Below are 288,358 nucleotides of genomic sequence, written 5' to 3' on the forward strand. Positions count from 1 at the left end.
TGCGTTTGTCGCCATGGAAGTAAAGTGAAGAAAAGACTGTGAGGACAACTTCAAGGCAGAGTCGTTAACAGACTGGATCCATCGAGCACCCATGGCTGGTGCCACAGTAAACTGCTGGTCTCCGCGACAGGAAGAACATCGTCTGGGACCCCAAGCAGCGGAGGCGTAAGAGACTCTACAGAAGTTTTGGTCACTGTCTTACATATGTATGGGTTTTCTTTCTCCCACAGGTTGAACTTTGACTTTGGGTTTTTGTCATTAAAAATTGGGAGGGATGTAGTGTCCGTGCATGGACACGTTCTAGTGTTCCAGACCCCTGTAATACACTGCACACCCACGCACCACCGACGTCACTGTGTCAGGTGACGCGGTCAATAAAAGGGCCGAGCGCACGTGCTCGTGGCCATTCCCACTACCCCTAACTAAGTGTCTGTGTCAGTCATTCCACACAGCATGCGGGCCTAGTACCCAACATTATAGAGTTCATCAGAGAGGTATAGCTTCGTCCAGACACAAGGAAGCACTGAGTTTAAGTCAAAGCAATATACTTTCAAGCTTCGATTGCTGCATAGATTATGCATAAAAAGGAACCAGGAAATTTGTCCAATCACTACGCAACACGTCACGCAAGCTACACATGCAGCACAGTGTCCAACAGAGGGACATAACTGTGAGAGCTCGTGCTTGTAAAATGCATGATTTTGCTGCTCTTTCTAAATAGAACTCTCCTTGAGTACTCACTACTCACTGCCGAAGCGGAGTCAAGGCTCTGGTTCCAAGGCTTGCTTGTTGTATTGTTTTTAGGCCTCCTGCCTACATTCTGGCTCATTTGTTAAACAGCAAAGTAAAAAATACTTAAACATTCCAGGGCGGGTTTATTATGGGATTGACTTATTTAAATTCGGTAATAGAGTGCCTCAGCTGTATGACGCTAAAGCCACCATTCTGTCTCCATGCTTTGTCACTATATAAAATTACCACCAGATGGCAGCAGATCACCACACAATTTGCGGTGGTCCACACACTGCACGATTCTGTTTCATTCAATCTACACATTCTCTTTTGGCATGATTTACAGATTCGGCGTGCTAAATACGCAATAAATAATACAAGAAGAATTATCATATCGTTTTACACATGGAAACCAGGTTACGATTTCTATAACCTCCTACTACGGAGACGGTGTTACCCTGCAATTTTGATGTCGCCATTCAAGTTGGTTTTTCAGGAAAGACTGTCTTGACTGCCTTGTAAACACTACACACTACTAGGTTGAGTGCGCCCAGACTGATGACCGACCCATGGTCCTTTCATGACCTTGGGTACCACAACAAGCCTGTGCTCTCTTCATCTCACCTGTGGTGCTGGAACAGTGTGGGTGAGGTTTGGTTGCACCACTGAAGTCACAGGGATTGGGAAAAATCCACATGTCGCACTAAGGACAGGTGTAGCAAATGAACCACGCCCATTCAGCAGGTGTGTGGTGAAGGTGTGGATTGTAGCCAGAGATACAGGGCCTCATTTATGAGGCCCCTTGCACTGGGGTAATGTCACTTTTTGTGACGTTCCCTGGCGCAGTAGCCTGCTCCATATTTACGAGGCAGCACTAAGCCACTTTTTTTGGGCTTGTTGTGGCCTGATAAATATCGGTCCCTCTAACGCAGTGTTCTGCGTTAAAGGGGCGCGCAATGGGTGTTGCTGGAGGCGCTCCCAGCAACATCCATGGCTTCTTGACACTGCCCCAGATTTACCAGAAATCGTAAATCTGAGACAACGCCAAAAACGTACACCTCCCCAAGGGAGGCGTAAGGGAGGCACAACGAGGAGAAATATCTTTATTCCTCCTCGTTTTTCCTTTATCTATGTGTGCTGCTGCAGCCCACCGAGAAATAGGAAAAATCCTCTTGTGATTATTTTTGTACAGGAAGGTTTCCCTTCCTGTACAAAAATAATCATCCCCGCAATGCAGGCACCCTTGCACCATGATGCAAAGGTGCCTGCGTTGATGCACGGCAGCCCATTGTGCGCTGGTGCAGGGGAAAGGGACAGGAATGAGCTGTATTTGATAGATACGGCACATACCTGCCCCTTTCTTTTGCCGTAGGGCAGCACAGCAGCAAATGTACTACTAAAGCATGGTATGGTGCCCCCTGTCACTTACAAACAGCACATTTGCCATTGAAATGGCCACAAAATTCACACTGACATACAGGTTTACTGATAAAACTATGTAGTGCACAAACAATAATGTGTGGAATTCGGATTTCTGCGAATATTTATCATTCGCACGTTTGGGGCCAGATATACATCGGGTTGGCTTTGCGATTACCAAATAGAATTCTTTTGCAATTCGCTAAATAGTAATTGCAAACACCCCTTTCCTAATGTGTCTTTGACACATGTTGCGATTCCCTGTGGGTCATTAACAGACCTACCTCATTAATATTCATGAGGTAGGTGCGACCCATTGGAATTGCTAAAATCACAGGGATGGTGGTCTGCTGGGGTCAGCAGACCAATGTTGTGTTTCCGGGGCTTTGGAATGTTCCATCCATGCCTCCCAAGCGAGGGGTTTTAAAGGAATACCCTGTTACATGTGATCATGGTGGAAATTGCCATGACGTAACCGGGTAAGAGAATAAATGGCTGGGGGGGTCAGAGCCTTGGGGCATAAAACTATACATACTATGTGGGCTTCGTCATTAATTTTTAATCCAACACTTTCCTGTGTTAAACCAACCATCAGGATTTAACAACAACCATGTCTGTGATTGCTTTTCAATAAAGCAATTTTTTTAAATGCAGCCCGTTTTCCATACAGGGAAAGAAAAATGAAAAGCTTTCTTTTAATTTTTCAAGAGTAGGCAGTGGCCGTGGGACCACTGCCTGCTCTTAAATATTTTTTCCCAACATTCACAAAGGAGAAGGGGTTCTTTGGGGATCCCTACTCATAAGCAAATGGGTTACCGCTAACTCAGAGTTGGTGGTAAAAGGCAAATGTTTTGCAACCGGATTTCGGTCACAAAATATTCTCATATAGCAATGTGATTCGGTATTAGGAAGGGACGCCGTAAACATGCCCTTTTCCAATACCAAATTGCAAATAGGGCTTGGTACCTGGAAAAATATTTTTTTTTGTTCGCAAACAGTTTGCGACCGAAAAATAGCTTCATGCATATAGCCCTAAATGAAGTGTCTTGATTTTTTTAGATCCAATAATATTTGTTACCAGCACACTTAAGTATTTTAAAAAAATGTTAATTTATGCTTTCCAAACTGCTGGTGTACTTTGAAGTATTTGCAGAGTTTATTTACAGGTGTTTAAAATTTTGCTGTGTTAGAAAAAACTGACAGCCTACAGCTTTTCCTTTCTCTCGTAGTATCCCAGCAAGATTGTCACATAGGTCACTTTGCAAAATCCTTTCACTTTACAGACAGAGAAAGAGAAGTAAATACCAATCTCTAGGTTAAAAGGATTTGCAATGGTTTATTAGTATACACTGCATGACACTTGACCCTGGTCTTTGAATGCACAGCAAATGTACTCTTTCACCTTCTGAACTCCATCATAGTTATCTTGGGGGTGCTGAAGCACCCCCAGCACCCCTACCTCCAGCACCTATGTCTATTACCAGCTTTAACGAAACTTTCAATTATTTTCTCTTCTAGCTATGTTCAATGACAACTAAATTCAATACACCATATAGTGTCTAAAGGCCTTATTTAGATCTCGGCAGATGGAATACTCTGCCACAAACATGATGGATATCCCGTCCGCCTTATTACGATGTCCATAGGATATAATGGACCTCCAGGCGTCCATAGCACATAACTGTTTCCTTTCGGGACTGTCTTCTGCTCCCCCACTATGATAACCTCCTCCGCTTTCCAGCTAACATAGTAACCCCCACCTCTCTGCAGTTTGGCTGTTCTTCAGACGATATCTCGTGAAACAGAGACATTTTGATTGACTGTTTGTCCTCTTCTTGCGGCTGAGACCATGGCTCCTTTTGTGCCTACCACTGCCCATGGTTCACGTTCCTAGGGCATCCTGAATTTGCTCCATGAGTGTCAAGCACTTGGTCTCTCTCCCGTTTGTAAATCTGGGTCTTTGCCCCGTCTTTCGCTTTTCATGGTATTTTCCTTCTTGCTCGGTTGTGGGCAAGCACTGGGGTTTTAACCCTGGGGCATTTGGTGCTGTGTCTCTTGGGGCTTGGCTTGTGAAGGCCATAGAGTTCCACGGCTCTCTTCAGTGTTCCTGAAAAAGGGCAAGGACTGTCCCAAGCCCTACTGGTCCACCCTCTGCCATCTACTCTGTTTTTGCGTTGGTGTCGCTGTACTGCCTCGTGGTGTCCTTCAGGATCATGGCTTTGATTTCCTCAAATTCTATGTCATGCTGCACATGGCACTCCCATCATATCGTTCTCTTGGTGAGAAGGCAGAGAGGTTGAGACATTGTCATCAAGTTTGGAGTAAACCAGCCACAATAATTTACCATGCACAATAGAGTTTCACTTCTGTTGCAGTTCTGGGTGCTGACACTCTTAGAATGTCTTCGACATTTTAGGGATCTATACAAAGTCCTTGAGTGGAAACTGTTGAACCAAAGAATTTGTTGTTGCTTTGTAGAAGTTCAAATGTTTCCTTTTGCAGAGTATGTCCTGCTTCTCTCATTCTTTGGCGGGTGGCTCAGAGCCTCTGATTGTGTCCCATTAGGGTCGATGGAAAGGTGAATATGTCATAACTTAAGTTTAATTACCCCAGCAAGTTCAGCCAGGGTTTCCATTATTGCGTTTTGAAAGCCTTCAGCAGCCGACACAATCCCAAAGCTCAGTCTTGTGTTGCATCTCAGACCCAAATGTGTAGAGAATGTAGTTATGTATCTGCTACTTTCATCAAGCACTAGCTGATTGGATTGGTATTCAAATCTAATTTAGAAAACAATCTAGCTCCATTTGAGTGCACAAATATGTATCTAACACTGGGATAATGTCTTTCGCTTTTTATTGCCGTGCTCTCCAGTATTATGTTTACAAATATTCATATTACTTTTGGCTTGTGGGGTTTTGTCAGTCCATTATGGGTGAAACCCATAGGATGGGACCTGTGACATTTTCTAAGACTCCTATTCTTTTAGCCTCAACAGCTCAGTTTCTACCTTTTTGAGTAAGTTAAATGGACTTCTTCTGTGTACGCGAGCTGCAGATTTTATGAATCAATGTGTAGTTTCATAGATTCAGACAGGAGGCACCTCAATTCTCAAACAAGTTTTTAAATTTGTTCACAATGCTGTCTATCTCTTGTATTTTTACACACCAGACAAATGAAATAAGGCTCAGATTTCTTGTTGTGGCATAACTGACAAGGGTCCCTGTGTCTTTCTCTGTGAAAGAATTGTGGCCTGTAGCCTAATCATGTAAGCTGAATCTACCTCTCAAAGTCCCAAGCAACCAGCAAGGGTTCCAGCATATGTAAATATGCACATTTTGGTCTTTTGCAACAAGGGATTGGGCATAAGCTTCACAAACTTGATAAGATCTGTTTTCCAGACAAGATGTGAGCCAATCCAGGGCTCTGTCCTGAATTCCTACTTCCCTGAGCCTATCTTTCAGGAGGGGAACAACCTTTATAACGCAACTTTTACAACGCACTACCTTTACAACGCATTTTTTACAACGCATAATCCATTACAACGCATGACATTACAACGCATACCATTACAACGCATTTTTAAAAACTACCTTTACAACGCATTCCATTACAACGCATACTACCATTACAACGCATACCATTACAACGCATAATATTACACTACACTATCCAACACTTACCCTACTGTTGCACCCCCTGGAGTTAGAATAGTAATTTTTACCCCTATACTATCCAACACTTACCCTACTGATGCACCCCCTGGAGTTAGAATAGTAATTTTTACCCCTATACTATCCAACACTTACCCTACTGATGCACCCCCTGGAGTTAGAATAGTAATTTTTACCCCTATACTATCCAACACTTACCCTACTGATGCACCCCCTGGAGTTAGAATAGTAATTTTTACCCCTATACTATCCAACACTTACCCTACTGATGCACCCCCTGGAGTTAGAATAGTAATTTTTACCCCTATACTATCCAACACTTACCCTACTGATGCACCCCCTGGAGTTAGAATAGTAATTTTTACCCCTATACTATCCAACACTTACCCTACTGATGCACCCCCTGGAGTTAGAATAGTAATTTTTACCCCTATACTATCCAACACTTACCCTACTGTTGCACCCCCTGGAGTTAGAATAGTAATTTTTACCCCTATACTATCCAACACTTACCCTACTGATGCACCCCCTGGAGTTAGAATAGTAATTTTTACCCCTATACTATCCAACACTTACCCTACTGTTGCACCCCCTGGAGTTAGAATAGTAATTTTTACCCCTATACTATCCAACACTTACCCTACTGTTGCACCCCCTGGAGTTAGAATAGTAATTTTTACCCCTACACTATCCAACACTTACCCTACTGTTGCACCCCCTGGAGTTAGAATAGTAATTTTTACCCCTATACTATCCAACACTTACCCTACTGATGCACCCCCTGGAGTTAGAATAGTAATTTTTACCCCTATACTATCCAACACTTACCCTACTGATGCACCCCCTGGAGTTAGAATAGTAATTTTTACCCCTATACTATCCAACACTTACCCTACTGTTGCACCCCCTGGAGTTAGAATAGTAATTTTTACCCCTACACTATGTTATGTTGTTATGTTATGTTACTCCGCACTTTTTGAGCGCACGGCTACCCCGAAAGGGTGTCCCGGCGCTTTGGCAAGGTGACCCAGAGAAACACGAAACCAAAGGGAAAGACCTACTACCGTCACACTAGGTTACTTAGTAAAAAGCAGAGTTTTCAACTCCTTTCTGAAAGCCAGAAGATTATTCGCCTTCCGAAGGGAAAGTGGAAGCTCGTTCCACAGGCAGGCTGTCACGTACTGGAAGGAGCGACCTCCCATCCGGACACGTTTGACCACAGGCACCTCCGTTTTAGCCAGGTCCGCCGACCTCAGCAGCCTCCGCGGCACATAGAAGACGATACGCTTCCTCAGATAGTGAGGGCCAATCGCATGAAGGGCTTTGAAAGCCAGAGTGAGGAGCTTGAATCTAATTCTCCCCAAAATTGGGAGCCAGTGCAGCCTAGCCAGAAGCGCAGAGGCACTAGCTCTCCTAGGCAACCCATAAATAGCTCTGGCCGCCGAGTTCTGGACAATCTGCAGTTTAGATAACAAATACTTAGGTAGGCCTGCAAAAAGAGCATTTGCATAATCCAGGCGGGAGCCCACAAGCGCCTGGACTACCTTCCTACGATACTGCAGTGAAAGTAGAGGAAGAAATTTCCTAAGCATCTTAAGGATGCTGAAACATTTCCCTGCTAATCCCAGGATGTGTGGACGAAAAGATAGAACATCGTCAAACACCACTCCGAGATTTTTTACCTGGGATGATGGCTTCTCTGGGGGGGACATGTCCTGGGGCCACCATGACTTCCAGCCCGGATCAGGGGCACAGCCGAAAAAGAGCAGCTCAGATTTGTCTGAGTTGCATTTCAGGCTGTGCCGCTGAAACCACGCAAAGACTGCACTCAGGCAGTCCTTGATTCTGCCGCCGCCAAAGGCCTCTCCCTTCCTGCAAGTGAACAAGAGCTGGGTATCATCAGCATATGAGATGACCCGGGCCCCGAACGCCTCCGCTACCTCCGCAAGAGGGGCCATGTATATGTTAAAGATGGTGGGGCTCAGGATAGAGCCCTGAGGCACCCCCACCTCCAGCGGAAGCATTTCGGCCGAGAACGGTGGGGCCCAGATCACCTGTCGGCGGTCGGCAAGAAAGGATTGAAACCAGTCCAACACCGTCCCTCGCAGACCAATCTCCCTAAGTCTTGAGAGAAGGCCTGCGTGTGGGACGGTGTCGAATGCCGCCGATAGGTCCAACATAACCAACATAGCCTTTCCCCCATGATCGAGCGCCTCCCTGATGGCGTCGGTGACCTCAACCAGAGCCGTCTCCGTGCTATAATTCGCACGAAAGCCGGACTGGGAGTCATGCAGCAGTTTGTTATTCTCAATAAAGGTGGTCAGAGTATGCTGAACATGTTTCTCCAACACCTTCGCCAGAGCAGGGAGGAGGGAGATTGGTCTGTAGTTAGCGCATTGCAGGGGGTCGAGCTGAGGCTTCTTAATCAGCGGCAGAATAAGTGCGTGTTTCCATTGGCGTGGAACCACCCCTGAGCTTAATGAGAGATTAAGCAGGGGGTTCAACAGACCGTTCACCGCCGGAGCCACCATGCCCAAGCATTTCGCCGGACAGACATCCAACGGCGAACCAGATTGCAGCCTAGATAGCAGCTCAAGCGATGTCTCACAGGACAACTGGGGAAAAGCAGACAATAAGGGCCCAGTTTCGGCCTGCAAGGGCGCTAAATAAGTCAACTTGTCCCCTGACACCACGTCCACTGATTGAGAATCCGCCGTTGGAAAAGTGGCCTGAATCTTTGTGATCTTAGTCACAAAAAAGTCAGCGAGCTGTTTGATCCATTCCTCCGAATGAGAATGGACCGGGGTCCCTACTGCCGGGTTGACAAACTCCTTCACAACCCTAAAGAGTTCCCTGCTCATATTATCCGCTTTATCCAACACTTACCCTACTGTTGCACCCCCTGGAGTTAGAATAGTAATTTTTACCCCTATACTATCCAACACTTACCCTACTGATGCACCCCCTGGAGTTAGAATAGTAATTTTTACCCCTATACTATCTAATACTTACCTTAAATGTAATTTAATATTATGCGTTGTAATGGTATGCGTTGTAAAGGTAGTATGCGTTGTAATGGTAATGCGTTGTAAAGGTATTTTTTTAAAATGCGTTGTAGTGTCCTGCGTTGTAATGTCATGCGTTGTAATGGATTATGCGTTGTAAAAAATGCGTTGTAAGTGCATGCGTTGTAAAAGTGTGCGTTGTAACGTCATACATCCCTTTCAGGATGGTATGGCCAACGTTATCGAACGCCGCGCTAAGGTCGAGAAGTAGGATAGCAGCGGATCCTCCATTATCTAGTAGAATTTTAAGCTCCTCTGTATCCACCAGAAGTGCTGCTTCGGTGCTATGATGAGTACGGAAGGCCATCTGGGTCGGATGGAGAATGTCATTGGCCTCCACGACATCTATTGCTTTGGATAGAATATACAGAGGTGCAGGGTCTAGTGGGGATCCTGATTGAGTTGCCCTTATCAAATTCGAATATTTTCTTCGTTCAGTCTAGGGAAATGTGATAAAATTGGAGTTGTGGATAATTCCCTGACGTCAATTTTCTCCCCAGAAACTAATTCTGCCTTACCCTGAAATTGATCATAAATATCTATCACTTGTTTGTGAAAGAAGGATGCTATTTCATCACATCTTTCTTTTGTGGCTCGTAGGAGAAGGTTACTTTCCTGAGTGGTGGTTAGTGCTTTATTCTACACTATATTTTTTTTATGCGTGTCTCGATTATTCACATTTGCCTGTAAAGCGCTCTGATACCCGCAAGGGTCTTGTTCGCGCTATACAAAACCTTTAAAATAAACCACCTTAAATAATTTCTTGGGGAGTTTGAGGCCTGCAAATTGTTTTCCTCATACAATTTAGCCTGAGCTTTCTTTATTTAGTTGATTAAGGCTTTATATTTTGTTTTAAGAGACGGCTCATACTCCTTCCCAGTTTCTTGTGTTCTTTTATTAACGAGATAAGATGCTCGTTGTACCAGGGGGCTTTCTTAGTATGTGTTTTAGTTTAAAAAAAAAAATGTTTTTTTACAGAGTTTTATATACTGTGAACTTGACCCGAATCGGGTATCAGAGCGCTTTACATAGCACCAGTTGCATTACATGAGAATACATTTTTTTTTTTGTTAGGCACGGGGAGATTAAGTGATTTGCCCAGAATCACAGGATGTTCAGCGTCATTGCCGAGACTCGAACCCAGTTCCCCAGATTCGAGGTCGACCACCCAAGCCGTTAGGCCATCTCCTCTCCTTGGTGCCTATTTTTGGGATGCATACGTCAAGTGACAGTACAATCCAATTCTCCCATTGCTGGTAAGCCTCCTCTAGACTGCCTGTTAAATTAGGAGTTATATCATCCAGAGCTTTTGTACAGTCATGTCCAGTTTGCGATTGATGATGATTCGAAGATTCCCCGCGCGGATGCTAGACATGGGTCTGAGTTCAGCAGTCCACCAGTTAGAATCCCATGGCGAGGTGTTCTTGCCAATGATCACTACTTACGTCTTGTCAGTATTGAGCTTGACACAGTTGGCTTTCACCCAGTTATTGACTTCGATCACGCAGGTGGTGAACTTGTTTCTTGTTTTGGGGGTCTTGTTTGAAAGGGAAAGTATGAGTTGCGAAGGGGAGGATGTTGATGTTGTGATGTTGACTAGCGGGGAGCGGAGTGATGAACCTTGAAGCACTCCGCAGATGAGTTTGTCTGCTTCTGAGGAGTAAGATGACAGGATGACAGCTTGTGTTCTACAGTTTAAGAAGGAGCCGATCTGACTCTGTTACAAATATGCAGATGGCGCACAAATCAATCTAAAAATGTATAATCTTACAGACCTTTACAACTCAAAACTTTTTACACAATTGTAAATGTTTCTATATAGCGCTTACTACCCATGACAGGATGTTAAAGTGCTTTTTTGGTGATGAAAACAGTTCATTACTTCTTCTCATACCTTGGATGCAAAGAAAAGCCACTAGCTGTCCCCATGCTTGTAATCTCCAATCTTGACTATGCCAATAGTCTATACTTTGGAGTACCCTCCTTCATCATACGCTAAATACAGCCAATCCAAAACACTGCAGCAAGGCTCCTTCTCCACCTTCACCCAAGTAAAGGCATAACTCCAGTCCTGCAAGCACTCAGCGGGCTACCTATAGTCAGAAGACAATGTTCAAGGCACTTTGCATTATCCACAAACCCTCCTAAGGAAAAGGATCACTATACCTACAAGTTAAATTCGAAGCAATGCAAGTAAAACAGGACAATGTGCTCTGGGCTTGCACCACGGATCCCCACCTTATCATAAGAAATCCAGAGGAGGCACTGGTTTCTCACTACAAGCCGCCATGCTCTGGCCATCGCTCCAGCCAAGATTCGAAGCATTCAGGAGCATATACACTTGGGAGGACAGTTGAAAACATGGTAATTTCCAAGATAACTACACCGCTCCATGGTGCTGGGATAGGACCCTGAATGATAATCGCGCCTTCAAGTACAATCTGCAGTTTACAACACACAGACATGGAACAGCCAAACCAGCAACCTACTTTTCTGTAGCATGGTATGTTATAGACTGCTGAGCTATGGCTATTATATTTTAATGTCAATATACAGCAAAACTCAGCAGACGATTTTTATTCTTATGTGCTATATAATTACTCCATTATGCTTATTAATCCTCTTACACTTTTATAAACATATCTTCTGAGTCTTGCTGATCACCCTGTACTGTACCAGGCAATAAACCAGCTACTACCAACCAATCAGGCATGGAATAATAGCTGAACAGATCTGCTACATACTTCTGGCCAATCAGTGGACTCTAATCTAGTCCTCTACTGCAGGTCCCAACTAGCTACAGACTATGGCCTCTTCTTTACACCTCACAGTGACAATCAGATATGGGATGACAGTAACAGCAGATTTCCCCACCATTTCTCTTTCCAGCCATGCCTCCCCGGGGCCATAAGCTTTTAAACAAAATATCTCAGATTGGACAACCTTGTGCAATTACCTGCTAAGTGGACTAGGATAATAAGAAACACCATCACGGACCAGCAGAGATGCTCAAATCTGCTAGCGTATGGCAAACCATAAACTGCATGTGTAGCTCTCGTACATCTTTATGCACCACAGAGGTAAGTGCTGTGCCCTATAACGCAATAACCACACCTCTGTGGCCATCATAACACAAAATGGAAACACTACAGACAGAGGATCAGAAACAAAGACAACACCCTTCCGACCACACACCCTTCACAGAGTAGCTCATATAGGAGGGTACTTCAGTGCCCCACATAGAGGTAGTAAATGCTATATAAATGCTGAAATACAAAACCTTAATTCTCTTCAGAGATTTACAGCTCAGAACAGGGGAAAATTTTATCACCCATTATGGCTGCAGATCTCAAATGATGTTGTTAACACCACACCTGGGTAAAAACATAATCCTGCAGTATAAATAATTTTCAATGTTTTAATACCGTATAATTTTTACCAACTCTGAGTGATGGCCTTTGGGTCTAATATAAGGTGTTATCAAAGTGCAACTCAATGGTACTCATTTTTACTCGGCAAAGAGATTCTGCCCTGCTGGGAAACGGAATTCTAACCATGACTTGGGGGTTACACATAAAACTGTCAGGCCTCCAGACACATGGGAAATGATGCAGCCCCCGGTGTGTGTGGAGGATTCATGCACTGGAAGGTGGCGTCTTTGGAGGCCTACAAAGCAAACACATGGAGATGATGGACGGAGCGCTGAAACTTTAGCGCTCCGTCCATCATCTCCTTGTGTTTGCTTTGTTCGCCCTAAGTTGGCAGGGTATGCCCAGACGTGGGTCCCTTGCTCACTTTGCCACTGGAATCAAGCTGGTCTGGCTGATGAGGGCTGTTAGCCCAAAATCCAGTCCCAGGATGCTTGTTTCCAGTCCAGGGAGGACGTGGCCTGGCAGGCCCAGATCTCTGTACTGGGGTGAATGTATGACATTGTACTGCATTCTATACATCAATTGTTCTTTTTGGAGGCCTGGCATATGTTCCCTCGCTCTCTAGCACTGGCATCTCATACACAATTCAGATCCCTGAATTATAAGAATAAAAAAGGGCCTGCACAGCCAAATGCACACAGCATTACTCTTAGTTTGTGGAAAAAGTAATGAGAAGACACAGGAAGTCATGAATCTGAACCCAACTGCTGTAGTCAAGAAAACCTTGCTAAAGTATTTATACAGAATGCAGTATCCCCTGCTGCTTCCATATTTTTTGTTCCCAAACAAAAATAAAGAATTAAGACCTCTAAATTACATCACAATAAAAAGACTGTTGTTCATTACCCCTTGTTTCTGTCTTATTGAATTAGTTAATTTCAGATCAAGTCTTCACAACATTTGACCTCACTGGAGCCTGAAATCTTTGAGATACAGGGATGCGTGAGATACAGCATTTAATATAACGTTTGGGCATTATAAATATCTCCTGATGCTTTTTTGGTTTAAGTAATGTCCCTGCATGTTACTGAAGCTTTCAGGAGACTGTGTCAAAACTGCCTGTATCCCAAATTGGAAAAATGTATTTTTGAAGTTTCAACTATTACCTTCTAAGGTTTACCATCTCTGTAGAAGGCATAATGATGGAGGGACACAAAGGTAAAGGTGTCATTTATACCCAAAACTGTAAAGAAGACCAACATTTCCTCTGTTTTGACAATTCCTAAAGGCAGTTGAGTTGCCAGCATCTAAGTGATACAGAGTAGCACTCTCCCATTTATTAAAAAGAGTTACTGGAGATAAATGAAACCCTTGTTTCTTGTTTGGAGAGATCTGAACACAAAGTTCTTGTGTGGACAGATCATACAAACCTTGGATTTTTCATAATATATGGGATACTAATAAACAACATGCATGGAGGCTGTTTTTTCTTCTTCTTTTAACTTTGAAGTAACTTAAAGACCTGGCAATAGGGACGGAAATGCAGATACATTTGATCACCTTGAAGAGCCACCAAACTCTGACATTAAAGCTCCTTACATCCTGGATATTCAGAAATATTCTTTGAAATCTATTGATGAAGTATAAGTCTCCCTAAAGGCACAAGACCCACAGAAATTGCTAGCCATAGAGTCAGGATATCAACCTAGTCAACGTGATAAGAAGGAACATGTACTTTCATGATTTACCTATATACAAGCCAAGGGCACTTGTACTAAAATAATGTTTTTTCTCATGCAATTGCGCATGCCATCGCATCCTTGGTCACAAACCTCCCTGGATTTTATTGTTGAGTTACCCCTTTCTGATAGTTGTAAGTCTTGCTAGTAGTGGTCAATTATTTTACAACAATGGCCCAATTCATACAGTTACATTATCTACCTACTGCCTCAATACTAGCCAAAGATTTTTTGAAACAAGTAGTGAGGTTACATTACTTTCTTGATGTTATAGTTAAAGACAGAGATTCTCAGTTTATTTCTCAATTTTGGTTGTCTTTATTTAATCCTTTAGAATTAAAAGGAAATAAGTCAAGTAGTAATCATCCTCAGTCTGATGGTCACACTGAAAGTCAACAAACAAATTATGTGGTGTTTTCTCACACAATATCAGAAAAATTGGATCAAGTGGATTCTGGAGGCTGACTCTGCCATTAATAATTCTCTTCACAGTGCACTTCACTATTTACTCCTTTTCTGTTTTTATTTCTTTCATCCTTGCATGCTTCCTAGTTCGTCAGTCTTCTTCAATTCCTTTATTGTCATCTCTCGTCTCCATCATCCAAGGCTTGCTTCACAATTTTGTAGTACATCTGAATGCATCCAAATCATCCTAAACAAAGTATGCAGATGTACATAAACAATCCGCACCCAACGATAAAGCAGGAAATTCTGGGCCTGATTTAGAGTTTTGCAGTCTGGGTTACTCCGTCTCAAATGTGACGGATATCTTGTCCATTATATCCTTATGGCACTTGTAATACGGTGGGCGGGATATCTGTCATGTTTTTGAGAGAGTAACCCATCTGCTACACTCTAAACCAGGCCCTCTGTCTGGATCTTTACTCATTTCTTATGTTTGCTTGATTTCACCCTAAATTCACCTCAACTTTTGATGGGTCTTTTCCTATTACTAGGTTATTGAATCCAGTTCATTTGCAACTGTTATTACCTTCACATTGGCATATTCATTCTGTTTTTTATGTGTCCATCTTGAAAGATTTCATATGTCCCTCCTTTGATTGTTGGAAGTTATGATGAGTAAAAAGTTGATGCCACTCTAGAGTACACAATCTGAATTGGACAACATCACTATGTGTGGCACAGAAGGGCCATGGACTAGCTGAGTGATTATGGGAACCAGCATCTTTTGTGCATGCTCCATGTTTGGTAAGGTTGTTGCATTCTCATTTTCCTTTAAAATACAGGGATTACTCTCAGGAGGGTGTACTGTCAGGATTTAAGATACCTACTAGCTGCGGAGAGCCATGGGGCTGTCTTGACGTGTACAGAGAATCTGTGCACTGGGCATCTTTGGAAACTGTGGGAAAGTTGGCAGTGGCAGATGGTTCCCACGAGCTGCGGGCCTGGCATCTCAGATGGAATTCTGCTGCATATATAATTTAAAAAAAGGAGGGACTGCATAGGAAAATGTGTGCAGCAGCCATTTTGGCTTGAGGAAACAGTAATGAGAGAAATAGGAAGTCATAATGTTACTTTGAAATGACTTTCTGTGGCTGAATATTTTTCTGGGAGAATTTAGGCTTGAACTGTATTTAAGACCACTGATCTTTCACAACCTTGTCAAGCAACATTTAAAGCTGGTGGGTGTTTTCCGCTGTTGCAAGTTCAAACCCAGCTTTCGACTTATAAGGACTTTTTTGTTTTCTTGCTTCCTTGATTCTCGTAGGAGGCCTCTTCCTCTCTCTTTCCTCTTTTTCTTGATTAGTTAACTCTCTTGTTCTGGGTTTTGCCATTAGTTGTGGCTTTTGGTCAGAGTCGTCTAGTTTCAGAAAGGTGAATGACATGTTGTATTGAGAATTACTTTGCCTCACCACATGCAGGGGAGCAGAGCTGAATACAGGTTCACGGAAGGGGTGGAACCTTTGACGAAAGTGTGACTACAAGGCCTCCCGACCATGCCCCCATGGGAACATATTTCCCATTTCAATTGGGTAATTCCCTAAGCAGCATCAAGTAAACACTTTTTTTTTAAATTTCCACATGTAAATCGCATGCTAAATGTAACCAGCACACGTTAGTCACGTCTTTGTGGGAGTGACTTCTTCGCTACCCACCTTGAGGAAAACCAAGGACCGTTTTCAGGCCAATAGAACAGGGCTGAACAGGGCTGAAACATGTTGGGGCCTTAGGGTCATAGGACCATTGCATCCTCATATTCATATACATATTTTTTAACCTTCCCTCCCACTTTTCTAATAAAGGATACATTAAGAGTGGTGGGGGAATTTCATCATTATGCCCCCGTACACTCTATCTTCATAAGTGCTCCCTGGAATATGGTCGAGCCACCCTGACTTTTAGGAATTAGGGTGAACCAAATGTATGACATTTCTACGTGTGCAATTACCACGTGGTAGGTTACAACGCGGTCGTTACAACGACCGCGTTGTTATCACGCGTGGCTTTACATCGCAAGTCGTTTCTACGACTTGCATTAGATAGCGCACTGGACTTAGGAATAGTATAAATGACTATTCTACTCCAGTTAGCGCAACAGCAGGGAATGTGTTGGAATTAAAATCCAACACATTCCCTGCTGTTGCACACCACCTAGCGCAAGTCGTAGAAACGACTTGCGATGTAAAGCCACACGTGGTAACAACGCGGTCGTGGTAATGACTGCGTTGTTACCTACCTGCGTGGTAACAACAGCGTTGTAAACGCTGTTTCCCGGGTGAACCCAATGATGAAGCATGCCACTACTAGAGTGGGTGAGGGTTATATAAAGAAAAGGGCCTTTTTCCCTTCTCGCCCACAATAGCGGGTGTGCTGTTTATAGGCGTACCAAGAGTCCCCGACCTCTAGTTTCCAAGGAGCCAGGTCGGCTCTGGATAGGATTCATGTTTGTTTTTGTGTATTGAGAATTACCACTTTCAAATTACATTTTTTATTTAGCCTCTCTAGATCATGAAGCCACAAGCGACACCCAGAGTTTCTACCCTCCTTTTCCTTGTCTTGTTGCTCCTTTTACCTTTATCTTTGCACAGTGCCATTAGTGCTGAGCATTGAGGTGGGTGGAAGAGGTTGGCTGAGCAGTGCAATTTCCACAGCAAAAGAACCGGTCTCCAATCCTGACATCAACCTAGTGAGCTACCTTCTTTGTAGTTAGGACACAAACCATCAGTTTTAAATTGCCTATATTTTATGTGACAACTGTCCTTCCATTTCTGGTCGACCATCTCATATGTTGCAAATTTTCTTTACAATAGTTTGATTTTAAACTTTCTCCTTGCTACATATACTATGTCTCTAGTATATGTCATTATGGGATGGGAGGGTCATCAAGTCAATGGCATTTGGTTACATTGTCCCATTACAGGTTTTCATGATGTTTTTAAATAGTTCTACTATCTCACTCCCACAACTCCGCCTCCTTTACTCATTGCTTCTCCTTTTTACCGCCCTCCCACTCCTTCTGCTCATGTATTCAATTTTTTCACAGCCTCCAGTCGCCGTGCCCACTGCGTTGCACAAGCTCCCTCGCTGTCTCTTTACTCCTCATTTCTACCTCTCCCTATGGCTCTAAAACTGTGCCCCAGTCACTTGTAATCCATCTTTGCTCCTCATTCACCTCCCTTCTTCCCCCTTACTAGCCACTTACTAGTGCTCCCACTGTGGACTTCGACTGTCTAGTACTCCATGTGCCAGCCGCTACCCCACTATATAGGGTCAATCACTGCTCATCCCGGCTCCAAATGGACTAGAGGTGTGTGTAAGAAGCTGTGTTTACAACCCGCACTTCACCTCTAGTTTTGAGCTCGCTCTCTTTGTTATCTGCCATTTTAATGCAGGTGGACTTTGATGGTCCAGGGCTCCAAGTGCTGGCGCACGTTGTTGTGTTTTATTAAACTGCACTTTGCACTTTGCACTCCGCACTTTATTGAAATGACCAACTAGAGATAGGTGTAAATCCACACTCCACCTCGCGTTTTGGGTTCACTCTCCTTTTAATCCACCTTTTGGGGAAGGAGGGCGTTGACAGTCCACTGCTCCATGTGACTCGGTTAGAGCCTCTATGCTGTCAATAATATCTGGGTCACCATTAGACCCCGTTTTAGCTTCTCGCGTCGACCTGGTGGCTGATGCTTCTGCACCTACTATTACAACTTTGTGCAACTTATCAATTCATTCAGCAGTTTCTCTGCAATAATGGAAGGAAGTACAAATTCTTCCACTCTTGAAAAAAAATCAGGAGATCCATATCAATTGTCCAATTAAAGGTCAATTTCTCATTTGCCTTTTCCTTCAAAGGTTCTGAAGAGAGACATTGATGGACAATGTCCTCCACCACCCTGACTGACGGTGGGCTGCCCTCTAATTTATAGATCAGACCCATAGACACTACACTGCATCACTCCTAAAGAAACCCTCAGTAAACCTTCCAGTCAACCACCCCTATCAAACCAGAGCATATCACATTCAATGTATTAGCTATTAACCTTTTAGAAATTTGTAAAATAATAGCCAGATAATATGAATCTGGTATTTGTCATTTAAAAGCACTCATTTTAATATTCACATTCTGTAAAAACACATGGCTTTCCTAAATGGGAAACTTTTCAATTGTTCGGTTGTAGACCTGGTAAGGGTGTATTCTTTGGTTAGTGAACAGCGTCTATTTGCTGAAACACAGAGTAGTTAATATTTTTGAACCTCAAAACAAATGACAAGAAAGAGGGATTTTTTAATAAATGTTTAAAAATGTCTCCATATTCCAGCTGCAAATGTGGATCGACCTTGCGAATTATCCATTGGATGCCTTGTAATTGAGCGTTCCTTGAATGGTGAGAAATGCCTATTAGCTGAAATACAAAAAGCACTTAAAGTTTTTAGACCTGGCTTTTACTTTACTTGTCTTTATTCAGCAAACACTTTGTTGTTTGGAGGATAGTATCTACATGTACAATTCGTTTTCACCCACACTGTAAGCGGGCAATTTCTTAAAAGTCATAGTAAATTGTCTTTGCAGAAAAATAGAACCTCTATTAAAAAAAAGCCTAAAAAGCCCTTCACTAAATTTCAATTCAGTTCGAATAGATGTGAAAGAGAAGAACATCAAAATGAGCTATGGACACGCCCTCAGTGACCCCCTTGAAGGTGACCTGCTCCTTCCATTCTTCTATCACAATCTGTTTGCTTTGAGCTGGACCAGAACTCCTAGCTCTTTTTCTGCCTCCCTGCAGACTCCCCGTGACAGCCCGGCTAGCGGGGGATGATCACATCCTATGCACTCTGCACAGAACTTAGTGGCTTTGGCTGCAGAACTGTGCACCAGAGGAAGGCACTTGGTATCCAATTTTAGGAGAATGCGTGGACGATTGACTAAACTTCCCTAATGGTTGCACCTCTAGTACAAGGAGGTTGATATATGAAGGCTGCCAGCCCTCACCATCTCACTAAATCAGAACTGTGCACTCATCAAATGAATACCTTATTTTTATTTCTCAAATATTATGAGAGGTACTTGCCTTTTGTGGGGTGTCCTACTTATGTGGGTTGCACCAACTACATGAGAATACTTGGACTAGAGGGTTGTCTTGCTGGGGGCAGCCGGATGAGGGTTGCTAAGACTTCTCCTGATAAGGCTGCTGTTGGCTTCTGAGAGCACCCATTCTACAAACACTTAAATGTATAAATAATTAAAAAGACCAAAATTGCAAACTGGCTTCAGAACCTCTAAAGCCGCCTACTAAGGAAATGAGAGTCAAGAGTTTCAAACTGAAGGACTCCTAGAGAACTGCCATGAAGGGGATATTTTATGTAATTTGGGTGATTTCCAACAGAAGACAGTCCTAGAATAGTTGTTAGACTTGGAGCTTTTCTGAAGGTCATTCTGATGCTAAATGATGGATAAGAAGGTGGGAATTATGCCTGCATTGGAATCTGTTGGACCAGAATCGGTGTCTTACCTTGAGTGTTAGAGACACTATTCCCGAAGATGCTAATGGCAGCTCGCGATAGCGGGTGAGCCCTGAGATTAGAAGCATCAGACTTTAAGGGACGGCCTCATCAAAGTGAGCCTCTGACAGGGTTTTGTATTTTCAGATTTGCTATCTTTGCAAAACATGATCTAGATGGAGTCCTTGACTGCAGGAGCACATTTCACACCTTTGCTTTGATGCAGCTACAGCCTTTAAAGCTGATCTGTCGCTTATGACAACTCTTATTCATGCAAACAGAGGTAAGGGATATATATGATGTACCCTTGATGATGTGTTTTCTAAGAGTACGCCATAATAATAATAATCATTCCTTTTTATACATCATAGTACTGCTGCTCAACTCAATGAACTCAATGGTAAACATTCTATCGATTATGAATAGACAAAAGGCTGAATTATCCTGGCCAGGATTCAAACAAGTGACTTGTTTGGTGTACAAAACTTTCTGCACCTGTGTGTCAGCTTGCAGACATTAAAATAGGAGGTAGGACACTTCAATAGTGAATTTGCAAGTTCGTGGATCTTTGACTCAATCACAGGTTCTCCAGCGGTGTTTTCTACTTGGGAGATATGGCCAGACATTTCTGTTGCTCCTCGTCTAGATTTAAGAGTTTTTTGCACATTGTCCTTGATAGCATAGGGTAGACATGTTTATAACACATGCGCCAACAGACCTATCTGCTAGGGTTGCTGCTGATATTGGCCCTCTGTGGCTGTATAGAAATCCTCTAGCACAGACTGTGCATACTCGAAGGTTGGTCGGTCTTCAGGCTTGTTCTTCCAGCATATCATCATAATGTCGTAGAGTTCCTGAGGGCAGTTTTCTGGGCGGGACATTCGGTAGCCACGTTCCAGGGCACGGATCACCTCAGGATTAGACATGCCTGTAGGTACAAAAGCAGAAAGCATGGAGTCGATGAACTGTGGAGAGAGGAAGAGTGATAGGCAAAGAGATGGGAGGTAAACTGAGATCATTGCGAATCTTAGGTTTTTGATTAAATTGCCGTATACCACTTAGGGTATGTTACAACATATTCCTGAGGGAATGCATACCTCACAGGAACTACAAACATGCTTGTATTTCTTTGCCAAAGTAATTTTGCCTTTATTGAAAGAATGCATTTGTACAGGTGTAGAGCAATCTGACAAATGGATACAGCTAACAAGTGTGAAGATACATCACACAGAGATAAATAGAAACAAATTTGAGGTACATATTTGTGTAAGAAACTCCCAGGGCAGTGCTGCAGTTGACCACATTCTGTCTCACCAAATGCCACCAACTAGTCCAGGAGGAAGACATAAGATCCCGGAAACATCCCATAAGCTGTGAAGTCCTCCAGGCCTCTATTCTCTCCCCATCACATTCAACCTCAACATGGAACTCTGTGACAGCTCAATCACAGACAGTGGTATCAAGATCCATCGGTGTGTTGAGGACACATAACTCTGCTTGAAAATATCCACTGCTCACAACATTTAGCAACTCTCAAACCTGCCCCAATCTCATCCTGGACTGGGTGAGCAACCTGTGTGGGGCAGGATTCCTCCTGATCACAAACAGCATCAAACAACGACAGATTCAACCCTGGCTATCCAACATGAAGTTGGAATGCTTCATCCCTCAGCGGATAGCCATTTCAAAGTCACCTGGATTCACTCAAGACACAGACCACTCTCTCGAAGAGTACACTGGCAAGAAAACAAACTCTCCAGTCAAAAAAGCTTCCTATCTGAAACCGACCTTTTAGTCTTAGGCCTTTTTTAACTAACTGGCTTCTCTGACACCACACTGGGCCACTTGAATAGCATTGTGTTATATTATAATATTATTTCTAAAGACAGTGGTCCCTAGACAGTATAGTAGTACAGTAAGAATTAATATAGACTCAATCAGTGCTATATCTGCTGTCCAGCCGGACAGGTATTTAATATATAATAAATGTATAACATAGAGTAAGGGAAAAATCCAAGTGGGACACAACCTGCGTCCTATTAACATAAACAAACAAACAACATAAAGTAAGGGGTTCAGGCAAGGAGAACGTGTCTGTATACAAATTGGATACAAATGGAACAGACAGAATATCATAGAGACACCATTACATATTGTCACATAGCAATTGTAATGTATGAGGTGTACATATTGTCGATGGCGTTTCGATCCCTTAGATTATTAGTGGGATCATCTTCAGGACATTAGAATAGCATGCCTGTATACAAAAAGCTGTAATTGCGTAAACCGTGGAAAAATAGGAAGAAAGCAGAAAAAACACGAAATTAAAGATATGAAAAAGGGTTTATGATGGTCCATACAGTCGTGCTCAAGGGTTGTCTCAATGGGATAACAACCGCAACGTGCGTAAAATGTTAAGCTCAAAGTGCGGAAGAAATGGCCGTGTTAATATGAAGGTGACAAAAAAAGTAAACAACAAGAACAGAATGGGGCCAAGAACTGTCGAAAGGAGAAGTGGGGGAGTCCAAATAACAGAAGATGGACGTGAGACAGAAACGAAGGAGGCGAGAAGATAGTGCATTAAAAATTGCTAAAACGCTAACCAGTTGGCGAGGGACGTTTAAAAAAATGAATAGAGATTGTAAATTTGCTTTCAGTATTGTAAGTTCCCTTTTTACAGTTTTTTCCATGTTTTTATCTGTATTTCTCCTTTCTTTACCTCTCACAGGTGTTTTATATACATAATCTACCTCTTAACTCTCCACTCTCTAAGATGGCCGCCATGCTGGGCCTCTCTTCCCGGCCGTCGACACTTCTCTCCTCAAATCATGTGACCTTAACAGACTCTAAAGAGCAATACCGTCCAGTACGTAGTCACGCATGACTACAGACAGACTCTGAGATCCCCTCGAGCTGCTAATCACTGATTCCGCATCTGGGAAACAAGGCGCCGAGATCCCCTCGGTAAGAATTCCCTCACCGTCATCCCCCCCTGCATAGAGAGCTCACGTATGTCCAATTCCTTGGCACTGAATTATTACTTTTCCCAACAGCGCTGCCAATACTGGAGATCGCGAACGTGGCTCCCCTCTAACCGGCAATTTTAAATTTTACGGTAAGCTCACGCTCACACTTATGGGTTGCGTATTAGAACGTCTCCCATCCCACATCTACTTAACTGATTGCCACGCTTGTCTATTTTAGATTCTTCACAACTGACGCGGTCTCCGTATTCATTGCGCCGCACCCGGCAATTTGATATTTTTGATATTTTTTGTAAGCGTATGCTCTCTTATCCGTCATACTGTCTGAGTACTTCACTTAATTCCCCTTTGTCGAGTACCTTGTGTAGCACGCCAATATTAGTGCGGTCGCCACAATTGCTTTGACTATTAGGTATGAATAGCATAACGGCACTCTGCCGTATCCTACCCCACTCGTGTGGTACCATTATACTAACGCGATCGCCACATTTCCTAAGACTCCCATGGCATTTTTGACTTTCTGATAAGGGCGCTACCCTTGATGCAGATAGCCGTTGGCACTCCCTGTAAAGCGCGTTCCTCACTCCTGTAGCGCCTTGCTATATCCCACCCGACCGAGTGCCCTGCTTTTTCCACATCTAGTACCATAGTACTAACGCGTCCACAATTTCGATGACTCTCTAAACAATTGACCCTTTTGGAAAGTGTGGTTCTCATGTTGCACAGAGCCGACGATACTCCCCCCAAAGCGCATATCTCACCCCCACAGCTATGCACAGCCCTTTACCCTAACTGTGGGTTTGTTCCGATTTCAGCCACTTCACTGGCTTATTTACACAGCCCTATTCCCTGCCGTTCCATTGAAGACCGCGATCCTTCTGCAACCAGCACTGGCATCACGTCTCCCGCCAACTGGTTAGCGTTTTAGCAATTTTTAACGCACTATCTTCTTGTCTCCTTCGTTTCTGTCTCACGTCCATCTTCCGTTAATTGGACTCCCCCACTTCTCCTTTCGCCAGTTCCTGGCCCCATTCTGTTCTTTTTTTTTTTTTTTTTTGTCCTCATCTATGTCATGACTGCAAAGACCTAGCTGAACAAACAAGGCAACACGGGCTTGTGAGATAGGAGGCAAGCAGACTCAGTGATAAAGCTGGTAAGGGATGGCGGCTGACCAAGGAGGGCCCAACCCTTGTGCAATTGCCAAACATATACAGCCCGGAGCCAAGATGTTAAGCCGGCAACTGCCAATACTGCCAGAACTGACCATTTGGGCAGGTATAAGCTACGTAAAGTAGCAAAACGTGTCATAGCAAGATAATCATCGGACTGGGGGGAAGAAAAAAAAAAAAAAAAAAAAAAAAAAACCCCGCTACTTACACAATCCAATCTAGCAACAGCCAGAAAGCTCTTTTCCTAGGATTTCCAGACCTGGCCAAATCAAGTTTCGAGATTTGGAAAATTGATGAACACCAGTCAGATAAAGTAGGGGGATCAGCTTCTTTCCAACGCTTGCAAATTTCCCTACGTGCTGCCAACATACAGTAAAAGATAAGATTATTGACTGGACTCTGAACCGAGTCCAGAATACCAAAGACTACTAGCTTGAGATCTATAATAACTGAAAAACCCAGAGAAGATGTAAGATTCTTGCCAATAGCGGCCCAATAGGATGACAATTGGGGGCCTTCAAAAAACATGTGGGGGTCAGAAGCGGATATAAGACCACATCGGGGACAAGACACCTGAGCGGCTCCAGAAAACTTAGACAGCCTCTGTGGGGAGTAGTATGCCCTATGTATAGTAAATAAGTGATTTCTTCGAAGCCAAGCTGGCTTAACTACGTCCCACATAACTGTGCAGGATTTTATCCAAAGATCATGCAGATTGCAGCTAGATATCACAGAGCCCCAGAGTTGTTCAGGTAGATTAAATTCCCCGTCAAGTTCCTCAAGTATTGAGTTATACCACAGGGAGATCTCCTTTAAGACAGGTGGTTTGTCCATTAGAAGAGATACCAGTTGACTACTGCCCCCAACAGGAAAATTCTTACAGCGAGGATTTTGACTATGAAGAGCCTGTGCCCAGCTTGATATTTGAAGAAATTTAAATCTAGAAAAATTGGGGCCTATTTTATTACTCAAGAATTCCCAAGGAAGCAACACCCCATCAGTAAACAGGTGCCCCCAAACTGATATGCCTGCCTCTTTCAAAGGGGCTGATAGTACATCCTTCGACCAGGCCGGGGGCACCGGTAAATCCCAAATGGGTGCTCTGTCTGAATAGTATCCCAATTTAATCGATGATCTGATGTTAAACCAAGTTTTGGCAAAACTCTGTAACACCTTGAGTTTAACCTTCTTAAAGTACTTGGGATCACCAAACTTAAATAAAAAACCAGACTGCCCAATTCCTTCCACCTCCAACATAGTGGAAAACATTGTCCCTATCCCCTGATCACATGGCATTTTTAAGAGCATGCGGGCATGGGATAACTGGAAAGCCCATGCGTAAATCTGTAGATCAGGTCCTGCTCGTCCCCCCTTCTCACGACGCCGCCTGATTTTTTTCCATGCAATCCTAACATTCTTTTTTTTCCAAATGAAAGAACTAATCTTGGCCTGTAACTTGGACAAAGAAAGTTTATCGAAATATAGTGGAATAGTATTAAATAAAAACGTGAATTTTGGCAATATGGACATTTTGACCAGATTTGCACGTCCCAGAACTGACAGGGAGAGGTGTCCCCAAGCATCCATTAGTTTCCGACATTCTTTAGCAACCACAGATAGATTAGTAGACGCAATTAAATTGATGTCTTTAACGATTCTTAGCCCCAAATATCTCAAGCTTGTGCTAAATGGTACGGTGACTCCAGTCATATCAGTATTCCAAGCCATAATTTCGGTTTTTGAGGCATTCGCCTCGTACTCCGAAACATTCCCAAATTCAAGGGCTAGCTTAATGGCAGTGGGAAAGGCAGTACTGATATCTGATGTTAAGATCATAACGTCGTCCGCATACAGGGCCACCTTCTTCTCCCATGTTTTGAACTTAAAGGGCTTGATGGTATCATTATCCCGTAATAACTGAGCGAAGGGCTCAATATACAGATCGAAAAGCAAGGGAGAAAGAGGGCAGCCCTGCCGCGTTCCTCTTGTGATGTTAAAGGACTCGGATAGGCCCCCATTAATCAAAACAGATGCCGATGGACACTGATATAAGAGTCGTATGGCTCTGCAAAAACCTTCCCCCACGTTGAACTTAGCCAAGGCACCCGACAGGTACATCCAGTTGACTCTGTCGAATGCCTTGGTAGCGTCCAACGTGAGGATAGCAAATGGTAAAGAGTTAGCAGTAGCCATATCTATAGCTCCCACCAGATCATAGGTTAATTCAAAGAGCTGGCGACCCTTTACAAAACCCTTCTGGTTAGGATGAAGAATGTCAGGGGCAACCTTACCCAGTCTCATAGCCAAGAGAGCGGCAAAGATTTTATAATCGGCATTGAGAATGGAAATTGGACGATATGATCCGCACTCTGAGGGGGGCTTGCCAGACTTAAGTATTAAAGTGATAGAGGCGTTATTCCAGGAGCTGGGAGGAAGTGCCCCTTCCTGTAGTATTTGGTTGAACAGCAAAACTAGAAAAGGAGAAATCTCTTCCACCAGCTGCTTATATATTTCAACTGATAGGCCATCTGGCCCTGCCGCCTTGCCACTCTTACTTCCGCAGATTACGGCTACCACCTCTTCCTTCGTAACTGGCATATCTAAAAAAGCTCTTTGATCTGACGAGAGCGAGGGCAAGGATATATTATTTAGCCACTCTCTAATATACTCTGGGGATATAACCTTATCCTCTTGATAGATCTCCTGAAAGAAATCTTTAAATGCCGTTCTAATTTCTGGATCTGACGTTAAGGACCCAGAACCAGAGTTGATAGAATAAATTGTATTGCGAACCTGGTCAGTTCTGGACTTCCAAGCGAGCAATTTGCCAGCCCCTTCACCAAATTCAAATTGGGCCAGTTTACTAGCTTCCCATCTGCGAAGCAGGCGTTGCCTTAAAACTGAAGCCAATTGTGTTTTAAGCACCAGCAATTTCTCTTTACTGGCCGAGATAAGGCTAGAATTGTTATTACTACTACTGAGATCGAATTCTGCCTGCGCTAATAAAAGATTGGCTTCGATAGAAGCTACTTCCTGGGTATACTGCTTTCTACGAAATATGACCTTGTTTTTAATCGCACCACGCAGGAAGCGTTTGAACGCATCCCATACAGTGTCCGTGGATGCTGTAGCGATGTTAAGTTGCATAAATTCATGTGTCTCCAATTTTAGATAAGCAACATCATCCAATGATGAAAGAAAAATGCGATCGAAAGACCATGATCTGTTAGGGAGCTGCACAATGCCTGCAAGATCTAACTTTACTGCAGAATGGTCCGACAGATGGGAAGGGAGATAACTAACATTCTTTATGGAGCCTTGCAAGTTGCGGCTCGTCAAAAAGAAATCGATCCTAGACTGGTGGTGATATTTAAGGTTCCGAAAAGAAAAACCAGTTTGCTGACCTGCCCTTACCCGCCAAATATCAATGTACCCATATTGCTGCATAAGATTAAGTAGTAGCGCTTTAGATTTAGAGAGGACTTGCTGTCGACTCGATGGCGTTTTATCCAGAGTGTAATCAAGCACGATGTTAAAATCCCCTGCGATGATAATAGGTTCAGGGAAGTGCAAAAGCTGTGAAAATAGAGATTCCAATACTGAAGGATCATCTCTATTGGGCCCATAATATCCTACCAGTGTTATTCGAAGACCCCCTATCTCTACCATAGCAATTGCCCATCTACCAGCTGGATCTACCAGCTGACTAACCAATCTGGTGGTAATAGTTTTCTTAAAGAAAATGGATACACCTCTCACATTAAGCGACTGGGAGGTGCAAACGGGTATGTCTATCCACCTGTTATTTTTAACCAAAGCAAGTATCTCGCTCTCCACCAAATGGGTCTCCTGTAGAATAATGACATGCGCATCAGAATCGCGCAGATATTGTAAGATTCTATTTGCCCTAGGCTTGGTGCGCAGGCCATTAACATTCCAGGAGAGGATCCTAAGGTCACTCATAGCCATGAAATCTAAAAAGAAAAAGCTTACAATTCTTAGCCAAGTTATCCAACACTATGAAAAAAGAACATGTCTGCAACCAATACAAAGATGAGGATCTGTTTCGTTTTTGTGCCCTCCCCCGCCCATTCCCACCCACACCCAAACCCTGACCCAAGCACCCTCCCCCCACCCATGAGGAACCCTGATTCTACCTAACCGGATCAAGCCCGGTTTGTGGTACTCCCAGGCCTCTACCGAGCCCACACAGGGCGTCGCTAACTAAATGCTATACTATAGTTATAGAGCAGTAGTCCTCACAAATTCCTTTATAAAGAAGAGAAACCCCCTATATTTATTTTCCTCTTCTTCCCCTTTTCTTCCCGTTTTCTTCCCTTTCCATTTCCCCCTTTGCCTTCCCTTTTTCTTATATTGCCCCTTTTCTTCTCTTTACTCATTTGCTTCCCTTTCCTCCTTTCATTTTTTTTAAATTTTTTTTTAAAGCCCTTCCTTTTTTTCCCCCCCACTTATAGATTATTTTCCACCAAGTCTATCTAAGTTAGACTGAACTTGCCGATAAGCACGTGAACCCTTGCTAACAGAACAAAAGAAAGTAGATGAAATCTGTTTTATGGACAAGAAAAAAAAATAAAGGAAAATAGAGGAAAGAGGTAAAGGGAAATTGCATTAATGCTTCCAAAGAGATCAAAGACAGAGATAATAAGATAATAGGATAATGAGAACAAGGTCTCAAGAAGGGCACAAAAAGGACAGGACCGTCCTTAAACCCCCTCCAACGACCTCAGAAGATCGTCTGCAGCCTGTACTGTTCGAATATTGTGCATTTTGTTATTGATCATAATTTTAAGGGCAGCAGGAAACCCCATCTGAACAGATGCACCAAGCTTTCTAAAAGCCTCCATTCTACTACCTAACTCCCACTGTCTCTCGAGGGTGACCCTTGACAGGTCGGATCGAATTTGAAAAGTGAAACCCACCCCTGCCAGGGATTTTTGCTTAAGTGCAAGGTTGAGGACATGTTCTTTCAGTGAGTAGGTATGAAAGTTCAGTAGAATCTTCCTTGGTTTTATCCGTTGTCGGTTCCGCCTAAATGGCTCTCTGTGTACTCGCTGTATCTCAGATGATAATTCCTCCTCCGATTGGTCCAATTTAAGGGAGTGTTTCAGGGTAACAATGTAGCGCTTAATATCAGATCCTTCGCTACCCTCAGGCACATGCAAAATTCGAATGTTACTCCGTCTAGCGTTATTTTCAAGGGTCTCCATTCTATCGGCAATAGCAGTATCAACTCTCTTAAGACTCTCAATTTCCTCCTTAGCTTTGTCAAGCTGTGCCGACATGCTAGCCACTGTCTCTTCTAGAACTCCTGTTCTCATGCAGAGTCCATCGATCTTTGTATCAAGAGATTCGCAGTAGTTTCTTTTCTCCCGCTGGTTAGATGCGGACTCTTCAAAGCCCCTCTTGATGTCCGCTGAGAGAGTAGTGAACATATGCTGAAGGGGGGAATCTGGAAAGTCTGGAGGAGAAAGGCCTGCAATCAAACCACTCTTAAGGTTGATAGTGCTAACTGAGTTAGGATTCAAGTGTAACATTTCAATGGCAGGCGAGAGCTCCTGTTGGACAGCGGGATCAAGAACCTGCCCTTCGTCCTTTCCAGTAGGCATACCTACACCCCAATCCAAGTCAGAAACGCCTGGAACCTCGTTGCTAGAGACTGAAGGATCATGTTGTAGTACCCTACTAATTTCACCACCAGAAGATGCCCGAAACTGGATAACTTTAAGTTTAAGGCCAGAAGCAACCGGTGGAGACGATGGAAGATCCAGCTCTAGCGGGGGTAAATCAGCAGGGGGGGTTGGGCCTACATTGGTTTGCTTGCGGAGCTCCCCAGGATCAATAGACGCCTTAGAGAGATCATTCACAGCCGGGGCTAGAGCCAATGCTAAAGATAAGTCAGCCGCAGGAGTGCAAGCCCTTACAGATTGAACCAGGGGTGCACCAGACACCAGAGCTACCGATTGAGGAGACAGCTCAGAGGAACCAGAAAAACCCCCTGCAATTGAAGTGGCCGACATATCAGCCGACATATCAGCCGGTATTAACAAGGAGGCGGAGACAAGGGGAGTCTGAGACAAAAGTTGAGGTTGAGGTTGAGCCAAATCCAATAGTTGAGGAGCAACCTTGAAATATGAACGTAGTGAAGGTGTAATTCTTGAGGAGGAATCTAAAAGCGGTTTGGCTGATTTATTCACCTTAGCTGCTTTTCCTGACCTCTTCGTGTGCTTGGCTTTAACTTCAACGTGCAAATATGAAGAAGTTTTGGGGCGGAGCTAGCCGGCGACTATGGCGGACGAGTAAACGCGGAGCTCCCGCTCTAAGCCCCTAAATATCCGAACACAGGATCCTGAACAGCGGCATTGAACCGTGAGCTGACGTGGGGGTCCCCTCCGGAACCGGGCTGGGTCACCCCGGGGGCCCGGCGGCGGCGATCGAGACCTGGTGTGCTGATACTGGCGAGTGTGGAGCGAGAGGGCGGTCTGGGCCGCGATCCCCGGGCTGTCCTGTGGTCCTCCCCGCCGTGCGTCAGTCGACGTGCGGCTGACTAGCGGGGGTCGGACCCGACCGTCCTGGTCCAACTGCCGAGGCCCCGGGAAACAGCGGAGAGGCGGAGTCCGGCGCTCCGGACACTTGAGCGGAGGGTCGCTGACCTGCATGGGGCACGGAGGGGCAGTTGTGGTGTTACCCCCCTCCCCCCTTCTCCCCTGGCGGACTTGCTGAGTGGGCCCTCTGGCGGGAGCGGCTGCCCACGCCGTGTTGGACCTCAGGCACCCCTGGAGTGCGGGCCCGGAGGCCCCCCCGAGGCATCTTTGATTTGGACGGCGTACTGGTGAGGTGGCGCCCTCCCTTGATACCCTCTGTTTGGCGGAAGCCCGACGCCTGTGCCGTGGATGGTCCGGTGAGAGACGGCGGCGGCCTGGAGTGCTGAACTGCGTAACTGGCGCTGTGACTTGGCCGAGAGTGCTGGAGGGGCCGCTGGGGCTGTCGCGCGGAGGGGGGCGGCCGGCTGCCGCGGTTCTTTGAGGTGCGGCCGTCGTTGCTGGCGTGCTCCGGCTGCGGCCCCGGGGGTACCCCCCCTGTCCTGGATAGGGACGACATATGTGGAGGAGCGTGGAATAACGGACACGGGCGGGGAGCGCCCCACTTACATTCGGCCCTAAAGCGGCGACCGGACACTGGAAGCGGCGCGTGCTGCCCTTCGACTCCGCGACCGGGCCGGCGGCTGTGCCCGGGGAGGAGACGGAGAGCGGGGCTGTGACACGGGGTGGTCGGCGCCCCGGACATCGAGAGGTGGTGGAGGTGGCCTGCAACGCGGCCCCCCTAGGATCGGGACTTTGCCCCGGAGAGGCGGCCACGAGCCGGCTGCTGACCCCCGGCGCAGCCATGGGTAAAAGCGATAAGTCACAGCCCAAACTGTCTTTCGACCCCCGCAAGCCGAAGGGGCCTGTCGAAGCTCCGCCGTTGCGGCCTCCGGAAGGGGCAGCTGCGGAGAGCTCCATGTGCGCCGACATCAAAGCAACGCTGGCGGCAATGGAAAAGGGGCTGCAGGGCAGTCTGGCCGCGATCGACACTAAGCTTGATGCGCTCACATACCGCATGGACCGCATGTCGGAACGAGTGGATAAGAATGCTGAGCGGCTGGACGCGTCCGAGCAGAGGATAACACAGGTAGAGGAGACGCAGTCAGCATGGGACGCGGACCGCAGGCAATTCAGTAAGCTTCTGCAGGTCATTCAGGACAAGTCCGAAGATTTGGAGGCCCGTTCGAGGAGATCGAATGTCCGCATCACTGGTGTGGCGGAATCGACGCACACCGGTCGAATGGAACTCTTCGTGGAAAAACTGCTTCGGGCACTGCTTGGAGAGGACGTGTTCTCCCCAATGTTTGTTGTCGAGAGAGCCCATCGTTCGCTGGGCCCTCGCCCCAAGCCTGGGGCGCCTGCAAGACCTATAATAGCAAAACTACTGAATTATAGAGACAGAGACACGGCCCTGCGCGTGGCAAGGGAAAAGGGGAAGCTGCAATATGAAGGGATGGAAATCTCCATATATCCCGACTTCACGGCGAAGGTTCAGGAGGAGCGCAGGCAGTTTGCACCCTACAAAAAACAACTCCGCGACTTGGGCCTGGACTATGCAATGTTATACCCGGCGCGGCTCAGAATCAACAGGCAGGGGCAATCGCACTTCTTCACGGACCCGAGGGAGCTGCAGCGATCCCTGAAAGAGTGGTCGAGGGAGCAGCGGCGTGGGCCGCAGGACGACGCGGCTGCCCGAGCGGAGGTCTCCGACTTGGGGGAGCAGGACTAGATCACTGGCAGCGGCCGCTTGACACGCTCTGTCTCCTGGCGGGGGGGACGTTGCCCTGTCGTGGAGGCTACCGCTTCCCTGGCGGTACTGCAGCGGCTGGAACATTATTGTCGTGCAGGAGACGACGACCGCCATGGAGGACTCTGAGGCTGCGACTGGGTGAGAACAATCTGTTGTGTTGGGGGATGCCCGGGTGTCGAAGCCCTAGAGTTGGTGGGGAGGCGGGGGCTGGTCCTCTTTCACGGTTTGGTCAAGGGCGGGATAGCCCTGCGGCTCTAATAACTGCGAGACTCTGGTTTGTGTGGCGCCTGGAGCTCACCGCACGGGCTGATTAGAGAGATAAATGGGCTATGGCCTGGATGTCTTACTGGGGGCGTTTGGAGGGTGCCGTGCAAGTACAGATAAGCGGGGGGGCTCGCCACTGATGGGAATGTAGGGGTACCCCCTGTACCTAATGGAGGGGAGGCGATATTAGCTCGAGCTGCACTGAGACTGGGGGTTTAGCGGCGGGGGCACGGCCATATGGTGGACTCATGAGAGTTTAGAGTAGCTGCTCATCGGAGGCCTCTGCCCCAGTGCTGATAGCTCTCATGGCCCCTCCGGGGGCTGGTTCCGGGATGGTTTTGTATGTTTGTTGTGGGGTAGGGAGGGGGGGGGGGACGGGGGATCTGTCTGGCCAGGTTGGGGGCGGTCAGCTGTGGGTGGTGGGTTGGGAAGTTAGGGGGACGTTTCGCCATAGGTATCTGTGATCCGCACTGTCTTTTGAGTGGCAAGCTATTTGACTTACAGGTGTATGGCTGTTTCAGACTGTCTGGACCTGAGTGGTGGGCGGGGACTCCCATCTGGCCTATGTGCAGAGGCGGTTGTTGTATGTCCTGCCGGGATGACTGGAACGGGTGAACGGATGGGTGACACTGGAGGGAAGGCTCTTAGAGCGCTGACGTGGAATGTCCGGGGGCTGAACGATTATCGCAAACTCAGGAAAGTCTTAAATTATCTCCACCGGCATCACATTGATCTGGCGCTGCTTCAGGAGACTCACCTCACTCTTACAAGTAAACTGTTAGCGGCGAAGGGACTAGTGGGCGCCAGCGCGGCGGCAGGCTTTACGTCACACTCCAGAGGGGTGGTTACTTGGGTAAACCCACGATCGAAACTGCGGCTGATGTCGCTGACCTCCGACCCGGACGGGCGCTACTTAATAGCGAGGTGCGTGGGTAAGGGCCACGACTTGATAGTGGTCAATGTGTACGGCCCTAATTATGACTCCCCTGAGTTCTTTGATGCACTGGCGGCACAATGTAGGCTGCACGTGCCCACTGGCATGGTATGGGGTGGTGACTTTAACTTCACATTCAACCCGGAGTTAGACCGCTCCTCGGGGCCAGCCCGCCGCCCGCCGCCCTACATATGCAGGCGGAGTTGATCAGGCTCGACATGCTAGACGTCTGGCGGCATTGCCACCCGGGTAAAGGGGGCTACACGCATTACTCGGCATTCCACGACGTGCATACCAGAATAGACTATTGGTTGGTGTCCCGGTCACTGCTTGCGTGCGTTAAGGGCTGCGAGGTTTTGCCGCGCACCTTGTCGGACCACTCCCCTCTCCTGCTAACCCTGACAACCCCGCACCGGCGAGTACCGCCGTTCACGTGGCGGCTACCGCCGTATTCACTGTTGGACGATGTGTTCCGGGGGGAACTGGCGGACGAAATAGACTCGTTCTTCGAGATAAACGCAGGCTCGGTCCAGAGTTTCCAAACGGTGTGGGACTCGTTCAAGGCTTATATTCGTGGTGTAGCAATGACTAAGCATTCGGGAGTGCTTAAATCCATCCGGCGGCGGCTTGGAGTCCTGGAGACGCAGATAGCTCAACTGGAGGAGACTCAGGGGGCTTCGGCGGACCCTGAGGTGGACACGAGGCTGCAGCACCTGGTCACTGAATTCAACAGTGAAGCGGACCGAGAGGTGCAACATATGGGGAAGTACGCCACAGCCCGCACCTACGGGGAGGGTGAGCGCCCGGGATCCTTACTAGCGGGGATACTGCGTAACTCTAGGCGGCCCCTGGTCATTGACGAGCTCGTCACTGCTTCGGGCGATGTGATTACCGATGAGACGGGGATCATAGAAGAATTCAGGGCCTATTATGCTGGACTGTATAAATCTCAGTCCTCTCACATGGAAGAGGAGATAGACGACTATCTCAGTTATCTTAAAATGCCGTTTTTGTCCAACTCGCGGCGGGAATTCTTGGCGCTGCCCATACAAAAAGACGAGATCTTGGAGGCTTTGGGAAGTATGCGGGCGGGCACTGCCCCGGGAGCGGACGGGCTGACGGTGGCCTTTTATAAGGCCTTCCAGGACCAGCTCCTCCCGCACCTTATGGCCCTTTTCGACGACATATGTCTTGAAGGCAGTATGACTGACACGATGCGAGAGGCCCTGCTTGTTACAATCTTAAAACCTGGGAAGCCTCCCAACCAGTGCGGCTCCTATAGGCCACTCTCGCTGATCAATGTCGATGCCAAGATATATGCCAAAGTGCTGGCCACGCGTTTGGCGCTTCTGGTGCCGGAGCTCGTGGCGCCAGAGCAGGCAGGCTTTGTTCCATCCAGGAATCTCACGTACAATATCCGCACGGTCCTTGGAGTCATGCAACATGTGCGCCCAGAGAATAAGGCCATAGCGCTCTTCCTGGATATGGAGAAAGCGTTTGACTCAGTGGAATGGCCGTTTATGGTGCGGGTGTTGAGGAAGCTTGGGCTGGGAGAGCCTTTTTTGCTGATGATTGGGGCTTTGTACTTCAGACCCACTGCCCGGCTGCGCCTCGGAGATCGTGTCACGGAGCCGTTTGCAATCACTAGAGGGACCAGACAGGGTTGTCCTCTCTCCCCACTTCTCTACGCGCTGGTGGCGGAACCTCTAGCGTGCGCAATAAGAGAATACCACAGATTCGAGGGAATCAACTTTCCCTCTTATAAGATTGGTATTTCCACCTACGCGGACGACACGCTGCTGTACATCAGAGATCCGGAGGAGAATCTTGCTTCTATCTTGCGGGAGGTGGTCCGGTTTGGGGCGCTGTCGGGCCTCAGGGTCAACTTGAACAAATCGCTGGCATTTCCGTTGACCCCGGCTACACTGCCGTTCCCTATGGAATACCCTTTGCAGTGGACAACGGACTCAATCCGCTACCTGGGAATCCGGCTACACAGGGACCCGGAGGTCTTGCTGAGGGAAAACTATGGGGTGGCTTATTCCAAACTCGTGGACGAGGTAGAAGAGTGGAATAGGCTACCTCTGTCGCTGATGGGCAGGATAGCCATCATGAAAATGATCATCCTACCGCGATTTCTGTTCCTCTTCACCAACATCCCTATAGTGCTACCCAGGTCTTTCTTTGCACAGCTGACTCAGACCCTGATCCGACTGGCCTGGGGTGGTAGACAACCTAGAGTCCAGTGGAAAGTGCTGACGTTGCCATACGAGATGGGGGGACTTGGAGCTCCGGATCTGGAGAGCTACTACAGAGTGGCGCAGGCGTCCCATTTGCATGCGTGGATACACGCCGAACCAGACGTCCCGCATGTGCTGCTGGAGCGCTTGTTTGCGGATCCGGTTCCACTTCCGGCGACGATCTTTCTGCCCGCGGATCGGAGGGTGGGGCTGCTGGACTCGCTCGGAACTACCAACCATGCGTGGCACGCGATTATGAGACGGCAAGACCGTGACCTCTTATACTCCCCGCTGATGCGGGTGGAGTGGGCGGTTTGGCTCCCTCCTCTGCGGGAAGCGGGGGTGACACGAGCGTTGGGCGCTTTGGGAATAGTTAGGATGGCGGACCTGTTCCAAGACGGAGTGGCCAAGACGCTGGAGAGCGTCGTGTCGACGCAGCCGGGGAGTACGTTGCTCCAGCGCTTTCAATTCCACAGGGTTCGAGGCGCGCTGCTGTCTCTTTTGGGGTCGTCTGGGGCGGAGCCTCCCGAGATCCCAGAGCTTTCCTATGTCATTAAAACTACGGCGCCATCCAAAATGGTCTCGATACTCAAAAAGCTTGGGGATCAACACAGGGAGAACCAGTGCTCTGCAGCGCGGCGAGCCTGGCAGACGGATCTTGAAATGGACATTTCAGATGAGATGTGGAGGTACTGCTGCTCCAGTACTAAAAAGGTCTCTTTGAATGGTCGACACCGATTGATACACTTTAAGTTCTTGCAGCGGGTCTACTACACCCCTGAAAGACTACATAGGTACGGGTTGCGCCCTACGGCGGAGTGCGAGCGTTGCCATACCCTCGTGGCTGACTTTCTACACATGGCCTGGCTCTGCCCAGGTGTGGCCCGGTTTTGGACGGCGGTGTTCCGTGAGTTAAGCCAGATCTTGGAAAAAGAGATCCCCCCTGATCCGGCCCTGGCGTTGTTGGGCTACTCCAGGCCTCTTCCGCGGGCGCTGAGGCGACTGACGGACGTGGCGTTGCTGATCGCGAGACGCGTTGTGGCGGCCTGCTGGATGAGAGGGCCTCTTCCCACTAAGAAACGGTGGGTCAGGGATATGCTATACTGTAGCACGCAGGCGGAAACGTATAGCGAACTGTTACCCCCTAGGAGTCGCCCCAAGAACTTCTGGGCGCTCTATAGAACTTACATGTCAGCTGGAGACTCTGAGGAGGTTGGTCAGGGGGAGACACAACATGAAGCCCCTGGGGTGTGCAGTGGGGCGGCGGAGGGTGTGACACCGGATTAGGACCCAATAGTGGTGAGATGGGCTAAGTGGTTAGTGAAACGTTTGGGAGTGTGGCCGGTTTGAAGAGGGAGGATCGGGGTGTCCCCTGTATACGGCGTGTGCTTCTTAGCAGTGTGCTTGCGAGGCGGAAACTGGAACCGCAGGGTAGGTCTGATCTGGAGGCTTGGGGTGTGGTGTCTGGTCGGAGTTCGGCGCCTTGGTTTGAGACAGCGTGCACAAGCAGACACAAAACAGGAGGAGGCAGAGGCATGGTGGCGAACGGGGTGGGGGGTTGGGTGTTGATATGGTTTACGAAATTATAGGGGATTGAGCGGACTGTTGGCGGGTTGGACAAGTGGGACGATTACACCACATTGCAGGTTGGGGGTGAATACGTATTGCACGAGTTGGAAGTGATTCAATCCGGACTGTTTTATGTAGAACCACAATGCCGCCGGTCCTCCGGGATGTCGGCTAAATGGCTGTGTGAGAGATGCAGGACCGTAACGGACGTGCTCACTGGAGCAACCCATTGTATAAGGAGCCTACGGCAGTCTGCTATGTCTATTTACTATATCTCAATAAAGGTTGTTTTTTTTCAAAAAAAAAAAAAAAAAAAAATATGAAGAAGTTTTGGAGGGGATCTGGAATTCAGGAGGTTTTGTTTTATGGGAAGGTGCGGTAAATTCACTACCCCCTTTTATTCCACCCTGGAGATCGCTAGTGCAATCCAGCTTTGTAACTGAGTTATAACCAGCCTCAACAGCCGGCCCAACAGAGGGCCTCCTGGGCAGCTTACTTAAGCATGTGCATCTTCTTTCTGCCTTATTTTTAAATTTCTCTCCCAAAGATTTAGTTATAAATAACCCCTTATTAGTAGGAGACAAAGATGTTTCTATCTTTTGGGAGTAAACCGCACGTGCATTGGCTCTAGCAGTGGCTCTCGTAGTGACCGTCGTGGAGTTACTAATCCCCGCCACCCCGGCTCTAAAGCAGAGATTACCTGGCACCTGTAAAGGGGGCCTCTCTGAACTCCCAGCTGCGTGGAACACCTCCTCACAAATAAATAACTCCCTGTCAGGGATCTTACCCGAAACCTGTTTGACCGAGTTAAAGCAAGCAGCTGTACACTCAATATCACTTCCCTCTTGCTGTTTAAAAATAGCACTGCAACGGTGAACGCAGGTTCCAGGTTGAAAGTCACGGCGAGAACTCCACTTTCTCCTCCCACGACAGAGTTCCAGAGCAGCCCGGAACCAGGGCCACAAACTATGCTGATCACTAACTGACGGTGGAGCTACTGAGGCCGAGTCCTCGAGAAATGTTTGCACCACGCCTAACCTCGGAGTCATGGAGGTAGAGAGAGGACCGCCCTGCACAGCTGCTCGGCAAACTCAGCTCCCAAAAAAGCACCGAAGTAAGTAATTTGTTTAAAAAGACCAAAGCTGGCCCATTAATCTCAGATAGGGGGATCCCCGATTATTCAGAATGCTAAAAAACGGTCAGAAAGTCCGAGAATAGCGGCGAGGACACTGCATTTACACCGACGCCCTGCTGGATTTTTGGAGCAGAGTACCGCGGCAGCTAGCCTGCTGCCGCCATGTTCCTCCCGGCCCCATTCTGTTCTTGTTGTTTCTTTTTTTGTCACCTTCATATTAACACGGCCCTTTCTTACGCACTTTGAGCTTAACATTTTACGCACGTCACGGTTGTTATCCCATTGAGACAACCCTTGAGCACGACTGTATGGACCGTCAGAAACCCTTTTTCATATCTTTAATTTCGTGTTTTTTCTTCTTCCTTCCTATTTTTCCACGGTTTACGCAATTACAGCTTTTTGTATACAGGCATGCTATTCTAATGTCCTGAAGATGATCCCACTAATAATCTAAGGGATCAAAACGCCGTCAACAATATGTACACCTTATACATTACAACTACTATGTGACAATATGTAATGGTGTCTCTATGATATTCTGTCTGTTCCATTTGTATCCAATTTGTATACAGACATGTTCTCCTTGACTGAACCCCTTACTTTATGTTGTTTTTTTTTTATGTTAATAGGACACAGGTTGTGTCCCACTTGGATTTTTCCCTTACTCTATGTTATACATTTATTATATATTAAATACCTGTCCGGCTGGACAGCAGATATAGCACTGATTGAGTCTTTATTAATTCTTACTGTACTACTGTACTGTCTAGGGACCACTGTCTTTAGAAATAGTTAGCTCACCCAAGGTCCCTGACCAATTGCCTATTGGGTTCCCTTGTGTTTTTCAATAATCGTATAATATTATTGCATTAGGCAGATGCTCAGGCCCCTACCCCCTGACTTACCTTCGACCAGCATTCTGAAGGTCGATGCTCTCATGGACCCGGCTCCAGCACCGTGAGGTTCCTGCCTCCTCTCCTGCTCTCTCTTATATCTGTGTCGCTTCTTGTTCCTTCTGTCTCTCACCCTTTTTCGTGCAATTCATTGCCATTCATTTGTCTATTGTCTTTATTTTACCTTTCTTTCTCACCCTTCTGTTGCCTTTTTTCCTTTTTGTTCTTTCTTGCTCTTTCTCACCCGTCTGTTGCATTTTTGTTCTTTCTCAACCTTCTGTTGTCTTATTGGGTTTTTGCTCTTTCTCGCCCATCTGTTCCCTTTTTGCTCTTTCTTACCCTCCTGTTGCATTTGTGTGCCTTTTGTCAACCTTTTGTGCCTTTTTGTTCTTTTTCACCCTTCTGTTTACTTTTCTGCATCCCCATGCTCCGCTTCCCACCTCCCACGCCCCCCCCCCCCTCCTTACGTGTTTTTTCCGGCACCACTGCTCCTTCCTCTCCCCCCACTAGCCCCGTCCACCACCACTGCTCACCTCCCCCTTCCAGGGCCTACTTAATGGCAGCCACAGTGCAGACCAGCTATTAAGCAGGTGATTAGGCTCCTGCCCCCTAACTTACCATAGACTAGTCCTCCGACCGGTCAAGGTCCTCACGGTTCCAGCACCTTGATGCTCCTGCCTCCTCTCCCGCTCTCTCATGCCTGTGCTGCCTCTTGCTCTTTCTGTCTCTCACCCTTTTTTGTGCCTTTCAATGCCATTCATTGGCTTTTTGTCTTTTGCCTTTTGTTCTCACCCTTCTGTTGCGTTTTTGCTCTATCTCACCCGTTTATTGCTTTTTTAAGTCTTCCTTGATCTTTCTCCCAATTTTGTTGCCTTTTTGCTCTATCTCACCCTTCTGTTGCCTTTTTGTCACGCTTTATATGCCATCTTGCTCTTTTTCACCCTTCTGTTGTATTTTCTACCCCATGTGCTCTGCTTCCTGCCTCCCGCATCCCTTCTCTCCTCCCACCGCTCCTTACCTGACCTGTTCTTTCCTGTACCACCTCTACTTCCTGTGTTCTCGACTAGCCCCACCAATTGAACTTCTCCCCTCTCCTAGAGTCTACTTAATGGTGGCAGGAGCATGGACGTGCACAGTGTCTGCGCCTAGACCACCGCCCCTACGCTACTCTCTAGAGCTCCTCCGGTCTCTAAACACAGCGTACCAATCCGTGCACTGCTGCCACGTCACACCACACATGTCACTTGCACCAACTGCTGCTTCACCTGCAATACTTCACCTGCCACGCCTCCACACACACAACCTACAAACAGCACACTTCTCGCAGCCACCTACAAACACACACCCAAAATATCATGCATGCTCCTCAACACTTGCTCATTCAGCAAACACACCACAGAAATCTGGGATATCCTCCCCAAAGCAAGCATCAGCAACATACACCCTGAGAGGAACCCTCATCTACCGACCAATGAGACCTCTGGCTACCTTTGGTGACAACATCGCTGACTTCATCGCCCCACTCACCATCAACTCCAACAATTACATCCTACTAGGAGACTTCAACTTCCATTTTGTAGACAAGAGCGACACCATTGCCACAGGATTCCTCAAGAGCCTAGGGAACCTGGGACTGATACGGCACGTCACTGGACCCACATATTCCACCAGACACTCCCTAAACCCTGTTTTCACTACCTTCAACAGCATTGAAATCACTGCAACCATGCTGCTCACCTGGACTGACCACGCCATCATCCATATCCAAATGAACATCCCCTGCCTAACAAGACCTGCCTTCACAAGCCTGGGCAAAAGCAGCTGGAGCAGCATCCAGGATTCCGACAGGGTATACTCCCTGTGCATGAATGAACCAATTTCTACCGACTAACTTAACAGCAACATCAAGGATCTGGACGAGTGGATCACAAAATGCACCGACTCCCTGGTACCTCATTAACATACACAGAGAAGAACAAGGAAGCAGGCCAGTTGGTACATTGAGGAACTCCATAAAATAAAACAACACTGCAAGGAATTGGAAAGAAGATGGAGATGAACCTCCTAGAAAATGACAAAAAAAATACAAGACAACCCTGAGATGCTAACACCAACAAATCAAAGAAACCCTAGCAGAGTGTATAGACAATAGCTCCAACAGTGGCAAAGAAATAGTTGTCATAATCAAAGCCTTAACTTCACAAGCCGCCATCACAGCATCACACTTTTGTAAGAACTATGTGACAACCGCTTGGAATTCTTCAGCAGCAAAACCAAAGCCATCTGCAACAATTTTGACCCTCTTTACCCTCAACCCCAGCCTTCCCACAAACACCCACGGAAAAACCCGGACTGCCTCGGAAACACTCACCAAGAAAGGACAGCCAACACCATGAGGATCATCCACTCCAGGGCACCAATGGATCCCTGCCCCCACCCCATCTACAATATGGGCACCACCCCTATCAGACAAGTCCTCACCTGCATCTTGGACAGCTAAACAACTCTGAGGCATTACTGGGTGTCTAAAAACATGCAATGGTCCACGCATTGGTAAAGAAACCCTCAGCAGACCCCACAGAACTAGAAAACTACTGCCCGATCTCAATTCTACCCTACCCGGCATGGGTCATGGAAAAAGCCATAAACAAGCAACTCTCTCACTACCTCAATGCACACCAGCCTTTAGACACCACACAATTAGGTTTACAGCCCAACCACAGCACAGAGACTGCCCTCATCGCAGTAACTGATGAGGATCAGTCTGATCCTCGACCATGAAGACACAGCACCCCTTATACAGCTTGACATCTCTGCATCTTTCAACACTGTCTCCAACTCCACCCTGATCAGACAACTACATGAAACAGGCATACACGGACCCGCCCTCCACTGGATCTGTTCCTTTCTCACAGGAAAAACACAAAGAGTCTCCCTGCCACCCTACACGTCAGAAGCCAAGAACCTCATTGCGTAGTGCCCCAAGGATCATCTCTCAGTCCAACCCTATTCGAGAAATACAGAACTCCGCTAGCAGACCTCAACAGATCATATAACATAAATATACTCTCCTATGCAGACAACACTCAACTGATGCTCTTCCTGTCAGACAAGACCCCCACTCCTAAAAAGAACTTTGGCACATGCATGACTGCGGTAACCACATGGATGAAATCCAAGTGTCTTAAACTAAACACTAACAAAACTGAAGTGGTGATCTTCGGAAAGATAGCCTCCACTTGGGACTCCATCTGATGGCCAACTGGCCTTGGCCCCTCACCTATCCCTACTACCCACGCAAGAAGTCATGGAATCATCCTGAATAACAAGCTCAACATGACAGCCCAAGTAAACACAGTGACCTCCACTTGCTTCCACATCTTTAGGATGCTGCAAATGATCTTCAAATGGCTCCCAGAGAACACCATGAAAATGATCATCCTGATCACTAGCAGACTCTACTACGGACACTCACTCTATGTAGGAATCACTAAGAAGCTCCTGACAGGCTCCTGACCATTCAAAATGCTGCAGCAAAACTCATCCTCAGCCTACCTTGTTGCAATCAAATGACCCCGCATCTCGGAGAACTGCATTGACTCCCAATCCACAAACGCACCCAGTTCAAACGAATCTCACACACACATACAAGACACTACACAAAACTGGCCCTGCACACCTGAATACCTTAACATACACTTCTACACACATCCCAGGCACCACCGCTGAGCCAAACACCCACTGGCACGCAAACCATGCATCCGCAAAGCCACAACTGGAGACAGTACTTTCTCCTTTATCTCCCAAAAGCTTGGAATGACCTCCCTCCCCACATCAGACACTCCTCATCATTTCTTGAGCTCTGCAAGAAGCTGAAGAGCTGGCTCTTTGAGTAACCTCATCAAGGAGACAGCTGCCTGTCCCAACTGCTATGGATCTGGATATCAACAATGGAATGAGTGCGCTATACAAATACATAAAGCATACATACCACATTGTACACTATACAACACTTCTCATTACAGACATGAAGAAATTTGAGACCATCTGAACACTGATAGAATCTGCCACAAAGAGCACATTATCTTTAAGACAAACTGCATCACCAGAAAAGGCCCCTCAACATGCCTGGCTGAGAAAATAACCACCTTTGGTAGTCGACACTACACAAAGAAACACAATATTACACAATATTGCCACACTATGCATGTTTCTATGTGTGCTAGTGAGCCCCAAGTGGCTAATGGTGAGTACAAGTTGATGGGGCTCTCTGCAGAATGTGGTGAGCGGCCCCCTGAGACTCCCGTATCCCATAGACATTCATAGATATTGCCTGATTGTGGGGGACTTCTGTTGGGTGGGGTCCCCCTTGCACAGCAGGGGCCTGGTTGTGGCCTTGTGGTGGTGCTATGTTTTGTCTGTGATGCATCCTTTTCTCACCTGGATAAGGGGTGCGTCCGTAGGTCACAATCTCCATCAGGAGGATCCCAAACGACCAAACGTCAGATTTTATGGTGAAAGAGCCGAAGTTGATAGCTTCTGGTGCTGTCCACTTAATTGGAAACTTGGCACCTGTGGGAAGATCAGAAATTGATATCATAATCTGAGCGACCACTTATCAAGAAGACCACAAACTGAACATTATCTAGGTACCTATACACTGCTGTTACTACCACTCATCTGTCACTATGTTTATGTTATTAACTTTAGAAGGTCTGATGGTCATAACACCAAGTATAAAACTTAGTTACACATTACCTTTGGGATAGAGATACCATCCTCTGGGAAAATTATGGTAGAGGCCTAAACAGAATTATTATACAAATCGACTAACGGATAGACTGTGAATATCAATACCAGGCAGAATCGAACTTTTGAAAATGACGATACTGTTCAAACTACTATATCTACTTCATTTTCTAGATTGGTGGTTTTGGTATTTTGGCAATAGTGTATTTACCACAATACAGCATTTGAGCATTGCAAGTGGATGATGCTTTTAAACTGTACTGATACCCACCTAATGGGTGCCTCTTCATCTATTAGGGAACCTATCCACCTAGGAGCCTGTATAGGGCTCACCTCTCTGATTTGCATACCTTCAAAAAGAAACCATTCAGCATATCCCACTGATAAAACTCAGATCAAGCTCTCCACAAGTACTTGCTTTATTTTTTATTTGTATTATTATTATGCATAGAAGGATAGCAGGTATCTGAATAAATAATGTCCAATCATGGAGCTTACAATGATGATTTTGAAAGAGGCCCTGAACAGCCTCTTCCAAAAGTGCAGGGAAGATATAAGGAGGGGTTCAGAGTTATTTGACCAGGACAGTTTTAAAGTGACTAAGAAAAGTCGTCAGAAGGCTGCTTTCTAGACACAGCTCCATGGGAAACTGATCCCACCAGAAGGGTTGAATGCATTTAAAGTCTTTGGTTCTCAATGGTCTCCAATTCAAGGTCGGGGACCGTTATCTGCCTTGGTTCTCACAACTTCAATGGGCTAACTTTTGATTTTAACCATCGAATGGGGGGCAGTATCCGATATGACGTCTATGCCATGCACACAATGTTGAAGGGATACTTTTGGAGCTAGGCAACCAGTGTAAAGCTATCCGGGAGGCGGACACATGGACCTCATAAATGGTTTGGCAGTTTGGCTGAAGTGCAGCTGGTATGGCGGGGCACCACCTTTGCCAACTTAACCGTGGCCCAGCAAGTGAACTGAGAATTGTTCACCTGGCCGGTGGCATTTTTCTCCCAATCTGCTCCCATGCCCATAATGGGTGCTACTGAGAAGGGAACACAATATGTCAGGAGGCCCACAAGCCTATGGTGGGGTAGAGGATCTTCCCTCGAATATGTTTATCCTATAGACTGGCCCTTCTCAAATCAAGAATACATTCTCAAAAAAATACACAACAAGACCCATAATGATTACTGTATTATTCATCTTTCATAGGTGATTGAGATGAGTCTTGGGTAAACCTAAAGCAGAGTAGCTGTAGCCCAACTTGGAATTGTTGCCACAAAAATAAATCTCTGTCTAGTCTTGGCCAGGATAATTGGGGTTTCTTCACTCAGTGGATATGACAAAATGTCATTTTCATTATTACATCGTATATTTCTCATCGATTGATTTTTCTCTGCCCAGTACCGTAGCTGGCTGGACCTTCTTTTAAGTGAAACTGTTTTTCTAGAAGGCACTGGGAGGAGGAGGATGAGAAATCAGTCTGCCTGCATCATTTTACTTTCGGACTGAAGCAGAACAATCTCCAATATAGTAAAGCTCAGTTGGAGACCTGAATATGTAAATTGGCTTCTAGCGATATAAGACTGACATAATGCTACACAAGAAATGATGAGACCGAATAAATATTCCCATATATGAACTGGGAGACCTTCTGGACCACAAGGTCATGAAGGAGTCTCAACAGGCTTCTAACTGAACTGAACAATATTTCTTTGTCTAGAAGAACTGGAACCTGTGCAAAGCTCCCAACAGCTTTCTGGTAACCGAGTTTGGTGGACAAGATAATCTGTCAACACGTACTGGATTTCCTGTTCGCTGTATTACAAGCGCCATTGACTAAAATGCACTTGTTATAAGGGGGACAAACACGTTTGTCATGGAGTATCTTGTCCGCCAAACTCTAAATAAGGCCCTTAATGTACATATGGAATGTAATGGGAATGACTTGCATAGTTAATGAAAATATGCCAATGGTTGTCCTCCTCAACCAACGTTGGACATCCTTGCTATAGAATGTGTTTTAAAAGGTACTTTCATACAAGGCCTTCCTGGGAGCAGCCACTATGGTAGCAAAGAGAGACATTTCTGCTGCATGGAAGAACCCCCATCCACCTACGATCTCCCAATGGGGAAGGGGATTGGACTGGTGCGCTGCACAAGAACAGCCAGTATATGAAGCCGGGTGTTGTCCGGAAAAGCATAAGAAGGTTTGGGGCAAATGGTTGGGCCTGTTGGGCTAAGGATGTGGAGGAAAGGCCTAAGTGTGGAGGATCGTCTGTGACGTATTGTAATGTATAAGAAACTGTTGAAAATGACCTATGCGGCAAAGATGTTACAAATTCATGTGATGACTGAGTGTACATTTTGTTAAAAACCCAATAAAATTGAGTATAAAGAAGGTACTTTCATACATCTATCCATTCATGAATCCACCCGTCACCAAAAGGAGCATTTTAAATCTGACTGAAGAATAATGATTTTAGAGAAACAATGTAGAACGTTCATATTATGGCGATAAAGCATTCTCCCTCACAGTGTGTGCAGAACATGCTTAAGAATGTGTACATTTATGATATGAGATCTTCTATGTATACTAAGTAACCTAGGGACTTATGATCATAAAACGTACACAGACAAAGACAACAATAATGCTAAGTATAAATTCAGGTGAAAACACTCTCCATTTACACAGAGTAGGTTTGCCTGTGGGTCTTTATCCATCAATAGACGTATTTGTTCATCAGCATGTGTTTGTTAGTGTATGTTTGTCTGTTACTGATTGTGTTTTCTGTAATTGTTTCTTTCTCCATCAGAGAGTGTATATTTGTTCATCACATCATGTTTTCCTGTCACAGAGTGTATATTGTTCTGCATATGTGTCTTTATCCATCACATAGTGTATGTTTATCCACCAGAGTATGTGTGTCTGCCGCACAGCGTATTTTTATCTGGATGCTTTTATCCATCAATTAGTGTATGTTTGTCAACCACAGTATGTTCGTCCTGCACATAGTGTATGTCTCTGTGGTTGTCTACATATATATCATAGAATGTATAGTTGACCCCACTAGAGTGTTTGTCTGTCACAAAGTGTATGCTTGTCTGTGTTTCTTTATCCATCACTGGATGCATATTTGACCACCAGAGTATGTTTGTCTGTCTGACTGAATATTTGCCCACCGGGGTGTGTTTTCGTTCATAGAGTTTTTATTTATTTGTTACTTAGTGTATTGTCCATGGCCATTTCTTTGTCTTTCAGAGGGTATGTATGCCTCTCACTGGAATTATGTCTGTTTCTCAGTGCTGACAATGTTTGAGTGTTTGACTTTTCTGTTACTTATCACTGCTTTCAGGAGTGTTTGGGGAATTGGAGCAACTTGAGTGACCAGGACTACAACAGACAGAATTCATTAGGTTGTTAGCGAAACCCCATGAGAGGAGTACTGCATATTAGGTGACATGGAGCCATCTTGTAACTTTAGTCTTTGTCTGTCACTGACTCTATGTCTGTCTGTTCAATGAGTGAACATTTGTTTGTGAGAGGATGCATGTTTGTACAATCACTGTCGAAAATTGACTTTTTCTATATGGTCACCTTGGATTTTTTGCTGTTTGCTGGACCCCATATTTTTGCTGGCTTTAGAACTCGGTGCACTTTAACCCTACTAATCAGCAGTAAAGTGCCTGTACTTCCCCTTTAGACATGGTTGGGGTGGCATACTCTTAATCGGTATATTTAACTTGCTTATAAGTCCCTAGTATACGGTTCAAAATGTAGCCAGGGCCTGGAAGTTAAATGCCACTAGTGGACTGCAGCACCTATTGTGCCATCCACTACAGTAGAAGTGAAAACAAGGCTTTAGACCAACCACTGTAGCTTGCATGAAGCAGTGTAAAACGCAATTTGACTGGTCAAAATAAACCACTTTGACAGGCCAAACCCTCCCTTTTAAATAATTATAAGTCCCTCCTATGTAGGCCTTGTAGCCCACAAGGCAGAACTCTTTCCCTAAAACGAGGTAAATGTCTAATTGTAATTCAATTTACAAGGACTTTAGCACCCCTGTAAGCCCTTAGTAAATGGTACCCCTGGTACCCAGGGCATGGGTACTAAAGAGGGTCCCTATGGCTGCAGCATGTATTATGCCACCCAAAGGGACCCACACAAGAATTGCATGCAGACTGCCATTGCAGGATGCGTGAAATGGTGCAAACCATTTATTTTTTAAAACACGATGTGGCACACTCCCTGTTTGCCATGCCAAGGTACACTGCATATACTATATGTAAGTCACTCCTACAGCAGCCCTTAGAGCCCTAAGGCAGGGTGCAGTATATTATATGTGAGGGCACATCTACAGGAACAGATAGGCCCCTGTGATGTCTAGTTCCATTGCTAGATATTGCAAATGCCCAGGCAGCCATCATAAGGACATGCAATGGCCACTGGTCAGTACAAGTTACCCAGCTACATGATGACTGCACTGAAACTAATGGTGTTTGGTTTCAAGCACCTTGTGTTAATAAATCTTTACTGATGCCAGTACTAGATTTATTAGGACATGAATCCAGAGGTGCACCTTAGAGGTGCCCCCTTAAATTTGACCAGTCCTTTAGTGTGCTGGCTGAATGGTATTACCCAGCCTGACACCACAGACAAGTGTCTGACCCCCTGAATGTGAGAGCCCCTGCTCTCAGAGGGCAGAAACAATGCCTGCTATGGAGGAAGGTGTTCAAATCTCCCCCAACAGGACGGCTAGTGAATTAGCATGTCAAGGTCAGAGGATTCAAAGACTCTGCTGTCCTTGATACGCAACAACGACTCCCCCACCCCGATGCCACCCTCTGCCCTGGGGGCCCATTTGGCACCAGAGCAGGCAGGACATTAGTTAGTTCGAAGGCATGTCACACTTACAGGTTCAGCACACCCCTAAGGTGGGCCACCTGAAGTGGACAGCCAAGAAAGGGTTTCACCATTTTGAGTGTGGTGAAACTAAGAACTCTGGGTCAGGATTATGCCCACTCTCCACAGAAAGGGAGAGGTGTGGCGCAGCGGTCAGAGCAGCTGGTTCCGTAGCTTGGGGCTCACAGTTTGATCCCCGGTGCCAGCGGCAGCCAGCTCAGCTCAGCACCAAGGAACTCTGGGCAATAGCTCACTTAATCTCCCCGAAGGCCCCCAGCGCCTTGATACCCCTAGGGGTGATATTTATGCACTTTACAAATGTAGAATTTATATAGGGGGTGTATATACCCCAGGGGTAAGTAGCCTATTAGCTACTACCCTACACGTTCCTAAACACCCATAAATTCAGTATTTAGGGGTCCCCCTGAACCCAAGAAATTCAGATTAGTCTACTGAGAACCGAAGGAAGGATAAAGAAGAGCCGAAGTCGGGAGAAAAGAAGTCCTGCATCGAGATTGGCGACAAACCCTGCCTGGCTGCTTGCACCACAATAATCACAAAGACCGACTCGTCCAGAAGCTGAGCAGCCTCCCCTAACACTTGGAGGACTGTTCCCACCTTCAACTACCAAAACAGCATTTCCTTTAGGTTGGAGGAGCCATCTCTCTGCATCTGCAGGCACCAACAGCATCGGCCCAGAACTTTGTCTTGCTGGCCATCGGCCCCACTGAGAGAGCATCTCACCAGGAAAAGGTTGTGTGAGTTCAGGAGGTCACCCCATTGCTCTCACAAATTCTCAAAATGCTGACCCCTCTCGGAGCCTCTCAGGACCAATAGTCTTTGCAGCTACCAAGGCTTGTTGCGTGTCCAGTCCGGACACCACTGATGCTGACACTGACCTGGTGTCGAGGCACTTCACGATCAATGAGGCCTTCATCGATAGTGGCCCTGCTGCCCTGTTTTCTTCTCTCCTTCACCATGTCACCAAAGCCAAGTGAGAGCCTCTAACTACAGTGATCTGCTGGACCAAACACCACTACACCCGAGCCCCTCATCTCGGGTTCACGCAAACCAGCTTTGTTCCTGTGTTCCAGAGACCTTCAAGAGCCGAGCCCCCTTTGGGGTCTGCCAGACCGGTCACCAAGTCTCCCCGTGCAGCCCTTCTTTTGCAGTTACTTCTTCCATAGACTTGAACACGTAGCGCTCAGGCTGCCAATGTGACCAGCACCTCTGCATCCAGACACACCAGGGCAGGTAAAATCTAAATGCTGGTGGTTTCTTGGACATTGTCCCCTAAGCACCTATGTCCCAGAAGACACCCTCCAAAAACATTTACAAATATATCTATGCAGTGTATGTTCCTCCCATAGAATAACATTACCGCGTTCGAGGGTCATACCTCAAAACTGTTATTCGACTGTATTTTCTATTCCTACAAAAATCTAGAACTCCGAAAGTACTTACCTGATTCCGATGATCTTGATGTCTAAAATTATATAAAACTCTTTTAATTTTCAAAATTGGTCTCGAATTTCTTTTTTTAGTGTTTGTCTCATTTATTGACTCTGTGTGTACAACAAATGCTTAACACTACCCTCTGATAGGCCTAAACTACTTGACCACACTACCACAAAATAGAGCACTTGGGATTATTAATGTAAGCCCTGTAAACCAATAAGGGTTGTCTGTACTTTTTGCTTGGTGTTCCATTACATCTACCACATAAAAAGCCAGCTTCCTACATCCACCGCAAGTGTGAAGGCCCTTTGAGAATCAGGTCTGGAGTGTGCTTGTCAGTTCATCACTGAGTGTATGTTTCTTGTTTTCATTCAGTGTATGTTTGTTCATATAGAATATGTCCGGTGGGTTTGGTTGTGCATCTCTGAGTGTGTGTATATTTTTTCATTGAATGTATGTTTCTAAGTCCATAACTGAATGTATGCGTGTTCTTTTCATCACTGAGTGTATGTTTGCCAATTCACCATTGAGTGTATGCTACTCTGTCCATTTGTCTGTTCGTCACTAAGCGTAGGCTTGTCTGTTCATCATTTAATGTATGCTTGTTTGTTCATCACTGAGTGCATTTGTTTTTTACTCACTGAGTGTATGTTTGACAGGACATCATTGAGTGTATGCTTGTCTGTTCATAATTCAGTACATGTTCGTCTATTCATCATTCAGTGCATTTTTGTTCATTACTGAGTGCGTATTATTCTGATCAGCGCTAAGTTTAAGTTTGTCTGTCCGTCACAGAGTGTATGTTTGTCACTAAGTGTATGCTTGCCTGTTTATCTCTGAGTGTATGCTTGCCTATTTTTCATTCATGGTATGCTTGTTTCTTCATCACTGAGTGCATTATTTGACTGTTTATAATTAAGTGTATGCTTGTTCATCATTGAGTTTAAGTTTCTCTGTTCATCATTGAATGTATATGTGTTTGTTCATCACTGAGTGCATTTGTTTTTTAATCACTGAGTGTATGTTTGACAGGACATCATTGAGTGTATGCTTGTCTGTTCATAATTCAGTACATGTTCATCTATTCATCATTCAGTGCATGTTTGTTCATTACTGAGTGCGTATTATTCTGATCAGCGCTAAGTGTTAGTTTGTCTGTCCGTCACAGAGTGTATGTTTGTCACTGAGTGTATGCTTGTCTGTTTATCTCTGAGTGTATGCTTGCCTTTTTATCATTCAGGGTATGCTTGTTTGTTCATAACTGAGTGCATTATTTGACTGTTTATAATTAAATGTATGCTTGTTCATCATTGAGTTTATGTTTCTCTGTTCATCCTTGAATGTATATGTGTTTGTCCATCACTGAGTGTTTATTTGTCTGTCAATCGCTCACTATCTCTTTGTCCGTTCATTGCTGTGTGTATACTTGCCTGTTCATCTTTCAGTGTATGTTTATCTTTTCATCATTTAGTATATGTTTGTCTGTCATCATTCAGTGTATGTTTGTTCATCAGTGAGCATATGTTTGTCCCACCCATCACTGATTGTATGTCAGTCTGTACATCATTACTTGTAGGTTTGTCTGTTAATCACTGAGTGTATGTTTGTATGTTCATCATTCAATGCATGTTTGTCTTTTCTCTGATCATCATTAAGCATGTGTTTGTCTATTCATCATTCAGTGTCTGTTCATCACTGAGTGTATGTTTGTTAGTTCATAATTGGGTGTATGCTTGTCAGGCACATGGTGGTTTTTCTCACCTTCTCTGGCAGTGTACTCATTGTCCTCGATGATCCTGGCCAAGCCGAAGTCTGCGATTTTGCACACAAGTGTTCCTGAAACAAGGATGTTGGCGGCTCTCAGATCTCTGTGGATGTAGTTTTTATGCTCGATGAAAGCCATCCCTTCTGCAATCTGTGAAGAATGCAAAGAGTTTACCTACTGCAATTTCATTACAAACCCAAGCACATATATTGTGACACAGAACTTGCTGGGGTTGTTGAACCCATCAATACTTTGGTGGTGCCATCATTCTTATGAATGCAACAGCAACATCAGGCTCTTTACATTACAGATACAGGGATCCATTTGGAATTTAGGATTCAAGGGAGGTTACTGTCACTGTATTAATAAGGCCTAAAATTGAATTGGAGTCTAGGGTCATTGAATATATTTACCCTTCAGACATTTACCATGCTGAGGAATATTAATTGGTCAAAAGTCTTAGATGGCACAGACAACCAACTCTCTGGGGTCAAGGAACTACTAAGGAACACACTGTGTAGGATTTAAAGAAACCTTGTGGGTGGACGAGATCGCTCAGGCACATAGGGACTTAAGGTTGAATCTCGTGCTTGAGTGAATTAGAACTAGGATCTCCTTGGTGCTCACGTATTCACGTCTTGCTCTTAGGCATACAAGTCTGCTCGCTCGCGGTGCTCTAGGTGAGGGGAATCACCCTCCAAAACTCAATCCTAGGGTTGTTATCCAGTTAACTCACAATCCTATGCACACGCATCAATTTACATTACATTCATGTAATAGTAATTTTACAAACAAAGTGAAGAGTGGATTAGGTTTTTCTTTCTTTGTCTTTTAAATCTTTACGCCCAGCCAACATGTATTTCGTCGTAAGGGGGTTACCCCACGACTTCTTCAGGGCTGTCTAGCTTGTCGAGATCTTGATTCTTATCTCCTCTCTGCCGGTTCTACTTACGAGCCGAAGTATTAGTGAATTCGCCTGTGTATCAGCCTGTTGCTTCCAATGTAGCTATATTCCTTAAAGTGAGTACGCTCTTTCATTTTACTTTTCCTGCAACCGCATGGAGATCAGCACAGAAACGGAACTAAGACATTTGAATATGAAAGAATTTGAATGTAGGAAAAGTGCGAGACTGTTCAGTACTCCAGGCTAGATTTGCTTGCTGGAGCCCTCCACATGTTCTCGATAAAAGCATTTCCCCCCAAGTTGTAGTAATTTGGTACCGCCACCAGGTGGTGTCCTATGGCTATGGTCTTACCTTGCTTTAAGGAAGTTCAGGCTCTGCTTGAATGCACGGACTATTAGTTGTACAAAAAAAAGGAATTAGGTTCTTTCACATAGTCTCAATGCTACAGACTGGTTTACCGGAATAGGTTTTCTTCTTCCACCTTGACAAAATGTTCAACTTTGCCATAATCACACCCTGACACCTTCTCAGACACACACCTTTGTCTCCTTACTAACAACAAACTGGTTAACGTTCTGCTATGTGTATCAAACTATACATATTCCTTATCCTTGTTTTCAAGGCAATACACATCACTATACATCATTACCGCTCTCAAAATCTACCCTAGTATGCCCTCTCCTCACCACCGCACTTTATCTTATACTGATGACACACAAATCATCATGTCATCACTGATATCCTGATTTGTGGCTGATTAATGTAAACAATGCATGACCAGCATTAGTATCTGGATGATCAAGAACTTCCTAAAGTTAAATGTGGACAAAACAGAGGTACTTGTGTTTGGGGCCCAGCACTCTAGCTGGCCTGAACTATGGTGGCCGGAGGCTTGCGGCCCGCTACTAACGGCAGTGGTGTCGGCAAACAATCTTGGGGTCCTGTTTGACAACTCTCTCAACTCTGAGTCACAGCTTAGCCGTATTACTAGAACTTGCTTTTATATCATCAAGGCTCTGAAGAAAATCTTTCCTTTTATTTCTCTTGAACTGCACAAATCAGTAGTCATTCCCCTGATCACATCTTGCTTAGACTATTGTAATGCACTCTACTTGAACATCAATAATTCTTCTCTGAATAAACCTTCAGTTGTTTAGAATGCAGCTGCAGGTCTCATTTTGAACATTCCTAAACATTTCTTGGTCAGGGAAGGTAATCGCCTCTCCACTGGTTACCAGTTAGAAAGAAGATAATCTTCAAAGTGCTTTGCATGGTCTTTCTGGATTTACACACACAACACATGAAAGCATGTTTTTTATACAACCACAGGCACCACTATAACGTTAAACACGAAGAGGCACCTCGTTGTATCACAGTTTTCCCGCAGTTGTGTCCCCATTTGTTCACAAACATGACGCATGAAAGCATGTTTTTCACACACGCGAATTTGACACCTATAGGCACAAATATAATGGCAGATGAAATAACGCTATTTACATCGGTGGCACATCCTCTGTGATTAATTAGCACTCATTTAACTTTGTAGATATTCCCCAGATGAAGGCCATAATGGCCGTAATGCTCTGGGATGATGTTCAAAACGTTTACCTACGAAAGATGCATTATGGGAAATGAAGTCTTCTGTTGAAATGATGATATTGTGAATAAAACAATATACACAAGATTGGAACCTTGAAAAAACTTTGTGGAAAAACGTGTGCTTCTTGATAATATAAGAAAGCTGCATTGAAGAGCTCTTTCGCCTGTGCCTTGGGGGACATATCCCATGGATTTGGGAATGCTATCCTAGTGACTTTCTGGATTTACACCACAAAGGACCAAGGCATATTTGTTCACTATTTCAGTGGTACACGCCCCATAGACTACTCAGATCACCATTCTGCGGGATGGTGATTGTTTGTAGGTTTCGCAAAGCTATATGGGGAGGACATTCCTTCTCTGTCGCGGCAGCGGAAATCTGGAACCCCTCGCTAGCTCTTCTCTTGAAAGTGGTATCTTTTTCTTTTTTTCTTTTTTAAAAACATCTTAAAACTCAGCTCTTTTCTTTGTAATTTCTTCCCTTGAGAGCTTCCCTCATTCATTGGTGTATCTCCCCTTTTGGCTCCGCGCTTTGACACCTTCGGGTTTAGAGCGCTTTATAAATTTGTTTTTCATTTCATTTTGTCATACATCAACTCCTAGCTGTACCCACAAAATCCAGTAGCTGGATCTGGGAACCCCTCCCACCATCATGTTTAAATATGCACTCAAAGCCCACCTCCCATGGTTAGAGGACCAGCATGGCTGATACCACCTCCCTGCCCTCTAATGCCTGGCTCTACCTCACTAATAGCAATGCACATATGTAATCTATGTAGTATATTTTATGTTTTTTAATACTCTGTTTTCTATCTCACTTCCCATCATCCAAATTTCATCTCTACCTCTGTGTACATACACGCGCACTAATGTTTTTAGGTAGCACATTCAAGCTGTGTACAGTGTTTCTGCTTGTAATGACTAAAAATATACTAATAAATATAATACCTGCTTTGACATATTGTTGACAGATTGGCTCCTCATTCTGATGTTGCTGGCATCTCCCCAGCTGGAGGTGCTGGTTGCTTCAACCAATGGGTTGATAACAATCGCAGAACAGGCAAAACATCTCTAGGACATCATATGGTATATTATGAAAGTGTTTCAAGAGCTTGCACGTGCTTTATAAGGCACCTGGCCACTTTGTATTACGGAAGGGAGCTACATTCCATACTCCCTTCTGTAAGACTGCTTGTGTCTGTGCACATTTTGCCCTCGAGGGATCACAATGGGGCATTCCTTCATTTGCTTGGGGGTTTGGCTCTGTCCAAATGAGGGAATGTATTTGCTCCATTTCTTGCCCCATTTTATTGACGCAGATGTATGGGACAAAAGGCTGCCAAGAGATGCACTGACTGTGAATCACAAAGGCGGTTGTGGACAGTTAGTGCACCCTCGCAATAGTGTCACTTGGGAGGGTGAATGGGGTTCCCAAGGACATTTCTAGGCACCCTACCGACATGCAGGTCCCATCACACACCATTTACATGTGTAAAGATCCCTGTCCCTAAATCTCTGCCAGGTCTTCTTTATTAAAAGACATACTGGACCAGCGACCCTACACCGGCACGGGCCGTAGTGCATTCTATTTGTATTATAACTAGGGCTCCCGGTTTTATGCGATTTATTTTTTAACCTTTCCATCTGTATTTATCCATATTTATTTTTTGGCCATTTTATCTGTATTTATCCATATTTATTTTGTGTCTTGCATATAAATGAAGTTGTAAAACTGTACATTTCCATATTTATTTAACCGATAGACGTGCACTCATACTTTGATGTCTGTCGTGTTTTAGCTATTTAAGCTGCCAAATATTACATACCAATACATCCACTGGTAAATATAGCATTAAACCACAAATGTATATTGACACATGCCGTTATTTAAGGAAATTTTATCCCGTTTTTTAAGTTCCCATGCTGTCCATCTGCTCGGCTGTTGGGCTATAATTCATGAAAGACTGCACAAAGAGTCACTTCAAAGCAGCACAATTTCCTGTATTTATGTCCTTTTAAAAATAAATGCAGACAGAAACACATTGTTTTCTGTCTGTATTTATCTGTAAAAATCCGTAAAAACGGAAAACAGGGCGCTTTAATTATGGCATACTATCCCAGTTAGGGTGCATCCGTGCAGACATTGACAGCATGCCATTATACATAATGCAGCCCCGAAGGTCATGGAGTTTACTGTTCATGGTCATATCCATAAGAATGGTCATGAATTGAACCTGGTTTTTGTCTAAGGGAGATATGTTGGGGGCTTTCCTTATCATCACTTCTACAGAGGGATTATGAGGTGCTTCAGAAGGAGTCCTCTCAGAGAATGTGTGCAGTTGGGTCAGTTTTAGCAGATCAAACCTGTCAATATTTAACAGGGAACAAATGCATGGTAATAACTGGGACATGGAGGATTCCAGTGAGGAGAACCAGAAAGAAAGAGTAAGACAAATATCATTGCATCATCAATGAAAGGGGAGGAGGTAGGGGGAAATCCTTTATAAGGCTAGGTTTAGGGAGAGACAGTGAGAAAGAATGTTACAACAAGAATGGGATGGGTAGAGAAGACATCTGTGGGAAGGCAGGTGAGTGAAAGAACAATGAAAGGGAGAATGTATGAATCACTCTGTGTGCCGCTTTGTACCTGAGCAGAGAAGTCGATCAGTTTGGGGAGTGGCAGCTTATTACCATCATCACTTTTCAGGAAATCCAGCAGGCTCCCTGCAAGTAAGAAACAGGGGAAACATGTTAAGGCCCAGTGCGAAGCTTCCATCCTGTATACCCGGGTTTGTTCAGTGGTCATCAACGCGAGTACTTGGCCATGGTAATAAACTGCTTTATTCGGTATTATTGTTTATTTCTATACAGTGCCCCCCTAATAATTGCTGTTATTTTTTCAGGTTTATGTTCTTTCTGCTCCAAACCTTTTCTGCCCCGATGATGACCCAGTAAATTGTAAGGGTAGAAACGTCGTCGACGCACCACTGGCAAATTGTGGAAGAAGCGTTGGTTGTGATAGGGTCTATCTTATTTTGACCATTCAATCGATTAAAAAAAAACTGCCATTGTTTCTGTTTACACTGTATATGTTTGTAAATAATTGTTTAGTGTAATATGTTCAGCACAAATTGTCTGTGTGTATATTGTGATATAATTTTTGGTGAATAATTATTTAAATAATTTCAATTGCTATAAAAGAAAATCTGTGTGGACACTGTTTCCTTCTCTATTGTATAACTGCAGTACATATGTACTTTGTCCCCTAGAACCTCTGTGGCTTCTACATGTTTTGACTGTCCCTGCTTCTAGGGCTGTAGGGATGCCCCTGGGGTTGCAAACCCTGGGTATCAGGTAAAGCACATACTGTACAGAGGTAGCAGGCAGCTCCCACCTTCCACACTGTGGATAACAGTCAGAGCCTCTCAATCGCAGGAGCTATCAGCTACAACAATCTGAGCAAGGGGAGAGGAGTTGGCCTAACAGCTAGGGTGGTCGACCTTGAATGTGGGGAACTGGGTTCGAGTCTCAGCAAAGACGCTGAACATCCTGTGATTCTGGGCAAATCACTTAATCTCCCTGTGCCTAACAAAAATGAATGTGTCCTCATGTAATGCAAGTGGTGCTATGTAAAGCGCTCTGATACCCGATTCGGGTCAAGTTCTCGCTATATAAAACTCTGTAAAAAAAAAAAGTATATCCGAAGATTGGTATTTCAAGGATCCAAGTTGTTTGTGATTCTGTAACGGTGGTGCATCCAATATATTATCTGAAGAAAGATGAGACTGTATTTATGGAATACTTTACAAATGAGACTGTGGTGTGGCTCTGGGATACAGTGGCACCAAATTAGCTTGTCTGAAAACAATTTATCATTACAAATAACTGGAAAATAAATTTGAAATTTAAAAAATAAACATTAAATTTAAGTTGAAAGGGCCTATTTTCATTCCCTTCAAGGACTGGCACAAAACAGCACCAACTGTTCCAACAATTCCTAAAAATGGTGTTCACCAATGACAAACAAATAAAGGGACGGACAAGGAGTGGTTTAAATAGGTCCAACACCCATGCCACTAAATAGACAGTAAAGCATAAAGAAGAATACAGTTCCTCGTAGAAGGGAAAGGGGTGCGCTCGCAGGTGGATCAGATGAAATGACCAGAGGGATCCTGGAGGGGGTCCGAGTGATCAGATCTGAATGCCCTCACACACCCAAAGGGTATCATGTTTCATCATAGGGCGCTCATTGTCGGTGCTGCAATATCCGTTGGGCTTCTCAGTGGAGGCTCTTTCGTGGAGATGTTTTGATCTTTGCAGTATAATGAGTGAAGGTGAGGGAGTGTATGTGTAGGGTGGTGCACACGTGGATTAAAAGAGTCTAAAGGGTACCAAAAAAGGATTTAAGTGCCAGGGCCCTCACCAGGAGGCCACTGCAGCGTACACTATCCATTGCCACTGCCAATGACAATAACAACACAACTACTAACCCTCACACTTTTACAAGGGTTGCAATTCAAAATATTCCAGGTTCCCAAAGCTCTAAGAATGGCTTGTGTGGCAGGTATTAGTCATTGTTAATGTATATTGAATTAATGAACAGCTGTTGTGCTAATTTCTAATTTAGGCAGACAGTGCCCCCATGTTGCAGTCTGTCGTAAGTGCAGGTGCTGACAAATAAGTTCCGGTGCCAAACTCCGGAAACCACCAGCTCAAACTAAGCACTAATTTAAAGCATTAACAGATGACAGCTTTGCATTAGAAAGCAGAAGAGTGTGGAAGAGGTAGCAGAAGGGAGACAAAGGTAAGAAATGGTAAGTAGAATAAAGGGCGATGTGAACTAGGTCAAGGAAAGAAGATGCGGACTGGGAAGGAGGAGAAGCAAATTATAGGGTTGGGACAATATATGAACTGCATGGAAACAGCAAATTTAAAGAAATGTGATACACCATGGGTGCAAAAAGTGTTGAGGGGTTTAGGGATGTTCTCTTCGACTTCTGCTGCAATATGGATTGTAAATAAAAGTAGTCAGCAAATGTCATTTCAGTGGCATACTTTTTGAAGAAAAGTGAATGAGGAAATTATGAAAAAAATACCAACCTAAACCTAAAAAGCAAAAATTCTGCAAAATTGTTTTCAGACTATTTGATTCTAAAATGTTGTATTTTGAAGCAAATGATTCAAACTCCTGAAGTACAATTGAAAGTTTAGTATTACTTTTCTATGAGAATGTAGTTATAGAAGAGTTTTCAAGGAAGGCTACGGTTCATGCATACAATGCCAAAGGGTTTTAGTTCCACAGTACTATTGATTGTGAGCAGTGGTTCAACAATTCTATTTCAAGGGAGCTATGGTTCAGTATTGCTATTCCAAAGGGTTGTAGCTCCCCAGTGATTATAATTCTACATTACTTTCTTAATAGGACATACACTGTAATCCTAAAATACAATATAAAGGGGGTATGGTTCTGGAGGTCTATCCCGAGGATGTGGCTCTTAGGACAGTCTCCCAACTTAGCCACAGCTTCTCATACCCTTTTCCATGTATTCGGTGATGATGAAGATTGGCTCCTCCTTTGTCACCACAGCGTTAAGTTTCACCAGCTTGTCGTGCTGCAGAGCCTTCATCAGGTTTGCCTCATCCAGGAAAGCTTCCACGGACATACTCCCTGGCTTCATGGTCTTCACTGCAACTTTGGTGTGCTTGTTGTAAGTAGCTTTAAGACAAATAAATACAGTTTCTATTAGAGAAAAGCCAACAGGCGTAAGCAAGGGCCTGTGTTTTTCAAACATTCTGTACATAATTTTTGTCAATAAAGGCAGATCGTTCAGGATTCAACCATGCGGGAGAATATGTCAATCAGAGGTAATCTAAACCTAGACCATAATATTCTACAGACTTTAGACATATTTTAATAAATAACTTGGTTGAGAATATTTTGAAAAGAATATCTGATATGCAGCAACAAAACAATTACACTGCGATTAGCCATTGACTGGTGCATAAGAATTTATTTGGAGATACCAGATTTCCTTTCCTCTTAGATGTAGTTAGTATTTCCCACCAGGTCAGAAATTAAATTTTATTTGCCCAAAAATCCAAACTGATGATAGATTTTAGTTTGGTTAGGAATATTGAAGGTACTTCTGCAAGATGACTCTGGTGTAGAATCATGACTTTAACTAGCTGTATCAGGCCTGGTAAACTTCTCATGTAGTGTGTGTCATCAAGAGAAATAAAATGTAACATCAATTAGCAATTTTTTGTAATTTGTCCAAAACGTTATATCACTTCTGGGTGATTTTTGCAATACAATAATTCAATTGAGAGACTCAATTTAGTGTTGTCCATCTTAGTTTCACCCAACTAGTGAACATACCCTTCTATCTTGAAGGCACCACCACATCAATCAGGAAAACTGTTCCAAGTATTCAGACATCACGGACCTAGGCTCCGATAAAAGCAACTCCTAAATTCTACAAACATTCCTTTAACCTATTTATATCTAAAACTGACAGTCGCCAACAGATAATCCAAGACTCTCTAGCCAAATCTCCTTCGCAATCAATTGACAATCAATCAGGGAATTGTAAGCGCGCTACTCACCCGTGAGGGCCTCAAGGCGCTTACCTATTCTCAATGCTTCCTTGAGTTTACTGGGGAAGTAAGAAGTCTTCCAAATCATTCCAAAAGAAAAGTTATCCATGGTGCCTGCCAATCCCTGCCAGACAGCCCTCATAAAGGAGTGATGGGTACTCTAGCCCCAGACATCAACAGCCCGTTAAACTGGGCTAATCGAACATAGTCAAGTCTTAAGATCATTCAACATACTACCATTAACTCTCTACCAGAATAGTGCTGCTGATCCAAAAGACTCAGCTAAGGTCTGGCCATTTCTAACATAGGCTGCTATCCAAAATCATGAAAGCGGCAATAACACTTTCGACTGCTCTTCGAGGTACACATAGTTTGTCACGACTGTCAATCTGGGATCATACCAGACAGAGGCATGGAAACCAGATTGGCAGACATCATGTAAGACCCACTATCTTCAGTGGATGCTAATCAATCTGGAGTACTTATCCTACTAGAGGTGTCTGCAGCACACAAGATAGCTAATCAAGACGCACCATTCCAAAGAAAGGATCCATGATCTTGGACTAATGGCTCTTCAGTTTACTGGATCCAATCCTCCTTAATGGGGGGTAAAAGTCAGGATCAAAAATTATTTAGTTAATCAAGACATACTACTCCAATGACAGCAACCACGACCTTGGATTAATGGTTCTTCAGTTCTCTGGATCCAATCCAACATTAATTTAAAATGTCTGCTTATGACATGCAGGTTGACATCCGAATGAACACAAAAAATTCTATTCTAAGATTGATAATATGCTCATATAGATATTCTTTCAGATGAAAGACAATTTCTTGTACTTTAATGATTCAAAAAAAGAGGACACAAAACCAAACCACAAAGATAAGTTTAACTTAATGAAACACAACCACATCACTCCAGCTCTCTCAGTCGAGCAAAGGATTACATTCAAATGACTATGGGGCATATCATCAAGGCCGCTTTTGCGTCCGTTTTCGGCCGTAAAGCGGCGATAACTTAGAGGGATTCACAACACATCAGCTGAAGTTGGTGAACATGCAGAGGTCAAGAAGAACTCCAACGATTAAATGACTCCAAGATTGTTAAAAGCTAACCTGAATATTTCTGATAAGTTTCTTTCTCTTCGTCCTTGAAAAGAATCAATAACATCTGGTATCTTCTAAAATATGAGGGAGTCCCTTTGTATACAGTAGTTAAGAACATTTTAATACATCACTTCAATGGTTGAGGGGCGTGCACATGGTGGTGTATATGTTCATTCCTTTCTCTGTCTCTCCTATCAGAATGGGACGTTGACTGTTAGACCTGACATGCTTGAGGTGGTGTTTCCCTAAACATATTTGCTTCTCCCTCATTGGTTTTGCTGAATCTCTTTTGGTGCTCTTAGGGCCCTGGGCACTTTCCCAATGTAAATGCAGTGTGAAAGTGTGCGCGCTTTTCCTACACATGCTGGGAAGTGGTACTTACTTGATGTTTTTAAAAGCTGTCTCTAGCCTGCCATTGCAAGGCTGTCTGTGCATATTTGCACCTATGTTGTTTTTAAACATGTGTCAAAGACTGCCATTGCAGGCCTGTCTGTGCACATTTGCACCCATGGTGTTTTGAAATATGTGTCAAAGACTGCCATTGCAAGCCTGTCTGTGCATATTTGCACCTATGGTGCTTTTAAACATGTGTCAAAGACTGCCATTGCAAGCCTGTCTGTGCACATTTGCACCCATGGTGTTTTTAAACATGTGCCAAAGCCTGCCATTGCAAGTCTGTCTGTGCACATTTGCACCTATGGTGCTTTTAAACATGTGTCAAAGACTGCCATTGCAAGCCTGTCTGTGCATATTTGCACCTATGTTGTTTTTAAACATGTGTCAAAGACTGCCATTGCAGGCCTGTCTGTGCACATTTGCACCCATGGTGTTTTTAAATATGTGTCAAAGACTGCCATTGCAAGCCTGTCTGTGCATATTTGCACCCATGGTGTTTTTAAATATGTGTCAAAGACTGCCATTGCAAGCCTGTCTGTGCATATTTGCACCCATGGTGTTTTTAAATATGTGTCAAAGACTGCCATTGCAAGCCTGTCTGTGCATATTTGCACCTATGTTGTTTTTAAACATGTGTCAAAGACTGCCATTGCAGGCCTGTCTGTGCACATTTGCACCCATGGTGTTTTGAAATATGTGTCAAAGACTGCCATTGCAAGCCTGTCTGTGCATATTTGCACCTATGGTGCTTTTAAACATGTGTCAAAGACTGCCATTGCAAGCCTGTCTGTGCATATTTGCACCCATGGTGTTTTTAAATATGTGTCAAAGACTGCCATTGCAAGCCTGTCTGTGCATATTTGCACCTATGTTGTTTTTAAACATGTGTCAAAGACTGCCATTGCAGGCCTGTCTGTGCACATTTGCACCCATGGTGTTTTGAAATATGTGTCAAAGACTGCCATTGCAAGCCTGTCTGTGCATATTTGCACCTATGGTGCTTTTAAACATGTGTCAAAGACTGCCATTGCAAGCCTGTCTGTGCACATTTGCACCCATGGTGTTTTTAAACATGTGCCAAAGCCTGCCATTGCAAGTCTGTCTGTGCACATTTGCACCTATGGTGCTTTTAAACATGTGTCAAAGACTGCCATTGCAAGCCTGTCTGTGCATATTTGCACCTATGTTGTTTTTAAACATGTGTCAAAGACTGCCATTGCAGGCCTGTCTGTGCACATTTGCACCCATGGTGTTTTTAAATATGTGTCAAAGACTGCCATTGCAAGCCTGTCTGTGCATATTTGCACCCATGGTGTTTTTAAATATGTGTCAAAGACTGCCATTGCAAGCCTGTCTGTGCATATTTGCACCTATGTTGTTTTTAAACATGTGTCAAAGACTGCCATTGCAGGCCTGTCTGTGCACATTTGCACCCATGGTGTTTTTAAATATGTGTCAAAGACTGCCATTGCAAGCCTGTCTGTGCATATTTGCACCTATGTTGTTTTTAAACATGTGTCAAAGACTGCCATTGCAGGCCTGTCTGTGCACATTTGCACCCATGGTGTTTTTAAACATGTGTCGAAGCCTGCCATTGCAGGCCTGTCTGTGCACATTTCCACCTATGGTGTTTTTAAACATGTGTCAAAGACTGCCATTGCAAGCCTGTCTGTGCACATTTGCACCCATGGTGTTTTTAAATATGTGTCAAAGACTGCCATTGCAAGCCTGTCTGTGCATATTTGCACCTATGTTGTTTTTAAACATGTGTCAAAGACTGCCATTGCAGGCCTGTCTGTGCACATTTGCACCCATGGTGTTTTTAAACATGTGTCAAAGCCTGCCATTGCAGGCCTGTCTGTGCACATTTGCACCCGTGGTGTTTTTAAACATGTGTCAAAGCCTGCCATTACAGGCCTGTCTGTGCACATTTCCACCTATGGTGTTTTTAAACATGTGTCAAAGCCTGCCATTGCAGGCCTGTCTGTGCACATTTGCACCCGTGGTGTTTTTAAACATGCGTCAAAGCCTGCCATTGCAGGCCTGTCTGTGCACATTTGCACCCGTGGTGTTTTTAAACATGTGTCAAAGCCTGCCATTGCAGGCCTGTCTGTGTGCACATTTGCACCTATGGTGCTTTTAAACATGTGTCAAAGCCTGCCATTGCAGGCCTGTCTGTGCAAATTTGCACCTATGGTGTTTTAAACATGTGTCAAAGCCTGCCATTGCAGGCCTGTCTGTGCACATTTGCATCTATGGTATTTTTAAACATGTGTCAAAGCCTGCCATTGCAAGCCTGTCTGTGCACATTTGCACCCGTGGTGTTTTTGAATATGTGTGAAAGCCTGCCATTGCAGGCCTGTCTGTGCACATTTGCACCCGTGGTGTTTTTGAATATGTGTCAAAGCCTGCCATTGCAGGCCTGTTTGTGCCCATTTGCACCTATGGTGTTTTTGAATATGTGAAAGCCTGCCACTGCAGGCCTGTCTGTGCACATTTGCACCTGTGGTGTTTTTAAACATGTGTCAAGGCTTGCCATTACAGGCCTGTCTGTGCACATTTGCACCTATGGTGCTTTTAAACATGTGTCGAAGCCTGCCATTGCAGGCCTGTCTGTGCACATTTGCACCTGTGGTGCTTTTAAACATGTGTCAAAGCCTGCCAGTGCAGGCCTGTCTGTGCACATTTGCACCTGTGGTGTTTTTAAACATGTGTTAAAGCCTGCCATTGCAGGCCTGTCTGTGCACATTTGCACCTATGGTTCTTTTAAACATGTGTCAAAGCCTGCCATTGCAGGCCTGTCTGTGTACATTTTCACCTATGGTGCTTTTAAACATGTGTCAAAGACTGCCATTGCAAGCCTGTCTGTGCACATTTGCACCTATGGTGTTTTTTAACATGTGTCAAAGCCTGATATTGCAGGCCTGTGTGTGCGCAATTGCACTTATGCTCAGGCCGGCCTTTCTAAACCACTGGCCAATCCTGAGGGGATCTTTCACTACCACTATGGCACCGCTGGGGTAAGTTTTAAGGGTCAAAGCAAGTGGTAGGTGAAAGGCAGGGCAGGTACACATGTGTGTTCCATGCCCAGGTAGTGAAGAATACCCATGTGCGTTTTCACTACCTATGAGGTTTGCTTTTCCCATAGGTTAAAATGGGGGAATGGTTGAATGTACTTCAAGCTGCAATAGTGGCTTGCAGTGGAGCAGCCTCATAACGTTTCCTATCACTCAATCAATCAATCAGGGATTTGTAGAGCGCACTACTCACCCGGAGGGTCTCAAGGCGCTGGGGGAGGGGGGTTTCGGGCAGCTCCAGTCACCTGAAGAGCCAGGTCATGAGGCTCATCCTGAATGCTTGCAGTGTGGGGCTTCGTCTGATGAATATAGGTATTTACAATGAATGCGTTGTTCACGCATTCCTTTACAACACCGTTGTTACAACGAACAATTACATTGCAAGTCGTTTCAACGACTTGCTGTAGGGGGCGTGCTGGACTTAGAAATAGTATTATTTACTATTCCTACTCCAGTTTGTGCAACAGTAGGGAATGTGTTGGATTCTAAATCCAACACCAGCATGCCCCCAACAGCAAGTAGTTGAAGCGACTTGCTTTGTAACGGCACGCATGGTTACAACGCGGTCGTTGTAATGACCGCGTTGTAATGGTACTGCGCTGTGCAGACAGCGTTGTAAATGCTGTTTCCCGTCTGATGCTGAGGGGGGGTCTGTTCCAGGCCTTGGCCATGATGTAGGAGAAGGATTTGCCTCCCATTCTGGCTCTGTGAATGCGGGGGATCTCGGCCAAGGCTAGGTCAGCGGAGCAGAGGTTTCTCTTGGGGTCGTAGAAGGAGATTCTTTTGTTGAGGTATTAGGGTCCAGTGTTGTGGAGGGCTTTCTAGGCATGTGTGAACAGCTTGAAGGTCACTCTTTTTTCAACAGGGAGCCAGTGGAGGTCTCGTAGGTGCTGGGTGATGTGGTCTTGTCGTAGGATGCTGAGGACAAGTCTAGTTGCAGCGTTCTGGATGGTCTGGAGTTTGTGGAGTAGAGATCTGTTGATTCCGGTGTAGAGGGCGTTTCCTTAGTCCAGCCTGCTAGTGGTGAGTGCGTGGGTGACGGCCTTCCTGGATTCGGGGGGATCCATTTGAAGGTCTTGCGGAGTATGCGGAGGGTGTTGAAGCATGTGGAGGATACCATGTTGATATTTTGGTTCATGGTGAGGGAGGAGTCGAGTATGATGCCTTGGTTTCGGGCGTGGTCCATGGGTGTGGGAGGGGTGCTGAGTGCGGGAGGCCACCAAGTGTCATCCCAGGCAGAGGGTGTGAGTCAGAGGATGAGGACTTCCGTTTTCTCTTTTTTATTTTTTTTTTAATTATATACCCATGGAAATCCAGTTGCAGTACTTATATCGGTTCTTACATACAGAAAAAGGCAATGCATTACGTTTATACAGTATACACACAAAGGCACTAATACATATTATTATCACAGTTGGGGAAGGAAATATCATAAATATTATAAATACAATAAATATTATACACACTGGATAAAACAGACGGATCTATAAAATCGGATGCTAGCAGTTCCTGATGACACATATTGAATTTATTTATACGTAGTTTAGGGTACATCCCATAGACCACCACCTCTTATCCTGCCTGGGTATCCCACATTCGTTCTCCACCTTGCAATAGGTGACCAAATTGCCTGTCCGATTCTCCTAGTCTTCCTACCCCTGCACATGTATAGTGCGGTCTCTTGATTATATATCCCCAAGAGGCGTGCTATCCATATTTGAAAGGTGGGGGATCAACATCCTTCCATATTGCTGCGATTATTATCCTAAAAACGGCTGTATAGATAAATAAAAAATATTTCTGTGTAGTATCCAGGCCAATTCAACTATCATAGCCCATTAGCATCAGAGTAGGGGATAGGTTAATCCTACGTCCTAGCAGCCCCTCCCAGAACCTAGCCACCTCGTTCTTTAGAAATAGCAGCCTATCACAATCCTAAAACATATACACTATTGTTGCAGGCCCTTCCCCGCAACTAGGGCACCTATTGTCTGCTCTCTTGCCCCAACTTAAAAGATAGGCAGGGGTAAATACAGATTAAACAAAGTTTTATAATGTTGTGTCTTAAGATTGGTTGATCGAAACTTTTGGCTGCTAATAACAGAGCCATATACACATCAACATCAGGGTTGTTCAGCTTTCCAGCCCAATTAGGTTTGGTCTTCTCTAGAGCTCTTTATCAATATACGGTAAATATTTTTTATCCTGTTACCCCTCTGTGCAATTATCTGAAGAAGTGGTATTTTTTCGGAATGTACTACCGGTCTACGACTAGCAAAAAATTATTGGATCTGTACATATTTAAAATACTGCTTAGCAGGGATCCCATAATCCTGTTGCAGGGCCACGAAAGGGCGCAGCTGGCCTGACCCATATAGATCTATCGCAATTAGGCTTAGATGTTCCCAGTGCTTACCCATATTATATTATCATAGAAAGGGTGCAGAAAGATATGCGATCGTCAGAGAGGGGTATAGCGATTAACTTTTGGGATTGCCATAGCCTTGCGCACCCTGGCCCATATTTCCCAGGCGCTTTGCACCACCTTAAATCGCACCTTCTTGTAGTAGCTTGACTCCACCTGGCGTAATAGCAACCCCTCCCTAAGCTAAGTTCATATATTGTTGGAATCCTGGCTTTCCTTTCCTCCTCTGTCTCTTTACTTGTGGCCGAGCAGAATAGAATCGACATCTGGTGTAAAAGACTTGCCCAGTGATAGAATATGATATTAGGAAACAATAGCCCCCTCTGTGCCTGTGGAAGTGTCAGGTACTTTAGGGAGCGTCTGACTTTTACGTATTGCCAAGTGAAATTTGAAAACATGGCTTCTAGTGCTTTTAAAATTACCGCATCTATCATGAGCGGAATAGAGCGAAACATATACAAGATTTTTGGTAACATTGTCATTTTTAAGACGTTTCCCCGCCCAATAACAGATAGGTGCAGCCCGTTTATCCTTTTAAGGTCTGTAGATATTGTTTTTATCAGAGGTTCAAATTTAATCTTAACTATTGTATCTATTTTAGAGCTAATACAGACCCCCATATAGGTAGCATTTTCTACACGCAGAGGATCATTAAAAATTATATTATCTCTACATACTATCAACGTTTTACCTTCGTTCAACGAATAACATGATGCCTGCCCATATTCTTTGGCGATAGCCGCGGCTTTCCTGACTGCATCGGTCGGGTTGGTGGTTAAAATGGCAATGTCGTCTGCATAAGCCAAAATCTTGGTTTCGAAACCTCTAAAAACAATCGGTTTGATGACCTGGCTTTTAAAAAAAATTTGATCAAAGGGTTTATATACAGAGCAAATAAAATAGGGGAACAGAGGCATCCATGTCTAGTCCTCCTTGATATTAAAATACTATCTGAGTCTTTTCCCATCAGTTGTAAACGGGCTCTAGGGTCTAAGTACATTGCTTTAATGGCCCTGATGATTCGTGGCCCAAAGCCATTTAGCTCCGATAGCCCCCCACAAGAACCTCCAGGCCACCCGATCAAACGCTTTTTCGGCATTGAGGAGGATCATGACCATCTGTCCCCCTGTTGTAGCCTGGATATCAAACAATGTTATAACCCGCCTTATGTGATCAGTTGTCCCCTTCCTGGGAATAAAACCATGCTGCCAGGGCGGGACCAGATGACCAATGACCCTCCCTAATCGAGTAGCCAATATTTTGGAGTATAGTTTTGTATCTGTGTTGATCAATGATATAGGCCTATATGAAGCTGCATTATCTGGTGGTTTTACTTTTTTAGGAAAAATGATGATGTCTGTCTCCTTCCAGGATTCTGGTGTTTGCCCATTATGTTGAACACCCAGGAAAAGATCTATAGTATGGGGGCAATAACTGTTTGTATTCATTTTTATATTTCTAGGGGAATACTTTCGGGGCCAGCAGCTTTACCTGATGGTAGCTCGGGCAGTGCTGTTAATACCTCCTCGAGTGAAAAATCCCTGTCTAGCTCCTCCTTAGCCTGACTATCAAGCAAAGGCCCTAATTCTGTTAAGGTTATTTTACACAAGACACCCTGTGTTGCCCCTGCATCTTCCTTATAGAGAATCTGGTAGAATTCCTGAAATACTCCCAATATGTCATTAGTCTCTGTATATGTTTAACAATCTTTTTTTATGGCAGATATCAGATTCTTAATTTTTTTTTGCCTACGCGAGCAGTTTCCCCACTAGTTCCCCGGTCTCGTATAATTCACTTTGTTGTGTCTGATACACTTCGGCCGATTTCTGCGTAAGCCAGCTGTTTATTTCGGCTTTAAGGGAAATAATCCGTAGCTGGACTTCCGTTTCCTCTAAGTTGAGCTTCAGGCAGCTGCTGATCATTCAGGGTGCGACGTCCTTCATTCCTTTCTGGAAGTTGTTCCTGGTGATGTCGGGATCCCTGGTGAGGGAGAGGATGATGGATTCACACTGACAAACCCCCTCCTTTGGTAAAGAGGGATTTGTCATTAATAGCTTAGAAATGTCACTTCTAAAAAGTGAGCATTACTCTGCTCTAAAACTATGTGTGAGCCTTTAAATTTGACTCACGTCCACCGTGGAGGATGGGGGAGCATATCTGTGTATTCCCCATAAACAGCAATAAACACTTGTTATGCAACTAGAACAACAGACCTCTGCCATTTGAGGGCCTGGCTGGAGAAATTGGAGGAAGAGGTTTTGACACTTGGCCTCTGGGAGCTAGATCATGACCTCACTAAAGATTAGGATCTAAATTCCACGGCTCCGAAGCATACACGACTGAAATTCAGGGGAGACATCTGTGGTCCAAAGGGAAACACTCGAAACCACCCCCAACTTCAAAGGCACACTACAGTGTAACTACTGGTGCCATACTTCAGCATGGCAGAGATACACTTATGGGGATGTGGGACCAGAGATCCTGGAACTGAGTGGTGCACACTGCTAGAGGAATCTGTTGTGCCCAAGGAGGAATACTGCCATTGGAAGGGACCGGGCACCCGTCCTGAATAGTTGCTGGCCTAGGCTGACTACCTGCTGCATTGTCTCTTGTGGAGGCCTCAGGGACATGAAAGACCTCCCACGAGGGACCCACACCATCTACCAGTGACACCTGGTGAGTGGTGCCATCTTAAGTGCCCACATAGTCTGCTGGATTCCCAGTGGTAGCGCGGTGTGAGCGTGGAACTAAGTAGTGTGCATGGGGACCGAATTGCCTGTTGCAGAGCCCCAAAAGCACTGCTCGCATATCAGGAGAGTGGCCTCTGCATGTGGGGCTTCGATATGCATAAGTTGACTTGTTGGTGGTGAGCGGATTCACCGGTCACGGGACCCCGTGTGGGCTGCTTCATCGATCCTGCAACATGCTCACGTGCGACTCGCTGACTGCATGCTCATTGCGTGTGATGCCCAATTCATAGGTTGCGACCATTGGATGTGGGGGCAGACCGGTAGCAGTGCCTCATTCTACCTCATGTGGCACCACTGAACTTGCGCCTGTGTGTGACCAGGATTGTCTGGTGTGACTCAACTCAATGTGCACCAGACGTTATACCTCATTTTCAGGGAAGTACGGAATTGGTAACTCTTCTTTGTATGAGACCGGAATTGTCTTGTGCGTCTCAGCTCAGCATACATCAGATGTTGTGCTTCAATTCCAGGAAGGTACGTAATTGGTAACTCTTTGTTGTGTGTGACCGGAAATGTCTGGTGAAACTCAGCTCATCGTGCACTAGACGTTGTGCCTCATTTCCAGGGAGGTGCTGAATTTGCGACTCTGCATGTGTGTGATCGGAACTGTCTGGTGAGACTCGTACCGGCGCACCCCAGATGTTGTGCCTCATTTCCAGGGAGGTGCGGAGGAGTGGATTTGTGTTCCGGAGTGCCCAGATTGCCTGGCCACTACTTTGATCGATGTGTGTACTACGGGGTGCCTCCCTCTTCCGAGAGGCTCCCCTGCTTCAATCCCCATTCATCAATTGCTCCTTTTTGTGCCTACAGTGTGGCAGAGGGCACAAAACTTACCCGGCCCGACGACTTTGTGTTGCCAGGCAGTATTTCCCGGATCGGGCCTGGGTGGTGAGAGAAGCTGACTGGGCTAAAGAACGCTTCGGAGAGCATTCGGAAGTGGGTCAAAAGACGGAGTGACCCCCGTGCTTCGCACAACTGGGCTGATGCCTGAAGGCACAGTGTGGAGTCCTTTGTTTGAACTACCTGAATACAACAGTTAGACAACTTGGGCATGCCACCTCTGGTTCTCCACACACCTTTCATCATGTCACAGGAATAGTTGCTCACAAACCTAAAGATAACATGTTGTCAACTAACAATTCTGGATTAACTTAACCAGTTTTTGGGCTCTACTTATGTGGCTAAGGTACTTACTGCGTTTGCCAACAATTATTTATCTAATTTGGTCCCTCACTGCCAATTAGGATGCTAACATCGCCAGGGATGGAAATGGAAAACATCCATTACAACGCAGGCATTACATCGTAATGCCTTTACAACGCAAGTCGTTACAATGACGTGTTGTTACATCGCATGCCATTACAACGCAAGTCGTTACAACCACTTGCTGTAGGGGGGGGCAGAAGGTGTTGGATTTATTGGATTTTCAATCCAACTCCTTCCCTACTGTTGCACACACTGGAGTTGGAATAGTAAATTATACTATTCCAAAATCCAGCGCCCTCCCTACAGCAAGTTGTTGTAACGACTTGCGTTGTAATGGCTTGCGATGTAACAACGCGTCGTTGTAAACGCATGCATTTTAACAAGTGCTATTCAATGGAAACCACTGTTATCAGATTAAGGAAGGACTCCTCTCATCCAGCAACAAAGGTCAGCTTGAGTGTTTTTGTAGGCATGGACATGGCGCATGGCACTCCAGACCCACTGACTAACAGCTCTTGACTGTCCCGTTAAGCTCAGGGTGATTCTGCCTGCATCAGCCACATCTTAATGTGGCACGCTGCAAGAATTGACTCTTTCTTTGAGTCTCTTCAATGTCTACATAGATCCCCTGGTTCACAATGTTGAATAATACTGTATTGGATAACACGTTTATCCTGTAGAGCCAGATCTACATCTATATCAACAGAAGTGATCTAGGGAGTGACAGCCAAGTAGCCCATGCCTTAATGGGTACAAGATTGGATGCACCAAAACAAATTCTGCCTTAATGGTTCATGCATTTCTCTTTCTACTTTTAGGACTGGCAGGCTGGAGAATCTGCACCAATTGCTGATGGCCTGACCAACTCCGTGAACTTGCAATTCAACTGGATGGTTTTGTCTAAGTCAAGGTTTTTGTTTTTACAGGTTTAAGCAGGCACCAAGAATATGTACTACCACCTACCTTTACTGTGGAGTACCTTACCCCTCCCAAAACCTGTGCTCTGGCCCTCAAAACTGAAACATCAAGACAGGACAATTGCAATGATATCTACACAAGACTCCACACCAAAACCATATGCAAAAAACAAAGGTGCCAGAACTGCACAGCATGCACCATGTTCTGACCTGTCACCCAAAGCACATCACTCCAAACCATAAAGTCCTTGAACTGTTCCAGGTGACAGAACAAACCCACTATTGTCCCCATGGCAGGTCAAATGATTAACTGTCGAGGTCTCCTAGAAATATGTTCCCCTCAGATGCCTCTCTAAACCTCAGCCAATCATCTGCCGAAAGAGAAGTGGTATGGAGAACGTCTTTCTTTACACAAGGCACTACCCTCTGGAACTCCTCTCACAACAGAAGGTTTGAAAACCCACCTCCTTCTGGTGCCCGCAGACCAGAAACAGGATGATTAGTAATGCTGAGACTTATCTGTCCTCCCAGTTGTCCTTTACTTTAAAACCCATTTATATATTGTCAATTGCCCTTCCATTATTCCACTGCTCCACAGTGAAGTTCACTGAATTGTCAAGAGCTAAACAAAAAACCCTGATAAATAGATACATAACCGTAGTAAGCAAATTACTTGTGTTACATGTCATGTATGCAGCAAATTTATTTGTGATGACACACAATCTATCACCTTGTTCACAATGGGACACAAACAAACTTATTATATTTAGAGGATTCTAGTTGAGATGAAAATTATTCTAAACATAGCCTGATATCATGATCTTCAATTGACTTTTATGCTGGCCCAAGTTTAAAATGCTCTTCAGGGCCACCTCCTGCTACAAAGCCAAAAGGTACCTACCACACCGCCTGCCACCATACCAATGGCTGTCAGAAACAGTGGCACTGCTGCTATTTTAATCACTAACCCCCATACCATGGTACAGCTGGTTAAACGATCACCCTGTGTTTCAGAAGGCACGGTCAGCTCTATCCTCCTTGCTGTACATTTTCCATTTCATGCATGTTTTCAGCCGCACTCTTACCCATCCAAACTTCTCCAAACTGCCCTGCACCCAGCTTCTTATCCAGCTTCAGGGACTCACGCGGGATCTCCCAGGCATCCTTCTCCCAAGGCTTCTCAGGCTTTGAGCTGGCACATGGTGTGGTCAACTTCTGGCACAGACCATCACTTTGCTCTGGAACAAGATCAAGAAGAATCAAAGAGGCACCATGAAATATGGCCTTTCATAAGTACTGGACGGCTGAGCAACTGTCTTAGGACCTTCTTGGGGTGGGTCCTATTGCTCTCCTTGGTGGGAGGCCAGGGTTTTATATCTTTCCTCATGCATGTCCCTAGGTTTCTGTTGCAAGAGCTGGATGACTTACTTTTGTAATGGTTAATGAGATCGTACAGAGTGTTGAAGGTGTTCCTGGGTGATATGTAGAAGCCGCCACTGTCCAGTGTCCGTATCTTGTAATGTTTCACGGTGTCTCCCCACTGAGGGTCCTTGTCTTTCACCGACAGAGAGTAGCTACCTGGAAATCACCAAACAATATACACAAAATATAAGAGATCCTCTCCAACTGCAAATAACTGTAAGATCCTCTGGAGAAGCCCATTCTTCACCCCTTTTCCTCAACCATTTATTGTGGTCTCTGCTAATTTTGCACCTCGGTCCTTACCACTAGGTTAGCAATGATCAGCCTTCTTCTAGAAGAGAACCAGATGCCAGATCACTCACACACATCTCAAACCAAATTAGTACTGTGGGGAATTAGAAACAATGAAATGGACTATCTGCCAGCCCAACATGTTAGCAGGTACTCTGACGTCCACGCTCTTGGTGGAGGACCATCTACCATATTTAGATGGCCGCATTTGCTGGGATCTCTACATCTCCATTACATCTGCCATTGTGGTGAATGCAGTCAAGGTGCAGATGAATGCTGAACTGATTATTAGCTTTGACCACTCAACATTGGATATTTTGTTTGTCTGAAATTCCTAAAGCAGAAGTTTGTTTCAGTAACACAAAAAAATAATGGCCCTAACATGCAAGGATATTTCTCCCTGCATGTCAGGCCATTGTTTTAGGTCTCTGGTCTGGCTCCACCTTCCATCACATGGTGGATCCACATGAGTAAAGTCGCTAATGGTAGTCTTACCCCAAACCAGTGGTTGGCTGACATCCACATCAAACATCCACCTCATGCTCACAATATTGCACACTTCATCTGAGCTATCAATATTTACACAGACAAACAATTACTTCATTATCAATTAATTTCAGACTTAGCAAACCTAGAAGCGTATTTTTATGTTTGGTGGGCCAGCCAAATTAAAAAATGTCTGCAGTATTAGGGAAAAACAATTCTCCTGAAGCAGAGGATGGGAGATTTAAATTCGGCTTGGTGCTAGATTCTGGGCGGTTTGAGAAAGACCGTGGATTGTTAGTTAAAGAGGTGGTTTGTTTTTTGTTTTAAATAGTGGCCTTTAATATGATACAGTAAACCTTAAGTGGGATGCGTGTGCGTTGGACAGTCAGTGCAGTTCTTAAGGTGGACCTGATGTGGTCAAGTTTCCTCTGATCTTCGATCATGTGGGCTGCACATGAAATATCACTTTTACAAGCAGTAGGTGAAAAAGGTAAATTAATAGATCATTTGTTCTATCCATGCTGGATAGGAGAGGGGCCTGGAGGCCTGCCTGGTAGTTGAATGCTCAGCAGGCTACTATTCCTGCCATATCAGAATCCATGGTTTAACATTGCTAAAGACCTCACCTTGCCTCATATTATCCTTTTTAGAATCATTTACTATTGATTGGTAAACACTTCTACTGTTGGACAAAACCTATTGGTTTCTTGTACCGCCTTGCATGTCAGCACATGATACACATATTAGCATGTCAAGCCTTTTTTCTTGGCTCTCAGTTATAGCCTTTGCATTCCTCGTGGTCCTCCATTCCATCCTGCCAGAATCTCTTCCATCCTCTTTTATTGTTGGAGGTGGAATAGTCTACTAGTCCTGTGACTGTCACACAACAAAGCTAAGTTTTCTTCCAGTTGCTTTATATTAGATACTTTGCCAATGAAATGCAGTAGTATATACACGGTCCAGTAGATCTGACAGTTCCAGCTAGGTCCATGTTAATATTCCTGTTTACAAAAGGATCCCACATCAGGACTTTTCCTTTAGCCACAAATGCATAAGCTCATAAATCTAGAGACCCCAGGTGAGGTACTTCTTTTACAGACCATAAAGGTTTATCTGTAAGTTTTGTAATCAAGCAGATCTAAATTCCCACTCTTGGTGACCACAAATAACCTATACTGAAAACTTTATTCAAGATAAGCCTAATATCAATATATTGATGCAGGAAGTTCAGAAGAAGGGAGGTGCAATTTGACCACGAGAGAAGAAAGGCCTGATTTTACCTTTTGTTGTCTCGCTGTCTCTGATCATGAATGCTCCCACTGGGTTTCCAGACACCAGAAGTTGACGTTCTGCATCCTTGCGGCTTACACCTTTGAAAAACCATCTGAATAAATACACAACCAGAGACATAAGGGGTGTGAGGTAAAAACCATTCCTCAAACGAAGTGTAAGACATTGTGCTCACATCTGGGGCAGTACAGACAGAGCTTAGGAATGAGCTAGTTTTACCCCAACAGTAACCGGTGCATAAAGGTTTAAGTCGACCAGAGGTGTGCAGTGAGTGCAGAAATCAATACATAAAGTACAAGTAAAATATCAATAATAGTCTTTTACATTAGAGTCATTGTTAGTCTATAGTAAAGGGGAAGTCTATGGCAGACAATTAAGATAAATTGAGATTTTTGCACTGGCATATAAGAAGGATGTCACACTACCGGGTAATCTGTTAGTATGTGAAAATTATGAGTTCTGATTAGTTTCATAGAGAAAGGGGAATAGTCAACAACCAGTTTGTGATGTTCTTCACCTATGCGCAATGATATGTAAAACATGGCCTGGATTCTCAAACAAACCACTAGAACATAGGATATCTGATTCGCAACAAAAGCTATAAATCTGCACCTGAATGTCCCTGACCTCTAATGGGTGTAGATTTCTGTCTTTTTAGAATTCATAGTCACAGGTTTCATGTTTTCTATTGAAAATAGTATATAAATTCAATTTCATCATGCAAACATATACAGGGATATTTGTTTTTGCACGTGAAAAGGAATCATTACTACCTAAAACAATCAGTTTGGAGCTTGTAGGCTGTACATTCACATGCTGTGCACACTCCTGACTTCTAGTATTGGGTGTAGAAGTTGCAAGTTTTTTTTCTTGAAAAACGGGTTTGCTATACGGTTCCTACAAATTGAATGGGACTGTTTATCTGGACAACATAAACTTCAGAGCATGGAGACTCAGTCCACACATATCATCAGAAAATGTTGTCCAGATACACAGTCCTGCCCAATTTGTAGGAACCGTATAACATGGCGCCCAACATGGGGCTATATGTTATACGATTCCTATGAATTGAGTAGGACTGTGTATCTGGAGAACATAAACTTCAGTGTATGGGGACTCAGTCCACACATATCATCAGAAAATCCTAGCTAGCTCACAGTTCACCATCTAGAACCCTGGTAAGGTTAGGGGTTCAGATGGGGAACTGCAAGCTAGCTAGGAATAGGGACAACATTTTCTGACGATATGTGTGGACTAAAACCCCATACTTTCAAGTTTATGTTGTCCAGATACACAGTCCTACTTAATTTGAAGGAACCGTATAACAGGTTTTGGTTTCAAGGTGACTCATGATGCCTTCCCCAAAACCCACAATGCACCAGGACCCAAACTCCACACTGGATTGTGTTTTCCCCCTATGTGTATGCGTAAGCAGGTGTAGAGATGAGAAGCAACTAAGTCTTTATGTACTAAGAGAGAAATATGTATTTAGAAAGATAGCAATTGCTAAATGCTGTACTGTGAGCTTGCATCGCTAAAGTAGGCAGGGCTCATGTCAATCTACAGCACTACAAGTGCAAACCAATTGTTACATGTAAATAAAGTTTTCATTTTGCAGCAAGTGCTGCTGTAGGTCACATACTGGCCATATATACTGCAGAATGATACCCATCTCCCTAGAGCGGTAGCTTGCAAGCTAATGGAAGACGTTTAAAACAAAGTTTCATGTAGCATTTGTCAGACTTGAATGGCTACAGCTGTTAGGTGCAACCGCAAAGAAGAGTAGGCTAGTCCCTCATATTGTAGGTGCAACAAGTAACATATGAGTTTTCTTACTGCAGCCTCCAAAGGCTGTTTGTGAAGATTGTTACAATAATGGACACATCTTTTCATTTTAGCCATATAGCCTGTGTGAAGGGCTTTTGCATGCATTCGTCAGGAAGGTGTAGCTAGAAAAATTCTAGAACTTCAGGTGCAAACATCAAGATTTCTTGCCCTGAGGTTGGGTGTGGAACAGCGGTCTTTAATACTTTATTATGAGATCAGAATGTTGTGGAAGATTTCTATGGGGATGGATTGCCATTTTCAGTAGTAGCTAATACCACAGCTGTCGTACCCTAGTTGGAGCTATGAGGATTAGCCTCATTGCTGCTTGTCACATCTTCCTCACTGCTTATGGAATTAACGGTAGTTAGGTAAAGCGTAACCAAATATCCCTAAACAATTGATCAATAGATCATTGCCCATGGATTGTAGGTGCTGGGACTTCAGAGACACAGCTTTGGCACTTTGCCTTCTCACTGGTAGAAGTATTTTTGGATCACCAGGGAGTTTATTTCCTATTAGAGTAAGCGTTGGTGCCTCCTTCTCAGCAGTTCTGTGAGATCATTGTCCACTCCTGGAAAATGTTCCAGTAGGAAGAGAACCTGGTGGCAATTGGCCCATTGCCAACTTGTCTGTATTAGCATGGACAGGTGTGGTGACTGACTATACACCCCATTTTTGTAAGTAGTACATGGTAGTTATGTTTATCTCTGTGAATGAGCACTGTCTTGTTGCAAATGAGATTGTGAGTAGGTGTTGTGCTAGCTGAACTACCATTAGATCTAGTACAATGTTGCACAAGTGATGCTGCTGCAAGAGACCATTGACGCTGGATTGTGAGCTGGCCCAAGTGAGTTCCTGACCCCATTTTGTGCAGTTGCCGGCTGCAATCCCCAACACCTTGTTGGTGGCAGGGTAAGTTAGCAGTCTCTCCTCCCCTTATGGAGGCGCCAGCTATGGGGTTGCCTGTGCCCAGTATGTTGCTGGTCTTTTTATGTCGAAGCTGGTACAGCATATTGAAAAATTAACAAACAGCTGTATATTTTCCCCTTTGAAATATAAAAATATAAACTTTAAAAAACAAAAAGAAGAAGAAAGCATTTCAAAGTATTTAAGAGCTGCCTAAACGAGATTATTAACTGAGACGGAACTGTAATGATAAAAGAATGCACTGGGGTTTTATAGAGACCAACTTCTGACCCTTTCAGAATTCAAACATTTGAACAATAAAACATTTTCTCTGTGGTGGTCAATGACAAGTCAAGAATATGGCAAACCTTTTTTAAAGAAAAATCCTTTAAACCTGATAATGTCTGGGATGGGCCGTGTGCTGCAAATATTCATTTCACAAACAAGAAACTGACATAGTCACATTACTTTGATGTGTTTGCAAGAGGTTGGAGCAGGAATGATTCATGTGCATGCTATTGGGCATATTATTAAGACAGGTGATAAAATTATCGCCGCTTTAGCAGCAGAAAACTGCCGCTAAAACGGCGATAATGGGCTTGATAATATGCTCTATGGAATTCCAATTGAAGCCCATGTTAGATGTCCTTCACATCTAACATGGGCTTCAATTGGAATTCCATAGAGCATATTATCAAGCCCATTATCGCCGTTTTAGTGACAGTTTTCTGCTGCTAAAGCGCCGATCATTTTAACGCCTGTCTTGACAATATGCCCCTATGTTTGTTGCTACGATGTTAAAAAAAACCAATAAAATAAGTGTATTTTCAGTAATAAAGTAACATACAAACACAGGAAGTGCGAATTTCCCGATAAGTCCCCCCCACAAAGAATTCGCTAACCGTATTAGAGGAAACTCACACTTGTTCAAAAGAACCCGATCAGATAGGATCGCTGAAGAAGAGGTGTTTGTGTACAGGCTTCAGAGTGTGAACTACATGCTTGACAAGATGAAGTGGAAACTGACTGTAGGTCTCTTAGAGTGTTCTATTTTAGGAGAAAGATGTGTGTACATCAAATAGTGTTTTACAGAAGAGAAAGTGGTCATAAAGGGTGATGTGAGACTGATATAGTGAATTGTCGCGAATATCTTGTTCTCGGTGGCTCAGGCTGGGTTGGCACACAGAATGACATGCGGGTAGCTTTGACATCTGAGCCTAAGCAGTCTCTCTGTAAGAATTTCAATCTTCTTACAAAGCTATTTGTTTTGTAGACCCCCGGCGTCCTACCAAACTCACCTCCAAGACCCTACATCATTTCAAAATGGTGGAGGACTTTATCAAGCTCCTGTCCAAAGGTATGATCCCACTCCAAGAATGTGGACGGCTCGACAAATATTGTGGCTGTGGGTGCAACACCACTGAAAGGTGTTGGAGGAGGATAGCAAACTGTAGTCTGCAGGTACAACAACATTTCAAGATATTGTATACCATAACAAACTGCAGTCCTGCCCCTCTCAACATACTGCACCTCCACAAGTTGGTGGCACACTGTATCAGTCTACATTCCCTATTTCATTTCACATTTCCAAGATGAGGAGGACACTACCAACATGATGGCGGTCAAAATCAAAGTAATCGACAACTTCAATGCGGTGGCTTTTCAGCCAACATCTTTCTATGATGCAGAATACATTGACAGGTTTGTGGTTACTAGTGCATAGCAGTCAAGCCCAACTGGATCAGGGCCAGCATGTTGCCAAGGATTACCACAATTGTGTCAGAGCCAGCATGTTGCCCAGAATTACCACCATTGTGTCAGAGCAAGCATGTTGCCAAGGATTACCACCATTGTGTCAGAGCAAGCATGTTGCCAAGGATTACCACCATTGTGTCAGGGCCAGCATGTTGCCAAGGATAACCACCATTGTATCAGGGCCAGCATGTTGCCCGGGATTACCACCATCGTTCCAGGGACTGCATTTTACTAGAAAATACCACCTTTATGCCAGTGTTTGCATGTTGACAGGGAAAGCCATCATTGTGCCAGCACCAGCAGATTGCTACAAATTAAAACCATTATGCCAGGTCCACCATTTTAGGGGCAAAACACTTGATCCTCACAGGCACACAGAGATATTCAATTTCATAAACGCACACAAACACACAGAAATGCAATTATGGACATGCACTCACATACATGCACTTGTGCACACAAATGTGCACACACGTACAAAAACAGACAGACGTACGCAAGCACTTGCACAGATGGACATACGTACACGCATACAAACGCAAAGACATGCACACACAACCGGGGCACTTAGGACAGCAAACATGTGCACAGGGGGTATCACAGGTGAACTTACCTTGCCACCAAACTCCTGCTTTAGCGATTCTGCCTCTTCTCCCTCATCTCCCCTCTTCTTGTCTCACTCTGCTCCTGATCAACATTCCCAGTAGCTTCAGGCAGCAGGGGAGCATCTTAGGCAGCCCAGAAGAGGGGGAAACGAAGAGTAGGCAAGCGTGTTGAGGAGGCACTCATGGTGGAGTGCTGGGTGATCTGGAGGGTGTGGGCAACAGGCCCAATAGAGGCACTAGCTGAAGGATTTACTTTGCTCCACATGTGTCTCCATGGGCAGGGTGAGACAGTGCAGACACTGCTTCACAGGAACACCTTGCTGCTGGAACTGCAGGAAACAGTGTTCAGCTCGCGTGGAAATGAGTAGTGCGGTATGCCTAGAGATGTGCTGAGTGCTCCCTTTTCTCTTCCTCAACAGTTTATGCCTCAATTCACTGCTGCATGACAACAATGATGCACACCAGTGAATCCTCCGGCTATGAACTTCAGTTGAGGTGGACCATCACACACAGAAAAGCATCTGCTGATTATCTTATCTCACTCTCCCTGGGTGGAGATAAAAAATGCAATGGCATGGATCCCTCCCCAGCCCAACAGGTCACTTCTTAAAGGCAACTATCAAGGATGCTGACGAAAGTCTGTAGATCACTAAACATCTCCCAGTATATGCCGGTCTTTTCAAAACTGGTAGAAAGACTCCTAAGCGTTCACAACTCAAGTACGGAGGCCCAAACATGCACAATCCCTTAACATCCTAAGATAGGGATCATCTCAGGAGAGAGCCAGATAAACATCTGCCACATCCTCAGCACACAGAGGGCACAGTTTCCAGCAATAAATATATTCTAATATGACCTCGCAAGCAATATTTGGGAGAGATGGCACCAGCAAATCTGGCCCCTGACATTCAGAATGCAAAGGATTATCGAGGTAGACTCACTCTTCTGACTCGAGGGAGTTCACTTTGCCAACATAATTACTTGGAATGAATCCTTCAGCCCCTGTTGACACCTGCTTGGCTTTCCACCAGTCCCCGGACCTGAAAAACAGAGAGATGTCACCATCAAGCATCTATAGTATTATCAGTGAGAGAGACAGCAAGAGCAGATGTGCACAAAGGACTATGTATGGGCCAACATCCATGACAACAAGGAATAAGGGTGGTAAATTAAGGATCAAGAAGGACCTATACATAATTTAATAAAAGTACTTCTTGAAACACACTTGGCTATTTCACTTTAGTAATAATAAAGGTTCTAATTTGTAGCTTTATTTTCTTGCTGGCAATATTTAGTACAACTTAATAATATATTTATTTGTTTAGTCAATCATTTTCACAACTGTTGGCTTGTAACAGAAGCCACTTCCTGGAGCTGATGGTATGGATGAGGCTGATCTTGAGTAACCTAGAGCCCTTCCCTGGAGAAGATGGTAGGCAGTATGGCAATTTAAACCCATGCTTCATGCAGTACATCATTATAATATGGCTTGTATTTGTTTCGGGTTTGTATTTCTGTTGTTTTGTGCTAAACAAATCAAAGCATTGGATTCTGTTGTGCAACAATGAAGATAGTAGTCTACGTGTCTACTGTGGTCTTTTTTTAGCCACAAATAATGTCTTGCCTTCAAGAATCTCACACAATGAGGGAGTCGCTCTTTCAGCAACTGTTTATGCCTCCATCATTTCAGTTGTGTTAAATTTTACCAACCTGTGAATTGGATTTTAGGAGATACCGTCCGAAAAGGAGGCCATGCCCTCAAGACGGTGGCTGGCCCACAGTCTGGATGGTAAACGTCAGCTTATTGTTGACCTTCGGCCTCCACTATCACTGGCACAAAAGGCTGTTTTTGGGTGTGGTCAGATAATCACATTAGTTCTTTTGACACATGTCACCCACTACTCTCACTCTGGCTCATCGTGCTCATGGCTGAAAGGGATATCTGCAAGGGCTCTGTGGTCATCAAAGTACCTCAGAGCAAATGTCCAGTGACAGAATGTGGTACGAGAGCCGCTTCAGTCCTAACTCATATTAGACCAGGAAGAAGGTGTTGTTTGAGCCCTCAACATTGCAGCAACAGTTCAGGCAAACTTTATAGAAACGCCAGTATGCAGGAGAGGACCACAAACCTGGAAACTATGGTAGAGTATATTTTACACCTAGGATAGGAGAACCAAGGCAGATTGATTAAGATCCTGGAATTGCAGATCTCTTTGCATGTGCTGAGGACAATCATGAGTGCCTCTCATGCATGGTGAAAGACTGAGAAAAGATGCTAACCAGATAGGTTATCGTGGACTGGGCCAGCACACAGAGGAAAGTAATGGGTCCCAAGCTTCTCTTGAAGAAGATGTGGATCCTTTCTTGTATTCCTGGCATTCTCTTCTGAGCTATCGAGAAGAAAATTACTTGATCACTTTTTTGCTTATTTTCTTTGGTTGTCAACACCAGTTACTTCTCTGGTGCAACTCATACAAAGATACCAAACAGGAAGAACTCAAAAAGGGCAAAATAAATCAACTTTCCTGTTTCACATTGGATTTTTCTTTGTAGCGTTCAATTAAATATACCAAACATGTTTTCACAAATCATAATCATTTTAAATCCTAAACTTAATAATGGATGTACTCAAAACTGTCATAGAAGCACATTTTCAACTTGACAAATAATCATTTATAAAGTCTCTTCCCAACAAGTTATAACTTCAAAGTGTAATTTGCCCCAGATTGTCAGCCGTCTCGCGTTTCACTGCTTTTGTGCACCTTTCTCAAGCCTCTTTAGAAAGCACTAATCTTACAATTCAATCTCTTCTTCACAATGTATATGCCTCAAATATAAGCCTTCATTATCCATGATAAGTGTTGTTTACAAAGTGTCCTGATCAAGTGTTAATACGTATACCCACTCAACAATTAAATCTCCCTAATTTCATGTTGCAAAAGTATATATCATATATAGTTAGCAGGTCACTTAGACATAAGGCCCATGATGTCAAGAATTCCTGTCATGCGAGGGGAGGAAAACGGTAACCAGCGAAAACGGACTACATCTCCCAGGATGCTTAGCGGTTGAGAGGTTATGTAAACAGGAGAGCTGTACATAACTCAAGGAAAACACGCCCTTATGTAAACAGGAGAGCTGTTACATAACTCAAGGAAAACACGCCCTTATGTAAACAGGAGAGCTGTTACATAACTCAAGGAAAACACGCCCTTATGTAAACAGGAGAGCTGTTACATAACTCAAGGAAAACACGCCCTATAAAGGGAGGAACCGGGAGGTACAACGCTGTCGGATATTGTGTTTACACCGACGTACCTGCTTAGTGAAGAGCAGTGTTCCGGAGTGGTGCTCCAGTAAGGCAAGAACGGAGGTAGGTCGAGTCGTTACTCCCTGGGCCGTGTCTTGCCCCATCGTCACCTGTGAAGGACCCGGAAGCTCTACCGGATAACCATTGAGCTTCGCTTTTTGACTCGGCTGAGTCAAAGCGCAGTGGCGCTTTTGCTGGTTGGAGTCGTAACTCCCAGCCCGACCAGAGATACAGAGACTGCCAGCTGTAACGCACACCAGGAGGTGTTTGCCGCGTTACAGACTCGGAAGTCCACAGGATCGATCGAGCGGCTGCTCTCGGTTCAGTCTTCTTTGCTTGTGATTGGGGTATCGGTGACGCATCACCAGGAGGTGACTCCGCGTCCCGGTGCAGTCTGAGGAAGAGGTTGAGCGGCTGCTCCCTTCAGGTAGAGACCCCGGCTGGGTGTTTCCCTGACTCCTCGATTCTCCCCAACACTCTTCGTGCCCCTCACAGCCTACCGATTGGCATTGTCGGCCATTTCATTTCTGCCCTCTGTTGGCATACGCCGGGATCGGCGTATATGCAGAGGACGGTTAGGACCATCCGTGCTGTGGGCTGGTAACGTACTTAGCCTGGAGGATTCCAGTGACTATAACCTTTGTTTATTCCTTGTATTATTTTTGCCTTCATTAAAATAACTAAACCTTCACAAGTGGTTGCGTTCTCATTATCGTGTCTGTTAAACGATCCTGAGACGTTCAGGGCGTTACAAAATATCCGACCATAATAACACTAACTGTCTCCCGGTCGATAACAGACATGGCAACACTTGATGATGTGCTGGCTGCTTTAGCGACCGTGCAAATTGAATTGGCTGCCTCCAGGCAAGAAACAGCCGATGTAAAAGCCAGACTGGATGCTATCCAATTGGACCCGCTCACGCCCAGCACCTCCCTCACGAACCAGACCCCTGCGGTAGTAGTGGAAATGCCGGTAGCCGTCCCCTTGGCAACACCAGAGAGGTACAGTGGGGATCCTAACACAGTGCAGGTATTCCTCACACAAGTGGCGCTACATTTATCGTGCAAACCAAGGGCGTTCCCCACGAGTCAGGCTCGTGTGGCTTTCCTTATATCCTATTTGGCTGGAAACGCGGCACAATGGGCCGTACCTCTGGTGAGCAGGGACGACCCCATCTTATGTGATTGGGGTGCTTTTCGCGAGGAATTCCTGAAGGTCTTCGACAGAAGGGCTGACTCGTACACGGCGGACCGTGAAATGCTTGAGTTGAGACAGGGATCCAACGACCTGGTGCAGTATCTCAACGCGTTCCGAAGGCTGGTTGCGGAAACCAAGTGGCCTGTTGCTAAACAGACGGCGCTCTTCCATCACGGGCTGTGCGATGAGCTCAAGGACGCCGTGGCTCATATTGACCCACAACCCAAGACATGTGAGGGCCTTATCAACCTGGTATTACGGCTGGAACATAGGCTAAGTGAAAGAAAGGGGGATCATGGGAGAAAAGGAAAATCCCTTCCATCCTATGTGACAGTGGGAAGTCCTGAAACTTCCACCGCATCCAAGGGAGAACCCATGGACATCGGCGCAATACGAGCGAGCCTCACAGCCACGGAGAAAGAGTCACGCCGTAAACAAGGATTGTGCCTATATTGTGGCAAAAAAGGCCACTACGTACGTGAATGCCCTGCCAAACCGAAGACGTCACGTTATCGGGCCAACCGGTCGGTAACAGCCGTGGTGGACGTACCGGCGGAAAACTAGAGGACTCCTAGACCAAAGAAGGGGCATCTCGGAGTCACTCATCCATCCCTTCACTTTCCAACTCGGTCACTAAGGGACAACGACACCTGTTTCTCACGGTGCACGTGGGAGTGCATGACCAGTGGATACCCGTTGTGGCCATGGTGGATTCAGGGGCCACTGGCATGTTTATGGACCACAACGAGGCATGCAGGCTAGGTCTCGTGCTTCTTCCCAAAGCTGTACCCGAAGACGTCTATGCTGTAGACGGAAGGCGATTGGTGACGGGGCCCATCGGGCAGCACACGGGGTCCTTCCGATGAGATGTGGGAGGAACCATTTGGAACAAATCGATTTTAACATCATCCGAGCGCCCCAATATGGCGTCATATTGGGATTGCCGTGGCTACAGAAACACAACCCCTCTGTGGATTGGCCAACACATCGCATCGAACTGACGTCACCGTATAGCATCCTGAATTGTGGAATAAGAACGGAATCCCTTGACGCAGATGAGAGCGGGAGTCAGACGGTGGCTACAGCGGCAGAAAAAGATGTGGCTCTCCCCCAGGCTTATCACAGTTTTGAGGATGTATTTGATGAGGTGAAGGCGGAAGTGCTACCACCACATAGACAGTTTGACTGCCAGATCGACCTGGTGCCAGGGGCCAGCGTTCCCAGCGGCAGGCTGTATGCCCTGACGGAGCCTGAAAACGTGCATCTCCGGGGGTACCTGGATAAACTCCTCAAGCTAGGATTCATCCGCCCGTCCAAGTCTCCGGCCGCCTCGCCACTCTTCTTCATCCCGAAGGCTAATGGGGAGCTGAGAGCCTGTGTGGACTTTAGGGCATTGAATGCGATAACCGTAAAGAATCGGTACCCCTTGCCTCTCATCAGTGTACTCCTGGAACAGGTCAAGAAAGCTCGTATCTACACCAAGTTGGATTTGAAAGGGGCATACCATCTGGTGCGCATGAGGGACGGAGACGAGTGGAAGACCGCCTTTAAGACCAGGTTCGGCCTTTTTGAGTACCTCGTCATGCTGTTCGGTCTGTGCAACGCCCCGGCAGCCTTTCAGTACTTTTTGAATGAGGTATTCAGAGAGGAGTTGGATATCTACGTGATCGTATATATCGACGACATCCTCATCTATTCGTCCAGTGTGGAGGAGCACGTACACCACGTCAACGCTGTGCTCCAAAAGCTGAGGGAAAACATGCTGTTTTGTAAACTCAGCAAGTGTGACTTCCACGTCACATCCGTGGAATTCCTCGGAGTGATGCTGAGTCCAGAGGGACAGGAGATGGCAGAACGAAAGATCAAGGCGGTGAAAGAATGGCCGGTGCCCCAAAGCGTGAAGGACATCCAAAGTTTCATTGGCTTCGCCAACTTTTACAGGCGGTTTATAGATGGATTTTCAGGATTGGTGGCCCCAATCACACAGCTACTGAGGAAGTCCAAGGAGTTTGTCTGGTCCCCTGAAGCGAACAAAGCCTTTGAGGCCCTGAAAAGCGCCTTTGGTAAGGCGCCGGTGTTGGCTCACCCCGATCCGGATCTCCCCTACGTGGTGGAAGCGGACGCATCGGATGTGGTGCTGGGGGCTATCTTGTCCCAACGCAACCACGACACAGGGGTGCTTCATCCCGTTGCGTACATGTCCCGCAAACTCAACGACGCCGAACGCAACTACCATATTGCGGAGAAGGAGCTTCTCGCAATCAAGGACGCCTTCACCGAATGGAGGCATTGGTTGATGGGGGCAAGACATGTGGTATCGGTGTACACGGACCATCGGAACCTACAGTTCATGACGGCCACAAGACACCTTTCTCCCAGACAGCTGCGGTGGATGATCTTCTTTGCGGGGTTCAACTTCCGCATCACATATCGGCCGGGGACGGAAAACCGGAAGGCGGATGCCCTGTCCCGTCAATCTGCAGTTAAGGAACCATTGCCTGCGACCGAGCATTCCATCATTTCCCCGAGGATGGTATTGGGGGTTATCCAACCGGATACTTTCCTGAGGGGAATAAAGAGAGGGATCAGGTCATTCGCATGGCGGAGGTGGCTCCTCAGTCACAGAGAATGGCAGCTGAAGGACGGGATACCCCTGAAGGGCAGGTGCCTATTGATACCCACGCCTAGGCTAAGGAAACAAGCATTCATCTGGTGCCATGACTCTCCATGCGCAGGTCATTTGGGCTTTGAAAAAACGGTGGCTAGCATGGGACGGCATTTCTGGTGGCCAACCATGAGAGTGGATGTCAGGAGGTGGGGACAGGAGTGTCCTACGTGTGCTACCATGAAGGCCGACCATGGCCGAACCCAAGGGCTCTTACATCCACTTCCGACCCCGGATAGACCATGGGATAGCATATCACTGGACTTCGTGGTGGGCCTACCGGTAGACCAGGGGATGACGGCAATACTGGTGGTCGTGGATTACTTGACGAAAATGGGGCACTTCATCCCCTGCAAGAGAGTCCCTACGGCTGGGGAATTGGCGTCACTACTCCTAAAGAATGTGGTACGACTGCATGGATTACCTGGGGTGATCGTGTCGGACCGGGGGTCGCAGTTTACTGCGCAATTCTGGAAGACTTGGTGCACTGCGCTGCATGTTAAGACCGCCCTGTCCACCAGCTACCACCCTCAAACGGACGGCCAAACCGAGCGCCTGAACCAAACGCTCAAACAGTATCTGCGATGTTTTGTGGACCAGGGCAGGGAAGAATGGGTCGACTTGCTATGGGTTGCAGAGATCGCCTATAACAACGCCACTCACAGCTCCACACAGTCATCTCCGTTCTATAGCAACTATGGCCAACATCCCAGGTTCTTGCCATTTCTACATCCGTTCAGAGAGGACAGGATTCCCGCCACAGCGGACAGGGTGGCACACATAAAAGACACGTTGATGCGCTCAAGGGCTGTCCTAATAGAGGCCAAGAGAAGATACAAGGCTGCGGCAGACAGGAAGAGAAGGCCCGGGCCACTGTACCGCACTGGAGACTACGTCTGGATATCCACAAGAAACATGAGGTTTCGAAAGAACAGTGTGTTCCATCCCAAGTACATAGGCCCCTATCGAATTACCAAGTGTATGGGTCCCGTGAACGTGAAGGTGTGCTTGCCCCAGTCATTGCGGATACACCCTGTCTTTCATGTATCATTGCTCAAACCAGCACCCTCCAAGCCGTCTGGGACACCTAGGCCGGTATGCGTGGAGTCGGAGGTGGAGTATGAAGTGTCGGGCATACGGGCGTCCCAATGGCGCAGGGGGAAGCTGTGGTACCTGGTTGCGTGGAAAGGCTATGGCCCGGAGGAGCAGTCATGGGAACCGGCTGAAGGGGTTCATGCTCCGCGCTTGGTCTCCTTGTTCCATCGGCGTTTTCCTGCCAGCGCTGGACCCGTGGGGAGCCGCTGAGAGGGAGGATGTACTGTCAAGAATTCCTGTCATGCGAGGGGAGGAAAACGGTAACCAGCGAAAACGGACTACATCTCCCAGGATGCTTAGCGGTTGAGAGGTTATGTAAACAGGAGAGCTGTTACATAACTCAAGGAAAACACGCCCTTATGTAAACAGGAGAGCTGTTACATAACTCAAGGAAAACACGCCCTTATGTAAACAGGAGAGCTGTTACATAACTCAAGGAAAACACGCCCTATAAAGGGAGGAACCGGGAGGTACAACGCTGTCGGATATTGTGTTTACACCGACGTACCTGCTTAGTGAAGAGCAGTGTTCCGGAGTGGTGCTCCAGTAAGGCAAGAATGGAGGTAGGTCGAGTCGTTACTCCCTGGGCCGTGTCTTGCCCCATCGTCACCTGTGAAGGACCCGGAAGCTCTACCGGATAACCATTGAGCTTCGCTTTTTGACTCGGCTGAGTCAAAGCGCAGTGGCGCTTTTGCTGGTTGGAGTCGTAACTCCCAGCCCGACCAGAGATACAGAGACTGCCAGCTGTAACGCACACCAGGAGGTGTTTGCCGCGTTACAGACTCGGAAGTCCACAGGATCGATCGAGCGGCTGCTCTCGGTTCAGTCTTCTTTGCTTGTGATTGGGGTATCGGTGACGCATCACCAGGAGGTGACTCCGCGTCCCGGTGCAGTCTGAGGAAGAGGTTGAGCGGCTGCTCCCTTCAGGTAGAGACCCCGGCTGGGTCTTTCCCTGACTCCTCGATTCTCCCCAACACTCTTCGTGCCCCTCACAGCCTACCGATTGGCATTGTCGGCCATTTCATTTCTGCCCTCTGTTGGCATACGCCGGGATCGGCGTATATGCAGAGGACGGTTAGGACCATCCGTGCTGTGGGCTGGTAACGTACTTCGCCTGGAGGATTCCAGTGACTATAACCTTTGTTTATTCCTTGTATTATTTTTGCCTTCATTAAAATAACTAAACCTTCACAAGTGGTTGCGTTCTCATTATCGTGTCTGTTAAACGATCCTGAGACGTTCAGGGCGTCACACATGATATAGCCCTGAAAGAGGTTCCCCTCATAAAAAATAACCGGATCAATGGAATCCCTCTCTTTAGAGCTGGAAATACAAAGCCTCATCTACAGATTGTCTGAACTACTATTTTATACTAAATTAATACAGTTAAATACTCTTAAACCAGATAGTTCTAGATGAGGCCCAGATCTCCTAGATTTCCTCGCAGAGCCAAATATTTTGATAGTGTAAAAAGGCCAAAAGACTCATTTTCTAGTTGACAAAGTGTGAAAAACCTAGTTGAGTTGTCAGACATGACGTAGACCCTACCAGGCATGAAATAACAGACTGTCAAGCACTAGCCAGACATTCTATACCGAAGTTGTAAATCATTTTATGACAGACCTGCCCATTCAGCCGCTTTTGATAACGGACAGGACTTCGCTATATGAACCAGTTTTGATGGCAGATCTTGAAGAAGCACATGCCCAGCTCCAGCGTGGAAAGACCCTCATGCCCAATAGGTTTTTAAGTAGATCACAGGGAAATTTCTATGCCACCTTCATGCTATGGATGCAGTGTCTTTGGTAGAGAGGAGACTTTCACCAGGTCTATGCGGAGTGGAATCTTAACTGAAACTCAAACCTGGAAATCCCTTGAATCCAATGTATTATACAGGCCTATCTCTCTCATACATATAGAAGCTAAAATCCTTGTGAAGGCCTGATCTATGCAATTAGCTCCTTTATGCACTTGGATCAAACTAGTTTCAGGGTGAATGTGTCCACCTGCATAATATAAGACATCTTCATAATGCACTAGCCCTGTTGAGGGTGCCCAGGTAGCCCTCTTGTTCTTCTTATGATCGACTTCGGTAATGGGTTTGAGTCCATAGAATGGGGTTTTCTTTTCACCATTCAAGCCAAGATTAACCTTAAACCCAGGTTATTATGATACAGCTTCTATGTATACAACTCATCACAAGGGTCCCAGTTAATGGAGTGCTCCAAGGACTTTCTCCAGCAGCAGAGGAACTTCACTCTGGTACAAAGCCCTTGGCAGAGTGGTCCCAAATAGAAGCCCTCCCTCAGAGGGTCAAGAAGCCACAGGGAATGTAGGATAGAATATTGCTATATACAGACAATTTATGAATTTTCCTCCAGCATTCTAGATGGTTGGGCAATCAAGCACTACAAATGATGACTATATTTGTCAGATTCTCTGGCATTAAAGTCAATGGGTCTAAAAAACTGAATCATATTCATGGTTGGAGGAGAGACTTCGGAGTTGGACTGGATCCCAGGATTAAGGATGGCACTGCAGAATGACCTGACATATTCATCCCCTTAGCTGCTGTTGATGGGATAGGCTGCCATAATTAAGAAGATCTCCATCCCAAAACTCCTATGCAAGCTTCAGAATTACCAACAAAAACTCCCTCAACACAAACTCCCTCAAGATTTCATCACGACTCAGCTCCTTGATGAGGAGATTTCTGTGGGACAGCTGTCTCCCTAGTGTTAAAATGACCAAATACTTCATGCTCCCATTCGATGGAGGCCTCGGTATGGCCAACATCATGCCACATTATCTAGCATCATAGTTAGTTGTGGTAAACAAATCCATCAACAGTGCACATGCACACTCTTACCACACTAATGCTGCTGAACGATGGGTGTTTGGGAGACCTGCAGCCAATACAGCTTTTGTACAAAGGGAGCATTCCGCCTAGTCTCACACGTCACTAACATGGTGTGTTAATTGTGGTGTAACACCCTAAGGTGTATCAACTGGCACAATAGATTTACTCGAGAAATCTCCAAATTAGGGGAATGTGATGCCCGAGATACACCCAGCTTATTTGTCGGGTTCCAGAGTTTGGCCTTCAAAAGCAGTTTTTCAAACATTTACAGCTCAGCCGTGGACTACCCTCATGTCTGAATGGTCTGGAGGGCCTCCCAGACTTCAACCCAGACCCTGTATGATGTGGTGTGCTGGTCAGTTGACTCATCATCAAAATAGCTACACTCAAAGTCCTAGTAGACATAGATACCAATAGATTTTGCTAAAAGGGATATCGCCTGGAAGCGGTGCACTGCTGACTTTCCTTAGCCGGAGTGTTGTACCACAGAAATGAGCACTGCATGGCCACCAAGGTCCTAGTATACATGGGTATATGGTACCCTCAGAATCATCTCAAGGTATGGGGTAAATCAGGTCTATATAGCATTCTTGGGCCATAATGAGGAGTTCCTCCAGATGGGGCGAACTTAACCCAACCCCAAAGTCTGGTCTGGAGCCATTCTGTTGTTTGAAAGTTTGATTGCCATGGATAAGATGTTCCTTATGTCTCTTTTGTGACCATGTGCTTGTCATATTTGCTCTTATATCTTAAAATAGAATAACGTGGTTCATTAAAAAAACATGGGCATCAATTGGCAGTAGCCAGGGAAAGCAACTGCTACCTTCATTAGCCTTGGAGAGGCCCTTGCTACCTCTGGTCCCAGGAGTCATGAAAGCAGCAGTAGAGCCTAACTGAAAGTAAACACAGCTCTAGAGGAATTTTTCTATTTCTGGTAGTCTCCACTTGCTGCCACTTTCCTACTCTTTCTTCAGCAGCAAATAAAAGTCTGACTAGAAGCTAAAGCTAAGACAAGGACTCCACCATATGACGTTATCATGCTAAAGGGTGTGTTATAGAATGTTTGACTACTTGGCATCTTAGTAAATTTACATACATGAGTAATACCTCTGTAGATAGAGGCTAAATGCTCAGTTATACACGTTAGTTAACCTGTTTTATTTGTATTGTTGTGTAACAGAGAAAGGTGCCCATTTTATTACAACTATGTAGATATGTGTTTTGCATTGTTCAAGCCCCAGCTGCTCTCCAGCTAGTTTCATGAAGTCAATTTGCCAAATATTTGCTACATATTAAAATACTAACAAACCATAACCAACATTTGAAATACTTAAAAAAATATTTTGAAAAATAAATCTTTTTGCCCAATCCTGTTTTTTCACTAGATCTCTTGCCTCGCTATCAGTTTTGGAAGAGCCAGGAAAGGTGGGGATTGCTTTCAATTTTTTTAATGTCTCAATGCTTTGATAAAGAATAAAAAAAGAACATTGGTCGCTCGATAATAGATGAAAAACAGAACAAATGATTTGGTCACAGCTGTTGAGTGAGCATTCTGAGAATCAATGCCCAGATAAAGGTATTTGCACATATCCACAAACTTTGTTAAAGTGGAGAAGCAAAGATTAATATTTAAGTGACCTGGTTTCACACTTTGTAAATTCAGCCTTAAACCACAGCACTTTGCTGTCTAAATTGTTTGGAGTGCATTTCATAAAAGGGTAACACTGAAATATGCTGGCCCCCAGTAGGACTGGCAATACATTGTAACATTAAAACATGACTGTACATAATGTGCGTCAACCAGGTGATGGTGATGTTTCAGGGATTGAGGCTCTGCCCAGTGGGTGATGTCCTTTCTGCTCTTAACTGCCCTCTCTAGCATTGTGACTACACTTCCTCAATGGAAAATGGGTATCTGGACATGAAATGGAAAGCACTCCAATGTACTACTTCCCTCTTTAATTAAGAATAAAGCAATACAGTAAATAAAATGGTAAAGTTATTAAGTCCATCAGTGGCATTTGATGTTGTACTTACTCTTCCAGGATAACCATCTTGTCTCCTTTCTTGAAGCCCAAGTCGCCATCGTGCAGCGCTTCATAGTCGTAGAGTGCAATCACAGCGTTACTCTCGGATTCTGCAAGAGTTGTTTGTTAAAAATTGACATACCTTTAACAGGATCATAGGATCACAGAAGACAAAGACATGAGCCAATTCATTTGGGGAAATGAGTCACTCCTGACAAGGACATGGCCCACCTTCTAAGGAATTTTGAGATCATTCATGAGAAAAGCACATCAGCCTTCAAGATAACATTAGGTAATCAGTGCAAAGAGATGCATCACCTTCCACAAGAACATGCACACACTTAGAACATTTGAGCCACCTTCCACAGGAAAATAAGGTCATTTTTGACAAAGACACATCACCTTTCATGGGAGCATGACTTCATTCATGAGAAAGACATGAGAACATTTCTGCATGAGCTAGAGGCATTTATGGCGAAGCTAAATCACCTCCATGGGCTGAGGAGGTCATTAAGGAAGACATGAGCCACATTCCACTCTGAAAGAACAGGGCATAATTTATGACAAAAACATGAGACACCTTCCATAGAAACATAAAGTAATTTAGCGTGAAGATAGGAGTGGCCTTTCATAGGAACATGAAATCATTCATGACAAAGACATGAATTACCTTACAAGGGGACAAGAGATCAGCCCCAGTATAGTAATGATCCACCTTCCACCAGAACATGAGGCCCATCATTAAAAAGCCATGAGCTACCTTCACAGAAACCCCTGCATTTGTTCATGACAACGACAAGTGCAACCCTCCACATGCGCTAGAGATGTTTAAGGCGAAGCCATGAGTCACCTCCATTGGATGACATTCATGATGAAGATATGAGCAACCTTCCCCTCCAACGGAAAGTAATGCAATTTATGGAAACAATAGGAGACATCTTCTATAGAAATGTGAGGTCATTCAGGATGAAAATATGAGCTGTGTTTCACTGGAACATGAGGTTATTTATGACAAAGACATGAGTTGCCTTACAAGGGAACATGAGACCAGCCACAACAGAGAAATGAGCCACTGGAAAATGATGTTCTTTATTCAAAAAACATGAGTTGCCTTCCATAGAAACATGTGGCCATTTAAGACAAATATGAGTCTGCTGGGTATAACTAGCCGCTGATTCACGAGCGCGTTAGGTTACCTTTAGTCCTCCTGAGGCTCAGCCGGGAGTTAGTCTTGCGCTATTTTGCACATGTATACTTTTTAAAAACCTTAAAACTTACCTGCAATTGTTGCTGTTGTTGTAACTGCCCTTCAGCTGCCTCCTGCTCCCTGCCTGACAGCGCCCCCAGCAGCGGTCCTAACGCTGCGAGGGAGAGCCTACGGGAGTCTTGGCAGGCGCCATCGGCCACGCCGTAGCGAAGGACATGCCCCCCTCGAGGCCACACCCCCTCCCCGCCCTATAACAATGTGTATGCACCGGAAGCGCAGCGGACGAGCGCAGCGGGCGCGACGAATGCACGCCGAAGGCGCGCATAAGGCAAGCTCGTCTGCGCTCGTCCGCGCCGAGTCCGGGCCTAGGGCTAGCCCCTTTACCTCTCAGCCCCCAGGACCCATCACCTACAATGCTGACACTCTCCATAGTCTCAGGACATCCAACAGGAACTGCAGTCGAAACAGCTACCAAGCTGACTCCTTGCCGCCCATATGCCCTGATTGCCACTACTCCTTTAGACCCAAATGTAATTTGTATCCACTACACGACTTTCGTATGTTATTGCTGAACTGCCGCTCCCTGCCAAAACATACGACCGAAATTGCAATGCTAATAGAGGAACACTCACCAGACATACTCTTTCTTACAGAAACCTGGCTATCCCCTGAGGCCGATCCCGCGGTCATAGCAGCCATTCCACCTGGCTTTCGAATCTCCCGCCAAGACCGCCCCAAAGGGAGAGGAGGAGGTGTGGCGTTAATCTATAAAGAACAACTTCACTGCCGAGTAGTTCCGGAAATCATTACGGACTGTGAGAGTCTTACCTTCAACATCAAATTAACACCCAATAGTTGCCTTTCCGGCACTCTTATCTATCGCCCTCCCGGCCCCTCGAAGCAGTTCCATGTCAGCCTACCATCTAGTGTGGCTGAACGTCTTACTACCACCTCTAACTATATCCTGTTGGGTGACTTCAATTTTCATTTTGAGTCATCCTCAGACCACGTAGCACTGACTTTAGCAGAGGACCTAGCAGCTCTGCAACTCTCCCAACGGGTCCCCTCTGCCACCCACGTGAAGGGCCACCTGCTGGATCCAGTCTTCAGTAATTGCCCTGGCCTTTCAACCAGCCCGCCAATTCCCCTGCTTTGGACGGATCATTTCTTGATCCCCATCAACTGGACTGTATTAAAAAATCCTGAGCCACCTCCTACCACGAGATTTACGAGAGCTTGGTCCCGCTTAGCAGCTGACAAGTGGTCCAGCAAACTTGCCGAGAATCCACCTAGGACATATGCCAATCCCGACCTTGCCCACCAGGCTTACAGCAACTGGATCACTCAATCACTTGACGTTGTTCTACCTAAAAAGAAAATCACGCTTAAACGCTCTCACAAATCCGCCCCGTGGTACTCAGAGACCCTTAGAGACAAGAAACGACTCTGCAGGCAATCGGAGAGACGTTGGCGCTCTGATTACTCCACAGACAATAACACTCGTTATCGAGAAACCATCAGCGAATACAAAACGATGATAAAAGCAGCACAAGCCTCATACTTCTCCGCGAAAATTTTACTTGCCAAATCTAAGCCCAAGGAAATCTTCCAGATCATCAATACCCTCACTAAACAGTCCCCTTGCACGCAGGCGGATGTGTCCACTACCCATTGTGACGATATTGCAGAGTTTTTCCACCATAAAATAAGCTCTATCTACTCTTCCTTTCCCCTGAGAAACCCTAACCACTCTACCCCCTTCCCTGATCCCGCTACCCCATCATCCACTTATCAGTTACCTTCGCTCACTCACTTCCCCCCTCTGGATCTAGCCACTCTTGATTCCCTGGCACGGAAAGTACAATCCGGATCCCCAGAAGACCCAGCTCCACCAGACATAATAATGGCAGCCTCGCAGGTCACCCTACCCATTATTCAGGAGGTCCTAAATGCCTCCATCTCTTCCGGTACGGTTCCTACCGTATGGAAACAGGCGATGGTTAGAGCCTTATTGAAAAAGCCTACCTTGGACTCCACTGATCTGAGCAACTACCATCCCATCTCCCTGCTCCCATGGGCAGGTAAGATCCTGGAGAAATATATTAATTCACAATTAATACATTTCCTGGAAGATAACCACCTACTGGACCCAACCCAGACGGGCTTCAGACCAAAACATGGGACCGAGACCGCCCTTCTCATGGTTACAGAGGAAGCCAGAAAAATCCTTGATCAGGGAGGATCAGTGGCAGTGATCCTCCTTGATCTCAGCGCGGCCTTTGATACGGTCAGCCATGTCACTCTGCTGGAACGCTTATCCCAAGCCGGGATTAAGGATAAAGCCTGGTCGTGGTTCCAATCCTTCCTAGAGAACAGGTCCTTTCGCGTGTTTGAAGGCGATTCGGTGTCCACCAGGAGACCTTTGAATTGCGGAGTCCCCCAGGGCTCTTCTCTGAGTCCTGCCCTCTTTAATCTGTACATGAGGCCACTGGCTGATGTCGTCCGCCCTTTTGGAATAAAGATCATTTCCTATGCGGACGATACGCAGCTGGTGGTCTCCATGTCGCAGGCTGCTAATCCATCTGCTCGTGGCAGGCTCAGAGAATGTTTGGAGGCAGTAAAGACCTGGATGTCCCTGTCTTGCTTAAAACTGAATGGGGACAAAACCGAGCTCATGCTCCTAGGTCCCTCAGATCTCAGCCTCCCCACCTCCCTGTGGCCGCCTAGTCTGGGATCTCCTCCAACTCCCAAAAATAGCATCAAGAGTCTGGGAGTTTGGCTGGATAGATCGCTGTCTTTTAATATACAATCCACAAAACTCTCAGCTACCTGTTTTGGCATCATGAGGATGTTAAAGAAAATTCTCCCTCTCCTCCCTCTGGATGCCAAACAAGTGGCCGTACAAGGTCTTATCCAGTCACGCCTTGATTTCAATAACGTATTATATCTTGGCGCCCCTGAAGCCACTCTGAGAAGACTGCAGACAGTCCAGAACTGTGCAGCACGCATTCAACTAGACCTTCCCCGCAGACAGTCAGCGAGGTCGGGACTGGTATCCCTCCACTGGTTACCGGTGCGCCAGAGAGTAATGTTTAAAGCTATGTGTATAGCTCATCAGGCCTTTTGGAACGCCGGCCCCAGGATCACTCGCGACCTAATCACCCACTATATGCCCAGAAGAAGTCTACGTTCTAGTCAGACCTTCCTTGCAATGGCCCCCAGAATTAAAAGAACCAGATCCGGAGGCAGAACATTCTCCTACAACGCCGCAAGGGCCTGGAACGCCCTGCCGCTGTCTCTCAGAGCCAACCCCAAGCTAACGGCCTTCCGCAAACAACTGAAAACCTTATTATTTCACTCAGTCTAACCTATCTTCCCTCCCTCTCCTGGGCCCACTGGTCGGATTACTGGTACTCTTAGCGCTTGGACGCCTCCGGGCAGCAATTCGCGCTCTACAAATGCACTTCCAATTCCAATTCCAATTCCAATTTCCTGATCATTCATAACAAAGACAGTAGTCACCTTCCACAGGACCATGAACTCATTCAAGCCGAAGTCATAACCCATCTTGCTTGGGAATATATGAGGTCCTCCACTAGGACATGAACCTCCGTTCGTGAGAACAAGAGCTAGATAAAAGATGGAGAAATGAGCAACCATCCTTGGGAACATTGAATCATTGATAAGAAAAACATGAACTTTCTTCCAGGAGCATTCATGATAAAGACACAAACTACCTGCTATTGCAACATGAAATCTTTCATGGAAAAGGCATACGCTACCTTTACTAGGAACATGAGGAAATTCCTGGGTAAGGAGACATGAGTCACCATCAATTGAACATGAGGTCATCCAAGAAAGGGGACATGGCACATGATACAATATTTGTTATTATCCATCTAAAATCTTGTTTTATTTCTTGGTTTGAATTGTTGGTTTACATCTTATTTCAAAACCAGACAAGAATTAACTTTGTAAAAATTACCTCTATTGGTTTTATACATACAACCAGGGATTTAAGTGGGCCAGGTCTGTACGGGTCAGAGCACCGGCAGTTATTTTCAGGGGGCCTCGAAACGGGTCTCTATCGGGCTCTATTATCGGGCCTCGCAGAGGTAGTCCATTTTCTTTTTTTTTTTTTGGACTGCCGTGAGAGCATGCACATTGATGTGTGCATGCTCGGATGTCGTGTGAAGATGACAAGTGTAACGTATTCTTTAACAGCACAAGGCCCCCATGCAGAGGCGCAACGAGAGCCAAATTTCGGGGGGGGGGGGGGCTACTAAAAATTTCGGGGAGGACTGACTCTTCCAGCAATATCCAGAGTGGAGCTGCAAGGGCTCTAACAAGGGGTGAAAAACAGCACAGCCTTGTTAACAAGTAAATGGTCTTTTTAAAGACCTGTGAAGTACTCGGGTGCGGCTGAGTGTGTGCCCAGGGAGCTGTCTCAGTGGGGCTGACACACTCGACGAGGGGGGGGGGAGGGTGTTTTCCCTTTGATTCTGAGCCACATCACCTTCAGCTGCTGCACTCACAGTTCACGGCTTTCAACCAATCAAAGCATGAAATTCACTGAACATTATTCTCGGCCATAACCCCTGAGGTGCTGATAGCGTCCTGCACTTACATTATAAAGCAGAATAAAAGGGTTTACAACTTTTACCATCTAATGCGCTTTCCTATTTAATAAGTGAATGAATTAATATGTTTGTTCCAGTCACCCGCCCAATCCTCTCCGGATGTCTACAGCCTGTCTAGTAAGGAGGGGCGGCTTCTTGGGGTGCTTCTCGCTTGTTCTGGAGGACCTGGAATCTATCTGGCTGGTCCAGTCACTAGGGGTGTGGGGGGAGACACTGTCTGCATCAATGTGTAAGCAGGGGTGGTGACAGCTAATATAGAGGCTGAAATAGCCCCCATCCCTCACTGTACTGTGCAAGCTGCAGGTGGACTAATGGGAAACTGAGTACGTTTAGAACTGATCGGCTTCCAGCTGCCTATTGAGTCTGGAATGACTGTCAGCCAAGGTCAGATTGATAAGACAGGGAGGGATGGGCCGGTGACTGAGGGCCAGTTGTGGCCCGAAGGGGGTCTGAACGACTTCGCAGGGGACAGTGGTCTCTGCTCCTCTCTACCACCCAGTTGGAGGCCCACACTGTTCTTCCCCGTCCCCTGCCGGGCCGGCTTGTTCCTGTGCGGGACACTGGTCCCTACAGCCATGACGTCATGCCAGGTGAGCCGCGTTGTAGGAGGACTCTGTGGCATGTTTTGACGGGGGTGGTGGCTTTGTTAAAACTCACCCTTGTGAAGCCGCATTGCCTTCTGGGACCAGTGCTTCTAGTACACTCAGCCTCATGTGAAGCCACCCTATACGGGAAGTGTCTTCCTGGCAGTTCCCGGGATGACGACACCGGTCTTTGGGCACTGGGGAGGGTGTATGGCGTTATCCATAAATAGCCTTGCTGGAATAAGGAGGGGAGAGAGCGAGCCTGAGCGGGGAATTCCAAATCTGATGACACTCTGAGGAGTCCTAGAGCTGACGGCTTGTCAGAACAGGGGGTACTGCTACACAGTTATCTTTATTTAGACCACGCCCCTACTTCGATAGACCACACCCCTTTGAGGTTTGCCCCGCCCCTTTTAGAGCACCCCCAGTTTTTTTCCCACTTAAAGCCCTGCATACAATATAACTCATGCCACACAATGCAAGAAACATCAAGAATTCACTTTTACATAAGTAATTATGACATTCTTTGAGGGGGGGCGCTAATGATAGACCTAGACAATATGTAGACCAACTGAGAGTACAGCGGACGGGTGCAACTACAGTCTAGAAGTAACTTCAGCCGGAATTCCATTCACATAATTATCTACAGCTTGTAGAAGTTCTAGTGAGGATGCATTATGCACAGGACGAGCCCTCAAGGGGTGAGAGTCACTCCAATTTGATCTCGACTCTTCACACATTACCCCTTGTATATCCGTTATTATGCAGAGCACTAATACCCATACATCCCTGTAAGCCTATCATGTTGTACTGGGCAAACATGGTCTTGGCCAGCAATGCTATCACCACCCAGCCACACCTTGGACTGTATCGAGAGTATATTCAACTGTCTTGCGATGTGCTAAGTGCGGTCAGGCATGCAGGAGCGCCCACAGTCTGCATCACCTATGTGCATTCAACTCTCACTAACTTATAAGGGAACATGAGTTGAGACCCATTTATGGAGTGCCCTCATCCAGAGGAAACTGCAACCAATCATGTGGAAGGCTTTCTTGGTGTCCAATGACACCAAGGCAAGGTCTTCCCTGCTGTCCTCTACTGCACCCATTACATGTGTTGGTCACCTAGTATTCAATGTAGTGCGCGTCTCTTTGGAATGAACCTGTTTTGGTCCGGGTGCACTATAATCCCTTTCAAGTGTTGCTTTAACAGTATACCAAGGATTTTATTATCACATTTCAGCATTGAGAGCAGCCTATATGCTTGACAGGCTGTGGGATCCTTACCCTCCTTGTGTAATAATATAATGGTCGCCTCTCTCATGCGCTTGGGGAGAACCCCCGCTGCAACGCCTCCTGGTACACCACTAGAAGTTTTTCCAACAGTATCTCTGCAAAAATCTGATACCACTCTGCTGGAAGGTTGTATGGCCTGAGGTTTTGGATGTATTTAACTTTCTTATTGCTGCCTTAAACTCAGCTTGTGTGATTGCTGCCTCAAGGGATTGCCGGTGTGCCTGTGTGCGGCTACGGATCACAGGTGTTTGCAGTACCGGATATGTGGCTTCCTCTTGATGGATCGGTGGCTGCATGTAAAGTGCCTTATAGCATGAGTAGAATGTATCAATAATTTGGCACTGTGTCGTCAGATCCGGTCATGGGGTCTGCATTACATTTATCGTGGCACACATACGAGCAGTGCTGCACTTACCAATGCAGCCTGCAACCTTATTATAGTGAGCCGTCGTCGGTCTTGCCTTGGCCCTTGGCTATTAAAGTGTGTGAGTCATTTCCAGCTCACAAATGTATCGAAGCCGTGGTGCTGGATGAATGTTGTAAACTGCACCAGAGTAGCAGCTAGAGCTGAGCTGTAGTCTCTAAGCCATCCCCCACGGGTTCTGCCACTCCAGCTTAGTTTCAGTTTCAGTATGGTCCATGAAAATTAGTAGCTCTCAGGCTTCACAGCTGAGGAGGCGCTATAATTTATGTCTGGCTTTGCATTTTAGTGCGGTGATGCGGACCACCACCCTGAATGCGTTAGTCTAATGAGTGATGTGTGGTACTTCGCAGGGCTGCTCGCTTGCGGCAGCTGCTGGCCCAGAGTTCTCCCCACGGTGTTCACCTCACCTTGGGACCGCCGCTCCGTGTGCGGGCCCTGTCTGCAGCGTGTGGCCAAGCCATGAGCTCCTTCAGCCTCTCCAGTGCGGCTCTCACTCCCACCAAGCAAAGCCTAGGATCTGAGCAGACAATAGGGCCGAAGCAGCATCCCCGGCTTTATATCTCCAGTATTGCCATTTTGTCAGCGGGTCTCCACTCTCTAGGCTTCAGACGCCGATGGCTGCCCTATCTCGGCTCACACAGCCGATCGGGGCAAAGCCGTGTATTGCCAACAGTCTTGGATCCTTATCAGGTCGGGGGTTAATCAGCAATGTCCGATGTGCCCACTTGCTGGATAGTTGAAATGGATTTTATGGGCCTCAGGCCGGGAGCTCACAAGACACATCTTTACCGCATTGCGCCTGGTTCTACTCCACCACAATAATTTATATCTGTTCTCCCAACAACATCTGACACGATTTTTGAAATTTTGTAAACTTCTTTCTCAGGACACAATGTTATTATACGAAATGTTAACTAAAGCATGATATTTTGATATCTGTTATCATTTTCTACAAATGTTATGGATATTGTCCATACTTTTATCTCATTATGGGAATTATTAAACCAAATTGCAATGTTCTTGTCAAAGTGAACTGAGGCGCTCATGATATGGCAGTTCAAGCAATATAGTGTTTATGACGAGTTGTGTGTATATATATATCCCGTGGAGTACCAGTTACATTATGGTCACGATGAACATCTATTCACTCTATTTGTCCATCGTCCATCATTACGTCATTGAGGCATGTCAATACTTCTTAAGAACACGACCTCTGCCGTTCGCCCAGCATAACACGATGTTGATTACAATGTTATCATTCTGTCTTACACATAACATCTTTCTCTTCAGCAAGAAGATATACCTCCAAAAGTAAGGCACAGCAATGGGGGCAGCATTTTCCTCCATGTATGCCAACATCTACATGGGATGGTGGGAGAAAGAAGTGGCATGGGCTGACTATAATGCGCACATGAGTAAGATCGTGATGTGGGTGCGCTTTATAGATGACCTGCTTGTTTTGTGGGACGGAGATGAAACATCATTGAGCGAATATGTAGAGGTCTTGAATAACAACCCATATAATATACAGCTGACTGTGAAGTGTAGTTGACAAGAGATTGAGTTTTTGGATGTGAAGTTGCGGGTGGTTGGGGATTCCATACAAAGAACCATCTTTCAGAATAAGACTGCCTGTAATGTAATCCTGCATGGCGACAGTGGCCATCCCTGCTCATTGAAATGGAGTATTCCTTACAGTCAGTTGCTAAGAGCCCGCAGGATATGTTCCACTGATGCCCTGTTTGAAGCGGAAGCCAGGTCTATGACCATGAGGTTCTTTGGAAGGGGATACCCGGAACAAGTACTTAGGGAGGCACAATGCAGGGTTTTGGCTAAGAACAGGGAATATCTGCTGCTCACCAATATGTGGTCTAACCATAAAACCACATCAGGAGAAGGATTGGAGTATGACAATGTTCTAAGATTTTTTATGGGCTATAATATGGAGTATGGACCCATTTACTCCCTGATCAAACGTAACTGGCACATATTACAACAAGATGAGCATTTGAAAGAAGTTGTGGGCCAATATCCAAGCATCACATACCGCAAAGCACCATCACTAGGTGACATTTTAACTAGATCAATGTTTTATCAAGAACCTGATTGGCTAATGAGTAGAAGCATGGGCTATAAGAGATGTGCAATGTGTAAGGCCTGAACATTCGGAGCCATTCGTGCCAGCTAGGAGACATTTGAGGAAAGAACGTTTGTGATCAGGGAGATGATCACATGTGAGACTGAATTAGTTGTCTACGTCCTAGAATGTGGTTGCCGAATGAGATATGAGGGCAGCACAGTCAATAAGGTAAAAAACAGGATTTTGCAGCATATTATGGCCATTAGGCATCAGGATATATGGCTAATCATTTTTGGAAAGTGCACCAGGGGAACCTGGCCACCTTGCAATATTATGGATTAAAGCATATCAAAGCGCACCCCCACAGAGGCAGCAGGGAAGTAGAACTGCGGCATTGTGAATCTAGAATGATTGTTCTACTGGGAACTGAAAGGCCATGGGGTCATAATCTTGTTGCTGAGCTGCATGTCCATTTATGAAGGTCATGGAAAGAAGAGAAATATGGACTTGGTAGATCAGACCTGATTAAACTGTGAATGCTTGCTCTTTGGTTAATAGCGCATAGAAGGGATATCCTCCCTTATATTGGGACTCTACTCGTAATTAGATGAGCTGAATTATCTGTGTATATATATGAATTTGAGAATGATAATGTTATAAATTGTATAGCACCTTCACCTTATTGTACATTATGAAGAGTTTAAGAACATCTGTCATGGCGCTGCTGGAACAAAGTCTCATTATAGTATGCCCAATAGATTCTTGATCAAGCAAAGTGATACCTGGGGTTGCTACCGGAGGTGGATACAAGCATTGTGCTAGAAATGTAAATATGGATTGAAAAGGGTCGCACAGAGTTGCCCTGATTGAGGTGGTTACCACATTCATGTTCCTTTAAAAAAAAGAAAAAAGAGATTGGTGTTCTGATATTTATGTTTCCCTTAAGATTGAGATAACTGAGTGCAATTAAGCACAGGCACTTTAACGGGGTCAAGGCAATAACAATGGCAACTTTATGAAAAGGAGATCTGTAGAGGGGTTGTGTAATATCTATTGGAGTTATTGATTTCAGGCATACTTAGCATTTTATTAAGGGAAATATGCATTAGCAAACAATTTAAATCACTTTGGTACATTCATTAGGAATGCATGATAATGTATGTCTGAACCAATGTAAAAAGAACTATTTGTCTCAAATGCACTTTAGCACTTTATTTATGAGTGTCTTTGTGGGTTTGATACATTTGAATGGCAGCTCAGTGAGGATTTTTTAAACATATGTATTACATAATGTAGCATTTGAATAGAGCATGTGCAAAATCTGATGTAGATACTAAGATTCAGATATGTTGAAAATTGGTTTATACATATGCACTTTATCTGAACACCAGACACTTCAAGGGATTTAGAGAGAAGGAATCAAGGGAGTTCCTAAATACACACATGAACTGTGCAATAATAGGTAGAAGAAGAAGATGGTGATGGGCTTTGAGTGTGACCAATCCCATTTTAAATATAATTTAGAGATGCGCTTAAGTGGTGCAGCAACCCTTCAGTTTCAATACATTGAAATAATTAGGTAAAATGAACATATATATGTGGACTCTAAGATGGCTGCTGCTTTGGGGCGAAGATGTAAAGTATGCATACCAGCCGTGTGGAACACAGGAAATGTGTACTGATCATGTGATGGTTTTAAAAACACTGTGGTTGTGGGACACGGGTTGCCCGGTTAAAGGCATGAGCCGAAAGGCGCAGGCATCCAGTGTTGGGTATTGGTGCATAATAGAATTAATAGAACAGTAGTGAGCACTTGGACAATGGTGTGTCGTCTCCATGGGACACGGGGTGAGAGTGCGGCTGATCGTCCTTTGAATGAAGGCGTTTTGAGGTGGAATATGTATAAATATATATGTATGTGTGTGTGTAAATGTAGATATATGTATATGAGTATATATATACATATATATGTATGTATGTGGAAATAAATGAGTATATATATATATATATATATATATATTATACATGTGTATGCTATATTGCTTCAGATGCATTATTATATCATGTGCTTGTGCTCTCTTTGCTAGTATTGATTTGGATGTTAAATTGTGTTACCATGGTGATTAACCCGAGCTTGTAGAGGTGAGTCTGCATGCCACATCATTTAAATATCCTAACTGTACCCAACATTTTCTTTTTTGTTTCATAAGAACATTAGATCTTTTAAGATATAAACAAGAATGCCCTTTTATGGAGACATGACTTAATTGAGAAGAAAGAACGAGCCACCATCACCTGAAGAAAAGCGCGTTCATGACAATGCCATGAGCTTATTTGCTCAGAAAAATGAGATATTTCATGACAATCACTTGAGACACCTTTGACTGGAAAATGAGGTCATTCATGAAAAAGTAATCCAGGAATCATTAGATAACTCAAGACATGAGTCATCTTCAATGTAAACATGAAGTAATTCTTGACAAAGCTATGAGTCACCGGCCATGAAGCATGATGTCATATCCATAACAAAGAAACAAATGAGCCCTCTTCCAGAAAAGATGAACTACTTTTAGACAAAAAATGTATATACCCTGTGTCAGGAGGCGAGATCAGTCAAGACAATGTAAGTTAATCCTTCTGCTACACTTCCACACCAGTTATCGCACAGCACACTCAGTGCTACTAAACAGTTCATTTAAATCTCACCCAAATCATGATACAACACCGCATCCTACCTGCACATACCAGAAAAAAGATGGACGGTAACCTGCCAAAACGCTTATGCTATGTTAAAAATTAAACATGAAAAGTCGTAAATTAAAAATATTAATTTGAAAATAATTCTGGTAATGGGAATCGACCAGAAATCCTTTTTCTATATTTACTGCAGAAAGCAAAATAAATCTCACAAATTGGGTGAGCAGAGGAGAAAGTGAACAAATATGTCAGGTCTCGTCAAAGGTCAACTCAAATTCATACCATGCGGTGTTGTGTTTGTTCAATGGCATTCAACAACATTGTGGCACATGGCAGGAGGCTGACACACTGGAAGAGGTTCAACATTGTGGCACATGGCAATAGGCTGACATACTGGAAGAGGTTCAACATTGTGGAACATGGCAGGAGGCTGACACACTGGAAGAGGTTCAACATTGTGGCACATGGCAGGAGGCTGACACACTGGAAGAGGTTCAACATTGTGGCACATGGCAGGAGGCTGATACACTGGAAGAGGTTCAACATTGTGGCACATGGCAGGAGGCTGACACACGGGAAGAGGTTCAACATTGTGGCACATGGCAGGAGGCTGACACACTGGAAGAGGTTCAACATTGTGGCACATGGCAGGAGGCTGACACACTGGAAGAGGTTCAACATTGTGGCACATGGCAGGAGGCTGACACACTGGAAGAGGTTCAACATTGTGGCACATGGCAGGAGGCTGACACACTGGAAGAGGTTCAACATTGTGGCACATGGCAGGAGGCTGACACACTGGAAGAGGTTCAACATTGTGGCACATGGCAGGAGGCTGACACACTGGAAGAGGTTCAACATTGTGGCACATGGCAGGAGGCTGACATACTGGAAGAGGTTCAACATTGTGGCACATGGCAATAGGCTGACATACTGGAAGAGGTTCAACATTGTGGCACATGGCAGGAGGCTGACACACTGGAAGAGGTTCAACATTGTGGCACATGGCAGGAGGCTGACACACTGGAAGAGGTTCAACATTGTGGCACATGGCAGGAGGCTGACACACTGGAAGAGGTTCAACATTGTGGCACATGGCAGGAGGCTGACATACTGGAAGAGGTTCAACATTGTGGCACATGGCAGGAGGCTGACACACTGGAAGAGGTTCAACATTGTGGCACATGGCAGGAGGCTGACACACTGGAAGAGGTTTAACATTGTGGCACATGGCAGGAGGCTGACACACTGGAAGAGGTTCAACATTGTGGCACATGGCAGGAGGCTGACATACTGGAAGAGGTTCAACATTGTGGCACATGGCAATGGGCTGACATACTGGAAGAGGTTCAACATTGTGGCACATGGCAGGAGGCTGACACACTGGAAGAGGTTCAACATTGTGGCACATGGCAGGAGGCTGACACACTGGAAGAGGTTCAACATTGTGGCACATGGCAGGAGGCTGACACACGGGAAGAGGTTCAACATTGTGGCACATGGCAGGAGGCTGACACACTGGAAGAGGTTCAACATTGTGGCACATGGCAGGAGGCTGACACACTGGAAGAGGTTCAACATTGTGGCACATGGCAGGAGGCTGACATACTGGAAGAGGTTCAACATTGTGGCACATGGCAGGAGGCCGACACACTGGAAGAGGTTTTCAGGAACCGCCAGTGGGCATTGGGGCTCAGCCCTTCCAATTGCATCAGTGTCTTGTGCTGTCCCAACCTACAGTCAACTTGAATGCATAAGTGAAGAAGAACAACATATTGCATCCTTGCTGGAAGTTAGGCAATGCCCCAAGTCAGATAGCGTTCTACGTCAAATGCTGAAGCTGGCATGTCTTTGTAAGGCGTCTTCAATTAAATGCCAGAGCCAGTTATTATAATGAGTATTATTTTCACGGTCTTATATAGCGCTCCTGTGACCCAAGGCATTAGAGCACTTTACAAGAGAATGGTAGTTCCTAATCAAGGATAATCAGTAGTTCAAGCGGGCTCCTTTACCGCTAGAGAATTTGTACTGGATTCAGTACGATTGGGGTTGTAGGTTTGTTGGTGGTTATGCTTGCTTTAATTGACGACTAAGTTAGAGTCAGAAGGGGACAGTTAGCTTAGTTAGAACATTTTATCGATTCCAGAAGAGAATGACATTTGGTGAAAAGCATCAGTGGAGGCGATTTGGCAAAAAACATTTCACCATGAACTTTAACTGGATGCAGTGCTGTATTCTTGGGGGAACGCCAAATATTTAGGATCACGGCCTTTTGCCAAAAGTGAATGTAAATTTATCAATTATTCTTAAGTATTTATACCAAACCAAAACTGCATTTGTTGCATTGGCGAGCGACACAGAAATACATCTGATGCCACACAGGTGAGTTAATGTGCAAGAAGATCCATTTGTGGGCTTACGCTAAAACGTATTCATTAGGGGACATCATCTGGAACTGAACCAACACATGTTCTTAGTCACCTCTTCCAGTCCTCTTTTTGCAGACACCATAGTCCCTTAATTCACTGATCTTCTATGGCATTAGTTCATATGGGAGTCAAAACTTGTCCATGGGCGTCTGTCCTTGACCAACAACAAACTGTCCACATAGAGATTTGAGTCTCTGCTTTACTTCTATGGATAGCCTTCTGTTGCCTTTATTTCTCTTCGCTAAGGTGCAATTAATATCCACTGGGGCTGGGTGCCACTCATGTTGATGAGGGCTAATGCCTACCAATGATCGCCCAATACACAGTGGACTGGGATTGTGCCATGTTGTGGTGTGAGGTGTCAGTCGAATGATACAATCGCAAAAATGAATATATGGCTCAATCGAGATTTAGATGTCCTGCCAGTGCGAGAGTCTGTCTGAATATTTCAGTCCCCTCACCCCCGTTTTCCTGAGGATATTGAGGTGTCAATTTAAGATGATCTATGCAAAATTGCTGTCTGAAGTATACCATTTCTTTTGCTTGAAACGATGGCCTTTGTCTGCTCTCAGTTCATGAAAGATTACATGGGCTGCCATTAGTTTTTTTTAATTTGGGAATTACTTCTTCCAGTGATGTGCTATTTACTACTTCGATCTCAGGGTACTTTAGCAGTCATCGATAACTTCTAGCGCGTGCCACCCGTCGGTCGGGCAGACTATCAAAGTCAGCACTCACCCACAGGGACTTCCGAATATCTTCCAAGATTACTGCCACCAGCTGTACTGGCCCACTCATGGCTCGGGATAGTGGGTTATCTTTGTTTCTACCAAGTTGTCGAGAAGAGGGCAGCACACTTTTGCCCATAGCCTACTTTTAGTTTTCACCATCCCTTCACGGCCTGAGTGGGCCAGGCCCAGGACTTGCAGGGGCAGCCATTGTAGAATCACTAGTCAGTTGCCTCAGAGGAGACAGCCTTCTGGTGAATAAACTAGTTCTCCCCTAACGTGATACAGGAATGTCATGATCTGAAGGGTCTCAGTGGTGTGGGTTGGAGGTTACTAACCAAAATCTTCCATTTACCTGTCCACGTGGCTTGAAGTGCTAGCAGAAGGCAGTCATTGGTGTTGGTGGTAGCCAAAATGTTCCTCAGAGACATCATGAGTGGACAAGATCTTTCTACCACCATCTCCATGTATTTCTGAGTGGCTTGGGCACTGGCTTCTTCTTCCTTGGTTGCTATCAGTGGTTGCTATGACAAATATGTGACTGGGTTCTGACAGCCGGGTCAACCAAGAAGAATGCATTTTAGTACAGAGGGAGGATCCATTTTCTCAATCCTTGAAGGGAGTTTAGACGCAGATCACTGCAACAATAGGATGAGGGTAGTGTGGGCCATGCACACAGTCAACCGATAATCGTAAAGCTATAATTGACAATGCCTGTATCACCATTGGATGGCAATGGCTTCTCGTTTGATCTGTGGACAGAACTGTTCAGTGGGTGTAAGCGCTCTGCTGGCAACGGCCACCAGTGCCAGCTGTTGTCTATTCTCTGTATTTATGCCTCTGCAGAAGCAAAGCAACAAGGCCTGTGGAACTAACATCTACTGCCAACTCTGAGTATTTGGTGGGGTCGAAGTATGACAGGGTTATCCCCGTTGACAGGGCATCCTTGGTCTGTTGTTCTGACTCCCACGTCCATGACACAGATGACTTGTTGAGCTCTCTTAAAGGGCCTCTCAGCACTATCCAGTTCTTTATAACCCAGCCTCAGTAGGTGTCCAGGCCCAAAGAAATCTGTATCCCTGTTGGATCTGATATCCGCAATGTTTGCTCGATTTATGTCCTGACAGTTTTCGGCTGAAAATCGATATGAGAATCGATGTATATCTTGTTTCAATGCTTCATACTTGGTAGACTTGAGGGTGAGCCCAGTATCTTGGAGGTGTTGTATGCGTCTTCTGATGATTTTCTTCTAGCGTGCAGGCAAACAACAAGATATCCTCACTGAAACTGGTGACCCTAAGAGTCTAAAGAGAACTTCTGGGGCAATGTTCTGAAAGACTTCAGTGGCGCTGAAGATTCCAAAATTCAGCCTCTTACAACTTCTTAGGTCCAGCTGTGGAGAGGATAGTGATATACCATGAAGGGGGGAGGAGGGGTGTCAAACATCAGCTGATGATATCCCGATTTAAGCCAGCGAGCCCTGTTTTTTTCATTGACTTATTGGTCCATTGTCGGTATGATATATGTTCCTTCCGATGACTTGACTCGGGAAGCGCATGCCCACACACAGTCACACCTCTCCTAGCTGCTTAGGCTTCCTTATGACTACAATTGGATAAACTTAAGTGGTGGGTCCATCGGCTTTCTCAATAATATACACTTGTTCCAATTTACAAAATTGAAATAGGTGATCATATTGTTGGGGGAGGTTCTCCAACTCAGGTCTGTGCTCACTGTAGGCAAACTGAATTAGATGAAGACTTTCTGCCCTCTGACAGCTCAAGAGCATTGCTTCCCCTCCTTTGGTGACGTATTCTTTTAGTGTGATTGAAATTTCTCCAAGGGCAGGTTTTACACTGAACACCTCCGCCAGGGGTAGTGGATTCGTATGTTCATGGGCATCGATTTTATTCTTTATAGGACGAAACTGTCATTTAATCCAGCAGGGCTACAGAGGTCGTTCTGAACATAATATTGATTGATACTCCAGTGTTGATCACAGCATGAAGTAGCTAGTTACCAAATGTCTCTGTGCAGGGGAGTCTGTGCACTTCTGGTGTTGTCTTTGGAGGATGGCGTGTACAAAAGGAATTGTTTATTCTTCTTCATTATCATCATTCATCGGGACATCTGCATTCACACTCATCTTCGTTTCGTGGAATGGCCAAACGAGATGATCAACACACTTTTGCAAAGTGGTTCGGTATCCAGCAGGCAGCACATATCTTGGCAAGTGCTGGGCAGGCATCTGAATTAGGAAAACCTCCTCTACAGCATCCACAGGGGCTGCTCCCAGTAAGTCTTTTTGATGCCAGGTTGGTCAAGCCGACATTTTGGTGACCATATTAACAGGCACTGATTCGATGGGTTTGGAAGAGTTTCTCCAAGTAGGATGCCATGACCATGGAAAGTTCGAGGGAGCACCCCGGCATCAGAATATCTGGCAGTGATTTGCCCAGTTCATTTAGAATCCGCAGTCGCAGCTTTGCCGATGCTCAGCCTTGTATGAATGGAGTCCTGATGTCATCAGTTTCATTGGCCTATGTGCATGTCTCGTCTCGTTCTTTAACCCAAGTTTCAACTTGTACTTCAGAGGTTTCTCAGGCTTGACGGAGTTAGAAGCATTCACCATTGCAGCGAAATGTTCGTTCAATGCGTTCACCCAGGTTAGGTAGGTATGAGGTGGGCCATCACCTACACAGTTGCGTGATACTTTAAAAGTGTCCCTGATGTAAACCCAGGAGTCTCATCCTCTCCTCCAAAATAACTGGAGATGTGAAGTACATATCCAGCGTATCCACTCACAACATCCTTTTGGTTGCTTGCATTGAAGGTGATCCATAGATCACAATTGGTGTGGTGGTTGGAATAGATGACATCTTGACCAGCTTGGGTGTCGTTGTTAAGTAAGATGAGGGCCCCTGGGCACCTGTCAGGCCAGCAGTAGGAACGACTATATGTAAGAGGGACAAAACCTGGTTAACAGTGATGAAATGGTCCCCTATAGCGTAGATACAAGGGCAGCTGGAGGGCTTAGTGAGCTGCTGCCTCATTATAATATTGAAAGAACGCATGTCACTATGCCTGAATATTAGATGCAAACAGATTTAGAATTTGGGCCAGTGTGCCTAGGCACTGGCCCAAGATGGCATGAAAGAGCTGAAACTGGATGATTAGTTTGTTATTCCGAACAGGGGGCCCCAAAATGCCTTGGACGAGGGCGCCCCAAATCCTTAAGATGTCCCTGTAAAGCAGCCCAATTAATGTAGAGTGTAGACTGAAAGCTCCAGTGTGCAGGTAAGTGTAACAAATATATTTTTTATTAAAAACAAAAGTGTTTGGCTAATGCCAGACTTAGTAAAAATGAGTAGTGTAGCCCAATTCAGTCGTGATGCCAGTGGGTCGATTTGCACTATAAAATCTGCAAAACAAATAGTCACAACAGGAGGAGGTCCTTCAGTGTGTACAGACTTTGACACCGGAAAAAGAGACATGATAACGAAAACAGCACCAAGACACTCACATACAATAGGAGGCCAGGGGGTTACAGCAGCCAGGACCAGAGAAAGGTGTCAAAAAAGATAAAAGCCCCTCTCTCCACCCCCGACCATTCTTTCTCCCCCTTCCTCACTCCTAGTTTCGATTACTCGTTTTTACACCTTTTTTCCACCTACAATGGTTGTAGGTGAGAGTATGTGTTATTTAAAATGAAAATATAGAAATGTGAACCAAAATAAGAAAATTAAGAGTGCCCCAAAAGATTATAGTGAAAAAGTGTGATAAAGAGGGCAATAGGTAGATGAAGGCTAGGAAGGAATCTCCCTATTGTATGGTTCACAATATAAAGCATAGGGGATGTCAAGAGAAGAAATGTAAATTAAGCCAAAAGGGTATTCATTTATAATTACTGCCATTGCTTTACAATTACACTTAGCTCAAATATATTGACAAGAATTTCCTTGCAAAAGGAGCAGATTTACAAGTCCCTTGTGCCACTTTTGCGTCACTTTTAACATGGGAAAAGTGACGCAATAGTGGTGCAAGGGGTCGTAAATCTCCCCCGTAAATCTAGCATACAGGCGCAAAAGTTCTCCAGCTGAGCTGTGGAGTAAGTCAAGCACCACACATATGGCTAACCACTGGTACTGCAACACACTCTTATAGAAAACCTCACAGGTATGTGATACCACTAACAGATATGAAAATATATTCAACTAAATCAAACATTTTAAATCAATCTTTAGTTAAATTATCTTGAAGTTTATTAACACATACCATTTTAAATATTTTTCATGTTAATGTTTAATATACATATTAACAACTTAATAGAATATATTGTAAATGATAACATATGGCACCAATTCACAACTGGTAAATCTACATGTGTAGATTTACTATTAGTAAATTTACTTTGAACTTGAGTAACTTTGCTATTTTGAACTATTCACAAAATCTGAGTGTACAGTTACTCAAATGTTTATACTTTCATTTCTCCAGAGCCAAATTTATGAATGTAAAGTTAGTACTGCCAAAAAGGCTCAGTATTATCCCCAGCACCACACATGGCCAACCACTGATACGTCAATACACTTCCATAGAAAATAATTGAGGAGGGGGATTTAAAATAGACCTTTATCTGAAAAAATCCAAAATAAAAAATAGTTGTAAATATAAATACATTTAATTTAACATTTTATATTTTATATTCAAATAATTACTCTTTAGGTTTAAAATAAGTTATTAGAAGTAAAGTGACGGAGACGAATGCTCAAACACTAGACTTCCGTCAGGGCTACGCCGGGGAGATCCCTGAGGCTCAGGGACCAGAAAACTACCATATCGGACTCGGATGATGACAAGGCCCAGGAATGCGCGTTGAGAACTTCTCAGAGGTCCAGTGGCCATGGAGACTCTGACCAATCGGAGAAGCACGACTCCCTGATTTCGGACGATACACACCCTCTTTTGGAGAATATTCAACAGCTGGAGGCTGCGGGCCCGGGCCCTCAGGGCGGGGACTCTCAACCGCTGCAGCCTTTAAATAATGGCAAGGAGGAATGATGAGTTGGGGTCAGACGCCCTCCTAGAGACGCTGTACTATTCCCGCGGTGTAGAGGACATTTGGAACCTGTGCCACGAGAGAGGTATACAGTGGGTTGTTATTTTTGTAGTGTTATATAGTTGAGTGAGTGGGGGAAGAGGGAAGGGCTACAGACCTCAGGGTGGTTTACCTGCACCGGTGTTGTCATGTTGATGAGCTTGGGGGTGGTGAGGGTACCTGCAGAGTGTGGGGAGGGGGACACAATGGACTCTACTAAATGTTCTGGGCTACGTGTTCTGGGTAGAGGGGAGGGTATTTCTTGTTACGAAAATTTGCATGAATACTGACACAGAGGTGAACTGGCATTGCATGGGCGGTGTTGGGAGGCTTAGATAGGAGCTGGAAGCTCTAGCTTATCTTACACAATGACTATCGATGGCTATTCAGTGCTGACGTGGAACGTCAATGGACTAGGAAATAAAATCAAAAGAGGGTTAGTTTCGAACTATATTAAAAGGCTTAAACCAGATATCAACTCATCTCATGGGACCACACTGCTCTTTCCTGGGTAGGGGGCAATACATCACTCTGGCACACGCTGGGTTTACCGGAGGGTTGAGGAGAGTAACAATTCTCATCAAAAGGTCATCCCCTTCCGGGTCACTCGATGTTGGGAGGACCCAGAGGGCACATACGTAGCGGTCCAGGGTACTTGGAATCCCAAATGTTGGCTTATTGTCTGTGTTTATGCTCCCCCACGTCTCCAGCAGCGTACGCTGGATAAATTGGCTGACCTCCTGATACAATCTGGCCCGTTACACATCTCATAGGAGGTGACTTCAGTGTTGTGAGCGATAACGCCTTGGATCGTACATTGACGCGACCAAGGCAGCAGGAGACTACCGCATTGGCTACGTTCCAGGCGGACTTGGGGCTCACTGACCTTTGGAGGCACCACCATCCATCTACACGTGCATACTCCTACTGCTCTGGGGCCCACAGGGTGTTTTCTAGGTTAGACTATCTTTTTGCCCCAGTTGGTGAGATTGACCAGGTTGAGGAGACGGAATGCTTAGCCAGGGGTATCTCAGACCATTCACCGCTGTATCTGCGGGTGGGTGGAAGACGGAGAAGTCAGGGCACAGCATGGAGACTAAACGCTCGGGCATTGAAGGATGAAACGGTTGCTAAAGAAATTGGGATAGACACTGAATTCTATTATAAAGAAAATGAAGGCTCCATGCAATCGGCAGTCATTCTCTGGGAGTCTTTCAAGACCGTGATACGTGGCAGAGCCCAAAATATTATAGCCCACAAAAAAAGACGGGAACTTCAGGAGACACCGGCGCTGGAAAGCAGGCTGATAAAACTTGAAAAAGGGAGTGCCCCTCCCTCAAGTGAACATACCCTCCGTCAAATTGATATTACTAAAAGGGAATACCAGGTGCTTGTTACTAAAGAGACTCAGGCGCTTCAACTCGCAGTCCAACATAGACTGTATGAGACTGGAGACCGAGCGAGGAAACTGTTAGCATGGGTGGGCAGGAAGGAACAAGAGTCGAGGTGGGTCTCGTCTATCAAGGAACAAGGGAGTATTTATACCGCTCCCCAGGATGTTGTGGAGGCATTTGCCCGATACTACTCAAAGCTTTATGCAGCCCAGACGCATGCCACTGAGATACAAAGAGCTCAATACCTTGAAGAGGTCGAGCTCCCCTGTCTTGGCCCCAATGAGAGGGATAGGCTTGATGAGGATATCACTCTAGCCAAGGTCACAGAGGCCATTGGTCGACTAAAAGCAGAGAAAACCCCGGGTCCTAATGGCATTTCGGGGGAATTCCTTAAAGCGTATAGTGCCCTGCTAGTTCCACACTTACTTAAGATGTTTATGGCCTCTAAAGAGGAATGGGTACTCCCTGCAGATCTTAGACTAGCAACGGTGGTGGTGATTCCCAAAGAGGAGAAACCCCCAGATGAGTGTGGGTCCTATCGACCCATTTCGCTATTAAATATAGAAACTAAAATCCTGGCCACTATCCTGGTGCCACGCCTTGTATCCGGTATCGCTTGCCTGATACATGGAGACCAGACGGGCTTCATGCCAAAACGTGCCACACGTTACAACCTACGACAAGTAGCCAATTGGATTGACGAGGTAAGAGACCGAGAGGAGGCTCACCTGCTGCTCTCCCTGCATGCAGAAAAAGCGTTTGACACCATCCATTGGCCCTTCATGAGACACACTTTAGAGAAATTTGGCTTTGGCCCGGGATTCCAGGAATGGGTAGCTTTTTTATACAAGGCGCCTTAGGCCAGGGTTAGGGTAAATGGTACTCTTTCGGAGACCTGGCTGATCCGGCGGGGGACTAGGTAGGGAAGCCCGCTCTCCCCCCTACTGTTTGCCCTTATTTTTGAACCACTGGCCTGTGTCGTCAGAGCCTTCCTGGGGCTGGGTGGATTCGTGGATGATTCCCGACAGATAGCGGAGGAACGCATATTGTTATATGCGGATGATATTTTACTGTATGTGATGAATCCGACGGAGGCGCTCCCTCAAATCTTGCGAATCGTTGAAGAATATGGGTGCCATGCGGGATATAGGATTAACTGGACCAAGTCTACCCTATACCAGTGGGGGGGATGGTAGAAACTCAGAATTTCCCTAGTTGCTTGCACTGGTCCACAGAAAGATTTACCTACCTTGGTCTTTACATTACTATGGATGTGAACACCGGCCTAGTTCGCAACATTAGGCGGGTCTTCTTAAACTTTCAAGAGGACATTAAGAGATGGCGGAAGCTTCCCTTAACCATTATGGGGAGGGCTGCCATGTTTAAAATGGTAACGCTTCCGCAGTTGCTTTATGTATTACAAAATACTTACATTAAGATACTGGATATGATATTTAAAGGCATTGATAGTGAACTACGCTTACTCCTTTGGGATGGGGCCCATCCACGCATAGCACTTTCAACACTGCAGCGGAATCCCTATAATGGGGATTTGGCTCTACCAGACATTAGGACGTATTATAGAGCGGCCCACCTTATTGCCATTAATGAATGGATCCATGCACCTGGGGATCATCCGACATATAGGCTCGAAAGGCTGCAGTTTAGAGACCATACCCATCTTCACTATCTTTATGGTGGTAAGGGATGTAGTAGACTGCTCCAAACGACCCAGAGGACGATGGAGGCATGGAAGAGTGCACAGCGACAAATGAAGTGGGACCAAAAATGCACCAGAGAAACCCCACTGTGGGAGGGGACTAGGCTAAAAGAGATTGGAAAGTTGAGTGGCTTTAGGCACTGGAACCTAATAGCTATCTCTAAAATAGGTGATGTCCTGGAACATGATGTATTGGCCTCTTTACGCATGCTCCAAGCTAGATATCAACTACATGACACTCAGACATATGCGTATCTCCGTTTGCAACATGCATGGGTGGCAGAGGGGTTAAATGGGGCTACACTACCGGAATACGCCCCATTAGAAGGTCGTCTTCTCCAGGAGGAAATCCCGGCTAAAGCTATTTCATTTACCTACAAAACATTACTTAATAACATGCCCGATAGACTGGGTCCACTTCGAGCAAAATGGTAGAAGGTCATCAGTGGCTTGGAGGATGTAGATTGGGAGTCCACTCTCATGCATCCACGTGAAGTAGCAATTAAATAAAAGTTACGTCTCATCCAGTACAAAATATTACACAGCCCGTATTTTGATAGAGCCAAATTGCATACAATAGGAAGAGCTGAGAGCCCGGAGTGTCTTCGATGCTACACTGAACTTGGGACGTTTATACATACCCTTTGGGACTGTACTGAGATACAAGGCCTATTGAGGATCGATTGTGGGGGAGCTCAATCACATATTGGAAGTCCAAATAGAACTGGAGCCACGGTTTCTCCTTTTGGGAATTCCGACAGAGGTAGACATCCCAAGGCGTTCTAGCTAACCTGGGGTTAGTAGTAGCCAAACGGGATATAGCTGAATACTGGGGGGCTCCACAAATACCTACCATTAACGAATGGAGGGCAAGTCTTGACTTGTACATGGTTGTGGAACGTGTGACATACAAGGCCTGGGGCTGTCCCAAAAAGTTCCGGAGAATATGGGCCCCATGGATAAAATATTACGGTCTGGAGGTGGAGGGAGACGAAGAGGGTGGGAGTCCGTCGTTCAAAGGACCCAGGAAAGAGCCTTGATTGATGTACTGTTTGTTCCAAGTATGTGTAACCATGAGAACTGTACAAATGCTTCTGATTTCTCTTTGCGCCTAGTCTGCTCAAATCTATGTGTAGATTCAACCGCGATAGACACTTTGTTATATAATTACCCTACATGGCCAATGTGGAATGCTATGCAATGTGTATTGTGTATTCATGCTTTGTTTCATGTTTTGTTTTATTTGAAAAACGCAATAAAAATAAATGTAAAATAAGTTATTAGTGCTGTTTACAACAATTTTGAAATTTTGAATGAAGAAATATTTTTTACAAGTTTAATAAGCATTTTTACTTTCACCTATACTTTACTATAGTGATTTTCCCTTTTTACTGTTCCCTATACTTTACCATAACGAGGCTCCCCATGGTAACGTACAGAGAAAAGTAAAAGGCTGTGTTAAACTTGAAAACAATTAGGACACATTTAGGAAAACTAACATTTATCATTTAATGTAATTTAAAAAATAATTTAAATTAAAAAGAAAAGCTAGAATCTAATACATTGTTACGTTTCAGTGTTTGTGTGATGTCACTTGTTACATTTCCTAATCTTGGGTGACTAGGAGCTGGCAAAACGGATTTGAATATTTTTTTATTACAAACATAAATAATCTTTGATTTAAAATTCATTTTCTTAAATTACCCCATAACTTTCAAATATGGAGATCTCCACCTCGGTGGTGGAAGGCTTCACAAACAGTAGAAAGTTAACAGTAGTAACATTTCGGTCACAAATTCAATCATAGAAGTATCCTCCCCCTCATTTGAAGAGGGTGGAATTTGTAAGTCCAAATCTAGGTGTAAATTTACACATTGAAATGGAGAATTCCATCCATGAGGAGATTTACACTTAGGGGGGTAGTTGTAGATCTGTAGGTGAGGAAATCTACACGTGCAAACTTTACGGCTACTATCACGCTGCATGAAGGTGGGCCCAGACAGGAAAGGAAGGAACAGACAAAGGATACAGAAGGTAGGTACTCCGGCAAGTAAAGAATTAACAAAGGAAACTAAATAAAAGACAAGCAACAACAGGTTAAGCCAACACATAAGGCTCCACAAAACAAAGTACCGGAAACAAAAGAAGAGGAACTGTATTATAAAAAAGAAAAGCGGTGACAATGCGGTACAGAGAGTTGCCAAATAAAAGAAAACATAATAGCATTGAGAATAAAGACGTTTTGCAGCAAGAGAAGAAATATTCGAAAAAACACTGAGATTATAAATGAGGAGTAATAGAATTTCAGATAAAAAAATATTAATATACAACTACCTACCGTCTGAACCTTGGGGCGGATTCAAGCTGTTTTTACTCTAGAAAGAAATTAGTGGATATTTCAGAGGGTTACAAACAGTGGTTTACAGATGAGACAGACAACTGTATGAAACTAAACTCTGACTTAAATCAACATACAGCAGTGCACAGTCAGTAGGTCTGATAGTGGTAGAACGCCGCGGATTATGCAAGCTGTTTTTTTTTTTTAGGACAGTTTTTGAGGAAGGACTATGTAGCACAATCTGACTTGTTCTGTTTTTGGAACGTATTGCCACTTAGTGGAATAGCTGTCTCTTTCACATCAATATTTACCTTTTTAGTACTGGCCTAGAGGCAGCTTTAGTTGCTTGACAGCCCGATAGCATGAAAGGAAATAAAGAAAATAATAGATATACATCGAAGGACTTATGGTCAGCCCCTGTCGGAATATTACCCAAATGTTGGATCATTCCACAGAAGAGCATGTATAGAATGGGGCCATGGTCACTACTCTTCAGCCAGTGTTCTTTTGCAATGTCATTGACAATATGTGTCAACCCAGAATCATTCAGTGTTTAGGTCTGCATCAGGATCTGTGTGTGATGGCATTTTGCCTCATTAGGTTGGGACGCCAAGCGAAGGGGCAAGTACCAAATAAGCAAAGAAATCCATTGATCGCTGCTGCTTTTGCACAGCACGTACTGGCCATCACGAAACCTCTTACGTTGTAGGCAGTAGGGAGCTAGCCATGTGAGCTAGCCACATGAAGGAAAACTCACGTCTTCCTTCACTATTTCTAATTGTGCTACTGCCTGGCACACCGACCAGGGAGGCACAGAATAGGGCAGGTTGCCAATAAACATAGCACAAACAATCTGTGTCACTGTCTGTATTTACATGCATTTGCAAATTACAGTCAACCCTACTGTTCTAGTCCAGAAACTCTTTGTAGTGGATTGCAGAAACAATTTTGTAAAACTTTTGTATTTTCCGATTTGCCTGCAAATGTAGACCAGTTGTTTCCCACAGTTTCATGAAGGTGTTTTTAGCTCCTTCCAACCACAATTTAAAAGAAACCCAGGAGGAAATGAAAGTGTATGTGGACACTGTAGCAGAGTCTAACTGCAAAAGTCAGTCCCACAGTCTGCAGAGCCGGCCTTTAGCGTGGGCGAGCTGGGCCCAGGGCGCCACCTGTAGAGGGGCACAGGAGCTGCATGCAGCAGTCTCCCTCTCACCTGGCTGCAAAGAAAAAATGTGTTACGCACTGGCACCCGTGCCATAGTTTGTCTGTGTTTCTTCTCAGGGCCCTCCTTTCTTGTATGCCACTCATCTCCCCTCCCATTGTTCCAACACACAAACGATGGATGGCAGGGGGTGCCAATTTTTGTTTCGCCCAGGGCGCTAGCTCTTCAAAGAACACCTTCCTTCTGCTATCCGACTTCACTCTTTCTTATTAAAATTGCATTTATATAACTTTTACTACCCTTGACGAACTGTTGAATGAACAAGGGTGTGTGTGTGTGTGTGTGTGTGTAGCTCGAAGCTGTGCAGTGCTGACCTTTAGGGCATCAGCGTGTGTGAACTGGACCCACGCCCAGGGCGTGGGTCTTTAGAGGGGAGCTGAGGCTGCCAGCTTCAGAATTCTTCTGAGGAAGCACCAATGAAAAGTGCATTTAAACACTTTTTCTGGAAGCTGCAGATGCCCCGTCTGCATTTTGACTGCTCTTCTCCTCATGGCCCTCCTTTCGCTTCTTACCTTTGCCCTCTCACCTTCCCTCTACCCTCCCATTTTTTCCCAACGTTTATCTTGGTGCTGAATAATAGATGTTTTTTTGTTACCCAAATCAATGGTACTCATTTTATTGACCTCAGAAGGACGAAAGGCTGAGTGGACCCGCCAGGATTTGAATCTGTGACCATGAGGTCGAACACAGGCCCCTACAGTGGGCACATTAGTCCGCGAAGCCACCAGACCCGGCACCACGATGCTAAGGGCACATCTGCTTCATTGGGGGAATGCACATACCTGTCTGCAGGACTGCCATGCTACCACCGAACAGGGCCAGCTCTTCTCATGAGATCAGATGTGCCAGCAATGGGCAGGACCAGCACTTCCAGCACGACTACCTGCTAGAGATGCATGCGGGTATGTTCATGCTTATTTCAGCTGTAAATGCAAGTCATTGTGAACACATTTACAGTTGCGTTTCTTCACCTCTTGGTTCTTTTTGCAGTTGTTTGTTAGACTTTGTTTTATACTCTGTGGTATTGCTGCAGACACTATTGCCTTCCGCCAGTAAGGACGTGATGGGGTTGGAATATTTTTTCTTTACTCCAAATAAAAAGAAAACATCAGCAGTGGCCCTTGCTTGTTAAACTACTGTTACAATGAAGTATTCCACGTAGACAGGTCCTGTAAATAAAGGTTATGGATTTATTCATCAGGTTCCTTCTTCAGTTACAGGTTACAGGACGATGGTAAGATCCATATTATGCCCCACCAGGGGCAGCCTTCTTGCTGCTCAGCCCATCCACTCCAACTGAGTCTTCCTCAAGCACAAACACTCTGAACAGTCCAATGACCTCACCATTTGCTGAGCAAGGCAGAGAACAACAATAGGGAGGATGCATTACCCAACAAGTAGATTATAACACATCTCCCCTCTTATAATGAATATAGAAAATCAAATGTATGCAAGATGATAAGACACACATATGACATGTCCAATAAATTCATCAGAAAATACATGCCCATCTAATCTAGGAAAAATAGGAAAAAACACAAGTAAAAGTGTTCCATTCTTTAGAACAGTGGCTGCTCACCCTCGTTAACTCACACTCCATACACAACTTAGCACAAGGAATATATCACCCAACAAACAGTGGGTACCACACCACCTCACTACCACAAGGAACCCACCACGCCTCACACCAAGGCTAAACTACACACAGGGTATCTTCACAACCCCTAAACAGTGGGTAATACATAACTTAACCCACCTCGCCACACAACAAGGCACAACTACGCACAGGGTATCTTCCAACCCTCAAACAGTGGATATCTCACACCACCTCGCCTCACACTCAAGGCACAACTCTAACAGCAGGACCAGGGACTTCAAAACCTCTACTGCACTTACACAACTCACGCCAGGACCAGGGACTCCAAAACCTCTACTGCACTTACACAACTCATGGCAGGACAAGGGACTCCAACCCTCTACTGCACTTACACAAATCATGGCAGGACCAGGGACTCCAAACCCTCTACTGCACTTACACAACTCATGGCAGGACAAGGGACTCCAAACCCTCTACTGCACTTACACAACTCATGGCAGGACCAGGGACTCCAAAACCTCTACTGCACTTACATAACTCATAGCAGGACCAGGGACTCCAAACCCTCTACTGCACTTACATAACTCATGGCAGGACCAGGGACTCCAAACCCTCTACTGCACTTACATAACTCATGGCAGGACCAGGGACTCCAAACCCTCTACTGCACTTACATAACTCATGGCAGGACCAGGGACTCCAAACCTTCTACTGCACTTACACAACTCATGGCAGGACAAGGGACTGCAAACCCTCTACTGCACTTACACAACTCATGGCAGGACCAGGGACTCCAAAACCGCTACTGCACTTACACAACTCATGGCAGGACCAGGGACTCCAAACCCTCTACTGCACTTACACAACTCATGGCAGGACCAGGGACTCCAAAACCTCTACTGCACTTACATAACTCATGGCAGGACCAGGGACTCCAAACCCGCTACTGCACTTACATAACTCATGGCAGGACCAGGGTCTCCAAACCCTTTACTGCACTTACATAACTCATGGCAGGAGAAGGGACTGCAAACCCTCTACTGCACTTACATAACTCATGGCAGGACCAGGGACTCCAAAACCTCTACTGCACTTACACAACTCATGGCAGGACCAGGGACTCCAAACCCTCACACAACTCATGGCAGGACCAGGGACTCCAAACCCTTTACTGCACTTACATAACTCATGGCAGGACAAGGGACTCCAAAACCTCTACTGCACTTACACAACTCATGGCAGGACAAGGGACTCCAAACCCTCCACTGCACTTACATAACTCATGGCAAGACCAGGGACTCCAAACCCTCTACTGCACTTACATAACTCATGGCAGGACAAGGGACTCCAAACCCTCTACTGCACTTACATAACTCATGGCAGGACAAGGGACTCCAAACCCTCTACTGCACTTACACAACTCATGGCAGGACCAGGGACTCCAAACCCTCTACTGCACTTACACAACTCATGGCAGGACCAGGGACTCCAAACCCTTTACTGCACTTACATAACTCATGGCAGGACAAGGGACTCCAAAACCTCTACTGCACTTACACAACTCATGGCAGGACAAGGGACTCCAAACCCTCTACTGCACTTACATAACTCATGGCAGGACAAGGGACTCCAAACCCTCTACTGCACTTACATAACTCATGGCAGGACCAGGGACTCCAAACCCTCTACTGCACTTATACAACTCATGGCAGGACAAGGGACTCCAAACCCTCTACTGCACTTATACAAATCATGGCAGGACAAGGGACTCCAAACCCTCTACTGCACTTACACAACTCATAGCAGGACCAGGTCTAACCTCAAGGTTAACGGGTATGACTTAACCCATACCATGACAGGGTATCTTTAAACCCATCACAATCACAGGGTATATCTAAACCCAATACCTTCCCACTAACACAGGGAAACTCAGAAAAATGTAGCACAAAGCGCATGGTCATAAACACCTCACACAAGGCAAACAACTACACACAGGGTATCTCCCACCCCTTCACAGTGGGTACCACAAACCCCACTGTGAACAAGAACAACACACTTAGAAAGAACATGGCAAACATTGTAGCCAATTGAGCATGGCATACATCTGAATATTAATATGCAATACATGCATCAACTACTCACTACAACACGACACACGTAAAATAACCAGCATCATGCCAGACACTTCACAAGATCCGGAAAACTACTTAAACCCCCCAAAACAAACGTGATAATACATGTATGCAGTAATTTAAGAATGGTAAATAGAAGTCCATGGTGAGCGACTTCTCACCCGAAACTCCTCACAGCATACCTGATCTCCGAAGACACTTCCAAGCCTTTCATGGAAAGCTCAATCAAAATACAGCTCAACACGAAGTCAAAGCAACATAAATTCAGTTGTTATCAATAGTTACTTCACCGATAAACCACTAAAGGTGATGAAGATGCCAATTCGTCATAGAATGCGATTTTCCAAAATGTGGCCTATTGATCAAACTTGCACAGCGGTAAAACGGATTCCAGGCGAAGGTCTGACAAAGCGTGAACATCAACTAAGATGGCCGCACGTAGCCAACGCTGAGCCGGATGGCTCTACGCACGTCCTTGCTGCAGAGCGTCCCTAGGCAGCACAGGAGACGTGATAATAAATGAAGACGTCACTGGAAACAACTGTGGTACCGCAGACAGGTAAGGTGCACACGCACAGTTCCAATTTCAAAGTTCTTCCTAACATTGTGAACCGCTTCTCAGCAGCAGCGCAATAAAGATTGCAGGCAACAAGAACGGGTTTCTAAACATGCACAGAGCAAACTCAAAGCAGTAGTGACATTTCTGCTCCCATATCAAACACGCCTGCGAGCATACTTGCGCTACCATTCCCCACTAGACTCCAAGGCAGCGTAATTCACTTCTGTGCACTCACATGGCTCACCTCCAAAAATCTTCAGGGCATCATAAACACTGCACAGCCAAGAACACGACATGTCAGATCCTTATTGCGCTATTGCCTCTTTACTGGACTCACACCGACCATTTCTTCACCAACACTAGTCCATTTATTGCCGATTCCATAGGAGCCGGGTGCTTCCAGATACACATGTTCTTTTTTAAGTCTGGAGGCTAAAAACAGCTTACTGCTTGTGCACTGCACTGGCTGTAGGCTGTCTGTTCCAATAGATAGATACTGGTGGGGCTGCCAGGCACAATACCTCCATACAGGTTCACATCTCAAGTCTTCAATGTCTTTATCCACATGTCTTCTTCTAAAATTCTTCTTTGTTCTAGTGACACTTCAAATCATCTGTGTCCTTGTATTAAACTTTCCTTCATGCGTGGGTCTTTTCCGCTCGTCGCCAGTGTTACAATGAAGTATTCCACGTACAAAGGTCTTGTAAATAAAGGTTATGGATTTATTCATCAGGTTACTTCTTCAGTTACAGGTTACAAGAAGAGGGTAAGATCCATATTATGCCCCAACAGGGGCAGCTTCCTTGCTGCTCAGCCCATCCACTCCAACTGAGTCTTCCTCACGCACAAACACTCTGAACATTCAAATGACCTCTCCATTGGCTGAGCAGCAAGGCAGAGAACAACAATAGGGAGGATGCATTACCCAACAAGTAGATTATAACAACTACACATTTGGAGGCATCTGATTAAGTCAAACTGGACACTAGACATAACATTTGCACACTCGTATATGCTTGCGAGAATACCAAAGGGGGTGCTGAACTGCAGTAACTCCATTTTTGTAAATGATCAATCACATGTAAACAAATAAAATGGAGCTAAGCCACTGGTTAACACATCTGGAATTTTGCACTATATTTATACCAACACCAGAATGTATCAGTGTGCACTAGAAGAGCAACCTCGTGTCATTGTATGCACTAGAAGAGCAACCTCGTGTCATTGTATGCACGAGAGGAGCAACTTTGTGTCAATGTAAGCACTAGAAGAGCAACCTCGTGTCATTCTATGCACAGAAAGAGCGACCTGGTGTCATTGTATGCACTAGAAGAGCAACCTTGTGACATTGTTTGCACTAGAAGAGCAACCTCGTGTCATTGTATGCACTAGAAGAGCAACCTCATTTCATTGTATGCACTAGAGGAGCAGCCTTGTGTCAATGTATGCACTAGAAGAGCAATTGCGTGTTAATGTATGCACTAGAAGAGCAACCTTGTGTCATTGTATGCACTGGAAGAGCAACCATGTGTCATTGTATGTACTAGAAGAGCATCCTCGTGTCATTGTATGCACTAGAAGAGCAACCTCATGTCAATGTATGCACTAGAAGAGCAACCTTGTACCACTGTATGCACTGGAAGAGCAACATCGTGTCATTGTATGCACTGGAAGAGCAACCTTGTGCCATTGTATGTACTGGAAGTGCAACTGCGTGTCAATGTATGCACTAGAAGAGCAACCTCGTGCCATTGTATGTACTGAAAGAGCAACCTTGTGTCATTTTATGCACTAGAAGAGCAACCTTGTGCTATTTATGCACTGGAAGAGAAACCTCGTGTCATTTTATGCACTAGAAGAGCAACCTTGTGTCATTGTATGCACTAGAAGAGAAACCTTGTGTCAATGTATGCAATTGAAGAGCAACTTTGTGTCATTGTATGCGCAGAGCAACTTCGTGTCAATGTATGCACTAGAAGAGTAACCTCGTGCCATTGTATGCACTAGAAGAGCAACCTCGTGCCCTAGAAGAGCAGCCTTGTGCCATTGTATGCACTAGAAGAGCAACCTCATGTCATTGTATGCACTAGAAGAGCAACTTCGTTTCAATGTATGCACTAGAAGAGCAACCTTGTGTAATTGTATCTCCCCCATCCCTTAACGACTGCGGGGCCTGTGCCACTAGAGCGGAGGCCCTTCGTGAATCGGGCACACATTGTGAAGTGGCATGATGTGTGTGACTCATTATAATCTCTTGCATGCCACAACTCTCACGCTCTGTGAAAATGGCTTGATTTGTCTGAGGCACTGTCCCTCCTACTCAACAACCCTCACACTAAGGGGCCTATTACGATCTTGGTCGGATAGCCTCTAACCTGAGGTCGGAGGCTTTCCGACTGAGATCGTTGGTTTCAATTCCGACAGCCTAATTACAATTTAGGGGATCAGAATTGAAATCGGCCGGTCATTCTGGCTGGATTCTGACGTGATTAAGGAGCCCATTGGCCAGTCGGAGATCAGCCAGTAATCTCAATGGACGTAGTTTCCAGCTGTTGGGATTAAGATGCTCGCTTTCCATGCCGGGTTTTCTGATATATAAAGCCTGTTAGAAACCGAGTTTGGGGTCCCCTAGCAGGGCCCCCTTCTCTTTGCGGCATCCGGATGAGGGCCGAGAGGTGCCCCCCTGTTGATCCCTGCACAGTATGGCAGGCACCCTGAGGTACCAGCCACGCGGTGCAGGGATGAACACAACATCACATTTCCCTATTGGAGTTTGTGCTACAGCCGGTTTACGGCCGTAGCACAAGTTCCTATAGGGAAATGTGAGTATGCGACCGTACCCTGTGCGGTCGCATCGTAATTATTTAGTCGGGGCAGCCGACCGGAGAACGTTTGGTCCCGTTTCCGCTATGATGTCAGTCGGAGGCAACTCCGACTGACAACATATTCGGCCCCTTAGTGTGAAGTGCCATGATTTGTGTGAAGGGTGATACACTCTTGAACCCAACATCCCTCACACTCAATGTGAAGTGTCAATATTTGTGCAAAGCATTTTACACTCAAGCTCAACAGCCCTCACACTCGGGGTAAAGTATTATGCTTTGTGAGAAGCAACATACACTCACACTCAATACACCAGGACACTCAATTTGAACTACCATGCTCTGTGTGAGATATTGTACCCTCACATACAGAAAACTCCACACACTCCTTACTCAATGTGAAGTATCATGCTTCTTGTGAAACTCTCTACGTCCTCACACTCATCACACCCCACACTATAGGCCGTGTGACCTGCTAAACCTGTCACAATACTACAGATGAGCTAATTGCATTCCCTCATTTGCAAAAAACATAATATTACTGCACTCTGTGGAAATAACTGGAAATAGCTTGTTGAAAACTTGTTTCTGCATTTGGTAGTGCAGAGACACCACCAGTAAAACGCTGGCAGTGACAGGGCACAATTCTGCCATACTATTATGAGGTCTTCCCATATTCATAATAGGGCAGTACTGCATCACACTAAATGAGGTCCTTGTGATCAATAGGAGGCAATCAGGATAAACTGCATTTTTGGCTGCACAAACACAAGAGTGTCAGAATCGAATACATCACTGCAGCACACTGCACGCTCAGTGTGAGGTGTTACAGTACAACAAGGCCCCCCAGCCCAGTAGGGTGCATAGCAAAAGTAGTGTTAATGACATCCCTCCTCCCCATAGCCTATGCAGTGTGCATCACTCACCTGCTTGGTTCCTGAGGTGGGGTCCTTCACGTACAGGGCATGCTGAGACTTCTGTGGAGTATCATTCAAGATTTTTCCATCTGCTTGAGACTCTTTAGACTTCACACACCCCATCCTGTAGCAAAGAGGGGCACAGGGAAAGAGACGGGGGCAATAGTAGTGGAGAGAAGGAGGGAGAACAAGAGAGATACAGAGAGAGAAAAACAGTAGGACAGACTGAGACAGTGCGTGAGACAGAGGACAGAAGAAAGAGAGAAGAAGAGAGCAAGAGATCGAGAGAGAGAGACAGAATGTAGGGTCCAAGTCAAGCCATCAAAGATAGGAAATAAAGGGAAACGAAAATATGGAGAAAACAGGAAAGAAGAAGGTAGAAAAGAATCAATGATCACATTTAGCATGAAGTAAACAAAGCAACTTGGTGCATAGACAAACCACCCACCTAGGTACCACCATGTGTGAAACTGAGAACCCCCAGGGACTGCAATGATCTCACAGAGAGTGAACAAGGGCATTTCATCACAATGTAACCTATCCATATTTTCAAAAAACATACATTTAAACACTTGGGATCAGATTTAAAATTTGAAGGATGGCATTTTGTTCGGGAAACAGCCATTACAACGCAGTCATTACAACTCACTACCTTTACAACGCAGTCATTACAACGCACCATCCTTCACATCGCATGCCATTACAACGCAGCCATTACAACGCATGTCACTACAATGCATGCCATTACAACGCATGCCGCTACAACGCATTCCATTACAAAGCATTATAAGGTAAGTAATGGGAAACAGTAATTTTTACCCCTACACTATCCAACACTTACCCTACTGTTGCACTCACTGGAGTGGGAATAGTAATTTTTACCCCTACACTAGCCAACACTTACCCAACTGTTGCACTCACTGGAGTGGGAATAGTAATTTTTACCCCTACACTAGCCAACACTTACCCTACTGTTGCACTCACTGGAGTGGGAATAGTAATTTTTACCCCTACACTATCCAACACTTACACTATTGTTGCCCTAAAAGTATTATGCGTTGTAATGGTATGCGTTGTAATGGAATGCGTTGTAAGTGTAGTCTCTAAAAATGCGTTGTGATGGCATGCGTTGTAAATTCATGCGTTGTAATGGATATTGTGATGTAAAAATCGCGTTGTAAAGTAATGCGTTGTAAAAGTTTGCTTTGTAACATGTCCTATTTATTTTGTCCAGCATGGTGGTAGAGGACATTTTGTTTGCCACCCTGTCAGACTTCTATCTGCAAATTTTAGTGATCACCGCTGACACAGTGGTAGTCTCTGCACCTTGATGGGAACTGCCAACATGATCGTTCCTTTTAAGGTATAAAAACGTTTGGTGCCAGCCGCCATCAAGTCAAGTCACGTCAGAAAGCTTTATTCGATTCATCACACAAATCATAAAAGCGCATAATCAAATACACAACAATTTTAAAAAGAGATACACTCATAAAAATATTATCATTTCGAACCTAATTAAGATACCATGTTCAAAAGGTATTAACGCATTAAACTAAGATGTCAGCCTATCATAAATAGGGACATTACCAGATTAAAATAACAAATTATTCCTTGTAAAAATGCTTGTCACAACTAATATAAAAACGTCAATGACTGTCACTCTATAACCACATTTACCCGTACCGCTTTCTGATTACAAGGGAGCCCCTATGAAGTTTACAGCAGCAGTGCAGGTATCAATAGAGTCCAACAAATATAAATATCTAAAACCATCTCTGCAAGAACAAGGATGTTACTTTCTCAATAATGGGAGCAAACATCTTGCTTTTACTGTTTTATAAAGTGCACCAAATAGTACAAAGTGCAGGGTGCTTTGTTTGGTCAAATTATCACAGGGACAAGGCGTCAGGATGTAGCCTTACGGCTAGAGCGGTCGTCCTCGAAGCTGGGAAACTGGGTTCGAGTCTCGGGAACGATGCTCAACATTCTGGGCAAATCACTTAATCTCCCTGTGCCTAACCAAAATGTGTCCATTTGTAACGAAACTGGTGCTCATGTAAAGTGCTCTGAACACCTGATATCCTCGGGTCTAGTTCGCCCTATATAAAACAAAAAATAAAAAAAACTCCTTGACATGGAAAGGCTGACAGAAAGTGAACTGTGCCTAATCGAAACCTTGTAAGATAAAATCTATCTTGCGGGTTCATAATAAAATCTAAATAAAATTGTTAATGATTAGTCAACGGACTGACCTCAACAGAACTCAACAATCTGTGTTGTGTCTGGGGCTGCTGATGGTGTAAACTGGCCGTAGCAAAAAAAAGCTGATTTCATAATGTCTTTTGATTTAGGGAGCATATTTTTGGGGTTTACCTAAACCCATCTCAAAAGACATACATTTCAGATGGCTGATCCAAGTGATCTTCTCAATATTGAACACAGCAAGACAATCGCTGATGATGGCTCTCGAAAAACCTAAGTCCTCTGAAAGTTAAATCTTTGCCCATAATATTAAGGGCGTGAGGCCAATGCGGTCCCAATATGTTCCAAGCCTACATCAGAGGGACAGAATGTGACAGAAGCACTTTTGGGCACCATCATCAGTCTTCTAATGAAGTTATTCTCTACAACTTGAAGCTTGATGCCCCTGCTATACCCCAGCCTCCTGTCCCATAAGTGGCAATAGAAAGGCACTTTGATGGCTGTCAACCAAACTTTTACTAACTTTTTGGTTTTCATGAACAAACTCCCAAGGTGGAAGTTTATTACTGAAAAACAAAAAACTATTGACCTCCACCCAATATTGTTTTTTTTTTCTGCCCCTCACTGCCAGGTTTTACCTGGTGCTGTCTGGGCAGCATAAAAGGACATCACAGCATCCACCCTAAAAGGGCTAGCAGTGAAATGTCCTTACTCCAATGGCCCCATGTCTGTCCAGCTGTCAACCAGTCAAAGATTGTGTTTATTTAGACCCTGGTCATTAAACAACCCTAAAACCATGATTAATATAAATACAATTATACATTTAAAAAAATACGTATCTTGTATAAAATCCTTCACACACTTAAAATACATCAGTTACAGACACCTTGTAATTTATAATAAACTGAGTGATTATTAATCCTTCAAATATTCCTTAACTGCTAAGAAAAATCTTCCTATTGCACACGTCACATCCGAATATCTAATTTCCGTTAAAAAAGCACTTGTGTACGCTCTCAGATACCCTATTTTAGAAGAGTTGGCTTGAATACTTTTCGAGGAAACCAGTAGCCTTTGCAAATCTTATAGGATATGCAGACAATCAAACTTTACATTTAGCCTGCAAGTACATTTCCCATTTGGCGTCTACTGCAGCCATTTTCGCAGTATGACTCGCAAAACAAGGGTTTGGATCAATTCTGAATTTTAGCAACTCTAGTCTAAGAGAAGGGTTCGGAAAAGCATCTCTATATGGTAACCATTCCCCATTTTGCCATGAGTGTTGCAAGAACTGGGTAGATATTCTGCCGCTTAAATAACTCATGCTATGTTCTCTAGAGTAAGTTTTAGTCAACATACAGAGTTTTGCCTTAGCGGTGTCTATTTGTAGGTTTTGGTTCCCTATATTTAATCCCAGACTACTACATATATCTCCTAAGGCTTTTCTAACCTCTGTTGTCCATTTCAGCTCACTGTTTCTATATCGTATTTACAGAGGATGGTAATCTTTTCACCTTCTCCATTTTCCAGGCGTAACCAAAATCTTACCACCTCCGCACATGCTAAGCAGCTCCGGGCTGCTACACATGTTTCAATTATTATAGCCTGGTTCATTGCTGACTCTGGTAGCGACAGCAAACCTTTTAGACATTTCCCTTCTTCATAATCCCAATCCACTCCATAGTGGAATTGTGAGCGAATCATAGCAACGTAGGTGGATAAGACCGGTCTTAAGAACAGGGCTCTGTAACCTTTATTAAGCTGTTGATGGAAGCTTTCGGTTGACAGAGTCAATGGGGGCTCAGTCAACAGAAAAGTGGCAGGTCTTCTGACCCTAAATAAGGCAGGTGGACCATCAGTTTGGCATACTCTGTCTGCCAAACGTTAAATGTGCCCCTTCAATCAATCAATCAATCAGGGAATTGTGAAGCACGCTACTCACCCGTAAGGGTTTCAAGGACTTAATCTGCAAACTACAAGGATGTTACTGTAGCGGTCGCCCACGTAGTGGCTCACAACTCGTCCCGTCAGCGTGGAGCGCTAAAGCCCATTTCCAGGCTCCAACATCGCAAACACCTTAGAAACTACACTTCCCTACATGCACTGGGGCGCAATCCCAGGAGTGCGCTACTTAAGCACTTCCGCTGGAAGCGGAAGGTGCTTGTCAATCAAAGTCAACGGAGTTTCATGGCGGATGGTGTTCCCCGCCGTATTTCAGCCTGAAGCATTTCAGCAGTTCTTCCTGTGTCGGGCCGAGACCCGTTTCCAGAGACGGCCCGCAGCGAGTGAAGAGCCGTGACAAGTCCCGAAGAAGAAACCCTCGGAACGAAGCAGGTAACCCGGGGAGAGACGCCCGGGAGTTCCCTTCCGTGTCTGCATGCTGTTTTCATTTCGTAGCTTACCGGAGCACTGAGACGGGCACTGGCGTGCTGATCCGTGCTGCGGTGATATCTTTTCAAAGTACTAGTCTATGCGCCCAGAACACGTAGCGTCTTACCCGCATTAGGAACCCTTTTGTTGTTGTGGGACGGGTGCTACAGATACTTCCCTACCTCTGGGCTAATCGTGCTCGAGTGTGACGTAACACTCCCCTTTGTACGACTAGAGACACTGAGAGCCGTACAACGCCAATAACTTCACGAGGCTCTTTGGGGAAGGCACTAGCAGTTTTCCTGTTTGAAGCGCTACCAAGCATTTGTTTTCTTCTGTGGAGTATGTCACTGTTTGGATATAGTGGACTACGCCCCTGTAATGGGTTCCGACTACTGCTTAGGTCTTCCTCTGGGTTAGAGACAAGTGGGGTTCGAGACTCAGCGACCAGGCTCCTTCGTCGCCCAGGAGGGTGTGTTCCAGGGCTGGATCGAGACATTTCTGGGAGTTTAGCACTAGGGGACTCATTCTGTATCGGAGGCTGATACCTGCTGTTTCGATCGGGTGGGTATATACAAGGAAGCGTGACGCTTCAGTTCTAGAGTATAGGGATTATCACTACATCCTTGACTCTCGCTTTCTCGTCTCTACAGGTCGCAATCCTCCCAAGAACGCCCTACCTCCCAGCCATGGCTCCGAAGGTACTCTTCTACTCACAGCCCCTTTTTTTGTTCTTCCTATCTTCCTTTCCCCTGGGTCCAGTCTCCAGCAGTTGAGTTCTCAATCCCCTGCTGGGGGTTGTGCTCTGGGGAATTGGGGATATTATCTGCGATCATCGTCCCCGCTGAGATCAAGACAACAGGTCAGTGGCACTCTCTATGTGTGTGCGACTGACAGTCTGGCAGATCTGACAGATTGACAAGCCCACGTTTGCGCCCAGCCCGGACGGTGGATACTAACGTGGTGCTGACCTCGTTGTTGGAAAGCCTGATGGCTCTGCAGCAGGAGGTGCAGACCTCCCGGTTAGAGAATCAGAATGTACAGAGAGAGGTGAGCTCATTACGTAGGGAGGTGGCGGGTCTTTCGCGTAGGGGTCAGGGGGAAAGTTCGTACATAAAGCCGGCTACACTACCTCCTCCTGGGTCTGCTACACCTCAAGTCAATCCCGTTAACACCGGAGGGGGTTTTTTCACGGCCACCCAATATCCCCCCACAACCACAGACACTGTGCCTACGGTCCATGTATTGCAAAACACCGGTATCCCTTTAGCCCCCCCTGAGCGCTTTTATGGGGACCCCAAGAAGTTCGAAACCTTCCTGAATCAATGCAGACTGCATTTTTTATGCAAACCAGCTGTGTTCCAAGGAGAAGCCGCAAAGACGGCTTTCATGATGTCCTACATGGGGGGTAACGCCGCCAGTTGGACCATCCCCTTAATGGAAAGAAACGATCCGGTCCTGCACCATTTTCCTGATTTTTGCCTCGCCCTGAGGAAGTTGTTCGATAGGAAATCCCACATGCTGACGTTGGATCGGGAACTACTCACCTTGCGACAGGGGTCCCAAGACTTGCTGACGTACATTACAACCTTCAATCGGTTGGTAGTGGAAACGGAATGGCCCCCTGAAAAAAGGATCACCCTGTTCTATCAAGGGTTGAGAGGAGAACTCAAAGATGTTCTCGCCCAAGTTGTGCAGCTGCCGCAAACATGCGAAGACCTAATAGTCTTAACCGTACAGCTGGACCATCGCCTCTTGGAGAGAAAAGGAGACAAGAGCCGAGGTGAGACTAGGTTTTCTTACACCTGACCAAAAGACTCGGTGGGAGAACAGCCAAAGACAGTCGAGGGACCGGAGCCAATGCAATTGGGAGGAATCCGAGGACCTCTTACTCCAGAAGAAAGAGACAAACGCCGAAGAATGAAGTTATGCCTATATTGCGGCAAAGGAGGGCACTTCATTAGAGAGTGCCGGGCCCGGACTCCGGTAAGCAGCCGGTCTTCTGTTTCCCGGGTACAAGCCACCTCTAGACTAGATGAGCCTGCGGAAAACTAACAAGCCCAAGTCATGATGAGGTCGCTGATTTGGGTATTTCACGTGCGATGATCTCATCCGTGCTAGCGAATACCCTGCAACCTGCCGTGGCTCATCTGAATATCGGAGTGACTCTATGGCTCACTTCCCGGGATGTGTTAGAAATGGACGCCCTGCTGGACTCCGGAGCAACGGGCAACTATATTGATCAGGAGTATGCCCTCCGACTTGGACTACCCTGCGAAAAGAAAGAGATCCCTGAACTCGTAAAGGCGGTAGATGGAACGGCCCTCTCTTCTGGACCTGTGAGGTACCGGACTCGGGCTCCTCAGATGGTGGTGGGCCCTGATCATCACGAATATATCCAATTCGACCTTATCGATGCCCCCCCAGTTCCGGCTCATCCTTGGCATGCCCTGGTTGACGTTACACGACCCCGTCATCAGCTGGACAGATCGCACAGTTACCATGGCTTCTGTCTATTGTCAAGAACATTGTAAACAACAAGAAGAGGGTACGGAACACGAGGAAACACCAGCCAAGCACTTAGCAGCAGTCTGTACCCAAGAGCGTTACTGTTGTACCATCACCCTGCCGGTTCAATATCAAGAGTATCACGAGATATTTGATAAACAAAAGGCGACTAGATTGCCTCCTCATCGGGAGTATGACTGTCGGATCGAGCTTACCGCTAGAGCAAACATCTCCTGCAGCCGAGTGTACGCCTTGACGGAACCTGAAACGCAATATCTGAAGAAATACCTAGAAGACAATCTAGCTTCCGGATTCATCAGACACTCCTCCTCACCGGCGTCCTCTCCCCTTTTCTTTATACCGAAGAAGGATTGCGAAGAATTGAGGACCTGTATCGACTACCGTGCCCTCAATAGGATCACTATAAAAAATCGATACCCGCTCCCCCTCATACCGGTACTTTTGGATCAATTAAAAGGGGCAACATACTTCACCAAGCTCGACCTCCGAGGAGCCTATCACCTCGTGCGAGTCCGAAAAGGCGACGAGTGGAAGACCGCCTTCCGGACTAAGTTCGGTCTGTTCGAGTACAGAGTGATGTCTTTCGGACTCTGCAACGCCCCTGCGGCCTTTCAATTCTTCATGGACGAGGTACTGCGAGGATACCTGGATACCTTCTGCGTGGTATACATTGATGATATTTTAATCTATTCCGCTACTCTTCAGGAACACATCACCCACGTACAAGCCATCTTAGAGCGACTTCAGCGACATTCTTTGTACGCCAAACTCGAAAAATGCCTCTTTCATGTCCAGGAGGTTGCATTTTTGGGCTACATCATTAACTCCCAAGGTTTCCAAATGGAGACGGGTAAGGTGGAAGCCATCACCCAGTGAAAAACCCCGCAGAACGTCAAGGCCGTGCAAAGCTTTCTTGGCTTTGCCAATTTTTACCGGCGGTTTATTCAAGACTTTTCAAAGGTGATACGTCCTATCTCCAACCTGCTACGGAAAAACGTCCCGTTCGAGTGGGGAGAAGAGGCAGCCCGCTCTTTCCAGATGTTAAAGGATAAATTCACTCACGCACCCATCCTGCGCCATCCGGACCCACAGCTCCCGTTTATTCTCGAAACCGATGCATCACAACACGCTTTGGGAGAAGTGCTATCGCAACGACATCCTGTAAACGGACAGCTCCACCCGGTCACGTTTTATTCCAAAAAACTTACACCCAGCGAGATCAACTATACTATCTCCGACAAGGAATTACTGGCCATCAAGAGGACTTGTGAAGAATGGCGACACTATCTTCTGGGAGCTTTGCACACAGTAGAAATCTACACGGACCATAGAAACCTACTGTTCCTGAAGACTGCAAAGGCGTTGACACCCCGTCAGTTGCGATGGACCTTATTCTTTTCGGATTATGATTTTGTCATCAAATAACGACCAGGGCCCCAAAACGGGAAAGCGGATGCCCTTTCTCGTATGGGTGAACCAGAGAACGACACCTCCTTAACCCCGCAGTGTCCACCGCTTATACTCACAGAAACCCAAACACCCAGACAGGCTATCGCTCTACTCACCTCACAGGACTTTCTAGAGGATGTGAGAGTATCCTTAGCGGACCTGGATGTACAGGCCTGGATTCAGGAAGAACCAGAGCACCGGTCAGAAGTGGATGAGTTAGCCTATCACTACCATGCACTGTATATACCACACACATCCCAACAACAACAAGTCTTGACGTTGGCCCACGATTCCGTCTTAGGAGAACACCTAGGGACATATAAGACGATTGCCTGTGTAGAACGCTCCTTTTGGTGGCCCGGACTGCGGAAGGATGTTAAAGACTATATCAAGGACTGTGCGATCTGTATGCAGGGAAAAGCCATTCACACAAAACCAGTGGGCCTCCTACGGTCTTTACCCACTCCCCCACGGCCATGGCACACCATATCCATGGACTTTATAGTGGAAATGCCCCCCTGTGAAGGAAAAACGGTAATACTAGTGTTGGTCGATCACTTAACGAAAATGGGCCATTTCATATCACTAGAAGGCTACCCACATCATCAGAGCTCGCTTTAGTGTTCCTCCAACATGTGGTCCGTGCCCATGGAGTCCCTAATGTTTTGATTACAGATAGGGGTACACAATTCACGTCGTGCTTCTGGAAATCCCTCTGCAAAACACTTAATATCGAAGCACGACTCTCTTCCAGTTACCACCCTCAAACAGATGGAAAAACTGAACGCCTGAATCAAACCCTGGAACAATACCTACGCTGCTTTACTCTGCAAAACCCTTTACACTGGCCCACCTTGTTATGGCTAGCAGAATTTGCCTATAATAACGCTACCCACGCCACACTAGGCTGCTCTCCTTTTTATTGCGTTTATGGGTATCATCCCAACATACTCCCGTTTGAATGGCCGGTCCAATCCCCGATACACAGTATACACGAACACCATGCACACCTTAGGGCCGTCCTAATAGAAGTCAAACAGAGTCTAGCAACTGCCCAAGCAACGCAAAAGACCTATGCAGATAGGAAGAGAAATAAAGAGCCTGAGTATCAAGTTGGAGACAAAGTATGGCTCTCTACAAAAAATCTATATTTAAAGGGGGTGGATAAATTAAAACCAAGATATGTAGGTCCCTATAGCATTGAGGAGATCATCAACCCTGTGGCTATGCGTCTGTCATTGCCTAGTTCTTGGAAACTCCACCCTGTCTTCCATGTATCCCTACTCCAGCCTTGCACAACCAGTGCACGATTACCAAATAAACCTCAACCTCTAGACATAGATGGTCAGGAAGAGTATGAAGTGCAGGAGATTCTCGATTCCCGGCTGGTGCGGGGACGGGTTCAATATCTAGTAGACTGGAAGGGGTTCGGGGTGGAAGACAGGACATGGGAACCCGAGGAAAATCTACATTGCCCGGAGTTGTTGGAGCAGTTTCATAAGGGACACCCAGGTAAACCAGGACGACCGCCGAGTCGTCGGTCCTTGAGATGGGGTACTGTAGCGATCGCCCACGTAGTGGCTCACAACTCGTCCCATCAGCGTGGAGCGCTAAAGCCCATTTCCAGGCTCCAACATCGCAAACACCTTAGAAACTACACTTGCCTACATGCACTGGGGCGCAATCCCAGGAGTGCGCTACTTAAGCACTTCCGCTGGAAGCGGAAGGTGCTTGTCAATCAAAGCCAACGGAGTTTCATGGCGGATGGTGTTCCCCGCCCGATTTCAGCCTGAAGCATTTCAGCAGTTCTTCCTGTGTCGGGCCGAGACCCGTTTCCAGAGACGGCCCGCAGCGAGTGAAGAGCCATGACAAGTCCCGAAGAAGAAAGCCTCGGAACGAAGCAGGTAACCCGGGGAGAGACGCACGGGAGTTCCCTTCCGTGTCCGCATGCTGTTTTCATTTCATAGCTTACCGGAGCACTGAGACGGGCACTGGCGTGCTGATCCGTGCTGCGGTGATATCTTTTCAAAGTATTAGTCTATGCGCCCAGAACACGTAGCGTCTTACCCGCATTAGGAACCCTTTTGTTGTTGTGGGACAGGTGCTACGGATACTTCCCTACCTCTGGGCTAATCGTGCTCGAGTGTGACGTAACACTCCCCCTTTGTATGACTAGAGACACTGAGAGCCGTACAATGCCAATAACTTCACAAGGCTCTTTGGGGAAGGCACTAGCAGTTTTCCTGTTTGAAGTGCTACCAAGCATTTGTTTTCTTCTGGGGAGTATGTCACTGTTTGAATATAGTGGACTACGCCCCTGTAATGGGTTCCGACTACTGCTTAGGTCTTCCTCTGGGTTAGAGACAAGTGGGATTCGAGACTCGGCGACCAGGCTCCTTCGTCGCCCAGGAGGGTGTGTTCCAAGGCTGGATCGAGACATTTCTGGGAGTTTAGCACTAGGGGACTCATTCTGTATCGGAGGCTGGTACCTGCTGTTTCGAACGGGTGGGTATATACAAGGGAGCGTGACGCTTCAGTTCTAGAGTATAGGGATTATCACTACATCCTTGACTCTCGCTTTCTCGTCCCTACAGGTCGCAATCCTCCCAAGAACGCCCTACCTCCCAGCCACGGCTCCGAAGGGACTCTCCTACTCACAGCCCCTTTTTTTTGTTCTTCCTATCTTCCTTTCCCCTGGGTCCAGTCTCCAGCAGTTGAGTTCTCAATCCCCTGCTGGGGGTTGTGCTCTGGGGAATTGGGGATATTATCGGCGATCATCGTCCCCGCTGAGATCAAGACAACAGGTCAGTGGCGCTCTCTATGTGTGTGCGACGGACAGTCTGGCAGATCTGACAGTTACATCAACTACACTGAGACAGAGAAAAGGATACCCCTACACTGCGTCAAAAATTTGGACCAGGCCTTAATCTTCAACAAGAGGTCAGAGCCACTCAAAACCCTTGAGAACATGCGGGTGGGAAGGGCATTTTCCCCCTGGTAATAGGGGTGGCACCAAGCTAGTTTTATGACACCTATTGCCTGCAACACTCAAACCACAAGGAGCTGTAAAGTAGGTTGCAGATATTCTAACTGGATGTGGTTTCAGATTTTGTGCAGTAGAAAAAGTGTGTGCAGAGGTGAAGGCACATTACAATGCTTTACTTTAGAGTAAATACCATAGACTGTCCAGAACACAGACCAGAGGAGTTCCTATTTACTGTGATAAAAGGGCTTCTGAGGCAGTCAGTGGTGTTTTTTAAACTGCTTTATTTGGAGTGTTATTCTTAAGCTTTAAGCTAGGTTACCAACATAAGGCATGCTGCTCTGAACCTAAAGCGATTCCGGTCATGAAACTTCAACTATGCATCAGGGTGCCAACATGAACCATAGTTACCTGAAATTAATGGGATTCATGTTATTGAAGATGATCAAAAACAGGGTATTCACTCAAAGTTTAAATTTGGTGTCTACAAGAATCTTAAAGAAGTTTAATATTCAAATAATCTGTGTTGACAGTCGAAATATCACCAGTGTGACTATGAGGCAATGTTGAAGAGCAATGGCTCCAAGTAGAGCAGTTTGAAAAATTTACTTTGGAGCCCCATCAACTATTTTGCTATGTTTAGCTTGCATTGCCTAGAACAGGAGGCGGCCAGTAGGGAACACCAGGCAATCAGAAGAGTGATAACTGAGCAACAATCTGTCCTCAGTATATGATTAGTTCTGATTTACTGTTAGCTTTGATCAGTGGCATAGATAGACGTTGTGCAGCCCATGGTGGTCACTGCGTTTGCCGCCTGGCGACCGCATGTAAGAACAGGTGTGTGTGCTGGCGATTCCCGCGACGGCCGCCTAGCACGGCCGCAGATAAGAGCAGGGGTGCCGCCACCCCCAAATCTTATGCCGCCCGGGACAGACAGCCCCCCACCACCCCCTTACTACGCCACTGGCTTTGATGGGCAAGACTGTAACGAGACATCGTAGGTTAAGACTGCACCTCATAAAAAGTCCTCTGAAGGTGTAGGATATGGAAAGGGGCCCACTGTGGTCTCCAGTCTGCACTACCTCTCATCTTATAGTGTTTGGTTACACAGGAAGAGAGAAGGTTGATGTACACAAATATAGCTATGACTGGTGTCGGCTAAGTGTTACCATTCTACTGGTTGATATGATGTCCACTATTGCGCTACAACTGTCAGGAACGTTTTGGTTTGATTGTGACGACTTTATATGCAATGCAATGTGAATTTCTTCCTTTATTTGGAAATAAAGTGTTATAAAAATATATATATGTATAGCTTTGAAGTACAATTGAATACAAAATGTATGCAACAGGCCATCAGGGCAAAAATGTGCATCTGTTGATTCTCACTCCTGGGGCTGCTCCAGTTCCCCAGTTGTTTCCGCTGCCACCACCAAGTCTATACATACACAAATAATCTCAAACAGAGCATATGCATTCAACATTTTTACTAATATTCTAATATTACACCATCTCACAATCTGCATTTTGCTTTCTTCCTTCCCATTTCACTGTGACACCAACTTATCTCTCCTCCCTCACTCTAAATTCTCCAAAAACAGGGAATCTAAATGTAATGATTTCCTATCCATATTTTCAATCAAACTTTCTGCAGCAGTTTTGCAAATGATGTTCAGTAATTTAAGTGTGTTTATTCCAAATCGTGTGGGGCCCACTTCCCTGCTTTATGGCAAACTGAAGATGTCATCTTGGTACCTTGATTGGCCTTTAACATTAGTTCGGTCCATTACTGCAGGCCTGATTTACAGTTTGGTGGCTGGGATACTCCATCGCAAATGTTGGAGTGCAGATTTTACATGATCTCAAAGTGGTTTATCTCTTATTCTTCTCTCATTAAGGCCACGTCCAGTGCTAAAAAGGTTTGTTGACGCTGGAGTCCCTGGGACTTATCATCACTCTTCAAAAGTCCAGTCTTCAACCAACGCAACAGAAGATGTTTATTGGGCTCTCTTCCACTCGAAACAAAGACAAATTGTTCTTCCAAAAGCAAGAAGGCAGAATGTACAGACACAAGGGCCGATTCACTAAGGGCCTCCGCACTTGTGGTGGATGTCCTGCAGTTGTGGCGGGACTCCACACTTGTGACAGGGGCCTGCACGCATGGCGAGACCTTCATGATTGGTTGCTGCAGTACGGAGGTCCTGCCACGAGAGTGGTACCCCCTCCGTGACTGTGGGACCACCTCCACGATTGCAAAAGCCCTTTGTGAATCGGTCCCTCAGTTGTCAGAGTTGTTAGCTCTCCTTCAATCTTCAGCCAGAGCTTGGCTGAAGGTGAAGAGTAAGATGGAGTCAACCACGGCTGCAGTTCCTTGAGCTCAGCATCATCTGAAAACCCTATTATATCATCTTCTGAATCACTAGTCCCCAGTTTCTCAAGGTTACGAGAGTGCCAATCAAAGTGAAACAGGAACTGCAGTGGTGGTTGGTTCCAAAGAACGTACAGAAAGGAGTGTACCTGCAATACCCAACTTCCTCAGTAGTAACAACCAATGTGAGTCAGTGGAGAGCATATTTTGAATGTATGGAAGAAAAGAGCAGTTGCTCTCAGATGGAGAAATTGATGGCTACTTAGTGTGCCCTTCAGATGTTTGCGCACCACCTATAGGGAAGTCAGTGCTGATCAGAACCATCAATCAAGTAGCCAAACATTATGAGAGCAGACGAGGTGGAACAAAAAACAGAGCTCTAGCAGAAGCGACACAGATCATATGCTCATGGGCATAAGCACATGCATCCTCAGTAAAGGAATACACATCCTGGGGAGGGAGATCATTTGAGCAGACAGCCGCAGTCGCAGCATGTCATCCTCAGTATCATTCCACCTAAGTCAAGAAAGTTTTCAGAAAATATTACCCTTATTCGGCATTTCGTGATTGGACTTTATTGTGTCCTTGGACAATGCTTTTCTCTTTCTTTTCTGACGGAAGACCTGGTGCCATCAAGCTTGGGTGGTGAATGCACTATCAATTCCTGGGCAGGAGATCTTAAATGCCTTTCAAGAAATTCCCCTCCTCCCAAGAGTACTGCAGATCATTCAGAGGGGAGAACGTCATGATAATTCTTAAAGTCTGATTCAGGCCTCATCGCCCATAGTACCCAATGCTGCAACAACTCGCAATGGACCACTCATTTCAACTTCCAATACCTCCTCCTCCTCTTCAATTTCCAACACTGTCCCAGAAAAAGCTTGTGAACTTACATCTCATGGAAAGTGAAGGGATTGCCCTGAAGCACTTAGGGTGTTCTGAAGAAAGGAGCAGCTTCAAGTAAACTCTAGCAGCTTATTCTAAGCATTGGCAAACTCTGAGAAGTGGTGTGCACTTGAGAGCTTGGTAGCCAAATCATCTGACCCCTTTCAGATTCTGAAATTCCTAAGGGACAGACTTCTAAATGGTCAAGCTGCACCCATTTTGTCAGCACACTGAGCAGCGATTAGGGGCTTCAGAGAATCATTGGGTAATATTTCTCAAATTGTTTCTCAGGCATTCAGATTAATTAAAATTTTAGGCGAAGGAAACTAGTTGTGCCAAACCCAATAGCTACTTGGGCCTTGTTTTAAAGGGACTGCAACAAAAAAGTTTAAAGACCCTTAATTTAGCCAACATATCCTGACTTCTATCAAAAGTAGCATTTCTCAGAGCAACAGGATCATCCTGGAGATTAGGGGAGTTGGGATCGCTTGGAATATTTTTATCCATGTCTTAGACTTTTGTTTTGTATGGTGCACCTGGGTTCATAGGCTATATCACAAGCATATCGCTCAAGAAGCCATGAAGTACCAAATCATTTGCAGAGTCGTTCAACAAGAGCTCCGAGGTCTGTTTCATTATAGGAAATATCCAGAGCAGTCACATGTGTTAATCCAAACATTTTTATTATGCACTATAGATTAGATTTAAGCATGAATGATTCTGTTAATTTTGCTTCTCGAGATTTGCAAGGTGCTATAAAGTAACTCCAGACAAAGTTACATTAAATACATGTATTTAGCTGCATAGATTTTATTATTGGTGCTTAATTAAAGGAGCTTTGGTGTAGCACCATTAAGCCAAGACTGGGACACAATGCACAGAGGAAGGTGTAATAATCCTTTTGCTTACTGGGAACCTTTCACCACTATAAGGGTAACGCTTTGAGCGCCCCTGCCGGTCCAACAAGACCGCACTACGTGAGATAGGCCTATGTCATGGTGCACACGAAGAAGCTGTGTTTGCCTATGGCAACAAAATCAGCGTTAGGGATACAGACATTAGTACACTAAGGCACTCAGGGCAGGGGTGCACTTCCATTACCATGCAGAGGACTTTTCCATCCCATCAGCAATTAATAGGATCAATACCATCTGTTTATGGAACACATGTATGCAACCCAACAACGTCATGTTTGCCTAATATGATTTCATCGCTATTGGACATGGTAGGAATTTTATAACAAACGTCTGTGGTAACTTTAAGGTGAGTTTGTGTGTTGCAAGTCGGTATCTACAAAAGCAGCCCGTCAGACAGACATGCAACTTCCTATTTGCACAACTTTACAGAATGAACAAAAAAATTCAAATTAACAAAGTATTCACATAGCTATGAATTCCTACACTTCCTACTTCACCATGAACATTACAATGCAGAAAGCACAAAAAATATTTTAAAATGCAACTCACCTGCAACCGTGTTGCCAAGGATCACACTGGGCCCTCTGTAATCATTCACCGGCAGCCGAACCACTGTGCTCCTACCAAGACCTGATAGGAAGTGATCACACATTGGTAAGGGTAACACGTGTTTATTTGCAGAATGCAGACATGGCAGAACTGTTCTCAACCCACCCAGAAGGGAACCAAAGTATATTTTACACTGTAGGTTACTGGTGATGTTACTGACAGCAACATAAGGAGGAAGAGCGAGGAGATATGCCAACCAAATAGCTGTGCCTTTTTGCTGAAAACCACTTGTAACATACAATGGATGCATGAACTGGTGAAAAATGAAATGGATGAAAACTGTGAGCACTTGGCGAATAAATGATTTATTGGAGCTATGAAGGTGAAGTGTTAGGACATGTGAGGGAAAAGAAAGTCAAAAGCTTGGAATGTTAGCACAGCAGGGCAGCGATAACCATTGAGTTGTGAGCACAAGTTTGTAAACAGCCCCTGGTAAGGTTCTACTGCTAAAGACAAGACTGAGGGAGCAGCAGGATTAATGGTAGAGAGGGATATATGGAATCAAATGTTCCTCTAGGAGGGCGCGTCTTACTTTGTGCGTGGGTGCATGGTGTGGAAGTCTTTCGGTGTGTTGTCCTGATTAGACCACAGCAGGATCACAGAAAGCCAGGGTACCCAAGACAAAGCATGTTCTGAGCATCCCTTTCGGTGTGTTGTCCTGATTAGACCACAGCAGGATCACAGAAAGCCAGGGTACCCAAGACAAAGCGTGTTCTGAGCATCCCTTTCGGTGTGTTGTCCTGATTAGACCACAGCAGGATCACAGAAAGCCAGGGTACCCAAGACAAAGCGTGTTCTGAGCATCCCTTTCGGTGTGTTGTCCTGATTAGACCACAGCAGGATCACATAAAGCCAGGGTACCCAAGACAAAGCGTGTTCTGAGCATCCCTTTCGGTGTGTTGTCCTGATTAGACCACAGCAGGATCACAGAAAGCCAGGGTACCCAAGACAAAGCGTGTTCTGAGCATCCCTTTCGGTGTGTTGTCCTGATTAGACCACAGCAGGATCACAGAAAGCCAGGGTACCCAAGACAAAGCGTGTTCTGAGCATCCCTTTCGGTGTGTTGTCCTGATTAGACCACAGCAGGATCACAGAAAGCCAGGGTACCCAAGACAAAGCGTGTTCTGAGCATCTTGATGCTTAAGGATTCTAGATTTTAAGGCACGACTATTAAAGCTTGACATAGGTATATGAATCAAAGTGTGGAATGTTGAATGTTGTATGGCTGACATGTTTGCCCCCTAGTATCCCTATCAAAATGACAAGGCTTTGCAGTCTTATGCAGGTAACTTCATACAGACTTGATTTAACATATGTTTATTTCTGAAATGAGAACAGTAACCCCTACTGAGTGCTGCAGTAAGATGTCTTTTATGATTCCAAACAGTCCTTAACTTGCAAGTTCCTCTACTGGGAACCCTTCTACTGAAGTGACTGCAACATGTAGAAACAATCTTCTGGCCGTTGGGTGTAGTATTGGGTATATTTTAGGGAATCTCAAGCTCATCTGATCACATTGTGAGAAGGGGTCTGTGTGGTCTGGAAAGCTATTCTACTGCATCAGCTTTGTCCAAACTTTTCACCAGTGAAATCGGTGTAGGAAAAGATGTGCCCCAATACTACATCGAGCAGTCAGTCCCTCAGGGATTTCTAACCCTGTTCAGAAACAGCCCCAAACAGGAAGAGTGGAGGAGGACTAGCAGTGGTCTAAAAAATCTCCTTACCGGCCTCCAACATTAAAGAATACTAGGTTGTGGAATACGATTCCTTACTTGTTGCTTACCCGCTGCTGCCTTTATAGCCTCCCTTATTTGCATCTATCAACCTCTTTCACCCAACCCAGCCTTCTCTGATCCTCTCTTAGGCTACATTTGGGGTGTTAGAATTAACACCCAGAACTTGGTATGTATTTTATGAGATCACAAGACTGGGTTCAACAACCCTTGCTGTGCTAGACCTCATTCCTTCTCACTAAACCTGAAACACTTGACTACCTTTAACTAGTCACAGATTCTACACACTTTTCTGATCACACTCTCAAAGCATTTTTTTCCTTGAAAAGGCTATCTAGTCACCGGTAGTCACAGGAAAAAATAATCGTCTGGAGCGATCACCACATCACCATTCTCAATTTCAACCTCCCACAGCGACCACAGAAGATTACGAATAAGACTCCTTTAATCAGAACTCACCACTAGAATGCCTTAGGATCCAATGATGTCCACACAACAATCCTACTAGTAGCTATCTACAGCCTTCGCTACAGAGGTTGCCCTCAAAACTTTGCAAAACTACCCATCACTGGAAGGCTGGCGGGTTCACTCTGGATGTACATATACCAAAAACTTAAAAGAACACATCTGAGACTTTGGAAAAAAAACACACATTCACATTAAGAAAAATCAATTTGAATGACAGTTCAGCATTTACAAAGCAGTGGTCAAGGAAGCCACAAGATCTTACCACTCTCATTACATCTCAAATACAAAAGACCCAGCTAAAGGACATTTGTCTCTGAATTCTGTAGCGCAGAATGCACCTCTACTGCCCCAACCACACACTGCAACTTATAGAGCATCTCATAAATAATAAATCTAATAATCTTGAATCATGCTTTCTATTCGCAGCCAGAAAGGTCAGCCTTCTCTTGTTCATCTTGACAAATCACGCCACCGCAAACACACAACAAAATAATTCTAACTGCGGTCTCCAAAAGAAACCGATGAGCTAACTAGAGCTTTCAACATCACATCCTCTCAAACATATTCATTCTGCTAGCATCCTCTGCTGCGTGCCAAAGAAGCCAGGAATTGACAAGTTGGACTGTGAAAATGACAGACCCATATCCAGTGGTCCTCTCCTGGGTGACTTATTCTTTTTAGGAAGCGAGCTCCTCTAAGACAGAAAACCTGAAGTGACTGCAACATGTAGAAACAATCTTCTGGCCGTTGGGTGTAGTATTGGGTATATTTTAGGGAATCTCAAGCTCATCTGATCACATTGTGAGAAGGGGTCTGTGTGGTCTGGAAAGCTATTCTACTGCATCAGCTTTGTCCAAACTTTTCACCAGTGAAATCGGTGTAGGAAAAGATGTGCCCCAATACTACATCGAGCAGTCAGTCCCTCAGGGATTTCTAACCCTGTTCAGAAACAGCCCCAAACAGGAAGAGTGGAGGAGGACTAGCAGTGGTCTAAAAAATCTCCTTACCGGCCTCCAACATTAAAGAATACTAGGTTGTGGAATACGATTCCTTACTTGTTGCTTACCCGCTGCTGCCTTTATAGCCTCCCTTATTTGCATCTATCAACCTCTTTCACCCAACCCAGCCTTCTCTGATCCTCTCTTAGGCTACATTTGGGGTGTTAGAATTAACACCCAGAACTTGGTATGTATTTTATGAGATCACAAGACTGGGTTCAACAACCCTTGCTGTGCTAGACCTCATTCCTTCTCACTAAACCTGAAACACTTGACTACCTTTAACTAGTCACAGATTCTACACACTTTTCTGATCACACTCTCAAAGCATTTTTTTCCTTGAAAAGGCTATCTAGTCACCGGTAGTCACAGGAAAAAATAATCGTCTGGAGCGATCACCACATCACCATTCTCAATTTCAACCTCCCACAGCGACCACAGAAGATTACGAATAAGACTCCTTTCATCAGAACTCACCACTAGAATGCCTTAGGATCCAATGATGTCCACACAACAATCCTACTAGTAGCTATCTACAGCCTTCGCTACAGAGGTTGCCCTCAAAACTTTGCAAAACTACCCATCACTGGAAGGCTGGCGGGTTCACTCTGGATGTACATATACCAAAAACTTAAAAGAACACATCTGAGACTTTGGAAAAAAAACACACATTCACATTAAGAAAAATCAGTTTGAATGACAGTTCAGCATTTACAAAGCAGTGGTCAAGGAAGCCACAAGATCTTACCACTCTCATTACATCTCAAATACAAAAGACCCAGCTAAAGGACATTTGTCTCTGAATTCTGTAGCGCATAATGCACCTCTACTGCCCCAACCACACACTGCAACTTATAGAGCATCTCATAAATAATAAATCTAATAATCTTGAATCATGCTTTCTATTCGCAGCCAGAAAGGTCAGCCTTCTCTTGTTCATCTTGACAAATCACGCCACCGCAAACACACAACAAAATAATTCTAACTGCGGTCTCCAAAAGAAACCGATGAGCTAACTAGAGCTTTCAACATCACATCCTCTCAAACATATTCATTCTGCTAGCATCCTCTGCTGCGTGCCAAAGAAGCCAGGAATTGACAAGTTGGACTGTGAAAATGACAGACCCATATCCAGTGGTCCTCTCCTGGGTGACTTATTCTTTTTAGGAAGCGAGCTCCTCTAAGACAGAAAACCTGTTTTCCAACTTGGAATTTTCAAAGGTTCCACACTAATCACCTCTCAGATGGCCTGAAGAGCAACATTGAGTAAACTGGAGTCCACGTCAGGTAATGCAACAATTGTTTGCATTCTACCAAGGATTGAACGATGATGAATTTAATGATACATTACCTGTTGTGATTCCAAATGTAGCAGGGCAGACCCACTTGGCCCTGCGTTTCAACGTGTGAGAGTTCATTTAAGGTTCATGCTACAACCAAGAGCTAAACTTCCTGCACTAATATTGTTTCTGCTGGCAAATCCTCCAGTTTTTGCACAAATGATTTTTGGGCACCTTGTATTATTCCTAAGTTTAGCACTGTTTTGTGCCACTGGCGTGAATTTGAGCATAAGGCTTTCTATCAGAGCCAACGAGCTGTGGGTAAATACTGGGCAGGCTCCTTGCTGGAAATGATTGTTTTTTCTTTAAAGTCCCTGGGTCCAGGGTATTGGCATCTGCAGTCAGTTCATCGGACGCCCTTTGAATATTTGAATTTTCAAGGTGTGAGCAGATGAGACGTGAAGACTTACTCTTTTTAAAACATTTATTTTTTGATTTTTACATAGCGCGAACTAGAGCGCTTTACATAACACCAGTTTTGTTACACAAGGACACATTCATTTTTTGTAAGGCACAGGGAGATTAAGTGATTTGCCCAGAATCACAGGATGTTGAGCGTCGTTGCCGAGACTCGAAACCGGTTCCCCAGCTTTGAGGTTGACCGCTCTAGCTGTAAGGCTACATACTCTAAGAGATGTCAGAAGATTTAGGTGCAGGTAAGATACTTATGTTTATAGAACCAAGAAAGGATTACCACTAAATCCCCTATTTAAACTTTTGACTCCATGGTATTATAAGGCCGCTGCTCTTGTCAGATCCCTAAAGGTCTGAATACAACTTTGAGTAATACTATGGATTCGGCCCCAATGCTGCTGCCAGTGAGAGATCTCTCCTAGGGCTCACTAGTTGCCACAACATATCTCAGGCCAAAGACTGGCATTCATTGCCCGCTTCATTGCTTTGATCCCTATGAATTCAGCTGGTTATAACCGGGTTGTACTGTTGATAGGTGCTGCTGTTCCTCTCCCACATCAAGTGAGATGTTTCCTTTTATAAGAAGCTGTCAGCCAACCACAACAGAGGATCTGATGTGTAGGCTTCTTGTAAGGCCTACTCCTCAGAGGGAGGGCACTCCGAATGGAACAGGACAGGGTTTATCTTTGACGTCCCATGCCACAAATGGTAAACAATGGCTGTGCCCAAGGAAGTGCTTCTATCCAAAGGGTCTAGACCTGGTTTGGGAAGCCACACTTTGTACTCACATTCATGTTATAATCTCAGACATTTGCACACACATCCGTACTTTCGGATTGGGAGGTAGTAGCTGAAATGTGGGACTGAGTGGACCTTACTGCAAGGTCAGTAGACATTTCTCCCAGGTGTTCAGGTAGAACGGCTTGTACCCTTCACTATACTCACATACAAACCCGCCACTAGACCCCCCATAGCCTGGGAGGAGGTGTAACGTCCTCGGTGTGAGGTCGGGTACACCTTGGGTGCCCCCTGAAACTAGCTGAGGCTGAAATGGAGCAACATAAAAGAAAAATGTGTCCTCCCATAGTCTCAAGGACATGAGGCCATTGACTAAAACTCATGGATACAAATAAATGAACAAAAAGAGCCAGGGTGTTACTGCTGACTGTAAAGTGAAAAGAATGTCATCTTCACGGTTAGACTAGAGGTTACAAGAACAGAGGAATGATTGAATGAGCAGATAATCAATAAGACAAGCAGTACCAGCCACTGAGCCCCCGAAAGCAAGTATCTCTCATTCAAGGATGATTGGGTGATCTAGGGGGCCTACACAAGAGGATGGGATCACTGAAGATGTGTGGACTTGTGTTGGTACTGTACCCAAAGTGGAATATTTGAAATTGTTCTTTGTGCATTAGGCAAACCCCCGTCCTGGGTCACAATTAGGGTCATATGCCTGAGGGACAATTTTCCGGTCGCTAATTGTTATGTAGCATTCACGCCCCTCGTCTTGTAACTCTCGTTTTGTCTTGGACATCTCGTTGCTTGGCCATTGTTTTCAAACTTTAGATTTTGAAGTGTTCAAAACTTTCATGGTTAGACATTATGCACAAAAAACAATGACATATATATTTTTCTGCTTAAGTAACTCAAACACATGGATATCCATTCTAAGGCTGAGATAAACTGACAAGCATTTGCAATGCAATAGGTCTCGCATTTACGCCAGTTTGAGCTATTGACATTGCAAATAATAATGCCTTTTATTTTTGTTTTAAAAACATAAATAAAAGGCATCGTTATTTAGAATGCCAATAGCTGAAACTCTTGTAACTGTGAGGCCTATTGCATTGCAAATGCTTGTTATAGGACGTGTGCCCTGCCGATATGCAAGGTGGACACTCCAGTAAGGAACCTGTATGGGGGGCTTCCCGCCGAAATGAAAGTGCATATGCATTTCTGTTGGACTTGGCCCTGCTTGCAGTGTCATCCCAGAACTTTTTGCCTTCCGCCTAGCCTTTTTGCTGTTATGGTATTGGTGGTTTATGTACTCTGAGCACTTTGACACTGGAGTTTGGTGTAAAGTACATGTGCTCTCTGCCCTCCATAGGCTACCATTGAGAACTTCCCCCCTATTGATAACGCCTAAATGAAACAAAATAAATATGTTATGTTTGGGGTGGTTGAACAGAAAATAATTAATGCTGCGCAATGGTGTACGCAGGTTTATTTTCACTGTGTTAGAAATGTCACTTTCAACAGTCGCCATGTCTGTGTGCTTTGTGCCGCCTACCTGAGGTGGGTTGTAGGTCTAGTTCTCGAAGTGACAGGGTGCTCTACACCTCCCCCAAAACCAGTTGGGACCGGTTTTCCCAGTAAGCCTTCCAGAAGCTTCTGGCCTTTTTCAGCAGGTGGGGTGAGGGGTGTATATATAGAGGAGCTGAGACTCCATGTGGTGTGCTGTACTTGGACTTCGAGTTGGAGGGGACACTCTGCCAGGAGGTACCACCGCAAGGGCCTGCGTGCTGGCCCCTGAGCCCATCTGTACCCCCCTGCTGTCCACAGGACCAGGGAGAAACCTCTACTGGAGTGAAGACTGCTGTGCCAGGAGGAGTGCCATATTATGGGGGTTGACTGTTCCAAGGAACTGCTGTCCTGTTCTGATGAGCTACCCACTGCCTGCTGATCTTGCCCAGCATTGACTGTGCTCTCCTACTTTCCTAAAGCCAGCACCCGGTGAGCGCCATAACTTTATTCCAGCGTTGCCTGCATTATAGCGCCCTGTGAGCGCTTTGTCTGCCTAGGAAGATGAGCTGACGCCTGCAGCGCTGTGCTGTCAAAGCGCTTCATCTTGATTTGGCATCCGTCCTTTCTGCGCTATTCTTATTGCCCTGAGGACGGGGAGAGCGTGGACCCAGCAGCGCTGAGGCTGCGACGTGCCCAGAGGGAATTCCCGGTGTTGGGATTCCCCCCGCGCTGCCTGCAAACAGCGGGAGCCCACACTGCATTTGTGCTGCATATGATGCCTTATTGAAGCAGCGGGAGCCTACCCCGCTTATTACTTCACCGCCGCCGGCCCAGGAGCCCAGGATCACCGCGCGAGCTTACCCTGTGACGTCAGTGGATCTGCACTGGGGATTGGTGCCGGCCGGAGTCAGGAAGTGAGGGCGGGACCAGCCAGGTAAGCGGAGCCCGCCGGAAACCGAGAGAGCTGAGCTGCGTGGAGCACGGGAGCCTACCCCGCCTCCCAGGGCGTCTTGGTGAAGACGGCGAGTGGAGCGCGTGCCTACCCCGCGTGCATCAACGGAGCAGACACAGAAGGACCGGTGAGAGGTGCAGCGAGGTGCCGGCTGCAGCGAGAGGCCAGCGGAGACCCGAGACAGCCCCGGTGAGTGGGGGCTTCGGGAGGGCTCAGGGTGGTGTTTGGCACCAGAGCAATCGGGCCAGTGGATCCTGAGCGGCCCTGGAGGACAGCAGGCTGCTCCAACGTTGGTGGAGAGATCGCTGGACCAAGGCTGCAGCGGACGGCTGCCGTCAACTTTGCTCAGCCCCTAAGGAGTGGTGAGTGGGGCTGAGCCTCTCTTGGTCATTTATTTCCCTTGGGCTATTCGGCAGCGCCATAGTTGCGGGCCGCTGCAACAGTTTGGGCATTTTTCTTGACATTTGAGCCCCGGGGGGTGGGGGGGGGGGGGGGTGGGGGCTCCAACGGACCGGGGATCAACTTGGGCACCGTGGGGCCAGTACTCTTTTTTGGCTTCACAGCTGTGCCGCGCCAGAGCGGGCAGCTGCAATGGGGCACACAGTGGTTGTAGGGCCCAGTGAGGGCTCAGGAGGGACTCCTACCTGGCCAGTAACTTGAGGGCCTCATTTTTGCACTGCTGCAACGTTGGGCAAAGCTTCCTTTTAGAGTCCCAGAGGGGGCTCCCCAGGCGCAGTGGCGCCAAAGGCTACTCTGCCAGATAATAATCTTCTGTGGTGCACTGCATTACTGGGGATGACAAGCATGATATGCCGAGTACTACTATTTGGTGTAAGTGATGTTTATGCCATGATGATGCCCAATGCATAATGTGCTTGATGCTCATGGTTTGTGCCCCACCTGAATGTGGTTATGCACAATGTCCTTTTTATGCTTATAAGGATGTGATTTATGCTCATGGTCTCTGCCCCATCCAAATATGAGAATACATAAGGATTCTATCTCTAATGAGATGCACAATGTACATATGTTGATGCGATTATGATGCAGAATGTGCCTATATGCCGAAGCAGTGGTGTTATGCCTAATGCCACAGAGTCATGCCTAACGTATTCCAATGCCTAATGTATTCATGCCATGATGTTTTAGGGCTATGCCACTGCTGATGAGGTTTATGTCTAATGCTTTACACCCATAATTAAGCCTCTACGCTCACCTGTTTATGCTGCATTCTAATGTGTTCTAGGCCTCATGAGAATTCATGTGTTCCCTGCCTGCTGAGGAGGCCTTCATGTTCATATATTATGCCGTTCCAATAGGGGTATGCTGTTTGAATTGAGTAAAAAAGTAATCTAGGTTCAATCGGCCTCTGTGGTCCCGGCCCCCGGTGCCACTGCATGGACCCCGGTGCCACTGCACCACCTGCACCAATGGTCGCTACGTTTTGGCGAGAGCACTGAATGAACACGTTAGCCGTTGTTTCGTGTCGTGGTGTTTACCATTGTGAAAGAGAGAAATCTATATACAGATGCACAGGTACACAACAATACAAAGCTCCTCCGATTTTCTACTCTTAAATTATTTCTACAGAGAATATCCTGCACCAGGTAAAGCCTATATTTTGTGATTTAAGTTGCTGCGCAGCAGCCCTACATGAAAATTAAATTGTTTATTTTGAGAGAAGCTTGGCTTTCCGACATTCCCTCTAGCACATAATGGAACCTTTCCAACTGCTCCTCGCGACTTATGCCTGTCTGGCAGTGTGATGATTTTTCGTCCAGCAGGTACTTTCTCGCGCTGGATTGGTGACGGTCATTCTCCCAGTAGAAATCATTTCTGAATGTTCCATTCAGGTCCGCCTCCTCACCTGTGTGCTGGCAGCCATTAGGGGGATGAGGTATCGGGGCAGGAGTGTGCTCAACGCCGACGAGCCAATTAACTGAGGGCAGCCAAGGTGCCCACACTCCGCCTCCACCTGCCCCACAGCAACCCTCAAAAGAGGAAAGCCAACACGTGCACTCATCTCTGCATCACGCTTGATACACAAACAGCCGCACAGGGACCCAAACTGCAGAAAGTGAAAGCATGTTCAATGCTTTTTTACCCACAACTTAAAAGCTTGACATGAAGAGCGTGGCGGCATTTTGACATTCTAAGACTATTCGGATCGTAACGCGCCGTGGAGTGTTTATAACATACATATTAGAAATACTAATCCATAAAAACTGTGTAAACTGAGCCCATGTCCCAACCGCTAGTCATCATAATTCTGTCTTTATGAGGGAATGATCCTTCGAGCCTACTCGCTCTATCTCCTGTCCTCAGTGCGTGCAGACAGGGAGGGAGAGAGGGAGGGAGCAAGTGAGCGAGCCGTACATGTGCACATCTCCTGTCCTCACATGCGCACATCTGCTGTGTTTATGCTAACGCCTTCAGCCGTATGCGTGCACGTCCTGTCCCCCTTCGGTTAAGAAACTGACAGCAATAGGTCTCGCCAAGGTGAGCAGCGCATGCGCTGCATCGCTAGGCGAGACCTAAAAAATAATAGGTAAAAGTTTTTAGACAATAATTGAATCACTGCCTCCAGAAAAGATGTATTAGTGATTTTATTGCAGGTTGATGCACTTTTCTCCTTTGAGAAAAAACAGAGACTTGTGACTACAACAGCTAAGCATTATTATTTATATATCGATCTATAAAAAGGAAAATGTGTGCATTAAAGATTGAGGAAGTAGATAAGGCGTTTAGGAATGCTCTTCTTCCCTGCAATGCTCCACCACACTCAAACATTCTGCAAATTATACTTTGCATAACAAATGTTTACATCATTGCATATTAGTAGAGAATCCTAGAAACAGGCACCTTTAGCAGGGCAAAAGGTGCAGCTTTTTGTAAAAGACAGAAACAGCACTCTGATGAGAATCATTGCATTGTGCACCATTCACATATGGCTGGGATGAATTTTTCAGTGCTCAGTAAAGAGACCGTAGCTATACTTTAAGACACGGGTGCCAGATGCCATGCAGCTGGACTCTACTCTTGTCTTGGTTTAATTTTTGTATAGCCTTGCAACAAAATATGACATGGATAGTGTGGGAACTGAACCCCAAAAATAGTCTGAACCCCAATATTTGATCACCCTGGCTTTTACCAAAAATATTTAGACTCCTGTGTCTCCAGTTGATCTAGCGGTTAGAGACTACACTCCTCAATTTGAAAACACAATTTAGCAGAGTTAAATAAAATAAAATATTGGAATAAAAAGGACCGATTTCTAGATCAAAAATAATAGGGGTGGGCAAAACAATTCCACTCCGCCGGTGAAGTTTTGCTCACTCCGTGCACCGATTGGAGTACGGAGTTCCTGCAAAACTCCGTCAACCACAGAATGGCGTCTTTTTTTCTCACGTGCGCTCGCCAACTTTAAGTTGGTGAGCGCGAGCGAGAATTTGCATCCCCTTGTGAGATTTTCGTGCACTGGAACGCATCCCGGTGAGATTTCTAAACACGGGCAGCCACGGCAGGTTGTTGTAGTTCGCGTTGAGAAAGCTGCCGCTCAAGTAGAAAATCTATTTGAGTGGCAGAAAGAAGCAGCACCCTCTGGCGCACCACGTGGGGCCATTCGTGCTGAGTTTACAGTGCAGAACAAGATCCCAGGACAAGCAATGCAACATGCCAAACTCCGCCCGCTTGCGGAACTCCATGGAATCTTGCAGAGTTTTAAGGTAACTTTGTGAGTTCTGCCCTCTGGGAGTCTTTTCTTGGCCGTGTCCTCACTAACTTATTGCTGGGAGATCCCTCTTACTTTCCTGCTGTCCTGTTGGAGGTCGGCCGTGCAGGACGCTGCTGTGCTGCCGCACCAAGTTGCCAATTGCTACAACACCCCAGGTGAGGACTACAGCTCCCAGGGTGCACCAGTAACTCTGCAGCCACCCCGAGTGAGGGGGAGGCATGGTCACCGCGCATAAAGTGCTGCCTCTTCCCCCGCGGTGCGGGAGTCTTTTCTTGGCTGTGTCCTCGCTAACTTATTGCTGGGAGATCCCTCTTGCTTTCCTGCTGTCCTGTTGGAGGTTGGCCGTGTAGGACGCTGCTGTGCCGCCGCACCAAGTTGCCAATTGCTACAACACCCCGGGTGAGGACTACAGCCCCCAGGGTGCACCAGTAACTCTGCAGCTGCCGCGAGTGAGGGGGAGGCGTGGTCACCGCACATAAAGCACTGCCTCTCCCCCAGCGGTGCAGGAGTCTTTTCTTGGCTGTGTCGTCGCTAACTTATTGCTGGGAGATCCCTCTTGCTTTCCTGCTGTCCTGTTGGAGGTCGGCTGTGCAGGACACTGCTGTGCCGCTGCACCAAGGTGCCAATTGCTACAACACCCCGGGTGATGACTACAGCCCCCAGGGTGCACCAGTAACTCTGCAGCCGCCGCGAGTGAGGGGGAGGCGTGGTCATCGCGCATAAAGCGCTGCCTCTCCACCCACGGCGCGGGACGCGCACTGGACTACGCCCGGACTAAGCTCAGACCAAGGGCGGGCCTGTCTGAGCCCGGCAGAGACAGGCTGAGACTGTTAATGCTTTCAAGACTTGGTTAAATGAATAAGCGAAAGGCAGGTGTGGGTTCTGGCATTGTGGGGACATTAGATGCGTTTCTTTCTAGGGCGGAATCAGCATTGATTCATGAGATCCAGCTCACTCAACGCAGATTGTCACTGGAGCCTTCACAACCCTTGACCAGCTTTGTGTCAATATCCCTCTCTGAGGGCATCGCCAGTACTGATGCAGCTTCATTGACTAGTCAGGCTCCATCGGCTCCACAGGCACTATCAAACCTGCCACCCCCAGACACAGGGAATACAGCCCACATCCCCGATACCCCTATGATACACACACGGAGTCAAAAATCGAGCCAGGTTCACGGAGGGGAACTGCCCTCCAAAAAAAGGAAATCACGGGGACCCTCAAAACCCATCCAGCACACACCTAGACCTAATAAACGTAAGGTGGGTGACAATGGGTTTGAAGGTAGTTTAAATAATAACACTGCCTCTAACAATGAATGCATAATCCCCATCAATCGACTCACCTTCTCGACCGTCTGAGGATGTTCTTTTCACATGGATAGAAAATAAACTCCTAGCCCAGATGAACCCGCTCTTAGATAAACTGATCCTGATGGAAGGAAGGTTGACTGAAATAGAGCAGACCATTTCTAGCGCCCTGTTAATCAATTCCAATGTGCGACAGGGTGAAGGGTCGGCCCCTCAGGCGGTGAGCAGAACATACTTAAGGGCACTCACCAACACTGCACCCTGTCACCCTCCCTCAACCACAGCAGCACCCATGATTAATCAACCCCTGCACTTCACCAATAGTGGCACACATTCCACCTCTGCTCCGACAGCAGGAGACTTATGCATTTGGGCCCCCCAAAATAGGGTTATCAGCAATTTTCATGCTCATACGTCTTTACACCTTTCCCCAGAAGCAACCCCCTATGCATTTGTTTTGGCCAAAGTCCCAGTGCTACAGTTTGCAGCACAGGAACACTGGTCTTCGTTGAGGAATAGGGCATTACATCTGCTGACTGCCAGGACAGGTATCAAACATTACCTCTTCTCCAACTTTGAAATGGTCTGCAAAATACCAAGGATCGGTAGCTCACATAAATCTTTATCTGGGGACTGTGTGGTGTTAAGCTTTGGGTCTCCAGGGTTGGTCCAACACATTTTGGATAGGGCTGGGAATCGACAAATTAAGATGGACGATATCAATATTCTTCCACTGGGTTTCTTTTATCAACCGACCATAGCTAACAGGGGCATCAACCGGGGGGTGGTACCACAAGTTTGTGGTACACCAAACTACTCAATCCCCACATATTTGGCCATTTTGCCTCCTTAGATGATATAGATTGACTCGGACCTGATCTCGATTTACCGTTCTCAGGCACATACGATCCCAAGGGCATTTGTAAGAACGGTGCCGATGCCAACCCTTTGTCCATTAAAGAATCAATTCCAAATGGGAACTACAAATATATAGAGGCAGGACATTTGGGTGGTACCCCAGATTCGGTGGAAAATGGCCAAGGTAGGGTGGACTGGAGTAATGCAGCAAGGGAGGACCATTTTTCCACCACCCTTCTTGCAGGCTCCCAAGGTCCGATGACGGATGCAGACAGGTGGTTAGGGATAATGTTATCGTTCCAAATCCTCCTGTTATCTCCAGCATTGCCATCCAAGGGTCCAACAAACCTAATTTATCATTAGTATGCCGGAACATTGCTGGTCTTTCTACCAAAACTCCCTCATCTGAATGTTCTGCATTTATTGATAACCACGATATCTGGGCATTTCAGGAAACCTGGGCATTAGAACAAATCTGTCACCCAGGCTTCCTAAACTTTTATAAACCAGCCCTGGGGGGGACAGAGGGGTAGACCCAAAGGGGGACTCGTCATCTGGGTCAGACAGCAAGCTGGCTATACAGAGGAGGAAGTTAAGACTGACAGCAGGGATATTATAGCCATTAGATTGCGGATGAGAAAGGTTCTGGATATACTGGTCATTGGTGTTTACGCAAGAGGGACCCCTGGAGGTAGAGGATCCAGCACTGTTGCATCTTTAGATGGTTTTTTAGATCAGCACAGGGGATGCAGCAATACGATAATTGTAGGGGACTTCAATTATACCTTCGAGCCCCTTGATTATGAAAATGGCAATCTCAGTATTGAGGAGGATGCACAATGGGACATTCCGTCCCTTGACCTACTACCCATTAAAAGATGGACTGAGTCGGCATTACAGCTGAAAGGGCTATGTCTGGAATGGGGAATAAGGGCAGTGAACAGGAGGTCTAAGTCAGACAGGCGGGGCACACATACTTTTAATAATGGCATGAGAAGCAGCCGGATCGATTACATCTTTCTTAACATGGAATTCTGGTCGTCCCTACAGGACATGGTAGTATGTGAACGGCTCGAAAGCGACCATAACCCTTTAGTACTCTCTTTGCAGGGCCATGGTCCTTCTATTCATGACTGCCAGGAAATAGAACAGGCCACTGTAGAAGCGGCGCTTACCAATGACTCCAGGAGAGTCAAATGGGCTAAGGTTGTTGTTAATGAAGGGCACTTAGAACAGATGAAGGCACTGGTTGAGCGCTCTTTAGCAACCCTCCAAAATTGTGACACTGAGGAGGACACAAATTCAATTATTTTGCAGGTTCATAACAAGCTGTCCTTTACCAAAAAGCTAAAACAATTAAGGAAAGAATCATGTCCAAAGGCAGCCTCGTGGTATAATAAATCATGTAGAGAGGCCTACAGGAGATTATCAAGAGCCATCAGATTAAAGAACATGGAAGACATTAAAAAGGCAATGGCCGGGTATAAGCAAGCCCTATTACGAGCCAAAAGGGGATGGGATGAAAACCATTGCCAAAATTTGCTCGGTGCTAGCAGGGAAAAAAACATGGCCAACTTTTGGCATCTCGACAAATGGGGTAGCGGTGCATCAAACCCAACCCTTGTCTACCATGTCGCACCTGAGATGTGGACTTCTCATTTTGAGGCCCAGTTTGCCGCTAATAATGATAGCATAGTTCATTTTACTAAGCCTAACTTTACCACTACCCTGCATTTTTCTAAACAAGAGGTCCAAAACGCCCTTCAGCTAATTTCAAAAGGTAGACTGTATACCAGCGGACCTGTTCATGTATAATGGGGATAATTGGGTGACCTACATTCAGCTACTTGCTAACGCCATAGCAAGTGGCAGTTCCATCCCGGAGTCGTGGTCTGGAGCAGAGATCATCCCGATCATTAAAAAGGGGGATCGATCTAAACCTGGCAGCTATAGGCCTATTAGCCTCATCGACTGCATTCAAAAGATCATTGCCAGGCTGGTTTTATGCAGAATCCAGACATGGATGGATGAAACAGATATTTTGTCTCCAATTCAGGCAGGGTTTCGGCCACACACAGGTTCTTAGGTTTGTGATCATCTATTGGAGGGTGGTAATTATAGGAGGGGGTACACTATTCGCAGCCTTCATCGATCTTAAATCGGCTTTTGATCTGGTGCCCGCGCTAAAATGTGGAGAGCCTTCTCTGATATGGGGATGCCACTAGAACTACTGGCCATTTTAATTACCTTGCACAACTCCAATTTTGCCCAGGTATGCTGGGGTATAAATGGGGAAGTCACGAACAAGTTCCCAATTGCTAAAGGGGTTCGTCAGGGGTTTGTCCTTGCCCTGACCCTGTTCTCCCTCTTCATCAACAGGGTTGTGGAAAATTACTCAAACCACCCCACAGATGCTCCCACCCTAGCAGGCTTGAAGATACCCTTGTTAATGTTTGCGGACGATACTCTGATATTATCTAAGACCCAGAGAGGGCTGCAGACAGCCCTTACCAGGTTTGAGGAGTTCTGCCGCGATCATGACCTTGAGGTAAATGTAGAGAAGACCAAGTTTATGGTCCTCCATAATCGCAAGGCCACTAAAGGAAGTGTCTTCATGAATAATGTCCAGCTAGAGCAGATACATTTTTTTACGTATCTGAGAATCACCCTAGGAAGGAAATTGAACTGGAAACCCCAGATCGATAAGTTGGTTCTCAAGCATGCCCAATTGACAGGAGTCCTTATGATGAAGGAGCAGAGTCTCTCCCATACAAAACCAGTGGCTCCTGCCATAAAGATATATAAAACTAAAATTAGTACCTCGGTACTATATGGGGCAGAGTTGTGGGGCTTTGGAGATCTAACACCTCTGACTGCAGCTCAAAACAAATTTGTGAGAGCCTTATTATGTCTTCCATCATCAACTCCATTGATGCCTCTTTATCTTGATTTGGGCTACAACCAGATTAAGGACATAGCCCGATTTAGACCTGTGGCTTATTGGAGAAGGTTATGGGTTACCCCCGAACTGTCTCTGTACGCCTAGGTTCTTCTTGAAACCAGGCGGGCTGACAGCTCCTGTAAGATCTCCTGGTTGAGAAGGATAAAAGATACCCTGAGTGACATCGGGATGAGCAGTTTATGGGAAAATCCCGCAGGTAACTCTTTTCCCTCAAAGAAAGAGTTTAAGATAGCCTATTGGAACATGACTATGATGAAAAGATTCTCATCCATAGCTAGTCCTACCCTGGCGAGGGATTTTCTGGAAAACAAACAAGAGTATTTGTATGAATGCTATTGGGATTTTATCACTGTACCAAAAGATAGGAAACTGTACCACCCGTTCAGAGTGGGTTCACTTCCAATCAAGTCCTTTACATGTAAATGGCACCCCCTGAATGAAGACAATTCTATTGCATGCCCATCACAGAAGGAAACAATAGCACATGTTCTGTTTGTTTGCCCTGCTTATAAAGCCCCACGAAACAGATGGCTTAAACTAGTCTGTTTAAATTGTGGTACCAGGTCGGGCGCAGAGGCATTAAGGATTTTAATGTCAGATACATATGATTCCATAGCGATAGCTCTCGCTAAATTTCTGGGATGGATGTGGGCCATTCGTGTAAAAATGAAAATGCCAATGCAACAGTGAATATTTTATTTTTTCATCCCTTACTGTTTATGCATTTAGATCTTCTCCCCACAACTGAGCTAGTGTTGTTACTCGTAAAATTCATAAATGCTCTCCAAGATGGTATACTAACGGCTCTATGTAAATCATTTTTATTCTGTTTGTATTATTCTTATTGTTAAATGTTTTATAGTTGTGATCTAGCATGTTATAAATGTTAGTATATGATGGAATTTAATGGTTTATATTATGAATTTTTAGATTGTTATCGATGTATAATGTCTTTAATGATTTGACAATCGATATAAAGACCAATTGACTTGACTTGAGTTCTGCCCTCCCCTAAAAAATAGGGCAAAAAGTCAATTTATTTCAGAATAGTCAAAAGGTGGTATGGACAAAAAACTACAATGAAACGCCATGAAGGCCAAATTACAGAAATACAGATAAATGTGAAATCATAAATTGAATAATCCCTAGCTAAGCTGAATCTAGTAAAGGTTGATAGTGTTTAACTCATAAAGAGCACTGACAGCATCCCAATAGCAAGTCTAAAACAAATGAACAGAGTCTTGGAGAAAAAGGGAAAGTCACCCATGAGGAAAATAGTGGCAGATAAAAAAAGTTAATCAAATCCTGCGAAAAACAGAAACCCAAAGGCTTTATAGATAAATCACACAAGGTGTTAATAGATTCTTCAAATAAAGCACTGTATGATCATGGTTGGGGTTGCATTGGCAAATCAGAAACAATAACGTAATATTCTAAACCTTTAGCACTAACCCATGTCCTAAGGTAAGAGACGTCGTCCACCTGCTCTCTCAGCAACTTCACTCCAGAGATGTACCACACAAATGAAACATTTCTTAACCAACTGCTCATCGAATTAACACATCTATACTAACACTTTCAGCGGAAGTCCTTGAAAATTATATTTTGGGTACACAATGGAGGCTTCATAGTTAATACACATTTTCTAACAATGTTTTATATTGCTAATACATTGACATCATTCACTTGATGCTCCCTGGAAACAGGGGAGAGATAGCTTGGCAACAGGACACAGATTGGGAGGGGGAATGACCAGGAGCAAGCTGAATGAACACCAGAAACTCCATGCATTTTAAAAATAATGGCGTAATTCACGAAAATGTGGCATAACTATTCATAACTTTAATTACACTTCGAAGTGACCTAGGAAACTCGTTCCAAGTACAACATCATTCGTTCATTGGTTATGACTCTATGCATCATCAAAAACACGAATTATAAAAAATATCCTTTCACTGTTTATTGGCATTTCTTGAAAATGCTACAACAATAGCAAAGGATTTACTAAAGCAAGTCTCTCAAGACACCTGGGAACACTACTCATGTTTCCTCCTGAACAAATCTGTTCTCCTATGAAATTATTATGAGTGTAGAAAATGTACAAGCCATGTAATTAGGTACAAGTCTGGCTAGCTAAAGCATCTGAATATTTTGATCAAAGAGAAAGTCTGCTTTGGAAAAATGATAAAATGTATAATCCCTGCTCTGTGTTTAGTGACCATCTTCTTAATTGGAACATATTGCCCATGTTGCAGCCACCCTCCTGAGTGTAACACATTAGAAAGCACTGTTTTTATGACCATAGTACAAAGCACTATCATTTGTAAAACTCTTTTCATTTGTGGTTTAGCAAAACGAAAACATATTGACCTTCTTCTACCATTACGCACTCCAGCAGACTCTTGAGATGTCATTTCTAAAGATTTTGATAAAAAGCAATTTTGAGTAGTAGTAGACACATAATTGAAAATGCCTCATTTCATCCCTTTCGTTTTTCATTCAGCCAAAATTAAATGCATTTTTCCCTGAGTAGTCTACAGCTATTTACGTACTATAAAAACAATATACTGTGACAGTCGATCTAACTTTAGGTGACATTTCTGGAGTGGCCATACGTAAACTTCCTCAGTTATTCAATTCGATACATTCTTTCACATTTTTAACTAGGGTCACTAACTGCTCTCAAAAAAGACCATTACAAATAAACAAAGAGAAACGATCCCTGAAGAGTTCAAATGAATAGAATGAGAAAATCACTAAGGTGCCGATTACGATCCGGTAAAAACCGGGTACGAACCGTCGGTCGGAGCTTATTCTCCGTCCGACTCGTACCCGGTTGTAAAACATTACAAACATGGAATTACGATTCGTACGGAAACACCATTTCCGTACGAATCGTAAAAAACACCGACCGACGAAAATACGCATACGAATGTGATCCGGGAATGCTGCGACGTGACGTCGGGACGCTTCTAGGCAGCGTTTCACAACCCAGGAATTACGATTCGAACCGACAGCAGTCCGGACGGCAATATTTTCACGGCACCCAAAAAGTGCCGCAAATGCGAAGTACGGCGCGAAACGACCAGAGTAGGTGGCCCGGTAAGCGCCGTACCCCCCCCCCAGCCCCCGCATGGACGCGCCGTACCCCCCCAGCCCCCGCATGTACGCGCCGTACCCCCCCCAGCCCCCGCATGTACGCGCCGTACCCCCCCCAGCCCCCGCATGTACGCGTCGTACCCCCCCCAGCCCCCGCATGTACGCGCCGTACCCCCCCAGCCCCCGCATGTACGTGTCGAACCCCCCGTGTATGTACACCCGAGAGGTTATTTTCCAAATATGTGAGTTTCTACTGAAATAGACATTAGGTTGAATCGCTTGATTTGACAATACATTATATTTGATTTCTCCCTTTACTTTTTTTTTTTTTTTGGAAAACCTTTATTTAACAGTATGCGCAGACAGATACGGGCCTACAACCCTCAGGCCGGCCTCGACAATAAAGGGCACATCAGCAAGCAATTATACGATTCAGCAGCATATCAGTACAAGCACGAATAGACCAGATTACGTTTATACACAATTGTGCCGCCGAGCGCCAGGATGATGAGGTTTAAGTTTTATAAAGTTTTGAAATAAGTCCATAGCAACAGGTCTGGAAGGATCCGAATCAGAGCAATGCAGTTAGGACTATAGTGGGCAACGATCATCAGAAGAGTCAGCAAGCATTATCCGTAAGGTAATCAATCGCACTCAATGAAATCAGGATAGAAAAGAAGCATATCACATGACGATCCCCAAGCACTACCCACAAGTTCCCAATCCTCCCCTCGACCCCAGAAATAAGAAAGGAAAGAGCAAACGAGAAAGGTAAAGAGTAGAAAGGGAGAAGAGAAAGAGAGAAAAGAAAGAAAGGAAAAGGAGGCCCATAGAAAAAAAAAACCAACAAGGAAATATACCCCCCACCCTACACGCATGCAGAGGCTACGGCCTACCCCCCCTAGCATTGTGTCTGTCGCCCCAAAAGAGTACCCGAAATGTAGGAGAAGAGAAAGAGAAGAAAAAGAAAAAGAATGTCACGGTTGATCGGAGGAGGGCCAAGGATCTATTCAATACAAGCAAAATCGTTACCCGCGGTCACCCAACCCCAGGCCCCGACCTAACACCCTGCTACATGTACCTCCAACAGTCACAAGTCCCAGTCCCAGCCATATACGTATCAATGTGCAACAAGAAAACCCCCCTCCCTCAGCCTTGGCCCCTTCGAATCTGCAGTCCAACAGAATCCAATTGCAGTACAGCCAACCTGGACGGGATGGGCCACCATGGAGTCCGTTGCAGCAATCGAGGGGTAAGAGACAAGTCAAACTGGAGCGAAGCTCGATAGTAAAGGACCACAGAATGCGCCACTGCTATGCGGTGGCTAGTACAACAGGGAGCAGGACGATGCATAAATCCCAGAGTAGCGGCCGGCCGATGTACAGGAAGCAAGTCCAGGAGGACGCTCAGAAACGTGGCACCAAAGGACAAAGGAGATGGGCAAAACGGCGGCTGAGGCACAAGCTCCGGCCATACCAAGGGAGCAGGATCGTCAGACTCCTCCAGGGCAGAGCCGAGGAGTACCGCAGCGGGCACTGGGACACGTCCCCCCGTCACTGCCACATACCTCAACTCGGGTGATCCACCGACAATCGGCTGAAGATGTGGCTTAACATGCCGCACTGGAGAATCATCATGGCCAGCTGAAAAAGTCCGATCAAACCGGTCCTCCAAACCAGTGGCAGAGTCGCGGAAGGCCAACCACAGGTCCTCCAGAGCTGCCAGGATGTCGCGAAGCCCCAGCGGTGGATCAAGGATGGAGGGTGCTGTTGCGTCCGCCATCTTAGGCAAGCAACCATCGAGCGCCCCGGGAAGCAAGCCCCCTTCACCGGCCATCGGTATCTGGAAGGTGATAAGCTCTCTGCGGGGCCCCGGCGGTGCAGGAAACGTGGAGGCAGCCGGTCGTGGAAGAGCTTCAAGGACAGGGGAATCTGTGGTGCAGGGAAACCCACCGGCGAGACCAGGGCTTCCGATGCGGAAGATGGCGTCCGCTGCTGTAGGCTGCAACAAAGAAGCGATCCCGGCCCTCTCCCAGCTGGGCCGGGATACAGTATACGGGAGCTGGATACAATGTTGCGAGCGGGGCGCGCTGGGCAGCCGAGCATGGAAAAGGCTGCTGTGAGAATCCCAGCGCCGCGCTCCAGATCCGGTGCACCGGCTCCTCCCTCTCCACAGCGGCCGCTGCTATCGTTGTCGCCGCCGGCCGTCCCCACTAAGCAATGGCCCGGCTGCGACCGCTTGGAAGGCCGGAATGGAAACCGGGGCCCAACTCCGCCGGGGCAGCTCCGTTTTCGACCGGAGTCAAAGTATCGTGGTCAGGAACGTGGCGCAGGTACGCGTAGGGCTCGGAGGCGCAGGATTCTTGCCAGGATATCGACGAAGGGCGAAAGGGTCGGCGGAGCCGAAGAGCTAGGCGGCCATCTCGGCTGCAGGCTAGGCTCCTCCCCCCCCTTTACTTTTCTTAATCCTCACCCTCAACCTTTAACCTTAAAGCTCATTCTACCACTGACAATTACCCTAGTTCTAATACTTAACTTAGCCCTAACAATAACCTTAGTCTTAGACCTAATCCTAACTATGTCCAATACCTTAACACTAGCTCTATCACTAAGCCTACCCCATTCTTTATCCCGGACTCTAAAAGTATCCCTTGTGGTAAGCCTGGTTTTCAGTCCTACCTGAACTAAACTCTAATCCTTACCCGAACCCCCAGATTAAAGCCTAAGGAACACTGTAAACTGATCTTTTCCTTACCCTAACTCTCATCCCAAGCCCAAATTTAACTCTCAACCTACCCTTACTCTAACCACAACACTAACACCAGCCCTATCTGCTTAAATTCGTTATGCTGATTTCCCTTCTCATTTTTGTTTTTTGCTAATTGCTTTCTAAGCAGTGGCCTTATTTAGAGCTTGGTTGATGGTATACTCCATCAAAACGTGCTCAATATCTCTTGTGCTGCATTACAAGGGCCATAGGCACTTGTAATATGGTGGACGTTTGTGACAGAGTACCCTCGTCGACCAAACTCTAAATATGGCCCAAAGTGGATAATTTAAATCAAAAGATGCAGACTAGTCCCTGCTTACTATTCCCTCAACCTGCCCCTTGTTTAATGTGATAACTCCCTACTAAAAACACTTACTCCTTTTATAGTTACTCTTTGTCATTTATGTTCTATTTGTCCATCATTGATCTCTTCTCAAATATATACAACATTCACACACCTTTCACTTATGTTGGCTCGGCATCTTACCCATGAGTCAATAACAACTTGTTGTGAATCTCAACAGTTATTTTCAAATGACACTTACTTAACCGGTGCTCTTGATGAATCTATAACTGAATGGTATTTACGCTAGTGGCTGCCATGTCCAATGGATTAGAACGATGCTGGCCGGGAGCGTCTTTGCAGTTTTTGTCTCGCCAATCTATTTTCCCTTACTTGGACTTCACTCCCTTGAATTGTAATACTGTTGCACCTGCTACAAGTATAACTCGACTAGAACTTTAACTTTCTTGATTTCAGCGTACCGATTTTTTAAAGTTCCTAATAAATGCAATTGTAAAGTGGTACTGGATAGCTGGTGTGCAAATATTAATTGCTTCTCTTGCAGATGTGTATAGTCAATTATGTATAAAGTGCATGTTTTGATGTTTTAAAGTATATGTTTCCCTATTATCTGCTGCTGCATTCACAGCCTTCTCTCAGATTGTTGTAAGCTTTTTTTTTTTTACAATGAAAATATATGCCATATAATGAGTGTCTTTAAAACATGATAAACAATGATCAGATCTAGGGGGTTAATATCATAATATTTGTCTGGACAATAATGTTACCTATGGACAACTACATGTTCATGCTTGCTCTATGAGAACAACTTTTGTGCTTATCCCAGTACATGTTTTTATGTTTAACTTGAATCGTGTATACTTCTCATTCATATTTTTCATTCTAGGGCAACAATTAGTTATTTTGTGTGCAATAAATTCTATAGTATATGTTGCCCTTGCTAACAATTGCTTATAGGTAGCCCAGTTACTTGATCAGCTGAAAGTCCTGAGCACTATATTTACAACTTCAATTCCTTGTCAGTGGTGCATCTTACTAAGAGAGCTGTTCATGCAGTGAAACTCTTATTCAATTCAATTATCAACTAAACCATAAATAATATTTATATGATTTCTTTAAGATTTTATTAATTTAAAAATTATCAAACATATTACCAATTACTGAGGATCAAGATGAATGCATGTTCATATCTTAAACCTAGTCTATCTAGAGGCCAATCCATACTATATATATGACTAACTCTGTTGCACTACACTCATGCCATATAACATATTACTACGGTGGCGTTATATCATCATATTAACTGCAATGCTAAATTAACAGCACTTTGTTAAATAAATACTAACTTGCAGAATTTCTCCATAACCAGTTAGGTTACACCTCCTACAATCACAGTAAAAAGAAAGCCTTCTTCATTAAATACTTCACATACACTGAGTGCTTACATGAAGGTTTTCTAATCGGGCCATGAAAATGCTGCCGCATCTTAGATTTCTTTTCAAATATTTTGAAAAATCAAACAAAGAAGCATAATAACAGTAATCCACAGCCACAGTAATTGAAAATGTAGAATAGAGACAAAAAAACTGAATGTAGCTTCCTCATTAAAGATCAAGCAGCATTTGGGAACCTGTACATAAACAGTTACCAAAGAAATGTAAACTCATTTGTATGTGATCACTTGCATTTGAGGGTGATTTATCCTGGTGCACGTTCAATTAGCTTTGTCACTTCACTGATGCATACACCCTCTTTAACATCCTTTTACTTGTCCAGCACATCTGGCTGACACCTCTTGCCTAGTGATGTTAAATAGTTCCCCAAAATAGGAGGCCCATAGCATTTTGAATGCAAAATTGCCGTACGGAGACTATTATTCATTAACTAAAATAAATTAAAGGTAGCAGGACATTCATGGGATCCCACTACAAGTGTGTTAACTCCGGGTCTGCATACGTTTTCCATTGAAGCCTAATTGTTATATGCCACCTCTCTGAAATCTGGTGCATAATGTCCTGGTGGCAGAAGAGTTTTGAAGCTTCATGCTGCTGACCACAACTACATCACTTCTAACTTGAATGTCATAAATGTTATAAACTTAACTTTTCTATAACCTCCACTCCTAGAAGATGGAACTATAGCTTCCACTCTGGCTTCACTTCCCTACTCTGGTGCTTCTTCCTCTCATTCTACATGTAGAATCTAGTGTTCTCTGTATCCAAAATTCAAGAAAAGTGTTCATTGTGTTTTGGGAACAATGTTCGGTGGGCTGACTTTGTGACTTTAAATGTTATGACAGTAGCACTGCAGTGGAGCGCTATGGAAACAGGGTTTGCGGTCAAATAATATCACATTGGTTAAGGGTGATGGCAGTAGGTATGGGACCGGCGATCACAATTAGAGTTTAAGGATCTTTTGCAGGCCACCTACAAGAATGCTTACTATTATGACACTCATAGGCACTGCGGAACCGATGCTGAGATGAGACATCACTCCTGTATAAGTACAAGGAAATAATGTTAGTTAGGTATTTACAGTTTGAAGAACAGTTTTTTTAAATTTTTTCAAAAGGGTAGGAGATTCACATTTAGTCTAATTTGATCAGTTCCATAACCTGGGAGCTGGGCAACTGATCCTGGTGTTTCTAGTGTCTCTGGTGAGTTCAAGTTTGTCATTCAGGTAACAGGGTTGGCCAGTTTTGTATTGCATTGCATTATATTGTACTGTTTTCATTTGTAAAGCACACATATTTCAAAAACTTCATGTATTAAAACCCCCAAAAAAGGTTAAAGAGGCAGAAACAATGTGTTAATATGTGTTAAAAAAAAGTACAATTACTGGAGTTTTTTTAAGCGTAGCAAGTTAGGAGTTCCATGAAGAAGATCAGATAGATTGTTCCATTATTTTACTCCTAAAGCAGAGAAAACATGGTCACCAAAACTGAATGTAAAAATTAAAGGGAATATCTCACTCCTCAATTATGGGCCTAATTACGATGTCGTGACACCGTTGTGGAATCGGGACTGACCAACCTCCAGTCGGCAGTCCCGACCACAGCATTACAATGTGACCGCACATGGGAGGATCTGTACATCGATACACCGCATGGCAGGCACCTCAAGGTGCCTGCCACATGGTGCAGGGATTAACAGGGGGTTATCATAGGTGAACCCTCGGCCCCCATCCAGAGGCCGCAGGGTGAAGAGGGCCCTGCTAGGGGTCCCCAATGACGCTTTCTGAGAGGCTTTCCATGTTGGAAAGTCCAACATGGAAAGCCTATCGGAAACCAAGATCATAATCCCTATGGTGGAAACGACATCCATAGGGATTACAGGCTGGCATCCGACTGGCCGACGGGCTCCTGGAGCCCGTCGGAATCCAGTTGGAATGACCATCCGATTTCACTTTCGACTGCCTGCATCGTAATGCGGTTTTAGACACTGAAAGCGCAATGAGACTCGGAAAGCCTCCGACCTTATTTATTTTTCCTGTGCTAAGAGTCCTTCATAGTGTTTTCTTAGAAGAGGATCAGCCAACGTGTGTTTCGCCCCTGATGGGCTCGCAGACCTAGGGCTTTTTTCAAGGCTGCTAACTGAACATTTTTGTTTGAACTCCATAGTAATTACAATATTCCTTTCATTAGTGTAACTGCAGGTGCCACAGCAAATGTGAAATAAGTTCCAGATACACTTACTAGGTGACATGGATGACTTGGTGAGAAAAAAAAGTAGGTAGTTGTAGGAAAAGTGTCAGAAAAGCAAGCTTTAGAGATAGAACTCTTATTACAGATGAAAGTGATTTAATAAATAAATGGGGGATCTGTGATTAAAGCTACCATTTGTTTATAACGAGTGGACTCAAGTTGTTTAGGTAAAGTTTTAGATGCCCCCGTATGACCAATGGGTGGGATTGTCACTGACTAATCTGGTGATCGATTGAAAACTATTGCAGTTGTGAGATGACCCAGCATAGTGCTGAGAGCGGATGTTGATCAGGCAGAGGTTGTTATACCGGTAGAAAGAAAATTGTGTTGGACTGCTTTCAATCCTAAAGAAAGCCACCTAAAATCAGTTGAATAAGTGGATCTAAAAAATCCTGTAAATAAATGAGAGAGACTGGTTGTGGTACCAGGTGCAGTAAATCCGCATTCTTTCTATTATTATGTTATCATGCCTTGGGCATACCTCCTCTCTATGGCAGACACGGTCGTCTGACTAACAGCCAGAAGGTCCATGTTGTGATCTGGTGCACATTTTCTGTAACACCTTTAGTTATACAAATTAAGACTACAATAGGAATAATGTACATGATATGCAGTTCAAATACAATTATTCAATTTGCAGGCTTGAAAATGCCCCAGGTCTGTGAGCCAATAGGGGGCGAAACACGTGTTGGCTGATCCTCCATCTAAGAAAACATTATGAAGGACTCTTACACAAAAAATGAAGAAATTACATCAACAACTACTAGGATAAATGTTCTACTGTAATCACTGATAAATGTGCTGCTGTACATGTTAAATTATTTATGAACTCTTAGCACTCTTAAACAAATACATAAGTATTGCCATTAAAACTATAATTTCTGGCCCGATATTCAAATGGTTATAACATGATTTTAGTTTTGGTACATCCCTAACATTTGTACGGTCACCAAAAGAAGCTGTTTTCCATCTGGGATTAAGAATCAGGTTGACACAGTGAGACCTTACAGATCTTAATGGTTCATAAGGCTGCATTTAGATTTTCAGAAACAACAGGGCAGTGAAGTGAATTCTTTTTTGTACAAACTTTAAAACTTAAACCCTACTCATTTTTTGATTGGCTGGTGTTGCAGACTACTAAGACCTGGGGAGATATGTTCCGCAAGTGCAACGCCGATGAGTAAGCAGGAAGCCCCATTCTAGACTATCTGAAGGCATCTAAGCTTTTTGCCGGGGAGACCCAAATAGCAGGCATTTCATAATCCAACCGTGCACAAGTGAAGGCATTTACCACTGGTATGAGGAAAATCTTATCAATAAAAAACAATAGATTCTTTAAAAGTTTAAGGTGCCAAAAGCAACTGATAGCTAGTTTTGCAACTTGCTTTATGAGTTAAGAAAGCAATCCGCTTACATGGAAAGCCAATCTAGAAGTCTTAGAATGAGTGTTAAATGAGGTGACCATGTGGTTTTGGTAGGATAACCAATAGTGCATTTCTCCATTCAGATGGCCAAGGAACACCTGTACGGCTGATCTGAAGCCTCAGTGAGGGATGTATGATTATATTTTTGTGAACAAGTAAAGTTGATATAGCTTTGTTCTAGTCCATTTGGTGGTGTGGTCTGTTAGGTTGAGAATTTGGTCAAGATATTTGGCATGAGGTGCCAGAGAGACGCACATTCCTTAAAGGTGGAGAGATTCTACCCATGTATAAATTGTCACAGAGAAGAGGAGTACAAATGTTGGTTTTTGGGGGATTCATTTTCAGAGACAAGAGAGGACACTCCATTGGTTAGTTTTTCAAGAACGTTCTTCAGATTGGGTATGCTGACCTGGTTTGAGACCCTTGCATGGAGTTGCATGTCATCAGTTTATTGGTGTAAGAAAATATTTTTGTCTTGAGTAATTGCGTCTGAAGTATCTATTTACGTGCTAAAGAGGTATGGAGAGAGAAAAGAATTGCGATGGACACCACAGTTAACTGTGGTTATGGAGACTCTAAAGAGTTTGGTTTTACGAACTGTGATCCTGAGGAATAGAAGGATTGAAACCAATTCAGAGCGGTGCTTTTGAATCCAATCTAAGCGATAAAAGGGACTGATGGGCTATGGTATCAAATGCTACCAGAAGATTTAACAAATCAGCAGGCAAGGACCCCCTTGAACTAGGAGTGTCACTTGGTACCTGAAGTGCAGTGTTCTCATTGATGTGCTTGGAACAGAACGGGCAGGATGCAGGGCTGGAAGTCGCTTCACTGTCGTGGTTGTGTACAAAGAAGCAGTACCATGAGATCTTCTAGTCTGAAAGTCTCCAGCAAAGGAAATAATTGCAGTCAGTATAGAGAGTGGACGCCGACTGGATTCAAGCTGCTTGCATGCTGGAAATGCACTGCTCAGTGCAGTGAACGTTTTTCAGTAAGTTGTGGACTCTGTGCATAGAGAGAGATGGCAGCTATCTTTAGATCTTCAGGTAAATTTCAGTTTAAAGGACATTTTCATACTTATAGAATTGTTAGGTTGGGTGTTCTCTGCAATCAAATAACAATTATATTCACCTTCCACAAGAGAGTATATAGTAAAAGAGCTTTAGCTTTCCGGGATTCCCCGTATCTTACCAAAGCATAAAGAGTTGGTGATGCAGAGATATTGTTAAGGTATATCATTTCAGCATTGGAGGATTTGATTAGTGTTCCAGTGATTTGTTTCTTAAGGTGTTTCTTTGTCTTGGAGAGTTCCACTACAACCTGCAGCCTACCTTGAGCCCAAAAGTGGCCAGGCCAAGTGTAAGGTCCTGTGTCTCTCTTTTCTCTCCTATCTTATCCCCTTGCCCTGCTTCTACACACAAGGTTAGTGCAAGGCCTCACAGGAATCCAGACCAGAAGCTGTTATTGAGGTTATTGTTGGAGATGTGGATAATGACTGTGAGACAGCTGCTTTCTCTACGATTTTGACAATGAAAAGGAGTTTGGGGATCTATTTTAGGTCCAGCTAGATGTGCCAAATGGGGGCACAGTAAACCCTCACTGCAACACACTCCTAAAGAGCATCAGAAGTCTTGTACAAGGCTTGGAAGATATACTTTGTCTAAGAAACTTCATCTGGATGTGGGATTTCTTTCAAGGTGACACCTGGGAAGTTATAAGTAGCATCAGTGATAAACATAGGTGGCTATCAGATGATACACTATGATGACATTTAGCTTAATCTTGGTTAGACTGAGGAATTAAAAGGAATTTGAGGAAACTTGAGTATGAGAAGATGGACTATTGGATTGGTAGGAAAAGCATATGAGACAAGCACATGTAGTAGCTTTCTTCAGGGGGGCTATCTGTGTGATGTTCACTTTGACAGACCATCTTGGCCATCCTGGCTGCAAGCTTTGGATGGAAGTTCTCATTTGTTGGCCTCCATTGTTCTTTGGTTTCCATAAAGCTTCCTCTGGCATTGGTGCAAACAATACTCCAGGCACGGTGCAGCTAGTAAGCATACACAACTAATAAGGTGGGAGTTTATTATATACAGGACTAGATAAAAACAATTGCCACCTTCTGGATGATCAATGAAAAGGTCAATGCTTGGCTCGTTTTTTGTCCAATATCCATCTTAAAGTGTGTTTGGTTCCTCCAGGGGTCAGGATTTGGAGAATACGCCAAATTAGTAGCAAGGCTATTTTCTCTCATGATGGATAGAAGTAAAATATTCAGTTGACACAGGGACTTTAGGAGTAGATGTGCAGAAGCTAATTCAATGTATAGGAAGATGCAGTGCAGCATACAGGTAAGTTTGAAGCTGTTTTTTTTGGATGAGACACAAAGAGCTCACAGAGAAGCCTGTGCCCTGATAGATTCCTCTCATCCACTGAAAGAAGTATACTGTAGCCAAAAGCTCCACTTCAGAGCACTAGCAAGATAATCAGACATGAACATTCCACACATTCTAAAACCCAGAATGCATAGAAGACACTGACCAATAAACAAGTAGGAATAAAACATGTCACTAAGTGCCTCAGGTATGCCCAGATGTAGGTCACAGGCTCACTGTGCCACTGGGTTCAAGCTAGCCTGGCTGATGAGGGGTGATGCCCCGAAACCGGTCTCAGGATGCTTGTTTCCGGTCCAGGGAGGACCTGGCTTGGCAGTTCGGGCTGGACTGTTCCCATGAGGCACAGGGTCAAGACTGATTTGAATATGGCTGGGTCTAAACTGTGGTGGCATGGTGAGCAAAAGAATGATGGATTTAACCCAGATTACTTGACTGGGGGTGTATGTTTGATTTTGCTCTGCATTCTGTCCATCATCTGTGTCTTTTACAAAAGAAAAAGTGAGCATATATAGCACATCTTCTAGAGCAAAAGCACATTTTCTCTATACATAACAAAGTCTTTAAACCTACCCGGTACCTTAGCTGTTCTTCTCCTGTGATCATCCACAGAGCTGTCTGAACCTGAACAGCATGGATCCCCAGCTGCTAAACACTCCTCCTCAGAAGCAGAGCTAATATTGGAACACCCCTCATAGAAACTATGGGCTCTGGAACAACTTACGCTCCCAACTTTCCATGCACATAACCATGTTCACTCATTGAATCAGTCAAACAGACCAGTACAGCACCAAAACCACTGAGTAAGACTTCAGTTTGCTTGGGCTCCACCAAAACCATACAGCATTTGTTCCACCAACATTTCCCTCCGGGAGGACCAAATCAGGAGCAGATTTCAATACTCAGGATTACTTTATCTTGAATCGCCTTTAACCACTTTCCAATGGAACTAAAGCCACAACCTTAATCAGTATGCACTTTTAACCTTATCAGAGTACATTTTGTATAATTTCTGCTTATCCATCTCTATTTTCCAGAAACCCGTGCAACCACTATAGATGCAGGGAAATTACAACACGAAAGCATTGACTGTGTCACAACCGACCTGGAACTGAGCCCCCATAAGAAAATAAATAGTTCAGTTCCTGTTGTAGTGTGCGGCGTATTGACATATAGTATAACCTTCTCTCGTAAATAAGTGCCAACACTCAGGGCTGGCCTTTAGCATGGTCCAGGTGGGTCCAGGCCCCCAATTTTCTGAGGAGCGCATGGAGCTGTGTGCATTAAGGTTATGTCAACAGTAGCACCCTTCTCATCTTGCTCTAGCCTTGCCCTTGTCCCTGTCTGTTCGTTTCTGTCTGATTTTGCCGGTGTAAAGTGGTTTTAGTCCTTCATTATCATACAGCGGCTGATGTTTATAACACCCCTTTAGCCCCCTTTCTTGCCCCCTGCTGACACACATCAAGTGGTGATTTAGGCGAGCTGGGGGAGGTCTGGGGACGTTTGTGTTCAGGGGCCAGTCCTTGCTCATACAAGTACTGACCACATCCAAGTACTGACCAGTGAACACAAAAGAGCCCCCCTGTTGTCTCATTTAATTCAGTATCATGAGCAAGGGCGCCAAATGTTTCACCTCCCAACACACAGGGCGCTATCTTAGCAAAGGACAGCTCTGCTACACCCATAGCATTATCAAAATAAGTTGTATGTCTTACTTCAGATACCTGTTGGCCCTTTCAATTAATCCATTCGAAGAAGGGCTGTAAAAAGAAGTCTTAAACACTTTACTTGAGACCAAATTCTTCGGAACACATGCTAGTGCACAAACACCCTTTACAAAATCCATATCTGTGTCTGTCGTAGCTGCAGGAACAAATGAATAATACATCCATCTGGACAAATAGTCAATAACACAACCAAACACCTCAGAAGACATTGAGGTAAATGGGCCCATCAGCTCTACCCCACTTTTTCCCATGGTTTTCCAGGGAGCTCCACAATGTGCAAGGGATTTTCCCTCCACTTCCAGTGCATTAAAGATGATAAACAAACCTTGCACTTGTTGACATATCGCGCCACCTGACCATCCATCCCAGGCCACCAATAAGCTTTGCGCAAACGCTTCGTTTTGTGCATGATACCTGGATGCACTAAATGAGCTAAGGGAGGGATCCTGTCCCGCAACTAATCCAGAGGCACAAACAACCTATGACGCATCAGACTATCACCCTCATTATTAAGCACTGCTACCATATGCACATAACTTTGCAAATTACCACTAAAGCGCCATTTTCTAACTACAAATTTCCTGGTCCCCTTGCAGCACATGGTCACAACCACAAGCATTTGTCCATTCCTCACCATAGATGGCACCACCACTGTGCCTTGGAATCAATGCATTCCTGAAAACCTGCCTTCCTCTGCTACCTCATTGCCATATTCCATTGGTAATCTTGAAGGGCAGTCCGCTATCACATTGTTGCCTCCAGACACATCAGGGGTGTGGAATTTAATAGAATATCTACTTGTCCATGGGGCAGGTTGCTTCATAAATCTACTTGTCCTGTAGTAAAATCCACTGGTCCCTTTTGTGCCATGTAACATGGTGACAAATTACGGCAGCAATCTCATTAAGCAAGAGTTCTGATAAAGCCTCTCAAATTCTGCCAGGGCTTGTACCATAGTAGGGTTTGAATACTAGCAATTCCCTTATGTTGCTACGTTTCTGCAGGTCTACATACTGGGGCTGAAGGTAGTGGTAAGCAATAGTTCAAGGGTTGGAATGCCCTTTTGAGTCTGTGCAAACCTACTAACTTGTATGCTTTAAGGGTTTTCACCAACTCTTTTCTAATCTTTTCCCATACTGAAAAAGGTTGGAAATTTACTCCTGGCAGTGGCAGACGTAAAACTTCTTCAGGGCTGGGAAAAAAGTGGTTGGAGGAAAAGTGAACTTGAAACATTCAGATTTTCACATGAGCAAATCTACATAAGCACATTTGCTCATGCTAAAATGAAGTTCACAAATAATTTCTAGGAGTACTATTTCTTGGCCTACTTCTGTAAATTCTTGTGAATTCACGGAGACTGTATATATGCACGTAACGCATGGATGCACTTTTGAGACTTTCTTTAATTATTGGGCCTCTAATTAGGCCTGGGGTTAACCATGACCTTTTGTGTTTAGTAAAATTATCTCTCTCGGTCTATCAGCTGGCTTCACTGTGAGTGACAGTATTCTGCACTATTACAAGGAGCATATTGGCACACAAAGTAGTTTTGTTCAGTGCCTGAGACTGCTGTGGCAATGTGTGCTTTTTGAGACCAAATACAGTTTTTTTTTGTTTTTTTTTGCTTTTGCCAATGCTTGTTAGAATGGTGAGGGCCCTGCAGCTCCCACACAGATAAGATTTTACAAAAACCATGCCTAAACAAGTCACTCATTGACAAAAAAGCCTGACCACCCATTTCAGACCTGATCGCTTTGCCAATGCTTGTTTATTTTTGTTTCCCACAATCTTATGTTAACTGGTTACACTGATCTTCCATTATGAATATTTTTGGAAAATATAAGCATACATCAACATGTTACTAAATGATGCTGCAAAGATATGGTACCTAAAATCTTACAGTAGTTAAGCAAAATACTGGTTTCCTACTTGCATTTTTTTGTGAACATTTTATTTTGAAAGTAAAGAATCATCACTGTTGCTTTCAAGCTTCTGCAAATATTTGCATTTAATCAGAGCATTCGGGGAGCATTATACATAGCCTCATATTACTAAAATTTGAAAACGTGTGTACATGTTTATACTAGAACCACCGTCAGTAGAGCAGGCAGAGCTGCCAACATTTACTTTTAGCGCTCACCCTCAAGTTTGAAGAGTGTTAACACATGGACACACATTACCTTAACTGTAGACAATGCCCTTCCTTGATCCATAATGTGGTATTGTAAACTGGCAGCTAAAGTGCTGTAGGGGGTTGGGCCTACTTGTCCCAAGGACAAAATAGACATTAAAACTTGATGCCCTTGTCCCCAAACAATATGTCCTGGGCGTCGGGCTATAGGAATTCCACATCCCTGAGACACATATTGGTTGGAAAAGTCATACTTCTGAAACTGTGATATGACCCTTACTAACCTTGCTGATGCCCTTACCACACCACTGACCCTCATCAAATACACAAGTAGATTACAATCAATATTACAGACAGAATTACATACTTATCTTGATATTCAGCCAAAATATTGAAATCCAAATATCGTCCTACCAAAATATTGTGTCCAAAACATTGTGATATGGAAATATCGTCTGCAAGAATATCGTTGTCAAGAACGGTGATTTTAAGGTAATAGTGATTTTTAACCCCTTCCATGCCCATGACGGAACGGTTCCGTCATGAGCATCGGTTGCGCTGTGCTCATGACGGAACCGTTCCGTCATGGCCCCGCCCGCGCTCGAACCCTTCAGCACCGCGGGGGAATTCCCGCCGCGCTGAAGGGGTTAAAATATCAAAGCCATTAATATTGTTTACAAAAAGGTAGTTGTTTATAATATTGTTTTTTAATTATTGTTATGTATTTTAGTATATATTTTAAATGTATATGATGTAAATATTTTGTATAATCGTTGTTGATGCTTTTTTAATATAGTTGTTACATTTTTAGTAGTTATTAAATTAAATGAATTTTTGTGACTTTTTAGTACTGTAGCAGCTTGTGGGTTTATAGGGTACAGGGTGGCAAGTAATTTAATCATAATAAATGAATGATTCGTTTTTCATTAATATTATTTATTTAATTGATCATTAATTATGTTAATTGTGAAGTTCATTTTTTGTTTATTTAAATATTAGGTGCAGGTTGTGGGGTTCATATGGGTACAGGGAGGAAAGTAATACAATTTTAATTAATTAATAAGTAGTTGTAAATTAATATTATTTATTTAATTGATAATTAATTATGTTAATTCTGTAATGATTTTTTTTTATTTTAGGTGTGGGTTGTGGGGTTTATAGGGGCATTGGGTGGGAAGTAAATTAATTCTAATTAATTAATAATTAGTTGTTAATGAATATTAATTATTTAATTGATAATTAATAGTGTTAATTGTGTAATGCATGTTTTTATTTTTGTTTTTGGGTGCATGTTGTGGAGTTTGTAGGGGTACAGGGTGGGAAGTAAATTAATTCATTTTGATGTCGGTCCGAGGCTTTTCGACTGACATCTTTGATTTCACTTTCGACTGCCGTACTACAATGACGGCGGTCGGAAGTGGAACAGGATTGTCATTCCGGCTGGAATGACAGTTGGAACCGGCACTTAATCCCTTAAGGATGGCATTTCCGCCGTTGGGATTACGATGTCAGTTTCCCACAGGCTTTTCATGTCGGGCTTTCTGAGATGAAAAGCCGGTCGGAAAGCGACTTTGGGTGCCCCTAGCAGGGCCCTCTCCCCCTTGGAGGCTCCGGTTGGGGGCCGAGGGGGCACCTAAGGTGTCCCCCTGTAGATCCCTGCCACTCACCCCTCACAGTACCTGCCACACAGTGCAGGAATTTACACAAACTCCTATTTCTCTAAGGGAGCTTGTGCTGCGGGCGGAAACCACATTGTAATTTGGTAGTCGGAACCGCCGACCGACGGTCGGTTGGTTCCAACACCAAAATAGTCCGATATCGTAATAAGGCCCTTAGTTGTTAATTAATATTCATTATTTAATTGATAATTATGTCAATTCTGTAATTATTTGTTTTATTTTAGGTGTGGGTTGTGGGTTTTAGAGGGGTACAGGGTGGGAAGTAAATTAATTATAAGTAATTAATACTTAGTTTTTAATTAATAATAGTTATGTAATTGAAAATTAATTAAGTTAATTGTGCAATTAAATATTTTACTCACATTTTAGGTGTGGATTGTGGAGTTTGTAGAGGTATAGAGTAGTAAGTGAATTAATTATAATAAAGTATTGATTAATTTTTAATTAATGACAATTCGTTTATTGATAAATATTTATGTTAATAGTTTAAATAATTTGTGTTTTTAAAGTTATGTTTGTGGTGTGGGTTGTGAGTTTTGTAGGGGTATAGGGTGGGAAGTAACTAAAATTAAAATATTTACTAAATATCTTTTTTGTTAATAAATATTTTTCAAATGCAATTATTTATTTAAATGAAAAATGTTTTTGTATTTTAATTTTAATAATGGTTGTAGTTATGATATGTATTTAACATTGTAATATGTATTTATTTTATTTAATTTTTAATATAAATATTTCTATTTCTTTTTTTTACATATTTATATTTTCATTTGTTTGCTATGTTTTTGAAATTGGTTTTTTGCTTTGAAGAGAATTTGTTTGTTTCTAATGTTGCAGTGACTGGAGTGGAAATAGTAAATTGTACCCCTCCCCAATCCTACACTTTCCCTACTGTTGCACTTATTTGAAATGAAATAGTAAATTTTACTCCTCCGCATTCCGACACTTTCCTTACTGTTGCACAGACAGGAGTGGGAATAGTAATTTTTACCCCTCCGCAATCCAACACTTTCCCTACTGTTGCACTGACTGGAGTGGGAATAGTACATTTTACCTCTCCGCAATCCGACACTTTCCCTACTGTTGCACTGACTGGAGTAGGAATAGTAAATTATACCCCTCCACAATCTGACGCTTTACCTACTGTTGCACTGACTGGAGTGGGAATAGTAAATTTTACCAGTCCGCAATTGAACACTTTTCCTACTGGTGCACTTATTGGAGTGGGAATAGTAAATGTTACCCCTGTGCAACCTAACACTTTCCCTACTGTTCCACTGACTGGAGTAGGAATGGTACATTTTACCCCTCTGTAGTCCAACACTTTCCCTACTGTTGAATTGATTGGAGTTGCAATAGTAAATTTTACCCCTGTTTAGTGTAACAGTTTTCCTACTGTTGCGTTGCCTGAAGTGGGAGTAATAAATGTTATACATCCTTAGTACAACACTTTGCCTACTTTTGAATAAATTGTAGTGGTAATAGTATATGGATTAAATGTAAAATTGTATAATTTATTTGATATTGTTACAATTTATATTCTGATGTTTTTGCTTATTAAAAATTACAATATTTATAATTGTTAACGTTTTTAAGTTGTAAAATATTTTCATTAAATTGTAAGAAATGTATGTTGTTTACTTTTAAATTTTAATTAAAATGGTTTGTTTTATAAATATAAATATTTGTACGTTATTATACATATATATATTTATTTATTATGTTATTACATTATTTAAAAGGTTCTGAAATAATAATATAAATTAAAATTATTAGTTTAATATTAGTTTTTAACTAGATATAAATATATTTATATATTAACATATTTGTGTTAATTTTTTTAAAAATACGTTTATTTGTTATATCTGTTGAAATATGTATTACATCTATTTTGTTTTTCTTAAATTAATTTTACTATATAGGGGCCGATTCCGATCCTGGAAAAATTTCCCCCGTACGAATCGTATCCGGATTTTTTACCGTACGAATCGTACAAGTAGCGTACAAACTGCCAAGTACGATTCGCATGGGAAAAAGTCCATACGAATCGCATTGGGAAAATTTTCCCACACGTCCTCGGGTCGGAAAATGTGTCCGACACATCCCCGGACGATTTACAGTACGAATCGGAAAAATGAAGTCCGACCGCGCAAGTACGATCAGTCTTGTCCTTTCGATTTTACAACCGTATGGAAAATACACCGTACGGACCGAACTCCTATAGCAACCATGGAGACATGTGCCCGCATACGCGCCGAACACCCCACCCCAGACCCCGTATGTATGCGCAGAACACCCCCCCAGCCCTCGTATGTACGCGCCGAACACCCCCCCCCCAGCCCCCGCATGTACGCCCCAAACGCCCCCGGCCGCGGATGTACGTGCCGAACCCCCACCAGTGTGTATGTATGGAGCGTAACCCCACCCGTGTATGAATGGAGCGTACCCACACCCCACCAGTGTATGTACAGAGCGTACCCCCACCCGTGTATGTGCGGAGCGTACCAACACCCCACCAGTGTATGTACGGAGCGTACCCTACCCGTGTATGTACGGAGCATACCAACACCCCACCAGTGTATGTACGGAGCGTACCCCCACCCGTGTATGTACGGAGCGTACCAACACCCCACCAGTGTATGTACGGATCCACTACTGCCAGACCACAGAGACAACGCACTGCACCATACTACATACATCAATACACCTTTCACTTGCACGCCTTCACACAACCACCATCACAAACACCCCCTCATCACATTCACACACACACACCTTCACAACCACACTCACAACCCCACAACCATCCACACCCACACCCCCACAACCATCCACACCCACACCCCACACCATGCCCACTAACAAGAATCCAAAGTTCACAAAGGAGGAGCTGGAGGTCCTTGTCGACGAAATCGTCAGAGTCGAGCCACAGCTCTTTGGAACATTGGTCAGACGGACCAGCACATCCGAAAAATCAGCCATGTGGGAGAGGATTGTCAATTCTGTGAATGCTGTTGGGGCCACCAGAAGGACCAGGCATGAGTGCCAAGCCAGGTGGTACGATCTGCGGAGGACGGTCCGCTGCAAAATGACGGACGATCACAACCAGGGGAACATCACTGGAGGAGGGCCGCCCCGCAGATGGGTACAATACCATCCCTGGGAGGAGAAGGTGATGGCCACTCTGCCGCCGGTGGGAGTAGACGGACTAGAAGGAGTCCGAGAGCCTGGTGAGTACACAAACAACTCACCTCACAAGGGGGGAACGCCATACACAACCAAAATACCAATCATGCACGCAACCCCCCCAAAGCCAGCACCAGACACAACCACACTCCAAAAACACACACATGCCACTAGCGCCTCCATGCCCCATGCCCAAAGCAAGGCCATGCCAAGTCACAGGCCATACAAAACACCAACACAAGACAGGATGTCCCTGATGCCGGGAGGGTGGGCCTCAAAAATAACATAGAGCAACTCTGAAGCACACAACAATGCCCTCAGCCCCCATATGGCCTAGGGCACAGCCATACAAACTGTGTGTCCCCACACAGTACTGTGTTGCCTGCAAATGGTGGCCGCGTTGCAGGATGACATGGCTATGAAGGCACAATTTGCACATAACAGCAGCTAATGAAGACGCATCACTCTGAAAGAGTGTCAGCACACACCGCCACAGCAGCAGCGCAGACTCAGACACTCCGCCCAATGGGTGCCCGGAGATAAGAAACAAACCCACATGAACAAGCCAATGGCCTTTGAAAGACCTGCAAACTGTGTGTGCCCAGGAAGCTGGGCTGAGGTGACAGAGGGTGACACACAGAGGGAAGGAGAGGGGGAGAGAGAGGGAGGGAGACAGAGGTGGACACAGGGAGACAGACAGAGGGAGGGAGGAGGGTGACAGAGGGAGGGAGAAAGGGAGACAGAGGGAGACGGACAGAGGGAGGAGGCTGACAGAGGTTGGAAGAAAGGGAGACAGAGGGAGACGGACAGAGGGAGGAGGTTGACAGAGGGAGGAAGACAGAGGGAGACGGACAGAGGGAGGAGGATGACAGAGGGAGGGAGAAAGGGAGACAGAGGGAGACGGACAGAGGGAGGAGGCTGACAGAGGGAGGGAGAAAGGGAGACAGAGGGAGACGGACAGAGGGAGGAGGTTGACAGAGGGAGACGGACAGAGGGAGGAGGCTGACAGAGGGAGGGAGAAAGGGAGACAGAGGGAGACGGACAGAGGGAGGAGGCTGACAGAGGGAGGGAGAAAGGGAGACAGAGGGAGACGGACAGAGGGAGGAGGCTGACAGAGGGAGGGAGAAAGGGAGACAGAGGGAGACGGACAGAGGGAGGAGGTTGACAGAGCGAGACGGACAGAGGGAGGAGGCTGACAGAGGGAGGGAGAAAGGGAGACAGAGGGAGACGGACAGAGGGAGGAGGCTGACAGAAGGAGGGAGAAAGGGAGACAGAGGGAGACGGACAGAGGGAGGAGGTTGACAGAGGGAGACACACAGAGGGAGGAGGCTGACAGAGGGAGGGAGAAAGGGAGACAGAGGGAGACGGACACAGGGAGGAGGCTGACAGAGGGAGGGAGAAAGGGAGACAGAGGGAGACGGACAGAGGGAGGAGGCTGACAGAGGGAGGGAGAAAGGGAGACAGAGGGAGACGGACAGAGGGAGGAGGATGACAGAGGGAGGGAGAAAGGGAGACAGAGGGAGACGGACAGAGGGAGGAGGCTGACAGAGGGAGGGAGAAAGGGAGACAGAGGGAGACGGACAGAGGGAGGAGGTTGACAGAGGGAGACGGACAGAGGGAGGAGGCTGACAGAGGGAGGGAGAAAGGGAGACAGAGGGAGACGGACAGAGGGAGGAGGCTGACAGAGGGAGGGAGAAAGGGAGACAGAGGGAGACGGACAGAGGGAGGAGGCTGACAGAGGGAGGGAGAAAGGGAGACAGAGGGAGACGGACAGAGGGAGGAGGTTGACAGAGCGAGACGGACAGAGGGAGGAGGCTGACAGAGGGAGGGAGAAAGGGAGACAGAGGGAGACGGACAGAGGGAGGAGGCTGACAGAAGGAGGGAGAAAGGGAGACAGAGGGAGACGGACAGAGGGAGGAGGTTGACAGAGGGAGACACACAGAGGGAGGAGGCTGACAGAGGGAGGGAGAAAGGGAGACAGAGGGAGACGGACACAGGGAGGAGGCTGACAGAGGGAGGGAGAAAGGGAGACAGAGGGAGACGGACAGAGGGAGGAGGCTGACAGAGGGAGGGAGAAAGGGAGACAGAGGGAGACGGACAGAGGGAGGAGGCTGACAGAGGGAGGGAGAAAGGGAGACAGAGGGACACGGACAGAGGGAGGAGGCTGACAGAGGGAGGGAGAAAGGGAGACAGAGGGAGACGGACAGAGGGAGGAGGCTGACAGAGGGAGGGAGAAAATGATACAGAGGGAGACGGACAGAGGGAGGAGGCTGACAGAGGGAGGGAGAAAGGGAGACAGAGGGAGACGGACAGAGGGAGGAGGTTGACAGAGGGAGACAGACAGAGGGAGGAGGCTGACAGAGGGAGGGAGAAAGGGAGACAGAGGGAGATGGACAGAGGGAGGAGGCTGACAGAGGGAGGGAGAAAGGGAGACAGAGGGAGACGGACAGAGGGAGGAGGTTGACAGAGGGAGACGGACAGAGGGAGGAGGCTGACAGAGGGAGGGAGAAAGGGAGACAGAGGGAGATGGACAGAGGGAGGAGGCTGACAGAGGGAGGGAGAAAGGGAGACAGAGGGAGACGGACAGAGGGAGGAGCCTGACAGAGGGAGGGAGAAAGGGAGACAGAGGGAGACGGACAGAGGGAGGAGGCTGACAGAGGGAGGGAGAAAGGGAGACAGAGGGAGACGGACAGAGGGAGGAGGCTGACAGAGGGAGGGAGAAAGGGAGACAGAGGGAGACGGACAGAGGGAGGAGGCTGACAGAGGGAGGGAGAAAGGGAGACAGAGGGAGACGGACAGAGGGAGGAGGTTGACAGAGGGAGACGGACAGAGGGAGGAGGCTGACAGAGGGAGGGAGAAAGGGAGACAGAGGGAGACGGACAGAGGGAGGAGGCTGACAGAGGGAGGGAGAAAGGGAGACAGAGGGAGACGGACAGAGGGAGGAGGCTGACAGAGGGAGGGAGAAAGGGAGACAGAGGGAGATGGACAGAGGGAGGAGGTTGACAGAGGGAGACGGACAGAGGGAGGAGGCTGACAGAGGGAGGGAGAAAGGGAGACAGAGGGAGACGGACAGAGGGAGGAGGCTGACAGAGGGAGGGAGAAAGGGAGACAGAGGGAGACGGACAGAGGGAGGAGGTTGACAGAGGGAGACACACAGAGGGAGGAGGCTGACAGAGGGAGGGAGAAAGGGAGACAGAGGGAGACGGACACAGGGAGGAGGCTGACAGAGGGAGGGAGAAAGGGAGACAGAGGGAGATGGACAGAGGGAGGAGGTTGACAGAGGGAGACGGACAGAGGGAGGAGGCTGACAGAGGGAGGGAGAAAGGGAGACAGAGGGAGACGGACAGAGGGAGGAGGCTGACAGAGGGAGGGAGAAAGGGAGTCAGAGGGAGACGGACAGAGGGAGGAGGCTGACAGAGGGAGGGAGACAGAGGGAGACGGACAGAGGGAGGAGGCTGACAGAGGGAGGGAGAAAGGGAGACAGGGGGAGACGGACATAGGGAGGAGGCTGACAGAGGGAGGGAGAAAGGGAGACAGAGGGAGACGGACAGAGGGAGGAGGCCGACAGAGGGAGGGAGAAAATGAGACAGAGGGAGACGGACAGAGGGAGGAGGCTGACAGAGGGAGGGAGAAAGGGAGACAGAGGGAGACGGACAGAGGGAGGAGGTTGACAGAGGGAGACGGACAGAGGGAGTAGGCTGACAGAGGGAGGGAGAAAGGGAGACAGAGGGAGATGGACAGGGGGAGGAGTGGAGAAGTGTAGCTCACTGGTTAGAGGAGGCATACCCTGAAGCAGAGGTCAGACCCGGGACCAGGGTTCGATTCCCGACGCGGTAGGGTCTGGAGCCCATTTGTCCACGGACTCGATAATTCTCGCTTCGGTGCCTACTCTAAGCACGAGTTCACACTATGCAGCTCTGGGCAACAAGCTTGCTTAATCTCCACAACGGCCCCCCGCGGCGGGATGCCTGGCTTTCACCTTGGGGATGCCCAGTATGGGTTATCTCACAGGGAAAAACCAGGACGGGTTCCCAATGCAAGCGCCGAGATGCCCAAGGGTAATTTGAGCGCTATATAAGACTGCACATACATACATACATACATACATCTCCCTCTGTCTCCCTTTCTCCCTCCCTCTGTCAGCCTCCTCCCTCTGTCCGTCTCCCTCTGTCAACCTCCTCCCTCTGTCCGTCTCCCTCTGTCTCCCTTTCTCCCTCCCTCTGTCAGCCTCCTCCCTCTGTCCGTCTCCCTCTGTCTCCCTTTCTCCCTCCCTCTGTCAGCCTCCTCCCTCTGTCCATCTCCTGTCTCCCTTTCTCCCTCTCTCTGTCAGCCTCCTCCCTCTGTCCGTCTCCCTCTGTCAACCTCCTCCCTCTGTCCGTCTCCCTCTGTCTCCCTTTCTTCCTCCCTCTGTCAGCCTCCTCCCTCTGTCCGTCTCCCTCTGTCTCATTTTCTCCCTCCCTCTGTCAGCCTCCTCCCTCTGTCCGTCTCCCTCTGTCTCCCTTTCTCCCTCCCTCTGTCAGCCTCCTCCCTCTGTCCGTCTCCCTCTGTCTCCCTTTCTCCCTCCCTCTGTCAGCCTCCTCCCTCTGTCCGTCTCCCTCTGTCGACCTCCTCCCACTGTCCGTCTCCCTCTGTCTCCCTTTCTCCCTCCCTCTGTCAGCCTCCTCCCTCTGTCCGTCTCCCTCTGTCTCCCTTTCTCCCTCCCTCTGTCAGCCTCCTCCCTCTGTCCGTCTCCCTCTGTCTCCCTTTCTCCCTCCCTCTGTCAGCCTCCTCCCTCTGTCCATCTCCCTCTGTCTCCCTTTCTCCCTCCCTCTGTCAGCCTCCTCCCTCTGTCCGTCTCCCTCTGTCAACCTCCTCCCTCTGTCCGTTTCCCTCTGAAAGGGAGACAGAGGGAGACGGACAGAGGGAGGAGGCTGACAGAAGGAGGGAGAAAGGGAAACAGAGGGAGACGGACAGAGGGAGGAGGTTGACAGAGGGAGACGGACAGAGGGAGGAGGCTGACAGAGGGAGGGAGAAAGGGAGACAGAGGGAGACGGACAGAGGGAGGAGGCTGACAGAGGGAGGGAGAAAGGGAGACAGAGGGAGACAGACAGAGGGAGGAGGCTGACAGAGGGAGGGAGAAAGGGAGACAGAGGGAGACGGACAGAGGGAGGAGGTTGACAGAGGGAGACGCACAGAGGAAGGAGGCTGACAGAGGGAGGGAGAAAGGGAGACAGAGGGAGACGGACAGAGGGAGGAGGCTGACAGAGGGAGGGAGAAAGGGAGACAGAGGGAGACGGACAGAGGTAGGAGGTTGACAGAGGGAGACGGACAGAGGGAGGGGGCTGACAGAGGGAGGGAGAAAGGGAGACAGAGGGAGACGGACAGAGGGAGGAGGCTGACAGAGGGAGGGAGAAAGGTAGACAGAGGGAGACGGACAGAGGGAGGAGGCTGACAGAGGGAGGGAGAAAGGGAGACAGAGGGAGACGGACAGAGGGAGGAGGCTGACAGAGGGAGGGAGAAAGGGAGACAGAGGGAGACGGACAGAGGGAGGAGGCTGACAGAGGGAGGGAGAAAATGAGACAGAGGGAGACGGACAGAGGGAGGAGGCTGACAGAGGGAGGGAGAAAGGGAGACAGAGGGAGACGGACAGATGGAGGAGGTTGACAGAGGGAGACGGACAGAGGGAGGAGGCTGACAGAGGGAGGGAGAAAGGGAGACAGAGGGAGACGGACAGAGGGAGGAGGCTGACAGAGGGAGGGAGAAAGGGAGACAGAGGGAGACGGACAGAGGGAGGAGGTTGACAGAGGGAGACGGACAGAGGGAGGAGGCTGACAGAGGGAGGGAGAAAGGGAGACAGAGGGAGATGGACAGAGGGAGGAGGCTGACAGAGGGAGGGAGAAAGGGAGACAGAGGGAGACGGACAGAGGGAGGAGGCTGACAGAGGGAGGGAGAAAGGGAGACAGAGGGAGACGGACAGAGGGAGGAGGCTGACAGAGGGAGGGAGAAAGGGAGACAGAGGGAGACGGACAGAGGGAGGAGGCTGACAGAGGGAGGGAGAAAGGGAGACAGAGGGAGATGGACAGAGGGAGGAGGCTGACAGAGGGAGGGAGAAAGGGAGACAGAGGGAGACGGACAGAGGGAGGAGGTTGACAGAGGGAGACGGACAGAGGGAGGAGGCTGACAGAGGGAGGGAGAAAGGGAGACAGAGGGAGATGGACAGAGGGAGGAGGCTGACAGAGGGAGGGAGAAAGGGAGACATTGGGAGACGGACAGAGGGAGGAGCCTGACAGAGGGAGGGAGAAAGGGAGACAGAGGGAGACGGACAGAGGGAGGAGGCTGACAGAGGGAGGGAGAAAGGGAGACAGAGGGAGACGGACAGAGGGAGGAGGCTGACAGAGGGAGGGAGAAAGGGAGACAGAGGGAGACGGACAGAGGGAGGAGGCTGACAGAGGGAGGGAGAAAATGAGACAGAGGGAGACGGACAGAGGGAGGAGGCTGACAGAGGGAGGGAGAAAGGGAGACAGAGGGAGACGGACAGAGGGAGGAGGTTGACAGAGGGAGACGGACAGAGGGAGGAGGCTGACAGAGGGAGGGGGAAAGGGAGACAGAGAGAGACGGACAGAGGGAGGAGGCTGACAGAGGGAGGGAGAAAGGGAGACAGAGGGAGACGGACAGAGGGAGGAGGCTGACAGAGGGAGGGAGAAAGGGAGACAGAGGGAGACGGACAGAGGGAGGAGGCTGACAGAGGGAGGGAGAAAGGGAGACAGAGGGAGACGGACAGAGGGAGGAGGCTGACAGAGGGAGGGAGAAAGGGAGACAGAGGGAGACGGACAGAGGGAGGAGGCTGACAGAGGGAGGGAGAAAGGGAGGGAGAGGGAGACAGACAGAGGGAGGAGGTTGACAGAGGGAGACCGACAGATGGAGGAGGCTGACAGAGGGAGGGAGAAAGGGAGACAGAGGGAGATGGACAGAGGGAGGAGGCTGACAGAGGGAGGGAGAAAGGGAGACAGAGGGAGACGGACAGAGGGAGGAGGCTGACAGAGGGAGGGAGAAAGGGAGACAGAGGGAGACGGACAGAGGGAGGAGGCTGACAGAGGGAGGGAGACAGAGGGAGACGGACAGAGGGAGGAGGCTGACAGAGGGAGGGAGAAAGGGAGACAGAGGGAGACGGACATAGGGAGGAGGCTGACAGAGGGAGGGAGAAAGGGAGACAGAGGGAGACGGACAGAGGGAGGAGGCCGACAGAGGGAGGGAGAAAATGAGACAGAGGGAGAGGGACAGAGGGAGGAGGCTGACAGAGGGAGGGAGAAAGGGAGACAGAGGGAGACGGACAGAGGGAGGAGGTTGACAGAGGGAGACGGACAGAGGGAGTAGGCTGACAGAGGGAGGGAGAAAGGGAGACAGAGGGAGATGGACAGAGGGAGGAGGCTGACAGAGGGAGGGAGAAAGGGAGACAGAGGGAAACGGACAGAGGGAGGAGGTTGACAGAGGGAGACGGACAGAGGGAGGAGGCTGACAGAGGGAGGGAGAAAGGGAGACAGAGGGAGATGGACAGAGGGAGGAGGCTGACAGAGGGAGGGAGAAAGGGAGACAGAGGGAGACGGACAGAGGGAGGAGGCTGACAGAGGGAGGGAGAAAGGGAGACAGAGGGAGACGGACAGAGGGAGGAGGCTGACAGAGGGAGGGAGAAAGGGAGACAGAGGGAGACGGACAGTGGGAGGAGGTCGACAGAGGGAGACGGACAGAGGGAGGAGGCTGACAGAGGGAGGGAGAAAGGGAGACAGAGGGAGACGGACAGAGGGAGGAGGCTGACAGAGGGAGGGAGAAAGAGAGACAGAGGGAGACGGACAGAGGGAGGAGGCTGACAGAGGGAGGAAGAAAGGGAGACAGAGGGAGACGGACAGAGGGAGGAGGTTGACAGAGGGAGACGGACAGAGGGAGGAGGCTGACAGAGGGAGGGAGAAAGGGAGACAGGAGACGGACAGAGGGAGGAGGCTGACAGAGGGAGGGAGAAAGGGAGACAGAGGGAGACGGACAGAGGGAGGAGGCTGACAGAGGGAGGGAGAAAGGGAGACAGAGGGAGACGGACAGAGGGAGGAGGTTGACAGAGGGAGACGGACAGAGGGAGGAGGCTGACAGAGGGAGGGAGAAAGGGAGACAGAGGGAGATGGACAGAGGGAGGAGGCTGACAGAGGGAGGGAGAAAGGGAGACAGAGGGAGACGGACAGAGGGAGGAGCCTGACAGAGGGAGGGAGAAATGGAGACAGAGGGAGACGGACAGAGGGAGGAGGCTGACAGAGGGAGGGAGAAAGGAGACAGAGGGAGACGGACAGAGGGAGGAGGCTGACAGAGGGAGGGAGAAAGGGAGACAGAGGGAGACGGACAGAGGGAGGAGGCTGACAGAGGGAGGGAGAAAGGGAGACAGAGGGAGACGGACAGAGGGAGGAGGCTGACAGAAGGAGGGAGAAAGGGAGACAGAGGGAGACGGACAGAGGGAGGAGGTTGACAGAGGGAGACGGACAGAGGGAGGAGGCTGACAGAGGGAGGGAGAAAGGGAGACAGAGGGAGACGGACAGAGGGAGGAGGCTGACAGAGGGAGGGAGAAAGGGAGACAGAGGGAGACGGACAGAGGGAGGAGGTTGACAGAGGGAGACGGACAGAGGGAGGAGGCTGACAGAGGGAGGGAGAAAGGGAGACAGAGGGAGACGGACAGAGGGAGGAGGCTGACAGAGGGAGGGAGAAAGGGAGACAGAGGGAGACAGACAGAGGGAGGAGGCTGACAGAGGGAGGGAGAAAGGGAGACAGAGGGAGACGGACAGAGGGAGGAGGTTGACAGAGGGAGACGCACAGAGGAAGGAGGCTGACAGAGGGAGGGAGAAAGGGAGACAGAGGGAGACGGACAGAGGGAGGAGGTTGACAGAGGGAGGGAGAAAGGGAGACAGAGGGAGACGGACAGAGGGAGGAGGTTGACAGAGGGAGACGGACAGAGGGAGGAGGCTGACAGAGGGAGGGAGAAAGGGAGACAGAGGGAGACGGACAGAGGGAGGAGGCTGACAGAGTGAGGGAGAAAGGGAGACAGAGGGAGACGGACAGAGGGAGGAGGCTGACAGAGGGAGGGAGAAAGGGAGACAGAGGGAGGAGGCTGACAGAGGGAGGGAGAAAATGAGACAGAGGGAGACGGACAGAGGGAGGAGGCTGACAGAGGGAGGGAGAAAGGGAGACAGAGGGAGACGGACAGATGGAGGAGGTTGACAGAGGGAGACGGACAGAGGGAGGAGGCTGACAGAGGGAGGGAGAAAGGGAGACAGAGGGAGACGGACAGAGGGAGGATGCTGACAGAGGGAGGGAGAAAGGGAGACAGAGGGAGACGGACAGAGGGAGGAGGTTGACAGAGGGAGACGGACAGAGGGAGGAGGCTGACAGAGGGAGGGAGAAAGGGAGACAGAGGGAGATGGACAGAGGGAGGAGGCTGACAGAGGGAGGGAGAAAGGGAGACAGAGGGAGACGGACAGAGGGAGGAGGCTGACAGAGGGAGGGAGTAAGGGAGACAGAGGGAGACGGACAGAGGGAGGAGGCTGACAGAGGGAGGGAGAAAGGGAGACAGAGGGAGATGGACAGAGGGAGGAGGCTGACAGAGGGAGGGAGAAAGGGAGACAGAGGGAGACGGACAGAGGGAGGAGGTTGACAGAGGGAGACGGACAGAGGGAGGAGGCTGACAGAGGGAGGGAGAAAGGGAGACAGACGGAGATGGACAGAGGGAGGAGGCTGACAGAGGGAGGGAGAAAGGGAGACATTGGGAGACGGACAGAGGGAGGAGCCTGACAGAGGGAGGGAGAAAGGGAGACAGAGGGAGACGGACAGAGGGAGGAGGCTGACAGAGGGAGGGAGAAAGGGAGACAGAGGGAGACGGACAGAGGGAGGAGGCTGACAGAGGGAGGGAGAAAGGGAGACAGAGGGAGACGGACAGAGGGAGGAGGCTGACAGAGGGAGGGAGAAAATGAGACAGAGGGAGACGGACAGAGGGAGGAGGCTGACAGAGGGAGGGAGAAAGGGAGACAGAGGGAGACGGACAGAGGGAGGAGGTTGACAGAGGGAGACGGACAGAGGGAGGAGGCTGACAGAGGGAGGGAGAAAGGGAGACAGAGGGAGACGGACAGAGGGAGGAGGCTGACAGAGGGAGGGAGAAAGGGAGACAGAGGGAGACGGACAGAGGGAGGAGGTTGACAGAGGGAGACGGACAGAGGGAGGAGGCTGACAGAGGGAGGGAGAAAGGGAGACAGAGGGAGACGGACAGAGGGAGGAGGCTGACAGAGGGAGGGAGAAAGGGAGACAGAGGGAGACGGACAGAGGGAGGAGGCTGACAGAGGGAGGGAGAAAGGGAGACAGAGGGAGACGGACAGAGGGAGGAGGCTGACAGAGGGAGGGAGAAAGGGAGACAGAGGGAGACGGACAGAGGGAGGAGGCTGACAGAGGGAGGGAGAAAGGGAGACAGAGGGAGACGGACAGAGGGAGGAGGCTGACAGAGGGAGGGAGAAAGGGAGACAGAGGGAGACGGACAGAGGGAGGAGGCTGACAGAGGGAGGGAGAAAGGGAGGGAGAGGGAGACAGACAGAGGGAGGAGGTTGACAGAGGGAGACCGACAGATGGAGGAGGCTGACAGAGGGAGGGAGAAAGGGAGACAGAGGGAGATGGACAGAGGGAGGAGGCTGACAGAGGGAGGGAGAAAGGGAGACAGAGGGAGACGGACAGAGGGAGGAGCCTGACAGAGGGAGGGAGAAAGGGAGACAGAGGGAGACGGACAGAGGGAGGAGGCTGAGAGAGGGAGGGAGAAAGGGAGACAGAGGGAGACGGACAGAGGGAGGAGGCTGACAGAGGGAGGGAGAAAGGGAGACAGAGGGAGACCAAATCACCCTTGAGTGGTGTGGCCATGTCCGCACGTCAGCAGGTGGACTGTGTGCATGTAGACAATGTTTGGCAGTGCGTGAACCCCTCCTTCAACCTTTGATAAACACTGGGCCATGTGTCAATCTGTGCACGAGTACATCCGTGCTGCAGGCACAAACCTAACCCTACACCCAGTATATCCACCCACTGTGTTTGTCAGAACCCTGTCACAAATGCTTAAGTTACCTACCTGCATTCTCAAATAGCATGGAAAAAACACCATTTGGCCACGTACAGTGCAACACGTAAGGCGGCTCTGCATGGCTTGCTACGCCCGCTCACTACACTGCTGACTGCGTTACAAAAAGATGCATCAACTAAGATTGTGTCACACATAGGTAAAGTGTCGAAAGCTGTGGCCAAGGGACATACCCATGCACAAGTGCACTGTGAGAGGAATGCAAGCCAAATCCAACCACCCAGAGGAACTGTGCCAACTCAAAAATGAATGAAACATGGATGTCGCATGTAACACAATTAACATTGTTTCTCTCACACACAGGTCAACGTCGTCGATCTCCCCCCAACACTGGGGGGGAAGACTCACAGGACCAGGCTCTGCGTGAAGAGGACCCCACCGGCAGCGACGACTCTCACCACTCCGTGGATGACCCAGACCAACCTGGCCCCTCTGGTGTCCAACCACCTGCAGCACCTGCGTCAGGTACAACTGTGCCAACCACCACCCCCATTCCTGCCACATCCCAGGAGACACCCAGGAGCCCTGCCCGTACACAACAACACAGCCAGTCTGTCCAGGAGGGACAAGGTTCTCCGGGCACCCAGGAGGAGGCAGGCGACACCGCAAATGCCATCCCTCAGGGGTCCCGGAGACCCGATGTGCCCACAACGGCAGGCCAGGCGCAAGTGGGCAGGGGTGGTGGAAGTGGAGGATGGCGGAGGCGCGAACCTGACCAGTTGGCTCAGGAACCGGTAATGTCACACGTCAGCAACATCCTGGACACATACCGGCGTGACGCCAGGGGCATGGTCCAGATTGCGTCCACCCTCACAGACATCAAGGGGGCCCTCGAGGAGATGAAGACCCTGCAGGCCGAGCAACATGCCTGTCAACAGCGACACCAAGGACGGATGGAGGCAAGACAGGCTGAGCTGGTTGCGGTGCAAACGGACATGACCAGTGTACTCCGTCGGATTGCCGAAAACATGGGCAACCCTCCCTGTGCCACCAGGCGAAGAACATCACCACCCACAGGGAGGGATCAGGAGGAGGAGGATTCATCCGACGGAGCATCACAAGCATCGTCACGGCCTGCTTCTGAGGGTCCCCGCAGGAAGGTGGGTCGTCCACGCAAAAGACCGTGAGAGTCAGCGGAACATCACCATCACCCAGGTCACCTGGCCTGGCACCTGGCCCTCTGGCCCAACAGCAGCACATCAGCAAATGACATTCTCTGCCACATGGCCTTGCTGGTCACTGTCTGACCAATGTTGACAAAGACTGTGGCATAGACTCTGATGACTTCCAATGGCAAGGCTACCAACTCCCCCTGTGAACTTTGGATTCTACACTCCCGCCAAGCACCTCTTGTCATCCCCCCAAACACGTACCCCACCACAAATAAAAATCATCACAATCACGTGATGATGCCGTCATTTTGCATTATTCCACTACATGTGTGTGTTGTAAAGTCAAACCATGCCTGATTTCAGAAGTAACTCCAACCATCCATACCCTGGGGTCTGAGTCTGGCACAGGACACACATGGTTCACAATGTATCATCCAATACAGACATGGAGCACCATACTCACCCGTGATGGGCCCAACCAGCTGAGGGGGTGCCCGCACAACTGTACCTACAGACCTATTTAGAAGAGCAACAGTCATGCGCAGAGGTCAAGGATCATGTGGAGTGTCCTGGGGTGCTACTCCCAGGTATGTGTAGACACGTGGCAGAACCATGTCCTGCATGCTTGAGTCAGGTGGATGTGGAGAATGGTGGGACGGCCAAGGTTGGATGCATGGAGATGGCATAATGGGGTCTTGGATCACAGTGCCACAAGGTTGTGTTGTGGTTGTGGGCTGCATCCTGAGTGTGTGCGTGGATTGAGAAAGTCATCCTGCAGCTGGCAGTGATCCATTCCCCCCATCTCTGTTGGACGTTGATGTGGCCTGGTCGCCGGATGTAGAAGCAGAGCTGTGCAGATGCACCCTGGATGTGGACAAGTATCATGGGAGTTGTAACGCACATGTCCGTAGAGTGCAGGGTAGGATTAGACAGGGATGTCGTAGTTGACCTGGGGGATGGTCTCTCTTGCCTTGAGGTGGATGGAACTGGGGATCTTGTGCATAATGCAGAGTGTGCTGCAGCATGAGGCACAGATGCTGCTGATCAGCATAGCACATGTCAGCAAGCAATCCATGATGAACACCAGCTCGTTTGCGTGGACACTGGGTGCCCTTGCTGCAGGGCCTGCAGCAGCATGCGCCATGTCAAGAAAACAATGCCACAAGTAGCACACAAAGACAAGGATGTCAGGAAGGAACTATGCAAAAGGTGTATGTCAAGGAAGGAATGTCTGGTTAAACATGGCACACACATACAATGGATGCACATGCAGCACAGTGGCCGTCGTGGAGACTGACATGCCACAATACCTACACAGCCATGGACATCATGCACAATACAGAATCTAATCCCTGACAAACAGCTTGCATCTTGCTACTCTACACATAGACTCATATGCACCATCTCTGAGAACAATGCCAGACATGCCGCATGCACAGTGACAACAGACCACCATTGACAGAGATGAGGCACCTTGGAGGCAGAGGGACACCTTTATTAGTCATGTGTGTCGGAATGCTAATGCAACTCTGTCAACACATACACAGGTCATGTGGATGAACACGTGGGACCAACACTGGCACCCCTCTTTGCACCACAGATGCTGGAAATCCATAGAACTGGCACACAAGTGACGGGTCACAGCTAAACACCCCCTGATGCTCACGGAGAGGCTGCTATACACCATTGAGCCTCTAATGGGGAATTCACACACCATGTCAAGCCGGTGCAACCCGTATGTTTCTGAGGGCAGTGTTACACACATTGATGGCTTCATCACAATCCACAATCCCATTACAGATGACTGTCACCAAGTCTGACCATCAATTCAGGTGAATTCAGCTACATGTCATGTTCCCCATGGTGATTCTACATGTATGTAAAGTATCCAAACATGCACAGGAGCAGTGCACACACATTCAAAACAAATACCACTCCCAAAAAGCCGTGCTGCATCCCTTACCCTAAGGAGATTTTCAAACTTGTCCGTGCATGTAACGCTGATTCAGCGCGTGTTGGTGTGTTCATGAGGAATAGCAGGAGCACAACAATGCCACCAGCAGACAGCATGCGCAAGTACCTGTGGATGAGAGACACACCAGAAGTCAGCCAAAAGAAGCACATCCGCATGCATGTGCATGTACTCGACACGTATAAGGTTGGCAACATGCTAGGTGACAATGATGACTCTTGGAAAACATTCTTCTATTGCACCATCACTCGAGTGACACATCCAAACACACCTCTGACTCACTTGGCAGACATGCAGATGGACACACACATTGCAACACATGCCACACACGGCCCAATGCGTGCACACTCAGACACTGGAACTCACCACTAAGCAAAGAAGTTGCGTATGAGCCGACTCCGGATGTCCTCTACCGCCTCCTCCACATCACTTGCCTCATGACCAAGCCCTTCATCTTCCACGGGTGGATGGTCCTGCTCATCTGGATCCAGGATGAGTGGCACAGCGTTCTCCACTGCCATGTTGTGCAGCATGCAGCACACGAGAAAGATCTTGCAGACCTTCACCGGTGCATATGGGAGTGCGCCACCGGTCTTGTGGAGGCAACGGAATCGGCTCTTCAGGAGGCCAAACGTCCTCTCTATCACTCGCCTGGTCCGCCCGTGGGCGTTGTTGTAGCGGTGCTCGGCAGCCGTGCTGGGGTTGCGGAGAGGCGTGATCAGCCATGGCATGTTGGGATAGCCAGCGTCCCCTACATGGAAACATCATGGACAAAAGTGGGTCAGGAGAGGCAGTAAGACAGGAAGATGACGTTAAATACAGGACTGCCAGAGTATACCCACCAACAATACATGCCCGTTCGTTGCGCAGCTGCAGCATCATTTCAGGCACCCTGCTACGCCTCATGATGTAGGCATCGTGTGCTGATCCTGGAAAACGAGCACAGACATGTGAAATCACCATGTTGGCAAGACACATCACAAGGGCATTAATGGAGTGGTAATGCTTGCGGTTCCTATACGCTACCTCCTGTGCCTGTGGGGGAACCAAAGCCACATGTGTTCCATCTATGGACCCAATGACATGGGGCATCCCTCCTAGGGCATAGAACTCACGCTTGACACCTGTCAACTGCTCAGGAGTTGGGAATTGAATGAACTCATCCAGGTGATCCAATATGGCCTCTAAAAAAATGCAGAACACGGCTGCACATGGTTTGGGACATGCCACCAACATGAGCAATGGTATGTTGAAAGGTACCCGTGGCAAAGAAATGTAGGGCTGCCATCACCTTCATCTTGGGTGTCAGTGCAGTAGGATACCTGTGTAGCGGTTCGAGGTGTGGTGCCAGCCGTGTCGTCAAGTCCTCAATCAACTGTTGGGGGAAGCGGTAGCGGCGTATACAGTCATGTTCCCTCAGGTCAGCCAAGTCCGGAATTGGTCGATGGAGAGGCGGAGCCCTGCAGTGAATTTGAAGGGACAACGAAGAGTGAGTACAGTACACCACCAATGTCAATGTACTGAGCACATGTTCAACAGGCAATACACATATGCTACATACAGAGTCAGGTCTGTGCAATATGCCCTGGACACGTATGCCAGGCAGGTGACACTCCTACCAAGAGCCAGCCACAAACGTGGATTCTCAAGCTCAACATGACATGGCATGAAACTAGCGGTGGGCCAGTGTGAGTGAACAGGCAGACGCATCACAGGAGTGGCAGACATCCGCACATGTGCAGAATAAGTATGTTAATCATACAGACAGGTTGCAGAACACTAGACGCACAGGTCACATGTCATATAAAAAGGACAGACCACACACCTTGCCATGAAGGAGTACAAGTCAAGACTGATCACACATACATTGAGAGTATGCAGATATGTCCTTGTTTTGAAACTCCGTGTCGGTGCATACATACACACCTTACATCGGATGACACATGTGGGCTGGTGTGCGTAACAGTGTGCCATGCCCATCTACACACAGACACATGTTGGTTGCAGCAACTGCAGATGCATTTGACCAAACACCTACAGCAAACCTATGGGAACACATGACACACACATGACATAGTTACAGCGTGCAACGCGGGCATTCACATCCCAGGTGTGACATTCCGTGTACCTGGCATCAGGGGACAGTTGTGGGTGTCGGTGACTGTGCCATGCCAGTGACGCATGGCTCAACAAGTCTGTACTACATGCACACATGTCAAAGGAGTGAAGGGGATGTGTGGCACATAGTGCACCATCACACATGACATGTGTACACAGCTCATCATACAGTTATTTGCTTCACACCTCAGGAGTAATGTGCCACATCACAGCGTGACACACCTGTGCCCGACACATGTAGTACTGCACAGACAATGCCTTGATGTCCAGCCTTGGCCAAGTATGACAGCTCTATTCCTGTCTGTGTGCCGCCTGTCACCACTGTCAGGTGTGAAACGCACCGTACATACGCACTGAGGGCGTGTGTAGGGTCCCTATCACAATGGGAGTGCTGGCGTATGCGTACGCCATAGTAATACGGACCGTACACGCGTGTGTAGGGTCCCTATCACTATGGGAGTGCTGGCGTATGCGTACGCCATAGTAATACGGACCGTACACGCGTGTGTAGGGTCCCTATCACTATGGGAGTGCTGGCGTATGCGTACTGGCAGTTAATCCAAGTGCCCAATGCTTGCAGCATCATGTGTGGGGGTGGTGTGTAACAGGTTTTGGGACCTTGCCTGTGCCCTGGCCAGTTCAGTCATTGTGGGGTCATTGTCAGTTGGCACTCATGGTGAGTCCCGACATAGGAGTGTGTCTTAAAAGTGTACTGCCTTACAGCATGCATGTCCAATGTTGTGCCCTCTGACATGATGTGCATGAGTGGGAGTAATGCATGGTGCAGGGACGGTAGCTTCAGTTGCAGTCATATCCATCCTGGACCATGGAGGAGTGTGGCCACTACCGTGCCCTGGGGCACCTTTTCCTAGGTATCATGTGTGTCATCCAACAATGTGGACATTCTCTGTGTCTTCGGCATAGGTTGGGCTCTGTGGCATTGTACCCTGGCCTCATCTGTATTTACGTCAACTGTGCTACATGTGTCCACTGTACAGTGTGACCCAATTTTGCTTGTGCATACTCACAGTGGGCAGTGCCTGTGTGTCTTGGGACGACAATCTGATGATGGTTGATTGTCAATGATATATGTGGACAGGCGCACCAGGGGTAGTTTGTGTACAATCAGGATTTAGTGCAGGCCATGTGTTTTGATCCCAGAGTAAGAGGTGTAAGTACTTCCTCTGTCTCAATCACATTGTCTCAGGTAGGGGGTGGTTTATGCGGGCAAGGCCTACATGTGAAAATCTGAAGTCTCCTTGCTTGGTCTGGCCTGTGTGTGATGTTTGTCTGGACATACACTCAAGGTGCAGTGACCCAGTCATGTTGGCCATGGTTTAATGTATTAGCTTTGCAGCATGTGCAAAAAGTTCATAGACATGGTTCCTGCTCATCCCTTTTTTGGCAACGCTGTGTGGTGCAGATGCTGTGCACGATTGTCCCCAGAGCCTGGCTCCTCTGTCCAATTTGATATCAAGTAATTTGCTGTTGTGTCATGCTCTCCATTGTTTCTCAGTGGCATGGTGGGTCACCCAACTGTGTGTTGCAGGGCCTACATATGTACCTTGTATTGTAGATGTTACTCATGTTTCTTTTCAGGCTATGCACTGTGACCTATGTAGATTTGACTCATGTGACATATGTATACAGGTGTCTGATTATTTCCTGTCTCTTCACCTTGCCCACAGCATCATCGGGGGACTCCGAGGGAGACACTGGCACGGACCGTGAGGAGGGATCGAGCACCAGTGCTGTCTTGTCTGGCACATCGAGTGGCACAGAGGCCGAGGGGAGTGAGGCGGAGGACCTGTCCAGTCCCACCACCGACTATGACGCTGACGGGTCCGAGGCTGAGCTCCCAGAGGGGGCGGAGGCAGCTCCCACAGCTGCAAGCAGCACTCATTCTCTACCCGCCCCCTCCATTACCATCACCGGCCTCCCACTTGCTCGGGTCCCTTCCCGCCGTGCTAGGTCACCACGTGTCTCCTTCTTGCCAGGCACCGCACCCCCTGCCCCTGTCTCCACTGCTGCCGCGAATGCCGAGTCTGTGGACATCCTGCGCCAGTTGCAGGTTGGTCAGACTGCGATGCTTAATGTCCTCCTTGGCCACACCCGTGTGCTCACCCAGATGGAGGCATACATGGAGGGCATCTCAGCTGCGCAGTCTGACCAACGCCAGTTGCTGAGGTCCATAGACTCGACACTGACTGCAGCAGTGGATCTCCTGCAGCGCTGCGTCCCCCCCTCCCCCAGTAGCGCTGTGACCCATCCCTCCGACCCCCCCCCCCCTCCTTGGGGCCTGTGGTTCCTTCGGGTGCAGGGGAGGCGCTGGGGGACCTTGCAACCGTGTGCAGCGCCATTCTCACCACCACCTTTGGCGCTGCCCCACCCCCTGTGGTGGAGTCCTCCGTCCCTGCACCCACAACACCTACCCTTGCCCCTCCTGTCCCTGCGGTGCCTGGTCCTTCCCCCCCACATGATGCCCCCCCCCCCCTGTGGAAGCAAAGGAGGTATGAACTGTGCAGGCGAGCTAGGGGACACGCGTCCCTATGTGTCCCCCACCAGGAATTGAACTATGGACTGCCCTATGGGCCTTGTACATATGGAACTTTTATTAACAATTTTTTCTTTTCATGCTGAATAAAGCAATGTTTTATTTTCCCTTTGTACACTACTGCTTTTCTGGTATTGGTGTTTGGTGGTGCTGCTCCATGATTTGGGGTGGTGATAATGTGTTAGGTGTTTGGGAAATGTTGTGGTGTGCTGCTCATGGGGTGGACCCTGGTATCTGTGTGCCATCACAAGGGCTCTGCAAATAATCTTTGGTTGTGTGTGTTCTTACTGTATGGTGAAATTGTCCCAAGGTGTGTTCTTTCCTCTGTGGCCCCTGACATCTTCCCTGCAGGGTGTTTCCAATATGTTGTGCTGAGCTGTGTCTACATTTCCTTGGTGTGTGACGGATCCGTTCGACTTTGGCCATGCATGCTGGGCAATGTCTCCACCTGCATCATTAGTGGCATCCTTGGTGGTCACTGTACTTGTGTATGGAGTTTATTAACATGACTTCATGTGGACATGTTCCTTTTACACACTATGCATGTGTGTACTCCCAGCCTCGCACACATGTGTTACGTGTTCTGCAGGGTCTTTGGGCACCGGACTGACATTTGTGGCCATTGTATCTGTGGGTACTCCACCCTTTTCTTTCCATGGGCACTGCTGGGAGGACTCTGCACCCACCCCTCCTGTGTCCGGGCACTGCTGGGAGGACTCTGTACCCACCCCTCCTGTGTCTGGGCACTGCTGGGAGGACTCTGCACCCACCCCACCTGTGTCTGGGCACTGCTGGGAGTGATAGGCACCCACCCCTCCTATGTCTGGGCACTGCTGGGAGGACTCTGCACCCACCCCTCCTGTGTCTGGGCACTGCTGGGAGGACTCTGCACCCACCCCTCCTGTGTCTGGGTACTGCTGGGAGTGATAGGCACCCACCCCTCCTATGTCTGGGCACTGCTGGGAGGACTCTGCACCCACCCCTCCTTTGTCTGGGCACTGCTGGGAGGACTCTGCACCCACCCCTCCTATGTCTGGGCACTGCTGGGAGTGATAGGCACCCACCCCTCCTATGTCTGGGCACTGCTAGGAGGACTCTGCACCCACCCCTCCTATGTCTGGGCACTGCTGGGAGTGATAGGCACCCACCCCTCCTATGTCTGGGCACTACTGGGAGGACTCTGCACCCACCCCTCCTTTGTCTGGGCACTGCTGGGAGGACTCTGCACCCACCCCTCCTTTGTCTGGGCACTGCTGGGAGGACTCTGCACCCACCCCTCCTTTGTCTGGGCACTGCTGGGAGGACTCTGCACCCACCCCTCCTGTGTCTGAGCACTGCTGGGAGTGATAGGCACCCACCCCTCCTGTGTCTGGGCACTGCTGGGAAGACTCTGCACCCACCCCTCCTATGTCTGGGCACTGCTGGGAGGACTCTGCACCCACCCCTCCTGTGTCTGGGCACTGCTGGGAGTGATAGGCACCCACCCCTCCTGTGTCTGGGCACTGCTGGGAGGACTCTGCACCCACCCCTCTGTGTCTGGGCACTGCTGGGAGGACTCTGCACCCACGCCTCCTATGTCTGGGCACTGCTGGGAGTGATAGGCACCCACCCCTCCTGTGTCTGGGCACTGCTGGGAGTGATAGGCACCCACCCCTCCTATGTCTGGGCACTGCTGGGAGGACTCTGCACCCACCCCTCCTGTGTCTGGGCACTGCTGGGAGGACTCTGCACCCACCCCTCCTGTGTCTGGGCACTGCTGGGAGTGATAGGCACCCACCCCTCCTATGTCTGGGCACTGCTGGGAGGACTCTGCACCCACCCCTCCTGTGTCTGGGCACTACACGGGTGGGGGTACGCTCCGTACATACACTGGTGGGGTGTGGGTACGGTCCATTCATACACGGGTGGGGGTACGCTCCATACATACACTGGTGGGGTGTGGGTACGCTCCATTCATACACGGGTGGGGGTACGCTCCGTACATACACTGGTGGGGTGTGGGTACCCTCCATTCATACACAGGTGGGGGTACGCTCCATACATACACGGGTGGGGGTATGCTCCGTACATACACTGGTGGGGTGTGGGTACGCTCCATTCATACACAGGTGGGGGTACGCTCTGTACATACACTGGTGGGGTGTGGGTACGCTCCATTCATACACGGGTGGGGGTACGCTCCATACATACACGGGTGGGGGTACGCTCCGTATATTCCCGTACCCATGCTCTTTAGGCCTGGGTACGGTGCGGACCCCCAATGGGGTGCCGTAGGGGTACGCACCATACCCAGGCCTTCAGAGCGTGGGTACGGGTCGTACCACGTGTACCCCTACATCACCCCAACAATGCTGGTACGGCCCGTACCCAGGCCTTTGGAACGTGGGTACGGGCCGTACCGCCATTGTTGGGGTGACGTAGGGGTGGGCGTGGTACGATCCGTACCCACGCTCTTAAGGCGTGGGTACGGTACGTACCGGAATTGTTGTGTTGCCGGTTCGCGTCAACATCCACTTCCGTTGTGGCGGACGCTTGCGTTACTGGACACGCCCCCACCCCCTCGAGGTGACCAGGTCCTGCAGGTCAGGTATGTCCAGGGCATGTCTGATTTGGGACTTGGGTGGGGGTTATGTGTCCTGCCCCCCCCCTTTGCCCCTGGGTGTTGTTCTGACCTTCTGCGGCATCTGCGTCGGTTCCTGTAGAGCAGGTGGACTGCTATGAGGACTGGGATGACACGTAGGTTCGGGTCCATGGCTGTCCGTCGCGTACAGGTGCTCCTTGTGCGCGTCGTCCTGATTTCCCGGCAGTTTTTGGCAGCCGCAGAATAAAATCCGTGCGGGGTGACGTCGGTGCGGATCGTACTTCCTGGTTCGTCAAACGCAGCCTGAATGTGTCCCGACGTCACGTCGGCGCTTTCCCGGATCACATTTGTATGTATATTTTCGTCGGTCAGTGTTTTGTACGATTCGCACGGAAATAGTGTTTCCATGCGAATCGTACTTGCATTTTTGTAATGTTTTTTGGCCGGGTACGAGTCGGACGGAGAAAATGCTCCGTCCGACGGTTCGTACCCGGTTTCTCCAGGATCGGAATTGGCCCCTTAATATTTTAAATATTAATATTTAAATGTATATATTTTTGAAAAACGATATTTAATACAGCAATATTAATGACAACCATATATTTTTCTCATTATTTTTCTACTTGCCATTATAAGTATAGGATCATGATATTTTTGCCAACAATATTTTGCCCACAACATTTTGGTATTGCGATATTTTCATAGGCAATATTTTGTCAGTGAACCACTCCTCTTCACTCACAAACGGCTTAAAAACAGGTGCAGCTAAAATCAACTTTCACTTGTTTGAAAGACCTTTCCTATTTCGCACCCCAAATATATTTCACATCCTTCTTAAGTAATGCCTTTAGAAGTTCCACAATGGCAGCCTAACTACACAGAAGCCTTGCATAATATTCATTCAATCGAAGGAAGGTTCTGAGTGAGAACTTATCACTCGGCACAGAAACCTTTCTAATAGCTTCCAATTGGTCAGCATTAAGACTTATACCTTCGAAAGTGATGGCGTGTCATGTTTAGCCATGAACCTTCACTTATCTTTTTTTACTGTCATTTCCCTTTTCTTAAGAATTTGCAACATCCTGCACAGGATATATTTGTGTTCCTCATTTGTGGTGCAAATACCACTGTGTTGTCTTGTACAGCCTACACCCCCGTGATGTTTCCAAACAATGTGTCCATTAGCTTTTGAAACACGCTTGAGGCTGGCACACACCTAAACCAGATGTCACAGATATTTATAAGAACCCATAGGTGTTATGAATGTGGTCAGATCTTGAGAAACGCCTGACAGGCTCTCCTGATGATATGTGACCTAAGATCAATACCAAATAACAATTTTGCCTGTCCCATCAACGCCAGAATTTTGTAACAGTGTGGGAGGGGATACACATCAACAACTATATTCTGATTAAACGAATAGGGACAACCTATCCCGCTTCAATTTTTTTCATGGTTATTACATTAGCAGAGTCTCATTCAGTCGGCTGTATTTCCCTTTCATTACAAATTTATTTTAGCATTTTTGTCTTACATCCTCGCTTACACCTAAAGGAGCAGGTCTCTTTGTGTGCAACTGGTATCACATTTTTTAATGTATCAAATGCCCCACTTCAACACATGGCTCAAAAAAGCAATCAAATTTTGTAAGAATCGATTCCAGACTCACCACCTTACACTCCATATTCATAACAGGAATGTCACCAATTTAACTAAGCAGGAAGCACCGGGTCTTCGAACCATAACCAGCTCAGCCTGGTTCATCAACATATAACGTCCTTACCAAGAAGAGCGACATACATTTCAGTGGTCACTTGTCTAATTCTGAACTCCAGTTTGTTAATTGAGTACCCAGCATTAGAATTTCAAAAGACCAAAGTTTTTAGATTGTCATCTGTCACCATTACATTTATGTTATCAACTGCCCTGCCATTTGATCAATGCGGGGTAGGTACTATTATTACCTAGGTTGCTTTTTAGAGCCACATATATAGCAGGATCCCTTTTTACTGTTTTTTAACATACGTATCCCTGGTATTCACAACACGCATGATATCACTTACTGTAGCACACATGGCACCGCCTGTAACCTCATCCGCGGATCACACTGTAATGGAAGCAGTAGAAACTGCAATGGTTTTTTCAATGTCAATCACTTCATTCAAGGTTGGATTCAGTAACCCAATAGCCTTTTTTGCACTTTTTTCAAATAGCATTTGAAGACAAATTGATCTCACAAATAAATGTTTTGCTGTTCACCATATTCACAATCGGCCGTCAGACTTGGAAATGCTGCAATGTACTCACCTGCCGTTTCATCACTGTGCTGCCTCCTTTTAACAAAGTTGTGCCTCTCTATTAGATCATAGATATTGTTTCTCCATCCTAGCCACTGCTTCTCTGTAAAAATCTCACGTGCCAAACGCTCCACATGGAGTTTCCAGTTCAGGAAAGTTGTCAAAGAAACATTGGTCTCCATCACCTATAAAACTGACCAACAGACCCTTCTTACTCTTAGCTTCGAAAATCTTTGTCTCTATTGCTATGAGATAATTTTCAAAAGATCTTAACCAGTGCTTCCATTTCATGGTAGGAATAAATTAGATTGATTGATATGCTGTAAAAACACCATGTTATGCTTAGAAAAACTGCAACACACCTCTAGAAATCCATAAATATGTATGGTGATATGTTGGACTAGAAGTGTAAACAGTTTATGCGGAAATAGACACCAATAAAAAGGTGAGCCCCCTGATAACTTGAAACAAGAGCAAGACAATACAAAAAAACCAGAACCTTGTAGTAGGGGACAGAGCACCACTCATGGCCGGCAAGTGTGCTTCAACATGTGTTGTGCCTACTCCTGAGTTCACCAGAAGGCAGAAATGTAACTCCGTGTAAACGGGTGTGCATGTCACCGTGGGATAGGAGCTTAGACAGCTGGTGGGAATTTTCATCAGTACGTCACATCTGGACAAATTTGCCTGAAACGATGATCGTAAGAGAATCACTGTGATGCGCTTTGTAGAAATAGGGACTCCTTACCATCGACGTAACTTGGTTTCCAATGACCCTGCAAGAGCTTTTTCCATTAACCAATGAAGTAATAGCAATGGTCAAAGCCAGATCCGCCTCAAAGCCTGAAGTAAGTATGCTTCTATGACAATCAGTTGCATACCTTATTCTGAAGGATGAAGCGGATGAAAATTGTCGCCAAAACACAAAGATCCTTTACGTTATATGTTTAATGAAAGAAGTAATAGTTGAGCTTGGAATCGAGCACAAGGTGCTCTGTAAGTGAGAGTTACAGATTATATTGTGATTTTAATAAACAAAACTCAGAATGGGAATTTCTGAATAGTTCCTACAGCAAAACATGAGTCAAGTCACAATATAGCCAACACATGCTTCACAACACCTGCCACTTTTTGAAGGAATGTGTAGTTTTGGTAGCTTTCCATATCAGAGATAGTCCAAAACAACGTTATAAGGTTGATGGAGAAAGAACGTTGTCAATATCTACTTTAAAAGCATCTTTAATTCAATGTTTATTTTCATCTGGAGGTGGAAAGCACTTGTGAAAACTGCATCACATATCTTGCAGATGTTGGATAAAAACCAATTCCAAGTCTTCCTTTGATACTTCTTCATCAGCAGATTCCAAGAAGGTATTCAGGTTTTTAAATCTATTTTTAAGAAGTGATGAGCCCATAGTTTTATCTTTTTGACTATTGTCTCATTCATGTATTAGCCATTGAAAATTAAGATGGCTCCTCTTTTCATTCTCAAGTTAAGGCCATATAAATGAGCAGAGGAAGGCCACTGTATATGCCAGCACGATTTACCTAATTGAATTATTTAAGTCATCTGTAAGTGCCAGTGGAGATTCCAGATTAATAATGAATAATCTGATTCAATTTATTTTTCAAAATAGTCAGGACAAAACTGTCAAGAGACAGTCAATGGGCATCTGTATGAAGTAAAAGCTTCAAATGATCACTATCCTTAAACTGACAGAGCTCAAACATCCTTACATTTGGTGACCTTGTTTTGCTCAAATCCCTTTAGACCGATTCATTCAAAACCTTTTTCTATTCTTCTGGCATTTTCTTAGTGGCTGCAAATTATCAAAGAATGCACCAGGGATGCCACGTAGCCAAATGTTTATCTTCCTATATTTTTTCAATTACTCTAGTTGGTCTCCAGACATAGAATGCACCCATCTGTCCCGATTCCTAAGCATTTGGATAACTGAAATTCAATTGAAATTATTGTGCATGAAAACACCTCTTTCAGGGCCGGACTGGCCGTTCGGGGAATCGGGCGTTTCCTGGGAGGCTGCAAGGGTGGGGGTCGGTTTTGCAGTGGTGGGGACTGGTTTTGTTATTGGAGGCCGTTTAGCAGCGGTGGTGCAATATGCATCCACAGTAACAAAAGCAGCACTGCTTCACACTTGCAACCCCTCCACCCAGAGGCTGGTTCGACAAAATTGCCAGGGCTGCTCTTGCTCCCAGTCCGGCCCTGACCTCTTAGGTGGTTTGTATCAAATAGCGGCAGAACAATAAATGTTCCGTAATTTCCACCTCAAACGCGTATCTAACGCAACATAGTCTATGAGGTCAAATTGCAAAGCCTGTACTTTCGTCCGCTTTTATGATGACCTTTACAACTGTTCTTTTATGTTGTATGACATTTTGTCAATTTTCTTATTTTTATTGAGTTGTTGGAAAATGCCAACGAATTTAAAATTGTTGCAGCTTTTTCTTAGACCATTGGACTAGCCATGGCATTAAGAGCAGGTAATATCAGCTCCTCAGTGATTGCATGTAGTGTGTTCTCTTCCTCAGCATATATATTTTTAATAAAAGAAGGCCAACCTTTAGACGGACATCAGAGAACTTGTAATGATAAATCATGGGTCTCCAAGGAAATATCTGTAATTAATGGCCAATGATATGGCTCAGGTTTGTGCAGGATATCTGCATTTTCTATTGCCCGCTTGTCCATAGTCACAGTATGAACTGGAACACCAAACACATTTCCCTGAGAACTACAATTAATTAGCTTTTCATTGAAGACACTTTTCAAATACTTATGAATAATGACAGAAAATAATAGCCAGAAGTCACATGGGTTCAAGGACATCATTTTTAAAAGCAAGATGTTATCAATTTATGTTGATTTAGAATATGACGGCATCTATTTCATTAACCATATATTTAAGATCAACTAGATGATTATAGATACATTTTTCCTAAGGTAAAATGAAATGAAGTTATGTCATGTAGCATTTATATTATATATGCCTTCAATAAATTGGCTGGCAATGAAGTTGCAACGGTGGGCAACTGGGGCCCCATGTCAAGGTAAGCAAACTGCGTCCTGCAGGCTGGTGAAGATGGCGGAAGAGGTTCGAAGGCTCGCAGATCCTGTCTTGGGGGGCAACTGCCTCCCATGGAGTGGTGGGTGGAGGAGACATGGGTGCCCTGCTCTGCCATGCTCTGCACGAAAAGAGAGCAGGTGGTATACAGTCACAGGGAGGGAGGGGTGCACTTGGCCCAGTGATGCCTTGAGTGCCCCACATGGGAAACAGGGAAGCCGGGCAGTCCGGTGCAACAAGCCGACTAAGCCAAGTCAAAATAACTTGGCAGCGGCATCACACCAGAGTTATGCAAAGGGGAGCCATGCCTGAGAGGCTGCAAGGAGCAGGTCTGTGGCTAACCAAAGGGCATTGGAGGTGATGGGGAGGCCGTGCCGAGTACACGGCTCTCCCACCCAATATTTCTGCAGCTGACCTCTGTGAAATGGAGTAAATCGTACTGTGCTAGCGAAGTGACAGAGCAAAGATACAAAATGTGTGACTAGCATGTTTGATATAAGTAATGATAAATTCTTAAAAAATATGGGGGAGTAGGCCATTTGGGGGACATGCTGTGTCCCACATGAGCTCCGCAAGCAAGGCTCAGCACTTACAGGTGATTTTAGTAATTCGTCTTGGTTGGGGAATGGGGTGACAGAAATATCTTGCGATGGGGGTGGGCGGTTGTGAGCCCACCGCAGGATGGAGAAGCGTGCGGGACTTCATGGAATGGGCTGGATAGGTCAGAAGTTGTTGGGGCAATTCGGGCTGAATACACAGGCACAGCACTTTGTGACATAAGTGCAGCCTCAATGGCAGGAGAGATCCAGCTTATTATGCACTGATGGCAACAACAGGGGGCGTAAGTTTCTGCTGTGGAATGTTAATGGCCTGTGTAGCAAAATCAAGAGGAGTACAGTGTACGAAATGCAGTTTGACAGACAGGCAGGTAGGTAGCACTAGGGCACTTAATAGATATGTGCTTCCTGACTACATCGGCGCAATGGGGTTGAGGGATATTTGGAGATAATCCTGTGGCGCCAAGTGTTCTTATACCTTCTGTTTTGGGGTGCATGGTTCCCTCTCTCTGATGTGTTCACGCTTACAGGGAACGCAGATAGGTTTGAAGGTAGGGATCTTCTGGCTAGGGATGTCTCAAATCACTCCCTGGTGATCCCTACTTTAATTGTGATAAGACAGAGGAATAGAAATTGGATGCATAGGAGTTAAGGAATCATGATGTTGAGACACATTTAGTAGAAACTAGAATTAATTAATTTAAAGAAGATGTAGGTTTGAGTGATTAAAACGTGGTATTGTGGGAAGTTTATAAAATTGTTAAATGTGGCAGGCCATCTCGGCTTTAACGGGCAGTAAACGAACCCAGTAACAGAAGATCAAGGAGCTGAAGGTAGGCGTACTTAGGCTGGAGGTGAAATATATCAAAAGTGGTACACAGGAGGTCCTTAATTACATGATTGTCAAACAGTAAGAATAAAGTGTGCTGGCAGAAAATGTGGCTAGAAAAACATACCTCTGTAAACAAAGACACATATTAGGTCAGCAATAAGGTGATCAAGCTGCTTGCCTGGCTTGACAAGAGGACAAGATTGACCCAAGATGGAGCTATAGAGAGCATCTTTCCTGCATGAGCTATACATACGGCCCACACTAAACAATTGGAGGAGGTTCAGAGCAACAGACTTGAGTTGGACTGTACCCTTGAGGCCAAGGAGATAGCCTTTACAATATTCCAGTTGCAGAGTGGGAAGGCCCCAGACCCAAATGGGCACTGTGTAGTATTGTTTACATGCCTATCAGGGAATATTCCTGACAGGGTATTGGCAATATATACAGAGGCAATTAATGAGGTAGGGTTGCCCTTGGATCTGCGAATGGCTACATTAACACTGATCAATTAACCTATTAAACTGCCAGTGTTTTGTCTTATATAGGCCAATCACGCTTCTAAATATCAAAATCTTGGCTCGTACTGACTACTAGACTCTGCACCTGCATTGCCACACTAGTACACGCTGAACAAATTGGATTCATAACCAGTAGAGCAACAAAGCATAACCTCAGATGGCTGCTCCAAACTCTAGAACACACGCCTGGTTAAGGAGCAGAACGTGATTTGTTGCTTGACGTGGAAAAGGCCTTTGAATTGGTGGAGTGGTGCTTCTTGTTAGAAGTGCACAGTAGGATGGAGTTTGGCACCAACATCATTGTGTCAGGAATATCGGAAAGTAAGGGAGTGGGGTGTTGTGTCTATGGATCAGCACGAAGGACTTAAGACCATGTATAAGCTCTGATGGAGATTGTGGAAGGCAGAGACATAGAAAATAGCATAAGAGCTAGCATGGTTACACTTCTGGGTTGGAGACAGGGCTTCTGAGGCAAACAGGGCAGTGCTGGCATATGAGAGTCTCACATGCACTTGGTAGGTGCCTGGAAAAGTCCCTTGTTCTTTCAGTTTTCCACATATCTACTATTTCTCCACCAGGCCTTGCGTTCCCTACACTTTGCCATTTTCCTCCTCCCTGATTCCTGCTTTCTCTTGTTCCTTCTTTCCTTCCTTATAGAAAGTTGGTGCTTTCCTTGATCTGCTTGTGCAGACCCTCATCCCTCAACTTCTCCAGTTTTCCTACTACTTTCCTTAGTATTAGGCGTCCTAAAGCTGTTCTCCAGTGGGCTTCCCATCTTGGCATCATCTCATCAGTATTGCTTTACTCTCCTCTGCAATATTTGCAGTATTCAGATATGGGCATGTATCCTGGTTGGAGCGGAGATAGTGACAGACTTCCTGAGCCAAGTGAGAGGGATGACATAGATTTATGTGTTGTTCTAGCAAAACATTTTATAAAGTCTCTTACTCTTCCCCATTTTCCCTGTTTGCTCCTAACTGAGGTATTACTATCCAGTATCTTTCATGGTATAAGAGGAAGTTTGGGATTGCTGGACAAATTCCTTGGGATTACATTCTTTTTTACATATCTTGACACATAAACATGGTTAAAATATGTACACAGCACTGCTCAGATACTTTAAAGTCAATGGGACACAATGAGATATTATTGACACAGTTTGCACTTAACCGCAGGACCAGACAAGGATAGCCACTGTCCCCCATTGTATTCGATGTAACAGTGGAACCAATAGCTTGCATGCCCAAGAGGGATGCCTTCATTAGGGGTCTGAACTGGGGAACGGATAGGACTCCAGAGTATCTCTCTATGCAGATTACCTTCTGCTCTATTTGACGAATCCAAAGGACTCAAGTGGCACTTATTGAAGGCAGACAGATCCCTCAGTGACTATATCACAGACAAACCAGACATCACTTTTAGACGGGGCATCTCACTGAAAAATATTTTGAGTCCAAGTTATCCCACACCTAAGAACAGAGACAACTGGTTAACCGAATACTCTTGTGGTTTTTCTGGCTGTGGACAATGCACGGCGTGTAAATGGGCACACTCTAGAATTACAGAATTTCGGGGTCCAGGTGGGAGGACTTACAAAATCAGGACCAACATCACATGTCTCACCAAATTTGTAGTCTATGTTATAGAGTGCAAATGCCGGAGGAGATACATTGGCAGCACTATCAGGCCACTACGAGACAGGATCAGAGAACATATAAGAGCAGTCAGAAATGGGGATATGAGATACCCTATAACTGCACACATATCTATCTGCACAGAACAAACCACCATCAGAAGTTTTGAATTCTACGGAATTGATCATATACCCAGACACCCTAGGGGTGGGAATAGGGAATTGACGCTGAGACGCAAAGAGGCATTATGGATTTTGAAACTGAGAAGTACAGAATGCGGCTTAAATATCGATCATGAGCTACATTACTTCCTAGGCAGATAGGCTGTGTATATATATTTTTTGCCTGAGAAACCAGGATTGTACACATTGTAAACTATATACTGAACAAAATGTTAACCTCTGTATGTTTAGATGGATAAGATTGACACTGACTTTGATACGCAAGGTTGAAGGTACTATATGTATCGTATATGACTCTAATGTATATGTCTTCGGATTGTTTATTTTCAGACACAGGATCGTATTAGTGACTATATGATCTTATTGTCACCATGTCTTTTCGATTGTCTATGGTCATAATTAGACATCATTATTACTTATGTTTGGAGCGTGATTCAGGCCATTTGATATTTTGACCTAACCGATGGAGAGACTCGAGGACACACGAAATTCACTGTAATATAATGAACCGATCGGCATAAATGCAGCCAATATTTGTACACGTCACGTTCACAATCGGAATCACTCACCAACTGCGTGAACTAATCCGGGATACGTATACTTCTGCTGAGAAACGACTCAGTTAATCTCTTTTAAACTGAACACGGAATCACTCACCAACCGCTTTAGCTATTCTGGGACACGTATATTTCTGCTGATAAATGACTTAGTTAACCTCTATTAAATGTAACTTTGAATAATCATATTTGACTGACTCAGGCGCTTGTAGACCTCAAGAGGCGGGAGGTTGTAAGTTAAGGTTATTGGGATATATATAACATATACCCACTATGGCCTGGCAATTGCCGATCGCGGATGGGTTTCTGAGGTACTTGATTTATATTATATATCTTGCATTAACTATTTATTTGGACTTCAGATATTCGTATAGCTAACCTTTGGGAGTTGTAACTCTAAATGGCACGCGTAAGTTATAATTCGGTAAACAACAAGGATCGGGAAACATTTGGACAACATAGAGTCTTGTTTCTATGTTTGTCGACGTGATGCGCAATGTGACGCGCTACCCGGAAGTATTTACTACGTGGTGCGTTGAGCGGAGCAAACACTCGATCCACGGGCTGCTGCACTCGGCGAACCCACACCTTTCATTTGAGACGAGGACGAGAGCACGGAACTACTTAGAGATTTCTTAGGTAAGGACTCAGTCGCTCACGTGGAGTGACAAGGGTGTTACTACTGGATACTGAATGAGGGTCTCAGATTTTGAATTAAGATATGTACGTTATTGAATTCCGGTTCAGCCCGGAACGCTTACCGTATTCTTATCACCGGGCTTCAACTCGTTCATTTAATTTAGAGTGTCTTAAACATCGTGAGGGCGCTTTAACATGTTTTGAGTACTGACGCATATATCCTCCATTGTTTACAGAGCGATGTCAGACACGAGCACCGCTTTAATAGGATTGTGACATTCCTCGTTCCCCGTCCAGATTACAGACCCCCATGTGGGCCGGAATTATAACCACATTTGGAATAGGTTTGACTCGTTTTGAATATTGACGGTTTGCTTGTAAATACATGTTCCGAGGTCTAAACGGCTATTAGATCGCTCTTATTTCTTCTTTTATGACAGAAATTTCTCCACTAAGAAGATAGGTAAATATTCAGCCTTGGTGCCTTGATGTGTGTTGTGAATAACCACCGGTGGACATGCGGTTTGACGTTTACTTTCTCACGACGGCGTCAAGGATAGTTGTTATCTCGCTCAACTACGCTAATCACGAATAAATCACATATAAAACTCACGATTAGGTCGTCTTTTCTCTCCCTTCTTTGGGTGTATCACATAAGATCATATCTTAACGCTTCCAATTGTTTCCTTCTTACTCGTCACATTGAACTTATAATGTTTATTGCGCAATACCTGACTTTCTACTTTTTCTTATTTTATTTGAAAATTAATTGATGGTTACTGTTGATGCTAAACCCCTGTCAATGACCATTCACGACATGAGTTGGTATTTATCTGTTTGTTTGCACAGCCTTGAGGAAGTCGTGGGACTACATTCCCGATACGACGAAACACGTGTTGGCTGTGACTGGCTGTGACTTTGATGTTTCGCTTGAACACTTCTTAATAAAGAAGACACGAAGAAGATTGTGTATTTGATTCATGGTTTCTGTTCTTTGTGTACTTATGTTCTTATACACACTGCAGACTATAAGATTTATATTATTTACGTGTGCTGAGGATTCAGAATTAAGTTATGTCAAGCTTTTGCTTACCCTTGTAGAGTGTGTGGTTTCTCTACACGTCTAGCACCGTCATATAAGTGATTTATAAAAACCTATGTGTACTTTCTCTGAGGCGCTATTATACCTATGACACATACCACAGACCTACAAAGATCAAAGGACTCAAGTAACAAGGTACTTGAAGTGTTCCGAATATATGGAGAGTCCAGCCCTACTAGTGGTTTCAAACAACTAAGCATTCTCCACCTGGGAAGACCTTGCATTACGAATTGACTGAGCAGTATTAGGAACTAAATGGTACCCAGCCTCCACACACATTTCCTGAGCCTACGAGGATGGTTAGTCTGGACTGACAATCAACAAAACACACGGCGAGCTGGCAGGGTCATCATAAGAGAGACTCCTTTATAAGATATTCAAACTTGGAAGGAACTGAAATCTCTCCAGGGCTTCAGGAAGTAGGAAACAATAGGGCGATCTCAAGTTGGGGAAGTTTGGAGGCGACTGAAATGACAACTTATGAGTAATTTAGGGGAGAGTATGCACCGGATGAAACTCAGGCATCAAATATGTGTAATTGAAACAATCTTGGGAGTGATACAAGAGTATCAGGACTGACATCCAAGATTACTCCCCAATAGAATGTAGGGTGCTGATGGAGCCTTTGGGATGTAAGCCAATTTCACAAATCTACACAAATTGATTAACAACTCCCCCTACATACTAGATACAGTGAAGATCGAGATGGCACTAGATTTATGTGTACTGGATGACTCATACTGGGAGGAAGCCAAGTGGGGTACTAGGAAGGTATCCATAAGGGCTGGCTTATGGCTGACACAGCTAAAGTTCTTGCACTGCACACATCATACCAGAAAGCAGCTTCAGCTGTTTGGTTATACCCAACTGGACACATGCCTGAGGGGTTGTGGTATTGTCGGGACATTTCTCCACATATAGTGGGACTGGCCAAAGGTGACTGAGTTTTAGAGGAAGGTATGTGGGCGAACAACTTTTAGGCGTCTCTGAAATCTGTGAGGAATGGAATGGCGGGATCATGCAGCAGGGAGACCTGACACCACCAAGATACTATAAATTGCTATGTGGCACCAATCTAGCGGTGGCTCACTCGGACACGGCAAGACAGTGGAGAAGCCAAGTTACGCCCAGGTTTGTGACTTGGTGTAGGGGTAAGAACTGGTGCATGACTGTAGAGCAAGAGATATACAAGTGTGAAAGATTCCCACATAAAATGATGAAAATACGCAATGGATGGTTGGATTGCCATGAGCGCAGAAGAGGCTAGTGATACGTAGAGCTTATAAAGCAACAGGAGTTCCCACTAAGCCACTGTCTTCGGTATAACTGTATGCCAATGCCAGAACTTGATATACTGTGTATGGGACTTTTTAATATGCATCTCAGAGTTCTGTTCCCGAGTTGCCGGGTTTGACTGACACTGTGCCTGCTTTGACATGTTGAGGGTGTAGACACTTGGATGGAAGGAGTTCCAGTGATACTGCATGGTGAAAAAGATGCCGGCTGGTTTTTTTTCTGTGTATTCATTTACACACAAAAAAATGCTAAATGTTTTAATAAAAAGAATTCACATGAGTATAATAGATCACACACACAATTTGATAAGCTCCTTCCCAACCAATATATCTAGGAAATTTACTATTTCTTAAATGAAAACAAAAAGTGGAAAGGGTAAGACTGGGAAGCCAATATCATTAAAGGACCACTCTGGTTTATTCAAAATTCTGTAGTAATGCACACACATCTGCTAATTTCTGGGCATGAGGCCAGTACATTTTCGCGTAATAATGACTTGTGGATTTAATTTAAGATATTGCAGAAGGAATATAGAAATGAAGATAGAGTGTTAAAGTATGAATGGAAAAAAGATGATTAAGTCAATCCAACATTCACATCATCGTAACTTTTAGTCATTGGTTGCCAGAGGTTGTTCTAATCCAGGTTCACAGCCAGATAGGTCAAAAAGAGGAATTTGGTTGAACATATATATAATGTATATGTGTTGATTCATGCATATATACTATATATAATAAGGCATTGCTATCACATGAGATAAGGCCTATACTAAATATAATAAGGCATTGCTAGCACATGAGATAAGGCCCAGAGAAGTGGATGTTCAAGAGACTGCAAACTGATTAGACAGGTGAGGTTCTTTGGAGCCTGGGGCCTGAATATTCTGTTGATTGCAGTGCTGAAGCGGAGCACCAATTTTAGGGCTAATGACACAATCCCATTATTTTAAAAAAGTGACACATACTCTAACAGTAGGTCCATCCAGTAAGAGTAGTCACCTGGTCCCTATTCACAAGAAGCGCCCAAATAAATTCCTGACAATTATAGGTCAATCATGCTGTTAGCCTGCGAAGAGAAGTTTTATGCTTATCTGATTCCATCTCATTGGGCTGATTGGGTCGAATCTTCTACCAATCGAATAGCTTGGCTTTGGGGATTGGGTGTAACTCTAAAACAGGAGGCAAGGATACGGCTTTGATGCAGCTGTAAGGAAAGCAGTTAGAATGGGATCCACTAAGACAGCTGTATAGTCGACTAGTTCCCAGTGTTTAATCAAGTTACTTTACAATTGCTATGGCTAAAGCTTCTGTTAGCGGGTCTTATATTTCTCCTCAACCTTGGCCACTCTCACGTCTTCAACAACATTCATTAAAGATCTGGAAGTGTTCGACCTGACCTGGTGGGCATGTAGAAGTTGTTACATCAGCTAGAAACAGATATCATGACAACTATCTGACTATGAACTCGAAAAAAAGTAAAATACTAACATTAGTGTGGAAGAAAGCTAATTTTAGTAAGGGAGGTCGTCAAAGAATACTCTTTGGTAGGTGTACTCTTTATGCCTCATTTGAACTCAACACCACAAAAAAACAGTGCTTGAATGATACATTTACGTCCACATATTTATATGCAATTACTATTTACAGTGCCTCGGTCAACTAAAATCTTAACAAGATTGAAAGCAAAGCTATTTGCCACAAATGTATTCTGAGGGACTCTACTCTCAATGATTTGTTAGGTTAGAGTTGAGTACAGGGTCAGCAGGCACAATGGTGATCGAGCATACTTAGTTTATTTTATGAGTTTGAAAAGAATAACCAGAGGCATCCCTGACTCAGTTACTTTCGATGAACTCTGTTGAGTTGAGCAACAATCAATATCTGTTATCTGTCAAGAGCGCCAAGAAACTCCTCAAGAGTGAGCGTGTGCTAGACAAATACACCTTTTAAGATATGTTATACGGTTGGTGACCAACTAATATTTTAATGTTTGTCTTGATGGCCCGACAGCATCTCTTTAGTTGAACAGTAATTAGGGCATGGATTAGAAAAGATTATCTTCAGTACTATGACCTTTGACTATCAGGCTTGCGCTCTTATTTTAACAATAAATTCTACAGATTAAAAGTTCTTTTTAAAACATTCATTTATCATGCATTGCAAAGCTAACAATTTTCCGACTGTTAATGCAAAATTAGTATATAGCTCTTGTGTGCATATGTATGTGGGCATCAATATGGCTGTCGGCTCTGTATAGAGATGTATCTGTAAACATATGTATGCATGTGTAGGCACATGTATGTGTGTATATGAATAATGTATGTATATACGTGTGTGAGTGTGTAAATAAATATATATATATATTTTTTTTAATGATATGTGAATGTATGTTTATGCATTAAATACATATGCAAGCCATAACATATATATAAGACATATATGTTGATGAGAGTCTGTATAGAGGTTTATGCTTTTTTGCATGATGATACAAATAGGTAAGAACATGCAATTATGACTATAGGAAAGGTACCTTTATACAAAGGTATAACAATAAACGCTGAAAATAAAAAATAAAAATAGGTTCAGGCTTTGTATAAAGAAGTAACTGCAAGTGCATGTGTGTGAATGTATATATATGTATGTCTTTGTTTGTAGATGAGTGTCTGCATATGGGTTTAAGCTTTTTGGCATGATAATACATATATGTCAGAGTATATAAATATGATTAAAGGGACGGTACCTACAAAGATATAACAATATATTTAGATAAAAAAATAGCCTATGTAGATTTATGCACAACATATGTGTCTATGTCTGCCAATATAGATATTATTACTTGTATCTACATATGGACATATGGGTTTACGTATAGTGATTTATGCCTTGTACAGAACTATTACTAAATCTCATATTATTAAATGACATATAATGTGTATATGTCAGTACCTATATATGTATATATTTAGGTGTGTGGGTATGTCTGTATATATTGATTAGTTATTAAAAAGAAAATCTTGAACCGCTCCATGTCCCTCCACTCTCTGACTCATCCCAAACCTTTCTGACTAAATTGGACTCCCAAACATTGTTCCAGGCTCTTGTCTCCTCCCTTTCAATTCATCCAGGTTATAGGCGCACATGTCCACCACTTCCTTTGCCATCTCACATGTGCCATTTACTAATCCACCTGAATGTATCTATCCTTATTCAAAATACCTGAGCAAATGCATGGGATTGCAAGAGCACAAACTTAACAAACTTACTACAACGAATCCTACAAGAGAAAATGAATCATATATTACTAATCTATTACCTATTTACATTTAAACTTGGGCTCCGGAGTAGTATGCTACTTGCAGCAAAATGCATCAATGCCTCATCAGGGAGTAAACTTTTCATAGAAACAACTCGACATCGTTTTTTTAAAACCTATATGCTTTAGACATAATATATTACTGTTCAAGATCTAATCGTGTTTTAAAGATCGCCGCCTAATGAATCTGTTTGCAATAACGTTTCATTTTTTTGAATCTTTTTTACATTATTTTAAAACAAATATTACGATTGGTTTGTAATGAATATTACGTTTTGTAATATCGTTAATCTTATCCCTTTTGTTGATCTCTGTAGAGGTCTAAATCAAATAAAAACTTTTTCATGTTTTACTGTGATCATATTCTTTTTTAAGCAAACAGTAGAAGGAGTACATCCGGGAGACAAATCAATGTCTCCAGAATACTGGGAAAGGTGCACAAGAAAGGAAATGTTTTCTTTTCTTAAGAAGTCTCCTCACTCACCAACCTAGTTGGTGACATGCTTCATCATCGGGGTCCCACTCGGAGAGCCGAGTGCCATCCGGTTGTGCTTCGACACCTGATTACAGTGGGGCTGGTTGTTTTTTTGTGCGTGAAAGTGAATTTAAAAATTGGCCAGATATACCTCACTTAAGAATTTTATTGGTTAAAGTGGTTAAATTGGCCTTTGGTATCTAGTAGTGAAGAATTGTGCTCCTGTCTACAAATTGGATGATAGGATACCTGACCATGAGTAGATGGTTAGGTTGCAGTGATCAAGGGTAGGGTACACCTTAGCGTGTGTACACTGCCCGGATCATGCCCACTGGTCCTGACGAAAACCTAGTATTACCATTCCACAGGTTGAAACATGTAGACCGTTTTTAGGTCTCGGGACCATCCGGTCGGCAGACCGGAAGTCCGGAGATTTAATGACTTGGAGAAGAGGGGCTTGCACCCGCCCCTCTTCTCCCCTGTTCTCCAGTGGCTGGCCTCTTGAATGCTGGCCAGCCACTGGAGAACAGGTCAGTCACTCCATTGAAGGCCCGTCTTTTTCGGATCGGGGGGCGTGTTTTTTAAAGAAAGTCTCATTCTCTCCTCCAGCCAATGGCTGGAGGAGAGAAAAGACAAACACGCCCCCGAATCCGAAAATGCCACTGCCTTTCTCCGAGGCATTTCTTCTTGACCTCGGAGAAAGGCAGTGGTGTGCCTTTTGCTCTGCCTTGTTTGTCTTTTAACAAAATAAAATAATAATTAAAACCTTCTTTCTCGGTCTTATCGGATCAACCGCAACGTCACTCCTTTGCGAGGATTTACAACAACCATCAGGCTCTCGCAATAATCATTCGCGGTCTAGTGCCTAATCACCCATGAACCGCTCTGTGTTTCCCCCAGTGCACGGCCCCGCCAGTCGCATCTCCCCATACGTCACTTCCCGGTCTTTCCCCCAACCCCCTCTGTCGCTGAGTACCCTGGTCTCCAGGAGCTCGGCTATCAGTTTAATGTGTTGATTAATAAGGGACGCGCAGACGCCGTTTTTATTTTTATATATGTTTTTTAACAATCTCCTGGCGGCCTGTCTTTGAAGCCCCGGGGGGGCTCCTCGTACCAGGGAGGGAACAGCAGAAACTCTTATGTCCGCGCGCCCGTGTGGGAGGCTCGCGCCGCTCCCTCGGACTGCAGCCTAGAACACTGGGCTCGAGGACGGTCGAATTCACAGACTTTAGCAGCAGGAAGACACCAGGTCGGAGCAAAGCCGATGCATTACCTATGCTTGTTTTTTAATAGAATATCTCCAGGAACTCAACACCCAACTCGTTAAAGTAGGGGTGGTATACATTTAAAGGGAAACCTTACACAGAATTGCATTTAAAAGATGTCGGGCCCATTAAGTGTTTAGCTGTCTTACAGACAAGTCCTAAACAGGAAAGTGTGGTGATGGTGCTGCGGTTTCAAGGCGCTGCGAGGCTCGTAGCTTCTGGGCGGAAGTTGGCCTGCTAGCCCTGTCAGTAAGACCGTGGACTACTGGCTATCGTCATATGAATGTGATCTATAAGTGCCTCGCTTCCACCTGAGCATCTCAAATTACATAAAATAGTCTTCATCTCAACTACAGTTATTGATGAGACCGTTTCTATGTAGGGCTGGCGCTCCAGTTCAGGGTTTTCCTTTCATAACAAATGCATTCTGGTAACTGTAGTCTTGGTTCGCTTCAGTGGTCCCACCTGAGCTAACACATCTGAAAGCACCCTGCGCCTCTCTAGAGTATAGTTGGTGGTTGCCACGCGGCACTGCAGTGATGGATGGACTGAGCACGCCGGGGGTCCAGGGGGCTGCAGTGCTTCTGAGGCCCGCTCATTGAAGCCAATCGCAGGAACACATCCCCGTGATAATAACCAGTTAAAAGCACATTAGGCAGGCTCGTGCAGGTCTGCGAGGCCGCCGAAGGTGAGTGCGAGGGAGCCGTGGGGTTCCTTTATTAAACCCAACTCGTTTATGCTTTAAATTCATTTTGCTACTCTGTGCTTCCCACTTCTTCCTCTCTTCAGGAGTCACATTTTATTGGTATTCATTTTAACATATGTTTCTTTCCGAGTTATTTGTTTTTTCTCAAATTGTTTTTATTATATTTTCATGAAAAGAACAAAGAATTGATCAATGCAGTAGTAATAATCCTCTTTGAGTTGTTTTCTTTCAATGCCACAGTCGTTTGCATAATTGCCAAATGTTAAGGACACGCACGCGGAGTTTTCCACAAACTGGAGTGCTTGTATTTTTCCAATTCCATCTCACTGGAGCTGGGTACGTTTTAGAAGGAGAATTAAATAGTAATTTGTGACTGGAAGCTTGGAGTATCTGGTGAGCCCCGGCATGCAGGGCCTGTCTATCCGCATCTCGATGACTCTCTGTGACCGGCTGAGGTGCTCCTGCCACACCCTGACCATCAGCAGCATACACTGGGTTTTAATCGTAGTGTGTGGAAAGTGACTTGAGCAGCACGATCGTTGTTCTAAGTAGCGTGATCGTTTGGCTGCATACCGCGATCAGAGAAAAAAAAAACATTTACAATGCAATGGTCTCGGCATTGGTAAAGTTAGAGCTATTGGCATTGCTCATGATATTATTTTTGTTTATGTTTTGGTTTTTAAAACATTTAAAGAAACGGCATTGTCATGAGCAATGCCAATAGCTCTAACTTTACTAATGCCGAGACCGTTGCATTGTAAATGCTTGTTATGCACTTGTTAGCACAATTCTTCACTACTAGATACCAAAGGCCAATTTAACCAAGTAAGGTATCTGACCAACATTTTTAATATTGTCCAGTTGCTCCAGAATAAAATTCTTAAGTGAGTTATATCTGGCCAATTTTTAAATTCACTTTTCACTCACTTGCACAAAATAACAACCAGCTCCACTGTAATCAGGTGTCGAAGCACACCCGGATGGCACTCGGCTCTCCGGGTGGGTACCCCAATGATGAAGCATGTCACCAACTAGGTTGGTGAGTGAGGGGTCTTCTTAAGAAAAGAAAAAATTTCCTTTCTTGTGCACCTTTCCCAGTATTCTGGAGACATTGATTTGTCTCCCGGATGTACTCCTTCTACTGTTTACTTACTTCATTCCAAGGGGACTAGGAGTATTTCCCTTCATTTTGTGACAATCCCTTTATCTCTCTCTTGTTTTTGTACATATTCTTTTTTAAACATATACTGATAAAGCATAGATATACATAAGGTATTCCCAAAGAGTTGTTAACTGAAAAAGGCAAAAAAGACTAAACTTAACCAAAATGATGCAACGCCAGCAGATTCAGAGGTCAGCTCTCTGGGCCTTCCTCTTTGACACTTACATTCACCTACTTGTTGATACAAATGAAGTAAGCCATACACCAAGATGGCTGCCGCAGAAAGGTCAGGCCATCTTCCAGGTTCATAGAACATCCCAGAATGGCTGCTATGCAGTCAGAGATAGATAAATAAAGGCATCTTAGGCCAGAATGGATCACATTGTAATAACACTATTTCTATCCGCAGCCTGTTGAGTATTTCAAAATTCAGATGCTTTGTTACTTTTCCAGGATTTAAGACCTTGGAGTGAGTGAAACAGGTGGGTTTTTGCAATTCTCTGGAAATTCTTTTGACCCCGGGTTGGACTTCATGGAAAGCAAAATCAGCCCTGGGTAAAATGTCTGACAGAAATCTTAACTCTGTAGCATGTCACTGTTTTGATGTAACTTTTATTTTTTTTGTAGTTCTGTATTGCTAAACTTGAAGTGCTTTACATGAGCACCAACAAGGACATCTTCATTTATTTTTTGGTAGGCACGGACGATGAAGTGATTTGTCCAGAAACACAGGATGTTGAGCCAACGCTGAGACTCAAACCTGCTTCCTCAGCTCCAAAGTTGGCGGCTCTAGCCATTACGCCACAACCTGTTGTACAATAACTAAAGCATGTTCAATATTATATACAACAAAGCCATAGTTGTATGTATGCATGTATTTATTTTTATCTAATGCAACTAGCAACCTTTGACAAAGCCAATAGTCCTGACTTGTTGTAGGTGTCATTTTACTTATGTAGAGGCAATAACAGAAGCAGCAAAATACCAGTTGGGCGGCTCATTATGCTAAGCACTGATTTTTAGCATAAATGTTTTAAGCCACGCCCCTCTTTGAGAGACCCCCCTGTTTTTTCATCCCACGTAAAGCCTTGTAGAACAGCAATAGTTTAACTTATATCTGAAATCCCACGCCGCCGTCAATAACATGCTGAGTTACTTCACATGGCTGGCAATGCACCCTGCATTCAGACAACTCACTCCTCATTCTTGCCCTTCACTTTAACCTTCACCCTGCACTCACAGCGATCGCAATGCACTCACACTGATCACCATGCATTCACACCATTCACCTGCACTCACAGTGGCCACACTCCACTTATGCCACTCGCCATGAACTCACACTGTTCTCCCTCCACTCACTCTACACTCACTGTGGTCACTGCACTCACAATGCACTTTTGCTGTTCACCCTGAACATCACCTTGCAGTCACACAAGCAGACTACTCACCCTGCACTCACAGTGATCACACTGCACTCACAATGCACTTTTGCTGTTCACCCTGAACCTCACCTTGCAGTCACACAAACAGACTACTCACCCTGCACTCACAGTGATCACGCTGCACTCACAATGCACTTTTGCTGTTGACCCTGAACCTCACCTTGCAGTCACACAAGCAGACTACTCACCCTGCACTCATGTGACACTTCACTCACCTGTGCCCCTCACTGCTCAATCTGCAATCTCACTCAAACAAGCCCATCTCTAACCATGCATTCATGTGTCCCACTCTGCACCTACATCCGCACCCAAATACATATGGTCACCTCACTCACCCTGCAGTCACTCCTCTTACCCTACTCTCACACTGTTGCATCGCTCACCATGCACTCACATGGGCACTCCGGCCACCCACACAGCGCAGAGTGAATGTGCCTGCTACAAAGAATGTGTACCATGCAGATCACAAAAGTGAGTGTGAGTAAACTATGAGTAGCAATATAAAAAAATGAAATGTTTGTCAGAAAGGTGCTATAGAGAGATGAGGTGCATTGTTGGTGAGTGGTACTGAGGGAATTCAAGGAGAAGGAGGAAATGGGGGAGGGGGGAGGGGGGCGCCAAAAAAGACTGTTGCACTGCGTGCGACCGGTGTTAGGGCAAGCCCTGGCTGGGAGTGTTAGTCTTCCCCTGAAGTTCGGGTCTAGGTGTGCCCCTGCTGAGAGCAGTCTAGAATCGGGCTTTTGTGGCATTCACGGCTCTTGTTTACACTTTTAGCCCCTTTTACTTCTACCTTGAGTCAGTGGTTTCAGGCACTATTTGGTCAGCCGGCTCTAGTGACAGTCCACCATATGGTGTCGCTGTCGTTGGAAGGATGGGTGCATAGATGAGTGAATGCATACATGGATGGGTGTGTAATTGGATGGAGTAACTGACAGGTAATTGTGAGGCGGGTGGATGGGTGGTGGCCGATGGAGTGGGGCGAATGAACAGCTGATTGTAAGATGGTTTAAATGAATTAACAGATGGGTAGGTGAAGGGACGGGTGGACCAACGGACGGGTGCACATATGAGGGAGGTAGAAAAAATGGAAAGACTGATCATAGTTTTGAAAGGACGGCTGATTAGATGGATGAATGTATGCAGGCATTGACAGATAGGTGATTTGAGTGAACTGAAAGGCGATTTTATGAATGAGTGCATTAGCCTGCAACGGACTCGGTGCAGTTTTCGCCCTCTGTGTTCTCATGGTCCGAGTTGGCAGAAAATTCAACCTGAATTACCCGAAGACAGAGCGAGAAGAGAGCACGCTTCAAAAATGAATAAAATGTTAATGATTAGCATTTGTATAGCGCCCAGCCTTCCATTGAGGAGGCGTCGCGGCGCCTTCTTTGGGAACGTGCTGCGCGCCTTCACTTGGATGAGCGGCGCTGCGTTCTAATGGGGATCAATGCAAATACAGAGCCAGGGGCGAGGCTCGCTGACAAGCGCTCCTTTGTCCCGGAAGTTATGAACGATGCTAATCATTGTAATAACTATCCGTGCGCGTGGCAGGGCCCGCCGTGGACTCGAGGCCTCTGAACAGTGGGGCGATTCTACTTCTAGCTCCACTTCCTCGTTTCCGCTGCTTAGGGAGATAAAGTGCACAGACCAACAAGGAAGTGACTGGCATCTCAGAAAAGAATATTTTTTTCTGCACATTTGCCCGTTGTATAAGAGCACAGTTTATTTTAATACAATCTAAAGGGCTGTTCAAGTTTTCCGATAACAAACGTTGGTGCGACCTATCCCAATGGTACCAAAGTGACCCACCTCAGAAGGATAAAACGGGGAGCCAGTCCTGCCAGGGTTGGCACATGTGACATCAGAGGTGCCCATAGGCGTATAGGTGAAATTACATAGATGAGGAACCCTGGATCACTGATGTCACGCACCTGCAGGGGCGTGGCTGGCGTGTCACTCACCGGTGGGGGCGTGGCCTGCGTGTCACTCACCTGCGGGGCGTGGTTGGTGTGCTTTCCGAAGTGCTGGACCGTCAACTTCGGGGATGCGAAGGAAGTAGGTTGGGTCCTGTCCCGAAGTCTCTAGTAGAAACGACCTGAGGACACTCCCGCTTTGGTCCCAGAAGAAAAACTGCTGATGTGCCAGGTAAAAAAAAACCAAAAAACTCAACTGCTTTATATTGCTAGAAGTCTCGCTTCTTTGGTTTTAGGTCACAAGTGGGATCAGGTCTTCTGTTTTAGGTTCTGAGGGGCTAGGGTATCCTCGATTTTGGGTCTTCAGGGGGGCTAGGCCTGCTCTGTTTGAGGTCCAGATGAAGACCAGGTCTCCACTGTTTTTGGGGCCCAATGGGGCTTGCGCCTCCTCTGAATCAGGTCCGAGGAAGGGCTATTCCTCTGTTCTAAGTCCTGGGGACGGCTGAGCCTCCACTCTCCATGGGTCCTAGGCATCCTCCATTTTAAGTCGTGAGGGGGCCTGAGTCGCCACTGTCTTAGGGCCTGAGGGGCCTGGCTGCCCTCTGTTTTGATTCTTGTTTTGGGGGCCTCTACCTCGGCAGTTTTACACCCTCGAGTGGGCCCCAGTCTCCACTCTCTGGGTGTCCTCTGTTTTAGGTCCTGAGGGGACCCAGGTCGCCTCTATTTTAGGCCCCAAGTGGGTCTCCTCTGTTTCTAGTTCCAGGAGGACACTGGGTCTCCTGTTTTTTAGGTTCTGATGGGATCTAGGCCTCTTCTGTTTAAGGTCTGAGGAGGCCTAGGGCTCCTCTGATTGCCTTCCTGAGGTCCCTGGCGCTCCTCTACCTTGGGTTGCGAGGGCGGCAGATCTCTTCTGTTTTATTCCTGGAGTGTTTGTTGGTCTCTCGGTTTTGGCTCCTCGGATGGTCTTGTTCTCCTCTGTTGTGGATCCCCAGCTCTGCGTGTTGACTCCTGAGGGGAGAAGAGGGGGGCGGGTCTCCTCTGACCTGGCACCGCTCTCCTCCGCTTTGCTTGCTGGGGCAAGTAGGCCGGAGCCCCGGCTTTATTTATCTCCTGCGGGGGTCTGGGTCCTCTGTTCTTTGGTGTCTGGTGTGGGCCACCTGTGTCCACTCCTCAAGTTTACGCTCTCTGGATGTCACTTCTCCTTTTCACCAAAGTTAAGCCTGGCGGACCTGAGACCTAAACCGTGCACCCCAAGGTCATCACTGCAGGCCCCTGCTCACTGCCAGCCCAAACCACAAGGAGGGGAGGGCGGGGCCACAAATTGATGGAGCATCTCTTCCCCAACATCCGCAGTGACTCCCAGAGCCGACACAACAAAAATAACAGCACTGATGTGAGCAGCAACCAGCCCCCTTCACAGACTCCACCCACCGCACAGCCTGCATCCGCCGTTCACCACAACCCCCCGCAGCCCAAGACCTCTCTGCACACGGCAGCGCCCTAATCTCAAACATACTGGCGCCAACCCCGCTCCTCTGACCAGGAAATACTCTTCCCGTAAATGCCATCAACAGGCACAACTTCGATAAAAGCACGTACCAAGATAAAGGGACTTCTGGATCCGAGAGGGGCCCGCGTGATCCTGCAGGCAGTCTTCTTTCAAGCGTCGGGACGGAGCACCCCTCCGTGTAAAGTGGGCCAGCCCTGGCGCGCGTGTCTTGGGCGCTAGCTGGGACCGTCTGCGCCCCGGGAGTCTCTCAGCCCTACCTGCAGTGTCAGTCTGAAAATAAAGAAGTCTGCGTACAGCGCAGTCACTTCTCTAATTCCGTGAAATGCCACTGTATGCAAATCCTCGGGCTGTGTACGAGCTCTCCCGTCCTTCCTCTCGTGTGAGCACCCCGAACCCCGCTCTCTGACCCGCGCCTGCCCACCCCCTCCCTTCTCCCCGGCACAGTAAACTCTCCTTCTCGCTTATATCCCGCCGCTTTTTGTCGCTCCGCTGTGAACAAGCTCAGCAACACACAAGCCGCACACCCACACTGCACAAATACACAGAAAGGGCAAGCAGCAGGCCCGGTTCTAGCAGGAGGGGGGGTGGACACACCCACCCAAACATTACCTTTGGGCCACGAAGTCAAAGGCACCTGTTAAGTGCTTCCTCCATGTCAAAGTCGTTAAGGAACCCGTAGAAAGACATGTTTGTATGAGTAGTATTTTAATTATATACTGATAAGCAGTGGTCTAAGTGGGCGGGATCTGGAGGGCACAGCGTGCCCCTAGTTCTGTAATTCGGTAGCTCCCGTTCCCCTACTTTTTTCATTTTAATAATGCGTCCCAGGACGGCAGAAATAGCCAAGGCCGGCAGAGAAGGCTCGGCTTTCCTGGCCGTTGGGGCCGGGCGCCGGGCAATGGGGTTTTTGGGGGGGGGGGGCGGTCGACCAGCGGGAGGCCTGCCAACCCCGGGGAGTTTTGGGTGGGGGGGGGGGGCAGCCGGACCACGTGGGGCGTTTTTTGGGCTCGTTGGGCTGGGCTTGGGCGGTTTTTGGGCTGGGAGGGTTTAAAGCCGGATATTTCGTGCCGTGAGCCACCATTTTGGTGGTCGTGACACGATAGCCGGCTGGGGGGAGGCTCTGGTTTGGTGTATTTTTCCCTCACTCCCACCCTGTTGACTTTTATCCTCGTTTGGGGGGGTTTTGTGTCGGGGGACTTGGCGAGTTTGTTCAGCTTTTCGGTTAGCTTTTGTGAACAGGTGCATCAGGGGGGAACATGTGTATGGGGGTTGTCGCTGGAACAGGTGCGGGTATGGGGGCGTTTTCCTAGGTCATTTGTGATAAGGTTAGATGGTTACAGTTATGAAAAGAACATACAAAGTTTACCTAGTTAGGTAGGTGTAGAGAAGTTAGGAATGGCCAGTTGTTTATAATTGTTGCAGGGGGGGGAAACATGTTAGGGGAGGGGGTGGGGGTAAGGTAGGAAGACTTTATTTAGTGAGGCTTAGTTTTGTACGGCACAGGCCAAGGGAATTTTGGATGTAAGGTGCACCTGTTTCCAATAAAGCGGCCTTTTTCACACCAAGAAATGTGTCGTGGTCTGTGCTGCCCCCCAGGTTGGGCCCAAAGAAGGAAAAGGACTCAGTCTTTTCCTTCTTGCCAGAGAAGAAAGGACAGTGTCCACTTCTGCTCTGTCGCTGGCAGCTGCTCCCCCTCCCTTTTTTCCTCTTCTCCCTCTTTCTGTCTCGCTCCTCCTCACTGAAAACCGTGACTTCAAGAAACGGTTCTCACCCTCTTTTTCCTCCTTTTGTTTATTTGTTCCCCTGTGAAATGGATCCAAAAAAGAAAAATACTTTTGATGCAAATGTTGTCTTTTTCTGACATGATTCAATTCCAAAGTACAGCCTCAGGACGGAGAGAAATAAAAGGTTCAACTATGAAAAATAAATAAATAACTAAATAAAGCAAGACAGTGTTCACAAAGCGGCCAGATTGATTTTATTCAGACCCGAACACATTAGCGCCACTCTACAGGGTTTGCCAGTGAAGCGCTACTTTTGTTTTATCCTTTCTTTGAACAGCATTGTTTTCCCTGAATGAGTAAGTGCACCAGTACCCCAGACCACTCTCCTGAGGGAGCACATTCCCATGCTAGACCTAAAAAGGCCCTGCAAGGCCATAGAAGCCCTGGAGTCTTAGCACCAGCAGGTTTACCCTAGTGGGGGCAAGTGTGAGTTAACCTTGGAGGCCTGACCACCACAATCCATACTGAAGTTCACTTCTAGTCTTGCGGGCTGGCTTATGAAGCAGCACACCCTAGAGCAGAGGTCTTCAAACTGAGGGGTGCGCCCCCCTGGGGGGGCGTGGATGGGTTCCCAGGGGGGCGCGAACGCCTCTGCAAGTATATATAAATGAAGATGGCCTGGAAGTGCGAGTGATGTTTATTTGCTGCATTTCCAGGCTGTCATCATTTATTCCGAGCCGTAATTTGAGTGCCCTGGGGGCAGGGGTCGCTGAGTGTGGCTGGCAGGGTCAAAGAGATTACTAACAAGCATTTGCAATGCAATAGGTCTTGCATTTTCCGGCATTTAAGCTACTGGCATTGTAAATGACAATGCCTTTTATTTATGTTTTAAAAACCAAAACATAAATAAAAGGCATTGCCATTTACTATGCCAATACTCAAACTCGCATAAATGCGAGAGCTATTGCATTGCAACTGCTCGTTATTTCTTCACATTGAGATCTCATCTATTATTCACGCCACTAATTTCAATTAAGGTTTACTTAAATATACAGTTACTTGGTTGGGGCGGGGCTATTTTTTATGCTGCAAAGGAGGGTGTCGCCAGGAAACCTGGGCGTTGCAGCGCTTACTGTTCACAATTAGCCTTTAAAGACCGTTAGTGGATAGACTTTGAAACGCCCTTGACATAATGCATATGTTTTATTAAACAGACGTAGTAGAAGAACTCTCGGGTGCACATAAAAGTCCCCAATTGGAATAGCATTGTATTAAGCACAACACAAGTGAAACCCAACAGGGGCTGGGACACGGAACATTTTCACTGGTGCAGAAACATGTCAAATCTACCTGCACCATTGCTCATCTTTCTGCTCACCTTATCCTGCATAGAGGAAGAGGCATTCATAAGTCCATGTTACATAAAGGTTTTTGCACCAGGGTGAAATGAAGAAACGGGTCAGAAACCGCATGAGTGTGTTTATTGATCCCTGTATATATTTTTTAGTGAGTTATAGATATGTTATCAAAGAAGCTCTGGGCAATGAACGACCCTCAACAAAAACAGATGAACCAATTTTGCGGTGCTTGAAATTTGTGTAATTATGAATGGGCAGCATTATTTTGCCTGAAACATGTATTTTCTCTATGTTTCAATAAGTAAAGGCTGCACAAATACTTAATGTGAATTCAGTTCGTGGTGTGTCTGTCCTGGTGAAAACTAAATTTGTTTGAGAGTTTCTTTGAATATGCGTTTTTAACTGTGCAGTAATAAATACAACTTTTGTACTTTGTGTTTTCTATTGTTTATTTTTTGATGCTTTTGGTTTCACAAGGATGAGTCTTGCTGGTCAGTGTCTTGGTTTTGAGCACGAGGAGGGATTGCTGCTTTCACTTGTCTCGGTTCACGGTTGTTATATTATATTATGGGATGAAGAGTTAATCATTTTTTGTTCAAAAACTTTATTAACATTTAAAATGCACACATCAAAGAGTGGGTAGTTCTAACATTCGGTAGGCATGTCATAGGTGCCTGAGAGCTACCGGGCCTAGTTCTAGACTTGGTGAGCGCCTGTACCTCACACAAACCTAGAATGCTTAGCTTGAGGTCCAGGGTATAAGCAAGGCCACTGGAATTATGCGGCAGAAGAGGGCCAAATTATGAGACAGAGTTGAGTAAATGATGCGGAAAGAATAGGTAAATTATGCGGCACGTTTTTAAAATAATATTGCTTCATTATTTTTTCATTTTAAAACTTAATAACACTGTCTGGGCATTGATTGCCCCTAATTAGGACCAGTTTAATACAGAAAAACAACTATAAGCAACAGAAAGAAGACCAGGCCAGCTTTGAAAAGTACCTTACACTGCACGACACCATGTGTCATAGCATTTTTACTAACTTTGGAACCGTTTGACCTAGAACCATTTTTTTGTTTTTGGTAACATCAGGAGATGAAGCAGCAGATGGTGGATTACGTGTCAAATCTATAAAACAGCAGTAAGCAACTACAAGATTACCTGTCAACCTTTGCAAAGGGCCTTCCACTGCTCTGGAACACTTAGCCACGTTTTAAGTAAATTGTGTTCCGTGTGAGGTAGAATCAAGTTTCTTTTGTTGGAATCTGCAGATTATGGATTATGTAGCAAATGCGGTAAACTCAATTATGTGGAAAATGCTGCTGCTGCAGAAACTCATAATTCCAGTGGCCCTTGCTTTAAGCGACTCAATCAATTAAAGGCTGGTTTCTTTTTTAACTTTCTGCACTACCTCCACACCCTTCGCTTTCAGGCAGCGGCTCCTCAAAGTCAGCATTAACCATTCAGGGGCAGTTTTTGTGTGAAAGCTAAGTCCATGGGGTGGCAGGTAGGCCAGCAGGGTTGCATTCAGATGCAGAGCCCTAATCCTCTCGATCCCTGGGGCCTCACAGTAATGGTCTAAGAGACAGAGGAAAGGAGCGAGATTCATAGAAATTGTCAAAGAGAAGGCCCAGAATAGGGAGCACTGTGTGGGGACTCATTTTTATGTTTGCAAATGGCCGGAGACAGCTTTTTCAGAGAGATATCCCATAGAAGGGGACAATATAAGTGTTTTAAATTTTTTTTTAAAAGGTTCATTTATTAGTGAAGCTGGTGCTACTGCCCGGAGGTTAAGTGGCCCCTGCTGATTATCATTGAGGAAGCAGAAGCAGCAGGACTGGGGCCCAGGGATTTGAGGGGCCCACTGCTTCACAATTATGACTGTCTACCTTTATAAAAGGGACATGGCAGTTTATTTTCCTTTCTAGAATTAGGACCGAGGTGATGGTCCGTCATGGTGGGGAAGAGGTAAAAGACGCAGAAGAGTAGCCTGCTTCTCAGGACTACAGTTATCATTAGTGCAGCAGGTGTAGTTGCTTTGGGGTCCAAGAGTGTGAGAGGCTCATGCCACCCCAATTATGGGAATATGTATGTTTGGGGTAATGCATGTTTTTGTTTGATGCATTTGCTGTTTTATTAGTCTCATATTTAGTGCAGTTTATAAGCTATACAAAAAGTACTTCTGAAATCAACTCATAAGACCTGCCACTTGCATGCAACCATCTCCCTCCTGCTCCCCCAATCCTTGCCATTAAGATTTGTAGGGGGCCTGACCTCAAAACATTTTGCTTAGGGGGGCTTAGAGCAAAAACGTTTGAAGACCTCTGCCCTAGAGCAACAGTTACTCTGTCTCTGAGGTCACAGGACACTTGAGAAGGGCCAGCTTTAGGGAGGTGCGACCGGTGTGTTCGCACCGGGTGCTGACTTTGGGTGGCAAGTATATTATGGTTTTAAAGTGCTTGCTGCCTCCTTCCTGGCCTCCAGCAATTTTCGGCAACAATAAAAATGTTATGATAACTCCGTTGATTAAAGTTCTTCCTAGAGAGAGATCGGGGTTTGTTTAGTGGAAGTTTTGATTAATGGAAAGGTTGCTCAGAGGGTGATTGTGCCTGCCGCAAAGAACATGTACCATTTAGATCACAAAGTGCACATAATGTAAATAGGTCAGTGGGTTACTGCTTTTCTCAGACAGACCTTTGATTACTTGCAGTTTAGAAGTTAAAATCCTGACATAGAACAGTGAGCTATTGTCATCTAAGAGCTGCAGGCAAACTGCAAGGTGCAAATTAGAGCGTTATCGTTTTTTCCCCCAGTCTTTGATTATCCTAGTGTTGCAAAAAATGTTCATTTGGATAGGAATGAATTCTGATTATTAAAGAGAACCCCCAACCATGGAATTACGTTTTATATTCTGAGTTTGTGTTTGTCCAGACCAATTACTATTAAACTATACTGCCACTAGTACGGTTGTCATGTGACTTCTACACCTTTTAGTCCTTTGTCTTAAGAAAAAGTGATTTACACATGTATAATTGATTTTCTCTGCGTAGTGTGTGATGTAAAGTGTTCTAAAACCCTACACTGGTATGAGTGGCGCTGTAAATCAAATTAAATGCATCTGAGAAAGAGTGTGGTTATGGAGACTTGAGGGGCACTGTTAAAGGGTGGAATTGGGGGAATCCGTGGCGGAGGTGGTCATTGGGGGGGCACCAACAAACATTGTTGCACAGGGCGCCACTAGCGCTAAAGCTGGCCCTGCCGCCCTTGAGGCCAGTCCGCCTCACCCATTGGTACCTCAATTGGCCTTGTTTCAGCAGTAGGAGTGCAACTCACTAGCGATTGGCAATGCAGGATTTGTACGCACACCAAACTAAGTTTGCAAACTTCACATTCTCTCTGCTTCATGCACAAGCACTTTTAAGATGTGCTCCCTGCTTTGGGGCCACTGGAATTATGCAGCAAAAGAAGACAAAATTACGCCGCAGTGTTGACTAAATTATGCAGCAAAAAAAGGATGCAACGTAATGCAGTATATTTTTTGACACTTTAATATTTTGACATGTGTACACTGGAAAGATTTTGCCTTATTAGTACCAGTGTAACATACAAATGCAGCAGTGAGAAAGGTGATCAGTCAATCTATGCAAAGGGCCGTCCACTTCGCAGCAACACAAGTCACATCTTTTAGTAACTTTTGATCCGTTTGAGCTACAAACAATTTATTAGTTAAAATTGTCAGATTATGTAGAAGATGTTGGATTATGTGGCAAATATGGCAGAGCCATAATTATATAGAAAACTTTCACTAGGATATTTTTTTTCCGTTCATGTTTGAACTGCTCTTGTGGAAAAAGGGAGAAGTGCTGTTGACAGAAACTCCATGGACCAGAGACAAATAGTTTGTGCTTCCACATTTAAGCGTATTTGTGACATTCTGTAATTGGAAACATATCCCACTTTGTGATTGTATTTTAATGTCAATATCTCATATTAAACCGTAAATAATTATGTGTATGCATTCATTGAATTAAATAACATAATATACTGGTCAGTGAAATGCAAAACAAATACAAAAAATTGGGATGTTTTGCGCATTCTGGCCACACATCTGACTGCGCCCACTGATCCAGTTCTCGGGTTAGTCCCGCCCTCTGATTCTCCACCCACAGTTCCCCTACTTTCTTTCCCCCACTTCGACCACTGCTGATAAGGGGAGAAAATACTGGCTTTAGATGATTTCCCCCATTTTTGTACTGGCTGGAACATTAAAATACTGTACATGATGGTAAAAAAAAAACGTCCAGGTGGGAACCCTAGCTGGTCTCTCTCGGCAAACTACACCTGAGCGGTGTGTGGTGGGCGTAGAGGTGGGAGAGCCAACAAATTAACAGGGAGAGCCAAGCCAGAGCCAAGCTACGGGGCAGACTTGGCTCTGAGACCGATGGTCTGGCTCGACTCTTAGAGCCCATACACGAGCCGAGCCCGGAAAATGTTTGCTATATACAGGATACAACAAAGTCACGTATAATATGATAAAGTCTTCAAAGGTAGAGGTGGGAGAGCCAACAAATTAACAGTGAGAGCCAAGCCAGAGCCAAGCTACGGGTCAGGCTTGGCTCTGAGACCGATGGTCTGGCTCGGCTCTTAGAGCCCATGCACGAGCCGAGCCCTGAAAATGTTTGCTATGTACAGGATACAACAAAGTCACGTATAATATGATAAAGTCTTCAAAATTCAAAAAAGTGCATTTCTTTAACAGGAAGCTTTGGCAAGAATATGTCACCTTGTAGTACTTATCAAAAGTGATAGTTTTTAAACATGAACGTTCATTCATTGCTGCCCCAGTTCTCACGCTGGCGTCAGTGCCATTAGTGAAGCAAGCGGCAAGAGAGTGGCCCAGAGTATTATAGAGAAGCATTCGTCTATTAAATCAAACACAATAGGTTTTTGTATAGTTGGTTTTCTGTTTCACGTATTTGAATGGGCTTTCATGTACAAATATGAAGAAAAACAAGTTTTGCTGAAATAAAGTATTTGCTGAAGGTCACACAATTTAATTGGGGAATCTACAATTTATCCTGTTTTTATGGTTTCACTTTCAACAAATCAGCCACTTAACAGCTATTTGTCTCGCCTTTTTATGTTAGTGCTTTGTTTTTACCTCTTTGTGCAGTTTTCTGCATTTTTTATATAGTGCGCACTCGACCTGGAGGTATTGGAGTGCTTTGCATTAACACCATTTACATTACACAGGGTCACTTTCATTTCTTTTAGACACAGAGATTTCGAGCCGACGGTGAGGCTTGAACCTGGCTGGGTCTTTTCCAAAGTTGGAAACTCTGGCAGTGACACCACATAGTGGGTAGATTGAGGGTGGCAGGCAGAAGGTACATGAAAGCTCGCCCTCTTATGGGCATGAAGTTCCAACAGGACCTCGAGCAGAGCCAGGCTTCAGGCACAAGCCCGGGTTAAGCTATCTGTGGGTCCCCAATCTCTAGTTGGGAGAGTGAGGAGAAAGGTTTACCTGCCAATGATGAAGCAGGTACAGTGACACCAGGGCCCAAGCCTGTGAACATCCTTCTGCATCTCGATTATGATCTCTGTGGAGGTTCTGAGAGTGTTTATGTATTTTAGTTTGTGTAAGATGTGCACAATAAAATACTGTAGGATGGGGCATGCATTATTATTCATATAGTGCCAGTACGTGCCTCATCGCATGAGCAGCCACGAGGACGAGGGAATCATAAATGTCTCCCCATTACCTGTAAATTAATGTGGAATTACATTGCCTATTAGAGTAAGGGCTGATTCACAATGGTAAACAATTTTGTGTAAGTTTAGCATTATTTTGTATTCACGAACTGCAATTTTATTTTTACTAACGGTAATTTTACGACTCCGGGGATGCCGCAGTCAGGAGCAGAGAGCTACGCGCATAAAAAAGATAGGACAGGCCTGTCTTTTAATGTGCTTAGTCTCCGCCATGAGTGGGGAGTCTCCACAGTTGTAAAATTACTATTAGTAAAATGAAACTTGTAGTTTATGAATACCAACAAAATAGTAAACACACAAAAGTGTAAGTTTACCTTTGTGAATCAGGCGCTAAGCATGTCTGTCTGATTTCTGGCAGATGCTGTGGTAAAGTAAATAACCGTATTATATCAAGTAAGATATTGCGTTGGGCAGAATTTATTCTCACCAGTACGGCAGAGGTACAAATGTGAGCTTTTCATAGTCTGATGTCTTGTTACAGTACATTGCACATGCCCAAGCGACAGTCACAGCCACTGAAATTATGCACATTTATTGCTGTTATGTTTTCTGCAAAGTTATGGATTTGCCACATTTGCCACTTAATCTTTCATCTGCTGCAAATCTGCACATTAAAAAAAAAGTCTATAGCTCAAAGGGATCAAAAGTTGCTAGAAAATGCTGCAAAACATATTGCAGTGCAGTTGAAAACCTTTTGCAAAGGTTGACCGGTCACCTTTCAGGTGCTTATTTTAATACTTGCGTATTAAACTTGGACTAATGAGGTGCAACCCAGGCTCAGACAGAGTTAACAAGTGTAAACAAAAATGACAAAATAATTAGGTAATTCTATCAAGACATGTCACAGCATTACACAACATAATTTGCCTTTTCTTATTGCATAATGTACTCAACTCTGCTGCATAATTTGATCCTCTTCTGCCCCATAATTTTAGTGGACCTGGTTATAGCGATAATGTTTGTCTAATCACATCTACTTGCAATGGGACTGATCATAAAGATTCATAATTCAGTTAAATAAAGGTCTACCATAGGTTATGCAATGTGGCATGATATACACACGGTGGCATTAATGCCACACCAAGAATCTTCGTCTCGTCATCGACAGCAGACTCTGCATCACAGCCCAAGTTAACACCATCACTGCCTTAAGCTTCCACATACGGAAGATGCTGAGGAAGATTTTCAGACGACTCCCAGTCCACACTCAGAAAATCATCAACCACACTCTTGCCACCAGCAAACTAGACTACAAGAATACCCTCTACACCTGGATCAACAAGCACCTCAGCAGGAGGTTGCAGAACATCCAGAACTCGGCAGCCAGAATCACTCTCAAATTCACACATCTAACCTCACCTCAAGGAGCTACACTGGCACCCCATATACAAAGGGGCACATTTCAAACCCCTCACCCAAAAGTTCAAGGCACGCTGGCTCAGCATACCTGAACAATACCATCTGCTTTCACAAACCTTCCAGCTCCCTCATCTCGGCAGGACTCCTATGTGTACACATCCGACTCATACGGAAAACCAGATCTGGGGATTGAGCCTTTTCTTAAATTGCTCCTAAAGTATGAAATGCCTCCTCCTTACTTCTTGAATTCCACAAGAAGCTGAAGGCCTGCCTTTTCAAGTAGTCACATTAGACACTAGGCTTGGCTAATCTCAGACCTGCTCAGCGCAGGGTACCCTCATGCGGGAGAGTGTGCTTTATAAATCAAAATATCCAGACCTGACCTGAACCGAGAGAAGCCAATGCACTTTATGGAGCATTCAGTTCAGACTGGTACAAATCCCAATCGTGTCTGCAGTATTCTGCTAGTCTGGATGATTGCTTTTGTTCCCCATGTTGTGTGCCTGTTTGCTTCTGTGCCTCCATCCTTAAAATGGAGCAGGCACAGAGACATAGTGATTCCTTCATTTGTGTGGGGGCACGCCACATGCAAATGACGGAACGCCCTCTGAATATGGCACTGGTTGTACATGTGTGCCAGCACAATCCGTATTACAGAAGGGGCTGCACAAGCATCTACTGCCCGTCTGTACCCTGGGCACGCAGTGTAATACGGCCCCAGAAGGTTACCTGTTTGACTGCAGTTACAGGTTTTACACGTGTCAGGCATGAAAACTGCTCTTAGTTGTCAACAATGCTTTCTTTTTTCCAAATGTGTTGTTATTTTGTAAAAAATGTTATCAATGAAAGTACGCCGCAAGCGAATTACATGAAAATAAACAGTTACAAAGTTCGCAGTGTGCAAAGAAATAGGTGTTGGGCGAATTGCAAAGAGTAAGTAGGCAGTCTTCCTGGTGCGAAATGGTAAGGCTTAGGTGTGGTAACAGGGATCTCCTACTTGAACTGCTATCACAGTCTGCTTGGCATCCTGGTGCTTGTGTTGAAGCTTGATGAGTAAAGACGTCAGTTCTTACTCTCAAATAACTACATGCACTGTATACATGTTTGGAAAAGATGTGATGTAAATCTAGGGCTTGTAGGCTACCTCCAGAATTGAAAAAATTGGGCCCACATTGGCTCGCCTGAACATACCCGTGACCAATCCAGATGAAAATTCCTGGTACCCGGCCTGGTCAGGGGACAGTAAGCGCTATAAATAAATGCAATTACAATGCATTGCAATACAGGCAACCTCACACCTCTACAAACACGCGTAACAAAAACAATTCCTCCACAGAAAGGCAACTATATGGACAAGAGCACATCTGCACAAACGGTGCACACAGACAGTAATGCACACACGCATACACACTGCGAAACAATATTAATCTCAATGGTACCAACCACAGATTTTCATAAACTTGCATCTCGTAAGAGTTGCATTGGTCTCACTCACAAATTCACTTGAAATGTCAAGGGTTTTCCTTTCATGATCCTAGCTACACTTATACGATGGTTTTATTAACTTTATTTTTAATTTAACAGAGTTTTATATAACGCGAACTTGACCCGAATCGGGTATCAGAGCGCTTTACATAGCATCAGTTGCATTACATGAGGTCACATACATTTTTGCTATGCACTGGGAGATTAAGTGATTTGTCCAGAATCACAGGGTGTTCTTGCAGAGACTCAAACCCAGTTCCCCAGTTTTCAGGTCGGCGCCCTAGCCGTTAGGCCAACTCCTCTTCCCAATGATGATTTATGATGATTTACCACATATCGAGTCTATGATAGTCCACTAATCGCAAACAATATTTGTACATTGAACTGGCATCAGTTGTATATAAATTACACATGAAGATTTTTGAATCAGTCTTTAATTGCTCATTAGAAATTCATCTTTTCTTGTTTCGAAAGCCTGATCTCAATTAAAATAAAGGGCGGTCCCATAAGGTAAGCGTGCTAGGGTCAGCCCCAGCTCTTAGCATCAGGAAGTGTAGGATCCCTAGGTCCCTAGATCTGAACATGCCCTGAACTCTCTGACCTGCAATTACCTCTTCTATAGCGGCTGACTACTCAAGGAGAGGGGGGTCAATCGGTCCTAATGAGTGATCATTTTAGGGGAGATGGGCTTTATGACATTCAATGGCAGTAGTAAGGTGATGGGGTCAGGTACCTTAGTTTCTGCAAGTGTTAATCGATTACCTTAAAACTGCCATTTCTCACTACATTTGCAGACAAGCTCACAATCTCTGGTTGTTCTTGGCACTTACGCAACCAGGACACCAGGACACCATGAGCCTGCAGACTAAAAGGTTCAGAAAATGAAATAAAACAAGGCAACAGGCAGGTGCGTAGCTTGGTTCACTAAGATTGGGGGGGAGGGTGAACTTCAGATTTCCCAACAATCATGCTGGTATATCTTGTTAACATACATTATCTGAGAAGCAGGGCATGAGGGGGGCTTCAGGGGCAGTGGAAAGGAAGAGCAGTGGCAATCGTTAGCGGTACTTAAAAGAAAATATTTTGTAAAATATCCAAAAACAATTAAAAGCTTCAGAACAGAGAGGAGATAGTGTGTGTATTTTGGTCTGTGTGTGCATGTAAAAATCCTAGGGGAAATCTGACAGACACCTCACCATACCCAACTGAAAGCACCCGTTCCCCACTATTTACTAACACATATATTTACTAAGGTGGTGTAATAACCCAAACAACACCCCATACCCACCCCGTAGCTAAGCACCCGGCAACAGGCCTTTTCCAGCTATCTGGAACAATACACCCTTATCTATTAGGACTGCCTCACCACTGCTCCAATTCAGGAAGAAGACGAAGACTCATCTCTTTAAAGAACACTACATCACGATGCAATAAGTGTACTCCAATCAGATAAGTCTCCTATGACTCGTTGACTTTATGCTTGTCTTTGACTTTGTACATCGCTGCCTTTTGGCCAGGTTCATGCTATAAAACACCATATACAAACACAGTACACAGTGTCCGCCAGTGATCTCATGCCTTTGCCGCATATGCATCTTCAGTCTATCCTCGAATAAGAGGAACTAAGCGCTTCTCTCATTTCCCAACAAGAGGGGTTTTCGTGTTGGTTTATATTTGTGACGATGCATTGGGAAGTAGGCTTCCTGTTGAGCTCTGAAATTGGGAAATCAAGTTCAGGGAAATGACGATAGAGAATAGGTCACCCCAAATTTACATCATCTGAACATTGCAGAATTCAGCTCAGCAGGGCATTGATGTAAAACACAGGCTTACCGAGAAGTCGTCACCCAGTATGGACAGAAAGGAAGGGCAAAAGAATCAGGAAGTCATAATAACCAACCTAGTCAAGTGGGTAGTTGAGGTAGCAGTATCACAACCGGGTCAAACTTGGATTATGAAAGGAGAAAGAGTTCATGCCAACAAAAAGTAAAAAAAAAAAATGATTTAGAAGATGGTCATTTTTACTTTGGATAAAATCATAACTGAGTTTTAAGTTGCATTTGCCACTACAGTCTTTTGCATGAGTGTTTCTATTACCTATATTTCAAGAAGCAAATCGTGTAGTTTATGTTTATATGTATGCCCTGCTGTGAGAGTGAGCATGCAAGTGAAATTGCAGAATATTGCACTAATCCAACGGTTGAGGTGTTGTCATCAGTGCCGGATTACCAAATAGGCCAAGTAGGCAGCGGCCTATGGGCCCCATTCCTCTTAGGGGCCCTGGGATAACAAATCAAAATAATATTGATCTGATTTTGAAAGAAAATTACAATCAAGATTTCTTAAATATTGTCTCCAAAAGATAGAAAAAAAGAAATCAACTCAAAGAAATGAAAACTTTACATTAAAGAGTCTATAGAGAAAATACTGTATTAATGTAATGTACACATTGACAACTTAAAGTACATAAACCAGACACATCAGATTCACATAACAGTTTGTCTCTTAAAAGCTCATCTTCTGGCAGCTGTTAGTTTGTACATAACTCTGGTGCCTTGGTACTAGGAGATAATTTGCAAGGGGGGCACTGAAAGTGCAACTGCCTAGGGGCCTTCACATGGTTTCATCCAGCACTGGTTGTCATTGCTCCATTGTGAGACTCACAAGGAGGACTTCCTGGCCCATGAAGATCAGAATAGAGGAGCCTGTTCATGACCCAGATTTAGGCATGAATGACGTTCCCACCAGATCAGGGGTTGGCCAACTCCAGCTCAGAGTAGCACTGAGAACCCCAGAGATGCTGCTCAACGGGGATACAGCTGTAAATATCGACAACCCGTCTGTCTGAAAAGACAAGACTGACCTCAACTGGTGCAATGTAAAGGATATATATCCAGAATTGTAGGAAAGGGTTTTTAATGAGCGAGAACACTGACACAATATTGTTATTGAATTTACTGGCACAGGTTTTTTCACAGAAGGAGTCTTCAACACAATGGCAGAAGCACTTTCAACAAAAATAAACAAAACTGGCCAACCTACCATGCTTTGGCCATAATGTGGACTATATGTCATTTTCACTTGTTTAAAAGACACACCCCAAAAGGGGGAGCAGGGTATTTTTTATGTATTGTTAAATCAATGTTCCTGACACAGTTTTCCTCCAGTTCTTGGGGACATTGATTGCTTAATCCTGTCCGAGATGGCCATGCTGTAGAAGGGAAAAATAGGGGACATGGTATCGGAAAGGCCTACTTTCACATACCATTTCAGACACTGATTGATGGTAGCTGACCACCCTTGGGTTTGTGTCTGATAAAAGACTCAGTGGAGGCACATGTGATGGAACCACATCAGTTCCTCAAACTCTTTGCTGATTTTTTGGCAGATGTCTTGTTACCATCCAACTCCCAATCATTTTCCATCATCATCATCCGTCTGCACAGGAAGTGACATCACTGGATTTCTCACCATCCATCTGCACAGGAAGCGACATACCTGGATTTCCCAGCATCCATTGGCAAAGGAAGTGACATCACTGGTTTTCCCTCCAAAACTGTCTTTAAAAGAAGAAGCCAAGCAAGAGGAGTCATTTCCATCATCTATCTGCACGGGAAGTGGCATATTTGGATTTTCCATCATCCATCTGCATAGGAAGGGACATCACTGGATTTCCTAGCCTCCATTTGCACAGGAAGTGACAACACTGGTTTCCCACCAAAACTGTCTTTAAAAGAAGAAGCCAAGCAAGTGGAGTCATTTTCATCATCCATCAGCACAGGAAGTGACATCATTAGGTTTTCCATCATCATCCATCTACATAGGAAGAGACATCACTGGATTTCCCATCATCCATCTGCATAACTAGATTTCCCATAATCCATCTGCACAGAAAATTACATCACTCGTCTCCTCTTCCAGGAATTGTTAAATGGCTGCTACAGCATGGATGCGTGCAGCAGGAACCCTGATCCTCCACCCTCATGCCGCTACCATGCAGTGACCTTGCGCACCCTCAACCCAGGCTGCTGCTCCACACGCTGCTGCCTCACCGCGCCACAGGACACAGAGGGAGCATTCTCCTGCACGTCCTGCAAGTTTTCATTCACATACCCAGACCCAGCACTTACTGCACCAACAACACGCAGCATTCCACTCACTCACACGGACTTACAACATTCCACATTCACGTGCATACTCCTCAAAACCCTTTCACTCACTAAACACACCACAGAGATCTGGGACCTGCTGCACGACAATGCCCCTGGCCTATTTTTCCTAACTGAAATGTGGCTGAACCCTGAATCGGCACCTGGCATCACCACAGCCATCCTCCCAGCTAACAGATTGCCAGGCAAGACAGAATTCACAAGCACGGAGGTGGAATCACCATCATCCAGAAGGACACCATCAGCTGCACCACATCCACGGACATATCATCCACCAACATGGAACACCTGTTGTTCAAGCTCCATGTCACAGCCAACTTCATCCTAAGCGGCACTCTCATCTCTCACTCTCATCTACAGACCACCAGGACCGCATCCAAATTTCACAGACACTATCACTGACTGTGTTGCATCACTCGCCCTCAATGCTAGCAATTACCTCCTACTGAGAGACCTGAACTTCCACCTGGAAGACCACGCCAAACCCAACTCAAGAGCACTCATTGAAGACATTGGAAGCCTGAGCCTCACCCAATGAGTAAATGACACATTCACGTCGCCATATACCTCTTATACCACATTTTAATCAACTTCAGCAACATCCAAGTCAACGAGCCCACACCAGTCCCCTGGATAGACCACGCACTTGTCAAGTTCAGTATTCCCATTCCAATCCAATGGATATGCACCCACTGAAACAGCATCACTGACAAGAACTGGAAGACTGCTTACAACTCCCACTGACCTGAACACAGCAATAGCCTCCACAAAGCTGTCTGAGCTGTCCAAGCTTAGACCTCACCCAGCGTCTGGTCCTACGCCCTCAACAATCTGCTGCCTCACTGCACCACACAACACAGAGGGAGAATTCTCCTGAGCTTCCTGTAAGTTTTCATTCACTTACCCACACCCAACACTCACTGCACCAACAGCCCTCCGCACCCTACTCTCTCACACTCACACATTCCTACAACACTCCACACTAGCATGCATGCTCTTCAAAATCTGCTCACACACCAAACACACCACAGAGATCTGGGACCTGCTGCCCATGACATACTTTTCCTCATAGAAACCTGGCTGAATCCTGCATCAGCATCTGTCACCACCACAGCCACCCCCCTGGGTACAAGATTGACAGGCAAGACAGACTTCACAAGCCTGGTGGCTAAACCACCATCATTCACAAGAACTCCATCAGCTGCACCATAACCACAGACACATCATCCTCCAATATGTAACACCTGTCGTTCAAGCTCCACATCACATCCAACATCACCCTAAGCGGCAGTCTCATCTAAAGTCCACCATGACAGCGCGCAAACATCACTGACACCATCACAGACTTCTTCGCAACACTCGCCCTCTAAGCTAGCAATTGCATCTTACTCGGAGACCTTAACTTCCACCTGGAAGACCATGCCAACCCCAGCTCAAGAGCACTCATTAAAGACCTAGTAACCCTGGGCTGCATCCAATGAGTGGAGAGTTGTGGTACAGTGGCCAGGGCAGCTGACTTTGCAGCACAGGGATCATGGTTTGATCCACGGCTCCGGCGGAAGCTCAGCTCAGCACCATGTGACTCTGGGCAATAGCTCACTTAATTTTCACAACGGCTCCCAGAGCCTTGAGACCCGCAAGGGTGAGAAGTTTGTGCTTTACAAATACGGATTTATTTATTTATTATTTAACGAGTAAAGGAACCTACCCATGTTGCTGTACACCTCCTGGACTCTATTTTTACCAACTTTATAAACATCTGAGTTGATGAGCCCACACCAGTCCCTTGGACAGACCACGCCCCTGTCAAGTTCAGCATTTGCAACCTGGTCCAACGCACACACACCACCGCCAGACCAGCCTACTGAAACTGGAACAGCATCACTGGCAAGTTCTGGAACACCGCTCTCAACACCTACTGCCCCAAACACAGTAACAGCCTCCCTAAAGCCAGAACAAATTTCAACAATTGGACCACCTCCTGTGCTAACTTCCTGGCCCCCTAAAACACAGCAATGCAACAAGATTCAAACCCCAGGCCAGTGGTACATAGAGGACTGATGAAATGCCACTGCAAACAACTGGAGGGCAAATGGAGAATGAGCCAGAACAATCCAGAATGGATAAATCTGCCCTAAGATGCCACCACCAAATGACATGGACCACCAAACGCATCGCTCTGTCGGACCCCATCGATGCCTGCACCAACAGAAGCAAAGAAATCTTCACTTTTGTGAAATATTTCACCTCACCATCGGCCACTTCCAACTTGAGCAGCAGTTTGCAGGACTTTTACAACAATTACTCTCAATTCTTCAGCATCATAATTACCACCATTTACAGCCACACCAACCCGCAACCGGACCCGGTAGACCTAGCCAAATGCCTCCTGATCTTATCCAAAGAACCAGTGCTAACCACATGGCCTATCATCACCAAAGAAAAACTGCTGCCATTTTGAAATTCATCCACTTAGGGATCCATCGGACCCCTTCCCCCTCCACGCCTACTCAAGAGGACCTCAAGCCATCAGTACCATGCTCACACCCATTCTAAATGCCTCCACCACCTCCATGACCTTCCCCGGTGTTTTGAACCATGCAACTGTCCTCTGATTGCGGAAGATACCCTCTGTGGATGGGAAGCATCTATCACAACGCAGGCATTACAACGTAGTGCCTTTACAATGCAGTCAGTACCACAACTGCGACGTTTCCACAAGTTCCATTAGAACGCAAGTCATTACAATGACTTGCATTAGGAAATACGGTGTTGGACGGGTGTAGAATTCTAAGTCCAACACTTTCCCTACTGATACACCAACTGGAGTTGCAATAGTAATTTAAACTATTCCAAAGCCAGCGCTTCCCTAAAGCAAGTCGTTGTAATGACTTGCGTTGTAATGCAACTTGTGGTAATAACATAGTCGTGGTATTGACTGCGTTGTTAAGTCACACGTTGTGTTAGCATGCGTGGTAACAGATGCTATTCTCTGCAGACCCATCAATGCTTGCCAACTACAGACCACTCTCCCTGCTACTACTCCCGGTCAAGGTCTTAGAGAAAATCATTAACAGACACCTCACCAAAGACCTCAATGACCACCAACTAGTGAACACCACCCAGTCTGGTTTCAGACCCTACCAAGGCATGAAAACGGTCCTCATTGCCACCACAGATGACATCCACATGACTCTGGACAGAGGAGAAACGACGGGCCTCATTATCCAAGACCTCTCTGCAGGATATGACAGTCTCCCGTCCCATCCTCATCCAATGCCTACAAGACATTGGAATTCAAGCACACGCACTTCCACGGATCTGCTCCTTCCTGACTGGACAGTCTCAGTCAGTCAGCCTGGCACCGTGCACCTCAGATGCCCAAGACCTCATCTGTGTAGTTCCACAAAGATCCTCCTTGAGCCCAATCCTCTTCAACAAATACCTGATCCCTCTATCCCTACAACCAGCATTACCCGCTCTCACGATATCAATGCCCGCTCCTATGCTCATGACACATAACTCATTCTCTCCCTCATGGACAAGACTCCAAGTACCGGGATAAAATTCAATGCCTGCATGAATGAAATCACCCCCTGGGTGAAGACCAACTGTCAAAAATTGAACACCGACAAGACCAACATCACTATCTTTGGGAATGGCTCATTACCACGGGACTACACCTGGTGTCCAACAGAGCTTGAACTGCCACCCACACCCACTATCTACGCCAAGAACCACAGGATCATAATCAACAGCAAACTTTACATGACTGCTGAAGTCAATGCCACCACCGCCTCCTGCTTCCATACCCTGAAGATGCTGAGGAAGATTTTGAAATAGCTCCCGATGAGCATTAGCAAGACCGGCCCGCACGCCCTGGGCACAAGTACGCTGGGCTATGGGAACACCCTCAATCCTGGATCAACAAAAAACTCACCAAAAGGCTGCAGACCTTTCAGAACTTGGAAGGCAGAATGACTTTCAACCTCCCATGCAGCACTCAGTGGCAGCTGGTGATATTTGGAAGTGGTGAGGCGTAACAGCTGGGTATGAATTTTATGTAAGCAAGCAAGCCTAATGGACAAACATGGGGTCCAAGGTGGGTCTGGGGTAGGGCCTCCTCTCGATTTAAAAAGTGAAAAAGATCGGCAAATGGTGCATTTTAAAGCAAATACATATGATAAAGTAAGGCTTAGAAAGCAGTGGGAATGCATAGTCTTGAAATATTAAACACGTTAAAAACTGCCCCATATCTTACTGCATTACTATGTTAAATGGTTACTGTATTGTGCGAATTGTACACCATGACAACTTTAGACCTTTAGAGTGTGTGCTTCCCTTGCCCAGTGTCTTGCATTGGATGCAGTATCAACTTTGGAAGAAAATGCTGTAACCATGCTTCGGGAAGCACCCACAGCTGTTGACTGCAATCAGTCATATAGAAATATGTGCAGACACGTCTTTAAGTGGGATGATAAAGTGGGGGCTCTCTAAGAAGGAACAGGTAAAATACATTTCTGTGATTCCCATAGTGGGCTACCTGATCGATATTTTGGTTTCTCCATGAGATATAATAGCATCCAGATATATAACACAACCACTGACATACACCTGCAACCGGTCAATACGATTGGTTTTGTAAATGGGTGTTAGCTGTTTAAGATAAATGAGTAACAAGGATAGTGTCATATGTCATGGAAGCCACACACTTCTTCTCTCAGCTATGTGTCAATCTACAAAAGGCGCTAAGAGCAACTACTATTTTTGAAACACAGACTGACAGATATAATATTCTTAACAACATTCTGTGACCAAAAAAGGTCAGATTTTTCAAGTTTCAAAATCACACATACGTATATTTTTTCACCAGAAAATGATGCATGACCTCTGGCCTGAACATATCATGGCAGTGCTCCTAGTCTGAAGAAAAGCATTTCATTTTCACCTAGTCGCGGAAGCTGTGCAGAGATCAGGGGTTTCAATAAAATTCAATATGATATTATAAGCACTGGAAAGGCCAGTAACAATAACATACTGCATGTCATGTCTCAAAATATCAATGAACCGGCTTATCTTTACCAGCTCCCGCTTTCAGCCATGCTGTGTTAGAAGGATAACATGTGCTGCATCGCAGGCCTGCCAGGCAGCAAGCATAGGGTCTAGAGCATGGGTACTCACAAGCAATTTCCCGGGGGCTGCAAAGTTTGGTCGCTGGTGTGGCTGAGGGCCGCACTGATGCCAGCGGGGTGTGTAAAGTCAGTGTAGGGGAAGCAAACGATGTATATTTAGCGGCTGGACGAAATTGCGCAATGTAAAACCAGAAAACCTGGGATGAATCTCGGCTTCTCCACTTGACCAAATTGTGTGACCCTATGCAATTGCTTTATTTTAATTTCCCTCTTTTTTCTTCATTATCATATAAGAGGAACTTGAAATACATGACTTAAGGATGCGTGCTGTTCAAAACCATCTCCTGTACTTGGATGTAATCACTAATGGCATTGTGGGGATGGGAAGCATGAACCTTTTTTAATTCATGTTTAATAAACATCACTTTAAGAAAAATAATTCTGAATGCACTGCTATAATTTGATTTAATAAGGTGAAATAGTTCTACAGGTCAATTAAGTACACTTTTTAAATTTTGAAAAGACTATCATATTTTTACACATTTGCTGTCTTTAAAAATGAAGGTGTTCCTAAAGTTAAGGGCCTACTTACAGCCGTTCCCTAACTGCAATTAACCTTTAAAAAACGTTCTTGCTGTATATTTAACATTTTCCTTCATGTTAGTGCTGAGTCCAGTAAACAGCAGCCTTGTGCTGCTGCTGCCCAGGGGCCGCATGTAAAGGTCAGGAGGGCCACATGCGGCCCCCGGGCTGTACTTTGAGTATCACTGGTCTAGAGCCTGCTGGGAGAGTACATGGTATTAACTGAAAGAAATGGTGAATGCGAAACTAGGGAGCAACATCTATTCTAATTAAATAAAGCGAGGACTTCATCTCCCAGAATGCATTGGACTGAAAATCTGCTGATAGAGAGATATTTGGGAACACCAAGCCTTATGAAAAGCACTGCTATTGCTATTCAACTCATACAGTTTCAATAAATGTAAGAGCATCACAATGCCGACCTATCAACTTCCCTGTCATGTTTGTGACAGCTCCATTTCCACCACTAACAGAAGGGAAGCAGGGACTTGTAGTTTCGTCTTCCACATTGTAGGTGTGTTCAGTGACCAGGACTGGCTAGAGGTCAGCCTCATGACATGGGGCCGCTTGAGAGCTATGAATTAAGGGCGGCAACAGTAGCGGCTCGTATAGGGCATGCTGTGGGGGAGTGGGGCGGGGCATGGGAGGGGCAGGGTGGGGGGGGGTAGCAAACACAGACATAGGACAGAACGGAGGAAAGTAATTATTACATTCCTCTGTTCCGTCGAATGTCCGTGTTTGCTACCCCCCCAAACCCCCGCCCCACCCCATCGCACTGCAGCACGCCCTATACGAGCCGCTACTGGGCGGCAATGTTTTTTTTATTGAGCATCACATGAAGATTACACTTACATCTTTGCACTAATTTATCATACTGGACACATTTCTTAAAAGTCAGTGATCTGATATTGGATTCATAATGTCCAGCTTCCCCATCTGTGGGCTTCAACTGTTCCAGCGATGGCAATAATTATAAGCGAGGGAGGCAACCAAACCATTACCCCCTGCAGCTTGTACCATTCCTGCTAAGTGCAGATCAATATAATACTCATTTCAACCCCTTCCCACTACCACCCTCCTCCCAACATACCCAAACAAACAAAGAACCTAGGTGCCGCTGCTTGGCCGAACCACCCCCGCCGATGTACCTGCGGCAGGTGCTCACCCAGCTCAAATACCCCCAACTAGGGGTCTGTACCGAGGGACTGGGCGGCAATGGTTGATCGTATTTTGCTGCTGCAGAATTATGGCCTGCTTTGCTACATTTTTGTTGTACTTAATCCATCTCAATGCTGATCTTTGAAAGTGAGTAGAGTTTTAGATTTTGATGCTTTTAATTGCCACTTGTCCTTATCAGACAGCGAGATTGAGTTTTCAAAAAAAAGAAATTTAGTAGCTGATACTTGATGTAATTTCCTGTGTTTTTAGGCATGAACATGCGTGTGAAACCACTTCAACTATCAATGTAATGTGTTGAAATGACTCCACTGAATAAACTGAAGAGAGGGCGCAGTGAAGATAGAAGCCTGCCACTAGCAGAGGCCGCCCCCACAGGGGGGCCTTGTGGGCTGGTGCCATATTGGCCGCTAGAGCCCGACAAGGAACAAAACTAGTTTGCGCCGCTAGGAAGCGCTGCGTGGCAAACCATGCACCATGTTGTAGCCGACAATGTGGGTCAATGTGTTTAAGCAGGGCCGAGGCTACCCAGACTGAGGCACTAGGATGGCACGTTTAAAAACAAAAACGAACAGGCAAACTCGCTGTCCAGTCCAGTCACGGCTTTCACTATTCTCTTCACTGTTCTCCAACTCGTCCCTGCTGCAGCCCCACCCTTCCGCGACTCCTGAGCCAATCCTTGCCCTGCTCCACTGACGTAAACAACAGGAGAGCAGCACGAAGATTGGCTCGGTCGGGAGCTGCCAGCGCTTCTCTGGAGACTTGTCGGGCTCTTATTGTAGGTTGGCGAGGGTTCAAGTACACATGTCGGGCTGGGCAGAGCAAAGCACCTGTCCAACCCGACAAGCGCACTTCCCCCCTAAGGGGTCCCAGGTCGTTCAACTCCCTCAACAACCACCCTTCAAGCTCCAGCACTCACTCACGTCTGACTCCGCCCACCCTCACCTGACTCTACAATACGAAACAGCGAAGTCCGCCTGGGCCTGATGTGGCTAATAAATGGAAAATTAATAATTCAATATGGGGCCCGGGGGACATGGGGGCAACACCCCGACGCCCTCATAAAGAAACCGCTGCGTACCACACTCGGAGCTCCACAGGTTCCTCATTCACAAACGAGCACAATTCAAACTCCTCATCCATACTTTCAAGGCACTACATAACACTGGCCCAGCATACCTCAACAATCGCATCTGCTTTCACAAACCTTCCAGACATGTCCGCTCCTCTAGACTCCTATTTGCACAAATCCCAGGCATCCAGAAAACCAGATCTGGAATTCAAGCCTTTTCCCACATCCAAAGTCAGACTGGGACCAAAAATAGGCCAGGGCACCATAATAAAAGTGCCCTTCAATAATTAATTATATAGCATAAAAAGTGGCCCATGTTTGCAAATGTTGAACTTGTAAAGCAATGCTGTTTAAGGGTTTTGCAAAGTATGAAAGACTGCATGGGGTTGAGCTTGCTGCAGCCAATGTTTACTTGAATATCAGGAAAGTCAAGAGTAAACACCAGCCCAGCAGACAACAAAACAGGCCCACAACAGCCAACAAAATGGCCCACACACTGACCTATCAAAGCAGTCACTGCCCGATTGCCTTATACGCCAGACTGACCCTCCATACATTGCTCCTAAAGCATGAAACGACACATCAGAGCCTCCTCCTCACTTCTTGAATTCTGCAAGAAGCTGAAACCCTGGCTTTTCGAGTGGTCTCACTAGGCCCTAGGTGTGCCTAGACTAATACCTGCTCAGCACCAGGATACCCCTCCACCCCGGTGATAGTGTGCTCTATAAATCTGCATAACATAACATAATAACAAAACAATGAGTCCCCATGTCTCCTGCAGTGCCTCGGTGTGCCGATGAGTCCGACACTGCAAGGCTTAGACTAGATGAGCAAAGCCCATGTGTATCAGATCAAAAAATAGCAGAGAATCTAGGGAGAAATGTAAGGGGCAAAGGCTAGTAAGCAATCTTCGCGCAGGAAAGCAGATGACTAGTCTTTGGTGGAAAGAGGTACTGCTTGGAAAATCTGTTTCGAGAGGAGCTGCTGAAAACCCTCTATTTGGAAACATTTTTAGGAAATCTGTGCCTGATAAGAGCAACTGAGAGGCCTTGTATTGGAAGAATTAATTTGAAGTCAGGAATCGAATGAGCTACTAAGATTAAGCATGTGTGTTTAGGAGCTGCTGAAAAGTACGTGCTTGGAGAGGATGCTGAAAGGTCTCTGAGAGACGGGCTTCTTGGGCGAGCCATAGAGAAGTCTCAACCTGAAAAAGTTGCTGATAAGTGTGGAAAAGTGAGATTTCTGTCAAATCTTTGCATTTGAAGAGCTGATGATGTGTTGTAATAGGAAAGCTAAGGAAGCTCTGAAGAAGAAAGCCAATGGTAGGTATCTTCCACAGTCCTACAGGGAGTACCAGTTTGGCTCAGCAGTAAAGGGGATCTATCCTGGGATCTAAGTAGGGGTGTTTAAGAGGTACCCATATCTAGGAGACAAACTAATATGTCGTTTCTATCAACATGTCAAATGTGTCATATTGCCCACTCCTGGCCAATGTATACTGCTACCTTAAAGGAGTTTGATGTCCGCTACATAAAAGGCAATAAAGTTTGTTTAAAGAAAAAAAAAAAAATGTTGTTTCTGTTGAGCTGATGCCCTTGATTCCTTGGGGCAGACCTCTAATGGAAGTTCCCTAAGCTAAACATGCTATCTCAGGTGTAAGTAACTCTTCTGTAGAAATTCAGAGACCCGGATGCTCTGCCCACATCATTCAGGAAATAGAGATAAATCAATCAATCAGTAGATTTGTAGAATGCTAATTGTCACCCATGAGGGTATCTGGCACTGTAGACTTACTGGAAAATAATACGGGAAGCAGACCCAGAACAGGAGAGTCTTCAGAAATGGGAGACCTCAAGGACCTTCAGGATCTCCACTGTGGAACCAATATAGTTCCATTGGGGAGAGGAGAAAAGGGAACAACACAAGATCTCCTAGTGGTCCAAACTAATGAGTGTGAGTTTGTGTTGTTGATTGTGCTTGTACTGAACGCATTTAAAGGAGTGATCCAGCAACTTAATTTACAGTGACCCCTGTAGGAACACAGCGAAGGCAATGAGAAAGGCTGTATGAACATTTTCTGTCCATTCTTTGTTCAGCAGAAGTCAGAAATAAAACCAGGCGGGACAGATTGGAACTAGCTGCTCTCTCTTTATTTTTGGTTGAAAATATTTGTATTGAGTAAACAAACAAAAGGCCTGGCAGTGTGTCCATTAACATATCTTTCCCATACAGATTCTCAAGGGTATCCTCCTTAACATCTATAAGTCTTGCCATGTCACAATACAGAAATATATCAATGAAATCATTCTTGGGTACATTTCAGTGTAGTACAGTGTTAAATGTTTACCCCCTCCTCCCCCGCCAATTAATCCTAGAGTTATCTCAGAGCCCTCTGTATTGTGTCCACTTGCCCCAGATTTGCCTCCCTTCCTCGGGCACCCCCTGCCCTGGAACACCACCTTTTCAGCAGTGCAGCACCAATTCAAATCCTCCTTCCACTTCACTATGCGCAGTGGTTGATTCACTCGCCACGCCCTTGCTATATTTCTTTTGGCTACTATGTCTATGATCATGAGCCATATCCCAGAATATTTTGGCCATTTGTCTTCTCTGGTCACACATAAGATATGGCATTTTCCCCAGTGTGACCTCTTGATCCATTACTTCCGACATGACCCCTCTTATTTCTTACCAGTACTGCTGAATTTGCGGGCATGACCATAGTGTATGGAAAAAAGTGCCCACCTCCACGCAATCCCTTGTCCACTGGTCTGTGTCACTTCGACCTATTCGGTGCGGTAGTGTCCTGGAGGATCTGTGTAATATGCGCAGTTGTATGAGGCGAAACCTTGCTCTAATTGCTATCTCCCATGGACTCTGTATCTCTTCTGTCCAGTCATCGTCTTCAAGTGCCCCTAGGTCAATTGTCCAAGCTTCTCGGAGAGCCATTAGGGGGTCTGGGGAGTTGTTCATTATCTTTTTATATACTAAGGAAGTGGCTTTCTCTGTCATGGGGTCTATAAGTATTCTGTCATCGATTGGAGTGTACTCCGCTAATTGCTCTGCGTCCGGGATGTATCTCCTTAAGGCATGTTTTAGCTGTAGATATCACAGAAATTCTGAATCTGTCATTTGGTACTCCACTTTTAAGTCCTCAAAATCTATCAGTATTTGACCCCTCCATAGATTCCCTAGATATTCAATACCTATTACCCCCCCCAAATCCCTTTAGCTGGCCCACCTGTCGTAGTAGATCACTGTCCCACAACGGTGTTCGTCCCGTCAATTTCTCTTTCCAGCTGGCCTAGAAATGTAGTCACCTGCCTCCATGCACTCACAGTCATTTGTGTGTGTGGAGGTAGTGTATTTCTTGTTTGTCGATAGTAAAGCACAGCTAGGCAACCTCTCTGTCTCATATAGTAATGGTTGACTCTGTCTGCTGGCACTCATTTGTTTATAGGTACTAATTGTGCTGCCCAAAGTACTTGTTATTGTCAGGAAACACCAGTCTGCCCTCAAACAAACTCCGCTGTAATTTATGTAGGAATATTCTAGACTGTCCTCCATCCCATAATAGTTTCCTTAGTTCGTGATCTATCTTCTTGAAGAAGCTAGTCAGTATTTTACACGGGGTAGTTTGCAGAATGTATAAAAATCTTGGTAAAGCCATCATCTTGAATAAGGCAGCCCATTAAGGACAGTGGAAGTTTCCACCAATGTAGTGCATCCCTACGCAGTCTGTCCAGCTGGGAGAATAGGTTGTCCCCTGAATATTTGTTACCTGCCTTTGAGATCACTATGCCAAGGTATTTATATTTATCTTTTATCAGTAGGGATTGTGCACTCGTTGGTAAACTCGGGGTCTCCCTCACCAGCATATAGAGGAGGGATTGTATCCCGAATAACTCCTAAACAATTGGAATATATGAATTATTCGACTAATCGAGGACCTGGGATTAGTGGTATGTGGCAATATATAATTGGCGTTCAACAATATCTTTTCCTCCTATTCACCTCCCCCCAAATTCCCTGGAATGAGTCGGTCGATTCTGACCCACGCCGCCAGCGGCTCGAGTGCTAGGGCAAAGAACATAAGAGAAAGCAGGCATCCCGGCCTCGTGCCTTTGTGCAACTGGACCCTACTTGATGTCACCCCATTCACCCGGACCCTAGTTGGTGGGTTTGCATACAGGAGTTGTACAGGAGTACAGGAGTCGTATCCAAGCGCAAAATTTGGGGCAAAATCCGAATCTTTCCAGTACTGCGAATAAGTATGACCACTCAATGTTATCAAAGGCCATGCAGGCATCTAGCGATAGGACCACTGTGTCCTCTAATGGGTTTGTCTTAATAATATGCATCACTCCATACAGTTGCCTCAAGTTAAGTCTAGTGCTCCTATGAGGCATAAACCCGGATTGGTCGGGTGGACTAAAGATGTAATGACAGCACTGAGCTTATTTGCCAGGACTTTTGCCAGCACCTTCACTTCCATGTTCAGTAAGGATATAGGGCGATATGATCCACAATTGGTGGGTGGTTTGTCCTTTTTCAGTATTACCACAATAGTGGCCAGTCTCTGGTCTTCTGGCAATCTGCCTCGGTCTAGTGACTCCCAGTACATGTTTAACATAAGCGGGGCCACTCTCGAGGCCACTCCATTATAAATTCTGCCGGTATCCTGCTAGGACCGGCCGCTTTGCCCGACTGTAAATCTTTAATGGACCTTCCTATGTCTTCTGCCGTGAGAAAAAAATATCGGCTCCAACCGGGATGAGCATTTTTACAGCTCTTGTCAGGTGGGAGCAGGCAAGTCTTCTCTGTCCGCACTCTTGCAGGCAGGAAAACATTGTCACATGCTCTCCATGCCACTGGAGTCAAGCTATCCTGGCCGAAGAGGGGTGAAACCCCAAAACTGGTCCTAGGATGCTTGTTTCCAATCCAGGGAGGACCTGGCTTGGCAGTTCGGGCTAGACTGTACCCATGAGGCACGATGATTTGCATATGGCTGGGTTCAAACTGGAATGGCATGGTGAGCAAAAAACTATGGATTTAGGCCCAGATCTCTGTACTGGGGTGAATGTATGACATTGTTCTGCATTCTGTCCATCAACTGTTTTTTTTTTTTTTGCATTTGTCGCCCGAGTGGGATGGGCATGCCCAGATGTGGGTCCCGTGCTCTCCATGCCACTGGAATTAAGCTATCCTAGCTGAAGAGGGGTGATACCCCGAAACCGGTCCTAGGATGCTTGTTTCCAGTCCAGGGAGGACATGGCTTGGCAGTTCGGGCTGGACTGTACCCATGAGGCACAGGGTCAAGACTGATTTGCATATGGCTGGGTTCAAACTGGAACAGCATGGTGAGCAAAAAACGATGGATTTGGGCTCAGATCTCTGTACTGGGGTGAATGTATGACATTGTACTGCATTCTGTCCATCAACTGTTTTTTTTACATTTGTCACCGCGAGTGGGAAGGGTATGCCCAGACGTGGGTCCCGTGCTCTCCATGCCACTGGAATCAAGCTATCCTGGCTGAAGAGCGGTGAAACCCCGAAACTGGTCCTAGGATGCTCGTTTCCAGTCCAGGGAGGACCTCACTTGGCAGTTCGGGCTAGACTGTTCCCATGAGGCACAGGGTCAAGACTGATTTGCATATAGCTGGGTTCAAACTGGAACAGCATGGTGAGCAAAACAAAATGAGGGATTTAGGCCCAGATCTCTGTATTGGGGTGAATGTATGACATTGTTCTGCATTCTGTCCATCAACTGTTGTTTTAGCACTGAGCTTATTTGCCAGGACTTTCGCCAGCACATTCCCTTCCATGTTCAGTAAGGATATAGGGTGATATGATTCACAATTAGTGGGTGGCTTGTCTTTTTTCGGTATTACCACAATAGTGGCCAGTCTCTGGTCTTCTGGCAGTCTGCCTCGGTCTAGTGACTCCCAATACATGTTTAACATAAGCGGTGCCACTCTCGAGGCCACTCGTTTATAAACTTCTGCCGGTATCCCGTTAGGTCCGGCCGCTTTGCCCAACTGTAACTCTTTAATGGACCTTCCTATGTCTTCTGCCGTGAGAAAAAAATATCGGCTCCAACCGGGGGGAGCATTTTTGAAGCTCTTGTCAGGTGGGAGCAGACAAGTCTTCTCTGTCCGCGCTCTTGCAGGCAGGAAATAATTGACCTGTTGGGACTCCCCGCACAGTCAGAGAGCCAGCCCCAGGGGATGTGGATCACAAAAAACATGCTTTCTGAACAAAGATCTAGCTTTCTGCCAAACTTGGTGTAATTACGTTCAGCCATTTGGGTTGTAGCACTTTTTAAAATGTCTATGGAAAATGTATGTGAAAATGTTTGTTTTGGGGACCCCTTTTTTTAACAGTCTTCACGGATCGCTCTGAAACTTTCCAGGAAGAAGCTTAAGTGGACAAACATAATTTTTAACATTTTTGCAAAGATAAATCAAATGGCCCCAAAGTTATTAGCAAACAAAAAAATTATCTTCCTATGGAAACGCAGACCTAACTAGAACTACCCAGTGGTGACTGCCACTGAGTGTCTGATCTCCACACTGCATGTGAGTAAAGCACTGCTGTACCCAATAATATGGATTCTTCATCACCTTTTTGTAAGAGCGGTAGGAATTGTAATTTTTCAACAACAAAAACTAACAACTTGTATGTACAGCCAGTGCCACGCTCGGAGTGTATTATAGAACTGGAAGTGCACATTGTTACTATTACTCAAATCAGCGGCAATCTAGATTTTCCTAGTTTTATGAAGAAAAGTCTTAATTTTATTAAAGACTAGGAAGCAAGTATTACGGCTTTTTAACTTGCTTTAATTTAAACGGCAGTAGTCAAGACATACAAACTACAAGTCCCAAAAGGCAGGAGACAAACAACCAATAGGGACAAATGTGCAGTTTAACATGTTCACCAATCAGAGCCCTACAAAGCCTATAACACCTATCTTGACTGCGAACAGCCCTCTTTTCTTATGCAAGAAGTCATGCAGAGGAATGAAATAATGGAAAATTAGAAAAACTCAGACAAACTGCCAACACCAGGGTAAACATTTCTTGAGCAAAGTTCATAAATCTGGAGCTAGGAGGAAGAGCATCTGAGGGAGAAAATCCATGCAGAGAAAGACGTGGAGAAAAAGCAACTGGAACTTCGGAATTGGAGTTACTAGCAGGCACTTAATGTAGATGTTGAAGCACCGGTAACTGTAGAGTGAGAGAAAATATTGTTAATAACATGTTGCTGTGGGATAATACTCGCCTCCATGTCTTTAATAAAATTAAGATTTTCCTTCGTAAAACTAGGAAAATCTAGATTTTAGGCTCCTATTATGCTTGTTTAAAACATACTTTTCACCACAGAAGAAGCAGTATGAATAGGTTTGCAATAAAAAGTACAAAAAGTATTATCATTGGACCAATCGAACGATCTCAGAATGTCCTCTAGATGTGAACCCACCCAAAAGGCTTTGGGTGCCACAGCCCCTCTAGAGGAGTGGGCTCCAAAGATGGAGGTATCGATCCCGGCTAAAGGCATAACCCACTTAACCAAACAATCTACGGTGGGGGAAAAAATTATGTATGCAGTTTTTTAAGGAAATGAGGAGTTGAGTGTCAGAGGACATTCTAAGATGGCTGGTTTGTTGTTCATAGACCTTCAAACAGTTACCCACAACTAGCTGAGGATGATCAGGAAATAAACACTAAATTACAAAAGATAAACTAGTCTTTGTGCAGCTTCATATATAGAAAAGGGGAAACAACCTTTACAATGCAGTCATTAAATCGCACTACCTTTACATAGCAGTCATTACATCGCAACATCCTTTAAATCGCATGTGATTACAACGCAGCCATTACATCGCATGTCACTACAATGCATTTCATTACAACGCATGTCACTGCAACGCAGGCATTACATCGCAAGTCATTACAATGCATACCATTACAACGCATAGTACCCTTACACTAGCCAACACTTACCCTACTGTTGCACTCACTGGAGTTAGAATATTAATGTTTACCCCTACACTATCCAACACTTACCCTACTGTTGCACTCACTGGAGTTAGAATAGTAATTATTACCTCTATACTATCCAACACTTACCTTAAATGCGATGTAATGGTATGCGTTGTAAGGGTATAATGCGATGTAATGGAATGCGTTGTAAAGGTAGTTTCTGAAAATGCGATGTAATGGCATGTGATGTAAAAGAATGCGTTGTAAAGGATGTTGCGATGTAAAACTGCGTTGTAAAGGCATGCGTTGTAAATGTATGCCTTGTAATGTCATACATTCATAGAAAAGGACTCCCGTGGGAGTAAAAATGACGAGAAGTAATGTCTAAAGCTTTGACATCAGAAATATGTTTGATAGAAATGAGACATATTTACGTAGTCAATTTAGCAGACAGCATTTTGAGTGAAAGGGAAAGATTATCTGGGCAACTTTAACAACTGTAACTCCAAATTAATATCCCATAACTGACTGTATTTAGGAAGAAGGAGATTACAAAACGTTACTCCCTTTAACAGTCGACACACCATTGGATGTTCTCCCACAGTTTTTCCATCAATTTGGGGATACCTGAGATTGCAGATCTATACAAATTGACTGTACGATAATTCTTTCCTCCGCTAGTAAGGGAGTCCAAAAAATTTACTACATCGGTGATATCTGCTAAAAAGGGATCAAGATATGTTACCATACACCAGCTTGTCCAAGCAGCCCAGGCTGGCTTATAAGCCTTTGTGGTGCCTGGCACCCAGGACTTGCTGATATACTCTGCAGCTTCTGACAACATTTCTGGATAAGGTTGGGAGGACCCTCTACCTTCCAGGTGGACAGTAAAAGGTTGTTGTTGAAAATAAGAGAGTGCCTGGACCCGTGGGGATCTAGTAGGAGATCCAGAAAGACTGGAAGAAGCTAGAGGTAATCTACTGACAAATTGAGGAGGGTCTGAAACCAGACCTAAGATTGCCAAAAGGGGAGCAATAGCTCTTTGACGTCTGACCTGAGCTAGAACTCTGCTGATCATAATGAAAGGATGAAAGGGGTGGTTGATATTTTGGGATCAATCTTGGAGAAAAGCATCTGTCACTAACGCTGACGGATCCGGTATCCAGCTGAAGAACAGAGGAAGATGTGCACTGAGTCTGGATACAAACAGATCTGAGTGAAGGGGACCCTATATGTGTTGAATAGACTGGAAGATGGAGGTATGTAAGGGCCAGTCTGCACCGAGGTTGAGAGTACCTTGGAGATATTCTGCTTGAACTGAGATACTGCGCTGAAGGCAAAGTTCTCAAAAACATTTCTCTAAGTCTGCCAAAGGCTTGGACTGAGTGCTGCCGAGATGATTTAAGTTGGCAGGGTATGCTCAGACGTGGATCCCTTGCTCACTTTGCCACTGGATTCAAGCTAACCTGGCTAATGAGGGGTGTTACCCAGAAACCGGTCCAAGTATGCTTGTTTCTGGTCAAGGGAGGCCCTGGCCTGGCAGTCTGGGCTGGACTGTTACCATGAGGCACAGGGTCAAGGCTGATTTGCATATGGCTGGGTCTAAACTGGTGTGGCGAAGTGAGCTAAACAACAATGATGGATTCAACCCAGATCTGTGACTGGAGGTAAGTGTCTGAAAAGTTTCAGCGCGCCGTCTATCATCTCCATGTGTTTGCTTTGCAAATGAGCCTGAGAGAAGCTCCAAACAATGTACGTGCATTTTTAACTCCGTCAATGACCATATGCCTCCAGTCAAGATCTGTCCACACAGGGCGCCCCAACCTATCAGGCTTGCATTGAATTCTAATAGCGGATCTGGGTCAGAAGCAAAGATCGTTCTGCTGTTCCATGCATCTAAATGGTCTATCCAGGGCCGGCTTTTGGGCGGTGCGAGCGGTGCGACCGCACCGGGTGCCGAGGTCAGGGGGGCGCTGGGCGCCACCATACCTGCGTCTCTTAAATCGGCAGTCACTCCTGTTAAAACAGTTTTCCCTCTTTCTTTTCTACGATGTTATTCTTCGTAGAAATGGAAGAGAGGAAACCGTGTTAACAAATCAGGAGGCACGCACGCTTTTGCCCGCCCATGCGTTGCGTTTTGATTAGCTGCCGGCCTGCCTGTAACTTAAACCTACATCGCGGGATGCACGCAGGCGGGCCCTGACAGATACTTCCGACGGCTAAATTGGTGGCGCGGTCTCTCCGACTCCAGTCCACGGCAGGGATTTTGGCAGTGGCACTCTGCAGCATAAAGTGAGTTATATGTGACGGTCAACTTTTTTTGTTAATCAAAAATTAGTGTTAAATTAAATGAACAAATAGGGTGATGACCTCCCGACCTTCTGCCCCCCCCCCCCTCCCTGTGGCGGTATACGTCAAACACTGCTCTGGTTGCGGAATGCGTCACCGTGAGAGTGCTCACGCTCGTCTTTTGTTTTGTGAGCAGGAGTCTCTTTCATCTCAAACTTTTCTTTACAGATAATATACTCCTGAAAAACACACTACATAAAATATAACGCCTATCGCAGGCATCACAGCTTCACCTGCCCTTGTGTAGCTTTTTCAAAAACTTGCAATTTGTATTTAGCTGGGAATAGCTCTGTGTGCTCCCGCACCTGCTCCCGGGAGGTCAAGCAGCAGGTCACAGATAGTAAGAAAGCCCGAAGGGCCCTATGCAGAATGTCGCCCTTCCAAGTTAGATAAAACTCCAAACTTTTGTGTGGTTTAACACTTTGAACCCTGTGCCCTGAAGCTATCTTTGGGCGCTATAATTAACCGTGTGCTTTGCGCTTTAATAAGCAACGAAGCTGCCAGCACTTTACAGCTCCGTGAAAGTATTCGAAAAGTATTGGTGCTGTCAGAAATAAGCAGGGACTGCTCCTCCTGCGCCCAACAGAAAAGTGTTTCTAATGGAAAACGAGGCGCTAGATCGGATCCCAAAAAACTCCGCTCAAGTGGCGCAGACGGCGCTGCCTCGAGCAGCCCCATTTATTGAGCAAGTCGGAAATGCTGCGCGCCTGTGAAGTACACGGGGCACACGCTAACCCATAGCCACGCCCCCATACCAACCTCATCAATCAATTATAACGTATTTAGCTGGATAAAGTTGTTGAAAAGATTATATTGAACAGTGCAGTAAAGTATTCGGTAGAATGTTGCCTGCAGTAACATTGAATTGGAAACTAGTGACTTATCCCTGTCAGTATGTGCTCATTATTTTGTGCCAAAGTTTTTTGTCTTTAAATAGCCATTTTAAAAGTACGCTAATCTGCAAGAATGGGGATTTTGAATGTAATGTTTATCTAATAGTCGACAGCTGCTGGTATTGGTTGACATTGGAATATCGCTAGTATTGTGTAATTTCAATTAATTATCCAAAAAATAAATCGGGGATTTAAAGTGAAAGTAACCGGGAAAAAGCATTGCGCCTAGAATCCTGAATGTCTAATCTATGAGCATCGAGGTCTCGGTTTGCACATATCGGGCTATAGCCATGTATGTTCATTCGCTTTGCTTAACCTAGAATGAATATTCTTCTGCGGCGCATTCGGATATGGACTGATAGAGATGTTGTTTGTTTTTCAAAGTAATGGATGTGCCGCATTTGCCACATAATCTAACGTCAGCTGCATGCTTTGCAGATTTTAACAAAGAATAATGTGTTACTCTTGCGCTGTCCCCGTCTTCAGACCCAGGGTTGGCCCAGTGCCAGGCTTGCAGTTTCGCTACAGCCACCCCTAGGGTTGACCCACTGACAGTGCTGTGGTATTCCTTCCTGCAGCCCCCAGAGCCACAGAGAATACCCTTGGCTGTATATATTTAATATGCGGTTAAAAACCATACAACTCAACACAAAAAATGTTTGCTTGGGGGGGCGCCAACAAAGATTGTCGCACAGGGCGCCACAATCTCTAAAGCCGGCCCTGGGTCTATCCACTATTGAAACTCCATACAAGACTTGGAATCTACCTGCACTAGATCGGAATAAGAAAGACCCTGTCGCAGATGACATATTTTGAGTCTTTGCAGAGCTAAGTAATGAATGGGCCCTGGAAAGATGGCTTAGATTGACAAGGAGAGAAGACCCAAAATTCTGGCTAATGTCTGAGATATATGGTAGGCTGAAGAAGGGTTTGGAAAATCTCAGTCTTGATCGCTTTGACCTTGGCCGAGGGTAAATGAAGTGTTGCCGACTCGGAATTGACTAGAAATCCCAAGAAGTCTATCCATCTGACGAAAAGGAGTAAGAATTGATTCCTCCGTATTGATTAGAAAGCCTTGTTCTTGCAACAGAGAACACGTGATTTGAAGTTGGAATTGAAGAGTGGGCATGCTCTGACTCATTAGAAGGATATTGTCCAGGTAGATTATTAGACGGACTCCCTGAGACCTGAGGAAAGCTACTACAGGCTTCCTGATCTTTGTAAAGCACCAAGGAATAGAAGATATTTTCTGGAAGAAGGGCGAAAAGGGACAGTTAGATATGCATCTTGTAAGTCTAGATGGATCATCCAGTCATGTTGAAGTAAGGGATCTTTTAGATGAAAAATAGTTTCCATCTTGAAGAGTCGATAGCCTACAATTTTTTTTCTTTTTTTGAACCAAAAAGAAAGAACTCAAGAATTCCTTTGGAAGTCGAGACGTCTCTTAAATAGCCCTCTTCTGGAGCAGGGATGATATCTCTTGTGTTACTAACACAGTCATTTCTAGAGAAAACTGCAGAGGTGCTGGGATCTGATATTGAAATAGAGTGGAAAAAAAGTTTTATTGAATAGCCCTAAATGGCGCCCAATACCCAGGGATCTGTGGTGATGGACTGCCATTTGAGGAGAAAGAATTGTAGTCGACCATCTACTAAAAGAGGATAAAAGGAGGACCTACTTGTAGCTTTTGTTGCGTGGATGTTCCTTTGCCCTCTGTTCTGGAAGCCTCTGTTCCTGTGGGGATAGAACTGGAGTCTGAACTCTTGAGAGTTGTAGGAATAGAAGCCTCTAGAATATTGACCGCTGAAGCCACGGTATGCAAAGCAGCTCCGTCCTCTGCTTGCCCCGGCAAAATCCCGATGGGCAAATACCTTCTTTAAGGATTGTTGCACCTTATCTATGGAAGCCAACATAGTCACGTATTTGCTCAGTTCTTTTCTGAAGGGATCGCAGATCAGAAGACAGTCAGCTTTGACCCCAGGATCAGACAATGCAAGATTGGCCAGCTTGAGAGTCAATTCCAAGAGCAGGCCCTTCCTTCTTTCATGGGAGATGGAGGATTTGGCGTTTCCCAAAAGGCAAAACACTCTTTGGATCCACATGGATAACTCCTCTGCATCAACTGGTGAATTATCCAGTCTGGCTGTTTTGCCAGATCAAAAATGCGGGCAAGTGGACTGACCACATCCAATAATTTATCTTGGCATGTGGACCAAACCTTTTCTACCCCTTTCCTGGGTTCCTTCCCAAATTTAGTAAAAAAGGTTAACATGTTCAGATCTATCACCAGATTAGCAGCAATGTTGTGGGATAAAGATGGCCTAGTGCTTTCCTATTTGTAGTCGTTTATCTAAAGGAAGGCGTAATTTACTTGAAATATTTACCCAAGGTGCTCTACCGGTTACCATTCAGTGGAATTACGGTGATGAATACACTTGGGATCAAAAGAATTCCCTCAGAATCTAGAATGGTTTTGGAATCAAGAGGTTCAGGTTTAAGAGATGAAACCTTTTTCTTATGTTTAGGCCCCAGCCTAAATTCACAGTCATCAGCTCCATCACTATCCTCAATGGGATAAAAGGAATCATGTATCCTTGAAATCACAACTTTTGTCAAAGTATTATTGTCTTGGGAAGCCTGAAACCCCTCCTGAGTCAGAGGCCTTGGAGGATCAGTGTCCGCAACCACGTGTGAGGAAACCTCACCAACCATCGAAGCACCTTTGAGTTTTGTGCGAGACCCTGCTTTACCCATGGGAAAGGACTCTTTGGGCACTGTGAAAATTTCTGGAGCAACAATTTAACTTTTCTGCTTTCCCCTGCAGATTGGGCCAACACATTATTTGACATTAGGTTAATAACTGTGCTCTTAATATTTTTTGTGATTTTTTCCAAAGAGGAATCCACCACTTGCTGTACTGATGACTGAATGATGTCATCTACATTTTGGCGAAAAACCTGAGCTTTGTCATCATCCTGGGCATAAAACACTGAGGGGTATATTCACAAGAACGAGTGCTAAACATCACCAAAAAATGTTAACGCAACTTTACACATCGCAGCCTATCGCGGGAAAATAACCCTGTGTCAACGTGGAATTCACAACAAGGCGGTACCATGCGATTGTCTGCTGACACCGCGGACAATCTCCGCGATACAACCACCTCAACAGAGATAAAAACACAAACCACAACACCAAAAATCCTGCGATGGGCCAAAGCGCGAAAAGAAAACAGTGACAACCAGCGCGAGGCCAGCAATACGCACGCGTAATGCGGGAAAAAGCGCAAGAACAGCATACGGAACATGCCACAGAAAAAAACCATCAACAGCGGAGTACCACGGATGCACCCTGACCGACTGCAGAGGACAACATGTACACCACAACATCGAAGCACCGTGGAAGAACAGAACCGACAGGCACACCACATGAAAGAGACCAGTGGCAGACAAATCAGAGCCGCAGGAGCGAGTCGCCCACCGTGCAGCATACGCACATAAGCAGAAGTGCACCTCGACATTGACAACATCCCGGTACAAACAGCAACCTCTCCACAAGAGAACACAGGACACTACAGGTTCTGCAAATGTACACACCATTGCAAATCACATCTGAAACCGCAGGAACATGGAACATGACAATGTACAAGTACAACCTGCAAATATGTTTTAATCACACATGCAGCGCTATTGGACATCCTCAATTATCCCACGATTGCCATGGACGGCCACAATGTGACGTGCTCATGAGAAGTAAGTGTCAATGATGGAGTCCCTATGAACCATTCCTGCCGCAGCTGAAGTGGGATGTGGGCCACCTGCCCCATCGTCATCATCATCGTCCGGTACCGCTGGAACTGGGATCCATGGGGCATTGGTGCGAACACAGACGTTGTGCAACACACAACATGCAACGGTCATCTAGCACACGATGTCCGGGCTCTACAGGAGCTTTCCACCTGTGACGTCCCGGCACCTGAAACGTGACTTCAACATGCCAAATGTGCGTTCAACGATGCCCCTGGTGCCTATGCGGGCCGCATTGTACTGCCTCTTGGCGGGTGTGTTCGGGTCTCAGAGGGGTGTCATCATCCAAGGGCAGAGTGCATATCCTTGATCACCTGTGACAGTGCAGGGAGAAGAGTCAATACTTGGTTCGGCAGGGTGGGATGGCAGGCCCACCAATACAGTGACGCCTGTGCTGGCTGTGTGTGGGGTGAGTGTAAGCCAGCCCTCAGGGAGTAGCTGGTGTTGGCAACAACTCCAACAGTCATCAGTCACTTAGTAATGCAATGTCAGTACAACAAGGGGGAATGACTCGAATTGCACAGGGCTAGTGGCCCCAGATGCACAGCGGCCAACACGGGCCCACCGATACAGGACGTTGACCTGCAGGAGACTGGGGTAGGGTCATGAGGGCATAGCAGGGTCTCATATGTGTCATATGTGCCTTCCGCGGAGTGTCAGGGGAAAGAATTTGGGGACTACCCCCAGGGCATGATGCAGAGGGCACATGCCAGCTGTGCAACATGGCACATACGAATGCCATAGACCTAGGCCCGACACCAAGTCCGTACCTGCCCGTTGCTGATGAAAACCCCCATGCCACAGGCTCTGACATCAACGATGTTCTGCCGGCGGATGACGGACACTCATGGCGCACAGGGTTAGTGGCATCACGTGTCGCAGGCCTGCTTAATGGATCAATGCCACACTGATCAAAGGGAGTCTGGTGCTGTGGCTGCTGCCAAGGACTTGGGGTCACTGCCATTCAGGACTCAGGACAATTTTCCACATGTGGGACCTACTGGTCTGAAGAGGACACCGGTGAAGCATGTCAATAAGTAAGGAGTGATGTGGGCCAGCGTTGGGGGGGCCAGCGATGGACTGCGGAGGCTGCTGAGCTCACGTGACTGGGGCCTGGAGCTTGCACCGGCACGTGTTGGGCCATCTTCGACACACGACGGTGGTGCGCTGTGGCGAGCAGGCCTGGTCTGTGCATCAGCGTCCTGGGGTGCAGCAGGTGCACAGAGTTGCAGGCCCCTCTGCTCACAGCGTCGGGCTTATTGCAGGCTGCGCAGTGCCGCACTGTCAGTGACGTTGGCCTTCCCGGGAGGGGACCATGCCCTGCGTGACGGGGTTTGTCACCACACCCCTGTGCAGCCCTGGCGTACTCAGGGCCAACCCACTACGCTCATGCACACAGGGGGGGACGCAGTGTGCGACACTTCCGCTATCTGTTTCACAGCCAGGGTGACATTGTTGCTTCCACTGCTCACTACTCTCCAGTCACCAGCAGTTGTGGTCTGCATGGACATGTCTGTGGTTTGCATAGCCATGTCTGTCCTGCACATCCACGCCTCACTTCTCGTTGTGTACATTCCCATTCATGGGTCACATGCATCCTTGCACATGGCTGCATTCCGCATCTCCACACATTCAGCTGTTGTGTGGCTGTGGTGCCATGTAATGTCTGTATTGGGTGCAGGGGTAGCCCACGATGACCATGGAGTGGTGTTGTTGTGTCTGGTAGGTGGGCGTGTAGTTTGACATGTTGTATGTGGTTTGGTCACATGTGCATTCCCACAGTTGTGCGTTGTGTGTTGGTGGCTTTGTGGTGTGTGATGTGTTGATTTGGCACTTACCAACGAGCAGTCCCGTTCCATATGTGCCATCCTGGAAGCGCTGGTTGATGATGGACTGTTGGAAGATGAAGGAATCATGCACCCCCCCTTGGTAGTTGGCGACGACATTGGTGAAGAGTCCCCGGTTGTCCACTATTGCCTACACATTGATGGTATGCTGATGCTTTCTGTTGCTGTAGTGGTGTGCAGTATCCGCAGGGGGCACAGGTGTGATATGTGTGCAGTCGATTGCCCCCAACACGGCCAGCTATGGCATAGAAGCCTTTCTTTGTCTCCAGCTGTTCCTGCGCAGTGTTGGGGAAGTGAAGGTACTGGGGTATGAAGCTGAGGATGGCATCCAGGACAGGTGTGATGAACTTTGATAGGGCTGGCTGTGAGACCCCTCTGACTCTGGCAGTTGTTGGTTGGAAGGTACCAGAGGCCTACAGATGCAGCACAGCCAGCAGCTTTGTCTGCGGAAGGATGTTGGTTGTCCGCTGTGTTGGTACCGTCAGCCTGTGGGAATTGTGGGTCAGGATGTGGAGGATGGTTGCCCTTTTGAGCCTGTAGTGGGCAATGACTTCTGCGGGCGTTAGGTCTGTGAGAGTGGTGCGTTTTCGGTAGGTCCGCTGTCTTACTCTGTGCTGCCTCTGTGGTGGTCCGTGGGGGGTCCGGGTCCAGGGGGTGGTGGAGGTCCTGGGGGTGGCGGCGGTGGGTGTTGTGGCCCTGTTAGGGCTCCGAGCTGCATGATGAGTAGCTCCATGGCGTCGTTTGTGCTTCGGGTGTGGCTGTGTACGGGGCTCCGTTGCCTACTCCAGGGAGTCATCCGTCTTTACACCTGTTTGAGGCAGGTAATAACTACCTGTGGCTAACAGGGCTTATCGTGTGGTTTTGACTCTCATCGTGGATCTGGCAGTTTGTTGTGAAAGTGGTGTTGTGGTTTTTTTGTGTGTTTTTGCACGGGAACGCCTACTCTGCATCACATTAGTGTTAGTTGGTGGTGTCCACCGTGGTGTTAAATTTTGGGGCAGTTATCGCGTGAATACTGGCGATGTCTGCAGTTTTCACCGGATTGTGAATGGGGTGTTAATTCTATTTCCACTTTTGGTGCGTTAATGTGGGGATAAATCGGCGATAGCTCCATGTGAACATCCCCCTAAATCCTCTTGTTCCATAATGAATGCTGGTGACAAAGAGCTGGTAACAGTGAAAGAAAACACTTGTAGGCAGCAAGGGGTTAATAAGAATCAAGGCAGGAGAAACTCGGTCGCAGAGACTCCCAAAGGGAGGGGCCTGCAATGAGGAAAGACTGGGAAGCACTAAAAGGGGAGTAACCAACAAAGTAGGCTGTGCTTTGGGGCGCCATCAGAGGCACTGAAGTTGTGACCTAACCGATCTGCGTTATCAAGTGCTCCTGCTAAACAGTCAAATTCTGGGGGAAAACGAGAAAGCACCTGAGGCGGCTATAATGGGAAAGCTCTGTATCCGCTGTGACCCGCTAACAAAGGCACGAGAAGAATAGAGCACCACCAACGCAACCGTTGGACCAAACCAACGCTTTAACAGGTGAGAGAATCGGCGCAAACATGCTGCAGGGGAAATGGGAAAGATGAAGGCCTGAGAAATGTAACAGCATGCCATACAGAATACAATATCATTACACTATGCCATACAGTGCAATAAATAAACAAAATGGAGATACTTATCTTGAATGTGAGCAGCAAGAAAAGAGGAGTGTTCGCAGTCAAGATAGGTGTTAAAGGCTCTGTAGGGCTCTGATTGGTGGACATGTTGAACTACACTTCTGTCCCTATTGGCAGTTTGTCTGCTGCCTTTTGGGACTTGTAGGGTCTGATTCACAAAGGTAAACTTAAACCAAAAGTCTAAGTTTAGACCTGAAGTCTAAGTTTAGACCTAAAGTCTAACTTTACTGCTAGTAAAGTTTCTAAGTGTAGACCTGAAGTCTAACTTAGACAAAAAGTCTAACTGTACTCCTACTAAAGTTAGACTTTTGGTCGAAGTTTAGACCTGAAGTCTAACTTAGACTAAAAGTCTAACTTTACTCCTACTAAAGTTAGACTTTTGGTCGAAGTTTAGACCTGAAGTCTAAGTTTAGACCTAAAGTCTAACTTTACTGCTAGTAAAGTTAGACTTTTGGTCGAAGTGTAGACCTGAAGTCTAACTTAGACTAAAAGTCTAACTTTACTCCTACTAAAGTTAGACTTTTGGTCGAAGTTTAGACCTGAAGTCTAAGTTTAGACCTAAAGTCTAACTTTACTGCTAGTAAAGTTAGACTTTTGGTCTAAGTGTAGACCTGAAGTCTAACTTCGACCAAAAGTTTAACTTTACTCCTACTAAAGTTAGACTTTTGGTCTAGGTTTAGACCAAAAGTCTAACTTTACTTCTACTAAAGTTAGACTTTTGGTCTAAGTTAGACTTTTGGTCTAAACGTAGACCAAAAGTCTAACTTTAGTAGTAGTAAAGTTAGACTTTAGGTCTAAACTTAGACTTTTGGTCTAAGTTTCCGTTTGTGGATCAGGCCCGTAGTTTTTATATCTTGACTGCCACTGTTTAAAATAAAGCAAGTTAATAAGGCATAATAGGAGCCTCCGTGTCTTGCCATAAAATCACTCTACCATTGTAAGAATAATGAAAAACCGAGTTGATCCCTGTTAGAACTAACCTGTGAACTGAAGGTGGCACATGGTTTTCTGCAGAAAATTTGTTAACTAATATCACTTCAATGATGCCACCCAAGGTTAATGGGCAAGTGATGTCATTTCCTGTGTTTACAGACCATGTGCAAATTACAGGAGCCCTACACTTCCAGTGTTTCTTCCCCGGGGCCCAAACATTCTTGGATTGCCCCTGCATACATATACATGCGCTGAAGCCTCTCTCAATGATCGCATGCTGCCACACAAATGTGATAGACATGGTCAAACAACACACAATGGAGTGTGAAGGCCCATGTGCTTCCTTCAGGTAGCTCTCCCTTCTGGTTCCCCTAACTGTAACCGCTGCTTCCTCGTTCTTAGAGTGGGTGACAAGTCACTGAGAGACAGCACCTGGCCAAGACGGTGCAATGTAGTGCAGATCCAGCCCACAATCTGCAAAGAACGGATCCAGAATTTGGTGAACAAATGTGACAGATGCCCCATCCGCCATATTACAAACGTGCTGTATCCCGATGAACTTATCATAAAGCAGGCAGGATATCTGTCATGTCTGTGATTTTGTACCCTTTCGCCAAACTCTAAACCAGGCCCCGCGTGTGATACTAAACGTACATGTGTGGAGATCTCCATGGAGAAAAGAAAGGAGAGGTGGAGATCTCCACCTGCAGGTTTATGAATTGCATTTTGTTGTAAGTAGTGCTACTTTAGCACTACTTTATGCCCTACAAAATGTAGTTTGTGAATCTGGAACTTTAATGTGGTATAAGCAGAGGGACAGACCTTCCACAAGACAACCCGACATGCCTGCGCAAGAAGAGTGTGTTACTGTTTCAAACCATGGCTATTTATTGTTTGGATATACTGTGAATCTCTGGGCTTAAGATATGAGCCATATGTCTTTTAAGCACCGGAATCTGTGATTTGCACTCTATTTTTTACTCACTCCCTCACTTCAATCACAAACACCTTCACTTCCCCCATTCCCCTTTCCTTCCTAGGGGCACTCTGTATATATTTATTAAAACAACGCCATAAATCAATGTATGCTCAGTGTGATTAAATAACACTGCATGTTAACTATAATACGTGTCTTCTAAATAATTTTCTCTGATTTATATATTTTGTGTGTTGAGAATTTGTTTACTGGGACCATTGTTCCAATGTACTGTCCTATACCCAGGTCCCAGTGACATATTTAGGGTTTACTCTTTTAGGTATCTGTGCAAGAAGAGGGACAGTCAGTCATAAGACAGCCTCTATGTGCTGCGTGAGACTAGTCGCGCCCTTTAGTTTGAGCCTGTGAGCGCAGTGTTATAAGAGAGCGCACTTTCATGAGACAGCCTGTGATGCTGTGTAACCAAATCGACATTTAAAAAACCCTTATTGAGAAAGTCTCTCTTTAAGTAGAGTTTATAAGACAACTTCTGAATGTAGTCTAAACAGAGGGCCAGGCCTTCTAAGAGACAGCACTCAAGTGTTTGCAAGAAGATTGACAGCAGTTTCATAAGACTGCCTCACTGTGTGCTGAGGGACCAGTGAAAAACTTTCCATAGAGTCTCTCGGTGTAATTTCAGAAGAGAGAACCTTTTCTTGAGAATGCCACAAATGCAGTAAACTCACATTGACACTGAAAGAGCTTCAGTGAGAAAATCTTTCATTACATGGAGAGGAAGCCCTTCCATCCTTCCATGAGACAGCCTCTAAGTGCATCAATGCAGTGTAAACAGAAGTGTGGCTCTTTCAAGAGAAAGCCTCTGTGTCTAGTGGAGGCAGGAGAAGATGTAGGATGGCACCGACCAATAGCCACACCCCATTCCACTTAGAGACCTAGAGCCTTTATATTATCGGGTTTCAAGTGAAAAGTCCTCTAAGAATGTAACAGTTGATGCCGTCTGTTTAGGGCTGGCTAAATAGTCATTTTCATTGAAACGAACCCAACATGCTTCACAATATAAAATAAATCCATACACTTCAAACAGGAGAATATCTCAAAATAAACATTTTCAGTGGAGAAAAATAAACGAAGTAACTAATTTTCTAAACTTTACTAGATACATGAGCAGCGGGGCTCTTGGGGTGACCTATTGTTAACTTTTCTTTACAATTGACATGGAGTAGACTTTGGCTGCACCCAGAGGACTATAACCCTGCCCCGCATGCTTTTGACTGTTTTAAACCTACACTCAATTATCACACTGCCAAATTCAATTCTTTAACTTTAATGTGCTTTCGAAACAGAAAGCAATCATGGTTTAGTACTTTTTTTGCTTAGCATCACCAAAGCCAATAGAGCTGGCTTTAATAAGCTGAACACCATTTGTAAATGCATTTGTGAATGCCTGTGTTAAAGTGCGTTGGCAAATTAAAGCCAGGCCTTTTGGCTTTGCCAATGCTGAGTTCCTATTTATTACAAAGGCATAGCTGACACGTGCTTGTCTAGGTGGTTTCTCAAGGCTTGGTGTAGTCAGAATACCTCATTGGATGAGTAATAGGTTGTTACATATTTTCAGGACCTTGGCCGGTGGGAACACCTGTGGAGCCCATATATTCTAATATGGGACAGTTCTCCTCCAGGGCGAGGTCGCCAAGGACCATCGACCGACCTGAGGTGGTACCCACAAAAACAAGCAGACCCTCTTCTCCCTCAAGGGCGGAACATAGGGTGTCAAGCGGAATTGCTTCTCATTCTACTTCAGTGGACCCCAAGCATAGGCAGAGGTACAGAACTGCAAGAGCTCTAGAAGTGGCATCCACCACTCAGGCATCCATGCCCAACATTGTGGGAGGGGAAAGTGGGAGATTTTCTTTTTAAATAATTGTGGAAATGTATTTCTCCCATGGACTTCTATTGTGGCCTGCATCGGATCTATTGGCATGTATGGGACTTGCAAGTGTACTGCTGCAGGATCAGATATAAGAAATGCAGGTATATGGTTTTTCCTTACCTGTTAGGAGCAGGGAGAAAGTGCTAGGGCAGGCAGAGAGAGTGTGACAAAAAAAGTTGTGCACTTGCCTGCAGGAGCACGTTACTGGCAGTGGCAGGACGCACCCACAGCCCCTACGCTTTCAACCACACACAAAGACAGGGAGCTCAAGCGATCTATCCATCCCTCCTCTACATGCTTAAAGACAGGTATTTATTTATTTAGGTGTTTTGTGACGCGCCGTTTTTCATGTTATGATCATTTTGTAGAGTTTTTTTTGTGTACGAATCAAAGCGTATAGCAGTGGGGTGATAGAGTCGCACGGGATGATGTAAAAATCGTCAGCCTGCATTTCTCCTTTGCAATTCGAGGAAGATTCGTGCAAATGATTTCTTGAAGACTTCAGTTTTAAGAAGTTTCCTGAATTGAAGATAGTTTGGTTCTGCCCTGAGTGGACGTCCGGCATATTCCACAGGTAAATGCTCAGGTCATCGCGCAAAGCACGAACGCGCTCCCACATGGGCCATACCACTATGCACCACCCTTCCTCCAATCAGGCACACCCACCCTGGAGCGAGCTACCCAATCACGAATGCGCACCAGTGGCTTGTAAGTGGTCTGAAGCACTGTATGAACACAAATGCAATACAGTGCAGGGGAGAGGCTGCACAGCGCTGACCCTGTGAACCAACTCCAACTGTGACAAAGTGTCGCACATCAATAAGAAAACCGAAACAACGACTAAGACACTCAAAATGAATGTGGAGTAATGAGGCTACTGCCTAGGTATCCAAAACTCATCACTGTCAGAAGGCATCTGACAGACGAAGACAAGATCTGCGACAGTACAGGGGAGAGTTCTCGCGCATTACGGCCGCTCAGCTTCCAGTGACCAGCAGCTGATGCAACGGGACTTCACGCTCAGCCCCAAAGAGGCCCGTATCAAACCGGAAGGAAGTGAAAAGTGTTGAGCTCCGAGGTGGGAATGTCTGGGTGAACGAGAGGGTGTGGTAATGAGGTCAACTGAGAAGTGACTTCTTTATAGACTTCCCTTTTTTATTTTTACTGAAGAAGTGACCACAGCACTGCTCCAGCTGACACTTTCAAATTGAATTATGCTCGGCCAAAGCAACGGTCGCCAGCGCGTTTCTGCGGGGGTGGCATGATGGGACGGGCACAACTCGACGGAAACAGCTGAAGTGTGACTGGAAACAGGAACATGTTTGACCAGCAATGTGCTTGCCAGGTCCAGTGTGCAAGTGAGTGCAAGTGAGTGACATAGAATGCCCATCAACCAGCCCTAACTCGGTGCCTGTGACCAGTGTTGGCAACTGTGGAATATACATAGCGCCAAGCAATCTCCTTAGAAACCTCGAGGCGCTCTGAAAATCTCATTGAAGATCTCATTGGTAAACATGCACCCCTAGAGAGCATACTAACCAAGGAAATACACAGGGGAAAAAAAGATGCAGCTTAGAAAGTCTATTAAGGATGGTTGGTGAGTGGCAATAAAGCCATATCCAACTGGAGACTTGCGAAAGCAGCACGGGATGGTGTTTGCCTCATGCAAATCGTTGGTGCAAATTCAAGTACAAACTACACTTGAGTGGAAGCACCAATGTCAGTGACAGTGGAGCACATTAGACTTCACAATTATTAGAGAACAATGGTGTCACCCCACTGCTCATGGAGCCGTGTAAACGAGAAAAAAAAATGATAATAACTGAAGTTATCATTTTCTTTTTCATATTGTCAGACTAGAGCGGGGCGAGTATTTGCTCCGCTGACGTGGGGAAGGAGGAGTGGTTGTGCACTCTGTAAAGTGCGCATGAATGTTTGACCAGCCCTCTCAGGCCGGCCAAACATTCCTGCGCTCTTCGCATGATGGAGAACATGCCCAGGCCCCCATTCCCGCAGGGTTCTGATTGGCTGTGTGGAGCCTGGGTGCATCCCGGTCCCCAGAAGAGACTCACTCAAGGTGGGAGAGATACAACGATCGAAAGACACGAAGGGATCAGGTAAGTAATTTAAAAAGAAAAATGTATTCAACCCTCCCCGTCCAGTACCTTACCGGCCGCCACTGTGAGAGAAAGGAGTAGATTGCAAACTATGAAGGTTTATTAGCAGAGTAGCAAAGTTACAAACTCAAATCATTCAAATTAGTCATAAATCAATAATCACCTTACAAAAACATTGTTCGGAATGATGTAAAGCAAGTCAAAATAGCAAATACAAAGGCAAGTAATTTAAAGATTGTCAAAATCGAAGCGAATGAGATTCAATGTGCCCTGAAGGGAAATTCACTAACGCTAGCTGAGGATTCAAATGAGGTCGGAGGACATTAAACAGCAGGTGTCAGAAAATAGAGACTCTAAGAAGCAGAAACAAGTAAAGATTCGGTCAAGTAAATGAGAAAGGATTTGCACAGGAGTTTTCACCCTGTGAATGGGGGCAAAGACAAGTACCAAGTATGAAATGCATGGAAAGGGGAATCTGCTTTCAAGAAAGTGGGAAGCATGGATGTATGATACAATCATGCATTCCTTTACAACGCAGGCCATTACAATGTGGGCAATACAATGCACGCGTTGTTACCACACGTTTCATTACTACGCAAGTCGTTACGACCTGCCCTAGGGAAGTGCTGGACTTTGGAATAGTATATATTACTACTCCACCTCCAGGCTGTGCAACAGGAGGGAAGATGTTGGATTTATAATCCAACAACACATTCCCTAGTGCCAGTCGTTGTAACGGCCTGCGTGGTAATGGAACGCGCGGTAACAACACGTTCGTTGTATTGCTCGCATTGTAATGGTACTGCGTAGTTCTGGCTGTGCAGTAAAGACTGTTTTCCCAGGAAGCAGATCTGAATGTAACTAGCTCAGTAATGCACAATTAAACTTACAATGTCTACAGTAAAGAACAACTTCCTACGGTTCCCAAGACGTGGGGACGAATCGAAATCCAGCTTGCACTTATAATAGGTCTTCGAACTTCTTCCCAGGTTCGCACAAAGGTAGCGTATATCTAGCTACTCGGCCTTCAGGAGACATCTCGTACAGGATGGTACATTGCCGTCAGGCCATCCGCAGCACAAGTTCAAGAAATTCATTATTCAACTTTCAGCAAAACTCTCAAAGACACACAATTGCCACAGAACTAAATACTGGAACGCAGTGAGTACGCGCACCATTTTGTTGAAACTGAAAATTAAGTGAATAAGAACATTCAAAAGTGAGCGACTTAGAACAAAGCCAAGTGAAAATGAGAAGTTGTCCCTTCCTGCACATAAACAATCTGAAATGGTGTTTTGAAACTTCTATGTGTGCTGCTTAATGCAGCACACATAGAAGTTGCAAAATGTATTTTTATTAAAGATTGTTTATGTGTAGGAAGGGACACCTTCCTGCACATAAACTATCAATGGTGTTTTGCTGTTTCTATGTGTGCTGCACAATGCATCACACATAGAAACAGCAAAAACGAGGAGAAATAAAGCATTTCTCCTCGTTTCGCCAGGGCAAGACCAGGTTTTCTTTGGTCTTAATTTTGGCACTGTCCCATATTTAAGCCACCTTTGTAAATATGGGGAAGCCTAAAAACAAATGGATGTTGCAGTGGAATACCCACCGCAACACCCATTGCCCTCCCCTTTCTCGCTAAGTATAGTGTGAAAGGGGCCTTATTTACAAGGAAGCGTTAAGTGGCTTAACAATGCGTTGTAAATAAGGTGAAGCCTGTAATGCCACAACAATATCTCTAAAAGTGACGTTCTGGTGACGATACGGGCTTATAAATATACCCCAAAGAGTCCTTGGCCCTCCCAATTTTGTGAAGTAAGGTTCTGGTATAATAAATCCTGTGTATTACTTTAAGCTGGATTAGCCTGAACCTGGCCTTAATACCCCCTCTGTTGAAAAGCACAGTGCTTCTTGCCAGTCTTCCTCATTAATTTCCCCATCATATTGCTCCCACCTATCTTTCAGGTTTGTAAGATACCCCTGCGAGTTCCGCATCAGCGCGCCATACGTGAACAATATCAATTTGTGCTGTATCTGCCCATCTAATAGCCGTCGCTCCAGCAGGGATTCCACCTGGGTCTCCTCATCTTTATCTATGTTGTGGGTTAGTGCGTGTCTCAGGTGCCTATATTTTAGTCACTACGTGGTCGGCATCTGATACTCCCCATGCAGGTGGTCAAAGGGGATGACCCCATAAGCATCCCACACCTCAGCCAATGTTGTTATTCCTATCGTATTCCAGCCCAGGAAGCCCGCCAAATCACTCACCCATCTCAATCGAGTGTCCTCCCAAAGAGGCGTGCCAGGCGTGAGTCTTTTGTCCCACTTCATCTCTCCCAGTAGACTAGTCCACACTTCCAAAACTGTGGTCATGGCCAGGCATACTTGCTCATCCAATCCACCTCCATATAGAGCATGCATGGGGCTATGGTATCCCATTCCCCATCTATTCATGCGCACTGCCAGGTCATCCATGTTTGCATACACTCAATCGTTGACTACTCCCACCTGTGCTGCCTAATAATACTTTCTGACATTAGGCAATGCAATACCCCCTTCATATTTAGACCGCTACAGAATGTGCATCGCTATACAGGGCTGTCCCCCCACCCCGAGCAACGTCCTCACTAGGGCCTCTACTCGTGAGTAAAACATTTTTGGCAGCTTATAAGGGCAATTCTGCAGTACATATAACAATTGAGGCAGGGCTATCATCTTGAACATGGCAGCTTTGCCTAACAGCGACAGCACCATGTACTCCAATGTTTAATGTCCTTCTCTAATCTCTGCAGCAATGGGCTTAGGTTGGCCCAGGCATGGGAGGCAGCATCTCTAGTTATCCATATACCTAAATACTTAAAACTTTGATGTTCCCCCTTAAAGGCAGCGGCATTGGGTCTGTCTGCTTCCATCCCGCCTAGGGGAACAAGAGTGATTTCTCCCAGTTATCACGAACCCCAAATCCTCCCCAAATATTTGAAAGTCTCACGGATGCGAGCTAACGACTGGCCAGAAAGGGTCAAATAAAGCAGAATGTCCTCCATGTGAAGGGATATTCGTTCCTCCCATCCCGATCCACCTGTCCAGCATCAGCAAGAGGGAACATCCCTGTTGAATGACCCTCCCAATAGAGAATTCCCTTGATAGGCAACCATTAACTTTTATTCCGGCACGGGCTTCTGATACACTTATCTAATTCATTTAATATAGCGGGGTCCAAATCCAATCAGTTCTAGAAGCAGGAACAAGAAAGGTCCTTCTATCAAATCCAATGCCTTATTGGCGTCCAAGGATATCATCGCCCAAGGCTCTCCCTCAGTGTTGGGCTGTGCTAAATCATTGTGTGAAGTCTTCGTAGATTCAGCCTGATCGAGTGACAGGGCACGAAGCTTGTCTGGTCCGAATGCACTAGGTCAGCCACCACCCCACGGAATCTGCCAGCCAGCACTTTTGAGTTTAGCCTCGACATTGAGTAACGAAATTGGCCTATATGAGTCACACGTCTGTGCAGGTGTACCTGCCATGGGTATAGGCACTATTGCGGCTGTGCGCAATTCATCTGGTAATGGCCCCAGATGCAGAGTGTCCTGGTACTTCAGGAGCAGTGGCCTAGTCATCTTGACTGCCATTTTTCAAAAAAATTAAATGGGCAGCTCACTGGAGCCTTCCCTGCCTGCATTTGTGCCAAGGCGTTTGCTATTTCTGTCTCGATAAGGCTTAATTCTAGCCTTTAGGCCTGCTCTAAGGTTAGAACCTGAGCTGGACAATCTCCAACAAAAATCCTGATCATAGAACCCTCCATATACGTTGCAAACGCTTCTGCCATCTGCTTACTGCCCCTCACCACCTCTCCAGTTTCCAGTTGCAGCTCCAAACATGCATAGATTCCCTTTCTCTACTACCTAGCCAAGCCAGCAATTTTTCCCTGCCTTGTCACCGGCTTCATAAATGCACTTCTGTTTAACCAGAAAGGAAGTTTTTACTTCGTGTCTTGCTACCTCTTTATATTCTGTGCGCTTACACTCCAGTGCCAAAGAAAGGGACAGCCCCAGATGGGATGAATATCATTCCTCCAAGTCTTCTATTTCATTCTCCAGCTGTTCGAGGTGCTGCACTCTTTCCCTCTTGTCTCTTGACTCACCTGCTGTTAATACTCCCCTGAGTGTGGCCTTGCATGCCTTCCACAACACACTAGCACTATCTAACCGTGCCTTAATTTTAGCGGAAATACAGATCCATGTCCTTGTCTAGTGTCTTCACCATCTGTTGGCTAACCTCCAGGTGGCCATCCTCCAACCGTGGGAGTCCCTGTCTCTAGCAGTGACTATGGTGACCTGTGGGAGGCATGATCTCAAATTCCCCTCACTAGGTATTCAGAGAACCTCACCTTACTTACTCTGGGTACCAGGACATAATCTAACCTGTAGGACATGTCATACGAGTGTGAGTAAAAAGAGAACCCCCTCGTTTCCGTGAAGAGTCCTCCAAATATTCAGCAGGTCAAAGACATGCAAAGAAATCCAAGTTCCCAATTGTGGCCTCCCCCTCCGGTCTAGTGCTCATTCTATCTAAATATGTATCATGCACTAGAATAAAGTCTCCCCAATAATAGTGAAGGCCTGCGGAAAACCTTCTAGAAGATGCCCTACTTTTTGTAGCGTCCGTGATTGGAGACCCAGTGGTGCATAGATGTTGAGGAGAATCACGTTTCACCCTCCCAATACCCCATTATCGCCATGTAGCATCCCACCATATCCAACAAGGTATGGAGGACATGGAAGGTCAGAGGGTTTTTTAATTGCGAAAACAACTCCCCTCGAGCTCGACGTATTCTGCGTATATGACGCAACCCTGTATCTGCCCCGTCTGAGGCTATAATGTTGCGTGTCCATCAAGTGGGTCTCCTGGAGAAGTATCATGTCAGCCTTATAGCTGGTGAAGGCTCTAGTCTCCAGGCTCCTCTTCAGCTTATTGCCCAACCTATTAACATTCCACAAAACTAGTGTTAATTTATGTGACAGAGCCATAGCTGTCACGACTATCCGTATGCTCTATGCATGTCTCAGTAGGGGGGGGGGGTACCACTGCTTCCATGTGTATTGGTGCGGCATCCCTACGTCTACATTTAGATGTCCACCCCACAAACTGTACAACACATTTTTTGGCCCTTTTGTTTTTTGTATTTTGGTGCTGCCACTATGTGTACTTTAATGCTTACCCAAGCCTCAGATCGCCCTACAGAAGCACTAGCCCTCGACCCAGCATTACTATATGTTTCTCCCAATCTACCCTCTTGTTACATCTCAGTTTGTGTTGTAAATGAGGACCCACTGTAGAAAGACACCTGCCTACAGCTGTCCTGGGATAGATGGAAGACAAGACGTGACAGTGAACTTTAAGGGGCTACTCCGTGCATTATGTATGGTGGAAACAGTGGTGGGGGTGGCCTAAAGCTACCCAGAAAAATATTTATTTTGGAGAATAGATTGCCTAGAAAGTGTAACAATGGAGCTAGGGGAGTGTCTTTATAAAGGTGCACAAAAATTGTTTGATACAATTCTAAATCCTTTATATTGAATATAACAAACCGACGAAGTAACCAATAAGATATCTCAGCGGGTTAATACCATGCTAACAAGTCTCTAATTATGTAAATATTGATCAATGCGGATGCTCCTGTTTTTCAAAAATATGGCCAATATGATGCCACCAGTGTTTCTTGTTGCCAAAGTGACAACATTTCAGACCAGACTTTGCTGCACTTTGTATTTTTTTTTGTAAATTTTATAAACATCTGACAAAGGGTTTACTGATTCCAGTTATTCAGATGGCACAGATTTAACAATGATGAGAGGCACTGGTTTATCTGCGGTCCTCGCCCTATGTCACTTTTTCATAGAACAGTAGCATATACATGGATCTGATTAACAACAATATGTGCCCTAATTGTTATCCAGAATAAATTTGTCACTTATTTTTCTCAGCTTGGCATGAACATGACCCGATCCTCATTGCCTGGCATGTTAGCCGTGCCCCATTGTTTGACATGTTAGCCACACACCCTTTTCGACGTGTTGGGTTGCCACCTTTACCTGAGAAAAATACTGTCCTTCTGTTCACCTTTTAAGATTCTGCAAAGGCCCGGCCAAGAGCCTTAAGCTTTCACATGAAGTCATCTGTATTCATTTTTTCAAGCCATCTGTCTTTGTTTACATTAATTATCGGTCAGGGGTCACTAGCCCAGACATAGACCACGTTTGTAGGTGTTTTCTTCTTATGTTTAAAGTGTGTACTGCTAACTGGAAAAATTACAGATATTAACTGATTTTTCTATTATTTAGTCGTGGTAAGGACATTAAAATACCAGTCATACCGATAAGAAACTGGACAGGTGGTAATCCTAGTGGCACCACCCACCCCAAAGTTCGGGCCTGGCAAACCTGTGATGCAGTCATCTTTAGAAACTCCCTTCAATTTAAGGCTTTTCCTAACAGCTCCTTCCGCACTTTTGAATGCCTATCTCTTGAGCTTCAATTGCACCACCGCTCACCTCTCAGATTCCATGCTATTTACCACCCGCCTGGTAGCAGTCCTTCGTTTATGGAGGAACTAACGGACTGCATCAGCGACCAATACTCGCAAAGTGACAATCAGATCTTCGTGGGTGACTTCAATGTCCACTGGGGCTCGCCTCAAGACACCTCTGCGAATTTGCTGGCCACCTTTCTCTCTGCAAACGATCTTATCCAACACTGCACAGAAACAACACACACTAAGGGCTCAATCCTGGACCTTGTTATTTCTAAAGCAGGCCTGCTGACTATCGCTACCCCTATTCATGTAGACTGGTCTGACCACCTCCTCATCCCATTCTCTCTTCACCTATCACACTCTATAACTCTTGGCCAACCTAAGAGGGCTACTTCCTGGTTCCGTGACACTAAAAATATTGACCTCGGTACCCTCTGTGATTCTGCTTTGCTATCACTTCCAAGGCTAGACCCGGACCTAGATGTTAACGAACTCACCTCCCAATGCCTCACAGTCCTTGCAGTCGAAATCAATAATGTCGCTCCTCTCCAAAGCAAAAAGAAAAGGCCCACTCCCTCAGCACCTTGGTTCAACAAATCCCTCTATGAAGAAAGGAAGTACCTAGGAGTCCTTGAGAAACAATGGAGACAAGCGCCCTCCACCGATAATTTGGCCACGCTTCGTTCAGCAAGATCCAAGTACCACAAGCACATCTTCCTTGGAAAAGCGTTGCACTTCAAATCCCTCCTTGACTCAGCCAAAAATGGACCCAAAAAACTATTCGACCTCATCAAGAACCCAAACTGCTCTCCCCCAACCTCCAAGTTGGAGGATTCTACTAAGAAAGCAGTGGAA

General features: G+C 45.8%; 1 protein-coding gene across 4 annotated transcripts; it reads right to left on the reverse strand.

Moving 5' to 3' along the window:
• Positions 1 to 18,726: 18,726 nt before the first annotated feature.
• On the reverse strand, positions 18,727 to 233,042 carry HCK (HCK proto-oncogene, Src family tyrosine kinase). Of its 4 annotated transcripts, none has more exons than XM_085619503.1 (14): positions 232,755 to 233,042; positions 147,233 to 147,313; positions 130,990 to 131,104; positions 121,732 to 121,768; positions 95,108 to 95,207; positions 82,882 to 82,980; positions 76,838 to 76,941; positions 74,787 to 74,936; positions 74,444 to 74,596; positions 60,417 to 60,599; positions 57,531 to 57,607; positions 52,376 to 52,529; positions 43,939 to 44,070; positions 18,727 to 20,886 (listed from the first exon to the last, which is right to left on the reverse strand). In XM_085619503.1, the coding sequence occupies exons 3-14, from the start codon at positions 131,101 to 131,103 to the stop codon at positions 20,684 to 20,686; spliced, it is 1,506 nt and encodes a 501-aa protein (XP_085475629.1). In that variant the 5' UTR covers position 131,104; positions 147,233 to 147,313; positions 232,755 to 233,042; the 3' UTR covers positions 18,727 to 20,683. The 4 variants fall into 4 exon arrangements, with proteins under 4 accessions (XP_085475629.1, XP_085475626.1, XP_085475627.1 ...); XM_085619500.1 differs by having other exon boundaries at positions 130,990 to 131,205; XM_085619501.1 differs by lacking the exon at positions 232,755 to 233,042 and adding an exon at positions 231,234 to 232,683 and having other exon boundaries at positions 130,990 to 131,205.
• Between the last annotated feature and the right edge of the window lie 55,316 nt (positions 233,043 to 288,358).

Source organism: Triturus cristatus, chromosome 7 (assembly GCF_964204655.1).
Source record: "Triturus cristatus chromosome 7, aTriCri1.1, whole genome shotgun sequence".
NCBI classification, from domain to species: domain Eukaryota; kingdom Metazoa; phylum Chordata; class Amphibia; order Caudata; family Salamandridae; genus Triturus; species Triturus cristatus.

Excerpts from the sequence above, each read along its gene's own strand:
- HCK (XM_085619503.1), bottom strand. The coding sequence starts at position 131,103 with ATGGGGTGTGTGAAGTCTAAAGAGTCTCAAGCAGATGGAAAAATCTTG. Across the intron at positions 74,937-76,837 it reads AGACAGCGAGACAACAAAAG|GTAGCTACTCTCTGTCGGTG; the intron begins GTAAAATCAGGC and ends GGTGATTTCCAG. Across the intron at positions 52,530-57,530 it reads TGATCGACTTCTCTGCTCAG|ATTGCAGAAGGGATGGCTTT; the intron begins GTACAAAGCGGC and ends CATTCTTCACAG.